The sequence below is a fragment of the Hyla sarda genome, chromosome 7 (assembly GCF_029499605.1).
Source record: "Hyla sarda isolate aHylSar1 chromosome 7, aHylSar1.hap1, whole genome shotgun sequence".
NCBI classification, from domain to species: Eukaryota; Metazoa; Chordata; class Amphibia; order Anura; family Hylidae; genus Hyla; species Hyla sarda.
The window spans coordinates 162682174-162898496 of record NC_079195.1 but is presented as its reverse complement, the minus strand read 5'-3'; the positions used below and the strand labels follow the sequence as shown (position 1 = coordinate 162898496).

General features: G+C 43.3%; 1 protein-coding gene across 1 annotated transcript; it reads right to left on the bottom strand.

The window, feature by feature from the left end:
- Positions 1-38845: 38845 nt before the first annotated feature.
- Positions 38846-189521, bottom strand: LOC130282672 (72 kDa type IV collagenase-like). The gene is made up of 8 exons (XM_056531161.1): positions 189457-189521; positions 167850-167873; positions 167606-167764; positions 166018-166182; positions 165640-165750; positions 149282-149332; positions 86079-86166; positions 38846-39011 (listed from the first exon to the last, which is right to left on the bottom strand). The coding sequence occupies exons 1-8, from the start codon at positions 189491-189493 to the stop codon at positions 38975-38977; spliced, it is 672 nt and encodes a 223-aa protein (XP_056387136.1). The 5' UTR covers positions 189494-189521; the 3' UTR covers positions 38846-38974.
- Between the last annotated feature and the right edge of the window lie 26802 nt (positions 189522-216323).

Sequence of the window (216323 nt, the reverse complement as noted above, 5' to 3'; positions counted from 1 at the left end):
CCCAAATGACATTGACATTCAGTCAGCGTTTTAACCCTTTAGGTGTTTCACAGGAATAGCAGCAAAGTGAAGGAGAAAATTCACAATCTTCATTTTTTGCACTCGCATGTTCTTGTAGACCCAATTTTTTTAATTTTTACAAGGGGTAAAAGGAGAAAATTTATACTTGTATTTGAAGCCCAATTTCTCTTGAGTAAGCACAGACCTCATATGCCTATGTAAATTGTTCGGCGGGCTCAGAAGCGAAGGAGCGACAAGGGGATTTTGGAGAGTACGTTTTTCTGAAATGGTTTTTGGGGGGCATGTTGCATTTAGGAAGCCCCTATGCTGCCAGAACAGCAAAAAAAAACAACACATGCCATACCATTTTGGAAACTAGACCCCTCGGGGAACGTAACAAATAAGTGAGCCTTAATACCCCACAGGTGTTTCACGACTTTTGCATATGTAAAAAAAAAAAAAAATTTTCACTAAAATGTTTCCCACCAAATTTCACATTTTTGCAAGGGTTAATAGCAGACAATACCCCCCAAAATTTGTAACCCATCTCTTCTGAGTATGGAGGTACCCCATAAGTTGACCTGAAGTGCACTACGGGCGAACTACAATGCTCAGAAGAGAAGGAGTAATATTTGGCTTTTTGAGAGCAAATTTTGCTAGGGGGGCATGTCGCATTTAGGAAGCCCCTATGGTGCCAGAAAAGCAAAATAACCCCACATGGCATACCATTTTGGAAACTAGACCCCTTGAGGAACGTAACAAGGAATTAAGTGAGCCTTAATACCCCACAGGGGTTTCACGACTTTTGCATATGTGAAAAAAAATGTTTTTAACTAAAATGTGTGTTTTCCCCCCAAATTTCACATTTTTGCAAGGGTTAATAGCAGAAAATACCCCTCAAAATTTGTAACCCCATCTCTTCTGAGTATGGAGGTACCCCATAAGTGGACGTCAAGAACACTGCAGGAGCGCCACAATGCTCAGAAGAGAAGGAGTCACATTTGCAAACTTTGCTGAAATGGGGGGGACATGTCGCATTGCCAGGACAGCAAAAAAAAAAAAAAAAACACATGGCATCACATTTTGGAAACTAGACCCCTTGAGGTAAAGTAAGCCTTAATACCCCACAGGGGTTTCACGACTTTTGCATATGTAAAATAAAAAAATTAAAATTTCACTAAAATGTGGGTTTTCCCCAAAAGGGTTAATAGCAGAAAAGGACACCCCAAAATTTGTAAATACATTTCTTTGGAATAAGGACATACCTTAATTTTTGATGATTTTCGCTCCGCGGGTGCACACCAGGTCTTGGAGTGGGAGATCAGTCAGGGGCCTTGAGCATTAATGGGGGGAGCACTGAGCCCTAAAATAGGGGAACACTATGGGGGCCCGTAATATGGGGTACAGTGGGCCAGAAAACTATAAATCATAAAATAATAAAACAGGCTATGTTCCCAGAATGATGACCCAGAGCATAGCCAAAACTAAAAAAAAAATATGCCCGCCCCAAACCCTATGCTCTGAGTCATCATTCTGGGAATGTGATGTGTGCGGCCATCCCTAACCTGTTGCCTCAAATGCGCACCCGCTCAGGTGGAGAGAGAGCGCTGCGCATTTGAGGCAACATAAAAAAAGTCCCCGATGATGGTGACTCAGTGACCTATGACCCATTTTTGAAAAAAACACCCCCAGAGATCTGATCAGGTTTTTGTTTTGTTTTTTCAGGTTTTTTGGGGCAATTCAGTGATTTATGGGGGTTATATTTTGGAATGTACTCTGGACTTGGTACATTGGTCAAATTATGGAAAATTCTAATGAATAGGGAAAATTTAGGGCTCCATGGAAGTGTTATACTCCCTGAAGCAGCCTATGCAGAGGCCCGGATTATCTGGGCAAGTGTCACATTGGTACCTGGTGTCCCTCTGCATCCCCTTCCTGTAACACACTCTTTTCTGGGATCGCCCCTTCTTTCCACTGTGGGGGATCTCACCTGGAAAGTGTTGGCCTGAGACGATCCTGGCGCCTATAACCCCAGACCCTTGGGAAGTCCGGCCTGATCTTTCCCGGTCAGCAGAGATCAGGAACCTTAGGACTTCTTGGTACTGGAGGAATGTCCCTGTGTTGCCAGCGTACTGGGATAGTACAAAAGCGTTGTACATGGCAACCTGTACTAAGTAGACCGCAATTTTTTTGTACCATGCCCGTGTTTTCCGCATGGCGTTATATGGCTTGAGGACTTGATCTGAGAGATCAACTCCCCCATATATCGATTGTAGTCCAGAATACAATCGGGCTTGAGGACCGGTACCTCGCACAGGGACAGGGGTGCTGCCGTTCCCATGAATAGTGGTGAGTATAAGGACATCCCTCTTATCCTTATACCTGACCAACAACAGGTTATCATGGGTCAGGGCACGGGACTCACCCTTGGGGATAGGCGTCTTAACAAAATTTAGAGGGGGGCCTCTCTGGTGCTTCCGCATGGTCCCACAAGCAGACGTGGATCTGGCGGAAAGGGATTTGAACAGAGGGATGCTGGTATAAAAGTTATCCACGTATACGTGGAAACCCTTATCCAGCAATGGGTACATAAGGTCCCAAACGATTTTCCCGCTAACACCCAGAGTGGGGGAACATTTTGGGGGTTCAATACGGGAATCTCGTCCCTCATATACTCTAAACCTGCAAGTGTACCCGGAGGTACTCTCACAGAGTTTATAGAGCTTCACGCCATACCGCGCCCGCTTTGAGGGAATGTACTGGCGGAAGATGAGTCTCCCCTTAAAACTGATGAGAGACTCATCTACCGAGAGGTCCCTGAGCGGTACGTAGGCCTCCAAAAATTTGGCCCCAAAGTGATCGATGACCGGCCTCACTTTGTAAAGCCGGTCATGGGCGGGATCACCTCGGGACGGACATGCCGCATTATCTGCATAATGCAGGCATTTCTGAATCGCCTCGTACCGCTTCCGTGTCATCGCCATACTGTAAAGCGGGGTCTGATAGAGGATGTCCCCGCTCCAGTAATGACAGACACTTGGTTTTTTGTCCAGACCCATATGCAGCGTGAGGCCCCAAAATGTCCTCATTTCCGCTGCATCAATGGCGTGCCATTCATTGGTCCTGGCCAAAAAGGAATCGGGGTGGTGGGCAATGAACTGCTGGGCATACAAGTTCGTTTGCTCCACCATGTGATTGACCAGGCTGTCACTGAAAAAAAACTTTAAAAAGTCCAGATCAGTGAAGCCAGCCATGTCAATCAGGATTCCTGAGTCGCCAACATACTCAGGAATCCGTGGCTGATAACCCTCTGGGGGGCTCCAGACAGGGTCACCGGAAGGGGGCTCCGGTGCATTTGTCTGGGGGGCCGGACTCCTATTACGAGCGGCATTGCCACTCGTACTAGTGTCGGCCACTGGGTCACTCTCATGGGGGGTGCGTGGCCTCTCCTGGCAGCGTCTCCGCCGCCATACAGGGGACTCATCATCACTGCTAGATGATGAGGAGGGCGATGAAGAACACAAAAAAGTTGGATCTTCATCGTCCTGGCAGATTCGGAGGCTAAAAAAGCGTAAGCCTCCGCTGCCGAAAATGCCCGGCGAGCCATCGCCTTTTTTCTGCGTTGGGGGAGGGGGTGTGTGCGGGGGGTGGCGCGGAAGAACGTACTGTGTGGTGCTTGGTGTAAAAAGTGTAATAACAGTAATAGAAAAAAAAAAGCTGCGACAAAAAAATGGGGTGGCGCACGCAGCTCCCTGAACCCCTAATAGGACCCCGGGTAAGGGATCAGACCCTAATAGGACCCTTGGGGACCTATTAGGGGGTCGGGGGGAGTGGGTACTTTTTTTTTACTTTTATTTCACTGTGTTATTTACTCCTACCTGTCCTTGCAATCAGCTCTCCCTATTCTACGGCTCCTGAGGGGGCTCCGGAGCTCTGAGGGGGGATCAACTGTCCTCTTCCTTCTGCTGCACCCGCTGACTGAACGAAAAGAGCGGGTGCAGCAGCGGGAAGGGACCGATAACCCCTCCTCTGCCGCTCTGCTATTGGCTGGACGATCGCCAGCCAATAGTAGCGTTGCTGGGGCGGTGACAGTACTGTCACCGCTTCCAAGCAACGGCAGGTGATTGGCGGTCTAATTGTACACCGCCGATCACCATTTATTTCCAGGTCATCGGGTCACAAGTGGCCCGAATCGCCGAAGATCGCTTGCGTGATTTCGCAAGCGATCTCCGACGATCGCCGACATGCGGGGGTCCCGGGACCCCCCTCGGCATTTGCACGGCATGCCTGCTGAAGGATATCAGCAGACATGCCGTTCCGATCTCTGCCCGGCGCGCGGCAGGGACCGGAAAACGCCAGGACATACGGGGACGTCCTGGATCCTTAAAGCCCAGGGTGCGGGGACGTCCCCGTACGTCCTGGGTCCTTAAGAGGTTAAGTTTCTGGCACCAGTTGATTTGAAAAACCACTTTAAATGTAATATACCACCGTCAGAGCCAGAGCCCAAATAGTTTTCAGGGTTTATTGTTGCTGCTGTTTTAGATCAGGATGTGAGACATCTAAGTCTATTAGTAATTAGCACTAAGAGTGTTTACATTAAATGGGTACTCCACCCCTAGACATCTTATCCCCGATCCAAAAGATATCCCCAGTGGCACTCACGTCATCTGATGTACGGAGCAAACTCTGCTCCATGCCAGTGTGAGGTGCAAAACTTCTACCTGTGCAATTTTACGTCTACCCCCCCCCTCAACTGTTCAAAGATTTCCGAACATACAGCAAGGGAAGGGGGAAGGTAGAGATGGACACCCCGTACACAGCTCCCTCCTCCCTCAGGAGGAGGACATAGATTTTCACAGCCCTCCTGGATGGAGATTTTGACAGCTTTGAAAAATCTACATCCAGGAGCGGGCCTATAAAAATCTCTACTTGTGGTTGTGTCACTGAGCCATTGTTTATATCTTCTTCCAGGGGGCTGTGCATCTCCCTCGGCAGGAGAGGGATTCTCACAGTCCTGCTCCTGGACGTAATTTTTCATGCACCCTCCTCAGATGGAGAGGGATTCCCACAGCCCCCTGGATGTAGATTTTTACAGCTGCGTCCTGCCCATCTGTCTTCTCCCCCCTCCTTGCTGTATGGAAATCTCCGAACAGCTGAGAGGAGGGGTCAGTGTAAAATTGCAGCACAGGGCACAGTTCTGCACCTCACACCGGATGACTGGCCACCATAGCTGTCACGCCCCCTCCATTTATGTCTATGCTGTGGTGATGTCACGAACACAGAAGCCCCCAAGCCGGTGTTCTGAGCTCTGATAAATGTTCAGAATACCGGGGTGCCGGCCTGGAGATCACAGTTCAAACACCTTATCTCCTATCCTCTGAAAAGATGTCTACGGGCGGAGTACCACTGAGAGCCCTTAATGCATATAGATTCCATAGATGAAGTCATGTGGTGCCTCTTAGGGCCATTCATACACTTACTAATGTGTGTGCTTTAAATTGTACCTGTCATTTGCTAAAACTTTTTATGACTTGGATAATATATTTGTAAGCTACATTGGTAAAAAAAAGTGTGTTTTTGTGGGGGGAAAATGCTGTCTTGTGCCTATGTGTTTTTATGTGTTTGAATTCACTTTATCATAAACCACATAAAAACCTTATTACACAAATATCCAAAAAATATTGTAAAATCTACAGGTGATGATATCCTAATGAGTAAACATCTTTCTTCTGATTTAGACACCCATTAAGTCCCAATGTGTTTCCCAATATATCTGATACATTAATTCATCATGGGATCACAGAATAACAGACAGGAGTGGAAATCCACTGTAAGGCATACATGTAATCAATGCATACAAAAGCATAGATAAACATAAATTGGATGTACAATTAGCACTTCACAAAAGGCACATTGAATGGTTGAACAGATTGTAGTTCCTTGATCCTTTAACAAATAAAGGACAGACAACACATCACAGAGAAACAATTATCAGTAACATGAATGTGACAATGCAACTCACTGAAGCAACATAAAATATTAGTAACAAAAGCAAAGCACAATAAGAAACGACAAAACATGCATGCATTAACATAAGAAAAAAAGTACAGTAGACAATTGCACATGTGTACATAAGTCACTAAACAGGTATACAAAATACCAGATGAGAGGAATATATATATATATATATATATATATATATATATATATATATATATATATATATATAATTAGGGATTGACAGATTATCGGCCGATAATCACGATTTTGGGCATTATCGATATCGGCAATTACCTTGCCGATAATGCCCCGCCCCCCCCGCACCGCCACCGATTTCCCACCCCCCCGACGCGCCGCACCGCGACTGCCCCCCCGACCCACCGCACTGCACCCCCCACCGTAGTGCTGGGCGGTATACCGGTATGGATTTTTGCCCATACCGCTATACCGGTCGAGCCCCTCCCCCACCCTCTGAGTCAATAAAAAAATTAAACTTACCCGTAATGGGGGTGGTCTTGGCCATCCATCCTTCCTTCCTGTAGTGTCCGGCGGCATTCCGGGTGGAGGGTGAACCGGTCCGGGCTGTCCTTCTCCGGGGGTCATCTTCTCCACTCCGGGCAGGCTCCGGCCTAGTACGCTGTATAGACGCCGCTACGCCGTGACGTCAGGTGCGTCGCTGTGCACGGGCGACGCTGCGCAGTGGCATCTGTGCTGCGTTACTAGGCCGGAGCCTGCCCAGAGTGGAGAGGATGACCCCCGGAGAAGGACAGCCCGGACCGGTTCACCCTCCACCCGGAATGCCGCCGGACACTACAGGAAGGAAGGATGGCCCGGACCACCCTGACAGGTAGGGGGAGAGAAGCAGGTGGTGGCGGCGGCCTATGGCACCGCAAAAGCCACTGCAGTGCATTGATTTAAAGCGCCCGCTTTAAATCAATGATCTGCAGCGATGCCACGGGGGGATAAATAGCCGATAACTTATACCGGAATATCGGTATAAGTTATAGGCTATCGGCCCTAAAAAAAACGATATGGGTCGATCCTATATATATATATATATATATATATATATATATATATATATATATATATATATAACACACACACACCCACACACCGTATATACTCGATATATGTATAAGCCGAGTTTTTCAGCACGATTTTTTGTGCTGAAAACGCCCCCCTCGGTTTATACTCGAGTGAGCACTCCGCCTGTCAATCCATTCTCAGTGGTCTTCAACCTGCGGACCTCCAGGTGTTGTAAAACTACAACTCCCAGCATGCCGATGGCTGTCCGGGTATGCTGGGAGTTGTAGTTTTGAAACCTCTGGAGGTCCGCAGGTTGAAGACCACTGCGGCCCTAGTCATCATCCAGACACCCCCTTTAGTTTTCTACTCACATCCCCTCGGTGGGAAGGAAGGGTGAGCTGGTCCGGGCCATCTATTCTGCAGGGACTGTCCAGTGGGGAGGGTTAGTCGTTCCGGGCGTGTCCCTGTGCGTCGTCGTCAAGGCAACCTCACTAGTTCGGGCGCGGAGAAGAGGGTCCCCCCTCCATCCCCCCCCCCCCCCCCCCCCCCCCCCCCCCCGGTGAAAATGGACTGCCCGGAACGACTAACCCTCCCCTGCAGCATAGATGGCCCGGACCAGCTCACCCTTCCTTCCAACCGAGGGGATGTGAGTAGAAAACTAAAGGGGGTGTCTGGATGATCACTAGGGCCGCAGTGGTCTTCAACCTGCGGACCTCCAGAGGTTTCAAAACTGCAACTCCCAGCATGCCCGGACAGCCGATGGCTGTCTGGGCATGCTGGGAGTTGTAGTTTTGCAACAACTGGAGGTCTGCAGGTTGAAGACCACTGATGAAGGGATTGACAGGCGGTGATAATGAAGGGGGGGGGGATGATGATGGGGGTCTGGAAGATGACGAAGGCCGCAGTGGACTTCAACCTCGGGACCTCCAGAGGTTTCAAAACTATAACTCCCAGCATGCCCGGACAGCCATTGGCTGTCCGGGCATGCTGGGAGTTGTAGTTTTGCAACAACTGGAGGTCTGCAGGTTGAAGACCACTGATGAAGGGATTGACAGGTGGGGATGATGACGGGGGTCTGGATGATGACGGGGGGGGGGGGGGGGGGGGGGATGATATATTTCCCACCCTAGGCTTATAGTCGAGTCAATAACTTTTCCTGGGTTTTTGGGGTGAAATTAGGGGCCTCGGCTTATATTCCGGTCAGCTTATACTCGAGTGTGTGTGTGTGTGTGTGTGTGTATATATATATATATATATATATATATATATATATATATATATATATATATATATATATATATATAATTATAATATAGATAGATAGATACCATTATCACCTTCATACAGGATAATAAAGGATTTCCCCCTAAGAGCAATAGGAGGAATTATATATATTATTCCCCTCATCTGGTATTTTGTATACCTGTTTGGTGACTTATGTACACATGTACATTTGTCTATTGTACTTTTTTTCTTATGTTAGTGCATGTTTTGTTTCGTATTGTGCTAGGCTTTTTCTTACTAATATTTTATGTTGCTTCAGTGAGTTGCATTGTCACATTCATGTTATTGATAATTGTTTCTCTGTGATGTGTTGTCTGTCCTTTATTTGTTACAGGATCAAGGAACTACAAGCAATCTGTTCAACAATTCAATGTGCTTTTTGTGAAGTGCTAATTGTACATCCAATTTATGTTGACCCCCTATCTATGCTTTTGTATGCATTGATTACATGTATGCCTTACTGTATGTGGATTTCCCACTCCTGTCTGTTATTCTGTGATCCCATGATGAACCGATGTATTGTATCAGATACACGGGGAAACGCTGGGACTTAATGGGTCTAAATCAGGAGAACTATGCTTACTCAGTAGGATATCATCACCTGTAGATTTTATAATATTTTTGGATATTTGTGTTATAGGGTTTTTATGTGGTTTTTAATAAAGTGAATTATCTAGCTATTTTTTTTGTGAATAGTTTTTTGGTTTAGGATAGCTACTTGTCACTGATAGTGTTACCCTGGAGTATCCTTTTTGAGTTTTTTTCCCCAAATACCTTCAGAAGAACACGTCCAGAAGAACAAAGGACAACACCATTGCTGTTAGCGCATTTAGGGGGGGTTCACATGTGGTATTTTGTTCAGTATATGTTCCTTATTTAGCAGCTAATTTTAATCAGCATTTTTAGCCAACATAGACAAGGTGCTAATATTGCCATTGTAGTTTTTTCCTGTTCGTTCCACTCCTGGTTTTGGCTAAAAATACTAACCAAAACGGGGGCCAAATACTGATTAAAATAATCCATGAAAATCCAGCCATAAAACAGTAATGGCAATTTTCAAGGTCATTCAGATATAGCCCCCTCTCTTTTTGTGCTAATTTTAAATACTTTTTTACAATTCTGTGCTAGTTTCCATATTAAATCAATGCTACTAGAGGAGAATATGGTAATTCAAGGATGCACCAGATTGTGGCCCGTAGGAATGTCATATGCATGGACTCCAAGCATGGCAATCAGTGGCTATTCTATCTCCGCCTGGATGTGGTTTATACTTTATCCTCTATACCTTTTTGAGACAATGGGGGAGATGTATCAAAACATGTGCAGAGGTAAAGTTGCCCATTTGCCCATAGCAACCAATCAGATTGCTTCTTTCTTTAACCCCTTAAGGACCAAGCCCATTTTGACCTTAAGGACCAGAGCACTTTTTGCAAATCTGACCACTGTCACTTTAAGCATTGATAACTCTGGAATGCTTTTACTTTTCATTCTGATACCAAGATAGTTTTTTTTCATGACAAATATTCTAGTTTATGCTAGTGGTAAATTTTCGGCAATACTTGCATCATTTTTTGGTGAAAAATTCCAAAATGTTATGAAAACTTTGAAAATTCTGCATTTTTTTTTACTTGGAAACTCTCTGCTTATAAGGAAATGGACATCCCAAAATCCCAAATAAATGATATATTGATTCACATGTACAATATGTCTATTTTATGTTTGCATCATAAAGTTGCCGTTTTTAATTTTGGAAGACATCAGAGGGCTTCAAAGTTCAGCAGCAATTTGCTAATTTTTCACAATTTTCAAAATCGGAATTTTTCAGCGACCAGTTCAGTTTTGAAGTGGATTTGAAGGGCCTTCATATTAGAAATACCCCATAAATGACCCCTTTTTAAAAACTGCACCCTCAAAGTATTCAGTGTGTTAACCCTTTAGGAACAGCTGCAAAGTGAAGGAGAACATTTCAAATTTTCTTAAAATTAAAGGGGTAAAAGGAGAGAGAGCCCCCCGAAATTTGTAACCCAATTTCTCTCAAATAAGGAAATACCTCATGTGTATGTCAAGTGCTCTTGTGGGTGCACTAGAGGGCTCAGAAGGGAAGGAGTGACAATGGGATTTTGGAGGGTGAATTTTGCTGAAATGGTTTTTGGGGGGCATGTCACATTTAGGAAGCCCCTATGGTGCCAGAACAGCAAAAAGGGAAACCCACATGGCATATTATTTTGGAAACTACACCCCTCAAGGAACGTAACAAGGGGTACAGTGAGCCTTAACACCCCACAGGTGTTTGATGACTCTTCGTTAAAGTCAGACGTGTAAATCCCGGGAACAGGTAATTATAAAACCGGGGATGGGGGAGGCAATGGGGCAGCAGCGGCGGCCTCTGGCCGAGGCGGTGGGGGGGCTGTGCGGTGGGCATTATTGGATTATCGGCAAGGTAATTGCCGATACCAGTAACGTACAAAATTGTGAATATCGGCTGATAATATCGGCCAAACCGATAATCTGTCGATCCCTACCATGTGTTGTGGTTTTATTTTTGTTTTGTTTTTTGCTGTTCTGGCACTATAGGGGCTTCCTAAATGTGACATGCCCCCCAAAAAACATTTCAACAAAATTTGCTTTCCAAATTGACTCCTTCTCTTCTGAGCACTGTAATGCGCCCAAAGAGCACTTTCTGTCCACACATTGGGTATTTCCATACTCAGAAGAAATGGGGTTACAAATTTTGGGGGGCATTTTCTCCTGAGTATGGAAATACCCCATATGTGGACGCAAAGTGCTCTTCGGGGACATTACAGTGCTCAGAAGACGAGTCATCACATTTAGCTTTTGGAAAGCAAATTTTGATTAAATGGTTTTTGGGTGTCATGTCGCATTTAGGAAACCCCTATGGTGCCAGAACAGCAAAAAAAAAAAAAAAAACACATGGCACACTATTGACAAATTTCCGCTAAAATCGGACATGAAAGTGAAAAATTCGATTTTTTTTTTTCTCTCTAAAATGCTGGTGTTACCCCAAATTTTTCATTTTCACAAGGGGTAATAGGAGAAAAAGCCTCCCAAAATTTGTAATACATTTCTGTATGTGAGATACCCCATATGTGGATGTAAAGTGCTCTGCGGGCGAACTACAATGCTTAGAAGAGAAGGAGTGCCATTGAGCTTTTGGAGAGAGAATTTGTTTGGAATGGAAGTCGGGGACCATGTGCGTTTACAAAGCCCCCATGGCGCCAGAACAGTGGACTCTACAGAGCACTTTACTTCCACATAACGTGTTTTTCCATACTCAGAAGAAATGGGGTTACAAAGTTTGGGGGGCTTTATCCTATTTTCCCTTGTGAAAATGAAAAATGTAGGGTAGCGCCAGCATTTTTGTGAAAATTTTTTTTTTCATTTTTGCATCCAAGTTTAATGAAAATTCGTCAAACACCTGTGGGGGTGTAGTTTCCATAATGGGGTCACATGTGGGTATCAAATGTTTTGCGTTTATGTCAGAACTGCTGTAAAATCAGCCACCCCTGTGCAGATCACCAATTTAGGCCTCAAATATACATAGCGCGCTCTCACTCCTGAGCCCTGTTGTGCACCCGCAGAGCATATTACGTCCACATAATGGGTATTTTCGTACTCTGGAGAAATTGCGTTACAAATTTTCCTTTTACCTCTTGTGAAAATTTAAAGTATGGAGCAACACCAGCATGTTGTTGAAAAAAATTTCTAGCTGTTGCAAAACTCCAACTCCCAGCATGCCCTTTGGCTGTCTGTGTATGCTGGGGTTTGTAGTTATGGACCCCACCAGGCGTTGATGACCAGGATGCTTGCTGAAATGATTTCAGCACGCATCCTGGTCAGGTCCGCGCCCGGCGGGGACCGGAAATCCCACGGGCGTACAGGTATGCCCTGTGTTCTTAAGTACCAGGACATCAGGGCATACCTGTACGTCCTGTGTCCTTAACGGGTACATTTTTGAAAAGGCCTCTGAAAAATGAAATAAGTGATCTGATTGGTTGCTATGGGCAACTGGTCAACGTTTCCTCAGCACAGGTCTTGATTAATGAGGTGTGTCTCTGCCCCTGTGTGCCTGCAGTAAAATAAAAACAAAAAAGCGTGTCAAAGTGTATTACCATGAGAATGGGTAAAACTGCAAAAGTAAATTTTTTTCTTAACGTTGATGGTTGTGCGACCCAAACACAACTTTAGAATCAGCGTGTAAGGATATAAGGTGGTCTCTCTCTGCAGCCCTTCCAATCAATTGGCACTATAATATAACAAACGACTCCTCCAGGTAAACAATGGGATTGAATAAAAGGTTTGTTACCCAGCATGCAATGCATTTCACTACAACAGCAGCTTCATCAGGCAAGATAGAAAACGTATATATCCTTTGTGGATCCAAGAGCAACAATAGTCATCACCAATACCCTTTGGTGGGGACACCCCCTATGGGGGAAAAAACCCTACGCTAGGGTATCACTAAAAACTAACTTTAGAAATCTATTTTAATGTATATCAATAATCACACATGTGACAAATAGTGATGTTTTAAAATTATCAGGGACTCTTAATATCTGTAATTTGATTTTATTACTATTTGTGGGATATGTCCCTTAATTGTGGTGAGATAGCAGCTACCCTTAACACCAATTTATGTTAGGAGGCTAATCACTGCCTTCCTTTGTTATTGGTGAGAATAGTAGAGGTGCAACTATAACAATCTCCCTTTGAGAGGTCTCTAACACCTCATTGATGGGTAGAGGAAAGAAATATATCCTGGTGTGGGTTATTGGTTGTTGATGATGTACCGGGTACTTCTGTCTTATCGTAGGGGTCTCTCACACCCTCCTACTTATTATTGTTGGTACTATAATTAAGCTGAAACTGTCGCTCAGGAGGGACCTACTGCCTCCCAATGATGTTATTGCTCTGTCTGGTATGTATAACACCTCCACTTCAACCTTCTATGTCACCACTTATTTTTTGCTTTTTAGTTTTAGATTGTATTGGATACACATATAGAGTCCCTGTCTAAAAACACACGCTAGCCCGCCCAACGTTTTGCCATTAGGACTGGCTTTGTCAAGGGCTACACAGCTAGTGGTGGTATTTTCATGCGCGTTACTATTTATAATGTTAGTGCCTGATATCATTTCCAGCGGCGTCCTTGAGTGTTTCCAGCCATAAATAAGGGAATAATCAAATTATATTAGTATTTCATTATATATCAAGTAGTTTTCTTCCTTCACTCCAGTATGCGGCTGAGAATAACATAAAAAATGGAAAAAGCACGAAATCTAAATAGATTCTACCACATGAAGTTGTCCCTCCACATAAATATATTCGATCTAGCACCCTCGTTATATAATTTTTGAGACCTGATAGATTTGAGGTTCATATATCAATATTTATTTGCAGTAAGATCCACAAGTAAGGTGCTCTAGTAGATAAATACGGTAATTGGCATAACTATTATATATATGGTTATTAAGCACTATACAGATCCTACTCAATATAAGATTATAGCAATATCAATATTGGGATTCATGTTCTTCATAAAAGGTTAGGATAGATAAATTGTAATTTTTAGAACACTATACCATAAAACTTACAATTAATCAAAAGTAATATTTACAAAAGAAACACACTGTACCAAAATAAGATGGGAAAATAAACCAGTATCCTCTCTCCCTTATTATCATGTTACATATACTTATAACTGTTAAAGAAGTGAAAAGAATATAAAGAAACATCTCTCTCCTTAGACCAACACGCATGCGCAGTGGAGTTAGCACATACCTACCGGAGATCAAAGTAGAATCCAGAGCTTGGGATCGTGCAGTAGATATGATAGAAGCTGGGAATGCGCATATCCCATTCAAGCAGCGCAACCCAGCGAAGAATCGCTAATACGCATGCGCACATAATCCGGTCAAATGTATGCATGCGCGAGCAGTTCCTATTCATGTGACGGGCTCTGACTACCGCGAGAGCACAGTCATGTGATCATGGGAACATGCTGGCTGACGTAGCGTTCCTTGATAGACCAAGGAGGCAGGAAACACTCAAGGACGCCGCCCCGGAAATTATATCACTCACTAACATTATAAATAGTAGCGCCCATGAAAATGCCGCCACTAGGTATGTAGCCCTTGACAAAGCCAGTCCTACTGGCGAAACGTCAGGCGGGCTAGCGTTCGTTTTTAGACAGGGACTCTGTGTATCCAATACAATCTAAAACTAAAAAGCAAATAATAAGTGGTGAAATAGTAGGTTGAAGTGGAGGTGTTATACATACCTGTACCATACAGAGCAATAACATCATTGGGAGACAGTAGGTCCCTCCTGAGCGACAGTTTCAGTTTAATTATAGTACCAACAATAATATTAAGTAGGAGGGTGTGAGGGACCCCTACGATAAGACAGAAGTTCCTGGTACATTATCAACAACTAATAACCCACACCAGGGTATATTTCTTTCCTCTACACATCAATGAGAAGGTGTTAGAGACCTCTCAAAGGGCGATTGTTATAGTTATACCTCTACTATTCTCACCAATAACAAAAATGGAAGGCAGTGATTAGCCTCCTAACATAAATTGGTGTTAAGGGTAGCTGCTATCTCACCATAAGTAAGGGGCATATCCCACAAATAGTAATAAAAGCAAATTACAGATATAAAGAGTCCCTGATCATTTTAAAACATCACTATTTGTCATATGTGTGATTAGTAATCTATTTTAGTGTATATCAATAAAGTAAGTTTTTAGTTGTATCTTAGCGTAGGGTTTTTTCCCCGAAGGAGGTTTGTACCCCCCACCCCCAAAAGGTATTGCTGATTATTTTCATCAGGCAAGACAGTCACAAGACTTAAATAGTTCAATTAACCCCTAAAGGATAAAGCTTGAATGATACAATTAACCCTTAAAGGTAAAAATGAAAATGTGTACACTAACCACATACAGTCAAATGCAAAAGTTTAGGTACCCCTGACAATTTCCATGATCTTCATTTATAAATAATTGGGTGTTTGGATCAGCAATTAAATTTTGAGCAACAATCTGAACGACACCTTAATATTTCCGTAGTGAAATGAGGTTTATTGGATGAACAGAAAATGTGCAGACTGCATCCAAACAAAAGGAAACAGGTGCATAAATGTGGGCACCCCAACAGAAATATCACATCAATATTTAGATGAATATTTAGAAATAACGACCTCTGGACGCTTCGTATAGCCTGTAATGAGTTTCTGGATGAAGGGACTTTGGACCATTCCTCTATCTTCAGTTCAGTTAGGTTTGGTTGCCGAGCATGGACAGCCAGCTTCACATCACACCACAGATTTTTAATAACATTCAGGTATGAGGCTTATGTCACTTTCATGGTCTTATAAATGAGCAGACAGAATGCAGTCTGAACCAGAAGGGAGACCCCCTAGTGGCCAGATTTATAAGGCCATGAAAGTGAAATTTTTTTTTACGGGGAGTATATTACAAATCTTAATTTTTCCACCTGCTCTATCATATGCGAAAAACATAATTTAAATGACAGTGCCCATTTAAGAACAAGGCAATTTTTCCTTTTTTGAGCTTTTTTTCCTCCTCTCCTTTTTAAAAGCCATAACCTTTTTATTTTTTAACCTACAGACCCATTTGAGGGCTTGTTTTTTGCATGAACAATTGTGCTTAGTAATGACATCTTTCATTTGCCCATAAGATGTACCATGAAACCAAAAAAATTATTTTGTTGACTAAAATGTATAAGAACTACAATTTTGCAACTTTTTGGAGGTTTTGTTTTTACGAAGTGCACTTTATGGTAAAAATTACACATTATCTTTTTTCTGTAGGTCAGTGCGATAGTGACCTAGTGGGATACCCAATTTATATAGTTGGTTTTTGGAGAGAGAATTTGGCTGGAATTGAAGGCCATGTGCATTTACAAACCCCCGATGTTGCCAGAACAGTGGACCCCCTCCCACATGTGACCCCATTTTGGAAACTACACCCCTCGCGGAATGTAACAAGGGGTGCTGTGAGCATTTATACCCCACTATCGTTTGACAGGTTTTTCGAACAGTTGGCTGTGCATATGAAAAATGTAGTTTTAAATGCTCACTGTACCCCTTGTTACATTCCTTGAGGAGTGTAGTTTCCAAAATGGGGTCACATTTTTTTTGCGTTTATTAGAACCGCTGCAACTATCAGCCACCCCTGTGCAAATCAGCAATTTAGGCCTCAGATGTACAGGTGCACCTTCACTCCTGAGCCATGTCCACATATTTCCATACTCAGGAGAAATTGCATTGCCAATTTTGAGGGGCCTTTTTCTCAATTTACCTTTTGTGAAAATGAGAAGTATGGGGCAACACCAGCATGTTAGTGTAAATTTTTTACACTAACCTGCTGGTGTATCCCCCAACTTTTCCTTTTCATAAGGGGTAAAACACCCCACATGTGGCCTAAATGGTTGCCTTACGACAGTGCTCCGGAGTGTGAGAGCGCCATGCAAGTTTGAGGCCAAAATTAGGGATTTGCATTGGGGCGGACCCGTATGCAAGCATGGCGCTTGCGGATGCCTCCTCCACCAAAAATACCATACGGCAGTGTTTCCCAAACGGGGGGCCTCCAATTGTTGCAAAACTCCCAGCATGCCTGGACAGCAAACATCCAACCGTTGCAAAACTACAACTCCCAGCATGCACTAACACACCGTTCATGCTGGGAGTTGTAGTTTAGTAAAATCTGAAGGGCCACAGTTTGAAGACCACTACACGGAGTCTCCAAACTGTGCCCCTCCAGCTGCGGCAAAACTACAACTCCCAACATGCATTGACTGTCTGGACATGCTGGGGGTGGTAGTTTTGCAACATCTGGCCCTTCATATGTTGCAGTACTACAACTCCCAGCATGCCCAGAGAATCAAGGCATGCTGGGAGTTGTAGTTCTGCAACATCTGTAAGACCAGATGTTGTATGGCAGGCTCTGCCGCCACCGCTGATCTCGGCATCGGCGAGATCAGCGTCGGAGGTGCACATGTTCCCCCTGCTCTGCTTGGACTAGCAGAGCGGGGGAACGGGACTTCTACTTCCCTGCCCTTGCTGCGATTCGTTGGTTGGTCCCAACCGACCAATCGCAGCTGTAGGAGGAGGTGACATCGCTGCCACCACGCTCCTACACTTCACAGTGATTGGTGCTGTCTGGTGAAAATAAGGGTAAATTTTTTTTTTTTTTAGGGGAGGGTGTTTTATATGATTTTAGAAACTTTATTTTCAGATCATTATATTGCATTTACTGTATAATGCTATGCCTATGGCATAGCATTATACAGTGTGATCGGCTATCCACTGGTCTAGCCTGGCTAAGCCAGACTTCATAAGTTAGATCGGCGGCAGAAGGCAGGCCGTGAGTCCCTCTGAGTCACCGATGACACTGGGGACGATTGACATGCCTCTAGCTGTTGCATATCTACAACTCCCTGCATGCACGGACAGCTGATGGGCATGCTGGGAGTTTTAGTGGCGTGCCTCCAGCTGCTGCATAACTTAGATTCCCCACATGCTCTCGGCTGTGTGCATGCTGGGAGTTGTAGTTATGAAACAACTGGAGGCATATTTTTGATAGAAAAAAGTGCCTCTAGCTGTTGCAGAACTACAAATCCCAGCATGCATTGACAGTCAAAAGGCATGCTGGTCATTGTAATTATGCAACAGTTGGAGGTACATAACTACAACTCCCAGCATGCCCTTTCCCTGTTGGTGCATGCTGGGGATTGTAGTTATGGAACAGCTTGTGGCACTTTTTTTTTTCCTCTACTACTACTCCCACCATGCCCTTCAGCTGTGAAACAGCCCAAGCACATGGGAGGGTTTAAAGTAAGTTTCCCATTTCGAGTTTGAGTTGTGGAAAATCCGCTGTGGCTTAAAATTGTAGCGGGAAACTCGTTGAAAACCTGACTGTGTGTACAAACTGTAAAAACACTGCAATACACTTCACTTGCGCAAAATAAAGAGTAAAATACTACAATACTACATATTACACACACCCTTACAGTTAGCCCCCCGCCCAATAAAAATGTAAAACTGATTGACTGATCGTACGGCACTGTTTCCTAAATGGATCCTCCAGCTGTTGCAAAACAACATCTCCCAGCATGCACGAACAGCCACTGACTGTCCAGGCATGCTGGGAGTTTTATTTTTGCAACAGCTGGTGGCTCCCTATTTGGGAAACACTGTTGTAGGGTATTATTGGGGGAGGCAAACGCCATGCTTCCATCCGAGTCCACCTCTATGCAAATCCCTAATTTAGGCCTCGTATTTCAAGGCAACAGTTTAGTGCCACATATGGGGTATCTCCGTACTTGGGAGAAATTTTTTAAAATTTTGGGGGGCTTTTGCTCCTTTTACCCCTTATGAAAAGGAGAAGTTGGGGGTTACACCAGCATGTTAGTGTAAAAAAATTTTAATTTGTTTTACACTAACATGCTGGAGTTGCACCATACTTTTCACAAGAGATAAAAGAAATAACGCAATTTCTCTCGAGTTCGAATATACCCCATATGTGGACGCAAAGCAATCTGTATGCACTCAACAGGGCTCAGGAGTGAGTGCACCATGTACATTTGAGGCCTACATTGGTTATTTGCATTGTAATGGCTGATTTACAGCAGTTCTGACATAAGTGCAAAAAAAAAGAAAAACAAATGTGACCCCATTTTGGAAACTACACCCCTCAAGGAATGTAACAAGGGGTGCAGTGAACATTTATACTCCAGAGGTGTCTGACAGATCTTTGGAACATGATCTGTGAAAATGAAAGATTTTTGGAACAGTCGGCTGTGAATATAAAAAAATTAATTTATCAAACGCCATTGGGGTGTAAATGCTTACTGCACTCAATGTTACATTCCTTGAGGGGTGTGGTTTCCAAAATGGGGTCACTTGAGGGGATTTCCACTGTACTGGCACCACGGGGGCTTTGTAAACGCAGCTTTGACCAACGCCCACCTTCACTTCTAAGCCCTGCCGCGCACCCACAGAGCAATTTGTATTCACATATGGGATATTTCCATGCTCTGGGAAAAATTGGGTTACAAATTTTGTGGAGCTTATTCTCATTTTACTGCTTGTAAAATGAAAAGTTTGGGGCTACACCAACATTTTAGTGTAAAAAAAATAAAATTTTTCATTTTTTTGGCACTCTGTTCCAAAAATGTGTTGGACACTTGTTAGAGTTTAGTTTCCAAAATAGTCTGACATGTGGGTGGCTTCCACTGTCTGGGCACCAAATTATTTTTTTTTGCCAAATTCTGTGTCCAAAAGCCAAATAGCACTTCTTCCCTCCTGAGCCCTGCCATGCGCCTGCTGAGCACTGTACATAGTTACATAGTTAGTACGGTTGAAAAAAGACATAGGTCTATCAAGTTCAAGTGTGGCGCGATATTGGGCCATTAATATACTTATATACATTTATCATATCCCCCCTTAAACGTCTCTTCTCAAGACTAAACAATTGTAACTCCTTTAATCGCTCCTCATAACTATGATGTTCCATGCCCCGTATTAGCTTAGTAGCGCGTCTCTGCACCCTTTCCAGCTCCACAGTGTCCCTTTTATGGACTGGTGCCCAAAACTGAACAGCATATTCCAGGTGAGGCCGTACCAATGCTTTATAAAGGGGGAGTATTATATCCCTGTCCCTCGAGTCCATGCCTCTTTTTATACATGACAATATCCTGCCGGCCTTGGAAGCAGCATCCTGACATTGCATGCTATTCTGTAGTCTGTGATCTACAAGTACACCCAGATCCTTCTCTACCAGTGACTCTGCCGGTTTAATCCCCCCTAAGACATACGACACATGCATGTTATTAGTACCCAGATGCATAACTTTACATTTATCCACATTGAACCTCATTTGCCAAGTGGATTCCCAGACACTTAGTCTATCCAAGTCATCTTGTAACCTATACACATCCTCTATAGACTGTACTGTGCTACAAAGCTTGGTGTCATCTGCAAAGATAGAAACAGAGCTGTTAATACCATCCTCTATATCATTGATAAATAAATTAAACAACAGCGGGCCCAGTTGTTACATCCACTTATGGTATTTCTATTCTGAAGAGAAATAAGGTTACCAATTATATGGGGCTTTTTTCTCCCTTTACCCCTTGTAAAAATGAAAAATTAGGTGCTACACCAACATGGTAGTGTAAAAAATAAAAAATTTCATTTTTACGGCCCTCTTTTCCAAAAATTTGTTAAACACCTGTTGTGTCCAAATACTCACTGCACCCCTTATTAAATTTCTTGAAGGGTGAAGTCTGAGCCCTGACGTGCACCTGCTGGCGTCTTAAAGTAGGATATATCACAAAAAACTATTTCAGAATGAGTACAGAAATACCCCATATGTGGCACTAAACTGTTGCCTCGAAATAAGACAGGGCTCTGGAGTGAGAGAGTGTAATGCGCATTTGAGGCCATAATTAGGGACTTGTCTAAAAAATAGTTATGTCCCAGTTGCTTGCTGTCAAACATTCCTGGACTGTAATTTTGCCTGGTCTCAGTGTGATTCACACATCTATAACTTCCAGCCAGGCCTGGGTCGCCTGGCTGGCAAAATTCAGAAAAAAAAACACTGATAACACAGCAGTGGCGTTGCTATGAGGTGGGGGTTAACACCTCCTGGTGGGGTGACACCCTGACTGACTCAGGTGCTATCCCATCCAGCACATCCATCCATACATAGAAATATATACATAGAAATGAATAATCACATTCCTCCCCTTCTGCCCCTTGCTGACCTCAGATTTCTCCTACTTAACATCCCTGTATCAGGGACACACAGAGCAGCAGGAGGACAGCTCCATAGAGACTGCAGGGCTAAAGGACCTTCTGTGACATATGACCATGTGATCAGTCACATGTGCGGGAGGAGTCAGGCTGAATATTCTGTGGTACTGTACTCCTAGGAAGGCGCAGTGTACAGGTATTGACTACTGTGGTTATAGAGTGCATGTAGCACAGCTGTGTGTCTGCAGTTCATGTAAAGAGTTCTGTGTGTGTGCTGTACATATAGCAGAGCTCTGTGTGTGTGCAGTGCATGTAGAGAGCTGTGTGTTGTGCAGTGCATGTAGCAGAGCTGTGAATATAGAAATTTTGGGGCTTGGTTGGGGGGATGTGGGGCACAGTAATGTGGGGCTTGGGGGTTATAATGCTGTCATGACACACAGTAATGGTAGGGGGGTGTTTGAAATGCTGACATGAGGCAGTAGGCACAGTAATGGGGGATGGGAATGCCGACCTGAGGCACAGTATATAAAATGGGAGGGGGCAGTCGAACATTACACACAGTATATAAAATAGCGGGGGAGTGTGGGCATTATTCCTAAGGCGTTGAGGTACAGCATATAAAATAAAGCTAAGGCAGTAAGGCACAGTATATAATATGGAGATATAATATGGAGGCACAGTATATATTATAGAGTGTATGATTATATAGTGTGTAATTTATTTATTGGGGCACAGTGTGTTTTACTTTTACATTTCAGAGGTGTGGTGTATGTTATTTATGTTAAGGATTTTCTGGGGTGGTACGGTTTCTATGGGCTTCAGTATGTTGTGGTATTGCATTCAGAGGAAGCATTGTGTGGCAAGGTTATATTGAGAGGACGAAGTGTGTGGTAGTATATTGAGAGGGCACAGTGTGTGGTAGTATTATATTCAGAGGGCACAGTGTGTGGTAGTATGAGAGGGCACAGTGTGTGGTAGTATTATATTCAGAGGGCACAGTGTGGGGTAGTAGTATATTTAGAGAGCACAGTGTGGGGTAGCATTATATTCAGAGAGCACAGTGTGTGGTAGCATTATATTCAGAGAGCACAGTGCAGGGTACTATTATATTCAGAAGATACAGTGTGTGGTAGTATTATATTCAGAGGATACAGTGTGTGGCAGTATTATAATAATTATTGTTTTCATGTAGAAGATCAGAATCCACTGATAAAGTGAGGAGCTATCTGGGTGATAAGTTCTGCAGAGGGAAAATTTAGCTTGAAGAACTATAGAGACATCACCTGTAGTCACTGATATTTTGTATTCTCCTTATTATGTCCCATCAATGCTGGAGTCACTTGTAAGTTCTGCAGTTATGATGGATAAAACAACAACTCCCAGCATCCTCTTATCACTCCTTAGGTCATACCGGGTGCTGTCGTTTTACATGGTAAAAACTTCTTTTGTTCTTTCTTCTTATTTTTTAATTGGTATATTTAATTATTATAGTGGAAATGGTACTCTGTAATGCACTAACACCACTGATGTTCATCACAACAAGCTAACAAAACACTTTGGTTGGGGGGTGTATGGGGTGACACCCTTTTCTACCGCACCAGGTGACACCAACCCTAGCAACACCACCCCTGCTGGCTGATGCCAGTAGCACCTCCTGCTTTCCGCTGGCTGATGTCAGTAACACCAGTCCGCCATCTTCTGCTGTCCGCTGGCTGATGCCAGTAACACCAGTCCGCCACCTCCTGCTGTCTACTGGCTGAAGCCAGTAACACCAGTCTGCCACCTCCTTATGTCCGCTGGCTGATGCCAGTAACACCAGTCCGCTGTGAGGTGCAGAACTGCGTTCCACGCAGCTCTGCACCTCCCTCAGTCTCCGTACACAGCTCCCTCCTCGCCCCTCCCTCAGGAGGAGAGGGGAGACGTAGATTCTCATAGCCTTGCTCCTGGACGTACATTTTCACAGTTGTGAAAATATGCGTCCGGGGGGGAGGGAGGGGTGGCGGGTGAGCGTGGCTGTGAGAATCCCTCTCCTACTGAGGGAGGTGCATGAAAATTTACATCGAGGAGCAGAACTGTGGGATTCCCTCTCCTCCTAAGGGAGGTGCACAGCCCACTGCATGTAAATTTTCACAATTCACATTGTCCCAATCCTGTGATGATATCCCAGGATCACAAGTCACACAACCACACGTAGATTTTGACAGCCCCCTGGACGTAGATTTTCACAGCTGTCAAAATCTATGTCCAGGGGCGGGGCTGTCAAAATCTACATCTCTCCTCTCCTCCTGAGGCAGGGGTGAGGAGGGAGCTGTGTACAGGGGCTGAGGGAGGTGCAGAACTGTGTCCTGGCCAGCTCTGCCCCCCCCCCACCTCCTGCTGTCCACTGGCTGATGCCAGTAACACCAGTCCGCCACCTCCTGCTGTTAGCTGGCTAATCACAGTCCACAAATTCTGTAGCTACTCCCAAAAAGGAATATATTTTTGAACATTTGGAGAAATCTGTGCCATCTTGTTGACTTAACAGCCTAAAAAGCTCTTGCTACTTCCAAAAAGGGGTGTATTTTGTTTGAATGCTTGGAAAAAGCCATTGCAGCTTCCGATACCTCCGTGTGCATTTTAAGACAACCAGGGATACTTGATGCTGCTTTATTATAGTGTGAATAAGCCTTAAAGGGGAACTCCCGTGGAAAACTTTTTTTTTAAATCAGCTGCTGCCAAAAAGTTAAACAGATTTGCAAATTACTTCTATTAAAAATCTTATTCCTTCCAGTACTTATTATGGGCTATATACTACAGAAGAAATTCTTTTCTTTTTGGATTTCTCTGATGTTACGACCACAGTGCTCTCTGCTGACCTCTGCTGTCCTTTTTTGAAACTGCCCAGAGCAGGAGAAAATCCCCATAGCAAACATATGCTGCTCTGGACAGTTCCTAAAATGGACAGAGATGTCAGCAGAGAGCAGTGTGGTCATGACATCAGAGAAATCCAAAAAGAAAAGCATTTCCTCTGTAGTATACAGCCCATAAAATGTATTGGAAGGATTGAGATTTTTTTAATTGAAGTAATTTACAAATTTGTTTAACTTTCTGGCACTAGTTGATTTAAAAAAAAAAAAGTTTTCCACGGGAGTACCCATTTAAAAATCCACCAGCACATTCAAGAAGCTGTTAGTTACCATGGGTTACCACATTGCCATAAATTAGCCTTAAAAACACTTAAAAAACTACTTGAATACATATTTAGCATGGTTAGTGGTGGCTTCACATATGTTAGGCAGTGTTAGAAACATGTCTGGGGCTTATTTAAGTGCTTGTTCGCGTCAAACAGCTGAATCAAACTGAACATTTTGAAAAAGTTTGGCTAAACCAGCGAGTCAAACTTTCTACAAGTTTGCTCATCTCTACTTGTCAATTACTTTAAAATCCTCCTCAGAAGGAGAAAATTAGATATAGGAGAGGATTGGATACACCTATGTCTTTTTTTTTTGGGGGGGGGGGGGGGATTTAGGGATTAAATGGGTGCTGTCATTTGTAAACCTTTTTAACATGTGATAGGAAACTGAAATATATGAATATGTTTGTTGTGTATTTGGAAGAATTTAGTTTATTTTATATTTGAAAACATTCCTATACTAAGGGTGCAGAATAGTGTCCTGTCCTGGCTGCAATACTGTCTGGGCAAGGAGCTGTGTATGTGGTGACAAAATAAAGGAAGTGCAGGTGAAACAAACAGGACGGTGTGCTGTGCATTCAACGCAGGCTGATTGACCAGCACAAGAACAGATGGAATATGAGAAATAAGACAATTTTTTCTATTTATTTATTTTCAACCTCAGTGAGTAGAGCAGGCAGAAAGACTGAGTAAGCCAAGACTGTGGTGAGGTGCGGCCCAGGGACTGGTTTGAGTGGCATTGGGGCTGCTCTGCCAGTGGGTCGTTCCCCCTATGGGCACTGATGTTGCGGCGGTGGTGGTCGCCGACCAGTGCTACGCCATTTTATGCTAGGGAAGTTAGGGACCCACTCTAAATAGGTGGCCTTGATGTGGTGAGTGGGCTTGTATCTATTGATCAAAATGTACTCTAACAACCTGTTAGTTTTTAAATTTATGCTGAGAAGCAATTAGATCAAAATACAAAATGTAGATGTGCGACCATGTCTGTTTTCTATACTTGAATTCACATTTTTGTATTTTTTTATTCATGACAGGTATGCTTTTAAGGAGTCCTTGTTTTTTTTTTATGGATGGTTCTTCATTCTTGGTAGGCCTTGGGTGACAAGCCTGGAAAACATCATACTCTGGGATTTCCCAGTCATCTGGTAAAGGCATATCACAGCATCTAGAAGAGATATGTTTACTCTTAGGAGTAGCTTTACCCCCACTGGGCCTTCAGCTTGAAAGATATATGATATAAAATTCACCTTATAGCTCAACTCCCAATATATATATATATATATATATATATATATTTTTTTTTTTTAACCCCTTAAGGACAAGGCCATTTTACACCTTAAGGACCGGAGCGTTTTTTGCAATTCTGACCACTGTCACTTTAAACATTAATAACTCTGGAATGCTTTTAGTTATCATTCTGATTCTGAGATTGTTTTTTCGTGACATATTCTACTTTAACTTAGTGGTAAAATTTTATGGTAACTTGCATCCTTTCTTGGTGATAAATCCCAAAATTTGATGAAAAAATGAAAATTTAGCATTTTTCTAACTTTGAAGCTCTCTGCTTGTAAGGAAAATGGATATTCAAAATAAAACATTTTTGGGTTCACATATACAATATGTCTACTTTATGTTTGCATCATAAAATTAATGAGTTTTTACTTTTGGAAGACACCAGAGGGCTTCGAAGTTCAGCAGCAATTCTCCAATTTTTCACAAAATTTTCAAACTCGCTATTTTTCATGGACCAGTTCAGGTTTGAAGTGGATTTGAAGGGTCTTCATATTAGAAATACCCCATAAATGACCCCATTATAAAAACTACACCCCCCCAAAGTATTCAAAATGACATTCAATAAGTGTATTAACCCTTTAGGTGTTTCACAGGAATAGCAGAAAAGTGAAGGAGAAAATTCACAATCTTCATTTTTTACACTCGCATGTTCTTGTAGACCCAATTTTTTAATTTTTGCAATTGGTAGAAAGGAGAAAATTTTTACTTGTATTTGAAACCCAATTTCTCTCGAGTAAGCACATACCTCATATGTCTATGTTAATTGTTCAGTGGGCGCAGTAGAGGGCTCAGAAGGGAAGGAGCGACAAATGGTTTTTGGGGGGCATGTCACCTTTAGGAAGCCCCTATGGTGCCAGGACAGCAAAAAAAAAACACATGGCATACCATTTTGGAAACTAGACCCCTCGGGGAACGTAACAAGGGGTAAAGTGAACCTTAATACCCCACAGGTGATTCACGACTTTTGCATATGTAAAAAAAAAAAAAAAAAAAAATGTTTTACCTAAAATGCTTGCTTTCCCAAATTTTGCTCTGGGGGCATGCCGCATTTAGGAAGCCCCTATGGTGCCAGAACCGCAAAAAAAAAACACATGGCATACCATTTTGGAAACTAGGCCCCTCGGGGAACGTAAAAAAGGGTAAAGTGAACCTTAATACCCTACAGGTGTTTCACGACTTTTGCATATGTAAAAAAAAAAAAAATTTTTTACCTAAAATGCTTGGTTTCCCAAAATGTTTACATTTTTAAAAAGGGTAATAGCAGAAAATACCCCCCAAAATTTGAAGCCCAATTTCTCCCGATTCAGAAAACACCCCATATGGGGGTGAAAAGTGCTCTGCTGGCGCACTACAGGTCTCAGAGGAGAAGGAGTCACATTTGGCTTTTTGAAAGCAAATTTTGCTCTGGGGGCATGCCGCATTTAGGAAGCCCCTATGGTGCCAGAACCGCAAAAAAAAAAACACATGGCATACCATTTTGGAAACTAGACCCCTCGGGGAACGTAACAAGGGGTAATGTGAACCTTAATACCTCACAGGTGATTCACAACTTTTGTATATGTAAAAAAAATTTTTTTACCTAAAATGCTTCTTTTCCCAAAAATTTTACATTTTTTAAAAGGGTAATAGCAGAAAATACCCCCCAAAATTTGTAACACAATTTCTCCCGAGTACGGCGATACCCCATATGTGGCCCTAAACTGTTGCCTTGAAATACGACAGGGCTCCAAAGTGAGAGCGCCATGCGCATTTGAGGCCTAAATTAGGGACTTGCATAGGGGTGGACATAGGGGTATTCTACGCCAGTGATTCCCAAACAGGGTGCCTCCAGCTGTTGTAAAAGTCCCAGCATGCCTGGACAGTCAGTGGCTGTCTGGTAATACTGGGAGTAGTTGTTTTGCAACAGCTGGAGGCTCCGTTTTGGAAACAGTGGTGTACCAGACTTTTTTCATTTTTATTGGGGAGGGGGGCTGTGTAGGGGAATGTGTATATGTAGTGTTTTTAACTTTTATTTTGTGTTTAACTATTTTATTTTGTGTTAGTGTAGTGTAGTGTTTTTAGGGTACAGTCGCACGGGCGGGGGGTTCACAGTAGTTAGTCGCTGGCAGTTTGAGCTGCGGCAGAAAATTTGCTGCAGCTCAAACTTGCAGCCGGATACTTACTGTAATCCCCCGCCCATGTGAGTGTACCCTGTACGTTCACATTGGGGGGGGAACATCCAGCTGTTGCAAAACTACAACTCCCAGCATGTAGGGCCTATAAGTGCATGCTGGGAGTTGTAGTTTTGCAACAGCTGGAGGCTCCGTTTTGGAAACAGTGGCGTACCAGATGTTTTTCATTTTTATTGGGGAGGGTGGCTGTGTAGGGGTATGTGTATATGTAGTGTTTTTTTACTTTTTATTTTATTTTGTGTTAGTGTAATGTTTTTAGGGTACAGTCGCACGGGCGGGGGGTTCACAGTAGTTTCTCGCTGGCAGTTTGAGCTGCAGCAGAAAATTTGCCGCAGCTCAAACTTGCAGCCGGATACTTACTGTAATCCTCCGCCCATGTGAGTGAGTGTACCCTGTACATTCACATTGGGGGGGGGGGGGGGGGGACATCCAGCTGTTGCAAAACTACAACTCCCAGCATGTACGGTCTATCAGTGCATGCTGGGAGTTGTAGTTTTGCAACAGCTGGAGGCACACTGGTTGTGAAACACAGAGATTGGCAACAAACTCAGCGTTTTGCAACCAGTGTGCCTTCAGCTGTTGCAAAAGCTACAACCCCCAGCATGTACGGACAGCGGAAGGGCATGCTGGGTGTTGTAGTTATGCAACAGCGGGAGGCATACTACTTTGGCTGGGGATGCTGGGGATTGTAGTTATGCAACAGCTGGAGACACACTGGTTTGCTACTTAACTCAGTGTGCCTTCAGCTGTTGCAAAACTACAACTCTCAGCAGTCACCGACAGCCAACGGGCATGCTGGGAGTTGTAGTTATGCAACCAGCAGATGCACCACTACAACTCCCAGCATGCACTTTAGCTGTTTGTGCAAGCTGGGAGTTGTAGTTACACAACAGCTGAAGGTACACTTTTCCATAGAAAGAATGTGCCTCCAGCTGTTGCAAAACCATAAGTCCCAGCATGCCCATAAGGGAATGCTGGGAGTTTTGGTGGTCTGCCTCCTCCTGTTGCATAACTACAGCTCCCAGCATGCCCTTTTTGCATGCTGGGAGCTGTTGCTAAGCAACAGCAGGAGGCTGTCACTCACCTCCTGCTGCTGCTGATCGACGCTGCAGGTCAGTCCTGCCGCCACCGTCGTCGTCGCTCCTGGGGCCCCGATCCCAACATTAATGCCGGGGATCGGGGTCCCCAGCACCCGGGGTCATCTTCCCGCACCCGCTCACGTCCTCTGTAAGAGGGGCGGAGCGGGTGCGGGAGTGACACCCGCAGCAGGCGCCCTGATTGGTCGGCTGGGAATCCGGCCGACGAATCAGGGCGATCGTGAGGTGGCACCGGTGCCACCTCACCCCTGCAGGCTCTGGCTGTTCGGGCCGTCTCTGACGGCCCTGATCAGCCAGTAATTCCGGGTCACTGGAGACCCGATTGACCCGGAATCGCCGCAGATCGCTGGACTGAATGGTCCAGCGATCTGCGGCCATCGCCGACATGGGGGGGCATAATGACCCCCCTGGGCGATATGCCGCGATGCCTGCTGAACGATTTCAGCAGGCATCGGGCACCGGCTCCCCTCCGGCTAGCAGCGGGGGGGCCCGGGAATGGACAGGACGTACTCCTACGTCCTCGGTCCTTAAGGACTCGGAAACGGGGGCGTAGGAGTACGTCCATTGTCCTTAAGGGGTTAATCCCTTAACCTCTTAAGGACAACAGTTTTTTTTTCTTTTTTTTGCACTTTTTTCCCCTTATTATAACTCTTTCACTATTCCACTTACAGACCCATATTAGGGCTTGTTCTTTGCACCACTGATTGCACTTCATAATGACATGACTCATTTTACCATCAAATCTACAGTGAAACAAAAAAAATTATTTGTGGAGCAAAATTCGGGAAAAAAAAAAAATTTCTATGCAGTGCACTTTTCGTTAAAAATTACACATTATATATATTCTGTAGGTTTATATGGTTAAATGGGAGATTTATCAAAACCAGTGCAGAGGAAAAGTTGCCCATAGCAACCAATCAGAGCGCTTCTTTCATGTTTCAGAGGCCTTGTTAAAAATGAGAGGCAATCTGATTGTATAGGTTTTGTATAGGTTTTGATTTATTTTACTAATTATCCTCTTACCCCTATAACTTTATTTTTCCATATACTGGGCTATATGAGGGCTAATTTTTTTGTGCAGTGAACTTTTCAGTATTCCTCTCAGTCTCTCTTCCTCTCAGTTGAACGGAAAGCCACGATATCGCTGTGGTGGTCCCAATCAGTCCACTTTGCTAGCAGGGATAAGTTTTCTTCTGTTTTATATGCTGCAATCAACTTTCATCACAGTGTCTAAAGGGTTAGTGTCAGACATCAGCCTGATTGGCGATGTCCGGCATTAGCCACAGGTTCTGGTTGCTGATAGCAACCGGGACCCACCGAGTATGAAGTGTGCTCAGCTCCTGAGCACGCTTCATATAATAGAAGCAGGCAATCGACATAAATGTACCGTATTTATCGGGGTATACCACGCACCGGCCTATAACACGCACCCTCATTTTACCAAGGATATTTGGGTAAAAAAAGTTTTTTACCCAAATATCCATGGTAAAATGAGGGTGAGTGTGTGCGCGTGTATACCCCGATACACCCCAAGGAAAGGCAGGGGGAGTGAGGCCGTCGCTGCCCGCTTCTCTCCCCCTGCTTTTCCTGGGGTCTAGAGCCCTGCTGCCGGCCCTTCTCTTCCCCTGGCTATCGGCGCCGCTGCCCGTTCTGTCCCCCTGACTATCGGTGCCGGCGCCCCATTGCCGGCGCCGATAGCCAGGGGGAGAGAAGCGGCGCCGACAGCCAGGGGGAGAGAAGGGGCAGCGGCACCCATTGCCGGCGCCACTGCCCCGTTGCCTCCCCCCATCCCTGGTAGCATAATTACCCCGGTCCGGTCCGCGCTGCTGCAGACCTCCGGCGTGCTTCCCCTGCGTCGTTGCTATGCTATGTGTTATACGCCGATTAATACGGTATGTCTATTGTCCATAAGGAGTTGAGGTCACATTAATTTTTCATTTTTGAGTTTTCATTTTTTTCCCCCCTAGACTTTTAATAGCCAAAACTCGCTTATAAGAACTTGTCTTGCTTTTTTTGCCACCAATTATATTTGTAATGTAATCACTCATTTAACCACAAAATCTATGGCAAAACAAAAAAAATTGTGGGGCATAATTAAAAAATAAAACAATTTTTTGGGGGGTTTCCTTTTTACATAGTTCACATTTCGGTTTCATTTACATTATTCTATTTAGAAAATGGGAAAAAGGGGAGGGATTTAAACTTTATTAGGAGTGAGGCTTATTTATAATTATTAATATATTTTTCCATGTATATGTTTATGCTGCTAAGACTGTCTGCACACTTGGAGCGCCAATCTGATGGCAGATAGTGACCTTCTGTCGATCATCGATATGGTCCCCATCAGCCCCCTGAGTTTACAGGCAACAAATTGTAGCACTTTTGGATTCCGCAATCAACTTTCATAGTGGCATATGAAGGGTTAATGCTGGTCAATGCTGTAAACGCTGTTGTTTGGCATTAGCGTTGAGTCCTAACTGCTGATAGCAGCCATTTCTCACTGGCTTTGAAGCAAGCTCACCTCAAATACATGTTCCGAGGGGTGGTCTCTGCAAATAGTAAACATTCCTAGCACAAGACTTTGCGCCATACAATGTAATGGCTCAGGGTCAGTTTCACAGGAAAACAGACAATGTTTCAGCATAGAACATGTTTATACTATTTACTGGGACCAGGCAAAACAGCTCCTCAGAGCAGGTAAAAAAAAAAAAAAAAAAAGGAAAACCTGACACACATTACTATTTTGCTTTAGCGCTGCATATTTGTTAAAAAAAAATATATATATATACATATATATATATATATATATATATATATATATATATTTGGGAGTTGTACTTTAAAATATCTGTAACAAGTGAGAAAACAGAGAACACAATAGAAGCACAACAGAATAATGCAAAACAGGCAGGGCTGGACTGGCCTACTGGGATTTTGGGAAAATTCCCACTAGGCAGTGCGCCCTCTGGGCCGGTGCATTGCCGTGGAATGAGATTTGCCATAGAATGAGATGGTCCGCCTCCATCACATCCTATTGGCTCTCTCTTGTCACGTGACATATTTAAACGTCACGCATCGATGCGCACAGTAGTGTCAGTTTGGCTATCACAGGGAGAGGATCTCCTCTCCCTATGATAGCTGAAGCTGTACGGAGCTCTCATGGCCTCTGTGGCCCGACAGAAGATCACACATGTACGCAGCTCATACGGCTGCCTCATATACATTTACTCTATTATTACATCCACAGCGCTATCGGGATCCCTATGCCCGATGGCGCTGTCATCAGTGTGCGTCCCCCCGAGCGCCCCACGCCCGCAGCTCCACTCCCCGTCCCCCGCAGCTCTACTCCCCGTCCCCCGCATCTCTACTCCCCGTCCCCCGCAGCTGTACTCCCCGTCCCCCGCAGCTCTACTCCCCGTCCCCCGCAGCTCCACTCCCCGTCCCCCGCAGCTCTACTCCCCGTCCCCCGCAGCTCCACTCCCCGTCCCCCGCAGCTGTACTCCCCGTCCCCCGCAGCTCTACTCCCCGTCGCCCGTAGCTCTACTCCCGGTCCCCCGCAGCTCTACTCCCCGTCCCCCGCAGCTGTACTCCCCGTCCCCCGTAGGTCTATTCCCAGTCCCCTGTTAACGCTCAGGGAGCGATCAACAGCGCTATGGGGATTCCGATGCCGCTGTCATCAGTGTGCCTCCCCCCGAGCGCCCCACGCCCGCAGCTCTACTCCCCGTCCCGTTAACGGTCAGGGAGCGGGGAACAGAAAATAGAGCATCGGGCGCAGGTAAAGTAGTACTGCGCATGCGCAGCACTACGCGAATAACTTAACCTGCGCCCGATGCTCTACTTTCTGTTCCCCGCTCCCTGACCGTTAACGGGACGGGGAGTACAGCTGCGGGCGTGGGGCGCTCGGGGGGAGGCACACTGATGACAGCGGCATCGGGATCCCGATAGCGCTGTGGATCAACAGTAAATGTATATGAGGCAGCCGTATGAGCTGCGTACATGTGTGAACTTCTGTCGGGCCACAGAGGCCATGAGAGCTCCGTACAGCTTCAGCTATCACAGGGTGAGGAGATCCTCTCCCTGTGATAGCCAAATTGACACTGCTGTGTGCATCGATGCGTGACGTTTAAATATGTCACGTGACAAGAGAGAGCCAATAGGATGTGATGGAGGCGGACCATCTCATTCTATGGCAAATCTCATTCCACGGCAATGCACCGGCAGTGTCTGGAGGACAGGCTGCCTGAGTCCCAACAAATCGCTGCATCAGTCTGTCAGGAATTACACACAGGTCCTCAGAATCCTGACAGGCTGATACAGTGAGCGGAGGTCCGGAGGACTGGGGCTACAGAGTCTGTACTGGGAGCTGTACAGACAAGACACTCACCTTGGCCTCTACTCTCTGCCTTCTCACTGCTCCTGGCCCCTCCTCCTGTCGGCACACAGTGACTGGAGCTGCTCAGGGGAAGATCTACTATGCTGGGTGAGAGGAAAGGGGACCTAATGCTATTACTATGTAAGGGAAAGGGGTGAGAGTCCTGTTATGTAGTGTGTGATGTGGGGGGCTGGCGAGGGGGGACATGTGATGTGGGGGGGCTGGAGAGGGGGGGGCATGTGATGTGGGGGGGCTGGAGAGGGGGGCATGTGATGTGGGGGGGCTGGAGAGGGGGGGGGCATGTGATGTGGGGGGGCTGGAGAGGGGGGGACATGTGATGTGGGGGGGCTGGAGAGGGGGGGACATGTGATGTGGGGGGGCTGGAGAGGGGGGGACATGTGATATGGGGGGGCTGGAGAGGGGGGGGACATGTGATGTGGGGGGGCTGGAGAGGGGGGGGGCATGTGATGTGGGGGGGCTGGAGAGGTGGGGGCATGTGATGTGGGGGGGCTGGAGAGGGGGGAACATGTGATGTGGGGGGGCTGGAGAGGGGGGAAACATGTGATGTGGGGGGGCTGGAGAGGGGGGACATGTGATGTGGGGGGGGCTGGAGAGGGGGACATGTGATGTGGGGGGGGCTGGAGAGGGGGACATGTGATGTGGGGGGGGGCTGGAGAGGGGGACATGTGATGTGGGGGGGCTGGAGAGGGGGACATGTGATGTGGGGGGGCTGGAGAGGGGGACATGTGATGTGGGGGGGCTGGAGAGGGGGACATGTGATGTGGGGGGGCTGGAGAGGGGGACATGTGATGTGGGGGGGGGGGCTGGAGAGGGGGGGCATGTGATGTGGGGGGCTGGAGAGGGGGGGACATGTGATGTGGGGGGGCTGGAGAGGGGGGGGACATATGATGTGGGGGGGCTGGAGAGGGGGGGGGGCATGTGATGTGGGGGGGCTGGAGAGGGGGGGGGGCATGTGATGTGGGGGGGCTGGAGAGGGGGGGGACATGTGATGTGGGGGGGCTGGAGAGGGGGGGACATGTGATGTGGGGGGGCTGGAGAGGAGGGGGGACATGTGATGTGGGGGGGGCTGGAGAGGAGGGGGGACATGTGATGTGGGGGGGCTGGAGAGGGGAGGGGACATGTGATGAGGGGGGGGCTGGAGAGGGGGGGGGCATGTGACATGGGGGGGCTGGAGGGGGGGGGGACATGTGATGTGGGGGGGGGGCTGGAGAGGGGGGGGACATGTGACGTGGGGGGGCTGTAGAGGGGGGGACATGTGACGTGGGGGGGCTGTAGAGGGGGGGACATGTGACGTGGGGGGTCTGGAGAGGGGGGGACATGTGACGTGGGGGGCTGGAGAGGGGGGGACTTGTGACGTGGGAGGCTGGAGAGGGGGGGACATGTGATGTGGGGGGGGCTGGAGGGGGGGGACATGTGATGTGGGGGGGGGGCTGGAGGGTGGGACATGTGATGTGGGGTGGGGGGGACATGTGATGTGGGGTGGGGGGGCTGGAGAGGGCTGACATGTGATGTGGGGGGCTGTTATGTGGTGTGGGGGGTGGCCTCTAAGGAGAGAAGACCTGCTGTTACTACTTTGTAAGAGATGGGCACTTTGGTTTTGTTTTATTGCAATTTAAGTTGTTAGTTAATGAAAAATAATAAAATTTTTTTTATATTTAATTACAGTTAAGGGGAATGTTTTATCAGTTTTATGCTGCCTAAACAGTGGGCAACATAAAGCTGGTGCAGGCATCACGATCCCAGGACACTAGGAAAAACACTGAGACACTCGTTCATTCAGAGTCATCTTAATTTGAAAATCCTGCTGAAACCCCGGTAATTAGTTCCTGGGGCTGGTCCCAGCGGGGCAGGTGACGCATCTCTCCCTATGCCAATGGTCTCCAAACTGTGGACCTCCAGCTGTTGCTTAACTAAAACTCCCAGCAAAACTACAACTCCCAGCATGTCCAGACCATTTTTGGAACAACTAGCAGTCCACAGTTTGGAGACCTAGTCCCTATACAGTTAAATTCCTCGCTTCGGCACTACTACTTCTGTTCCTGGTATCTGGCACTTCCGGATTAGGTGATGTGACGTCATATGGCTAGTACGGTGTCTATTTTAGGACAACATCAGCCGTCAGCCGCACCTCGCTCATCCTTCAGCCAAAATGGCGTCCTGCCTCCTCCCTCCTCCGAAACTGCATCCCGCCTTCTCCCTCCTCCGAAACTGCGTCCCCCCTCCTCCGTCAGGCAAAACCTTTGTCAACCTAAACTCTCTCATGCCTCAGACGAAAATGAAAGTGCTGAGTCAACACAGCTTCGGCAAACCTGCTAGCACAGACAGTGTGTGATTGGCTGGCAGCAAAGATACTGTGATTGGTTGATGGGAGCGCAAAGATACTGTGATTGGTTGATGGGAGCGTAGGTGTGTGCAGTCCCGCTCCACTGTTTAGACACATTTCTTTACAAACCCAAATCCTCTCATATACCCTGCTTTCCCCTATTCCTGCAAAACAAACCTGCGCTCACTGTGATTGGTTGATGGGAGCGTAGGTGTGTGCAGTCCAGCTCCACTGTTTAGACACATTTCTTTACAAACCCAAATCCTCTCATGTACCCAGCTTTCCCCTATTCCTGCAAAACAAACCTGCGCTCTCAGCTTTTCCCCTATTCCTGCAAAACCTACAGTTATGTAGTCAGCTGTAGGTTTATCAGGAATTGTTAAAAGCTGAGTACATAACTGTAGGTTTTGCAGGAATAGGGGAAAAGCCGAGAGCGCAGGTTTGTTTTGCAGGCATAGGGGAAAGCTGGGTACATGAGAGGATTAGGCTTTGTAAAGAAATGTGTCTAAACAGTGGAGCGGGACTGCACACACCTACGCTCCCATCAACCAATCACAGTGAGCGCAGGTTTGTTTTGCAGGAATAGGGGAAAGCTGGGTACATGAGAGGATTAGCTCAGGTTTGTTTTGCAGGAATAGGGGAAAGCTGGGTACATGAGAGGATTAGGGTCTGTAAAGAAATGTGTGTAAACAGTGGAGCGGGACTGCACACACCTACGCTCCCATCAACCAATCACAGTATCTTTGCTGGCAGCAGCCAATCACACACTGTCTGTGCTAACAGGTCTGCCGAAGCTCTGCTGACTCAGCACTTTCATTTTCATCTGAGGTATGACAGACTTAAGGATGACAAAGGTTTTGCCTGACGCAGGAGGGAGGAGGCGGGATGCCGTTTTGTCTGAAGGATGAGCGAGGGAGGAGGCGGGACGCCGTTTTGGCTGAAGGATGAGCGAGGTACAGCTTGACGGCTGATGCTGTCCTAAAATGGACACCGTAGGCTAGCCATCCAATCAGTGGCTGAGGCTGGACATTGCTTCGGCCTGTAATTGAATGAGCAGCTTTTAACGTCACCTAACCCAGAAGCGCTGGACACCGAGAATGGAGTTTCCTGATTCTGGTGGTAGCGCAAAAGCAAGGAAGAGAGGGTTTTTTTATACTGTCTTCCCCCAAGTGGATTTTACATAGCGTTAATACCACATTTCTGTCTTGTATGTTAACTTCAGAACGCAGCCACAACATAGCTCTCTTATGGAGGCCTGGCAAATCAAATGTCAAGCTTACCTGTCCCTTCCCTGCAGCCGGCGGCTGCCAAAATGACACAATGCTGTGGGTCTGGTATGATCATTTTTCCAGGGTTGGTTTTTAGCCCCAGTTCTGCCCTCGGTGGGGGGAGAGATATAGCTAGCTAAGGCTGCATTCACACCACAATTGTTACATACCAGATCTGGCTGGGAGATGTGAAAACCAGGCGCTCCCGTATCTCAGCCGGCCCCGGCCCCCAGCTCATTTGAATGAGCCGACCGGAGTCAGATAGTGACTCCATTCGGCTCAGTTTTTCCCCGTATCCAGTTTTGTGACCGGACTTAAAACTCTAGTATACCACGGTTTTCAGTCTGGTCACAAAACCGAATATGGGGCAAAAATAAGCCGACCGGAGTCACTATTTGACTCTGGTCGGCTCATTCAAATGAATGAAATGGGGGCCAGGTCCGGCTTAGATACGGGAGCGCCTGGTTTTCACATCTCCCTATCGTATCCGGTCATGTATGTAACAATCGTGGTGTGAATGCAGCCTAATGTGGAATGGAGGTGGAAGTGGGAAGAAGCCTGCCTACCTACCTAATATATTAAAGGGGTATTCCAGGCAACAACTTTTTTTTATATATCAACTGGCTCCGGAAAGTTAAACAGATTTGTAAATTACTTCTATTAAAAAATCTTAATCCTTTCAATAGTTATTAGCTTCTGAAGTTTTCTGTCTAACTGCTCAATGATGATGTCACGTCCCGGGAGCTGTGTATGATGGGAGAATATCCCCCTAGGAACTGCACAGCTCCCGGGACGTGAGTCATCAGAAAGCAGTTAGACAGAAAAAAACAACTCAACTTCAGAAGCTAATAACTATTGCAAGGATTAAGATTTTTTAATCGAAGTAATTTAAAAATCTGTTTAACTTTCCGGAGCCAGTTGGTATATAAAAAAAAAAAGTTTTGGCCTGGAATACCCCTTTAAGGCTGAACATTTACTTGGCTAAGAAAGGGAGAGGGAAGGGAGCTACCTTTTGTAGTGTTGGTATCTATCTGTATATGATCACTGTATGGAGTTAACCTTGGTCTTTGCCTAGTGGATTTTTTTCAGTAGCAGTGTGGGGATATTAGTCATTCTGCGGTGATACTGGTCATGATGTGGCGGTATTACTTGTCCCTTGTATACTGGTATTGATAATTTAGATCTCAGTTCACAGGATTTGGTCAGTAACAGTATGATGGTAATATGTATGGGGATAATATTCCTCCTTGTATACAGGTAATATTGGTAATATTACTCTCAATATATAGGATTTGGTCAGTAACAGTATGATGGTAATATGTATGGGGATAATATTCCTCCTTGTATACTGGTAATATTGGTAATATTACTCTCAATATATAGGATTTGGTCAGTAACAGTATCATGGTAATATGTATGGTGATAATTTTCCTCCTTGTATACTGGCAATATTGGTGATATTGCTCTCAATATACCGGATTTTCACATATAACCTTTTTAAAACATTGCTGCCATTTTTCATTATAAAGGAGTGTTGTGCCATTTTACTTTTTGAATTTGTGGTGGACTATGATCGGGTCTTGGATGCTGACACCACTTTATTGAAACATTTGGCAAAGTACTGGTGTATTCCTTCTGTGATATATATATATCTATATATATATATATATATATATATATAGCCACGTAAAGTGATACGCCTGTGCTCGGTGACCGTTTGCTGGCACAATGACACAATGCTGTGGGGCTGGTAAGCAGTAATTTCCAGGGCTGGTTTTCATCCCCAGTCCGGCCCTGAAAACAGGTTAGTGAGCTTTCTTCATGCACCAAGATAGCCCAGACTCCAAAAAAGACCTGTCCCACACACAGGGTTTTAAAGATGTCTACATTGGTTGCAGAGGTTAAGCCCTGCCTACTTCAGGTGGATCCAGCAGAAAGGATAAAGAGAAAACATTTATTTAGAGGAATAATACAAAAACTTTCCTTAGCCCTGACCAGGATCTATAACAGGATGTAGGTAACATAAATCTTTAAAAAAAGAAAAAAAAAAAAGATGAAGCATAGTATGCCAGGCCTGCAATACTTCTTAAACAAAATTAAAGGAAGAATCACGCCCACTTTTTGAGAGATGAAGCAGTCCACTTTTCATGCAACATAGAAAACACTGGAAGATGACCAGGACCTGAAAGAAAAACACAGGTATGGTAACTAAAGAGAGTGAAAAAGATACAGATCATATACAAAGACAGAAAAAAACTAAGAGTGGAGGAAGGACGCTACTAACTTTATTACCTAAAAGGGTTGGGTGATATAAAGTGTTAATGGTGTCCCGGGGCAGACCACCTTTACTACCTGTCCTGTCGAGTGGTTGTTATCTCCAAGGTGCCTGTTTCTGCCATTCAATCTAAGCTTCAAAGTGTGTGAGGTAAAAATTGGGGATGTTTCAAGAAGCAAAGTTGGTAAAATCAGATGTGTACCACATACATGTTTGTGAAGGAGTGCAAAAAACTAACATCCCCATAGAGCTCTCTTCCCCCATGGATCTGATCAATGGTGTACATATGAAAGAGGGGGCCTCATAGCAAAAGTCAAAATGGGCCACCATTTATGTTGACATTTCTGCCCTGGGGACAAAATTTGTCTATTTTTTTTATTTCCTTTCGCTTTCAATGGCCCCTTGGTAAATACCTCTATCCATTAGTTTGTTGACAATGCAGATGTATAAAGGAGTTATGCACCAATAGAAAAAGGAATGAGACTAACTGGGGCTGGGCAGCATCTCCCAAAGGGCCCATACAGCTCTATGGTATGTATGCCTATGCATCTGATCACTTCCTGATTTCCTCGCTAAACTGTGCTGCTGCCGAGCAACACTGCATACCCTTTCCCACAATCCCCCTTGCTTACATGTGCAGGGGATGATACTTATTAAGGAAGTACACTGCATCATTTCTGGTGCATTTTTATTATTGTACATTTGAAAAGTTTCATTTCACGTAATATATCAATTTGTATGCCTCTATCACCTATATTTATTATAAAAAATACATCTTTTCATTAGCACACAGTGTTAGAAATCCTCTCGGGAAGGGGGCGTTGTGGGGGGTGATTGGTGTGTCTGCACATGCAGCCTTGTCCATGAGTCATTAATCAAAGACGTGAAAAAAAGTATAAGGGCTCACGCAGATCCCAGTATAGGTATCATCCAGCCTTTAAATTATATTAAAAAAGTAAGGACCTCGTGTCCGGGATGGGCAAGAAGAAAAATATTTTAAAATGTAGCGTTTATTTATATCCAATAAAATGTTCAACAACACTATCATATGGTCAATAGAAAATAACCAAGGCAACTCTGGGCTCCGCAGGGCCCAACCAGCCCAGGGCTGCCACCCACTTGGGGTTCTGTATAGTTCAAACCACAACAAGCAGGACTATCATATATTGCCTCTATCACCTATATTTATTATAAAAAAATACATATTTTCATTAGCACACAGTGTTAGAAATCCTCTCAGGGGAAGGGGGCTCATGCAGCCTTGTCTATGAGTCATTTCTTGTCCATGACTCATAGACAAGCATGATGCTGCTGCTGCGGGACTGGTTAGTGTCCCAGTAGGTATGGGGACTCCTGGGAAATATATATATATTTTTTTTTAAACAACCATATTACAAAAGGTCTTTAATTTTCATTGCTTTTCAGCATTTCAACAACATATAAGATTTTTTAACCTAACCATTTAAGGCTTTAGTTGGAGTTGGAATTCCAGGTGACTGCATAGTGTCCTCTATTATTTGACATTAATGGACATTGTGTTGGTCATCAAGATTAAAGATTTAGATTTAAAAAGTCAACTGGAGAAACTTACAGATATTTGACAAAGTGGTTTTATATTAAAGAAATACTACAGTGGAAATTTTTTTATTTTTTAAAACCAACTGGTACCAGAAAGTTAAACAGATTTGTAAAGGATAGAAAGAAAAATGGTAGAGATGCTCTTATTGACCTAGTAACCAATGAATCAAGCTGCCCAAATAACACCTATACCCACGGTGCAAAAAGGAGCAAATGCAAATAGAGAAATTGGGGCTCAGAGTCTTTAATAATGGATCAAATATTTAAACGTTTATTGTAGTATATGATGATATAAAATTGTACGTAATATAAGTATAATATACTGTGGATCACAGGGCCCTTGTGATTCCACAGTAAAATTTATAGTAACAAAATACTTGGCAGTTAAATAAAATAAACAATGTTAAAAAACAATGTTAAAACAACAATATTGAATGTAATAAAATAAATGGTATTCTTTTTACATAAGTGTCCACATATCTGTCAGAATGAGCACAATGATTTAGTAATTTGTGCTTTCTCTATTGAGACAGTTTTAGTTGAAGTTGCTGTTTTTGGAAATATTTGTATCCAGTTGGGAACACAGTAACAGTCTTAGATAGTAATGCGCAGAGTACAGTGATTTGTATAGTTAATAGATGGCAATTGTATCCCTTATTATGTGTGCTTTGTAGCAAGTTCCGATCCTCTAGGCAGAGGGCTCGCAGCTGGAGACACTGCAGTTTCCTATGTAAGCAGCGGCATATGAGATGAATAAATGAATCAGAATATGGCACAGCGCTAGTGAGTATAATGCGAATGGGTACCTCCTCTTGGTTAGTGCTGGCAGTCGGATGGGTCCCGGTCCCTGGGCAAAGGGTGTGCTGCTAGAGGTTCAGCAGCCTCAGATGTGCAGTGGCAGCGGTGGGCTCCATTAGTAGGTACTGCGGTGGTTCTCCTGCTGGTAGCAATACCAGGCCGGCAGCTTCCTCGTGGTGGGATGTAGCACATACTATCTGCTGTTGATTGACAGATGTAAAAGATCGTGAGGTGAAAATGATGGTGAGTAAAAAATGAATGAATAGATAAAAATAGATCAATAATAATAATAATAATAAAAAATAATAATAATAATAAATAAAAAAACTAATGAATGTGTCTTCAAGTGACAGGGGATGAGGGAAGTGCAAAGAATCTGGGCGGTCAGTCTATATAATGTATGTGTATATCTAAAATTGCTGATGTGTTTTGTATGTTTAAAAATTGTGACTTTGTGTATATTCTGTGTTTCGATTTGTGTACTTCAGCTCTGTTTTTATATTTTTTATTATAAATTTTTTTATTAGTTATCTATTTTTATCTATTCATTTTTTACTCACCATCATTTTCACCTCACATCGTCCATATTTTTACCATTTTTTCCTATTCCACACTTTGTTTTTTATCCCTTTTATTACTCAGACAAATTGAAACAAAAACATATACTAATAAACAATGGAGGGTACAGAAATATATTCCACCAAATCATTCATATATACACACTAGGAACAAGCTTCTAATATACCATAGAAGCATAAATATACAAAAATCACAGAATGAATCACAAAAGTCTAACCATAATGACGCCTTCAATGACATTTATACTGATATCTATACATGTATTCTATTTATCTATAGTGAGAATTTTCTACCCTTTCCACCTTTTCCATGTATCCCATTTTTTAATTGGATGTGACATCACAAAAAGGAGGAGCAATGGATATATATTCCGCCAAATGATCTCTAAGGACATTACATTTATTTTTGCTGCTGAAGAAAGGTCCTAAGGAGGACCTGAAATGCGTCCAGCTTAATACCTTTTAGTACAAGTGCCGCATCATCTATTATATTCAAGAATACAGTGTTTATCCAATGATCTTTCACATCTGTCAATCAACCGCAGAGAGTACGTGCTACATCCCACCACAGGGAAGCTGCCGGCCTGGTGTTACTACCAGCAGGAGAACCGCCGCAGTACCTACTAACGAAGCCCGCTGCTGCACATCTTAGGCTGCTGAACCTCTAGCAGCGCACCCTTTGCCCAGGGACCGGGACCCATCCGACTGCCAGCGCTAACCAAGAGGAGGTACCATTCGCATTATACTCACAAGCGCTGTGCCATATTCTGATTCATATATTCATATATGCCGCTGCTTACATAGGAGACTGCAGTGTCTCCAGCTGCGAGCCCTCTGCCTAGAGGATCGGAACTTGCTACAAAGCACACATAATAAGGGATACAATTGCCATCTATTAACTATACACATCGCTGTACTCTGCACATTGCTATCTAAGACTGTTACTGTGTTCCCAACTGGATACAAATATTTGCAAAAAACAGCAACTTCAACTAAAACTCTCTCAATAGAGAAAGCACAAATTACTAAATCATTGTGCTCATTCTGACAGATATGTGGACACTTATGTAAAAAGAATACCATTTATTTTATTACATTCAATATTGTTGTTTTAACATTGTATTTTAACATTGTATATTTTATTTAACTGCCAAGGATTTTATTACTATAAATTTTACTGTGGAATCACAAGGGCCCTGTGATCCACAATATATTATACTTATATTACATACAATTTTATATCATTATATACTACAATAGACGTTGTAATATTTAATCCATTATTCAAGACTCTGAGCCCTAATTTCTCTATTTAGATTTGTAAATGACTTCTATTTAAAAATCATAATCCTTCCAGTACTCATCAGCTGCTGTATGCTACAGAGGAAGTTCTTTTCTTTTTGAATTTCTTTTCTGTCTGACCACAGTGCTCTCTGCTGACACCTCTGTCCATGTCAGGAGCTGTCTAGAGCAGGAGAGGTTTGCTATGGGGATTTGCTCCTGCTCTGGACAGTTCCTGACATAGACAGAGGTGTCAGCAGAGAGTACTATGGTCAGAAAGAAAAGAACTCCAGAAAGAAAAAGAACTTCCTCTCGAGCATACAGGAGCTGATAAATACTGGAAGGATTAAGATTTTTTTTTTTTTATAAAAGTAATTTAAAAAGCAATAAAAAAAAAATAATAATTGTGATTTAAAAAATGTAACAAAATAAATAAAAAAATGTTTTCCACCGGAGTACCCCTTTAAGGTTCCTTTACAATAACTGCATGCAACTGAGCATAGATATGTACACATTCAACATCACTTTGAATAATAGCAGAGTAGTCTTTTAGATGCAAAGTCCTTCAAGCCATTTCCCATTCATAAGTCAATAGTTGGCATTTCTTTATGGATGCTGTCATGAAGTTATAGAAGAACTGTTGTGTCAGCAATATAGATTTGGGCAATATGATGTGCCCTATTATATAATATATACAAAAAAGAGATGAGTGTATTTCATATGAGAAAAATTGTGTCAGTCCTTCCTAGAGATGAACAAGCTGAGCTCAGCAAACTTGGTCTCACTCATAACTTTGGGATAACAATGGCCCGCCGAACTTTCAAATGTTGCTCACACGAGCCTGGCAATAGCAGTAATAATAGCAGAAGGGATGATGAACACATGCCGTTTTGGGGCCTGAATTAGAGATCACCGAATCGAAGCAGACGAACCCGAATTCATTACGAATTTCAGGATTTATTCAATTCGCAACAAATGCAAATATTGCCGCGATTCTATTGCGTGAATCGCTTCATTAAACTCCATTTTACAGCGTTCCAGGCTTCAGGATACCTAAAATGGCGGCTCCACATGTCATTACATGGGGCAGGGGATGCTGGGAATGCGAGGCGGGAAGCGAGGTAGGCGTGATGACCCTGAATCACATGCAGGATGCAGCTTATCAGCATTCATTGACACCTGTGATGTCACAGCCCTATATAATCGGCAGCCATTTTGCGGCTACTCATTTCATGCCATATACACTGCAGAGATAGGATGGACTGCCTGTCTGTGTGTGTTACACAGAGACGCTGAATTGATAATTCCGCAGCCTTCCACTGCCAACTGCTAGTTACATCAGCGTTGTGGACAGAGATCAGTGCAGTGCTTTGCTTGTTGTCAGTGAGAAGGATTTTTACACCAGCCATTAAGCTCCCAGTCACCTCATTTAGCATTTTATCAGAGAGGGACAGATAGCTTTTCGTTGCCTCATACATATCAACAAGCTGCCTGAACTTCATGAACCTTATCACAGGAGGCAGGAATTATTTTTCAGCGCAATTCTATGTATTTTTTCCACAAGAAATCATTTGCTGCTTATACTAGTCTGCAGACAGTATAAAAACCAGTTTATGCCATTCTTAACACTCTGTGACAGATTGCAATTTAGGGTTTAATCCCCCCTTTTTTTGTGGTGCTGCACTGTTGTGTCCTGCTGCTGTGCAAAAAAAATAATTTTCAGCGGACTGTAGTGCATTTCTCTGCTTTCAAATGTGCATACCACATGCCTACATCAAAGCAGTCTACTATTTTGTATCTGTAAATCTGTAGCAAGTCTAGATACTGGGAAAGTCCTGGCAAAAGTAATCACTGGCTGGTGTTTTCCGAAAATACGTTTTCCAAGTGGACTGTAGCACATTTTTTCTGCCCTCATACGTGCAAACCACATACACACATCTAAGTAGTGCACTTTTTTGTACCTGTTAGTCTGTAACAAGCCTACATAGAGTGAAAGGCCAGGGGAAACTAATCACTGGCTGTTGTTTCATGAAAATACGTTTTCCAAGTGTACTGTAGCGCATTGTTTTGCCCTCATATGTGCATACCACATACCTACATCTAAGTACTCTACCATATTGTACCTATTAATCTGTCAAGGGCCTACATATGGTTAAAGTCCAAGCAATAGTACTCACCGGTTGGTGTTTTATAAAACTACAGAGTTTTGAATGCATATTGTAGCGCATTTTTCTGCCCTCATCAGTGCATACAGCATACGTATATATCTGAGTAGTGTACTATTTTGTACTTGTTAATATGTCAAGGGCCTAGATACTGTGGAAGGACAGCCAATAGTACACACCTGCTGCTGTTCTAGACAAATACTGTTTTAAGTGTAGTGAAGTGTATTGTACTCCCCTCATATACGCATTAAGTATGTCAGAAAGAGTATTGCTAGGACATGCACAGAGGAGTGGCAGAGGCCTAAATTCATCAGGCACAGGCAGAGGACACAGCAGAGTAGGGGTGTGTACCAACCAGAGTCGCAGCGAGAGGTCTGAGCTCCCGGTATCAGCTAGCAGTCGTGTCGCGACCAGCAAGCCAACAGCCGTGATTGTTCGGTTCACTCGGTCATCCACTACATCTCAAGTGACATTCGACACCCCAGTCAACAGTCGGTGGTTCCTCGCACTCAACCCTCAGTTGGCATGGCCCTCATACTGCTGCTGCCACCTCCAGGCTCTGCCATTGTGCTGCTCTATGGTCTCCTCATGCTATTGTTACCACCTCCAGGCTCTGTCATTGTGACGCAATATGGTCTCCTCATGCTGATGCTGCTACCTCCAAGCTCTCTCATTCTGCTGCTCTATGGTCTCCTTATGCTAATGCTACCACCTCCAGGCTCTGTTGTTGTGCCGCCATATGGTCTCCTCATGCTGATGCTACCACCTCCAGGCACTGTCATTGTGCTGCTCTATGGTCTCCTCATGCTGATGCTGCCACCTCCAGGCTCTATAATTGTACTGCTCTATGGTCTCCTCATGCTGATGCTGCCACCTCCAGGCTCTATAATTGTACTGCTCTATGGTCTCCTCATGCTGATGCTACCACCTCCAGGCTCTCTCATTGTGCTGCCATCGATACTGCAAAACATAATTAAGGTGCTTGTCCCCAGTTTCAGAAATTCCTTGCATTAGGGTCACTTTCAGGACTCCTGATGCCACCTCCAGGCTGTGCCATTCAGCCACTATATGGTATCATCATGCTTCAGCCACCTCCAGGCTGTACCATTCAGACACTATATGGGCTCCTTATGCTTTCCCCACCTCCAGACTGTGCCATTCAGCCAATATATTGTTTTCTGATGCTGCTGGGACTGTCTTGGATACTACCTACAATTTTTTATGGTAGCACGAGCAAACATACATGCTCAATAAAGATTTCAACATTGATGTTTTAATGTTAGGGGTTGTGAAGCCCTCTTATGTACACATCCTGCTGCCTGATCTAGGCTGTGTGTTTCAGGAACTACTTGGCTTAGTGATGCTAGGCTTGGGCCTTACATTTTGGATGTTAGCACTAGGTTACATACATGCTTAATTGAGATTTCAACATTGATCTTTGAATCTTAGGGGTTATGAAACCCTCTTGTGCACTCCTGCTGCTGACGGCTCCTGTCTGTGTCATTCAGCAACTACATGGTTTAGTGATGCTGCAGGGCCAATATATTACATTACCTATAAATGTTTATGGTAGCACTAGGTACCATACATCTTCAATGGAAATTTCAAAATTCATCTTTTATTCTGAGAGATTGTGAGGCCCTATTGTCTCCTCATCTGCCGCCAACTCCAGGCTGCACCATTCAGACACTATATGGTTTCCTCATGCTTCAGCCACCTCCAGGCTGTCATTCAGCCACTATATGGTCTCCATATATTGACTGTGTATTGTAGGAAACATGTGGCTATCCTTGAGTTACTCTCCCAGCATTATTGCCATGTTGATATCAGACCAGTAATAAAAGGAATATTGCCAAGGACTAGAAGAAACAGGGAACTGTGGATACTGACCACCGGCTGTTGGAATTGACTGACTATCCCAGGTGGTAGATTTACCATTTTGAAGTTCCTCAGTTCCAGTAGGCTTTAAGTCGTTCATTCTTTGTTGTGGTTCTTCAGTTGCAGAATTAAGTTGTATCATCTTTTCCTGTTCCTCTGATGAGCTAATGTCACTGGAACACACAATACTCATATTGTCATCTAATGAAGGATCCTTTTCTTCAGAGAACGTATCTATCATTTTATTATTTTGAATGTCAGTTGGTATTCTGCCAATTTTTGTGAGCCCTGGGGTCTCCTCATGCTTCAGCCAACTCCAGGCTGTGCCATTCAGACACTATATGGTCTCTTCCTACTGAGGCCAACTCCACGCTCTGTTATTGTGCTCACATGTGACATGGGACTCCTTGTTAGATTAGGTCATTTGTACGGGGCCCGGGCCACTAAAACACAGGAGTTAAAAGTTCAATTTCAAAATCCTCAATCTCAATTTCAAAATCTTAGATTTCTATTTAAAATTCTTGTTTTTCAATGGTCTCCTCATGCTTCAGCCTCCTTCAGGCTGTACCATTCAGACACTACATGGGCTCCTTATGCTTTCCCCACCTCCAGGCTGTGTCATTCAGCCAATAGATTGTTTTCTTATGCTACTGGGATATTAACTCCAAATATGTTCTGGTACCACTAGCTAACATAAATGCTTAATTGAGATTTCAAGATTGATCTTTCAATGTAAGGGGTTATGAAACCCTCTTGGGTACTGCTGATGCCTGCTCCTGACTGCTCCTGTGTCTTTCAGGAACTACTTGGCTTACTGATGCTTCAGGGCTTGGGCCTTACCTTTTTGGACGTTTTGCACTAGCTTACATACATGCTTAATTGAGATTTCAACATTGATCTTTCAATTTTGGGGTTATGAAATCCTCTTGTGTACTGCTGGTGCATTTTCCTGACTGTATCTTTCAGGAACTACTTGGCTTACTGATGCTTCTGGGCTTGGGCCTTACATTTTTGGATGGTAGCACTACCTAACATGCATCTTCAATAGAGATTTCAACATTCACTTTTTAATTTTAGGGGTTGTGAACCCCTCTTGTGTACTCATGCTGCTTCCTGCTCCACTCTGTCAGCCCGTTGGTCCTGTGACAGTGTTCGACTCCGCCTCCTCATCCTCCACCATCTCCTCAGCCTCCACTGCCCGGACAAGTCTCAGTGGCCCTTCAGCATACCATGTGTGCAGGGTACGGCGGTGTCACGCTGTTCTTCACATGGTTTGCCTAGGCGAAAAGTGTTGGAAACAATGGCTGGTCAGGGCAGTAGAGACATGGCGCCTACATCTCATGGCCACATGAGCCCTGTGGGGGCTTGTTAAATTTGTCCCTTTGTACCCACACACCAGGGTCCGGGACACTAAAACTTGGGATTTAAAAGTTCAATTTCAAAATCATTAATTTAAATTTCAAAAACTTAAAGTTAAATAAAAAAAATCATACATTTCAATGGTCTTCTCATGCTTCAGCCAACTTCAGGCTGTGTCATTCAGGCAACATATGGTTTACTGATGCTTCTGCTGGGCCTGGGTCTGGGAATAAAAATGTTGTTATGGTAGGTAGCACTGGCTATCCAAAATCTTAATTTTAAATTTCAAAAATTCTTGTGTTTTTTCTTGGGGATTGTGAAGCCCTGGTGTGTACTCATGCTTCAGCCAACTCCAGGCTGTCTCATTCAGGCAATATATGGTTTACTGATACCGCTGCTGGGCCTGGGTCTGGGAATAAAAATGTTGTTATGGTAGGTAGCACCAGCTAACCAAAATCTTCATTCAGCCACTATATGGTCTCCTCATGCTGCCAATACCTCCACGCTGTGTCATTCAGCCACTATATGGTCTCCTCATGCTTCAGACTCATCCAAGCTGTGTCATTAAGCCATTATATGGTCTCCTCATTCTGCCAAAACCTCCACACTGTGCATTCAGCCACTATATGGTCTCCTCATACTGATGCCACCTCCAGGCTCTGTCATTGTGCCGCTCTGTGGCAGTGATTCTAAAAGAGATGCCGATAATCTGCATGTTATTCTGAATAACGGTATTATTTCACTACCAAAGCACACTCCATATGCATGTTAGAACACAGTAAAGTGTTCTATACCCCTATTGAGGCTGTCTGTAGGCCAGAAATAGCCGTTTTTAATATAGATTCGCAAATCTGGATAAATTTGGATCCAAACAATTTTTTTTGAAAAATTTGGCGAATCGGCCCAATCGAATTTTTAAAATGTTCGCTCATCTCTAGCCTGAATAAAAGGAAAAAGTACTGGGGACACTGAAATGACATCATACCTTGAGAGAAGAACTTCTGATCCCTAAAATTTCACAAATTCAGTAGAATTTCAAAGCAAGCTTAGCAAAGCATTAATCAGTGGGCTGACCTGAGACAGTGATCTCCTGTCACCTGCAGTGCTGTGCCCAGTTGGTGCACTAAAAATCCCAGCCAGCAGTAAATGAGCACATAAGAGCTATCACATTATAATAACATAAACATATTTAACATAAATACAAATTAAAAGCATAGTAAGCATGGAATATGCATTTTAGGCTGTTATGTGTATTTTCTGGTTTTAAACAGACACATACTATTTATACACTGGTTTGACATACAGTTTCTCATATAAGTGAGTACATCCCTCACATTTTTGTAAATATTTTATCTTTTCACGTGACAACACTGAAGAAACAACACCCTACTACAACATAAAGTAGTCAGCGCACCCATATAACAGTGTTTAAACTTGCTTCCCTCTCAAAATAACTGAACACAGAGCCATTAACCCCTTAAGGACCAAGCTCATTATGAGGTTAAGGACCAGAGCATTTTTTGCACATCTGACTCAGTGGCGGATCCGGGGGGGGGGGGGGGGCAACAGGGCAATTGCCCACCCCCACCCCCCGAGATTGCTGCCCCTATTATTGAGGAGCAGGAGTTGTCCCCGGCTCCACTGTCCCCTCACCTTTCACACGCTGCTCCAGCTCCTGCTGCCCCTTTAAGAGAGGGAGCTGATGGAGGCTGCAACTTAGTCCCTGCTTGTCCGACCCCTCCCCCGGCTGCTCACCGCAGAGCTGAAGAGAAGACACTGCCTGCAAGCTGTACAGCCTCTGCGGCCTGTATCCTCCATACCAGCGGAGCTCCGTCCAGTCTGACAGTCTCTGGTCTGCAGGGCGGCCATCAGAGGTGAGGAGCTCTGTAGTGAAGTCCCAGTGGCCGGGCATGCCAGTCACTACCTGTATACCAGTGACTGCTGTGCCCTCTCTGGCCTACTACATATAGTATATGCAGTATGGGCCAGTCATTGATATACAGTGATGTGTTTCTCAAACAGGGTGCCTCCAGCTGTTGCAAAACTACAACTACCAGCATGCCCAGACAGCCAACCAGAGTTGTAGTTTTGCAACAGCTGGAGGCACCCTAGTTGGGAAACACTGTGAGGCTATATACATTAGCTGTGCTGTACCACTGCCCTGGCTGCTAAAAATATGTGCATGTATATAGTAGTTAAGGCTACAATTAATGTATATAGCCCCTCAGTGTTATGTCACTATATACCAATGTCTGTGCTGTGTTCTCTGCCCTGCCTGGCCCATATTACGTATATAATATATGTAGTATGGGCTAGCAAGTTCAGAGGACACACAGCACGTATATAGGGACATAATACTGCAGGACTATATACATCAGCTTATCTGTGCTGTACCCACTGCCCTGGCAGCTATATATATATATATATATATATAGTAGCCAGGGCAGTGGGTACAGCACAGCTGATGTATATAGCCCCGCAGTGTTATGTCAGTATATGTCACTGTATGCCAATGTCTGTGCTGTGTTCTCTGCCCTGCCTGGCCCATAATAAGTATATAAGATATGTAGTATGTGTTAGCCAGTTCAGCACAGACATTCGTATATAGGGACATAATACTGTTGGGCTATATACATCAGCTTCTCTGTGCTGTACCCACTGCCCTGGCAGCTATATTTATGCACAGAAACATATACATATATATATATAGTAGCCAGGGCAGTGGGTACAGCACAGCTGATGTATATAGTCCCGCAGTATTATGTCCCTTTTCTCACTGGCCTATACCGGCCTATACATGGGGACCAAAAAAGTGTAAAAAAAAATTTTTTTTTAAAGTAATAAATGTGATTTACCCCTTGCCTAATAAAAGTTTGAATCACCCTTTGTTCCCATTTTTTTTAATGAAATAATGTAAGGAAAACCCTATACATAAACCCTAAACATATGTGGTAGCGCCACATGCACAAATGTGTGAACTGATAAAATATAATAGTTAAGTTGCACGCTGAAAGGTGAAAGCATGAAAAAATATCAATGTCCAGAAGTGCGTATTTTTGGTCACTTCAATAACTAAAAAAAATTAAATCTAAATAAAAATGGTCCTGACAAAAACTTCAGATTACAGCACAAAAAATAAGCCCTCATATAGTACTGTATGCGGAAAAATAAAAGGGTTATAGGGGTGAGAAGAGGACACTTTAAAGCATACTCATTTAATGCCCCCCTGTCATGTGCCACTCACTTATAATGCCCCCTGAGGGTGCAGGGGGCATTATAACATTACAGGGGCATTATATGTGAGGGGAACATTACAGGGGCATTATATGTGAGGGGCACAGCACAGGGGGGTATTATATGTTAGGGGGACAGGACAGAGGGCATTATTATTATGAGGGAGAACAGGGTGGGTCATAGTTATATGGGGGGCACAGGATGGGGCATTAATACTATATATGAGGGGCAGAGAGTATAAGGAATTTCTGGGGTAGTATGGTTTTCATTAGCCACAATACATCACGGTATTGTATTCAGAGGGATATTTAGAGCGTACAGTGTGTTGTTATAATATATTCAGAGGTTACAGTGTGTGGCAGTATTATATTCAGGGGGTACAGTGTGTGGCAGTATTATATTCAGGGGGTACAGTGTGTGGCAGTATTATATTCAGGGGGTACAGTGTGTGGCAGTACTATATTCAGGGGGTACAGTGTGTGGCAGTATTATATTCAGGGGTACAGTGTATGGCAGTATTATATTCAGGGGTACAGTGTGTGTCAGTATTATATTCAGAGGGTACAGTGTGTGGCAGTATTATATTTAGTGGGTACAGTGTGTGGCAGTAATATATTCAGGGGTACAGTGTGTGGCAGTATTATATTCAGGGGTACAGTGTGTGGCAGTATTATATTCAGGGGTACACTGTGTGGCAGTATTATATTCAGTGGGTACAGTGTGTCAGAATTATATTCAGAGGATACAGTGTTTGGAAGGTTTCTAATAATAATTGTTTTCATATAGAGGATCAGAATGCGCTGACAGTGAGGAGCCATCTGGGCGTCAAGTTCTGCAGTGAGAACATTTAGCTGGACCCGGTGGTATGTACCATCTGAATTAGATAAGGAAAGACTATAGAGAAAACGTCACCTGTAGTCGCTGATATCATTGTGTAGTGTCCTGACTGTCCCATCACTGGTAAGTTTTGCAGTAATGATGGGTGAAACAACAACTCCCAGCATCCCCTCACCACTACTTAGGTCATACTGGGAGTTGTAGTTTTAAATGGTAAAAACTTCTCTAGCGCTTTCCCATTCTGTGGTAATTGGTATATTTGATTATTATACTGGATACATTTAATAATATTGTAAGTTCCTTAAGCAACACCTTATTTTCTGTCCACCAACACAAAATACTCTAATAGTGCCCCTCCCGAGACTAGACTCTGGATCCGCCCCTGATCTGACTACTGTCACTTTAAGCATTAATAACTGGGATGCTTTTACTTATGAATTTGATTCAGAGAGTGTTTTTTCATGACATATTCTACAGTACTTTATCCTCTTAAGGACCCATGATGCACCGGTACGTCATGAGTCCGCACCCGTTCTATATCATAGCGGGTCGGGCCCGGCCTCTAACAACGGCCGGGACCCGTGGCACTGATTGCGGTGCCGCGCGCTATTAACCCTTTAGACGCGGTGTTCAAAGTTGCACGCCGCATCTAAAGTGAAAGTAAAACCATGCTGGTTAGCTCAGGGAGCTGTTCAGGATCGTCACAGCATCCCGAACAGCTGTAAGACACAAGGAGGGTCTCATACCTTGCCTCCTGGTGTCCGATTGCCGAATGACTGCTCAGTGCCTGAGATCCAGGCATGAGCAGTCAAGCGGCAGAATCATCGATCAGTGGTTTCTTATGAGAAACCACTGATCAATGTAAAAGATCAGTGTGTGCAGTGTTATAGGTCCCTATGGGAGCTATAACATTGCAAAAAAAAGTTAATAAAGATCATTTAACACCTTCCCTAATAAAAGTTTGAATCACCACACTTTTCCCTTAAAAAATAAACAGTGTAATTAAAAATAAACATATATGGTATCGCCGCGTGCGGAAATGTCCGAATTATAATAATATATTGTTAATTAAACTGCACAGTCAATGGCGTATGCGCAAAAAAATTCCAAAGTCCAAAATAGTGCATTTTTGGTCACTTTTTATATCATGAAAAAATGAATTAAAACCTATCAATGCAAAAATGGTACCGCTAAAAACTTCAGATCACGGCGCAAAAAATTAGCCCTCATAAAAATAACTTTTTATTTTTCCGCATATGGGGAATATGCGGAAAAATAAAAAGTTATAAGGGTCAGAAGATGACAATTTTAAATGTATAAATTTTCCTGCATGTAGTTATGATTTTTTTTTCCAGAAGTACGACAAAATCAAACCTACATAAGTAGGGTATCATTTTAATCGTATGGACCTACAGAATAAAGAGAAGGTGTCATTTTTACCGAAAAATGTACTATGTAGAAACGGAAGCCCCCAAAATTTACAAAATGGCGTTTTTTCTTCAATTTTAGTAACACAAAACCTACTTGGGGAATAAATCCCCTCAGGATAAACCCTGACTAGAAAACCCCCATAAAATGGAACTTTTAATTATGTTCATTAAAATAATTTCCAACTTAGTGTGTTGTACATTTATATGCGTCAAACATATAATAGAGCTAAAAAATAGAACCGTACAGAACTACTGGCTAGTAGACAAGATACACAGATGGAAACTGTTGATAAGATCAGATGTATAGGTACATATGACGGATATTCAGAAAAAGTTTATGAAGCCTTTGAGAGACATTGGCACGTTCTAACAATGGACCCTGAATTGAAGGACAAAGTAGGCCCAAGACCTAGCCTCACTTATCGTAGAGGGAAAAATTTACGGGACCTACTTGTGCATAGTCACCAAAAAAATGATTTAAAGAGACCTATATCATGGCTTCCCTCACAACCACAGGGATCATATCCCTGCAGACATTGCAGTAATTGCAAATACATATCAAAAACAAAATACTTTGTCAACCCCATTGATAATAGAAAATATGAGATCTGGGACTTTGTAAACTGTGGTACTAGAAACGTTATATATATTGAACAATGTCTTTGCTTAAAGTTATATGTGGGGAAAACGATTCAGGAGTTCAGAAAGAGAGTGGGGAAGCATATCAGTACGATCCGTACAGGAGCAGATACACCAGTGGCAAATCACATGCGGCGAATACATTCAGAAGATCCTTTTGCAATAAAATTCTGGGGATTAAGAAAGATAAAACTCAATGAAAGGAAAGGAGATGTGGACAAAATTCTGATGAGAGAAGAAACATGGTGGATATACAAACTAAAAAGTCGTAGTCCTAGAGGACTTAATGAAGATTTTTCTTTTTCAGCATTTTTAGATTGAGAATGGAGATTTATGATTCAATATATGTATAATTAATAAACTAAGAGCAGTGGACATATGAAATAAAATAAAAAAGTCAGTAGCGAGAAATTAATTATATAAAAAATAAATATTACATTGGTAATCGTAACATCTGTAAAAATATTCCCGACAAAAAATAGTAATAACATATTCATTTTATTGTTCATGAATATTAATGAAACACATAAAATGTTTCTTAAATTAATGAACATATGTACAACAGATGGGGTTCCTTTACCTTAAATACATGGAGGAAGGAGCTCTTCTATTGTGGGCTAAGTGATTACAACTCTGTAAAAAATAAAGTTATGGGCAATGGTATCAATAATTTTGTAACGTATGATATAACAATGGAATAAAAAATAAAAAAACAATTTCATCAGTGTATACAATATAAATAGAACAATCAATTAATATAATAAAATATATAAAAAAATGACTACAAAAATCCATCTAAGAAGAAGGAAGGTTATCAATCATGATTAGTAGCATCTAGTAAGAATATAATTAAGATACAAAGGAAATTCATAATGTATAACACACTGATAGTGATAGGTTAACAATAAAAAATAAATAAAAAATAGAAAGACGTATACAAATAATTATTACACCATATAATGAGACAAGTATCTCATATACAAATATGAGTTGAACACTTACATATAAAGAGGTTACATACTGACTAAGGAAAAATTATGAGCAGTGAAAAGAATAGGTCCGGAATGAATCTAAGTCTACAAACATGCGCAAAAAGATTTGATCTATAATCAGTCTAAGTTTAAAAACATGCGCAATGCCATGAACTAGTTTAAAATGAGACAAAGTCTAAAATCATGCGCAGAAAAAAGAATAGCTTAGGAATTAATCGAAGTCCAAAAACATGCGCAGTTAACGGATTATCTTAAAAAATAAACTAAGTCCGAACGCAATGGCTTTTTTTCAGTCATGCGCAAAGTACAATATAAAGACCGATATCTTTTCTAAGTTCACGGACCTGCGGGGAAATTTGAGTTTGCGCAGAGAGTTCATTTCAAGCCCGAAAACAAGAAGATCAATGACATGCGCTGAGGACGTAAACTGATTGGTCAGGGAGGCATCATGAAAGAGAGTGACATCAGAGAGATTACGATGCGTGATTGGCTGTGAAGAACGCCAAACAACTAGTTATGGTAATGAGTAAGTCTATAAATACCTGCTAACCCGCGAGTCTGATGTGCCTCATTTCTTTGAGAAAGCCATTCAGAATGGCGAAAACGTTTAGAAGAGAGGATTAATGTTTTAATAGCACACTGTACCAGCGACCTCTCTAGTTAGTACACTGAGTGTCCGAGCTGCAGCAGGGCACCGGGGTACATTAGATAGTAATGACAAAATAGTAATCTGCATGACAGACCTTTCATGATTCTATTGGAGAGGAATTAACTGGATACAGTGTTGATAATTTTAAACACCACTGCCATCTAGTGGCAATAAATGTACAACACACTGAGTTGGAAATTATTTTAATGAACATAATTAAAAGTTACATTTTATGGGGGTTTTCTACTCAGGGTTTATCCTGAGGGGATTTATTCCCCAAGTAGGTTTTGTGTTACTTAAATTGGCCCAGAGACCCCAAGGGGATTTATCTTGTGGCATATTTTCTTCAATTTTGTCTCACAATGATTTTGTTTTTCGTTTTGCCATCATTACAAAGTAGAATTGGTGGTGCAAAAAATAAGCCATCATATGGATTTTTAGGTGCAAAATTGAAAGAGTTATGATTTTTTAAAGGTAAGGAGGAAAAAACAAAAATGCAAAAACGGAAAAACCCCGGGTCCTTAAGGGGCTAACATAGTGGTAAATTTTTGTCAGTCAATACTTGCATCATTTCCTGGTGAAAAATCCCAAAATGTCATGAAAAATTATAAAATTTTGCTTTTTTTTTTTACTTTGAAGCTCTCTGCTTGTATGGAAAATAGACATACAAAATAAATTATATATTGATTCACATATACAATATGTCTACTTTATGTTTGCATCATAAAGTTGACATGTTTTTACTTTTTGAAGACATCAGAGGGCTTCAAAGTTCAGCAGCAATTTTCCAATTTTTCTGAAATTTTCTAAATCCGAATTTTTCAGGGACCAGTTCAGTTTGAAGTGGATTTGAGGGGCATTCATGTTAGAAATACCCCATTAATGCTCTGTGGGTGCACTACAGGGCTCAGAAGAAAAGGAGCGCCATTGGGCTTTTGGAGAAAGAAATTAGTTGGAATGGAAGTCGGGGGCCATGTGCGTTTACAAAGCCCCCGTGATACCAGAACAGTGGACCCCCTCCCCACATGTGACCCTATTTCGGTAACTACACCCCTCACGGAATGTAGCATGAGCCACACCAGAGAGGCAGCGGGATATTAAGGACGTAAACAAGTGGCTCAGAAGCTGGTGTAGGAAGGAGGGGTTTGGGTTCATGGAGAACTGGGCCGACTTCACTGTCGGTTACCGGCTCTACCATAGGGACGGGCTGTACCTCAATGGGGAGGGTGCAGCTGTGCTTGGGGAGAAGATGGCTAGAAGGGTGGAGGAGTGTTTAAACTAGGGACTGGGGGGGAGGGAACCTACAACATAGAGGGGAAAGATAGTGTAGATAGAGGAGGGGGACTTAATAATGTACCTGGGGGTGGAGCGGAGGGAGGGATAGGCAGGGAGGCACGGAGGGAGGGATAGTAATAGGGATAGGCATCATAGGAAAAAAAACATACACCATTGAAGTGCATGTTGACTAATGCCAGAAGTCTGACCAATAAAACTGACGAACTGGAGTTGAAAATTTCTGAGGAGGATTATGACATAGTTAGTATAATAGAGACTTGGTTGGACGATAGCTGTGACTGGGCGGTCAACATACAGGGTTATAGTCTATTCAGGAAGGATCGGACAAAATGGAAAGGGAGAGGAGTCTGTCTTTATGTAAAGTCCAGTCTGAAGGCCGCACTGATAGAGGATATTTGGGAGGGAAACGATAATGTGGAGTCATTATGGATAGAAATATATGGAGACAAAATAATTCTGATAGGGGTTTGCTATAAGCCACCAAACATAATGGAAGAGCCAGAAGATCAATTATTGAGGCAAATAAACAAGGCAGCAAATCAAAATGAAGAGATAATAATGGGGGACTTTAACTATCCTGATATAAACTGGGAGACTGAGACCTGTGAAACTCATAAAGGAAACAGGTTTCTGACTATAACTAAAGACAATTATCTGTCCCAAATTGTGCAGGGCCCTACCAGAGGGGATGCCCTACTAGACTTAATATTAACCAACGTACCTGACAGAGTAATTAATCTGCAAGTAAAAGGATACCTGGGAAATAGTGATCATAATATAATACATTATAACTTGTTCTTCAATAAGGGAATCTCTCGAGGGGCCACAAAAACATTGAACTTTAGGAAGGCAAAGTTCGATCAACTCGATCACTAAATGGGAGACTTTTAAAAATATCTTACATTTTCACTGTAAGATGTATATACCTTATGGGAATAAAAGGGTCAGAAATAAAAGAAAACCAACATGGATGAATAAAAATGTTAAGGGGTCAATAAGTAACAAAATAAAGCATTTAAATTACTAAAACAGGACAGCAGTGAAGAAGCGGTGAAAGACTCATTGCCAAAGAGAGTAAAACTAACCCCAAAATGTTCTTTAACTATATAAATAACAAAAAGGTCAAAAATGAAAGTGTTGGCCCCTTTAAGAAATGATGAAGAAGAAATTATAAACGGGGATCAGGAAAAAGCTTATATATTAAACAAATTCTTCTCCACTGTATTCACTGAGGAAAATGAAATGCCAGTTGAAATACAGCGAGATAAGGTAAACTCCCCTTTACATGTCACCTGTCTAACCCAGGAAGAAGTACAATGCCGCCTACAAAAAATCAAAATAGACAAATCACCAGGTCCAGATGGCATTCACCCCCGTGTTCTAAAGGAATTAAGTAATGTAATAGACAGACCCCTATTTTTAATATTCAGGGACTCTATAGTGACAGGGACTGTTTCCCAGGACTGGCGCATGGCAAATGTGGTGGCAATATTTAAGAAGGGGTCAAAAGGTGACCCTGGGAATTATAGACCTGCTAGTTTAACCTCGGTTGTATGTAAATTGTTTGAGGGTTTCCTAAGAGATGCTATTTTGGAATATCTTGATAAAAATAAATGTATGACTCCGTATCAGCATGGATTTATGAGGGATCGATCCTGTCAAACTAACCTGATCAGCTTTTATGAGGAGGTGAGCTCCAGACTGGACCAGGGGCAATCGCTGGATGTCGTATATCTGGATTTTTCCAAAGCATTTGATACGGTGCCACATAAAAGGTTGGTGCATAAAATGAGAAGTTTTGGGCTGGGGGAGAATGTGTGTAAGTGGGTAAGTTACTGGCTCAATGATAGGAAACAGAGGGTGGTTATTAATGATACTTATTCTGATTGGATGACTGTTACTAGTGGAGTTCTACAGGGGTCCGTCTTGGGTCCTGTCCTATTTAATATATTCATAAATGACCTTGCAGAGGGGTTGAATAGTAAAGTATCAATCTTTGCAGATGACTCTAAACTCTGTAAAGCGGTAAACACTATAAAGGACAGTGCACTGTTACAAATGGATCTGGATAGGTTGGAGGTTTGGGCTGGGAAGTGGCAGATGAGGTTCAACACTGATAAATGTAAAGTAATGCACATGGGGAAGAAACATCTGGGCTGGGATTATGTATTAAATGGGAGAACACTTGGGACAACTGACATGGAAAAGGACTTAGGAGTCTTAGTTAACTGTAAATTTAGCTGTAGTGACCAGTGTCGGGAAGCTGCTGCCAAGGCTAATAAAATCATGGGGTGCATCAATAGGGGCATAGATGCCCACGACAAGGAAATAATTCTACAGCTTTACAAATCACTAGTCAGACCACACATAGAATACTGTGTACAGTACTGGGCACCAGTGTACAAGAAAGATATAGTGGAGCTGGAGAGGGTTTAAAGACGGGCAACCAGAGAGTAATACGGGGAATGGGAGGACTACAGTACCCAGAAAGATTATCAGAATTAGGGTTATTTAGTTTAGAAAAAAGAAGGCTTAGGGGAGACCTAATAACTATGTATAAATAAATCAGGGGACAGTACAGAGATCTCTCCCATGATCTGTTTATACCCAGGACTGTATCAATAACAAGGGGGCATCCTCTATGTCTAGAGGAAAGAAGATTTCTACACCAGCACAGACGGAGGTTCTTAACTGTAAGAGTAGTGAGACTGTGGAATTCTCTGCCTGAGGAGGTGGTCATGGTGAACTCAGTAAAAGTGTTCAAAACGAGTCTGGATGCATTCTTGGAAAGAAATAACATAGCTGGTTACGTATACTAGATTTATAGGGACAGAACGTTGATCCAGGGATTTATTCTGACTGCCATATTTGGAGTCGGGAAGGAATTGTTACCTCTAGTATGAGGGTTTTTTGCCTTCCTCTTGATCAACTCAACTCAGTAGGGACTCATTAGGGATATAGGTTGAACTTGATGGACTCTGGTCTTTTTTCAACCTCATGAACTATGTTACTATAGTATAACACATAAGTTTAAAAATAAAAGATTTATCAATAAATAAAGTGTAAAACATTTTTTAAGTAAATGCCCCTTTTCTAATAAAGCCCTGTATTTTCACAAAAAAAGCAAACTTTTCCACAAAAAATACAATAAAACAGTAATGTTATTTATCAAAGCATAAAAACAACAAAAAAGTGCAAGAATTGCTAAGTATGGTCAAAAACATGAAATAAAAATGATGAAAAAGTAGCATATATCGCAAAAATGTTACCAATAAAAAGTGCAGCTTGTCCCACAAACAATAAGAACCCCCACACAACATGGTCTTTAAAAAAAAAAAAAAAAAAAAGGTTATGGCTGTTGGAACATGGCAACACAAATAAAGTTGTGAAAATGAAAAAGAACATAAACAGCTATATAAATGAGGTATTGCCATAATCGTACCAACCCACAGAATAAATATAACAGAATTTTTACCGCATAGTAAACCCCACGGAAAAACTAAATTTTCCAGTTTTCCACAATATTTTGGAGTTTTTCACAAAAAATTGCTGCATGCATCAACAAAAAATGTACCACTAATATAAAGAACAATATGTCACGAAAAAACTATCTCAGAATTGTTTCGCTCACTAAAAGCATTTCATAATTATAACAACTTTAAGTGACACATATACGAGATTTGAAAAATTGGGCTTGCTCATTAAGGCAAACAAATGACAGCAATCTTAAGGGTTAATGGCTGTGTGTTGTTATTTTTAGGGGGCAGCAACATTAAACACAGTTATGCTAAGTTCACACAGGTTTTTCTGGCATCTTTGTTAAACTGCCGCGGCAATTTTTGAGCCAAAGTTAGAAGTGGAACCAGTAGAAAAGAAAAGTATAAGACCTTCTTTAATATTTACAATACCTTTAAACCCCTTAAGGACACAGCTCATTTTCACCTTAAGGACGGAGCCCTTTTTTGCAATTCTGACCTCTGTCACTTTATGCATTAATAACTCTGAGATGCTTTTACTCATTATTCTGATTCCGAGATTGTTTTTCGTGACATATTCTACTTTAACATAGTGGTAAATTGTTGTCGTTACTTGCATCCTTTCTTGGTGAAAAATCCCAAAATTTCATGGAAAATTTAGAATTTTTAGAACTTTGAAAGTCTCCGCTTGTAAGGAAAATGGATATTCCAAATGAATTTGTATATTGATTCACAAATACAATATGTCTACTTAATGTTGACATCATAAAGTTGACATGTTTTTACTTTTGGAAGACATCAGAGGGCTTCAAAGTATAGCAGCAATTTTCTAAATTTTCATGAAAATTTCAAAATCAGAATTTTTCAGGGACAAATTAAGTTTGAAGTAGATTTGAGGGGCCTTTCTGTGAGAAATACCCCATAAATTACCCCATTATAGAAACTACACCCCTCAAAGTATACAAAATGACATTCAGAAAGTGTGTTAACCCTTTAGGTGTTTCACAAGAATAGCAGCAAAGTGGAGGAGAAAAATCAAAATCTGCATTTTTTTACACTAACATGTTCTTGTGGCCCCATTTTTTTCATTTTTAAAAGTGGTATTAGGTGGAAAAAAATTTGTAGCCCAATTTCTCTCGAGTATGGAAATACCTCATATGTTGACATAAAGTGCTCTTTGGGCTCACAACATGACTCAAGAGTGACAGAGCAACTATAAGATTTTTTAAAACAAATTTTGCTGTCATGGTTTATGGGGGCCATGTTGCATTTAGGAAGCCCCCATGGTTCCAGAACAGCAGAAAAAAAACCATGGCATGCTATTATTGAAACTACACCCCTCAAGGAACGTAACAAGGGGTATAGTGAGCCTTAACACCTCACAGGTGTTTGACGACTTTCGTTGAAGTTGGACGTGAAAATAGAAAATTAGATTTTAACAATAAATTGATGGTGTTACCCCAAATTTTTCATTTTCACATGGTGTAATAGGAGAAAATGAACCCCAAAATTTGAAGCCAACTTTCTCCCGATTAAGAAAATGCCCCATATGTGGATGTTAAGTGCTCTGCTGGGGCACTACAGGTCTCAGAACAGAAGCAGCGCCATTGGTCTTTTGAAGAGAGAATTTTGCTGAAATTGAAGTTGAGGTCATGTACAGTTTCAAGCCTCCCATGATGCCAGAACAGTAGAAACCCCCCCACATGTGACACCATTTTGGAAACTAGACCCCTCCAGGAACGTAACAAGGTTGCAGTGAGTACTTACACCTCACAGGTTTCTTTGAACAGTGGATTGTAAAAGTGAAAATTTTGATTTTTAATACTAAAATTATGGTGTTACTCCAAATTTTTCATTCACATGGTGTAATAGGAGAAAATGGACGACAAAATTTGAATCCCAATTTCTCCCGATTAAGAAAATGCCACATATGTGGATGTTAAAGGGGTACTCCCATGGAAAACTTTTTTTTTTCTAATCAACTGGTGCCAGAAAGTTAAACAGATTTGTAAATCACTTCTATTAAAAAAAATCTTAATCCTTCCAGTACTTTTTAGGGGCTTTATACTAAAGAGAAATCCCAAAAATAAATGCATTTCCTCTGATGTCATGACGATAGTGCTCTCTGCTGACCTCGGCTGTCCATGTTAAGAACTGTCCAGAGCAGGAGAAAATCCCCATAGCAAACATATGCTGCTCTGGACTTCCTAAAATGGACAGCAATGTTTGCTATGGGAATTTTCTACTGCTCTGGACAGTTCCTAAAATGGACAGCAGAGGTCAGCAGAGAGCAGAGGAAATGCATTTCTTTTTTGGATTTCTCTTTAGTATACAGCCCCTAAAAAGTACTGGAAGGATTCAGATTTTTTAATAGAAGTGATTTACAAATCTGTTTAACTTTCTGGCACCAGTTGATTTAAAAAAAAAAAAAAGGTTTCCACAGGAGTACCCCTTTAACCTGTTCAGGACCCAAGACGTATGCATCGGCAGATCGGAACTGCATGCCTGCTGAAATCGTTCAGCAGGCATGCCGTGCAAATGCCGAGGGGGTCCCGGGACCCCCACATGTTGGCGATCGGCGCAGATCGCAAGCGAATTCACGCCAGCGATCTGCGCCGATTCTGGTGATTTGGGTCAATTGTGACCCGATGACCCGGTAATAAATGGTGATCGGCGGTGTACGATACACCGCCAATCACCTGCCGTTGCTGGGGAGAGGTGACAATACTGTCAACTCCCCAGCAACGCTGCTATTGGCTGACGATCGTCCAGCCAAAAGAAGTGCGGCAGATGAGGGGTTAACGGCTCCTTCTCCCCGCTCTGCGCGCTTACTGAGTTCAGTAAGCGGGCAATGCGGGAAGATAAGGACCGGGATCCCCCCTCAGAGCATCGGAGACCCCCAGGAAGAAGAGGACCCCATTAGATCAGGGTGAGCTTTTTTCCAGGGACAGGTAGGCAATCAAAAGAAAGTAAATAACAGTAAAAAGTGAAAAAACAGAAAAGAAAGAAAAGTACCCCCCCCCTGACCCCCTAATAGGTCCCCAAGGGTCCGCTGTCACCTGATCCGTGTGATCCCGGGCCCTATTATGGGTTCAGGGTGCTGCGAGTGCCACCCATTTTTTTTTTTGGCCGCAGCTTTTTTCTGTAAGTTTACACCAAGCACCACACACTACACACTTCCCTGCCCCCCGCACACACACCCTCCCCACCACCCCACCCCCACCACCATAAAAAAAAGGCGATGGCCCGCCGGGCATTTTCGGCAGCGGAGGCTTACGCTTTTTTAGCCTCCGACTCTGAATCTGCCAGTGAGGACGAGGAAGATCAAACTTTTTTGTGTTCTTCATCGCCCTCCTCATCATCTAGCAGTGATGATGAGTCCCCTGTACGGCGGCGGAGACGCCGCCAGGCGAGGCCACGCACCCCCCATGAGAGTAACCCAGTGGCTGACACTAGTACGAGTGGCAATGCCGCTCGTAATAGGAGTCCGGCCCCCCAGACAAGTGCACCGGAGCCCCCTTCCGATGACCCTGTCTGCAGCCCCCCAGAGGGTTATCAGCCACGGGTCCCGGAGTTTGTTGGCGACTCCGGAATCCGGATTGACCATGCTGGCTTCACTGATCTGGACTTTTTAACGTTTTTTTTTCAGTGACAGCCTGGTCAATCACATGGTGGAGCAAACAAACTTGTATGCCCAGCAGTTCATTGCCCACCACCCCGATTCCTTTTTGGCCAGGTCCAATGAATGGCGCGCCATTGATGCAGCGGAGATGAGGACATTTTGGGGCCTCACACTGCATATGGGTCTGGACAAAAAACCAAGTGTCAGTCATTACTGGAGCGTGGATGTCCTCTATCAGACCCAGCTTTACAGTATGGCGATGACACGGAAGCGGTATGAGGCGATTCGGAAATGCCTGCATTATGCAGATAATGCGGCATGTCCGCCCCGAGGTGATCCCGCCCATGACCGGCTTTACAAAGTGAGGCCGGTCATCGATCACTTTGGGGCCAAATTTTTGGAGGCCTACGTACCACTCAGGGACCTCTCTGTAGATGAGTCTCTCATCAGTTTTAAGGGGAGACTCATCTTCCGCCAGTATATTCCCTCGAAGCGGGCGCGGTATGGCGTGAAGCTCTATAAACTTTGTGGGAGTACCTCCGGGTACACTCTCAAGTTTAGAGTGTATGAGGGACGAGATTCCCGTATTGAACCCCCAGATTGTTCCCCCACTCTGGGTGTTAGCGGGAAAATCGTTTGGGACCTTGTGCACCCATTGCTGGATAAGGGTTACCACGTGTACGTGGACAACTTTTATACCAGCATCCCTCTCTTCACATCCCTTGCCGCCAGATCCACGTCCGCTTGTGGGACTGTGCGGAGGAACCAGAGAGGCCTCCCTCTAAATTTGGTCCAGACGCCTATCCCCAAGGGTGAGTCCCGTGCCCTCACCCATGATAACCTGTTGTTGGTGAAGTATAAGGAGGGATGTCCTTATACTCACCACTATTCATAGGAACGGCAGCACCCCTGTCCCTGTGCGAGGTACTGTGGGACCGGTCCTCAAGCCCGATTGTATTCTGGACTACAATCGGTATATGGGGGGAGTTGATCTCTCAGATCAAGTCCTCAAGCCATATAACGCCATACGGAAAACACGGGCATGGTACAAAAAAGTTGCGGTCTACATCGTACAGGTTGCCATGTACAACACTTTTGTACTATCCCAGTACGCTGGCAACACAGGGACATTCCTCCAGTACCAAGAAGAAGTCCTAAGGTTCCTGATCTTTGCTGACCGGGAAAGATCAGGCCGGACTTCCCAAGGGTCTGGAGTTATAGGCGCCAGGATCGTCCCAGGCCAACACTTTCCAGGTGTGATTCCCCCCCCCCCCCCCACTGGAAAGAAGGGACGAACCCAGAAAAAATGCAGAGTGTGTTTCAGGAGGGGGATTCAGAAGGACACCACATATCAATGTGACACTTGCCCAGATAATCCGGGCCTCTGCATAGGCTGCTTCAGGGAGTATCACACTTCCATGGAGCCCTAAATTTTCCCTTTTTATGTAAATTTTCCATAATTTGACCAATGTACCAAGTCCAGAGTACATTCCAAATTTTTAACCCCATAAATCTCTAAATTGCCCCAAAAACCTAAAAAAAAAATGAATAAATAAATAGAAACCTGATAAGACCTCTGGGGGTGTTTTTTTCAGAAATGGGTCATAGGTCACTGAGTCACTATCATCAGGGACTTTATGTTGCCTCAAATGCGCAGAGCTCTCCACCTGAGCGGGTGCACATTTGAGGCAACAGGTTAAGGACGGCCACACACATCACATTCCCAGAATGATGACTAAGAGCATTGGGTTTGGGGCGGGCATATTTTTTTTTAGTTATGGCTATGCTCTGGGTCATCATTCTGGGAATATATCCTTTTTTACTGTACCCCATATTACGGGCCTCTGTACCCCACCTGTATACCCCAGTTACGGCCCGTTGTCCCCCATAGTGTTCTCCTATTTTAGGGCTCAGTGCTCCCCCATTAACGCTCCTTGAGGGTGGGTCCCACATCCTGGCTCCATATGAAGCTCAAGACCCCTGACTGCCCTCCCACTTCAGCAAGACCTGCTGTGCATCTGCCGAGCCTTTATCATCCAAAAATAAGGTATGTATTTACAAATTGTGGGGGGTATTTTCTGCTATTAACCCTTGTAAAAATGTTAATTTTTTAATTTTTTTTTTTACATATGCAAAAGTCGTGAAATCCCTGTGGGGTATTAAGGCTTACTTTCCCCCTTGTTACGTTCCTCAAGGGGTCTAGTTTCCAAAATGGTATGCCATGTGTTTTTTTTTTTTTTGCTGTCCTGGCACCATAGGGGCTTCCTAAATGCGACATGTCCCCCCCCATTTCAGCAAAGTTTGCAAATGTGACTCCTTCTCTTCTGAGCATTGTACACCCCTGCAGTACACTTCAGGTCAACTTATGGGGTACCTCCATACTCAGAAGAGATGGGGTTACAAATTGTGGGGGGTATTTTCTGCTATTAACCCTTGCAAAAATGTGAAATTTTGGGGGAAACACATTTTAGTGAACATACGCAAAAGTCGTGAAACCCCTGTGGGGTATTAAGGCTCACTTAATTCCTTGTTATGTTTCCAAAGGGGTCTAGTTTCCAAAATGGTATGCCATGTGGTTTTTTTTTGCTGTCCTGGCACCATAGGGGCTTCCTAAATGCGACATGCCCCCCAAGCAAAATTTGCTCTCAAAAAGCCAAATATGACTCCTTCTCTTCTGAGCATTGTAGTTCGCCCGTAGTGCAATTCAGGTCAACTTATGGGGTACCTCCATACTCAGAAGAGATGGAGTTACAAATTTTGAGGGGTATTTTCTGCTATTAACCCTTGCAAAAAATGTGAAATTTGGGGGGAAACACACATTTTAGTGAAAATTTTTTATTTATTTTTTTACATCTGCAAAAGTCGTGAAACCCCTGTGGGGTATTAAGGCTCACTTAATTCCTTGTTACGTTCCCCAAGGGGTCTAGTTTCCAAAATGGTTTGCCATGTGTTTTTTTTTTTTTGCTGTTCTGGCACCATAGGGGCTTCCTAAATGTAACATGCCCTCCAAAAACCATTTCAGAAAAACGTACTCTCCAAAATCCCCTTGTCCCTCCTTCTCTTCTGAGCCCTCTACTGCGCCCGCCGAACACTTTACATAGACATATGAGGTATGTGCTTACTCGAGAGAAATTGGGCTACAAATATAAGTATACATTTTCTCCTTTTACCCCTTGTAAAAATTCAAAAATTTGGTCTACAAGAACATGCGAGTGTAAAAAATGAAGATTGTGAATTTTCTCCTTCACTTTGCTGCTATTCCTGTGAAATACCTAAAGGGTTAAAATGCTGACTGAATGTCATTTTTTATACTTTGGGGGGTGCAGTTTTTATAATGGGGTCATTTTTAGGGTATTTCTAATATGAAGACCCTTCAAATCCACTTTAAACCTGAACTGGTCCCTGAAAAATAGTGAGTTTGAAAATTTTGTGAAAAATTGGAAAATTGCTGCTGAACTTTGAAGCCCTCTGGTGTCTTCCAAAAGTAAAAACACGTAAATTTTATGATGCAAACATAAAGTAGACATATTGGAAATGTGAATTAAAATTTTTTTTTTCTGCTTTCCTTACAAGCAGAGAGCTTCAAAGTTAGAAAAATGCTAAAATTTCAAATTTTTCATCAAATTTGGGGATTTTTGGATTTTTCACCAAGAAAAGATGCAAGTTACCATAACATTTTACCACTATATTAAAGTAGAATATGTCACGAAAAAACAATCTCAGAATCAGAATGTTTAATCAAAAGAATCAAAAGTTTTTAATGTTTAAAGCGACAGTGGTCAGATGTCCAAAAAATGGCCGGGTCCTAAGGTGTAAAATGGCTGGGTCCTTAAGGGGTTAAGTGCTCTACTGGCACACTACAGGTCTCAGAACAGAAGGAGCACCATTGGTCTTTTGAGGAGAGAATTTTGCTGAAATTGAAGTTGGGGTCATGTACATTTTCAAACCTCCCATGGAGACAGAACAGCAGAAACCCCCCACATGTGACACCATTTTGGAAACTAGACCCCTCCAGGAATGTAACAAGGAGTATAGTGAGTACTTACACCTCACAGGTTATTTGAACAGTGGACCGTAAAAGTGAAAATTTTGCTTTTTAATACTAAATTGCTGGTATTAACAAAACATTTTTTAGTTTCACAAGTAGTAAGACAAAAAAATCTCCACAAAATTTGTAGCCCAATTTCTCCAGAATAAGAATATACCCCATTTATGGCTGTAAAGCACTATGCGGTTGCAAAACAGGGCTTAGGAGTGAAACAGTACCGATGAGATTTGAGGCCTAAAGTGGTGCTTTGCACTGCAATGGTTGAGGTTCTGACGTAAAAGCTAAAAAAAAATAAAAAAAAAATAAAAAAACCCCGGCAAGTGACCACAAGGGGTACAATGAGTACTTATACCTCACAGGTTTTTTGAACAGTGGGCTGTAAAATGAAAAACTTTATTTTTTTACACTAAAATGCTGGGGTTACCCAATTTTCTACATTTTCACAAGGAGTAATTGGAGTAATTGGGTTACAAATTTTGGAGGCCTTTTTCTCCTGACTATGGAAACACATCCACATATGGGGTAACGTGTTGGGCGACCGCACAACAAGGCTCAGAAGTCATAGAGGTCTGTTTGCATTTGAGGCCTATGGCATATCAGTAGCTGACTGTTACATACGTTCAGAGGAAAATACAAAAATGAAACACCCACATGTGACACCATTACAGAAAGTACCCACCTTGAGGAATGGATATAGGGGTAAAGAGGACATTTTACATGCACAGGTGGTTCCTAAATTTATTTTCCAGGAATGGATGAAGGGTAGCTTTTGAAAATTGCAATTTTCAACCTATACTCTGCTTCATCTTTCTAAGAACAACTAACATGTGACTCCGAATTGTCGCCTGGAAATACAACAGAGCTCATGAGGAAGAACTCGCATTCGCATTTGAGGCCGATGTTTCTTATGGACCTAACAGTTACTTACATTCAGAGGAAAATACAAGAAAGGAACAACCACATGTGAGCCTATTACAAACAGTACACCCCCTAGGGAAGGTGTATAGGGGTGAAGTGGAGATTTGGAACAGATGGTTGTTCCCTAAATTTATTTTCTAGGAATGTATGAAGTGAACTATGGGGGGAGATGAAAATTGCAATTTTAATACTGATATGTCAATTCCCAGAGTATAGCCGAAAGTAAAAATGATGCCCGCCCCAAACCCTATGCTCTGAGTCATCATTCTGGGAATGTGATATGTGTGGCCGTCCCTAACCAGGTGGGGAGAGAGCGCTGCGCATTTGAGGCAGCTGCAAACCCCCAATGCTGTTGACTCTGTGTCCCATGACCCAATTTTTTTTTTTTTTGGAGGGGGGGGGGAAGTTATCAGGGGTATTGGGAAAGAGGTTTGGGGATTTTTTTGGGGTGGTTTTTGGTTTTTAAAGTTTGGAAGAAAATGTACTCTGGACTGGTACATTGGAGTCAAAGGTTTCTCTTAGTTCTATTCTTGTCCCTTTGCCTACAGATGTTCCATTTTTGTATACTTTGTATTTCCCCTCTCCATTCTTTCACGCAAATATTGTACAATATTACCAATTGGGCATAAAACAATGCCCTACTCAACAGATATTTTGACTACCCCATGTACAACAGATCCCCTAGGACTATGCTCGAAATTGTTCATGGTATCATTTTTTTACCCTCCATACTAAAAACTTCTCCCAAAAGTCTTTAATCTTCTTGCACTGCCATATTATATTCAAAAAAATCCCCTAACTTACATTTATTACATTCTGCTGTTTCTCTCACCCTACCTTCATACAGTGCTAAGGAATAATAACAGGCCAGATACACTATTGGAAATTGTGTTTATTTGTGTTTATTTTAGCTTGATACGGAACTCGTAATATACCTATCTCCACCATAGAGGGTTCCTGACCACAGCCGATGAGGGTTAACAGACACCCTTTTGGTATCCGAGACAACGTCACACCATAAACCGCCCTAATAAGATGTATCACATCACACCAATAAGCATCTAAGAGAGGGCAGTCCCATAGCATATTCACCAGATGGGCTTCCAACCTACCACACTGAGGACAGGCAGAGTCAGATTTACCCCAATCTTACGTAGGAACACCAGAGTCTTATATACCCTGTGTAGGAGAAATAACTGAGACAACCTATGAGACTCCAACAATGATAGAAATGGAATAAGCGCTAACACAGTAGACCATTCCTCATAAGTTAAATCACCAAGATCCCTCTCCCACTAACTATGCACAGTCAAAGGGAACTTCTCCTGATGAGTCTAGGACCACATTGGAGTGAATGGCCCGTGATTGGGACCTACATTGTGTCTCGTACACATGACACAACTGAAAATATCGATAAAATGAGGAGTGCGGCAAGCTAAACTCCTCCTGTAGTTCTCCAAAAGACCTGGCTACACCCTGAACAGCCAGTTGTTCCAAACTACAGAGTTCTCTTCTCTCCCAAAAGCCAGCATCTACAAAAGAGTAAAAATCAGGCAAGCCAGAGTAATGCCACAATGGTGTGAATTTAGTGCAACCTGTAATACCCAACAGTTTACGCGTTTGACCCCAAAGCTTGCAAAAGGGCAGGGTAGTGGGAGAGGAGTCAGTCTAGTAAAGGCACCAATCTCCAGCATGTGCAGCAGCACAGGCCCCACGTGCTTAGCCATAAACAACCGACCCATAGGGCCTAACGTGTGAGCATTCGCCCAACCCCGAAGTTGATGCAATTGTAATGCAAGGTAGTACAACCAAGGGTTTGGAAGGGCTAGTCTCCATGAAGACTTCCCCCTTTGCAGTGTTTCCAATTTAATCCTGGCTGACCCCCGCAGCCCCCCCCCCCCCAGACCAATTGCCTAAAAAGGCGTTGAATTCGCTGAAAGTGGAAAATCGCAGTCCAAACTGGGGAATTGTCAGGATCCGGACTGGCATGCAGCGAGGACACTGGAGGTGGATCCTCTGTGTCAGTGAGGTGATGGCGTTGGCCGTACCAGGGGAACGGAATCTAAGGGGTACTGGTTTTCACCAGAGCCCGCCGCAAAGCGGGATGGACTTGCAGTGGCAGGTAACCCCCAGGTCGTTCCACCCGATAGCGACTCAATCCCACTGACAGGCGCGGTACACAGGGACAAGGCAAGAGCAAGGTCGGACAAAGCAGAAGGTCAGGGCAGGCAGCAAGAGTCGTAGTCAGGGGCAACAGCAGAAGGTCTGGGTACACAGGCTTGGCAACACACTAAAACGCTTTCTCAGAGCACTGAGGCAACAAGATCCGGCAGGGACAGGAAGGGGAAGTGGGTTTTTATAACAATGGAAGTGCTTGACACTGATTGGGCCAGGCACCGATTAGTGGTGCACTGGCCCTTTAAATCTCAGAGAGCCGGCGCGCGCGCCCTAGAGAGCGGGACCGCGCGCCAGGACGCGGTTCGCATCCCCGCCGGCAGAGACAGTGCAGCGCTCTGACCGTGCAGCGCTCTGACAGTGCAGCGCTCAGCGGATCTGACCGGGGCGCTGCAGAGAGGAGAACGCCGCAAGCACTCCGGGGAGGAGCAGGGACCCGGAGCGCTCGGCGTAACAGTACCCCCCCTTTGGTCTCCCCCTCTTTTTGGAGCCCAGGAACCTATGGATGAGCTCCTTGTCGAGGATATTGTCCTCGGGCTCCCAAGACCTCTCTTCGGGGCCACAATTCTCCCAGTCAACAAGAATTTTTTTTTTTACCTCTGACAAACTTGGAGGCGAGGATTTCTTTTACCGCGAAGACATCAGAGGAGCCAGAGACAGGAGCAGGAACGGTGACCTTGGGGGGGAAAAGCAGTTAAGAACAAGAGGTCTGAGAAGGGAAACATGAAAGGAGTTAGGAATACGAAGAGAAGGAGGTAGATGAAGCTTGTAGGAGACAGAGTTGATTTGACTTTTGACTTTAAATGGTCCAAGGTAACGTGGACCCAGCTTGTAGCTAGGAACACGAAACCGGATATATTTGGCAGAGAGCCACACTTTGTCACCAGGAGCGAAGACAGGAGGAGTTCTTCTCTTTTTATCTGCATGTCTCGGCAAGAACTCCAGAAGAAATGGGTAGGGGGGGGCAGAGGGTGACGGCCGTACACCACAAAGAATGGGGATTTGGCAGAGGATTCAGAATTTTTTTAAATTGTACGAGAATTCAGCCCAGGGCAGAAGGTCGACCCAATCATCTTGACGGGAGGAGACAAAATGTCGCAAGTAGTCACCAAGAATCTGGTTTACTCTCTCTACTTGTCCATTGGATTGGGGTGATAGGAGGATGAGAAATTTTATTTGATTTAAATTTTATTTAATCCTAAATAATCCTAAATATTTTTTTAGATATATAAATACAAAAAAACCAAGGTCAGAGCATGTAGGAACCCTTAATAATGATAATGGGGAGGTTGTCACGGGCGATCAAGTGAAGGCGGAGCTACTGAATGGGTTCTTTAGTTCTGTATACACTATGGAAAAAGGAGCTGACATTGGCCAGGTCAGTGCTGGTAACACATCATGTAATGTACTGAACTGGCTTAATGTAGAGATGGTACAAGGTAAGTTAAGTAAAGTAAATGTAAGCAAATCTCCAGGGCCGGATGGTCTACACCCAAGAGTTCTTAGAGAGGTAAGTTCAGTAATATCTGTACCCTTGTTCATGATATTTAGAGATTCTCTGGTGTCTGGTATTGTGCCAAGGGACTGGCGCAAGGCGAATGTGGTACCAATCTTCAAGAAGGGCTCTAGGTCTTCGCCAGGCAATTATAGACCGGTAAGTCTAACGTGCATTGTGGGTAAATTGTTTGAAGGACTTACATACAGGAATACATAGGGGATAATAGTATTATAAGTGATAGCCAGCATAGGTTTACTAAGGATAGAAGTTGTCAAACCAATCTAATTTGCTTTTATGAAGAGGTGAGTAGAAGCCTTGACAGATGAATGGCTGTGGATATAGTGTTTCTGGATTTTGCCAAAGCGCTTGATACTGTCCCTCACAGACGTCTGACAGGTAAGTTAAGGTCTTTGGGCTTGGAAACTTTAGTTTGTAACTGGATTGAACACTGGCTCATGGATCGTACCCAGAGAGTGGTGGTCAATGATTCGTACTCTGATTGGTCTCCGGTAATTAGTGGTGTACCCCAAGGTTCAGTACTGGGCCCGCTGTTGTTTAATTTATTTATCAATGATATAGAGGATGGTATTAACAGCTCTGTTTCTATCTTTGCAGATGACACCAAGCTTTGTAGCACGGTACAGTCTATAGAGGATGTGCATAAGTTACAAGATGACTTGGATAGACTAAGTATCTGGGCATCCACTTGGCAAATGAGGTTCAATGTGGATAAATGTAAAGTTATGCATCTGGGTACTAAGAACATGCATGCATTGTATGTCTTAGGGGGGATTAAACTGTCAGAGTCACTGGTAGAGAAGGATCTGGGTGTACTTGTAGATCACAGACTACAGAATAGCATGCAATGTCAGGCTGCTGCTTCCAAAGCCGGCAGGATATTGTCATATATAAAAAGAGGCATGGACTCAAGGGACAGGGACATAATACTCCCCCTTTATAAAGCATTGGTACGTCCTCACCTGGATTGTGCTGTTCAGTTTTGGTCGCCTGTTCATAAAAGGGACACTGCGGAGTTGGAAAGGGTGCAGAGATGCGCGACTAAACTAATATGGGGCATGGAACATCTTAGCTATGAGGAGCGATTAAAGGAGTTACAATTGTTTAGTCTTGAGAAGAGACGTTTAAGGGGGCATATGACAAACGTATGTAAGTATATAAATGGCCCATACAAAAAATATGGAGAAAAACTGTTCCAGGTTAAACCCCCCCCCCAATGGACGAGGAGGCACTCCCTCCGTCTGGAGAAGAAAAGGTTTAGTCTAAAGGGGCGACACGCCTTCTTTACCGTGAGGACTGTGAATTTATGGAACGGTCTACCTCAGGAACTGGTCACAGCAGGAACAATTAACAGCTTTAAAACAGGGTTAGATACATTCCTGGAACAAAATAACATTAATGCTTATGCAGAATTATAAAATTACATCCCTTCCCCTTACACCCTTCACTTCAATTCCCTGGTTGGACTTGATGGACGTATGTCTTTTTTCAACCATACTAACTATGTAACTATGTAAGTATGTGATGGATACGTGGAAACTTGTGCTAACTAATAGTATGACACTCGATAATCAGTGCCCCTCCCACAATATTGTGTAATATTAAATAATGTAAATATATATTAACAAGCCAGCATATAAAAATATTATTTAACCCCTTAAGGACCGAGCCCTTTTTCACCTTAAGGACCAGAGCATTTTTTAAACATCTGACCACTGTCACTTTAAACATTAATAACTCTGGGATGCTTTTACTTATCATTCTGATTCCGAGATTGTTTTTTCATGACATATTCTACTTTAACATAGTGGTAAAATTTTGTGGTAACTTGCATCCTTTCTTGGTTAAAAATCCCAAAATTTGATGAAAAAATTTAAAATTTAGCATTTTTCTAATTTTGAAGCTCTCTGCTTGTAAGGAAAATTAATATTCAAATTAAATGTATTTTTGGTTCACAAATACAATATGTCTACTTTTATGTTTGCATCATAAAATGTATGTGTTTTTACTTTTGGAAGACACCAGAGGGCTTCAAAGTTCAGCAGCAATTTTCCAATTTTTCACAAAATTTTCAAATTCGATATTTTTCAGGGACCAGTTCAGTTTTGAAGTGGATTTGAAGGGTCTTCATATTAGAAATACCCCATAAATGACCCCATTATAAAAACTACACCCCCCAAAGTATTCAAAATGACATTCAGTCAGTGTTTTAACCCTTTAAATGTTTCACAGGAATAGCAGCAAAGTGAAGGAAATTCCAAATCTTCATTTTTTACACTCACATGTTCTTGTAGACCCAATTTTTTTATTTTTGCAAGGGGTAAAAGGAGAAAATGTTTACTTGTATTCGTAACCCAATTTCTCTCGAGTAAGCACATACCTCATATGTCTATGTAAAGTGTTCGGCGGGCGCAGTAGAGGGCTCAGAAGGGAAGAAGCGACAAGGGGATTTTGGAGAGAACATTTTTCTGAAATGGTTTTTGGGGGGCATGTCCCCTTTAGGAAGCCCCTAGGGTGCCAAAACAGCAAAAAAAAAAAAAAAAAAACACAGCATACCATTTTGGAAACTAGACCCCTTGAGGAACGTAACAAGGAATTAAGTGAGCCTTAATACCCCACAGGTGTTTCATGACTTTTGCAAATGTAAAAACACATTTTTTTTTACCTAAAATGCTTGTTTTCCCAAAAATGTTACATTTTTAGAAAGGTAATAGCAGAAAATACCCCCCAAAATTTGAAGCCCAACTCCTCCCGATTCAGAAAACACCCCATATGGGGGTGAAAAGTGCTCTGCTGGCGCACTACAGGTCTCAGAACAGAAGGAGTCACATTTGGCTTTTTTTAAGGAAATTTTGCTCTGGGGGCATGCCGCATTTAGGAAGCCCCTATGGTGCCAGGACAGCAAAAAAAAAACACATGGCATACCATTTTGGAAACTAGACCCCTTGGGGAACGTAACAAGGGGTAAAGTGAACCTTAATACCCCACAGGGGTTTCACAACTTTAGCATATGTAAAAAAATAAAAAAAAATTTTTACCTAAAATGCTTGTTTTCCCAAAAATGTTACATTTTTAAAAAGGGTAATAGCAGAAAATACCCCCCAAAATTTGTAACACAATTTCTCCCGAATACGGCGATACCCCATATGTGACCCTTAACTGTTACCTTGAAATACGATAGGGCTCCAAAGTGAGAGCGCCATGCGCATTTGAGGCCTAAATTAGGGATTTGCATAGGATTTGCATTGATTCCCAAACAGGGTGCCTCCAGCTGTTGTAAAACTCCCAGCATGCCTGGACAGTCAGTGGCTATCTGGCAATACTGGGAGTAGTTGTTTTGCAACAGCTGGAGGCTCCGTTTTGGAAACAGTGACGTACCAGACGTTTTTCATTTTTATTGGGGAGGGGGGCTGTGTAGGGGTATGTGTGTATGTAGTGTTTTTTACTTTTTATTTTATTTTGTCGTAGTGTAGTGTTTTTAGGGTACAGTCACACTGGCTGGGGTTCACAGTAGTTTCTCGCTGGCAGTTTGAGCTGCGGCAGAAAATTTGCCGCAGCTCAAACTTGCAGCTGGATACTTACTGTAAACCTCCGCCCATGTGAGTATACCCTGTACGTTCACATTGGGGGGGGAAGGAAATACCTCCAGCTGTTGCAAAACTAAAACTCCCAGCATGTACGGTCTATCAGTGCATGCTGGGAGTTATAGTTTTGCAACAGCTGGAGGCACACTGGTTGTGAAACACAGAGTTTTGTAACAAACTCAGTGTTTTGCAACCAGTGTGCCTTCAGCTGTTGCAAAAGCTACAACCCCCATCATGTACGGACAGCGGAAGGGCATGCTGGGACTTGTAGTTATGCAACAGCTGGAGGCATACTACTTTGGCTGGGGATTGTATTTATGCAACAGCTGGAGACACACTGGTTTGCTACTTAACTCAGTGTTTCACAACCAGTGTGCCTCACGCTGTTGCAAAACTACAACTCTCAGCAGTCACCGACAGCCAACGGGCATGCTGGGAGTTGTAGTTATGCAACCAGCAGATGCACCACTACAACTCCAAGCATGCAATTTAGCTGATTGTGCAAGCTGGGAGTTGTAGTTATACAACAGCTGAAGGTACACTTTTCCATAGAAAAAATGTGCCTCCAGCTGTTGCAAAACTATAAGTCCCAGCATGCCCATAAGGGAATGCTGGGAGTTGTGGTGGTCTGCCTCCTGCTGTTGCATAACTACAGCTCCCAGCATGCCCTTTTTGCATGCTGGGAGCTGTTGCTAAGCAACAGCAGGAGGCTGTCACTCACCTCCAACTGCAGATCCACGCCGCCTCCGCCATCGCTCCTGGGGCCCTGATCCCAACAGGGACGCTGGGGATCGGGTTCCCCTGCTCCCGGGGTCTTCTTCCCGCACCCGCTCACGTCCTCCGGAAGAGGGGCAGAGCGGGTTGCGGGAGTGACACCCGCAGCAGGCGCCCTGATTGGTCGGCCGGGAAACCGGCCGACGAACCAGGGCGATCGTGAGGTGGCACCAGTGCCACCTCACCCCTGCTGGCTATGGCTGTTCGGGGCCGTCAGAGATGGCCCCGATCAGCCAGTAATTCCGGGTCACCGGGTCACTGGAGACCCGATTGACCCGGAATCTGCCGCAGATCGCTGGACTGAATTGTCCAGCGATCTGCGGCCATCGCCGACATGGGGGGACATAATGACCCCCCTGGGCGATATGCCGGGATGCCTGCTGAACGATTTCAGCAGGCATCCGGCACCGGCTCCGCTCCAGCTAGCGGCTGGGGCCGGAAATGTGCAGGGCGTATCCATACGCCCTGTGTCCTTAAGGACTTGGAAACAGGGGCGCATGGATACGCCCTGTGTCCTTAAGGGGTTAATATATTAAAATGATAGTTGATGCCTCCAAATATTCACCACCGCAGGGCTTTTGCGGTTATTGGCGAATATCAGAGCTATTAATAAAAATGTTAACAATTGTTCACAACAATATGAGGATTAGTGTTGCTCACGAATATTCGCAATTCGAATATTATTCGCGAATATAGCGCTATATATTCGTAATTACGAATATTGGTTTTTTTTTTGTTTTTTTTTTCACAGTACACATCACAGTGATCACCCCTCTCTGCTTCCAGCTTGTGTGGTGTAAAGAAGGCTGTAATACTACTGTGTGAAACTGGCGTGCTAATTTTCGCATATGCAAATTTTCACGTATGCTAATTTTGTATATGCTAATATTCACATATGTTAATTTTCGCATATGCGAAAATAAAACGAGAATATAACGAATATGCGAATATTCGCGAATATATGGCGAATATTCGTCCATATATTCACGAATTTTCGCGAATTCGAATATGGCCTATGCCGCTCAACACTAATGAGGATATATAATAATGGTTCACTTTTAAATAGATGTAAATATAATATTGAAGTTCTATAAATGCCACCAAAAAGTCCTGTAGAATAATAGACCCGTTCAGGAATAAAAGTCCTGCTGGGAGGGAAAATCCTGTTGGGATAAAAAGAATGTCTCCACTCCTAAACGCTGTAAATGGAAATAGAAATATAAGTTCCAAATTCCCAAATAGTCTGTGACTACTATATCACTCTGTGGGACGTATCACACTGTTTTTCTATTAGAATACAAAGTTTTTGTTTGGCACCGTGTGCCACTCACCGCCCTCGACCGATGTTTGCTGGGGTTTTCGATGTTGCGCTCCGGGAAGGTGACTCCTTTGACCGGGAGCGGCGACACCCGTGTGTCGGGGTCAAGCCACTTCTCCGTTAGGCAGATGGTATCGCCTTCGGCTCATGTGTTTGCCGGCGCTGCTCTCTCCACACGTGTGCCGGCACCATCCGCTGGCATGTGACGTGTAACGGTCAGCTGGTTGCAGATCAGCTGACCTAAGAGGCAGTGTCCCGGTCTGGTTGTTAGGAGTCCCGATGAATCCCGGAGTTTAGAACACCCAGGTGTCGGACGGAAGGTAGGAAAATTCTGAGATGAATAGCAAGGTCTGCTGGAGTGTGTTTAAGTCCTTCAGGGATGCAATGGATGTAATACTGATAGGGAGAACACTCTTTCCCATATGTAGAGTAGTCCAATAAATGTTCAAGTCCAAATTGAAGCAATTGGTAAAAGACGTAAGTGAACCGCACATCCCTGTGAACACGTAGTAATATTAGACTAAAATTGAGTGTCATACTATTAGTTAGCACAAGTTTCCACGTATCCATCACATACTTCTCTCGAGTAATGAGTTACTGAGGAGGGAGTTGTTGTTTTGCAACAGCTGGAGGCTCCGTTTTGGAAACACTGCCGTACGATATGTTTTTCATTTTTATTAGGGGCGGACAGTTTAAGGGGTGTATATGTAGTGTTTTACCCTTTATGTTGTGTTAGTGTAGTGTAGTGTTTTTAGGGTACCTTCGCACTTGCGGGTTACGGTGAGCTTCCCGCTAGGAGCTTGCGCTGCAGTGAAAAATTTGCCATAGCTCAAACTTGAAGCAGGAAACTCACTGTAAACTCACCAGGGTGAATGTACATTCACATGGGGGGGGGGGGGGGGGGGGCGGCAAACCTCCAGTTGTTTCAAAACTACAACTCCCAGCATGTACTGACAGCTGACAGACCGTGTATGCTGAAAGTTGTACTTTTGCAACAGCTGGAGGCACACTGGTTGGAAAACCTTCAGTTAAGTTCTGTTACCTAACTCAGTATTTTCCAACAAGTGTGCCTCTAGCTGTTGCAAAACTACAACTCCCAGCATGTACTGATTGCCAAAGGGCATGCTGGGAGGTGTAGTTATGCAACAGCTGGATGTATGCAACTACAACTCCTAGCATGTTGGCTGTTTGGGCATGCTGGGATTTGCAGTTTTGCAACATCTGGAGGGCTATAGTCTTGGACAACCCCAATCCCCCTTATTTTACGGTCCCCGGTAGACCCGCATGACCCGGAATTGCGCAAATTGTGAATTCACACCGGCGATTTGCGGCGATCGGGTTTGATGACTACCCCTGGGCATTTGCCCGGGGTGCCTGCTGATCAATATCAGTAGTTACCCCGGTCCGGTCCCCGTCCAAGACGTGGTGGGGACCGAAATTCCCATGGACGTACTTGTTCGTCATGCGTTCTTAACTACCAGGGTCCCATGACGTACCGGTACGACATGGGTCCTTAACAGGTTAAGGGGGTAATTTGTGAAATCTTCTGGGTACGAATAAACCCTATCTGCAAGGGTTCCACCTCATGCACAAGTTGGTTATTACAGTCAGGAAAAGAATCAAGCAAAAGAGGAAGATTAGAGGAAGATGAACACTCCCGTTTGCACTCACATAGACGTCTATCTAAATGGACAGCTAACGTCATGGCTTGGTTAAGGGTGTCAGAAGAGGGGTTAGTCCCCAGCATGTCGTTTAAGGTGTCGGATAATCCCAGTCTAAACTGACAAACCAAAGCTGGGATGTTCCACTGAGAAGCCCCACACCACTTTCTAAAGTCTGCACAATACTCCTCAACGGGTCTTTGACCCTGCTTTAATGTACACAGCTGAGATTCAGCATATGCAGCACGGTCTGGTTCTGCGTACAAGAGCCCCAATCCGGCAAATAGTGAATCCACGGAGCTCAGCTCAGGGGCATTTGGACCAAGGGAAAATACCCATTCCTCGGGACCCCTTTGCAAAAGAGACATAATAATTCTTACTCTCTGGGCCTCAGTGGCAGAAGATTAAGGTCTCAGAGGAAAGTATAACTTACAACTTTCACAGAAGGTCTTCCAACTCCTAGATTCTATCTAACAAACTCTGGATTAACTGCTCTGATCTTGCAATCTCTGAGTCAAGCTCTGAACTGATGCTGACTGAGACAGACAAGGCAAATGCAGGTGTGTGGGGCGGCCTGCAAAAATGTCACGTATGGGCAGAGAAGAGTGAAACCCTGAACTCACCCACTCTCACTTGCCCTGCCTACTTGCATACCCGCCCTCAACGACGGGTCCACAACCACGGTGACAGTCCATGTCTGAATAAGTGCAGGGAGTAAAACGTCAGCAAAATAAACTTACAATACAGACGAAGGCTGTAAGGATACACACACACTAACAGAAATAATAACTAAACATACACACACAATATGTCATAGTCCACAAGCCAAGTCAGTACCAAAAGATAACAGAAAAGCCAAATCGCAGAAACAGGAGAGGAGTCCGAGAGTGGAGCCAATGGGTCAAATATGCCAGAAATACAAGATACAGTACAAACGCTAGCTAGGAGCATGAGCTGTTTCGCAGTAAGGGCATGGATGACAACTTAGGGTTTAAAAGCATACCCATCAGATGCAACAATTTTTTAAATTTTTTTTATATATCACTCCTGATCCTGGCCATGAACATCTAATTTTTATATGTCATGCACCTTTAGTTTTTTATTACACTTTTAATTTAGCTCAATAGTCTGAATTCCTCTCAAAGGGAGGGGGTGTGGCTTCACTGTGCAGGTCTCCGCCCCCTCCCTCAGTATGCTGTCTGCTCACATCTCCACTAGCATTAGCAAAACTACAACTCCCAGCTTGTCCTCACTGACAGTAGCAGGACACAAGCTGACTGTGGGGGGATTTTTCCTCCAGTTGTGAGCCCTGCGCTCACAGCTGTCAATCAAGGAAGTGGGTCCATGACATAGGTGATGATGCATGGACACAGCAGGACTAATATGTGTCCAAGCAGACAGGGGGGTGCAGTTGTTTGCCTGTCTTTTTCAGTATGAAATACTGAAACATTTCTAATGAAAGCAATTGCAAAACCTATTGGTTTTGCATGCTTTAAAACATATCAAAAGTTTTTGTATCTGACAGTGCCCCTTTAAATAGGGAGTTAAGCAGGTGAAACGCTAACGAGGTCAGCTGACCATCCAGAGAACAGGGAGGTTTCACAGTAACCAGAACAACAAAAGACCTCAGTGCAGATTAACAGGTTCTCACACATGCTTCACAGTTGGGATGGTGTTCTTGGGGTTGTGCTTATCCTTCTTCCTCCAAACACGGCGATTTTTGTTTCATTAAACCACATGACCTTCTCCCATTCCTCCTCTGGATCATCCAGATGGTCATTGGCAAACCTTAGATGGGCCTGGATATGTGCTTGCTTGAGCAGGGAAACCTTGTGTGCACTGCAGGATTTTAATCAATGAGGTGTAGTGTGTTACTAATGGTTTTCTTGAAGACTGTGGACCCAGCTCTCTTCAGGTCATTGACCAGGTCCTTACGTGTAGTTTTGGGCTGATTCCTCACCTTCCTTATGATCATTGAGGCCCCACGAGGTGTGATCTTGCATGGAGCCCCAGACCAAGGGAGATTGACCATCATCTTGAACTTCTTCCATTTTCCAATAATTGCGGAAACAGTTGATGCCTCTTCACCAACATGCTTTCCTATTGTCCTGTAGCCCATCCCAGCCTAGAGCAGGTCTACAATTTTTTCCCTGATGTCCTTACACAGCTCTCTGGTCTTGCCCATTGTGGAGAGGTTGGAATCTGTTTGAGTGTGTGGACAGTTATCTTCTACACAGGTAATGAGTTCAAACAGATGTAGTTAATACAGGTAATGTGTGGAGAACAGTAGGGCTTCTTAAAGAAAAAATAACAGGTCTGTGAGAGACAGAATTCTTACTGGTTGGTAGGTGATCAAATACTTATCTCATGCAATAAAATGCAAATTAACTTTTTAAAAACCATACAATGTGATTTTGGGGATTTTTATTTTAGATTCTGTCTCTCAGTTGAAGAGTGCCCATGATAAAAATGACAGATCTCTACATGCTATAAGTAGGAAAACCTGCAAAACCGGCAGTGTATAAAATACTTGTTCTTCCCACTGTATGTGCAAACAGATTAGGTAGGGTTATAGATCAACTGGTCAGTTCAGATGCGGAAAGAAGGTGCCCCATCTGTCCTGTCTGTAAATGCCCCTAAGACATTCAACAAGGTAGGGTGGTAATACCCTTGGTTAACACTAAATAAATTTGAATTGGAAAGTTATATTAAGCTTCTATATGACCAACCAGAAGGTACCCCATCTAATTTTTTCAATCTTAGCAGAGGCACCAGACAGGGATGTCCCTTATCTGCATTGTTATTATTTGCTTTATATATAGAACCTAAATCAGTCTGGGATCAGGAGCAGGTAGATTTAGATATTTTTGGGGTGGAAAAAAGTAGAAATAAGACACTGCTTCATGTAGATGACATCCTCCTATTATTTTGGACCCCTGAAAAAATTATAATGATCTATTTAGAAATTTTTTCTAGAATCTCTGGGTAAGAGATTAATTGGGGTTATCAATAGATGAATAAATCAATACTCCTATAGGTAGTATTAAGAGCCTTAAAAAAGCTTAACATTTTGTTTTCCTGGGTGTTAAAATATCAGCGTATCCTAGAAAAACTCAGAAAAAGAATATGGGACCCTTCATGCTTAAAGGGGTACTCCGCCCCTAGACTTATTATCCCCTATCCAAAAGATAGGGGATAAGATGTCAGATCGCCGGGGTCCCGCTGCTGGGGTTGCGGCACCCCGCTATCTCGGTTGCGGCACCCCGCTATCATTACTGCACAGAGCAGACTCACTCCGTGTGTAATGACGGGCAATACAGGGGCCGGAGCATCATTACGTAACGGCCCGCCCCTCAATACAAGTCTATGGGAGGGGGCATGGTGGCCATCACCCCCTCCCATAGACTTGCATTAAGGGGACGGGTCGTGAGATCACGAGGGGCGGAGCCGTGACATCACGATGCTCCGGCCCCTGTATCGCTGGTCATTACGCACGGAGCGAGTCTACTCTGTGCAGTAATGATAGCGGGGGTGCCACAGCCGAGATCCCGGGGGGTCCCCATTAGCGGAACCCTGGCGATCTGACATCTTATCCCCTATCCTTTGGATAGGGGATAAGATGTCTAGGGGCGGAGTACCTCTTTAACTTAAAACGCAGGATTCCATTATAGACTAAATTACCAATATCTATGGCAGACAGAATCTACCATAATTAAAATGGTGGTACTTTCACAGATCTTATTTCTGTTTAATGTATCACTAATATTAATAAAACATATATTTCCAATGTAACTAATATTTCCTAGTTTGCTTGCTCTCCTTAAGATATTAGCTCTATCGTACCATGAAAAAAGGTTCACCGAAACTGATCTTGGGTTTTGTGAAAATGCGCTATGTGGCGTGATTTAAGGATTATACTTTTGCAGTAGTAACAAATGTATCAAATACGATTTTCGCATATAAAGTTGCACACCCCTCAAAAACATCTCAAATCTACACCAGCCCAAACCTGGCTTACAAAACTGCCTTTGGAGAGCATTTTCCAAAAACAGGGTACATAGTTGCAGAGGAGTAATTTCTCAACTTTTACCTATGTGCACCAAATTTATCTATGCGCTGTTATGATAAATAAGTCCCAGAAAAGCAAACCAAAGTGAAAAAAATAAGAAGCTTCGCAACACATTTTCAAAAAACACAAGTCTCCCCAGAGTATTTCTACCTGTGAAACACAAGAGATGTATGCCTACTGGTCTGATTAGCTCAGGTGACAGCGATGCTGCTGCATCTGTATGCTTGAGAAAAAAATCTTTCAGAGAAGGGACACAGTCAGGTGGTTATGTACCTGTTCGGTATTCTGCCATGTGGAATTTTTTTTCTACCTTACCAGATGCAGAAAATGTGGCAATGTGCTGTCTGTGCATACATAAAGTAATTTTTTACAGTTTTTGCCTAGTTATCCTGTTGTAGTACACCTTAATTCCTAATTGATCAAGTTGTTGGGGGTGCAGGCGCTCCTGTAACATCTTGTTGACATTACAGCCTTTAGTTGGCTATATGTAATTTTAACCATGGTTATGCTTTTAAATATGCCCTCCCAGACCTACAGCACCAAAATGTTCTTCCTCAACACAAACACATTTGTGACGTTCCAACATGGTTGAACTTAACATCACACATGTTGGACCGCCTGTACCGTCAGTGCAAAGGGGGACAGATTTCCTAACCAGCAGACAGACAATTTTTGAAGCCAGTGTGACTTCCAGTTGAGGTATTAGCAGGTAATAAAAGACATCTGTTGCATGCTTATGCCTTTTGAAAAGGCAACAAGATTTGTCAGTAAGGACAACGGTGGAATTGGTGATATTAATCTGCTGATATTTCTTGTGGTCCAAACGCTCATGGTAATGATTGAGGAAGGTTGATATCTGGCTAGTTCCCCTATGGATGTTCTTCTTGATGAGGGATGAGGATGAGTTGGATGAGGAAGTGGGACTGAAGGAGGATTTCATACCTCCACATGTATTTAACAATGCCATCTGCCAATAAACAGGAATACTTTATGAACCTTTATTTTGGTGTTTAAAAGCATATAAAATCCACTAGCACAGTGTGTTTTTAAATAAGCTGTTAGTTAACTTTTGAAAAGTTCACTCAACTCTGCTTCTTACCTTTCAGATGGTAGGAAGGTTTTAGATTTTTTGCCTTCTATATTTTCATACAAAGAGTCAGGTGAATTACCTCCATCTGGGCTTTTGCCTGAAAATAAACAAATAAAGTTTTTGTGAAAAAAAACTTGGTGAAAAACTGGCTAGGAGGGAAGGTGAAATGGCAAAAGAACCATTACTCTCCCAGTCCCACCAGTATTTGTTTACTATGCTGTGGCAATGTACCCACATGACCACTGCAGGCAATCACTGGCGCAGTGGTGTATTACAGACTGCTGTGACTCTATGAGGCTGCTGAGGCCATTGATTGGCTGCAGTGGTAACTAGGTACTAACTATAAGGGGTTTTACCTACAAGGGGTGGACTAACTAAGGGGATCCTACCTACAGCAGGCAAGCTAACTACAGGTGGCCCTTTCTACAGGGGGTATGCAATCTACAGGGTTCAAGCTAACTACAGGGGGTCATACATACAGGGTTCAAGCTAACTACAGGGAGTCCCACCTCTAGGAGAAAAACTAGAAGAACTGGGGGGTTCTACATACAGGGTGAAAACGACACCCTGACTGATCAACTCAAACCTTGAAAAGGATTTGCCTGTAGCAACATCATAGTAACATGATTTGTAGGACAAGCTTCCATTGAGTTTAACTTTAAATCCTACTGTGTTGATCCAGAGGAAGGCAAAAAAAAAAAAAAAATAACAGGGGCCTGATGCCATTTGCCCATTGAGGAATTTTTTTTTTAATTAAATACAGGTACCCAAGATGGACAAAGTACTCCTTATGTGGTCTCACTAATGATTTATACAGAGGCAAAACTTGTCCTTTACACGAGCTTCAATGCCTCTCTTGATACATCCCATGACTTTGTCTGCCTTGGCAGTTCCTGCCTGGCACTAATCACAAAAAATCAGTTTACTGTCCACCAGTATCCCCAGGTCCTTTTCGGTAGAAGTTTTATCTAATGTCTTATTATTTAGTACATAGTAGTGCATTTTGGATTTCTGGCCCAAGTGCATAGCTTTACATTTTTCCACATTAAATTTCATTTGCCATGTCTGTGCCAAAGCCTTCAGATTCCTCAGTTCCCTCTGTAATATTATGTTATGCTCCTAGTTTAGTGTCATCTGCAAAAAATATAATTTAACCTACTCTGTAATCCCTCTACAAGGTCATTTATAAACATACTGAAAAAAAGTGGACCCAGTACCACAGACAGCAGAGGGCCCCAGCCCCCCCCCCCCATCCTCAAATGGCAGCAGCTTCTTGAGGCCCCCCACATTAGGTAGCATAGTTTCCTCACATTAGGTAGCATAGCTTCCCCACATTAGGTAGCAGTTTCACCACATTAGCTAGCATAGATCCCCACATTAGGTAGCAGTTTCCCCACATTAGGTAGCATAGATTATGCACATTAGGTAGCAGTTTACCCACATACATTTTACCCACATACACATCTCTCCGGGTGTTTCTCCTGCCTCTGCCGCTCTGCTCTGGCGCGCGTGCTGGAGTGTTAAGATTTAAAGGGCCAGTACGCTCATTAGTGTAATCCACCTGTGGCTCATTTACAAATTCCTCCACCCTCCTCAGTTCCCTGCCGGATCTTTGTTGCCTTGTCCCTTTGAGAAAGCGTTCCTCTGTATTGCCTTGCTGTGTATCAGATCTCTTGCTCTTTTGACTTGACCTTGCTCCTCTGCTGCCTGCCCACTGAACTCCTGCTTTGCTTTGACTACACTACTGTGCCTCCTGCCGAGACCTTCTGCTATCCAGACTACGAGTTGCCTTATCCCTCCTGTGCCTCGCATCTCCTCAGCCGCCTGTGTGGTCGAGCCGTGCCAGGGGAAGCGACCTGGGTGCCGCCTACAGCAGCAAGTTCATCCCGCTTTGCGGAATGCTCTCTTGAAAACCAGCAGCACCTTAGACTCAGCTCCCTGGTACGGTCCGAGTCATCTGCTATACAGGTCCAGCGGATCCACATCCACCAGGGTTCCTGTCTTCAGAAACGTGAGTGTTACAGTAAGATCCGGCCATGGATCCTGCTGAGGTACCCCTGGCTGAAGTCGCGGATCTTCCCTCCGTTGTGGTACGTTAGTCGCAGCATTTGGCCCGACAGGCGCAGCAATTTTCTCAACTTCAGCCATGATGCAACAGCTTTTGGCCTTGCAACAGCAGCAGGTACCACAATCTGGCCCTCTCCCACCTCCGGCTCCTGCAGTGTCTTCTGGCTCCCAGCTGCACCTGCCTTTGCCTTCCAAGTATGATGGGGATTCCAATTCATGCACAGGCTTTGTTACACAGTGCTCCATGCACTTGGAGCTCATGTCTGAACATGTCTGACGGAACGTAGTAAGGTGACCTTAGTCTAGTGACCTTGGCAGAATTTTGCAGTGTCTTTGAGGAACCTCTTCAGCTGAGATGGCGTTGCTGAACCTCTGTCAAGGGAATTATACCGTTGGTTACTAGGCGGGATCCATGTGCCCACTAGCGGGATCCATGTGCCCACTAGCGGTGTCACAAGAATGCCTCCCGCGAGCGCGATCGCTACCATCACAACTAGCGGGGTCCCTGTGCCCAGTAGCGGTGTCACAAGAATGCAGAGCACGACTCTGTTCCCCGTCCCTGTCAGCTCTCAGGGTACGGGAACAGATTTAAAAGCCTCGCGTGCAGCTACCGTAGTACTGCGCAGGCACAGCACTACGCAAATAGCGTAGGGGTAATGTGGGCAGCGCTAGGAGCCTAGCGTTAGTCCTACGCTATTTGCGTAGTACTGCGCAGGTTTTTAAATCTGTTCCCGTACCCTGAGAGCTGACAGGGACTAGCAGTGTCACAAGAATGCCGAGTGCGGCTCTGTTCCCCGTCCCTGTCAGCTCTCAGTGTACAGTACGGGAACAGATTTAAAAGCCTCGCGCGCAGCTAACATAGTTACATAGTTACATAGTTAGTATGGTTGAAAAAAGACATCAAGGTGCCTGGTGAATAAAGACATGCCGCGCAGACATATCTCTTTACCAGGCCCCTCATATCAGCCATTGTAAGGAGCAGAATTATCAAACTTACAGCAGAAGAGGATAGCGCCACTGAAGGGGCAGGTAAGTAGTTTTTTTTTTTTTTAGTTTCTGTTTTTTAATCTTGGCAATAGGGGCTGTATTTATCTAAAGGGGCTGCTTCTTTTACTAGTTAACCCCTTAACGACGCAGGACGTATATTTACGTCCTGCGCCGGCTCCCGCGATATGAAGCGGGGTCGCGTTGCGACCCCGCATCACATCGCGTCGCGGCAATGTGCGGTATTAACCCTAAAGTGAAACTATCCCGGGCTAGTCAGTCGGGCTGTTCGGGACCGCCGCGTTGAAATCGCGGCATCCCGAACAGCTTACAGGACACCGGGAGGGCCCTTACCTGCCTCCTCGGTGTCCTATCGACGAATGACTGCTCCATGCCTGACATCCAGGCAGGAGCAGTCAAGTGCCGATAACACTGATCACAGGCGTGTTAATACACGCCAGTGATCAGCATGAGAGATCAGTGTGTGCAGTGTTATAGGTCCCTATGGGACCTATAACACTGCAAAAAAAAAAGTAAAAAAAAAGTGTTAATAAAGGTCATTTAACCCCTTCCCTAATAAAAGTTTGAATCACCCGCCCTTTCCCATAAAAATAATAAAACAGTGTAAATAAAATAAAAAATAAACATATGTGGTATTGCCGCGTGCGTAAATGTCAGAACTGTAAAAATATATCATTAATTAAACTGCACGGTCAATGGCGTACGCGCAAAAAAATTCCAAAGTCCTAAAAAGTGTATTTTTGGGCACTTTTTATACCATTAAAAAATGAATAAAAAGTGATCAAAAAGTCTGATCAAAACCAAAATCGTACCGATAAAACTTCAGATCACGGTGCAAAAAATGAGTCCTCATACCACCCTGTATGTAGAAAAATAAAAAGTTATAGGGGTCAGAAGATGACATTTTTAAACGTATAAATTTTCCTGCATGTAGTTATGATTTTTCCAGAAGTACAACAAAATCAAACCTATATAAGTAGGGTATCATTTTAACCGTATGGACCTACAGAATAATGATAAGGTGTCATTTTTACCGAAATATGCACTGTGTAGAAACGGAAGCCCCCAAAATTTACAAAATGGCGTTTTATTTTCGATATTGTCGCACAATGACTTTTTTTTCTGTTTCGCGGGACTAATGTCTAATGACTAATGTCACTGCAAAGTAGAATTGGTGACGCAAAAAATAAGCCATAATATGGATTTTTAGGTGGAAAATTTAAAGGGTTATGATTTTTAAAAGGTAAGGAGGAAAAAACGAAAGTGTAAAAACTGAAAAACCCTGAGTCCTTAAGGGGTTAAAAGGGGCTGCTCCTACTACTACTACTACCTTAACCCCTTAAGGACCAAGGGCGTACAGGTACGCCTTTGCTCCCTAGTACTTAAGGACCAAAGGCGTACCTGTACGCCCGTGGGAATTTCGGCGATAAGTACATGCTGGGAGTTGAAGTTTTGCAACAGCTGGAGGCACACTGGTTGGAAAATACTGAGTTAGGTAACAGAACCTAACTGAAGGTTTTCCAACCAGTGTGCCTCCAGCTGTTGCAAAAGTACAACTCCCAGCATGCACGGTCTGTCAGTACATGCTGGGAGTTGTAGTTTTGAAACAGCTGGAGGTTTGCCCCCCCATGTGAACGTACAGGGTACATTCACACTGGTGAGTTTACAGTAAGTTTTCTGCTTCAAGTTTGGGCTGTGGCAAATTTTTCACTGCAGCGCAAACTCCTAGCGGTAAATTCACTGTAAACCCGCCAGTGTGACTGTACCCTAAAAACACTACACTACACTAACACGTAATAAAGAGTAAAACACAACATATACACCCCCTTACACTGTCCCCCTAATAAAAAATAAAAAACGTATTGTACGGCAGTGTTTCCAAAACAGAGCCTCCAGCTGTTGCAAAACAACAACTCCCAGCATTTCCGGACAGCCACTGACTGTCCAGGCATGCTGGGAGTTTAGCAACAGCTGGAGGCACCCTGTTTGGGAATCACTGGCGTAGAATACCCCTATGTCCACCCCTGTGCAATCCCTAATTTAGTCCTCAAATGCGCATGGCGCCTCAAAATGCTCTGCGGACGCACAACAAGGCTCAGGAGTGAGAGCGCACCATGTACATTTGAGGCCTAAATTGGTGATTTGCACAGGGGTGGCTGATTTTACAGCGGTTCTGACATAAGTGCAAAACAATAAATACAGACATGTGACCCCATTTTGGAAACGACACCCCTCACGGAACGTAACAAGGGGTATAGTGAGCCTGAACACCCCACAGGTGTTTGACAAATTTTCATTAAAGTTGGATGGGAAAATGAAAAAAAAATGTTTTTCACTAAAATGCTGGTGTCACCCTAAATTTTTCATTTTCACAAGGGAAAATAAAAAAAAGCCCCCCAAAATTTTTAACCCAATTTCTTCTGAGTAAGAGCATACCCCATATGTGGATGTAAAGTGCTCTATGGGTGCACTACAATGCTCAGAAGAGAGGCCATTGGGATTTTGAAGAGAAAATTTGTCCGGAATTGAAGGCCACTTGTGTTTACAAAGCCCCCATGGTACCAGAACAATGGACCCCCCCCCCATATGTGACCCCATTTTGGAAACTACACCCCTCATGTAATGTAATAAGGGGCGCAGTGAGCATTTACGCCCCACAGGTGTCTGACGGATTTTTGGAACAGTGATCCGTGAAAATGAAAAATGTAATTTTCCATTTGCACAGCCCACTGTCCCAAAGATCTGTCAAACGCCAGTGGGGTGTAAATGCTCACTGCACCACTTATTAAATTCTGTGAGGGGTGTAGTTTCCAAAATGGGGTCACAAGTGGGGGGTCAACTGTTCTGGCACCACGGGGGGCTTTGTAAATGCACATGGCCCCTGACTACCATTCCAAACGAATTCTCTTTCCAAAAGCTCAATGGTGCTCCTCCTCTTCTGAGCATTGTAGTTCGCCCGTAGTGCACTTCAGGTCCACTTATGGGGTACCTCCATACTCAGAAGAGATGGGGTTACAAATTTTGGGGGGTATTTTCTGCTATTAACCCTTGCAAAATGTGAAATTTGGGGGGAAACACATTTTAGTGAAAAAAATATATATATTTTTTTACATATGCAAAAGTCGTGAAACCCGTGTGGGGTATTAAGGCTCACTTTATTCCTTGTTACGTTCCTCAAGGGGTCTAGTTTCCAAAATGGTATGCCATGTGTTTTTTTTTTTTGCTGTTCTGGCACCATAGGGGCTTCCTAAATGTGACATGCCCCCCGAGCAAAATTTGCTCTCAAAAAGTCAAATATCACTCCTTCTCTTCGGAGCATTGTAGTTCGCCCGTAATGCACTTCATGCCAACTTATGGGGTGCCTCCATACTCAGAAGAGATGGGGTTACAAATTTTGGGGGGTATTTTCTGCTATTAACCCTTGCAAAAATGCGAAATTTGGGGGGAAACACACATTTTAGTGAAATTTTTTTTAATTTTTTTTTACATATGCAAAAGTAGTGAAACACCTGTGGGGTATTAAGTCTCACTTTATTCCTTGTTACGTTCCCCAAGGGGTCTAGTTTCCAAAAGGGTATGCCATGTGGGTTATTTTTGCTGTTCTGGCACCATAGGGGCTTCCTAAATGCAACATGCCCCCCAAAAACCATTTCTGAAAAATGTACTCTCCAAAATCCCCTTGTCGCTCCTTCGCTTCTGAGCCCTCTACTGCGCCCGCCGAACACTTTACATAGACATATGAGGTATGTGCTTACTCAAGAGAAATTGGGCTACAAATATAAGTATACATTTTCTCCTTTTACCCCTTGTAAAAATTCAAAAATTGGGTTTACAAGAACATGCGAGTGTAAAAAATAAAGATTGTGAATTTTCTCCTTCACCTTGCTGCTATTCCTGTGAAACACCTAAAGGGTTAAAACACTTACTGATTGTCATTTTGAATACTTTGGGGGGTGTAGTTTTTATAATGGGGTCATTTGTGGGGTATTTCTAATGGGAAGACCCTTCAAATCCACTTCAAACCTGAACTGGTCTCTGAAAAAAAGCGAGGTTCAAAATTTTGTGAAAAATTGGAAAAGTGCTGCTGAACTTTGAAGCCCTCTGGTGTCTTCCAAAAGTAAAAACACGTCAATTTTATGATGCAAACATAAAGTAGACATATTGGAAATGTGAATAAAATAAAAAAATATTTTGAATATCCATTTTCCTTACAAGCAGAGAGCTTCAAAGTTAGAAAAATTCAAAATTTTCAAATTTTTCATCAAATTCTGGGATTTTTCACCAAGAAAGGATGCAAGTTACCACAAAATTTTACCACTATGTTAAAGTAGAATATGTCACGAAAAAACAATCTCAGAATCAGATTGATAACTAAAAGCATTCCAGAGTTATTAATGTTTAAAGTGACAATGGTCAGATGTGCAAAAAACGCTCTGGTCCTAAGGTGTAAAATGGCCTGGTCCTTAAAGGGTTAAAGGAGAAGTCTGATGCTCACAATAAAAAATAAACTAATCCCTAAATGCTCATACCTTTTGATAGAGCCCCCAATCGCGTGATTTGGTCCAGCCGTTCGCTTGCAACGCCGCTCTGAAGTTCCCGGTACTTCTGGGTTCTGGTCACATGTTTTTCAGCCTGAATGACTACATCTGCCACAATGCCCTGGTAGTATGTCCGGTCCTATTCTCCCTCCCTCTCCCTCCCTCTGCTCTTCTCTAGCGATAGGCATTTGCTGAGCTGAGCCTATGGCAGCTCAGCTCAGCGCATAAATAAATAAATTACTTGGGGAGGAAAAGCCGACTCCAGGCTGGGAGGCCGGCACAGCCTGCAGTGACTCATGGGAACGATGAGTCAGCAGGCTAAGATGGCGCCGAATCATGAAGAAAACGCGGTCGAGTGTCATCAAAGAACCTAGCTTCCGGCCGGATGGAAAAGCGAGGAGAAGTCCGGGAAGAAGACGATATGGATAACGTGAGTATATTCCAATGTAATATAACTTTGCTTCATGCTCCATTTCCCATTGCTCCATAAAAGGTTTGCGTCGGAGTACTCCTTTAAGGGGGCTGCTACTGCTACTACTACTACTACAATATAAAGTGGGCTGCTGCTGCTACTACTATCTAAATGGGGCTGTTACTGTTACTACCTAAAGGAGCTATTAGGAATTAAAGGGCTATTCCAGGAATAAAAAAAACAGTCCTTTTTTTCTTTCAAAGACCTCTCCCTGTTTGTGTCCAGTTTGAGTCTGGTTCTGCAGCTCAGTTCCATTGAACTGAATGGAGCCAAGTTGTAATACCACACCCAAAGTGGAGACAAGGAGGGCGCTGTTATGAAAAAAGGCAATTTTTTAATTTATTCATGGAATACCCCTTTACGGTCTATTCACACGTACAGTATTCTGCGCAGATTTGATGCGCAGGATTTTCTGCTGCAGATTTCGATGTAAACTGAATAACTGAACACAGCTTGAAATCCTGCACATAGAATCTGCACAGGATACTATACGTGTGAATAGACCAAGAAAGGGGCTGCCACTACTACCTAAATGGGCTGCTAATACTACCTTAAGGGGACTGGTACTACTACCTAAAGGAGGCTTCTGCTACTTCTACTACCTAAAGGGGCTTTGGTTATTGCTAAGACATAAAGGGAGCCTCTGCTACTAATGCCTAAAGGAAGCTGCTTCTACTACTAACTAAAGGGGGCTATTACTTCTACTATTACCTTAAGGGAGCTCCTGCTGCTACTAATACCTAAAGGGGCTGCCGCTTCATCTATCTAAAGGGGACTGTTTCTAATGCTATTACTACTGAGGTGTCCCGGTACAGGACCTCGTCTTGTCCCTGTTCTAAGTCCCCTCAGTTAGAGTCCCTCCATTCCACAGGGTTCTCCTGCAGGGCTTCCCCCCCCCCCCCTTGCTTATCAACTACACCTTCTAGAATGCATTATAAATGTATTGTGTGTATTTTCACTGTATGTATTAAGTTGTTCAAAGGTATAGGACCTTCTTGTGTCATGTGATACTGTCATGTGATGTACCCAGAGTTCTATGGGTTCAGGACCTACAGGCTTTTCAACCAATGGGATTAGTCCAGCCTCCTTAGTATATAAGGGGCTGTAGTTTCTAAATTCGCTCTCTTCTCTCTTGTCCCTGACACTCCAGCAAGCACACTCAGCATATCTCAATTCATCCTACCTTGGCCAAAGCCTAAGGAACCCGCAGCCACTACAAAACCGTGAGTTACCAAGCTCTATCTACAAATTCCTAGTGACTACTATTCAACTCAAATCCAATAATTAGTAGCACAGTGGCCTGCTCAAATCTCAAGACTACTAGCCCCAGCAAAGCCTGTGAGGAACCTGCATCCCGGTTACCTCAGGAGAAACTGTATATTTGTAAAGACTGTATGTTAATGGTAATATTTGCTATACATTGATCTACAATCTACCCATAGTATTAACAGACTTATACCAGCGACTATAATAATAGAGTATAATATAGTAATTGCCATAATGCGAAACTAGTCCCATTGAGGCATGCTCTTTATAATTTACTATATTTATCTTGCATAACCATGCAAATAGTTTATTTATTTACTAATTAGTTACTTATGTATACCTTCTCGATATGTTCTTGAGCTTTTTAGCTATTCTCTATATCCATTGAGTACATAGTGCTGCAATGTTATTATCAGGTCCGTTGAACTCATGTCAAAATACCCCTTTCATTTGTAACTTACTCGCTATCCCATCACTGAGCTTCACATCCAGACCGATGTGTAATCACATCGCGTCATTCAGCCCCCTCCTTGCTTCATGGAGGGGACAGCCAGGGAGTTATTAGGGAAACGCCGGCGTGCAGAGCGCGCGCCATACGGGTGAACGGGACCCGCTGACCTGCCATTGCAGGTCTGATAGGAACACTAGGATCCAGGCGACATGTGAGTAGGCTACTAAGCAACTCAACCCGGTGTCCGGTGGTCCTCATGTAACAGGTAATATAAAGCGGCAATTTGCTATTGCTACAGGTGCTTTCCCCAACACACTGAATGCTAATGAGCATCCCCTGTATATGTAAGTAGAACGCAGTATTAACACACATGGAAGCTGTCTATGAGATACCCGCTGGAAATTGTAATTTTCTTGTTTTTTCTCTGCAGGTGGAAATGCTCCTGAATCACGTCTTAAAGTGCGAACTGGGGTCTATGCATATTAAAACCAAATATATAGACCTAGTTGTGGTCTTAGTCATGCACGTTTATATACATGCAGTGTCAATTGGTCTGGACACCTGAATCCATTACATATAACATAATCGTTGAATTTGAGAATCCTTAATATATGTGTTTCTCTTGCGATATACCCATAAATATATAAGAATAATCTTTGCTTATATGATCTGTTTGTTCCCCTGAGGACGTCCACGGTTCACGTGATTTAGTATCGTGGTATAGAAACGTACGCTGGGACATAATAAATACATGATTCTGGGTATATTTGAATATACATTTTTATTCAATGTTTGAACCCATTGGATATATCTCGAGCTATATACAGGACTTTTTTGTCCTGAGGAACACTATATTGCATGACTACTGTATGAGATGGCGAATGGCCGTTGTGGTCGAGTTACAATATTTTAATTGCACCTTTTTGGTTGGATTCACTTTCTATATGGTGGTTTTTAGCATATACCAATAAAATTTAGTTTTAGGCACTTCCCTTTTTTTGGTTTGATTTAAATAGCCTGGAATTAAGATACAAATTTTGGTTGGCATATAACCCTATCTTATATGTAAAATTGTGTATTTAATACCTCTGGTATGGCAAGGTTTGTAACTTGGGCCTTTAATGTTAATGATTGGTTGAGTGAGGCTCAAGAGATATTTTCAGAAAATGTTTTTTCACAACCTAGACCTACTCCTTCATTGAGTTCGGCTTTCAGAGAATTGACGATTTGTCATAAACAATTCATCAGTACATTCTGGGAAGTTCATTGTTTCGAGAATTACTTGAAGCACCAGATCGTCCCAAGGGGATTATGAGTGCCCATTCTACTGGCCCAGCGTTTGCGAACACCACCGGTTCTCAAGCGCTGGGAAAAAACGGCCACTGATTGTTCTTTGAAATTTCTTTAAATTCTTTTGGATGAAGAAAAACAAAATCTGGTAACAGCAGAAGCAAAACTAAAAGAGCAGAAGGAATTGGTCCTGAGTTCGGCCCGAAGGAGATCTCTCTGCAAAACACAATTGAACGCTTCCAGTTCCAATTGAAGGAGCGGAAGCACGGTCAGTTTGTAAGAGATCTCCAGAAGTTCAGGGAGAATCGGGCATATACTGTATTAGAAACACAAAGAATACTGCAGCACTCCAAGGTATAGGTGAAAAAACTGTGAAGGTAGTTTTATGCCAGCAGCCGAAACGTTGCTCTGTGCACCTTGATGGAATAAAACTACCTTCACAGTTTTTTCACCTATACCTTGGAGTGCTGCAGTATTCTTTGTGTTTCTATGCCGTTTGGAGCCCTACGACCTTGGGTCCCCTGCTGATTTGCACCCAACTCTTCATGCAACCCGGTGTGCTGCTACCTTCTGTGTTTTCTCCATATACTGTATTAACTAGAAACCGACCGTATAGGGAGCCTGAGACGGAGGTCTCAACATCAGACACAGACCTCTCGGATACAGAAAGGCCACACACTTGGACAGAGAGGGGCCGACGTAACCCTAGAAGATATAGACCAATGCGCCTTGAACATTTTCCAGGCAGCATTAGGGTTGCACCTGTGAGGCCATGCACCTATATCAGCCAACTTGGGTGGGGCTTGTAGCCTCTCTCCCCCCTTCCATTGTATGTGTGCTTAGTCACGCTGGAGGGAACTGGGAGCAGGCTACATGTCAACCTAGTGCTGCTGTAATTGCCCACTGGCCCCTGGTTTTTGCTTATTACGCACAGGTAGGTTAGCGTTAGGTCCCGAGCCATCTGAGAAACCTTGGCGTTGGTGTGCGGGCTCTGGTGTGTCCTTAATATAAGGATACTCTGGCGAATGTCTCAATTTTAACATCAGTGTTGAGGGATTAGCCAATGTCATTGTATACATCTACCACAGTAGTGCACCTAAATGTCTGTATTGTAAGATATAGACCAAGAGGTCCCTATGGGTCTCGAGGCAGACAAAACCGTTACCCCTCTAATAATAGATCCAATTCATATCCACAACCTTCCTCCAACTCTAGACAAGATCCATATCAACAACCATGTGGCAGAGGCACTTCTTATGCACCCTCCTCCTCTCAACCTTTTTTAGGGGAGGGACAACGGGACGGCTATCAGTTACGCCGCCAGGAACCAATGAGATACCCGAAATAGACACTGGGGATAGTATACATATTATCAACCTCTCCTCTCATCAACTTGATGAAGTCCAACATCAGGTTTTAGGTAAGGGTTTGTCATTTGTTCCTACTGTACAGTTTGACCCCTTTATCTGGACAAAAGATCTGTGCCTCTTTACAAGAAAGCTTCTTTGGCACAAGTTCTTCAAGCTGAAGGAGAGGAGAGATGCACTTAATCAAGGAGTGACGGTAACTGACGTACAAGCAATACGAGACCTGGCAGATCTTTTGAAGGAAAATGAGGCACCAAGGGGAATTGGCCCCTTCACTGACTGCAAATTACGCAGTACATCTCTTCCACCTTTAGGAGATGTCTCCTGCATAGAGGTCTTTGAGGACCTGGTTGCCAGGGACCTTAAACTGATCCTGAAGATACATAAAGATAAAAAGAAGCTACCAAGGAGGCCAATTGTGGCCAGTATGGATTCCATCACCGGGGGGGGGGGGGGGGGGGGGGGTTTGTCTGATTATATAGATTTGCCTGCCTATTTAAAAGACACAGGACACCTATTGTCGTTATTGAAAGATACAAAGTGGGAGGGGAGCTACATCTGGGTGACACTGGATGTGGCTGCTCTTTATACGAACATCCCACACGACAAAGGTGTGGAAGCAGTAGACCTTTTTTTAAAAGAAGATCCATTAATGCCAGATAAACAAAAAAAGTTTATAAAGGATGCCCTAACATATACCTTAAAGCATAATTATTTCATATATGATGGCACATACTAAGTACAGGTTTGCGGCACAGCAATGGAGACGAAATTTGCCCCTTGCTACTCAAACCTGTAAGTAGGGCTTTTGAAACACTGATCCAAGATAAATGGGTCGTGTTTTACAAGAGGTTTATTGACGATATTATCATGATGTGGGACGTGACTGAGGAGTCAGTGCTTAATTTTATAGAGGAGCTTAACAATAAAGATTGGGGCCTCAAATTTGCATCCAATATGTCGGGAAAAAGCCATCTTTTTGGACCTCGCAATTATTGTCAGGGAAGGCTGTTTGCATACCAACACCCATTTTAAGGAGGTGGATGCAAACAGCTATCTAGAATATAATAGTTGCCATAAGAGGAGCTGGAAAAATAATATACCCTATGGACAGATGAAAAGAATTAGACTTAATTGTTCATCCGATACTGATTTTAATAGTCAGCTACGGATTTTACAATCTCGTTTCAAACAAAAGGGATATCCTCAACCTTTAATTAGGGGTGTGGAAGAACGGATCAAAGGATATACACAAACAGATTGCTTTCCAAGTAACGACAGAAAGAAGGGAAATCCAGAAAATTCTAATGAAGAAACTGATTTTAAAATAGCTTTTATTACAAGGTATAATAATTCATATACCGATATTAAATACATTTTAACGAGTCATTGGAAATTAATTAAGAGTGACCCAATTTTGGGAAAAATTATTCCAAATAGACCTAAATGTATTTTTAGAAGAAGCAAGACTCTAAAAAATATCCTTGCCCCCTCAATACCTAGAGTTCAAAAAACCAATAAAAATACAAATATAAAAATAGGAGTACGGGGGGTGGTGAAGGGGGTTTATAGATGCGGCATTGGGAGGTGCCAATGCTGCTCACATATTTGTAATAAGAGAATAGAAGTCCTTATTCCAGGGGAATCTAAACCGCACCTTATACAAGAATTTTTAAATTGCTGTAGCAATTATATTGTTTATATGATTGAGTGTTCCTGTGGCCTCAAATATATAGGGAGGACCATTAATAGTTTATGCATCAGGATCAATAAACATAGATCCAACATTAAGAATGGTTATAATTTACATAGTGTGTCTAGACACTTTTTCACTCATCATAATAGTTATCCTAAATATATGGCAGTGACCCCTCTAGAAAGAATTAATAATCTGGATTTTAAAACCCTTTGTCATAAAGAAATGTTTTGTATATTTCGTATGAATTCATTATTCCCTCATGGGTTGAATGAAAGTCTGGAGCAGGTTTATTAGAAATATGATTATTTATAAAATTATATACCGTATGTATTTTTTATGAATTTTGTAATATTTATTATTAGGAATATGTTAGATAATGTTCATCTTTTAGTATATTACTGTGTTTTGTGAAGTTTTAATGTAATTTATGTGTTGCCAGGGTTCCGGCTGCAGGGTTTCTCTGGTTCCGGCATCTGGTTTTATCTTGCGTTCCATAGCCGACAGGAAGTGACGATGTGTGGAACGCAAAGCTCATCATGTGATCGGACGCCGACCGGAGGGAAATACTGAAAAAATAATATTTGGGGTAATCTACAGACCCCCTAATATCACTGAAGAGATAGAAGTTCGGCTTCATAAACAAATAGAGAGGGCCGCCCGGGCAGGTACAGTGGTAATAATGGGAGATTTTAACTATCCAGATATAGATTGGGGTCCGGGGTTGGCTAAAACTACAAAGGGGCGACAATTCCTAAATTTATTGCAGGATAATTTTATGGGCCAGTTTGTGGAGGACCCAACAAGAAGTGATGCCTTGTTGGATCTGATAATTTCCAACAACGCAGAGCTGGTTGGTAATGTAACTGTGCGGGAAAACCTTGGTAATAGCGACCACAATATAGTTACTTTTGACTTAAAATGTAGAAAACAAAGACAGGCGGGGAAGGCAAAAACATATAACTTTAAAAAGGCAAATTCCCCTGGGCTGAGGGCTGCACTACAGGACATAGACTGGGGGGAGGTGTTCTCAAATACTGATACAGAAGGTAAATGGGACATCTTTAAATCAACTCTAAATAACTATACATCTAAATATATACCAAAGGGGAACAAATATAAACGATTAAAAGTAAATCCTACATGGCTGACACATGATGTTAAAAGAGCAATAAACAACAAAAAAATAGCCTTCAAAAAATACAAATCTGATGGGTCAGCTATAACATTTAAACAGTACAAGGAGCTTAATAAAATCTGTAAAAATGTAATAAAAACAGCAAAAATTCTAAATGAGAGACAGGTGGCCAAAGAAAGCAAAACTAATCCTAAATATTTTTTTAGATATATAAATGCAAAAAAACCAAGGACAGAGCATGTAGAACCCCTTAATAATGATAATGGGGAGGTTGTCACAGGCGATCAAGAGAAGGCGGAGCTACTGAATGGGTTCTTTAGTTCTGTATACACTATGGAAGAAGGAGCTGACATTGGCCAGGTCAGTGCTGGTAACACATCATGTAATGTACTGAACTGGCTTAATGTAGAGATGGTACAAGGTAAGTTAAGTGATATAAATGTAAGCAAATCCCCAGGGCCGGATGGACTACACCCAAGAGTTCTTAGAGAGGTAAGTTCAGTAATATCTGTACCCCTGTTCATGATATTTAGAGATTCTCTGGTGTCTGGTATTGTGCCAAGGGACTGGTGCAAGGCGAATGTGGTGCCAATCTTCAAAAAGGGCTCTAGGTCTTCCCCAGGAAACTATAGACCGGTAAGTTTAACGTGCATTGTGGGTAAATTGTTTGAAGGACTTATAAGGGATTACATACAGGAATACATAGGGGATAATTGTATTATAAGTGATAGCCAGCATGGGTTTACTAAGGATAGAAGTTGTCAAACCAATCTAATTTGCTTTTATGAAGAGGTGAGTAGAAGCCTTGACAGAGGAATGGCTGTGGATATAGTGTTTCTGGATTTTGCTAAAGCGTTTGATACTGTCCCTCATAGACGTCTGACAGGTAAGTTAAGGTCTTTGGGTTTGGAAATTTTAGTTTGTAACTGGATTGAACACTGGCTCATGGATCGTACCCAGAGAGTGGTGGTCAATGATTCGTACTCTGATTGGTCCCCAGTTATTAGTGGTGTACCCCAAGGTTCAGTACTTGGCCCGCTGTTGTTTCATTTATTTATCAATGATATAGAGGATGGTATTAACGGCTCTGTTTCTATCTTTGCAGATGACACCAAGCTTTGTAGCACGGTACAGTCTATAGAGGATGTGCATAAGTTACAAGATGACTTGGATAGACTAAGTGTCTGGGCATCCACTTGGCAAATGAGGTTCAATGTGGATAAATGTAAAGTTATGCATCTGGGTACTAATAACCTGCATGCATCGTATGTCTTAGGGGGGATTAAACTGGCAGAGTCACTGGTAGAGAAGGATCTGGGTGTACTTGTAGATCACAGACTACAGAATAGCATGCAATGTCAGGCTGCTGCTTCCAAAGCCAGCAGGATATTGTCATGTATCAAAAGAGGCATGGACTCAAGGGACAGGGACATAATACTCCCCCTTTATAAAGCATTGGTACGGCCTCACCTGGAATATGCTGTTCAGTTTTGGGCACCTGTCCATAAAAGGGACACTGCGGAGTTGGAAAGGGTGCAGAGACGCGCGACTAAACTAATATGGGGCATGGAACATCTTAGCTATGAGGAGAGATTAAAGGAGTTACAATTGTTTAGTCTTGAGAAGAGACGTTTAAGGGGGGATATGATAAACGTATATAAGTATATTAATGGCCCATACAAAAAATATGGAGAAAAACTGTTCCAGGTTAAACCCCCCCAAAGGACGAGGGGGCACTCCCTCCGTCTGGAGAAGAAAAAGTTTAGTCTCAAGGGGCGACACGCCTTCTTTACCGTGAGGACTGTGAATTTATGGAACGGTCTACCTCAGGAACTGGTCACGGCAGGAACAATTAACAGCTTTAACCCCTTAAGGACCGAGCCCTTTTTCACCTTAAGGACCGGAGCGTTTTTTGCAATTCTGACCACTGTCACTTCAAACATTAATAACTCTGGAATGCTTTTAGTTATCATTCTGATTCCGAGATTGTTTTTTCGTGACATATTCTACTTTCACTTAGTGGTAAAATTTTGTGGTAACTTGCATCCTTTCTTGGTGAAAAATCCCAAAATTTGACGAAAAAAATGAAAATTTTGCATTTTTCTAACTTTGAAGCTCTCTGCTTGTAAGGAAAATGGATATTCAAAATAATTTTTTTTTGGGTTCACATATACAATATGTCTACTTTATGTTTGCATCATAAAATGTATGAGTTTTTACTTTTGGAAGACACCAGAGGGCTTCAAAGTTCAGCAGCAATTTTTAAATTTTTCACAAAATTTTCAAACTCGCTATTTTTCATGGACCAGTTCAGGTTTGAAGTGGATTTGAAGGGTCTTCATATTAGAAATACCCCATAAAAGACCCCATTATAAAAACTGCACCCCCCAAAGTATTCAAAATGACATTCAGTAAGTGTATTAACCCTTTAGGTGTTTCACAGGAATAGCAGCAAAGTGAAGGAGAAAATTCAAAATCTTCATTTTTTACACTCGCATGTTCTTGTAGACCCAATTTTAGAATTTTTGCAAGGGGTAAAAAGGAGAAAATTTTTACTTGTATTTGAAACCCAATTTCTCTCGAGTAAGCACATACCTCATATGTCTATTTTAATTGTTCGGCGGGCGCAGTAGAGGGCTCAGAAGGGAAGGAGCGACAAATGGTTTTTGGGGGGCATGTCACCTTTAGGAAGCCCCTATGGTGCCAGGACAGCAAAAAAACACACATGGCATACCATTTTGGAAACTAGACCCCTCAGGGAACGTAACAAGGGGTAAAGTGAACCTTAATACCCCACAGGTGTTTCAGGACTTTTGCATATGTAAAAAAAATATATTTTTTTTTACCTAAAATGCTTGATTTCCCAAAAATTTTACATTTTTAAAAAGTGTAATAGCAGAAAATACCCCCCAAAATTTGAAGCCCAATTTCTCCCGATTCAGAAAACACCCCATATGGGGGTGAAAATTGCTCTGCTGGCGCACTACAGGTCTCAGAAGAGAAGGAGTCACATTTGGCTTTTTGAAAGCAAATTTTGCTCTGGGGGCATGCCCCATTTAGGAAGCCCTTATGGTGCCAGGACAGCAAAAATACACACATGGCATACCATTTTGGAAACTAGACCCCTCAGGGGCCGTAACAAGGGGTAAAGTGAACCTTAATACCCCACAGGTATTTCACGACTTATGCATATGTAAAAAAAAATATTTTTTTTTTACCTAAAATGCTTGGTTTCTCAAAAATTTTACATTTTTAAAAAGGGTAATAGCAGAAAATACCCCCCAAAATTTGAAGCCCAATTTCTCCCGATTCAGAAAACACCCCATATGGGGGTGAAAAGTAATCTGCTGGCGCACTACAGGTCTCAGAAGAGAAGGAGTCACATTTGGCTTTTTGAAAGCAAATTTTGCTATGGGGGCATGCCGCATTTAGGAAGCCCCTATGGTGCCAGGACAGCAAAAAAAAAAAAAACACATGGCATACCATTTTGGAAACTAGACCCCTCGGGGAACATAATAAGGGGTTAAGTGAACCTTTATACCCCACAGGTGTTTCATGACTTTTGTATATGTAAAAAAAAAAAATTTTTTTTACCTAAAATGCCTGTTTTCCCAAAAATTTTACATTTTTAAAAAGGGTAATAGCAGAAAAGGGTGTCACCCATGTACAGATGGGTGTCACCCATGTACACCCATCTGTCGCCCATGTACACTCCTCTACACCCCTGTCACTCATGTACACTCCTCTATACCCCCTGTCACCCATGTACACTCCTCTACACCCCTCTGTCACCCATGTACACCCATCTGTCACCCATGTACGCTCCTCTATACCCCTGTCACCCATGTACGCTCCTCTACACCCCTCTGAACGCTCCTCTACACCCCTCTGTCACCCATGTACGCTCCTCTACACCCCTCTGTAACCCATGTACGCTCCTCTATACCCCTGTCACCCATGTACACTCCTCTACACCCTTCTGTACACTGCTCTACACCCCTCTAAACCCCTCTGTCACCCATGTCCACCCCTCTGTCACCCATGTCCACTCTTCTACACCCCTCTGTCACCCATGTAAAAAAAAAGAAAAAAAAGTTTGGCGCCTAATAGGTTTGTTTTGCAGGTTTAAAGGTGAAGAATTGTGTGTGGAAGAAATCGTGATGATGGCCCAGACCAGATGGAGAAGAGAAGGCAACGATGCAAATTAGAGAAGATGTCATTGGTGAGTTGCTGTATAAAGCAGCACTTTAAACTACATAAATAGATATAGTGCATTGCGTTTTTTACCGTTTTTCCTTTGTTTTTTTCTTGCTTGTCAACCTCGGTAGCGGTGCCCCAAGGAAAAAAAATTTCCGAGGTGTGCCCCGACCCGAAAAAGGTTGGGAAACACTGGAGTATAATATAGTAATTGCTACTATGCAAAGCTAGTCCCATTGAGGTATGCTCTTTATGATTTACTATATTTATCTTGCATATCCATGCAAATATTTATTTACTAATTAGTTACTTATGTATACGTTCTCGATATGTTCTTGAGCTTTTTAACTATTCTCTATATCCATTGAATACATAGTGCTGCAATGTTATTATCAGGTCTGTTGAACTCATGTCAAAATAGCCCTTTCATTTGTAACTTACTCGCTATCCCGTTGCTGAGCTTCACATCCAGACCGATGTGTAATCACATTGCGTCATTCAGCCCCCGCCCCCTCCTTGCATCATGGAGGGGACGGCCCTGGGGAATCCCAGAAGTGGGCGGGGAGTTATTAGGGAGACGCCGGCGTGCAGAGCGTGCGCCATACGGGTGAACGGGACCCCCTGACCTGCCATTGCAGGTCTGATAGGAACACTAGGATCCAGGCAACATGTGAGTAGGCTACTAAACAACTCCACACGGTGTCCGGTGGTCCTCATGTAACAGGTAATATAAAGCGGCATTTTGCTATTGCTACAGGTGCTTTCCCCAACACACTGAACGCTAATGAGCATCCCCTGTATATGTAAGTAGACCGCAGTATTAACACACATGGAAGCTGTCTATGAGATACCCGCTGGAAATTGTATTTTTCTTGTTTTTTCTCTGCAGGTGGAAACACTCCTGAATCACGTCTTAAAGTGTGAACTGGGGTCTATGCATATTAAAACCAAATATATAGACCTAGTTGTGGTCTTAGTCATGCACGTTTATATACATGCAGTGTCAATTGGTCTGGACACCTGAATCCATTGCATATAACATAATCGTTGAATTTGAGAATCCCTAATATATGTGTTTCTCTTGCGATATACCCATAAATATATAAGAATAATCTTTGCTTACATGATCTGTTTGTTCCCCTGAGGACATCCCCAGTTCACGTGATTTAGTACCGTGGGATAGAAACGTACGTTGGGACATACTATATACATGCTTCTGGGTATATTTGAATACACATTTTTATTGAATGTTTGAACCCATTGGATATATCTCGAGCTATATACAGGACTTTTTTGTCCTGAGGAACACTATATTGCATGACTACTGTATGAGATGGCGAATGGCCGTTGTGGTCTAGTTACAATATTTTAATTGCAACTTTTTTGTTGGATTCACTTTCTATATGTTGGTTTTTAGCATATACCAATAAAATGTAGTTTTAGGCACTTCCCTATTTTTGGTTTGAAAGACTGTATGCACAAGAATTTAAGTAAAAGTTCCAGTTATCTCATAAATCCTGCTATGGATATTCCATTTATTTTCCTGCCATTTTTGGGCCAGTTATCAGCAGGGCCTTCTATACAAAAACAACAGCATCTTGGCGTCACGACAAACCAAGGGTTAATACCACCAGACCCTGTAACATCATTGCAACACCCCAGTCACCACAACTCTTTTGGCATCCTAGGAACAGGATATAGGTGTGTGCCTTTAACCCCTTAAGTATATGAAAGACAGGCGGGTTCAGCACCATATACAAAGAGGTGCTATTATGCGTATCAACCAACAAGTACTACACCAAAAAAGAGAAAGAGATACACAATAAAATGCACACCCACAAATGCTATATATCAAACAATGTAATCTTTATTGCACATGAGTATATACAAAACGCAGACAATACAATTAAAAACAATTAAAAGGCCCAAATGGCCACTGCACAAACGAGGGGGTACCCCCTATAGAAGGGGGGGAAAAAACCCACCCAGGGCACCTGCCTCCACAAATAAGTAGATTATAAGCCTATCATATTGCAAGAATGTTAAACAAATACAGTCCTATCCCCACAGTACTAGTAGTTTGTATACAACCTGAATATCCTTCATAAATGACACAGTATTCATAAATACTCTAATCAGCAGTAGAGGACAATAGATGGAGGAGTAGTCAGACAGGTGCCCCCCTAGAGACCCCACGCGTTCCGTTGCCCGTCGGCAACTTCCTCAGGTTTTGTATATACTTATGTGCAATAAAGATTACATTGTTTGATATATAGCATTTGTGGGTGTGCATTATATTGCGTATCTCTTTCTCTTTTTTGGTTTAACCCCTTAAGGAAACAGCCCTTTTTCACCTTAAGGACTGAGCCCTTTTTCGCAATTCTGACCACCGTCGCTTTACGAATTAATAACTCGAAAACGCTTTTACCGAATATTCTGATTCTGAGATTGTTTTTTCGTGACATATTCTACTTTATTTTGGTGGTAAATATTCAGCGTTACTTGCATCCTTTTTTGGTGAAAAATCCCCAAATTTCATGAGAATTTTGAAAATTTAGCATTTTTCTAACTTTGAAGCTCTCTACTTGTAAGGAAAATGGATATTCCAAATTAATTTTATTTTTATTCACAAATACAATATGTCCACTTTATGTTGGCATCATAAAATTGACATATTTTAGCTTTTTGAAAAAATTAGAGGGCTTCAAAGTAGAGCAGCAATTTTCAAAAATTTCATGAAAATTGCTAAATCTGAAGGGACAGATGTTACAGAACTACAACTCCCAGCATGCCTGGGCAGTCGAGGCTTGCTGAGAGTTGTAGTTTGGCAAGATTTGGAGGGCTACCATTTGGGCACCACTGTAACAGTGGTCTCCAAACTGTGACCCTCCAGATGTTGCAAAACTACAACTCCCAGCATGCCCAGACAGCATTTGGCTGTCTGGGCATGCTGGGAGTTGCAGTTTGGCCTTCCTAGTGGTTGCCACAGTAAAGATCACTTTACTTTCACTTTCATTCGACCTCCGGCCCCCCCCCCCCCCCCCATCGTCGTTTCCCTACCTGAGCCTGTCTCCAGCGACGATCGGGGGTCCCCAGGCATCTTATCCTTCAGGTACCGGCCTCCATCTTCTCCCCACGTTCTCCACGACATCCAGGGGTGGGCAGAACGGGGGGTTGCCATGGCAACTCACTGTCCTGCGCTGCCATTGGTCAGAATCAGTTCTGACCAATGGCAGGGGATAGGAGGAGATTGCAGCACTGCGACCTTGCTCCTAGCCCTCAGGATGATCGGGGCTGTCACTGACAGTTCCGATCATCCCTTTTTTTTGGGTGATTGGGTCACCAGAGACCCGATCAGCCCGGAATAGCAGAAAAATCGCATGTCTGAATTGACATGCGATTTTCTGCGATCGCCGACATGGGGGGGGGGTTGTCTCAGGACCCCCCTGGGCGATGTGCAGGGATGCCTGCTGAATGATTTTAGTCCTTAAGGACTCGGGATGCAGGGCGTATGCATACGCCCGGCGTCCTAAAGAGCTTAATAACTTTGCTACCCTGACCACCCGCAACGAAAAACGGTTGTATACCATTATTGCAAGAGCCATAGTCCTCCCCCTGTGCAGGAATGTGTTTTATGAACTGTCCAGAATTATCGCAAGTAGCGATTAAAATTGCGCCCAGAAGTGTACGGGACTTAATTGCTGAAATTGTGCTTTGCTGGGGCGCTACAAAAAGTAAGGGGGAGGTAAAGATTGTTTTTCTGTAGCCAAGTGCAAAATCCATGCTGTGCTCTCCTGTGCAACAAGTACCTGCAAGAGTTAATGACTTACCTGAAAAGTGCGCAAAAATGTCCTGCACTGGTCCCTGACCCGCCCCTGGGCGTGGACATCAAGTGGACATTCCGATGCTGAAGTGGAACCTTTCTGCACTGCTTGTGTTCGCCGGGGAAACAGGAAGTCAGCACTGCACTGATGACGTCCTTCCGGCCGGCCGCCATTTTGTCGGAGCCTCTTATAAAAGAGACTGCGCGGCCAGCCCTCTTCAGTCCAGAACAGGCAGCAAAGAGTACAGAGATGGCGGAGCCCACCGAGACATGTGAGAAGGGTACTAAGATGGCGCAGAGTCAGCGGAAAGTTGCCGAGGCCGCAGTGCAACTATTTCAGGAACTTGCTGACCGCTTGCAGCGGTTATCCCTGGGGGCCGAGGAGGCCTACAACCTCCCCTACCCGAGGATGACGAGTGGCCAGCTACCCCGAAAGGGGCATCACCAGGGACACCAGCGACAGCATCACCGGTGAGACTGTCCCCTCACCACAGGACATGGGGATCCTGGGCCGAGATTTCTACAGAAGAATCCGATGTAAGAACACCGGCGGAAGCCACCTTTTCTTCTTCTCCAAGCCCAGAGAGAGAGGTCCCCTTTTCACAAGTAGCTCCAGCCAGAGCACGCCCGCATTCACCCCCTCTCCCAAAATGGGTGTTCGGCACTTATACAGTATATGTGGGACCACGTCCTTTCCCAGCCAGGGAAGTCCCATCCACCAGTCCACACAGCTGAGGCAGAAAGGGCCCGCAGGGAGTCCGAAATCACCGGCATCATTGAGAAGTTAAAGGCCCAGCATAGGGAGAGATATGGGAGGAAACGCCTCCCGTACAGGGCGCCATAGCAACAGGGGCGCCATGCGGCCGTCACAGCTCGCAGTGTAACAGGCCGGTGTGAGGTGGAATTTTTTGCGCCCCCGTAAAAACTTGCGACCGCTCCTCCCCCAGCCCTCCGAAGATTTCCGAAGCTAGAGCTGGGGCTGAGCAAGGGGAGAGAAGAGGTACACACCCCCTCCCTCATCTCCCCTCCCTGAGCTCGGGAAGATGCAGGTCTGCACGGGGAGAGAGTACACGCCCCCTCCCTCATCTCCCCGAGCTCAGGAGGATACAGGTCTGCACGGGGAGAGAGTACATGCCCCCTCCCTCATCTCCCCAAGCTCGGGAGGACGCAGGTCTTTACGGGGAGAAAAAAGCCAGAGCAGGGGAAGAGAGGAGGAGCACAGCTCCCGCATCTCCCCTCCCCTCAGAGGATGCAGGTCTGCACGGGGAGAAAGAAGCCAGAGCAGTGCCCCTCATCTCCCCTGCCTGAGCTCTGTCTGTGTTTACTGTGCACGGGCTGGGGATTCATACACTGCATGGACTGGGGAATAAATCTCTGACTGGGGATGATTTCTATGTGAGAGGCGGAGGGGGGGGAGTTGAAGTCCCTGTTATATGTGTGTGTGTGTATGCTGGGAGTTGTAGTCCCTGTTATGTGTGTGTATGCTGGGAGTTGTAGTCCCTGTTATGTGTGTGTGTATGCTGGGAGTTGTAGTCCCTGTTATGTGTGTGTGTGTATTCTGGTGGTTCCCAACCAGGGAATGCTGGGAGTTGTAGTCCCTGTTTTATGTGTGTGTATGCTAGTGGTTACCAACTAGGGAATGCTGGGAGTTGTAGTCCCTGTTATGTGTGTGTGTGTGTGTATTCTAGTGGTTCCCAACCAGGGAATGCTGGGAGTTGTAGTCCCTGTTATGTGTGTGCATGCTAGTGGTTACCAACCAGGGAATGCTGGGAGTTGTAGCCCCTGTTATGTGTGTGTTTGTGTGTGTATATGCTAGTGTTTCCCAACCAGGGAATGCTTGGAGTTGGAGTCCCTGTTATGTGTGTGTGTGTGTGTGTGTGTGTGTGTGTGTATGCTAGTGGTTCCCAACCAGGGAATGCTGGTAATTGTAGTTAAATTATCTGTAATTAAAAACAAATATTTGCTACAAAGATTTTTTTTCCTCTTTGTGTATGTTTATGGGGTAATGGGGGGAGCCACAAGGTTAGCTCGCAAAGGGCGCCTGAACACCTAAGGCCGGCCCTGGATACCACTCCCTAGAGCGAGGGGAGATTGTGGAGTACACCCCAGTCAAGAGTCTGGAGGGTGAATGGGCTGCAGCCATAACTAGGCCCAAAAATCCAACGTAAATTCCATTCACCTATTTTCTATCTGATGATTGGATGCAGATCCCCACGGGATCCGGCCGAAGAGGTCATAGTTACATAGTTACATAGTTAGTACGGTCGAAAAAAGACATATGTCCATCAAGTTCAACCAGGGAATTAAGGGGTAGGGATGTGGCGCGATATTGGGGAAGGGATGAGATTTTATATTTCTTCATAAGCATTAATCTTATTTTGTTCCAGGAATGTATCTAATCCTGTTTTAAAGCTGTTAATTGTTCCTGCTGTGACCAGTTCCTGAGGTAGACCGTTCCATAAATTCACAGTCCTCACGGTAAAGAAGGCGTGTCGCCCCTTGAGACTAAACTTTTTCTTCTCCAGACGGAGGGAGTGCCCCCTCGTCCTTTGGGGGGGTTTAACCTGGAACAGTTTTTCTCCATATTTTTTGTATGGGCCATTAATATACTTATATACGTTTATCATATCCCCCCTTAAACGTCTCTTTTCAAGACTAAACAATTGTAACTCCTTTAATCGCTCCTCATAGCTAAGATGTTCCATGCCCCATATTAGTTTAGTCGCGCGTCTCTGCACCCTTTCCAACTCCGCAGTGTCCCTTTTATGGACAGGTGACCAAAACTGAACAGCATATTCCAGGTGAGGCCGTACCAATGCTTTATAAAGGGGGAGTATTATGTCCCTGTCCCTTGAGTCCATACCTCTTTTGATACATGACAATATCCTGCCGGCTTTGGAAGCAGCAGCCTGACATTGCATGCTATTCTGTAGTCTGTGATCTACAAGTACCCCCAGATCCTTCTCTACCAGTGACTCTGCCAGTTTAATCCCCCCTAAGACATACGATGCATGCAGGTTATTAGTACCCAGATGCATAACTTTACATTTATCCACCTTGAACCTCATTTGCCAAGTGGATGCCCAGACACTTAGTCTATCCAAGTCATCTTGTAACTTATGCACATCCTCTATAGACTGTACCGTGCTACAAAGCTTGGTGTCATCTGCAAAGATAGAAACAGAGCTGTTAATACCATCCTCTATATCATTGATAAATAAATTAAACAACAGCGGTCCCAGTACTGAACCTTGGGGTACACCACTAATAACCGGGGACCAATCAGAGTACGGGGAACCACTAATACACTAACCACAGAGTACAGAGTACCACTAATAACCGGGGACCAATCAGAGGTCTACAGATGCCACTGTTTAGGAGGTGCAGTACCTGTCCGAGGCGCCCGTGATGGCTCCAAAATATCTGAAGAAGTCAAGTTCCATCTCATCTTTAACGGAGAATGTGCCTAGGCCTACTCCCTCAGAGGAGGTGAGGCCTACTCAGTGGGCACCAACATATGTGGCTAGGCCTACTCCCCCTGTGGAAGTTTGGCCTCATCTACAGGCACCGACTGATGTGTCGCGGCCTACTCCACCCAAGGAGGTGTGGCCGGACCCACCGGCACCTACACTTGTTCCTGTGGCCCCAGCTGCTGAGGTCAACGTGGTGGTAAATGTAAACCCCACTATAGCCCAATCAAGGCTAACCAATGTGACAGGGGATACTTATGTCACCCCTATGCGGGAACCCCAACCCCGTGCTCCAAGATACATGTCCCAGGGACGGAAGCAAGCTGACCAGCGGGGATGGGAGGCCAGGAAGAATATCTTCTGACATTATATTATTGCTTGCCATTAACTGTGTCGTACACCAGTACCTTTATTTTGTTGCAGATTTTCCAGTTTTGTAACCAGTTCCAAGATGAAGTGGCTGGCAGGATTATGCCAAGAAGTTCACCTGTTAAGCAACATAACCACCATAAGTTTGACCCCTGGCCGAGAGACTCCTTGCCTGAGGAGATCCTAGTAAGTTTGTACCCGGCATCCGGCATAGCCGTGTTTTCATTCAGAACTCTATAATGTAAGTGGACTGTAGAGCCTTACATGACCGTCTAAGTAAATGATATAGAAATATATATATATATATATATTTTTTTTTTGTGCTCAAAATTTTGCACACCAACAGCAGATAAATGTATCCTGAATATCCCAAGTGTTGTGCTACTAGTATGTAACCTTTTATTCCAAGCAAATAAAATGTCTGGTTGCATAAAATGTCAAAAATATGAATGGTGTTATTGTACAGAAGCACAAAATTCCTGTACGGAAGTAAAGAAAAATAAAATACTAATATATGTATTATTTACAGGTGTTATAGTGTTTGCTTAACCCTTTAACCCCTTAAGGACCAAGGACCTACCGGTACGTCCTTGGTCCTGCTCTCCTGATATAACGGTAACCCTGCGTCATATCACGGCGGGCCCGGCGTCATAGTGAAGCCGGGACCCGCCTCTAATAGCGCGCAGCGCCGATCGCGGCGCCGTGCGCTATTAACCCTTTAGCCGCGTGCTCAGAGCTGAGCCACGCGGCTAAAAGTGAAAGTGAAAGTTGCCGGCTAGCTCAGTCGGGCTGTTCGGGATAGCCGCGGCTAATCGCGGCATCCCGAATACCTGCCTGCTCGCTGTCCGATCGCCGAATTACTGCTCAGTGCCTGAGATCCAGGCCTAAGCAGTCATGCGGCAGAATCGTTGATCACTGGTTTCTTATGAGAAACCAGTGATCAATGATGAAGAACAGTGTGTGCAGTGTTATAGGTCCCTATGGGACCTATAACACTGCAAAAAAAAAAGTGAAAAAAAGTGAATGAATATCATTTAACCCCTCCCCTATTAAAAGTTTGAATCACCCCCCTTTTCCAATAAAAAAAAAAAAAACACAGTGTAAATAAAAATATACATATATGGTATCACCAAGTGCGGAAATGTCCGAATTATAAAAATATATCATTAATTAAACCGCTCGGTCAATGGCGTGCGCGCAAAAAAATTCCAAAGTCCAAAATTGTGCAAAAAATGAGCCCTCATACCGCCCCATACACGGAAAAAATTGAAAGAGTTACGATTTTTTAAAGGCAAGGAGCAAAAAACGAAAATGCAAAAACGGAAAAAACCCCGGTCCTTAAGGTGTTAAGGACCACGGGTTTTTCAGTTTTTGCACTTTCATTTTTTCCTCCTCACCTTTTCAAAATCATAACCCTTTAAATTTTGCACCTAAAAATCCATATGATGGCTTATTTTTTGCGCCACCAATTCTACTTTGCAGTGACATCAGTCATTTACCCAAACATCTACGGCGAAACGGAAAAAAATCCTTGTGCTACGAAATTGAAGAAAAATCGCCATTTTGTAACTTTTGGGGGCTTCCGTTTCTACGCAGTACATTTTTCGGTAAAAATGACACCTTATCTTTATTCTGTTGGTCCATATGATTAAAATTATACCCTATTTATATAGATTTGATTTTGTCTTACTTCTGTAAAAAATCATAACTACATGCAGAAAAATTGATATGTTTAAAATTGTCATCTTCTGACCCCTATATCTTTTTTATTTTACTGCTTATGGGGTGGTATGAGGGCTCATTTTTTGTGATCTAAAGTTCTTAGCGGCACCATTTTTGTATTGAACGTACTTTTTGATTGCTTTTTATTCATTTTTTCATGATATAAAAAGTGACCAAAAATACATTATTTTGGACTTTGGAATTTTTTTGCGGATACGCCATTGACTGTGGGGTTTAATTAATGATATATTTTTATAGTTTGGACATTTACGCACTGTGCGATACCACATATGTTTATATTTATTTTTATTTATATATTTTTTTATGGGAATAGGAGGGTGATTCAAACTTTTATTAGGGAAAGGGTTAAATTACATTTATTAACTTTTTATTTACACTTTTTTTTGCAGTGTTATAGCTCCCATAGGGGGCTATAACATTTCACATACTGATCTTATACCCTGTTCACTGCAAAGCCATAGCTTTGCATTGATCAATGTTATCGGCGGACGATTGCTCAAGCCTGCATCTCAGGCTTGGACTAATGAATCGCCGAAGGGACATGCTGGAGGAAGGTAAGAGGACCTCTGCTCGTGTCCCAGCTGATTGGGACACCGCATTTTCACTGCGGTGGTCCCGATCAGCCCCACTGAACAGCCGGGAAGCTTTAACTTTCGTTTTAGACGCTGCGTTCAACTTTGAACACCACGTCTAAAGGGTTAATAGCGCGCGGCACCGTGATCGCTGCCGCGCGCTATTAGCCCCAGGTCCCGGCTTCAGATACATCCCGGGACTGACCCGCACGCATGACCCCGCGTTATATCGCGGGAGCCGGCCAAGGACGTAAATATACATCCTTGGTCGGCTCCCGCGATATATTGCAGGGTCACGCGGTACTAAGACTGACTTCACATTCATAAAATTCAGTGTACACATGATTCAGTACATAAAATTCATTAGTGTACATTCAAAGTACAGTACACAAAACTTGTAACCTATACTCACAAGAAAAAATAGGTATATGACTATATCTCACAAACAAAGAAAATGAGTCTTAGGGACAGTAAGATGTTCTATATCGGTCCATACCACTGTTATGCACAAATGTCATGCACTAATATGTTCTTTTGTCTTTACGTGTTCAGCATTCTTTTCCTGGCCAGAAGATATTCCTGTAGCTAACTAAAAAAAATATACGTATCCAGTAAGGTAACTGTATGCTTAATTGTTATATAGATCAAGAGTTCTAGGGGTATGTGTGTAGTACCGATAGACCCTAGTAGCTAAGGCATTGGGCAGAAAGCCTCAGGCAACCCAATCCGCAACCAGTGTTTAACCCCTTAAGGACTCAGGGTTTTTCCGTTTTTGCACTTTCGTTTTTTCCTCCTTACCTTTTAAAAATCATAACCCTTTCAATTTTCCACCTAAAAATCCATATTATGGCTTATTTTTTGTGTCGTCAATTCTACTTTGCAGTGACATTAGTCATTTTACCCAAAAATGCACGGCGAAACGGAAAAAAAATCATTGTGCGACAAAATCAAAAAAGAAAACGCCATTTTGTAACTTTTGGGGGCTTCCGTTTCTACGCAGTGCATATTTCGGTAAAAATTACACCTTATCATTATTCTGTAGGTCCATACGGTTAAAATGATACCCTACTTATATAGGTTTGATTTTGTCGCACTTCTGGAAAAAATCATAACTACATGCAGGAAAATTTATACGTTTAAAAATGTCATCTTCTGACCCCTATAACTTTTTTATTTTTCCACGTACAGGGCGGCATGAGGACTCATTTTTTGCGCCGTGATCTGAAGTTTTTATCGGTATGATTTTTGTTTTGATCTGACTTTTTGATCACTTTTTATTCATTTTTTAATGGTATAAAAAGTGACCAAAATACGCTTTTTTGGACTTTGGAATTTTTTTGTGAGTACGCCATTGACCGTATGGTTTAATTAATGAAATATTTTTATAGTTTGGACATTTACGCACGCGGCGATACCACATATAGTTATTTATTTATTTTTTACACTGTTTTATTTTTTTTATGGGAAAAGGGGGGTGAGTCAAACTTTTATTAGGGAAGGGGTTAAATGACCTTTATTAACACTTTTAAAAAAAAATTTTTTTGCAGTGTTATAGGTCCCATAGGGACCTATAACACTGCACACACTGATCTTTTACACAGATCACAGGCGTGTATTAACACGCCTGTGATCAGTGTTATCGGCGCTTGACTGCTCCTGTCTGGATCTCAGGCACGGAGCAGTCATTCGTCGATCGGACACCGAGGAGGCAGGTAAGGGCCCTCCCGGTGTCCAGTCAGCTGTTCGGGACGCCGCGATTTCACCGCGGCGGTCCCGAACAGCCCGACTGAGCAGCCGGGTCACTTTCACTTTCACTTCTATAGGGTTAATACCACACATCGCCGCGATCGGCGATGTGTGGTATTAGCCGCGGGTCCCGGCCGTTGATGAGCGCCGGGACCGACGCTTCATATCGCGGGAGCCAGCGCAGGACGTAAATATACGTCCTGCGTCGTTAAGGGGTTAACAAATGGAAAAAGTATGTGGTATTATATCAAATATATGTCAAGAAAAAGGTAACAGTGAGATTAATTACAGTATGTAGAAGCATTACAGTCATTATACATACTTCAAGTCAAGTATCAGTCAAAGATTTTCTAGTCAAAAGTCTATATGTCAGTCAAAGGTCAAATGTCAGACATCAATCCAATATCATATGTCAATAACATTTCCAGCTATAGACGGATGTTATAGCTAGGATATAATTAAGTTCCATGCATAGTCAGTGAATGCATAATCTCATAAATTAAAGTAAAATAGAGATACCAAAGGTATAGAATTATACTCATCCTATACAGTATAACCTGTTTGTGAATAGGGACTAGGATGATCCTGTTCGTGAGTAAGCACTATTATCATCCTGTTCTCAAATGATATTCCGTCATTATGTTATATCCTGTTCGCGAATCAATTCGGTTGTCGGCAGGGCCTTCTATACAAAACAATCGCATCCTGACATCACAACAAACCAAGGGTTAATATCAATAGACCCTGTAACATCATTGCAACACCCCAGTCACCACACTACCTATAGGGGGGCTTCTGCTACTACTAATATGCAAAGGGGGCTTCTTCTATTACTAACTAAAGAGGACTGCTGCTACTGCTAGTTCCTAAAGGGGGCTGCTGCTATTATTACCTAGAGGTGGCTGTTACTACAACTTCCTAAAGGGTGCCTCTGCTAGTAATAATATGTAACGGGGACTTCTGTTACTAATTTCTAGAAAATAATGGGGAAAACTACATGAAGGGACCTGTCTACCTACTGAAGCAAACTAACTATTTAATGGGAATGACCAACCTACTCTTCACCAACCCAATTATCTACCCACTCTACTGTGTGGGACACCCAGGGGGTTATTATTACAATTTGAAGCGCTATAGGTGCTAGAAAAGTGCGTAGCCTAAAATGTTTGTTTGGCAGGTTTTATGGAGACGAGTTATCCGCGAAATTGCGAAGTGCCGATATTCGCAGTAAAAATTAGCATTTCGAATATTCACGCTTAACACTACTCATGGGACATCTTTACTGTTGCTGTAGTCCCATGTGGCATTAGTCATGTGTGAGAGGACCTCTTGAATAAATAATCTCTGACCACTGCCACTCTTCCATATCATCCAATCAGGAGACAAATAATGTTGAAATAAATGTAGAAGTTTCTAACCTTATAACAGATTTACAGGGACACTTGACCTTTCTTGACTTTTAGGCATCAGGGACTGTAGCAGCTTTAGAGACTGCGAAGGTAGTTTGCACAGTCAGCTCAAGAGCCATGGCCTGGATCACACCATGGTTCTTCATATGTTGGGCAGAATTGTTCCCCTTAGGCTCTACTTTAGGCTTATTTAGGCTAGCCCTTCTAGAATCTGACAGATCTAACATATTGTTAATTTGGGTTGCATGTACCCCCTAAAGAATTTGTTGAGTTATGTATATTAGTTATATATAGTTATATATAGTTATAGCAGCAGGTAATGTGTGAAGCCTGGAGCAAATGCCTGGCACTGGAAGAGATGAGTCCAGATTGTTCAATGGATACTGCTCTCCCTGTACTTATTCATGATTGGCAGGTTTATACTTATCACTGTACATAGGAAAACTACTTAAATTATGCTTCAGTGAAGGAGGAGTGACACCTAATGATCTGTGATAGCTTGGGGGGGTGTAGGGTTGAACAGGGGTGTTGCAATGTAGTGTTGCTGGGTATAGGATTAACTCTTGATTGTTGTGACGCCAGGATGAGGGCTTCCTCTAGCTATATACAGTGACCCCCCGACCTACGATGTCCCCGATACGGTAATTTCAACATGCGATGGCCTCTCAGAGGCCATCGCATGTTGAAGGCAGCATCAACATACGATGCTTTTGTATGTTGGGGCCATCGCATAAACGGCTATCCGACAGCGCAGACTGCTTCAGCTGCCGCCATATAGCCATTTACGGTGCCCCGTGTGCTGTGGTGATGGTCTCTTGTCCCCGGGGCTCCGGAGCGTCCTCTTTGGGATCCCCTGCATCGTCGGTGCTCTCCTTCGTCGTCATCACGTCGCCGCACACGCCGACCCATCATCCAATAGGAGCAGCGTGCGTAGTGACGTGATGGCAGCGACGGAGAGCAAGGATCCCGGGGAAGCAGAGACATCTGGAGCGTCGGGGACACCCCGGGGACATGGCAACAGCAATGGAGGGCGACATCCAGGGCAGCGGTGACGAGTGGTGAAGGTCCAGAGCGGCGGGGACAGGGGAGTATAACTTCCTATTCTTTCCATTGCTCGGATCCCTCAACATACGATGGTTTCAACAAACGATGGTTCATATGGAACGGATTACCATCGTATGTTGAGGGACCACTGTATGTCCTACCGCCACCCGTCCCAAGAGTGATAGGGAGGAATAAAGGAATGTCCACAGCCAGAATTGTAATGAACTTCAAATAACTTTACTGCAGATTTTATGCAGGATGCAACTAACAGTCTTTACAAGACGAACGGGATTTAGGTTCCTCACAGGTTGGCTGGGAATTTGTAGGAAACAAGCTTTGATTGCTTTTGTACGCTGTTCCACTGAATTTAGGGGTACGTTTAGGTTCAGTAGTCACGTAGGATTTGGTAGGATGGAGTTGGATTAACTCATGGTTTAGAATGCAGCTGAAGTGGAAGGCTTCAGGCCTAGATTGTCTTGTCACTGCGATAACAGATCTGCTTTCTTTCATATCCAGGATACAAGAGAGCGATAATTGGATACTGCGCCCTTATATACAGAAGGGGCAGGATCAAAGCTTATTGGTTCCCCAAACCTGTCAGTCCTACTACAAAGCATTATGGTAGATCACATGACCTATCACATGACCCAAAGGTCCTTTAACCTTAGCATAACAGAATTATTAAATATCACATGACCTAAGGTCCTGTACATTAATTACACTATAATAAAATATTTTAAATATATACATTTTAATGACATTAGGAGGCGACTAGAGGTTAATCCACCAAGAAAGCCCTATCAGTATGTAGGAATTCTGACTATGGGGACCCACGACTAAGGTACGGGACTGGGACACCACAAACCCCCTTACTAAAGATGAGTCGGCCTCGACGATTGTCCCCTAAAACAGAGGGATGAAGTGCTGAGAGTCCATAAACAGTCCTGGGCATAATGATAATGTTCTTTCAGTCAGGCTGTAGGAAACACATAACAAAGAGTCCTTGCGCATAAGAAGAATGTCCTTGCAAGCTCCAAAAATAAAACATATAACATTTTTTTCCTTTTTTTTCTTTATATTTATTAACAAGATTATTTTACATTAATTCACAAGATTGAAAGTACTAGTGAACTCACGAACAGATTTGTGATATCCATGAATTCACGAACAGGATGATGTTACCCTAATTCGATAACAGGATTGGCAGAGTCCTATGAGCAGGATTATAGAGAGTTGCATGAAATACATTCTATTATTTATTCACCTTTTATTGACAATTTTTTTCTTTCTGACTGACAAAAGCTACTACTAGAAGTATGTATATTGAGTTGAGGTTTCTACATACTAGAACATCAATAATCTCACTTACATTTTATTTATACCACATTAGATTACCTGTTTAATACACTTATGGTGTATTGGCTTGCCTGAAGCTCTCTGACCAATACCTAGCTATTAGGGTCTATTGGTTACACACTCCTATCCCTAGAACTCTTCTTAGATAACTCTGGCATAGGGTTACCTTACTGAATACGTGCTTTAACTTAGGCTTACAGGAGCATCTTCTGGCCAGGAAGAGCATCCTGAACACGTAAGAAAGAAAAGAACAAGTTAGTGTACACACAGTGGTATGGAACTGAGTAACGACATGTTACAGTTCCTAAAGCTTTTTGTTGAGTTTGGAATTGTGAGATATTTATTTGCATTATGTTTACTGAACTTAGCATGAGGTTAGTACACTGAAGAACTATGAAATGTACTATGTGTACATGAAATTATATGAGATTAATCTTGGTATCTTAGAGGAATCTTTCCCTGTGTAGACCTCTGAGACAGACACAACACCATCTCTTGGCTATCAGGAACTTCGTTTGATGACAGTTCTCTACTGACTTCAGTCCCTGAGGGACCAGCTTGAGGGCTGTGAACAGGAGTTACATCCCTGTCTGGACTGAGAGAACCCATTGGGATGGGTGAAAGAGGTCCCAAACTTCTTGGAGTGGTCACTGGAGACAGACTGGTACTGGGAGAGGAGACCAAAGATGGTTGTGCCGGAGCTGGACATGGTGCCCCACAGAATATTGCAGGCTGGTTAGGAGAGAACATAGGAATGTCCATTGATGGATGAATCCCTTCTGCTGGAACATACTCTCTAACCAGTCTTGCAGCTGGAGGAGCAGGAGGAGGTGGCTCTGGTAAGTCCTCTTTAAGACACAACTATTCCTGTGGACCCCCTGTGGTTCAAACCCATTTTTCTGCACTTCATATACATCTGTGTCAGGATACGGCACTGCAGTGATGGTATAAGGCTCCGTCTCCCAGAGGGAGTCTAGCTTATGTGTCCTGGGAAATTTTCTGAGCCACACTTTGTCTCCTAGTTGTAGGGGTTTGGCTGAGGCATGCCGATTGTAATCCTTTTGTTGCAGACCCTGGGCCTCGCCCATTTTCTTTTCAATGATTTCTCTAGCTTCCTTAATTCTTCTCCGGTGTTCAGAGACCCAATCTTATGAGGTCTGTGGGGAGTGATTGAAAGGTTCCTGTAGTCGAAAGGCCCTGTCTTCTGAAAGTTGGCAGTGTCGTCCCATCATAAGGAAGAAAGGAGTGTACACTGTTGAGCAGTGGATAGCATTATTGTAGATTTCCAGCAGCTCAGGCAGAATTCGGGGCCACTCCGTGTTTGGAGACAGACGCGGCTCGTAGCATATGAATGAATACCTGGTTGATCCTTTCACATAACCCATTTCCCTGGGGATGATAAGCTTTAGTCCAGAGTTTCTTGCAATCATGAAACTGGCATAGTTCTCGAAACAGCTGGGCTTCAAACGCAGTCGCTTGATCCGTGAGGACCGACTCCGGACACCCCAGGGTCTGCACCCAGTGAGTATAAAACATCTGCGCAGCAGTCTTCGCAGTGAGGTCCCTGACGGGGACTACTACTACCCATTTAGAATTATGATCCACCATGGTCAAAGCGTAAGTGTAGCCAGAGCGAGTAGAGGACAACTTCACATGGTCCAGGGAGACCATCTGGTTAGGTCTTTCCGTGTGGATGGGGTGAAGGGGTGCTCTCGCATCCTTGCTGAGGTTCTTGGTGACATTGCAGACGGTACATTCGGCACACCACTTCTCAATATCTCTGCGCATTCCCACCCAGTAGAACCTGCGCCTGACGGTGGCTTCGGTTTTGTGAACTCCAAAGTGTTCTGACTGATCATGATATGCATTAAGGACCATGGCTGTATCTCTCATAGGGATCAGAATTTGGTGCAGGCGCTTTCCGGAGACGGGGTGTAAGGAGTTTCTGTACAGCAGTCCTTTGTGAAGAAACAGGCGATTTTGTTGTCGCCATAACCACTTTAGTTCAAAGTCACCCTGCGACCTTCTTAAAATGGGTTGGTACCTTCTTCTGGAGCAGGTAATCCATGAGATCCCCCATGACTTGGCTCTCATCTTGCAGGGTCTTCCAAGTGTACAGGTCCTCGGGATCCCTGGTCAGCTCAGGCTCATCGCCCTCTTGGGTGGTCAGAGCATTCTGGCTCACGAACCTTTGGTAGAACGGGGGCATCTCTACGTCTTCTCACACGTCCTCAACGGACGGTTCTTCGCCCGGAGCCGTACGGGAAAGTGCATCAGCATTGCTATTGGATTTACCACTTCTGTACTTGATATTGAAGTCATAGTTGGCCAATCAAGAGGCCCAACGCTGTTCTATGGCTCCTAACTTCGCAGTGTTCAGGTGCGCTAGTGGGTTGTTATCCATATACACTGTGAAAGGGGAGGCTGCTAGATAGTCCTTGAACTTCTCGGTGACGGCCCAGACCAGGGCAAGGAGCTCCAACTTAAAAGAACTGTAGTTGGTGTCATTCTTCTCTGCTCCTCTCAGATGCCTGCTAGCATAGGATATCACCCTTTCTTTCCCTTCTTGGACTTGGGATAGGATAGCTCCCAGTACTCCAAAGCTGGCATCGGTGTACAGCCTGAAGGGCTGACCATAATCCGCATACGCCAGGATAGGAGGCTCAGTGAGTAGGTATTTCAGAGCCTAGAATGCTGTTTCTTGTTCTTCCGCCCACTGGACTGGGAGTCTCCCGTTATAGTTCTCCTTTGCGGTACCCCACAGAAGTGCTGTAAGGGGTCCAGCAATTTGGGAAAAGTGAGGCACTGACCACATGGCCAAGATTGTGAACTCGTGGCTTCAATAGATGGCATTTAGAGGGCTTGACCTTTAACCCATGCTGAATTAGGACTTGAAATACCTCCTTCAAATGGTCCAGATGCTCTTGGTAAGTCCTGGAATAGACAATTACATCGTCCAGATACAGGAGTACACTCTGAAAGTTGAGATGTCCAAGGCATCGTTCCATTAATTTTTGGAAGGTGGCAGGTTCGTTGCACAATCCAAAGGGCATGCTTTTGAACTCGAAGAGCCCCATCTGGGTCACAAATGCCGTCTTCTCATGATCTTCTTCTGCCATCGGTACCTGCCAGTATCCGCTGGTCAGGTCTAGGGTGGAAAAATATGCAGCTGATCCCAAAGCAGTCAGAGATTCTTCTATTCTAGGTAGGGGGTAGGCATCTTTGTGAGTGACATAATTTAACTTCCTGTAATCCACACAGAAGCGGATGGCCCCATCTTTTTCTTGACAAGGACCAAGGAAGCAGCCCAAGGACTTTGGCTCTCTCGGATGACGTCAGCTTCTTCCATCTCCAGCAACATCTTCTTCACGGTCTGGTACATACCAGGTGCCACTGGGCGATGTCTTTCCTTAATTGGGGGACTATCGCCAGTTAGGATCCGATGCTTGATCATCGTGGTCCGGCCAAAGTCAGTGGGGTGTTTGCTGAAGGCCTTGTGATGCTGTTTAGCCACTTGGATGACTCCACCAACCTGATCTCTGGGGGTATCCTCGTCCCCTATTTGCAACTGAGCCCACCAGGGTTCGAGATGGCTCGTGTCGGCCCCAAGGGCAATCTGAGCGGTCCTTTGTCTGGCTACTTGTGGCTTCGACAACACATCCTTGGCTTCCAAATGATAGAGCTGGGAAACAGGAGTGTACTTGGGGAGTCTGGTAGTGACATCTGAACAGGGACTTTTCCATTTGTCACTGTCACGAGACTCCTTGCTGCACGTATCAGAGGGAAGTCTTCCAGTTGCATTGGTTCTAACAAAGTTTGGTAATCCTGATTCTTCACCCCTGGTCGGGGACGGCACCAAATGATAGTCTCTTTCTGTGGTTGAAGGGTTACAGACCGCATATCTTGGATTCTCACATGACAGATCTCCCCTTGGCGGTTGACAAATTTCTGCTCTGCTTGGAGTGTCTTCAGATGGTGTTGCGCAGCTCGTCGGCCTGAGGGTGACATGTGAGGTAGAGAGGTATGTAATGACCCTACAATCACTTCAAAACAGTGTCTCATGATGTTCATTCCTATGATAAATTCGGCTGCATTTTTATCATTGACATTGGTAACAATAAAACCTTGTCCTCTAAGGACACATTTCCCCACTTGTATTGTTTGCTCCCAGTACCCATGCCTGGGTACTGGTTTCCCGTTCCCTGCAATCACCTTCAAATCTACGTCATCGGGTTCACAAACATTTCAGGTCCCAAATATTTGTAAAACACTTCTTGAGGGATAGTGGATACCTGGGATCCCGTGTCAATCAAAGCCTCTAATTGTACCCCCTCTACTACAATTTTCACGTAAGGGCATGGGGCAACATACATGGAAAAACCTAGCTTAGTACCGGTTGATTCTGGACCTGAAGTAGTTCCTCCTGAGGGGCGGTCCTCGACCTCAGGGGATGCCCGTTTAAAGCCAAACATTGACTCTTCCAGTGTCCAGTTTTGTTACAATGACTACATGCAGGTCGCTGAGTCCCAGGTGGTCTCACAGGGGAATAATTAGGTGAATTGGCAGGATGTGGAGCAGGCTTTTTAGGTGGAAGTGTCTCGGACCTGGGTTAACTAGACCTGCCCACCATTTCATTAAAAGCTTTCGTCAGCTGATCAATGTCCTGACAAACACTCTGTAGGTCGGTAGTCCCAGGGCTAGCAGGGGCAGATGCAACAACTGGTGGTGAGGGCGATAGTGATTGGGCAGAGGCCCCTAATGTCTCAGCAGAAGGGGCACTAACTTCCTCTGCCTCGGGCCCTGACTCAATAACCTTGATTGCTAACCTTTTGAAGACTGGGAACGATATATCAGGATTCTGCACCGCCAGCATCCTAAGTTGAGCCTTATCCCATTTATTTTGCACCCCATCTATGAATCGGTCCATTAGTGCCTTGTTACCCTGCTCGGGCGTAATGCCGTCTAATTTCTGTACAGTTTTCAAGGCATTTTGTAATGCCACAGCATATGCCCGAAAGGTCTCACCTGGCTTCTGACGTCGTTCGTACAACCTTAGCCGTACCTCAGAGGGGGAGTGACTCTCGAACACTTGATAGAGCCCCTCGAAAATCTGCTCCACTGTAGCCTTGTCGGCAGCTGGCCAGGTGCGGACCTCTCCCAATGCAGGCCCCTGTAGCTGTCCCATAAGTAGCTGCACATGCTGATTAGGGGGAAAAGAATAAAACACAAAAAGACTCTGTATCTTCTCCTTGAAGTCTCTCAGGGTGAAGGGATCCCCATTGTAGTTGGGGAGGACTGGATTCCCCAGGAAGACAGGTACGGCTACAGGAGCTCCCAAGTTTAGCCGCTGAGCCGGAGGTGAAGCAGGCAGCATCCTTCTTGCTTGTTGTGGTGACTCCTCTGGCAGGGTCGCAGGAGCGTCACCATCCTGTTGGGCAGGTGGTGGTGAAGGTGCTGCCGGTGGCACTGATGGCGTAGGGGCCAACATCTTGACTTAATGCGTTGGCCCTTGAAATGAAGGGGCACTAACCCCCTTCTCTTATCTCGAACTTGAGGGTGGCATTCTGGAACTTGAGTGCATTGGCCTGGAACTTGAATGTGTTGACCTGGATCTTGAGTGCGATGACCGGGAACTTGAGTGCGCTGATATAAGACTTGAGCGCAGCGATCTGACGCCTGAGCGCTTTATAGTGTACTGGCTCTTTAAGAACTCTAGATTGCTGCAGCACTTTGCGCTTTTTCGCTACGCTGACTGCGCCTTTATGCAGGATTTCTGTCTGAGGCTCCACCAAAATGGCCGCCTTGGCTTCGGAGACCTCAGTGGGCAGAGCTGGAGGATCGCACGCGCGGGAAGGACGGCGCTGACTTTAACCCCATCTGGTGGGGATTGTAACTCCACTGTAACCTTCGCCTCCCCCCTTACTTTTCCTGTGCACTTCTTACACACAGTAACATAAGCACAGTCCTGTACACTTGTGTGCGCACAGTTATTCGCGGCTTGCAAAATCTTTTCACAGTACATTAATCACAGTTCTTAATGGGGGAGTACACTTTAACGGTGGTAACAGCTGTAGGCACACACCTGTATCCTGTTTGTGACGCCAAAAAGCTATGTGATAGCTTGGTGGGTGTGGGGTTGAACAGGGGTGTTGCAATGTAGTGTTGCTGGGTATAAGATTAACTCTTGATTGTCGTGATGCCAGGGTGGTGGCTTCCTCTAGCTATATATGTCATACCGCCACCCATCCCAAGAGCGATAGGGGGAAATAAAGGATTGTCCACAGCCGGAATTGTAATGTAATGTAACTTGAAATAACTTTATTGCAGATTTTATGCAGGATGCAATTAACAACAGTCTTTACAAGAGGACCGGGGTTTAGGCTCCTCACAGGTTGGCTGAGACTTTTTTGGAAATAAGCTTTGATTCCTTTTGTACGCTGTTCCACTGAATTTAGGGGTATGTTTAGGTTCAGTAGTCACATAGGATTTGGTAGGATGGAGTTGGATTAACTCACGGTTTAGAATGCAGCTGAAGTGGAAGGCTTCAGTCCTAGATTGTATTGTCACTGTGATAACAGATCTGCTTTCTTTCATATACAGGATACAAGAGAGCCATTATTGCATACTGCGCCCTTATACCTTATATACAGTAGCGGCAGGATCAAAGCTTATTGGTTCCCCAAACCTGTCAATCCTAGTACAAAGCCTTATGGTACAACACATGACCTATCACATGACCCAAAGGTCCTTAACCTTAGCATAACAGAATTATTAAATATCACATGACCTAAGGTCCTGTACATTAATTACACTATAATAAAATATATTAAATATATATATTTTAATGACATTAGGAGGCGACTAGAGGTTAATCCACAAAGAGAGCCCTATCAGCAAGGAGGAACTCTGACTATGGGGACCCACGATTAAGGTACGGGACCAGGTCCAGTACCGGGACACCACAAATCTGTTGGACTCTAGCAGTTGTGAGACTTCACACAGTAAGTGCTGCTAATATAACTCAATGGGGGAGATTTATCATTATTTGTCTATTGTAGACACAGTTCTATCCCTTTACAGTGCTTGTCTATTGTACACTCTTGCCCAGAATTTACTAAAGCTGTGCACTCCTATAGAAACGCCCCCCCCCTCCCCCTCGCTCTACTGTACACTCCTTTTCTACCTCACAGGAAAAGTGGACGTAGCAATTTTGTTCTATTGCTTTGAGGTCGGATTCCATTGAGGTTTTTGTCCATCATAAAAAACGCCAGAAAAACTCTCAGCTTTTTCCTGTGTTTTATCAGTTTTTCTTGCGTTTTTTTCTTGCGTTTTTGCTGGTGTGTGGAAACAAAAAATTTACTACATTTTTGTTGTTTTTTTTCTTCGAAATTTAGATACGTGAATGCGGAGGACTATGTCAGATTTTGTGGATTGTGATGATGAACAGCATTTTTTTTTTAAATGACAATAAAAGGGTTAACGAGGGCTGTGGGGGGAGTGTTTTTTTAAATACATTTTTTCTTCAATGTGTTGTTTTTTTATAATTGAATTTTCAGGGTAAGTAGTGGAAGGCGTCTTGTAGACAGAATCCATTACTAAGCTGGGGCTTAGCGTTAGCCCCCAAAACAGCTAGCACTAACCCCCAATTATTACCCCGGTACCCACCGCCACAGGGGTTTTGGGAAGAGCTGATACCAACAGCCCCGGAGCGTCAAAAATGGCACTCCTGGGCCTAGGCGGTAACAGGCTAGCATTATTTAGGGTGGGGGTAGTGCCAGTAACAATGGTCCTCGCCCACCCTGGTAACGTCAGGCTGTTGCTGCTTGGTTGGTATCTGGCTGATACTGAAAAAATGAGGGAACCACACACTTTTTTTTATTTATTTATAAAGTTCCCACTATTTTTAGTATCAGCCAGATACCAACCAAGCAGCAAAAGCCTGACGTTACCAGGGTGGGTGAGGACCATTGTTACTGGCCCTCCCCAGCCTAAATGATGCCAGCCTGTTACAGCCTAGGCCCAGAAGCGCCATTTTTGACACTCTGGGTCTGTTGGTACCGGCTCTTCCCGACACCCCTGTGGCCGTGGGTACCGAGGTAATAATTGGAGGTTAACGCTAGCTGATTTTAGGGCTAACGCTAAGCCCCGGCTTAGTAATGGATTCCGTCTATAAGACAGCTTCCACTACTAACCCTGAAAATTGAATTATAAAAACAAGACACATTGAAAAAAAAATGTATTTAAAAAAAATACTCCCCCACAGCCCTTGTTAACCATTTTATTGAAATAAAAAAAATGCTGGTCATCATCACAGTCCACCGAATCTGACGTAGTCCTCCGCATTCACGTATCTCAAATGAGAAGAAAAGAAAAACAAGAAATATGGGTTAGTAAATTTTTTGTGCTCTCCCCTGGGAAGAGCGCACATAATGCAGCGTGTTCCTAAAGAGGGAGTCTCCAATTGTTGCTAGACTACAACTCCCATCATGGGGGGCTGTAGTTAAGCAACAGCTGGAGTCTCCCTGTTTGGGAACACACTGCCAGAAAGGCTCTGTTCCCATTATGCAAAACCCCTGCGAACAGAGATCTGTCCCTCTGCCCCTGGACTTCTACTCCTATCATGGGACAGAGCCTGTCCCATGATGGGAGTAGTTGTAGTACCGCAGCGCTGCTGAGGGATGGCACTTACACATCCCCCGGCTGCAGGACTTTTAGGGCTACTACTCCCATGATGGACAGACTCTGTCCATGATGGGAGTTATAGTCCAGGGGCTGAGGTTAAGATCGCATCGGGTCATTCTGCAGAGACCCACTGTGATCCGCATGGAAGTTAACAAGCCGGCTTCTATACACAGCTGTCATAATTCATAATCCCCGCTGCCGGGAGAGGGGAGCTCTGATTTGTCAATAGCTATCCACCAGAGCTCCCGTGTTCCGGTGGCAGGGATTATGACAGTGTATATACAAGCTGGCGGCCAGCGCGATGTAGACCATATAAGGCCGGCTTGTATAGTTAATAAATGCGGATCGCAACAGATCTCCAGAGAATGAACTGCTGCGATACGCATTTAAATGAAAAAGCCGGCGGTACATGCAGCTACACTGCGCTTCTGTGCTCCTTTATACACTGACATAATTCATAATCTCCGTCACCAGAACACTGGAGCTCTGATTGGTGGATAGCTATTGACGAACCAGAGGTCCCCTCTTCTGGTGGGGATTATGAATGATTACAGTGTATGTAGAAGCCGGCGGCAGCGCAGTGTAGACGCATGTACCGCCGGCTTTTTAACTTAAATGTGGATCGCAGCAGATCATTCTCTGGAGATCTGTTGCGATCCGCATTTATTAACTATACAAACCGGCGGTACATGCATCTACACTGCGCTGCCGCCGGCTTCTATATCCACTGTAATAATTCATAATCCCCGCCGGAACACGGGAGCTCTGATTGGTGGATAGCTATTGACCAATCAGAGCTCCCCTCTCCCAGCAGCGGGGATTATGAATTATGACAGCTGTATATAGAAGCCGGTGGCAGCGCAGTGTAGACGCATGTACCGCCGGTTTGTATAGTTAATAAATGCGGATCGCAGCGGGTCTCTGCAGAATGACCCAGTGCGATCTGCACCTCTGCCCTTGGACTATAACTACCATCATGGGCAGAGTCTGTGCATGATGGGAGTAGTAGTCCTAAAAGTTCGCAGCCGGGGGATGTGCAAGTGCCATCCCTCAGTGCTGCGGTACTACAACTACTCCCATCATGGGAAAAACTCTGTCCCATGATAGGAGTGGTAGTCCAAGGGCAGAGGGGCAGATGACTCTCCTGTGATCCACATTTATTAACTATACAAGCCGGCGGTACATGCGTCTACACAGCGCTGCCGCGGGTTCCTATATGCAGTTCTTATAATTCATAATCCCCTCTAGGAGAGGGGAGCGCTGATTGGGGGATAGCTATGGATAAATCAGAGCTCTCGTTTTCCAGCGGCGGGGATTATGAATTAGGAGCGGTGTATATAGGAGCGGCGTGCAGTGCAGTGTAGCCGCATGTACTGCCGGCTTTAACAGTTAATAAATGCAGATCGCAGCTGGTCTCTGGATAATTACCTGCTGCGATCTGCACCTCTGCCCCTGGACTACAACTCCCATCATGGGCAGAGTCTGTCCATGATGGGAGTAGCCGTTCTTACTGTATCAAAATAGACACTTTGGTACGTGTCCTCCGAGGTGGTGTATATTTGTGCAAGAAAATGCCCTTTGCACATTTTTTGTGCACAAAAAAAAAAACGCAATTAGTAAATTTGATTCTACAGTAGAAAGAGCTCTGTGGTAAACTTAACTGTAGACAAGGGGAGGAAAAATTCTATCAAAATTTGCGCAAAAAAATTGACACAGAACAGCTCTACATACAATGATAAATTCCCCCCATAGTGTGTATGTGTGTATGTATGTTCCACAATAGCGTTCAAACGGCTAAAGATATTAACATGAAACTTGGCACACATATTACTTATATGTCCACTTAAAATAAAGGATAGTTAATTTAACCCTTTACTACCCCCATTTGTGAGGGTCGGGGTTTTTGTTTAAAGTCCCATGCAAATCAATGGGAAATGTATGTTCCCACATAACTTCCGTACGGCTGAAGATATTTCAATACCTGGTACACATTACAGGTCAGGATATGAGGACGGGATGGGAGGACGGGATAGGAGGTCGGGATAGGAGGTTGAGATAGGAGGACGAGATAGGAGGACGAGATGGTCGGGATAGGAGGTCGAGATAGGAGGTCAAAATAGGAAGTCGAGATAGGAGGTTGGGATAGGAGGTCGAGATAGGAGGGCGGGATAGGAGATGGAGATAGGAGGTCGAAATAGGAGGACAGGAGATCGGGATAGGAGGTCGAGATCGGAGGACGGGATCGGAGGACGGGATCGGAGGACGGGATCGGAGGACGGGATCGGAGGACGGGATAGGAGGTCGGGATAGGAGATTGGGATAGGAGGTTGGGGTATGAGGACGAGATATGGGGTTGGGATATGACAACAATATATGAGGACGGAATTTGACGTCAAAAGCTTTTCCTTTCACAACAAGCATTATGAAGGCAAAAACCGGGCAATGCCGGGTACTCAGCTAGTGTACTAAATAAATTGGCACAAGCAACAGATCACTGAAAACATGATCAGGGTGAAATGCAATTGTGTTAAATTCAATTCGTTTAACTGTTCAACCCCTTAAGGACTCAGCCCATTTTGGCCTTAAGGACTCAGACAATTTCATTTTTACGTTTTCATTTTTTCCTCCTCGCCTTCTAAAAATCATAACTCTTTTATATTTTCATCCACAGACTAGTATGAGGGCTTGTTTTTTGCGCGACCAGTTGTCCTTTGTAATGACATCACTCATTATATCATAAAATGTATGGCGCAACCAAAAAACACTATTTTTGTGGGGAAATTAAAACGAAAAACGCAATTTTGCTAATTTTGGAAGGTTTTGTTTTCACGCCGTACAATTTCTGGTAAAAATGACATGTGTTCTTTATTCTGAGGGTCAATACGATTAAAATGATACCCATTATTATATACTTTTATATTATTGTTGCGCTTAAAAAAAATCACAAACTTTTTAACCAAATTAGTACGTTTATAATCCCTTTATTTTGATGACCTATAACTTTTTTATTTTTCCGTATAAGCGGCGGTATGGGGGCTCATTTTTTGCGCCATGATCTGTACTTTTTTTTGATACCACATTTGTATATAAAAAACTTTTAATACATTTTTTATAATTTTTTTTTTAATAAAATGTATTAAAAAAGTAGGAATTTTGGACTTTTTTAATTTTTTTTCGTTCACGCCGTTCACCGTACGGGATCATTAACATTTTATTTTAATAGTTTGGACATTTACGCACGCGGCGATACCAAATATGTCTATAAAAAATGTTTTTTACGCTTTTTGGGGGTAAAATAGGAAAAAACGGACGTTTTACTTTTTTATTGGGGGAGGGGATTTTTCACTTTTTTTTTACTTTTACTTTTACATTTTTTTACATTTTTTTTTACACCTGAATAGTCCCCATAGGGGACTATTCATAGCAATACCATGATTGCTAATACTGATCTGTTCTATGTATAGGACATAGAACAGATCAGTATTATCGGTCATCTCCTGCTCTGGTCTGCTCGATCACAGACCAGAGCAGGAGACGCCGGGAGCCGCACGGAGGAAGGAGAGGGGACCTCCGTGCGGCGTTATGAATGATCGGATCCCCGCAGCAGCGCTGCGGGCGATCCGATCGTTCATTTTAATCGCGAACTCCCGCAGATGCCGGGATCTGTATTGATCCCGGCACCTGAGGGGTTAATGGCGGACGCCCGCGAGATCGCGGGCGTCGGCCATTGCCGGCGGGTCCCTGGCTGCGATCAGCAGCCGGGATCAGCCGCGCATGACACGGGCATCGCTCCGATGCCCGCGGTTATGCTTAGGACGTAAATGTACGTCCTGGTGCGTTAAGTACCACCTCACCAGGACGTACATTTACGTCCTGCGTCCTTAAGGGGTTAAAGGGGTACTCCGGTGAAAAACCTTTTTTTTTTTAAATCAACTGGTGCCAGAAAGTTAAACAGATTTGTAAATTATTTCTATTAAAAAATCTTAATTCTTCCTGTACTTATTAGCTGCTGAATACTACAGCGGAAATTCTTTTCTTTTTGAAACACAGAACTGTCTGCTGACATCACGAGCACAGTGCTCTCTGCTGACATCTCTGTCCATTTTATGAACTGTCCAGAACAGCATATGTTTGCTATGGGGATTTCCTTTTACCCTTTTCCGTCTGACCACAGTGGTCTCTGAGGACACCTCTTTCCATTTAAGGAACTGTCCAGAGCAGGAGAGGTTTGCAATGGGGATTTTCTCCTACTCTGGAAAGTTCCTAAAATGGACAGAGGTGTCAGCAGAGAGCACTGTGATCAGACAGAAAGGAAATTAAAAAATTAAAAAGAACTTCCTCTGGAACATACAACAGCTAATAAGTACAGAAAGGGTTAATATTTTTTAATAGAAGTAATTTACAAATCTGTTTAACTTTCTGGCACCAGTTGATTAAAAAAAAAAGTTTTTCACCGGAGTACCCCTTTAACCTGTTGGGGACGAAGGGCGTATGCACACGCCCTTGCGTCCTGGTACTTAAGGACAAAGTGCGTATCCATACGCCCGTGGGAATTTTGGTCCCCGTCGCGCGCCGGGTGGGGACCGTACCGGGGTGACTGCTGATATCTATCAGCAGGCACCCCGTGCAAATGCCCAGGGGGGTCATTAGATGTCGGCGATCGGCGCAAATCGCAAGTGAATTCACACTTGCGATTTGCGCCGATTCCGGGTCATTACGGGTCTATGGTGACCCGGTGGCCAGGAATATAAGGGGGATCGCGGTTGTCTAAGACACCCACGATCCCCCTGAAGGGATAGGAGTGAGGTGGCAGGGGTGCCACCCCTCCTATCCCTGCTATTGGTGGTCTAGATGCGACCACCAATAGCAGATCGGGGGCAGGGGGCTTTACTTTCGCTTTCCCTGTCCTGCCCACCCACAATAGGTGGGGCAGAACGGGGAAAACAAAGAGGACCGGGCGCCGACGTCCACATACCCGTCCGGAGGCTGCGGAGCGACGGTGATCGGCGGGCGGCGACTAAGATCTGCGTGCGGCGTGCGGTAGAAGAGGACGGCTCCCTGGATGCGACGGAAGCCGGTAAGTTGCCTAGCAACATCTAGAGGGCTACAGTCTGAGACCACTATAGTGGTCTCTAGACTTTAGCCCTCCAGATGTTGCAAAACTACAACTCCCAGCATGCCCAGACAGCTGTTTGCTGTGTGGGCATGCTGGGATTTGTAGTTTTGCAACAGCTGGAGGTCTACAGTTTAGAGACCACTGCACAGTAATCTCTAAACTGCCCTCTAGATCTTGCAAAACTACAACTCCTAGCATGCCCACACAGCTGTTTGCTGTCTGGGCATGCTGGGAGTTGTAGTCTTGCAACATCTGGAGGTCCACAGTTTGGAGATCACTGTTCAGTGGTCTCTAAATTGTAGCACTCCAGATGTTGCAAAACTGCAAATCGCAGCATGCCCAAACAGCAAACAGCTGTCTCTGCATGCTGGGAGTTGTAGTTGCGTACCTGCAGCTGTTGCATAACTACATCTCCCAGCATGTACTGACAGATCGTGCATGCTGGGAGTTGTAGTTTTGCAACAGCTGGAGGCACACTAGTTGGAAAACCTTCAGTTAGGTTCTGTTACCTAACTCAGTATTTTCCAACCAGTGTGCCTCCAGCTGTTGCAAAACTACAACTCCCAGCATGCACGGTCTGTCAGTACATGCTGGGAGTTGTAGTTTTGCAACAGCTGGAGGCACACTGGTTGGAAAATAATGAGTTAGGTAACAGAACCTAAATGAAGGTTTTCCAACCAGTGTGCCTCCAGCTGTTGCAAAACTACAACTCCCAGCATGTACTGACAGACCGTGCATGCTGGAGTTGTAGTTTTGCAACAGCTGGAAGCACACTGGTTGTAAAATACTGAGTTAGGTAACAGCAAATTTTTCACCGCAGCGCAAATTCCTAGCGGGAAACTCACCGTAACCTGCCAGTGTGAATGTACCCTAATAACACTACACTAAACTAACACAAAATAAAGGGTAAAACACTACATATACACCCCCTTACACTGTCCCCCCCCCCCCCCCAATAAAAATTTAAAACGTATTGTACGGCAGTGTTTCCAAAACGGAGCCTCCAGCTGTTGCAAAACAACAACTCCACACATTTCTGGACAGCCACTGACTTTCCAGGCATGCTGGGAGTTTAGCAACAGCTAGAGGCACCCTGTTTGGGAATCACTGGCGTACAATACCCCTATGTCCACCCCTATGCAATCCCTAATTTAGTCCACAAATGCGCATGGCGCTCTCTCACTTCGGAGCCCTGTCGTATTTCAAGGAAACAGTTTAGGGCCACATATGGGGTATCTCCGTACTGGGGAGAAATTGCACTACAAATTTTGGGGTGCTTTTTCTCCTTTTCCCCCTTATGAAAAGGAAAAGTTGGGGTCTACACCAGCCTGTTAGTGTAAAAAAAAAATTTTTTACACTAACATGCTGGTGTTGCCCTTTACTTTTTATTTTCACAAGAGGTAAAAGGAAAAAAAGACCCCCAAAATTTGTAACGCAATTTCTCCTGAGTACGGAAATACTCCATATGTGGGCGTAAAATGCTCTGCGAGCGCACAACAAGGCTCAGGAGTGAGAGCGCACCATGTACATTTGAGGCCTAAATTGGTGATTTGCACAGGGGTGGCTAATTTTACAGCGGTTCTGACATAAACGCAAAAAAATAAATACCCACATGTAACCCCATTTTGGAAACTACACCCCTCACGGAATGTAACAAGGGGTACAGTGAGCATTTACACCCCACAGGTGTCTGACAGATTTTTGGAACAGTGGTCAGTGAAAATGAAAAATGTAATTTTTTTGTTTGCACAGCCCACTGTTCCAAAGATCTGTCAAACGCCAATAGGGTGTAAATGCTCACTGTACCCATTATTACATTCCGTGATGTGTGTAGTTTCCAAAATGGGGTCACATGTGGGGGGGTCCACTGTTCTGGCACCACGGGGGGCTTTGTAAATGCACATGGCCCCTGACTTCCATTCCAAACAAATTATCTCTCTAAAAGCTCAATGGCGCTCTTTCTCTTCTGAGCATTGCAGTGCGCCCGCAGTGCACTTGATGTCCAAACATGGGGTATTTCCATACTCAGAATAAATGGGGTTACAAATTTTGGGGGGCATTTTCTCCTATTACCCCTTGTAAAAAAAAAAGTAAAATTTGGGGAAAAACCAGCATTTTAGTGAAATTTTTTTTTTTTCATTTACACATCCGACTTTAACAAAAAGTTGTCAAACACCTGTGGGGTGTTAAGGCTCACCGTACCCCTTGTTACGTTCCTTGAGGGTTGTAGTTTCCATAATAGTGTGCGATGTGGGGGGGGGGGGTTTGCTGTCCTGGCACCATAGGGGCTTCCTAAATGGGACATGCCCCCCAAAAACCATTTCAGAAAAACTCACTCTCCAAAATCCGATTGTTGCTCCTTCCCTTCTGAGCCCTCTACTGCGCCCGCCGAACACTTGACATACACATATGAGGTATTTCCTTACTCGAGAGAAATTGGGTTACAAATTTTGAGAGGAATTTTTTTTCCTATTACCCCTTGTAAAAATTAAAAAACTGGGTCTACAAGAACATGCGAGTGTAAAAAATGAAGATTTTGAATTTTCTCCTTCACTTTACTGCTATTCCTGTGAAACACCTAAAGGATTAACACACTTACTGAATGTCATTTTGAATACTTTGAGGGGTGCAGTTTTTATAATGGGGTCATTTACGGGGTATTTCTAACCAGAAGACCCTTCAAATCCACTTCAAACCTGAACTGGACCCTGAAAAATTCCGATTTTGAAAATTTTGCGGAAAAGTGGAAAATTGCTGCTGAACTTTGAAGCCCTCTGATGTTTTCCAAAAGTAAAAACATGTCAACTTTATGATGGAAACATAAAGTAGACATATTGTATTTGTGAATAAATATAGAATTTATTTGGAATGTCAATTTTCCTTACAAGCAGAGAGCTTCAAAGTTAGAAAAATGCTAAATTTTCAAAATTCTCATGAAATTTGGGGATTTTTCACCAAGAAATGATGCAATTATCGACAAAAATTTACCACCAACATAAAGTAGAAGATGTCAAGAAAAAACAGTCTCGGAATCAAATATATAAGTAAAAGCATCCCAGAGTTATTAATGCTTAAAGTCAGATTTGCAAAAAGTGCTCCCGTCCTTAGGGTCCTAATGGGCTCCGTCCCCAAGGGGTTAAACAATGGAGAAGCACTGAACTGAAGTTCTTGCATTTTTCCTGGGAATAAGACTACTTTAAAAGCAACGTAGATAACTAAGTGTGCCTTAAGATTCAGTTTAAACCCTTAAGGACCAGGCCCATTTTGGCATTAAAGGGGTACTCCACTGGAAAACATTTTTTTTTTTAAATCAACTGGTGCCAGAAAGTTAAACAGATTTTTTTAAATTACTTCTATTTAAACATTTTAACCCTTCCAGTACTTATCATAGTTACATAGTTAGTACGGTCGAAAAAAGACATATGTCCATCAAGTTCAACCAGGGAATTAAGGGGTAGGGGTGTGGCGCGATATTGGGGAAGGGATGGGATTTTATATTTCTTCATAAGCATTAATGTTATTTTGTTCCAGGAATGTATCTAATCCTGTTTTAAAGCTGTTAATTGTTCCTGCTGTGACCAGTTCCTGAGGTAGACCGTTCCATAAATTCACAGTCCTCACGGTAAAGAAGGCGTGTCGCCCCTTGAGACTAAACTTTTTCTTCTCCAGACGGAGGGAGTGCCCCCTCGTCATTTGGGGGGGTTTAACCTGGAACAGTTTTTCTCCATATTTTTTGTATGGGCCATTAATATACTTAAATACGTTTATCATATCCCCCCCTTAAACGTCTCTTCTCAAGACTAAACAATTGTAACTCCTTTAATCGCTCCTCATAGCTAAGATGATCCATGCCCCATATTAGTTTAGTCGCGCGTCTCTGTACCCTTTCCAACTCCGCAGTGTCCCTTTTATGGACAGGTGCCCAAAACTGAACAGCATATTCCAGGTGAGGCCGTACCAATGCTTTATAAAGGGGGAGTATTATGTCCCTGTCCCTTGAGTCCATGCCTCTTTTGATACATGACAATATCCTGCCGGCTTTGGAAGCAGCAGCCTGACATTGCATGCTATTCTGTAGTCTGTGATCTACAAGTACACCCAGATCCTTCTCTACCAGTGACTCTGACAGTTTAATCCCCCCTAAGACATAAGATGCATGCAGGTTATTAGTACCCAGATGCATAACTTTACATTTATCCACATTGAACCTCATTTGCCAAGTGGATGCCCAGACACTTAGTCTATCCAAGTCATCTTGTAACCTATACGCATCCTCTATAGACTGTACCGTGCTACAAAGCTTGGTGTCATCTGCAAAGATAGAAACAGAGCTGTTAATACCATCCTCTATATCATTGATAAATAAATTAAACAACAGCGGGCCCAGTACTGAACCTTGGGGTACACCACTAATAACCGGGGACCAATCAGAGTACGAATCATTGACCACCACTCTCTGGGTACGATCCATGAGCCAGTGTTCAATCCAGTTACAAACTAAAATTTCCAAACCCAAAGACCTTAACTTACCTGTCAGACGTCTATGAGGGACAGTATCAAATGCTTTAGCAAAATCCAGAAACACTATATCCACAGCCATTCCTCTGTCAAGGCTTCTACTCACCTCTTCGTAAAAGCAAATTAGATTGGTTTGACAACTTCTATCCTTAGTAAACCCATGCTGGTTATCACTTATAATACAATTATCCCCTATGTATTCCTGTATGTAATCGCTTATAAGTCCTTCAAACAATTTACCCACAATGCACGTTAAACTTACCGGTCTATAGTTTCCTGGGGAAGACCTAGAGCCCTTTTTGAAGATTGGCACCACATTCGCCTTGCGCCAGTCCCTTGGCACAATACCAGACACCAGAGAATCTCTAAATATCATGAACAGGGGTACAGATATTACTGAACTTACCTCTCTAAGAACTCTTGGGTGCAATCCATCTGGCCCTTGAGATTTGCTTACATTTATATAACTTACCTTGTACCATCTCTACATTAAGCCAGTTCAGTACATTACATGATGTGTTACCAGCACTGACCTGGCCAATGTCAGCTCCTTTTTCCATAGTGTATACAGAACTAAAGAACCCATTCAGTAGCTCCGCCTTCTCTTGATCGCCTGTGACAACCTCCCCATTATCATTATTAAGGGGTCCTACATGCTCTGTCCTTGGTTTTTTTGCATTTATATATCTAAAAAAAATATTTAGGATTAGTTTTGCTTTCTTTGGCCACCTGTCTCTCGTTTTGAATTTTTGCTGTTTTTATTACATTTTTACAGATTTTATTAAGCTCCTTGTACTGTTTAAATGTTATAGCTGACCCATCAGATTTGTATTTTTTGAAGGCTATTTTTTATTGTTTATTGCTCTTTTAACATCATTTGTCAGCCATGTAGGATTTAGTTTTAATCATTTATATTTGTTCCCCTTTGGTATATATTTAGCTGTATAGTTATTTAGAGTTGATTTAAAGATGTCCCATTTACCTTCTGTATCAGTATTTGACAACACCTCCCCCCAGTCTATGTCCTGTAGTGCAGCTCTCAGCCCAGGAAAATTTGCCTTTTTAAAGTTATATGTTTTTGCCTTCCCCGTCTGTCTTTGTTTTCTACATTTTAAGTCAAAAGTAACTATATTGTGGTCGCTATTACCAAGGTTTTCCCGCACAGTTACATTACCAACCAGCTCTGCGTTGTTGGAAATGATCAGATCCAACAAGGCATCACTTCTTGTTGGGTCCTCCACAAACTGGCCCATAAAATTATCCTGCAATAAATTTAGGAATTGTCGCCCCTTTGTAGTTTTAGCCAACCCCGGCCCCCAATCTATATCTGGATAGTTAAAATCTCCCATTTTTACCACTGTACCTGCCCGGGCGGCCCTCTCTATTTGTTTATGAAGCCGAACTTCTATCTCTTCAGTGATATTAGGGGGTCTGTAGATTTCCCCAAATATAATTTTTTCAGTATTTCCCTCCTTTTGTAATTCTACCCACAGTGATTCCACCTCCTCAGAATCATCACACACTATGGCATCGTTCACACTGACTTTCATACCACTTCTTACATACAGACAGACTCCACCACCTTTTCTGTTCATTCTATCCTTGCGAAACAATGTAAACCCCTGCAGATTGACAGCCCAGTCATGCGAGGAGTCCAGCCATGTCTCAGTGACCCCAACTATATCAATATGTTCCTCCAGTATCAAGGCCTCAAGCTGCTGTATGTTCCAGAGGAAGTTCTTTTCTTTTTAAATTTCCTTTCTGTCTGATCACAGTGCTCTCTGCTGACACCTCTGTCCATTTTAGGAAGGTCACTTCTGCTTCTGATCTCCCAAGTAAAATTGCCAAGTTGGGCAATGATGCGAGGGCCTCAGTATCAGAGATGGCAACCCTAGTGGATACTGGTCTCCCTAACAGCCGGGGGAACAGCTCAACTAGTAGTGTGGGGGATGGTAACGCAGGTAGGCCAAGACAGTTAGTTGTGGTAGGGGATTCTATAATCAGGAAGACGGATAGAATAATTTGTCGCCAAGACCACCTCAACCGAATTGTTTGCTGTCTCCCTGGTGCCAGGGTACGGTATGTGGTGGAAAGGGTGGACAAATTACTAGGGGGGGCTGGGGATGACCCAGCTGTCGCGGTCCATGTGGGAACCAACGACAGAATACATGGTAGGTGGAGGTCCTTGAAGAATAATTACAAGGAACTAGGTGCCAAGCTGAAGGGAAGGACCTCTAAGGTTGTGTTCTCTGGAATACTTCCTGTGCCATGCGCATCGCAGGAAAGACAGCGGGAGCTTAGGGAGCTAAATGCATGGCTTAAGTCGTGGGTTTTTAGAGCACTGGGCTGACTTTTCATTGGGGTACAAACTCTATTCTACGGATAATTTGCACCTGAATGGAAGGGGGTCCACTGTGCTGGGGGAGAGAATCCTGGAAGGGGTGGCTGAGTATTTAAACTAGGTGAGTGGGGGAGGATAATAAAGAAAGCAGACAGTGGGATGGATAGGTTAGAGAGGGGTCAGGACATAATGGTTGGTGGAGAGGTGTCCTGTGGGGGGAGGTTAAGAGCACTGGGTTACAAACCAGCCGTAAAAATAAATGTAGCCCGAAAAATTGTAATCCCAATAATTCAAAAAATTCCATTAGCCCCAATAACTCAATAACTACAATAAGCCCCATTAACTCAAAAAATCCCATTAGCCCCAATAACTTAAATAACAACGTTAGACCCAATAACGCAAAAAATCCCATTAGACCCAATAACTTAAATAATAATGTTAGACCCAATAACTCAAAAAATCCCATTAGCCCCAATAACTTAGTACAATTAGCCCTTATAACTCAAAAAATAACATTAATCCCAATAACTCTGAAAATCCCATTAGTGAGACTATATGTGTAAAACTTAATGGAAATGTAAAGTGTATGTTCACAAATGCCAGAAGCCTAGCAAATAAAATGGGGGAGCTGGAGGAACATATTGATATAGTTGGGGTCACTGAGACATGGCTGGACTCCTCGCATGACTGGGCTGTTAATCTGCAGGGGTTTACATTGTTTCGCAAGGATAGAATGAACAGAAAAGGTGGTGGAGTCTGTCTGTATGTAAGAAGTGGTATGAAAGCCAGTGTGAACGATGACATAGTGTGTGATGATTCTGAGGATGTGGAATCATTGTGGGTAGAATTACAAAAGGAGGGAAATATTGAAAAAATAGTATTTGGTGTAATCTACAGACCCCCTAATATCACTGAAGAGATAGATGGTCGGCTATATAAACAAATAGAGAGGGCCGCACGGGCAGGTACAGTGGTAATAATGGGAGATTTTAACTATCCAAATATAGATTGGGGCCGGGGGCTGGCTAAAACTACAAAGGGGAGAAAATTCCTAAATTTATTGCAGGATAATTTTATGGGCCAGTTTGTGGAGGACCCAACAAGAAGTGATGCCTTGTTGGATCTGATCATTTCCAACAACACAGAGCTGGTTGGTAATGTAACTGTGCGGGAAAACCTTGGTAATAGCGACCACAATATAGTTACTTTTGACTTAAAATGTAGAAAACAAAGACAAGCGGGGTAGGCAAAAACATATAACTTTAAAAAGGCAAAATTCCCTGGGCTGAGAGATGCACTACAGGCATAGACTGGGGGGAAGTGTTCTCAAAATCAACTCTAAATAACTATACAGCTAAATATATACCAAAGGGGAACAAATATAAACGAAATCCTACATGGCTGACAAATGATGTTAAAAGAGCAATACATAACAAAAAAATAGCCTTCAAAAAATTCAAATCTGATGGGTCAGCTATAACATTTAAACAGTACAAAGAGCTTAATAAAATCTGTAAAAATTTTATAAAAACAGCAAAAATTCAAAATGAGAGACAGCTGGCCAAAGAAAGCAAAACTAATCCTAAATATTTTTTTAGATATATAAATACAAAAAAAACAAGGACAGAGCATGTAGGACCCCTTAATAATGATAATGGGGAGGTTGTCACGGGCGATCAAGAGAAGGCGGAGCTACTGAATGGGTTCTTTAGTTCTGTATATACTATGGAAGAAGGAGCTGACATTGGACAGGTCAGTGCTGGTAACACATCATGTAATGTACTGAACTGGCTTAATGTAGAGATGGTACAAGGTAAGTTAGGTAAAGTAAATGTAAGCAAATCTCCAGGGCTGGATGGACTACACCCAAGAGTTCTTAGAGAGGTAAGTTCAGTAATATCTGAACCCTTGTTCATGATATTTAGAGATTCTCTGGTGTCTGGTATTGTGCCAAGGGACTGGCGCAAGGCTAATGTGGTACCAATCTTCAAGAAGGGCTCTAGGTCTTCGCCAGGCAATTATAGACCGGTAAGTCTAACGTGCATTGTAGGTAAATTGTTTGAAGGACTTATAAGGGATTACATACAGGAATACATAGGGGATAATAGTATTATAAGTGATAACCAGCATGGGTTTACTAAGGATAGAAGTTGTCAAACCAATCTAATTTACTTTTATGAAGAGGTGAGTAGAACCCTTGACAGAGGAATGGCTGTGGATATAGTGTTTCTGGATTTTGCCAAAGCGTTTGATACTGTCCCTCACAGACGCCTGACAGGTAAGTTAAGGTCTTTGGGCTTGGAAACTTTAGTTTGTAACTGGATTGAACACTGGCTCATGGATCGTACCCAGAGAGTGGAGGTCAATGATTCGTACTCTGATTGGTCCCCGGTAATTAGTGGTGTACCCCAAGGTTCAGTACTGGGCCCGCTGTTGTTTAATTTATTTATCAATGATATAGAGCTCTGTTTCTATCTTTGCAGATGACACCAAGCTTTGTAGCACAGTACAGTCTATAGAGGATGTGCATAAGTTACAATATGACTTGGATAGACTAAGTATCTGAGCATCCACTTCACAAATGAGGTTTAATGTGGATAAATGTAAAGTTATGCATCTGGGTACTAATAACATGCATGTATCGTATGTTTTAGGGGGGATTAAACTGGCAGAGTCACTGGTAGAGAAGGATCTGGGTGTACTTGTAGATCACAGACTACAGAATAGCATGCAATGTCAGGCTGCTGCTTCCATAGCCGGCAGGATATTGTCATGTATAAAAAGAGGCATGGACTCAAGGGACAGGGACATAATACTCCCCCTTTATAAAGCATTGGTACGGCCTCACCTGGAATATGCTGTTCAGTTTTGGTCGCCTGTTCTGTGAACTTATGGAACAGTCTACCTCAGGAACTGGTCACAGCAGGAACAATTAACAGCTTTAAAACAGGGTTAGATACATTCCTGAAACAAAATAACATTAATGCTTATGCAGAATTATAAAACTACATCCCTTTCCCTTATCCCCTTACACCCTTCCCTTCAAGGCCCTGGTTGGACTTGATGGACTTATGTCTTTTTTTCAACCATACTAACTATGCAACTATGTATAAATATATCAGGGGGCCATACAGAGATATCTTCCATGATCTATTTATACCCAGGACTGTATCAATAACAAGGGGGCATCCTCTATGTTTAGAGGAAAGAAGGTTTCAACACCAGCACAGACGGGGGTTCTTTACTGTAAGAGCAGTGAGATTGTGGAATTCTCTCCCTGAGGAGGTGGTCATGGTGAACTCTGTAAAAGAATATAAAAGGGGTTTGGATTAATTTTTGGAGAGTAATAACATTGCTGGTTATGTATACTAGATTTATAGGGACAGAACGTTGATCCAGGAATTTATTCTGACTGCTATATTTGGAGTCAGGAAGGAATTTTTACCTCAAGTATGAGGGTTTTTTGCCTTCCTCTGGATCAACTCAGTAGTTACTCAGTAGGGATATAGGTTGAACTTGATGAACTCTGGTCTTTTTTCAACCTCATGAACTATGTTACATGCTGGGAATTGTAGTTTTGCAACAGCTGGAGTTCCAACTACAACTCCCAGCATGCCCTTTGGTAGCATGTGCATGCTGGGGGTTGTAGTTATGCAACAGCTGGAGGCACATTATTTCTATGAAAAAGTCTGCATCCAGCTGTCGCATAACTACAACTCCCAGCATGCACGGACAGCCGAAGGGCATGCTGAGAGTTGTAGCAGTGTGCCTTTAGCTGTTGCAAAACTACCACTCTCAGCATGCCCTTCGACTGTCAATGGATGCTGATTGTTGCAGTTTTGCAACAACTTGAGACACATTGGTTGTGAAACAGAGTTTGTGTCCTAACTCAGTGTTTTGCAACCAGTGTGCCTCCAAATATTCCAAAAATGTAATTCCCAGCATGCACTGAGAGACTGTACATGCTGGGAGTTCTAGTTTTGCAACAGCTGGAGGCCCACTGGTTGCGAAACACTGAGTTAAGTAACAAACTCTCAGTGTTTCACAACCAATGTGCCTCAAGCTGTTGCATTACTACCACTCCCAGCATGTATGGTCTGTCAGTGTATGCTGGGAGTTGTAGTTTTGCAACAGCTGGAGGTTTGCACCCCCTCCTGCATGTGAATGTACAGGGTACAGTCACATGGGTGGGGGTTTACAGCAAGTACTGCTGCAAGTTTGAGTTGCGGCATATTGTCCGTCGCAGCTCAAACCCCCAGCGAGAAACTCACTGTAAACCCCTGTCTGTGTGAATGTACCCGAAAAACACTACACTACACTACACAAAATAAAAAGTAAAACACTACATATACACATACCCCTACACAGTCCCCCGCGATAAAAAAAACCTCAAAAAACGTCTAATACGGCAATGTTTCCAAAACAGAGCCTCCAGCTGTTGAAAAACAACAACTCCCAGTATTGCCGGACAACCACTGACTGTCAAGGCATGCTGGGAGTTTTGCAACAGCTGAAGACACCCTGTTTGGGAAACACTGCCGTAGGGTAATTTTTGTTTCGGATTCAAATCCCCAATTTAGGCCTCAAATGCGCATGGTGCTCTCTCGCTTTGTAGCCTTGTCGTATTTCAAGGCAACTGTTTAGGGCCACATATGGGGTATCTCCGTACTGGGGAGAAATTGCATTTTTGGGGGGCTTTTTCTCCTTTTACCCCTTATAAAAAGGTAAAGTTGGGGTCTACATCAGCATGTTAGTGTAAAAATTTTCTTTTTTACACTAACATGCTGGTGTTGCCCCATACTTATAATGTTCACAAACAGTAAAAGGAACAAAAGACCCCCAAAATTTGTAAAGCTATTTGTCCTGATTACAGAACTACCCCATATGTGGGCGTAAAAAGTGCTCTGCCAATGCACAACAAGGCTCAGGAGTGAGAGTGCACTATGTACATTTGAGGTCTAAATTGGTGATTTGCATAGGGGTGGCAGATTTTACAGTGGTTCTGACATAAATGCAAAACAATAAATACCCACATTTTGGAAACTACACCCCTCATGGAATGTAACAAGGTATAGTGAGCCTTAACACCCCACAGGTGTATGACCATTTTTTCGTTAAAGTTGGATGTGAAAATGAAAAAAAAAATAATGTTTTCACTAAAATGCTGGTGTTACCCTACATTTTTCATTTTCACAAGGGAGAATACAAAAAAAAGACCCCTAAAATTTGCAGCCCCATTTCTACAACATACCCCATATGTGAATGTAAAGTGCTCTGCGGGGGCGAACTACAATGCTAAGAAGAGAAGGAGCGCCATTGGGCTTTTGGAGAGAGAATGGGGGAGATTTATCAAAACCAGTGCAGAGTAAAAGTTGCCCAGTTGCCCATAGCAACCAATCAGATCTCTTCTTTCATTTTCAAAAGGGCCTGTGGTAAATGAAAGAAGTGATCTGATTGGTTGCTATGGGCAACTGGGCCACTTTCCCTCTGGACAGGTTTTGATAAATCTCCCCCAATGTGTCCGAAATTGAAGGCCAGAACAGTGGACCCCCTCCCACATGTGACCCCATTTTGGAAACTACACCCCTCACGTACTGTAATAAGGGGTACAGTGAGCATTTACACCCCACAGGTGTCTGACAGATTTTTGGAACAGTGGTCCATGAAAATGAAAACAAAATGTTTTCATTTGCACTGCCCACTGTTCCAAAGATCTGTCAAATGCCACTGGGTTGTAAATGTTCACTCCACCCCTTATTAAATTCTGTGAGCGGTGTAGTTTCAAAAATGGGGTCACATGTGGGGAGTCCACTGTTCTGGCACCATGGGGTGCTTTGTAAATGCACAAGGCCGCTGACTTCTATTCCAACCAAATTCTCTCTCCAAAAACTCAATGGTGCTCCTTCTCTTCTGAGCATTGTAGTTCGCCAGCGGAGCAGTTTATATCCACATATGGGGTCACAAATTTTGGGGGCTTTTTCTTTTAGTACCCCTTGTGAAAATGAAAAATTTGGGTTAACACCAGCATTTAAGTGAAAAAAAATCTAATTTTTTATTTTCACGTCCAACTTTAGCGGAAATTTGTCAAACTCCTGTGGGGTGTTGAGGCTCACTGTACCCCTTGTTACATTCCTTGAGGGGTGTAGTTTGCAAAATGGTATGCCATGTGTATTTCTGCTGTTCTGCACCATAGGGGGCTTCCTAAATGCGATATGCCCCCCAAAGCAAAATTTGCTTTCCAAAAGCCAAATGTGACTTCTTCTCTTCTGAGCATTGCAGTGTGCCCGCAGTGCCCTTGACATCCAAACATGGGGTATTTCCATACTCAGAAGAGATGGGGTTACACATTTTGGAGGGAATTTTCTCCTATTACCCCTTGTAAAAATGTAACAATTGGGGGAAAAACAGCATTTTAGTGAAAAAAAAAATTAATTTACACATCTGACTTTAACGAAAAGTCATCAAACACCTGTGGGGTGTTAAGGCTCACTGAACCCCTTGTTACACTCCTTGAGGGGTGTAGTTTTCAAAATAGTATGCTTTTTTTTTTTTTTTTTGCTGTTCTGGCACAATAGGCGCTTCTTAAATAGGACATGCCCCCCAAAAACCATTTCAGAAAATCTCACTCTCCAAAATCCCATTGTCGCTCCTTTCCTTGTCAGCCTTGTAGTGCACCCACAGAGCATTTGAGATCCACATACTGTATGAGGTATTTCCTTACTGGAGAGAAATTGGGTTATAAATGTTGTTCTTTTTCTTCTTTTACCCCTTGTAAAATTTGTTAAACTGGGTCTACAAGAACATTCTAAATGAAGATTTAGAATTTTCTCCTTCACCTTGCTGCTATTCCTATGAAACACCTAAAGGGTTAACACATTTTCTGAATGTCATTTTGAATACTTTGGGGGTTGCTGTTTTTTTATAATGGGGTCATTTATGGAGTATTTCTATAATGAAGACCCCTCAAATTCACTTCAAAACTGAACTGGTCCCTGAAAAATTCTGATTTAGAAAATTTTGTGAACAATATTAAGTTGCTGCTGAACTTTGAAGCCCTCTGATGTCTTCCAAAAGTAAAAACATGTAAACTTTATGATGCTAATATAAAGTAGACATAGTGTATATGTGAATCAATATATAATGTATTTGGTATGTCTAATTTCCTTATAAACAGAGAGTTTCAAAGTTAAAAAAATGCAACATTTTCACATTTTTCATAAAATTTTGGGATTTTTCACCATGAAAGGATGCAAGTAACGCCGAACGTTTAACACTATGTTAAAGTAGAATATGTCATGAAAAAACTACCTTGGAATCAGAAAGAAAAGTAAAAAGCATCCCAGAGTTATTAATGCTTAAAGTGACAGTGGTCAGATTCGTAAAAAACGCTCTGGTCCTTAAGGTGAAAATGGGCTTGGTCCTTAAGGGGTTAAACATTTTTTTTTCCAGTGGAGTGAGTACCCCTTCAATGGATTAGAGAGCACATGATTTTTTAATGTATGTTTAAAAAGTGTGCCTTTGATCATAATTACGTACCATTGTCAAAAACACCTCTTCTTGAAGACCACCAAAGACGATTCTTAACACCTGTGGGAAAACAACATAGTCAATAGTCTAAATTATAACAAAAAGTTCCACTACAACTTAGAATTTTTGTAGCATGTTTGATGTATCATCATAGAATATATGTCCTAAGTCCTCCAATACATTATTGACTGATCAAAAAAATAAAGGGAACACTAAGATAACACATTCTAGATCTGAATGAATGAACTAATAGTATGAAATACTTTCGTCTTTACATAGTTGAATGTGCTGACAACAAAATCACACAAAAATTATCATTGGAAATCAAATTTATCAACCCATGGAGGTCCGGATATGGAGTCACACTCAAAATCAAAGTGGAAAACCACATTACAGGCTGATCCAACTTTGATGTAATGTCCTTAAAACAAATCAAAATGAGGCTCAGTGGTGTGTGTGGCCTCCACGTGCCCGTATGACCTCCCTACAATGCCTGGGCATGCTCCTGATGATATGGTGGATGGTCTCCTGAGGGATGTCCTCCCAGACCTGGACTAAAGCATCTGCCAACTCCTGGACAGTCTGTGGTGTAAAGTGGCGTTGGTGGATGGAGCGAGACATGATGTCCCAGATGTGCCCAATCAGATTCAGGTCTGGAGAACGGGTGGGCCAGTCCATAGCATCAATGCCTTCCTCTTGCAGGAACTGCTGACACACTCCAGCCATATGAGGTCTAGCATTGACTTGCATTAGGAGGAACCCAGGGCCAACCGCACCAGCATATTGTCCCACAAGGGGTCTGAGGATCTCATCTCAGTACCTAATGGCAGTCAGGCTACCTCTGGCAAGCAGATGGAGGGCTGTGTGGCCCCCCAAAGAAATGCCACAACACACCATTACTGACCCACCGCCAAACCGTTCATGCTGGAGGATGTTCTCCACGGCCTCTCCAGACTCTGTCACGTCTGTCACATGTGCTCAGTGTGAACCTGCTTTCATCTATGAAGAGCACAGGGCGCCAGTGGCGAATTTGCCAATCGTGTGTTCTCTGGCAAATGCTAAACTTCCTACGCGGTGTTGGGCTGTAAGCACAAACTCCACCTGTGATGTCGGGCCCTCACCACCCTCAAATGGTCTGTTTCAGACCATTTGAGTGTACACATGCACATTTGTGGCCTGCTGGAGGTCATTTTGCAGGGCTCTGGCAGTGCTCCTCCTTACACAAAGGCGGAGGTAGCGGTCCTGCTGCTGGGCCGTTGCCCTTCTACGTCCTCCTCCACGTCTCCTGATATACTGGCCTGTCTCTTGGTAGCGCCTCCATGCTCTGGACACTACGCTGACAGACACAGCAAACCTTCTTGCCACAGCTCGCATTGATGTGCCATCCTGGATGATCTGCACTACCTGAGCCACTTGTGTGGGTTGTAGAATCCATCTCATGCCACCACTAGAGTGAAAGCACCGCCAGTATTCAAAAGTGACCAAAACATCAGCCAGGAAGCATAGGAACTGAGAAGGGGTCTGTGGTCACCACCTGCAGAACCACTCCTTTATTGGGGGTGTCTTGCTAATTGCCTATAAATTCCACCTGTTGTCTGTTCCATTTGCACAACAGCATGTGAAATTCATTGTCAATCAGTGTTGCTTCCTGAGTGGACAGTGTGATTTCACAGAAGTGTGATTGACTTGGAGTTACATTGTGTTGTTTAAGTGTTCCCTTTATTTTTTTGAGCACTGTACAAATGCTTAACTTGTTTATTCTCTTGAGGCATAAGTGAATACAATAAAGTTTGCTCAGAGCAGCACAACCAGTAAATGGTTCAGTCACCATACCAACCCACAATACTAAATATAGTATAATAAATTACAAATGAAAATACATGTCTGATGATTATACATAATGGTGACTCATTATAAACATCTTAGCAATACAGCCGCTTTGCAATAGTCTGAATAAAGCATAAATTTGATTTTTTTTTATATTGCTTAACCCCTTAAGAATGGGGCCAATTTTATTTTTGCATTTTCATTTTTTCCTCCTTGCCTTCTAAAAATTATCCACAGATGGTTTGTTTTTTGCGTGACCAATTGTACTTTGTAATGACATCACTCATTTATCATAAAGTGTACGACAAACTCCCAAAATTATTGTGGTAGCTTGGGGGGTGCAGGGTGAATAGGGTGTAGCTGTGCAGTGATGAAAGGGTGTAGCATTAATCCTTAACTTTCATGACACCTGGGTGCGGGTTCCTCTGCATATGTGTTAAGGCTAATTTATTAAGCCTGTATTTGTGGGAGGGGCGGGATTTCACTATAAGAACCCGCGGCAGTACCTGTGCTTGACGCAGCGGGTTCGTCACGTGCTTCCGATCAGCTGACTTGTTGTGTCAGCTGACCGAACCCGGAAGTCGCTGACATGGTCGGCGAGGGAGAGGGTAAGGAGCCGGACCGAGCGGGGGTAGCGAATCCTGATGTTCCCTTGCTCTGGAGGTAAGTCAGTACGGAGGGGTCCCCCCGTTCAGCCCGGCCCATACTGCGGCCGGCTCGGGCCACACTACACAGGATTTGACGGATGTGCCTGCTCGGGGTAACTGCCGGCTCGGGCCATGCTACATAAACGTGACATTTTTTATGGGGTAGTTGCCAGCTCGGGCCACGCTATAATGTTTTGTTATATCATAGGGCCTGGGGCTGGATATGGCCAGCTATGGCCATGCGATTTACATATGGGCCAGCTCAGGCCAAGCTACAGTGTTGTGCTAGTAGCGTTCATGCAGCGCATGCGCTTGTAGTACCAGTGCTGCATGGACGCTGGTAGTACCGTACATGTACCCATATTATTCATACTCTGCTCCGCTATGCACATTTCAGTAAGAGGTTAATTATATGTCGGTACGCTCTGACTGCTCCGCTCTGCACATTACAGTAGGGGTTAAATTTATGCCGGCACACTCTGACCGCTCCGCTCTGCACATTACAATAGGGGTTACTCATATGCCAGCACGCTCTCTGACTGCTCTGCACATTACAGTAGGGATTAATTATATGCCGACACGCTCTGACTGCTCCGCTCTGCACATTACAGTAGGGGTTACTTATATGCCAGCACGCTCTCTGACTGCTCTGCACATTACAGCAAGGGGTTAATTATATGCCAGCACGCTCTGACCGCCCCACTCTGCACATTACAGTAGGGGTTACTCATATGCCAGCACGTCTTTGACTGCTCTGCACATTACAGCAAGGGGTTAATTATATGTCAGCATGCTCTGATTGCTCTGCTCTGCACATTACAGTAGGAGTTAATTATTTGCCAGCACGCTCTCTGACTGCTCCGCTCTGCACATTATAGTAGGGGTTACTTATATGCCAGCTCGCTCCCGGACTGCCCTGCACATTACAGCAAGGGGTTAATTATATGCCGGCACGCTCTGACTGCTCCGCTCTGCATATTACAGTAGGGGTCAATTATATGCCAGCATGCTCTCTGACTGCTCTATACATTACAGTAGGGGTTAATTATATGCCAGCATGCTCTCTGACTGCTCTGCACACTACTGTAAGTGGTTTATTATATGCCAGCATGCTCTCTGACTGCTCCGCTCTGCACATTACGGTAAGGGGTCAGTTATATGCCAGCACGCTCTCTGACTGCTCTGCACATTACAGTAGGGGTCAATTATATGCCAGCACGCCCAATGACTGCTCCGCTCTGCATATTACAGTAGGGGTTAATTACATGTCAGCACGCTCTCTGACTGCTCCGCTCTGTGCATCACTGTAAGGGGTCAATTACATGCCAGCACGCTCACTGACTGCTACGCTCTGCATATTACAGTAGGGGTTAATAATATGTCAGCACGCTCTCTGACTGCTCCCCTCTGCGCATCACTGTAAGGGGTTAATTATATGCCAGCACGCTCTCTGGCTGCTCCGCTCTGCATATTACAATAGGGGTTAATCATGTGCCGGCACGCTCTGACTGCTCCACTCTGCATATTACAGTAGGGGTTAATTACATGCCAGCACACTCTCTGACTGCCCCGCTACGCATATTACAGTAGGGGTTAATTATATGCCAGCACGTTCTCTGACTGCTCCGCTCTGCGTATTACTGTAGGGGTTAATTATATGCAAGCACGCTCTCTGACCGTTCCCGTTCGGCACATGACAAGTAGGGGTTAATCATATGCCCGCACGTTTTCTGGCTGCTCCACTCTGCACATTAAACAGTAGGGGTCAATTATATGCCAGCATGCTCTCTGACTGCTCTGTACATTACAGTAGGGGTTAATTATATGCCAGCTGACTGCTCTGCACACTACTGTAAGTGGTTTATTATATGCCAGCATGCTCTCTGACTGCTCCGCTCTGCACATTACGGTAAGGGGTCAGTTATATGCCAGCACGCTCTCTGACTGCTCTGCACATTACAGTAGGGGTCAATTATATGCCAGCACGCCCACTCACTGCTCCGCTCTGCATATTACAGTAGGGGTTAATTACATGTCAGCACGCTCTCTGACTGCTCCGCTCTGTGCATCACTGTAAGGGGTCAATTACATGCCAGCACGCTCACTGACTGCTCCGCTCTGCATATTACAGTAGGGGTTAATTATATGTCAGCACGCTCTCTGACTGCTCCGCTCTGCATATTACAGTAGGGGTTAATTATATGCCAGCACGCTCACTGACTGCTCCGCTCTGCATATTACAGTAGGAGTTAATTATATGCCAGCACACTCACTGACTGCTCCGCTCTGCATATTACAGTAGGGGTTAATTTTATGTCAGCACGCTCCCTGACTGCTCCCCTCTGCGCATCACTGTAAGGGGTTAATTATATGCCAGCACGCTCTCTGGCTGCTCCGCTCTGCATATTACAGTAGGGGTTAATCATGTGCCGACACGCTCTGACTGCTCCACTCTGCATATTACAGTAGGGGTTAATTACATGCCGGCACTCTCTCTGACTGCCCCGCTACGCATATTACAGTAGGGGTTAATTATATGCCAGCACGTTCTCTGACTGCTCCGCTCTGCGTATTACAGTAGGGGTTAATTATATGCAAGCACGCTCTCTGACCGTTCCCGCTTGGCACATGACAAGTAGGGGTTAATCATATGCCAGCACGTTTTCTGGCTGCTCCGCTCTGCACATTAAACGAAGTGGTTTATCATATGCCAGCGCGTTTTTTGGCAGCTCCGCTCTGCACATTACAAGCAAGGGTTAATTATATGCCGGCACGCTTTCTGGCTGCAGGGGCTTTGTTACATACATGCAGCGCATGCATGGCTACGTTATGAAAGTTTAGTGATATACATTCTACAGGTATTAATAAAATAAAAAATAATAAAAAAAAGGGCAGGGTTTCTTCGAGGTGTCAGATGATCGAGCACATCATACACGTACTTAATTATTCGTGTCAGGGTGTTTAGTTAGGTTTAGCTTTAGCGTGTTTTACGTATTGGGTGTGTGTTATGCCTAGCATTCTTCTGCCACCCGTGTACAGATATAATTTTGCGGAGCATAGAAAAAAAAATTTGTGTTTATTTGAAAATTAGATAAATTATTTCCTTAGGTGCTACTGTCCCCATTTAGGCTTTAAACCGATCCTCCGTGACAAACACTTCATCAGCAAGGTTGGTCCATGGTAGTTGAAGGGTCACTCAAGGGTACGTGTATATTGTCCTCACGCTCACAGGATATATACTGTACACACGCTCGCAGGGTTTATACTGTACTCACGCTCGTGGGATTTGTACTGTACTCACGCTCGCAGGATTTGTACTGTTCACACGTTCATAGGTTTACAGTATACACGCTCACAGGATTTACATTGTACATATGCTCAGAGGGTTTATACTGTACACTCGCTGGTAGTGATTATGCTGTACACATGCTTGTAGGGTTTATATTGTACATACGCTCAGGGTTCATACGGTACACTCGCTGGTAGTATTCATACTTTACACACGCTCGTAGGGTTATACAGTATACTCGCTCGTAGGGGTCATACAGTATACTTGTTTTGGACAGTTAATTCGTTACAGTCCTATTGTGAGAGTGGCCGTGTCCCACGTGGACTACGAGTTTTTGAAGAGTTGTCTCAATTTCAAGATGATAATGAATTTACGGATGAATGGACATCATTACATCAAGAACACAGCTTAAATCTCACCAAATTGATGTTGAAACGGACAGAAAAAGAATATGCCCTAATTACTGCACAACTGCTTAAAGCTAAATTGGAGCTAAAAACCCGTGTGAACAAAGAGCAATATGAAGTGTTTGAAAAGAAGGTGGAAAAAAAGATATTACCGATCCAAGCTGATATTAAGGAACGTAAAAAGAATAAATATCTGAGAGACAAACAAGACAATGATGGGGGTCATGTTTTTGATTGGAATCTTAAAAAAATGAGAAGACAAAGACGACTGCGGAGACCACCTCAGGATTATTGGACTACAGATTCAGGGTCCGACTCAAGTGGGACTGGCGATACCACTCTTCTTAAAGACCCCTCTAACCCTGTGGTTTTGGGGGACCAACAACTGCACCCACCCGCAAGAGGAGGATACGGCGGGGCAAGTGCAAAAAGATTTTCAAGAAGAGGTGGGATGAAGAGAAAGCAAGTCACCTGGCAACAATAGGTGCCCTTGCCTCTCCAGATCCTACAGGTCAGTCTAACATTATTAATTTGACACAGCATGTTCTCTCTGAAGAATGTCAATCTCTGTTAAGGAAGGGGTTAAATTTCTGTATCAATAACAAATTTAATTTCACGGATTTTACTATAGATTTGTATAAATCTATTAGGAAAATTAATTTACACAGGTTTTTTCTAAGTGGTTACACCCCTGACAAAGAGTCTGATCAGTTAGAAGGGGAAGTTCCAACATTTATTAGCCCGTTGGGCTTTATGGTTAACCCATCCTGGTCAGAACAAGATAGAGATGTTGTATCGTTATTAATGGAAATTGCAGGTGATGAGATAATTCACGATCCAGACAAAGTTACAATTTACAGACCTTTTACAGGAGGTGTTCCATCTACATTTAATCCGCCCTTGCCTGCAGGCTCTAATATCCAAAATTTTATGGAAAGCATCATTCAAGACGTTAAAGCACTGATTTACCCTAAATCTACCCCTAATCTTACGGTGGGAGAAAGGAGTGCTTTAAAATGGTTATCTGAAAACACAGAGATAGTAGTGAAGCCTGCGGATAAGGGCGGCAATGTTGTACTCTTGACCAAAGATTATTACCTACAAGAGGCAAATCGCCAGTTAAGTGATCAAAGTACCTATACAGCACTATTAAAAGATCCCACCACACATTACCAGGAGAGTGCTAGATCACTACTTAGGAGGGGAGTGGAAAGCAATATATTTTCGGAGAGATTTGCTAAAAAAACTTTTTATTACTCACCCACAAAAACCATACTGGTACTGGACACCCAAAATTCACAAAAATGCTCAATTGCCGCCAGGTTGGCCTATTGTTGCGGGCAGGGGCTCAGTTACTGAGCCCCTGTCCCAATACCTTGATTGGGTCCTGCGCCCATTACTACACACTATACCAGCTTATTTAAAAGATACTCAACATTTATTGCAAATTTTGGAAAATTTTGGGTGGCAGGAGCATTTTATTTTGGCTAGCATCGACGTGGAGAGCCTCTATACCCGCATCCCTCAGAGTGCGGGTGTGGAGGCTGTCCGGCGTCGATTGGACCAAACGGAACATCATAGCCCTGTTTACATTAATTATATTTGTGAGATGTTACAGTTTGTATTATCCCATAATGCTTTTCAGTTTAATAATCGCTGGTTTAACCAGCGATCTGGGACTGCGATGGGGACCCCCGTGGCACCTACTTTCGCAAATATTTTTTGGGGGGTCCTAGAGGAAGATAAGGTCTTTTCTTCTAATAATCTCTTCCTTGAATATCTGGCTCTCTACGTTAGATATGTCGACGACGTGCTGGTTATTTGGTCAGGTAGTACGGCCCAGTTTTACCAGTTCGTCGCCTACATGAACGACAATAATTATAATATGCATTTTACTAGTGTGGTGGGCATCAACAATATAGAATTTCTTGACACTAAACTTGTAGCTAAGAATGATTATTTGGAGATCGAGGGATTTAGAAAAACAACGGCTACCAACTCCTTGCTTAGATATGACAGCTTTCATTCCCAACATGTCAAAAAATCTCTTCCTTTCGGACAATTTGTCCGATTGAAACGGATAAATACCACTACGGAAACATTTGAAATACAGGCGAAACAATTGTGGGACAGACTAATAGAGAGGGGTTACCCTGCATCGATCCTGAGTGAGGCACTATTTAAAGTCAGGAGAATACCTCGTAGTCAATTGTTGCATAAAAAGAAAGATTATGATAATACTAAATTAAATACAGAAAATCAAACAAAAATTTTTACGTTTTCCTTCATGTACAGCCCTATGGAAAATAAAATTAGGTCAGCCATATATAAAAATTGGCATATTCTTCAGCAGGACGATATCTTAGGAAAAACACAGTTGAATAAACCATTAATCTCTTTTCGCAGAACTAAGAATATTAGAGATCATATTGTACGAGGAAGATTACATGATGATATGTCCAAAAATTGGATAGAAAAATCTAAACCACAAGGATGTTTTAAATGTGGACAGTGCAATCTGTTCTCACATGATACAAACTAAAAGTATACAATTAGGGTCACAGAATCTCGTTATACATGATTTCGTCACATGCAAATCCACCTACATTGTTTACGCACTGGTTTGTACATGTGGTTTATATTATATTGGGAAGACCATAAGACCATTGCATAAAAGAATTAGGGAACACCTCCGTTCACTCACTACTGGAAAAGGCTGCCCAAAAGTAATAGAACACAGGAAATATAAACACAATAACAGAATTGAAGATTTAAAATTCCTAGGATTAAAAACAGTTGCACCCTTAAAATTTGGTGGAGACAGACATAAATTATTGTTACAAAAAGAATCTGAAATGATTATACTTACAGACGCCATAGGATCATTAGGTTTAAACCTACGGGAGGATCTCAATGTATTTCCATAGTGCAGATGTATGTTGTTAGCATAGGATCTATGTTCACACCTAGCGTTATTAGTACAATGCATAACCCCCGTTTGTGTTACAGAGTTTCAGGCGCTGTTATAGCGATTTAGTAAATACTAATGCTAGTCTCTCTACACTATACACAATATTTGTGCTTTTAACCCTGTAATGTCTATTTTTCTATTTTTGTATTACCTGGTGTATGTATTTAAGGGGGGAAGGGTTAATCGATGTCAGAGGTCACGTGTAAGCGCTCTGCGTAGCGCGAAACCGGTCGACTTACCTGGCGTTCTTGTTGCGTGGACCAGCGATCCCGAATAAAACTTCTTGCTGTTTCCGTGAGTGCCGTCTGTGATCTCTTCTTTCAAGTTATCTACGCTTATGCTTATGGCGGACTGAGCACCGGATTTGTGGCATTTGGACCTGACGGTGCAGTGATCCAGTATACTCCGGCAGTATCGTGAGTGCGGCAGTGCCGACATTTCTCCTTCTCCATGTGTTTCATGCAGTATACTCGCTCGTATGATTTTTGCGGTATACACGCCCGCAGGTTTATACTGTACATTCGCTCAGAGGGTCCATGCTGTACATTCGCTGGTAGTACTTATACTGCACACACACTTGTAGGTTTCATGTCGTGCATACGCTCGTAGGAAGTATACTGTACATAACACTCTCACATACATACGCTCACAGATCAGTGGTGCTGTTACACGTTATATCCACTTGTTACTTTGATACTATGGATAAGAATTTATTGCCATGGTAGCATTTATAGTGGGCATTCGTTCATATAGTTCGTTGTATATACGCACACACTTCATTCGGTCTATACACTCAAGGTTTCATGCTAATGATTAGTTCATGTAGTTCACACGTTATAGTGTTTACGATGCACTTTTTTAGGTGCATTGTAGTTTCTGCAGTACATATAGTTAAATAGCATTGGGGCACATGCGTTCCTCACTTTAGTGTTTATACAGCTGTTGGGGTCGGGGCCTCATATCTACCATAATATTGGAAAAATTGACCTGGCATCAGGCGCTCGGGGATCCAGAGAGATCTCACGACCAGTTCATGGAGGTGGATAGGAATTCAAGCTTTATTAGTATACAACAACGCGTTTCGGGGTTAGCATACCCCTTCTTCAGATTGACAGATTTGTACAGTACAGTGCAACAGAGAGCTTTTTATACACATATTGATTGAGAAACAAAATGGTGGCAAGGTCAGAGGTTCAGGATGGGAGGTACAGCAGTAGCAATAGAAATGCAAAAAAACTGGGAACTTTATCTTTAGATTGACTCTTGTACTTTATACCTATATATAGGGATAACAGTAACTTTAAATAAAGAGAAGGAAATGTGCTTTATTAGATAATGTAAAGCAAAGGTGTAATACTTGATCCGGTTCATATGTTAGATAGAGGCTTGATGCGCACTCGTTGTGAACATTGCCGTGCGCTCCACGGCATGTAAACAACGGCCGCATGTCGCCGCTCTGTTTATAAACAGAGAGGAGATGCGGCGTGTAGGTTGCTACGGACGCGTCGCTAGGGAGCGGGTCCGTAAAGATGATATGTTACAGAGCAGGCGCATGGTTTAGCGCTGCTCTGTGTATGTCAGGTAAAAGGAAACTATATATGTGTGGAACAAAGTTTTAACAGCACAGTTTTGCTTAATATATAGAGATGAATGTATTACATGAAAATTTAATACATTTTTAACAAAATATATTATTATAGAATAAGTTTGTATCAGCAAAAATCAAAGGGTGCATATGTAAATTAAAATAGGATGAATCAGTTAATAGGATAACAAGGGCTGGATAATATACATGCAAATAAATAAATAAATAGATAAATATGTAATATTACAATATTTATCTATTTATTTATTTATTTGCATGTATATTATCCAGCCCTTGTTATCCTATTAACTGATTCATCCTATTTTAATTTACATATGCACCCTTTGATTTTTGCTGATACAAACTTATTCTATAATAATATATTTTGTTAAAAATGTATTAAATTTTCATGTAATACATTCATCTCTATATATTAAGCAAAACTGTGCCGTTAAAACTTTGTTCCACACATATATAGTTTCCTTTTACCTGACATGCACAGAGCAGCGCTAAACCATGCGCCTGCTCTGTAACATATCATCTTTACGGACCCGCTCCCTAGCGACGCGTCCGTAGCAACCTACACGCCGCATCTCCGCTCTGTTTATAAACAGAGCGGCGACATGCGGCCGTTGTTTACATGCCGTGGAGCGCACGGCAATGTTCACAACGAGTGCGCATCAAGCCTCTATCTAACATATGAACCGGATCAAGTATTACACCTTTGCTTTACATTATCTAATAAAGCACATTTCCTTCTCTTTATTTGAAGTTACTGTTATCCCTATATATAGGTATAAAGTACAAGAGTCAATCTAAAGATAAAGTTCCCAGTTTTTTTGCATTTCTATTGCTACTGCTGTACCTCCCATCCTGAACCTCTGACCTTGCCACCATTTTGTTTCTCAATCAATGTGTGTATTAAAAGCTCTCTGTTGCACTGTACTGTACAAATCTGTCAATCTGAAGAAGGGGTATGCTAACCCCGAAACGCGTTGTTGTATACTAATAAAGCTTGAATTCCTATCCACCTCCATGAACTGGTCGTGAGATCTCTCTGAATCCCCGAGCGCCTGATGCCAGGTCAATTTTTCCAATATTAAGCTCACCCACAGGATCTCCTCTTTGGATCCATCCTGAAGACCTGTAGGCTTGCACGGAATCCTTCATTACCTCAGATTGAGGTTATATGCGTATTATTATACGCTCCAGGTGAGCGGCCATTCATTAGACCCCTTACGTATCCCCACTCTACGTGGGTCTCTGTATAAATTTTTAGGGTAATGCACTAGGCGCCTCCTTGGGCCTTCTCTTTTTTTCTATTTGTTTACAGGTTTCATATCTACCATGTCAGCAGGGGATGGGGCTCAGTAGTTATTACTGACACGTTTCCAGAGCAACAGCCTCATGACACATAGGCGGTGTATACCCATTATACCTGCCACGTCTGCAGGGGGATACATTGCATAATTGTTGTTACTGACACGTTTTCAGAACAATGATTACACAACACGACTTCAGGTTGGCGACAGTGTCATTATATACGTCATGTTATTCCCCCGTTGGGTCATGCACAGGGATACAGCTTTATTTTTAGTTGTTGATTGCCATTTATTTTCGGCCTGTCACGTCTACAGGTCGGTTCAGTCGCAACCTGACACAACTTCAGGTTGGCGGAAACGTCGTTATGGGTCCATAGGTTTACTTAGCATTTGGGTTGTGCATACAGTGACTTGGCTCTGTGTGGTTGGTCTTGTTGTCGGCTTCAGGTTGACGTTACTGATGACGTGTCGGTCGAGTTTCATCGTCATGTTTGCTGCGTTAGTGGTTTCATTGCCGGTCACATCCACAGGCTGGTTACAGTGATAACCTGACACAGGTTTAGGTAAGTGACTTGGTGGTCATTTGTGCATGCATGTTGGTAGCACTTGGAGTTGTGAATACGGGCATAGGGTTGTTCCCTGTTGAGACTTTTTCACGTCCACAGCCACAGAGATCTTCTAACACGCAGTCTGGAATACCTACACTATGTTTATGACAGACGCAGAGGATGTCTAGGGTGCATTTTGTTTTTACTTGCATTTATTGAATTTTGCCACTCTTCTTTGAATCCAGCCCCTCTAGCTGTCAGCCCTGGCAACTGGCTTAGTTAGTCGGCTAGCTGACATCTATGTAATTCCCCATTGGGACATCAGGGCGGCTTAACGCGCTGTCCTTCAGTTGTCATGGTTTCCTAAGGTTAGAGGAATTACATGCAGGTGCATGGCCGTAGTTACAATAACTTTACAGGGATGTAAATAATTACTTATTGAAATTGTATAGCAGATCAATGTTATTGTCAGGTTACTATCATACAGCATTTTCTCAAGTCCCACGAGTGATGCTCAGCTGAGTATTGCAATCTTCGCTTCCACATGTCAAGGGTCCAATGGGGTCAGCAGATGCCATTGTTTAGGGGGCGGCACTCACTGCAAGTTGTTTTGTCAAGTATGTTCGTATTCTTGTTAATTCTTTAAAGCAATCCATCCATCATATCCAGTCATTCCCTTAGCATTAGGCCTGCTGCACTGGCGTCACATCATGGTGTGCCAGCATACATGGTTAGGTAATAGGGGTGCTGGGGAGCCAGTACCTACATGCGCTATACCTCCATTTCATAGTCTGTAACGCACGATGCATTTCAGTCATTGGTCACGGGGTTGTTGCACGAGTTAATAGCGCTTTGTTCTCATTATGGACCTCCGGCCGTCATGTTGGATGATCGGATCCCCGTGGCTGCGACCAGTTGTGAGCTGGGATTCACAAGCAAAATCTCACAAAATTGAGTACACTCCTCACATTTTTGTAAATATTTTATTATACCTTTTCATGTGATTATGCACATTTAAAGTAGTGAGCACACACCCTGTAAAACAGTGTTTAATATTGTGTCCCCTCAAAATAACTCAACACACAGCCATTAAAGTCTAAACATTTTTTTAAAAATGAGTACACCCCTAAGTGGAAATGTCGACATTGGGCCAAAAGTGTTAATATTTTGGTAAGTAATAAATCATCCGCAAAGAGATTAACCTTTATAGGTTGAATTAGCTATGGTTACCTCTGAGATGTCCTGATTGTCATGGATGATACTCGCCTGGGGCTCCATAGCCAATGCATATAGTGCTGGGGACAAAGGACATCCCTGATGAGTACCACGCTCAATTTCAATGGGAATAGGAGAGGGAGAGGGAAGTTTAAGATAGGCTTGGGGCTTGGAGTAGAGAGGTTGAAGAGTAGTCACAAAGGGTCCGGAGAAGCCCATAGACGGAAGGACTCCAAAAAGATAGGGCCAGGAGACTGTGTCGAAGGCTTTTTCTATATTGAGACCCAGTAAAGAGGTTGAAGAGTAGTCACAAAGGATCCGGAGAAGCCCTTAGACGGAAGGACTCCAAAAAGATAGGGCCAGGAGACTGTGTTGAAGGCTTTTTCTATATTGAGACCCAGTAAAGTTAAAGGAGCGAAGGTCGTGGAAGCCCAGTGAACTATATTTATCATGTTACGAATGTTATCGGGCGCCTGCCATTCTACGATAAACCCCACTTGATCATTGTGGACTACACTGGGGAGTATGGAGTTGAGTCTATGAGCTAGAATGGATGTGAACATTTTTCTTTCAAAATTAATAAGGCAGATGGAATGGTAATTAGAGGGGGGTAATGGATCTTTATTGGGCTTGGAAATAACAACTATAGAGGCAGTTAGAAATTCAGGGGGCATAGGGGAAGCAGATAGTAATTTATTGCAAATGAGATAATATGCGGGATAAAAACAATAAACCTCACTTTACTAATGAAATATTACTGTGTCGTACAGATATTTGATAGCTCAAAATGAAATTGCTGATCCAAATACCCAAATCACTGAAATTGTCAGGGGTGCCTAAACTTTTGCATACAACGTGTGTGTGTGTGTATATATATATATATATATATATATATATATATATATATAATGCTAAATTATAGAATGTTGAAGAATTTTGTAATACCTTTTTTTTTTTATGGACTAACAGTATATTGTAGCAAGAGGCTTTTGGGAGGGGTGGAATTCTCTATTGGGAGGCGAAGACAAACATGTAGGCCAGTGCTGTCTGCTTGCCCCCAGGCTAAAATTTGCAGGCCAGCCCTTTCCTGTACACAAATAGCATGGACTGCAAGGAGGCTGTATACAGTTCTTTACACTCCTGTTTTCTTGTTTTAAAGGAAAATCTGTCATCAACCTCTGATCGATTTACAAGATAAGCAGCAAAATGACCAAATTGTTTCTCCTGCATCCTATCACCCTCCCTCACTACAGCTAACTTGTTGGGAGTTGAATGCAGGGCTGCATGCTTTGTCCCACCCGCCCCCAGCAAATTGCCTCCCTCTGTATTATGAAAGTGGCGCTGCTGGGGTGAAATGCTCACCTTGCTTATTGGGTGGTGCAGTCCTGGGTATTACCATGCAAAACAATAAGAATTTGCGACTTTTTAGCCCCTTTACACCAATCCTTTACAACAATGAGGGAAGGGCAACAACCACATTTACTATAATTTACACTAGTGACTGGCGTAAATTATTGTGGAACTCTACACCAGCTCATAGCTGCCGGATGGCCAACAAATGGGCTGGACTTGTGCAGGACACCCATTAAAACAAATGTTTGCCCCAGATTTTAGCAGAATTCATCCAGCCCTCATTGTAGAGTTCATACAGTTTAGCAATCACAGCTGGTATTGGATCTGTAAAGTCCTTTGCCCTTTCCACCAAAAACTGGTATCCTAGGCATTTGCCGAGGGCAGATTTTCTCTCTTTTTATTTTTTTTTGCTTTAACTAAACACTTATAGTTGTTTATACAGTAAGCAGTAAGGATGATTGGGTAGCATGGCAACGTTATAAAGTTGTGGGAACACTTAAATGTGCACTGTCAGATACAATAACTTTTGATATGTAAGAAAGCATGCAAAAACAATATGTTTTGCAATTGCTTTCATCAGAAAATTTTCATACTGAATAAGCCAGTCAAAAAAGTGGCCAGTAGGGGTCCCCCTGCCTCCTGGGACATACCAGCCCTGCAGTTTCCAGAGATCATCAACATGTCATGGACACCTGAGTGATTGACAGGGTTGCAGACAGGTCCAGAACTGCTGTGCTCTCTGTGAGTCAGAGCAGTCAGGGAGGGGGAGGAGTCACCACATTGAAGAGAAGAGAAGGACACGCCCCATGCCTCTGCATGAACAGAAACCTCACTGAGCAATAACTGCAAGTAAATAAAGGTAATTCTGAGAGAAATATAGGTGGTAGTCCAAAAATTTGATGTACATGACCAGAATAAGATACTGAGCAACATGTAAGTTTTCTTTTTTTTTTTTTTGGGGGGGGGGGGGGGGGATTTAACAGGTACGCTTTAATTAAAGCCTTATGAGAACATGTCATAGGGGGTAGGTTTACTACTCACATACTCAGTGCACTCACATATTACAGTAGTATACAAAACGCAATTGACATAAAAAAAAAACAATATCTGTGCATAGGTAATGATGTACATTACGACTATCATAGTAGCAAGCATCAACCAATAATTTGTGTCCTTTCCTTAATAAATAGTGCAGAAACTCACCTATCCACTGGAACTTCGTGCAGCATCCAACAATGCAGACACACAGTAAGGCAAATGAAAGGCACAGGATCACCACAAGAGAGAGATTGAATTTGCTTGTGTAGGTAGTGACTGTTAAAGAGATAACAAGTTAACTTCTGACATGGAGGCCGCATTTACAAAAGAAAACAGCAGAAGAACATAACATCTCTCTGTTCCTCTATATTTCTAAATAATTGAGAGAAAAATTAGGACAAATTCTGCTGTGTGGATGAGCCATAAAACTATGAACGAATGTAGATAAATGAAAACTTGTGACTTGAAAAGACTTCAGTGGGGAAAAGTAGTGGACTGTACCTATAAACTGAGATGCCCACTAGCACAAACTGGGATTCATACCTGGTGTATTACAAAAGATCCAATGTCCATCCTTATTATAGTTTCGTGTTGTTGAGCACCACAATTGGTTATCAGATCTTCCCTCTTTGGTGCAGGAGGTGAAGTGATTGTTAGCAAAAATGAAAGGGAAAGTACACTGTGCAATTAAGGGTTTTTCTTCAGCACCTACAAAAATAAATATATATATATATATATATATATATATATATATATATATATATAGACAAAGAATAAGTCAGCCAGCACTTTAGTTGATACCAAACTATTATATGGACCTGGCCTACAGGTGCACGCTACTAGGCTAGATATACAGCAACAGAAGAATGCAGCAGCACACTGCCAGCACAAGGATATAGGTGCAACATGAATATGCAGTTAAAACATGGAGAGCTATACAGCTATGGTGTAATAGATGCAAATGTGAAACTATGAAATAGTGAGGCACTTAGCTCGCAAATTTGTCTCCGCCGGCGGTCAAATAGCTTGGACCGTCCCACCGTGATAAGGTAGCCTCCTGGGACGGACCCTACACTGTGAATATGCCTCTGTGTGAACAGTTCAGTAAGCATGGCAGGATCTGGAACATCCAAGCCACCTTATATACACACCTGATAGAGGTGGGTGGGGTGCAAGGCCAACATAGAGGTAGCCACTCCCCCGTATGTGCAATACAGACAAAGAATAAGTCAGCCAGCACTTTAGTTGATACCAAACTATTATATGGACCTAAGCTATTTGACCGCCGGCGGAGACAAATTTGCGAGCTAAGTGCCTCACTATTTCATAGTTTCACATTTGCATCTATTACACCATAGCTGTATAGCTCTCCATGTTTTAACTGCATATTCATGTTGCACCTATATCCTTGTGCTGGCAGTGTGCTGCTGCATTCTTCTGTTGCTGTATATATATATATATTTGTCATGGAGGCCTCATCCTTATAACATGTTCTGTTTACTTCACTTGTATCAGAATGTTACCATACACTTTGCTTTTAACATCATTGTCCATGAGGTTGTGTCCTCAAAAGTCAGGAACCTAAGTTCTTACCAGGTTGTATAGAATTTCCATGTGTGGACCTATTACAGGTTGGAATTTCATAATCCCATGAAGGTCATAAGAATATTCAGCACCCTAGACTATAGTGAGGCTAGGTCTTTGCTGCGTTAGTATTGTCTGTTGGAAATATAGTTATAATATTGCGGTAGTCCCTGACTCTAATATATGCCTATGAAGGTCATACATGGGGACCCATGTTAAAAAAGAAGAGGGCAAACCAGCTGCCCCTTGAGCCCTCTCCATTCTCCTCTAGGACATGGCACAGGTGGAGGGGGAGGGCCCAGGTTGCATCTGTGAGGAGATAGCACCTGCAATGTATATTCATGTGGACCCCTTCAAGCTTTTTTTTCATTAAACATAAGTGTGTGCGTGTGAGAGGGGACTATATACACACTGTGGTGTAGGTTAATTGTTAATTTATCTGACCCCTAATCCCTCTTATTTTAGATATAAAATAGGAACTTCCTTGGTTTCAGGGTGCTGTACCTTTATGCCAAAATAAAAATATTAAATATAATGTCTTAATTACCCAAAGTGGTGCAAAACTCCCACTTTAAATCCAGGTCATAGTCCAAAGTCTTAGAACACCAATAGGCATGATCCATCCGACTGTTGGGTATGCAAGAGTAATATAAGCGCTGGAGATACTTGAATGGAAATACACAATGTGGGGATGTGACATTCAGACCTGAAAAAAGAAAGGTAATTACTGAAAACCTTTTCCATCATGCTTAATATAATATTGTGTACTATGCTACAAAAAAAATACTTACCTTCCAACATCTTCACTCTTCCAACTACAAGAATTGGAGAAAAGATTAGAATTAGAGAAAAGATTTTAAATTAATTCATATTTTTCTGAATCCATATTAAACATTTCATTATATAGACAAATATGTACAAGTACAGAATGTTACCAGAGTTTAGAGACTAAAATATTGGTGGCCTTTACTTAGTATTAGCTATCAAAGCTTTTTAATGCAATAAGTCTTTATTAAAAAAATATATATTTCTACATACAGGAAACAGGAAGTACAGAGGATGTCTATCCCCAAAATAGAAAAGGCACAGTGCAATAATTAGTTACATAGTTCATAAGGTTTAAAACATACAAGAGTCAAGCTCTACCGTAGGGACGGGCTGCACCTCAATGGGGAGGGTGCAGCTGTGCTTGGGGAGAAGATGGCTAGAAGGGTGGACGAGTGTTTAAACTAGGGACTAGGGGGGAGGGAACCTACAACATAGAGGGGGAAGATAGTGTAGATAGAGAGGGGGGACTAAGTAATATACCTGCAGTTGGAGTGGTGGGAGGGGTTAGAATAATTAATAGGGATAGGCTTCATAGGAAGAAAAACATATAGAGGTAAGTGAAAGTTTGTTTTGTCTTTTTTTGCAGCCCGGGCAGGACGGAATAGAAAAAGTCTGCACCGGACATCTCCTTTAACTCTGCAGGGTGCCCAAACTTTTGCAGATGCCATTTTTTTTGTTTTCTGTTATTTTGAAAGTGTAAATGATGGAAATAAAATCTAACTTTTGTTGACATATTATAAGAATGTCTAATCTGTAATTTGATGCCTTTTGGAGATTTTTCCATCTTTCCTTGGCTTCTTTATGCACATTAATACAAATTTTTACCTGGGGTGCCCAAACTTTTGATCCCCACTGTACATGGTGGATGCTGAGGGTTCTCTACTATCCCTTATGGACTTACTTGATTGATTTGGTGCAATCTCGGGCTAAATCCTCCCTAATGGCATTTTCATCTGGGGTCCCTCTCTCTCACTCTCTTCAGGCAAGGGTGCAGATTGTTCCTCGCTTCCGATACTTAGGAGTGGAGGTAACTCCGTCCCTGTTAGACTATATCCCTCTGAACTTGTAGCCACTTTTGCACTCCACTGTGGAGCGACTGACTGCCTGGTCCACACTCCCTCTCTCCCTAGCTGGCAGGATGAATATATTTAATTCCTTTATCTTTTTCACTTAGCCCGGTCACTCCCCCCAGGAAATATTTTAATGCGCTGTGTGGTGCTCTGGGATCCTTCTATTGGCAGGGAAAACCTCCCAGACTCAGTTCTTCCTTTCCCACTCCTCTGTCAACCATAGCTAAAGTGTGGTCCATGGTGTTGAGTAAATTTCTGCAGCCTCTGGTATCTCCTAGGACACCCTTGTGGGGGAATGTACATCAACCTTACCTACATGGGTTACAGGAGGCCAGTTTTTGGGGTTCTCACGGTGTCAAATTTGCGATCCACTTTTTCCGGGAAGATCAGGTTTTCCTATCCTTTTTGGACATGAGGGAATGTTATGGCATGCCTGGAAGCGCCTTGTTTAGGTATTTTCAGCTCCGGCATGCGGTTCAGGTGCAGGTTGGCTCCCTGACGTTTACCCCTGTGTTTTCTGATGTGGAGCTTCTCCTGGACACCAAGGATCTATCTAAACCTCTTACTCAATCCTATGCCCTTCTGCAGTCACTGGGGCCTAGCCTTTTCTCCCTAGCCTTTCCTAAATGGGTGGCTGATATCCCAGGTTTGTCCGAGTGTCAGTGGAAGGAGGTTGAAGGTTCTTACTATTCAACTGTGGTTAGCAGTAGAGATATGCTGATCCAATCTAGATATGTCTTGAGGTTGTATTACAACCCTTCTAAGCTTAAGCATATCGGACTTTCTTCATCTGACCTGTGCTTAAGATGCTCTTTGGAGGTTGGTACCTTCTTGCATGCAGTCTGGGAGTGTCCCATCATTGCTGTCTTCTGGAGGGAGGTGATGGAGTTTCTGGCTGATCATTTAGACTTCCCTTTTATACTCAACCCTGTGGTGTGCCTGCTGGGGGTTATTAATGACTTGATCTCTAGTGCACATAGACGCTTTCTGATTTGTGTCCTGCTATTTTTTGCCTGTAAAGTGGTAGTCATGACATGGAAGGATACATCCACCCCCCCCCCCCACCCGCTGTCTGGATGGTTAACTTTGGTAAATACATATTCCCGTTGTACCAGGCTCTATATATGAGACGTAAGTGCCATAAGAAATTTGACAGGGTATGGACCCCCTGGCTTTTGCTGGATGTCTCGGGTGACCTGCTGGTCAGATTGACTCAGTAGGTCGATATGGGGTACTATTGCCCTTTACAAGAAGGGGCTGGGATGGGGGTGGGTGCCGGGAACTGTGCTTGCTTGTATGTCTGGGTGAATGTTTGTGTTGGGCCTCCTCTGGTCGGGTCTCAGATTCACCCTTGTCTTCCACTGGTGCTCATCCTGGTGTAATCTGCCTCCTTGTTACCGTTTCAGTGGTGGTCTCTGGGACCTTCAGGGAGTGTTATTGTCTATGTTGCTATTTTATCGCCACACTAGCGGTGTTTGGTATTAAAAATTGCAAAACTTAAATAAATACTTAAAAAAATAAATAAAAAAACCTATTGGAGTAAAACACCAGCCGGTGATTACTTTTGCCTGGACAGTATCTAGGCCCTTGACAGATCAACAGGTCCAAAATAGTACACTACTTAGATGTATGTATGTGGTATGCCCTTATGAGGGCAGAACATTGCACTACAGTACGCTTAAAAAAACATATTTTAGTAAAACACCAGCCGGTGATTACTTTTGCCTGGACTTTCACCGTATGTAGGCCCTTGACAGATAAACAGGTACAAAATAGTACACTACTTAGATTTATGTATGTGGTATGCCCTTATGAGGGCAGAACATTGCACTACAGTACGCTTAGAAAAACATATTTTAGTAAAACACAAGCCGGTGATTACTTTTGCCTGGACTTTCACAGTATGTAGGCCCTTGACAGAATAACAGGTACAAAATAGTACACTACTTAGATGTATGTATGTGGTATGCTCTTACGAGGGCAGAAAAATGTGGTACAGTACACTTAAAAACACATATTTTAGTATAACACCAGCCAGTGATTACTTTTGCCTGGACTTTCACAGTATGTAGGCCCTTGACAGATAAACAGGTACAAAATAGTACACTACTTAAATGGACGTATGTGGTATGCACTTATGAGGGCAGAAAATTGCACTACAGTACGCTTAAAAAAACATATTTTAGTAAAACACCAGCCAGTGATTACTTTTGCTTGGACTTTCACAGTATGTAGACCCTTGACAGAATAACAGGTACAAAATAGTACACTACTTAGATGTATGTATGTGGTATGCACTTATGAGGACAGAAACATGCGCTACAGTACGCTTAATAAATGGTATCTTAGTAAAACACCAGCCGGTGTTTTTTCTTTTTGTAAGTATTTATCTAACCAATTTCAGATTATAATACAGCAATTCAACAACACTCCATAAGGGTCAAGTGCCAGCCTCCCCCCCCCCAATATGTAGGGTAAAATTCATGTCCATCAGGTCTAATTAAAAAGAGGATGGGGAATAGCCCCTGACCCCCAAGAGCAACATATAACACCAACACAAGACAAAACAACCACCCACACATTCACACACGGGGAGCACCCCCCCCCCCTCTCACGGACCCAGGAAGCATCCAGCTCACCTAATTAGGAGAAGCAACTCTTTCCTGTGGTACCACCGATTCATCAATAAGCAGCCAGGGCATCCATATTTTGTCAAATTTCTTGGGACCTTTTACGGCTTATGTATAACAGTCTATACATGGGGATGTATTTGTTGACCAAGTTAAATCATCTTGTTAAGGGGGGAGAGGAAGAGTCCTTCCAAGCCATTATCAAAACTTTCCTAGTGCAAAACAGCAAAAAATCTGACGAGCAGGCGCCTATGGGAGCCCGTAGCCAGATCATTCATTACTACCAGAAGGCATACTTCAGGGGAGAAAACATACGGGAACTCCAAGTGATCCACCAGAAACCTCATCACTGCTCTCCAAAAAGTTTCAGCACATGAACAACTCCACATAGCGTGTAATAGGGTACCCACCTCATCCTGACATCTAAAGCACACATTGGATGCAGAGACCCCAATGCGACACAACTTAACTGGAGTATAATATAAGCGTAGTATAAATTTCATCTGAATTAGGAGATCTCCTGGCACTCACAACCGTAGGATAATAAGATTTGACCACCTCCCTCCATTGGTCCTCCGTCAGACCGGGAATATCATCCACCCACTTGACATAGGCTAACTCAAAGGGATCTGGGCCCACAGATTGCAAAAGAGCATATGATTGGGTCAAAGGCTTGGAAGGTCAGTGGTGCCCAAAAGCAACTCCACTTCTGAAAAGGCTGGGGCCACATCAAGGGGGCCAAACTGTGTCAGCACTGCATGTCTCAACTGGAGGTACCGAAACTGGGCACTCCAAGGGAGACTAAACCGGTCACTTAATTCCTGCAATGTGGGAAATGAGGGGAATTCCCCAAATAAGTGCATGACAAACTTGACCCCATGATCGCTCCAGAATCCTGCTGTATCCAACTTCTGTAGGTGGACCAAATTGGGATTCCCCCACAAGGGTGCTCTGGGAGATACAGCCGGTTGTGGAAAGCGTCCGGAGACCACCGACCACACCGCAGCCACAGTCTTTATAGGAGTCAGTAGCCTAGAAGGGGGAGAGTATCTATAAAGAGCATTAGTTAGAGTTTCATACGAACCCTTAAGAGCTCCAGCCAGGGCAGTCGCTGCATTCGCCAGATCCAGGTCTATCCATCAGGCCGCATACACCATTTGAGATGCTAGGAAATAATCATACATGTTTGGGCAAGCCAATCCCCCCCCCCCCAGCTTGGACGTCTGAAGCAAAGCCTGAGCCAGTCTTGGTGGTTTATCCTGCCAAAAGAAGGACCTCAAAATACCACTCAGCCTCTTAAAAAACTTTTTGGGGGGGAACACAGGAGAAAAATGAAAGAGATAAAGGAATTTGGGTAAATATATCATCTTAAAAATATTGATTCTACCAGCCAAGGAGAGAGGCAGTGCATTCCAAGACTGTAACTTAGTTGTTACCATCTCTAACACCCGATTCAGGTTCAGCCGCATAAAGTCCGACACAGAGGGAGAAACCTCCACCCCCAGATACCTAAACTGAGCAACCACCCTCAACCCCTGAGAAACCATCTGGGGGGGCCCAACCTTCCCAGAGAGAGCCATCAGTGAGGATTTCACCCCAATTTACTGTAAGACCCGAGAAAGACCTAAAAGTATCTAACAGCGAACAAAGAGCCTCCAAGGATGCTCCAACATCCGCCAGATAGACCAAAGTATCATCTGCATACATAGATACTTTTTCCACTATGGAACCCCTAGAAACCCCCTCAGTATCACCTGAGTTATTGATGGCAGCGGCCAAGGGCTCCACTGCTAGGGCAAATAGAAAGGGAGATAGTGGACAGCCTTGTCTCGTCCCCCTGGCCAACATGAAGGGCTCGGAGACTTCCAAATTTGTGCGGACTCGCTCTCTATTTCTATCGTACAGCAAACGTACCCATGCCCGAAACCTGCGGCCAAACCGCAATCTCCCCAAAACTCCTCGCAAGTATAGCCACTCCTCTGAATCAAAGGCCTTGTATATATCTAAGCTAACCACATAGCCCTCCAATCCATCTCTGTCCGCCTCCGCTATATTTAAGAACAGGCGCTGCACATTGATATCTGTGGCCCTCCCTGGCATAAAGCCCGTCTGGTCAGGGTGAACGACATTAGCTATCACCTTACAAAATCTATTAGCCAACATCTTGGCCAGCAGTTTAATGTCAACATTTAGAAGGGAAATAGGTCTAAAGGAGTCTTGTAGAGTTGGGTCCTTGCCCGGCTTAGGGAGCACAACTATCATAGCCTCTCTCATGGAATCAGGGAGGGATCTGTTCTCCATAGCCACATTGTAAAGATTTTTTAGGATAGGTATCAGCTTCTCTTTATTCACCCTGTACCAATCCCCAATCAGACCATCTGCTCCCAGAGTTTTCCCCGACTGCAAGGATGAGATAGCTACTGAAATTTCTTCATCAGAAAACGGGGCATCAAGCTCCATTGCCTGGCCGGCAGTCAGAGTCTTAAGGGAAAGCCCCTGCAGAAAGGACACTAGTCCCTCCGGCACGGACAACTGCCGAGGGGAGTACAGATCTCTATAAAAGTCGTGAAAAACTTTATTAATATCCCCAGGACCAGTAAGTAAGACCCCATCTGTCCCCAAGTTACAGGGTATGGCAGCTGCCTGCCTATGCTCCCTAGCCAAATATGCCAGCAATCTGCCATTCTTATCTCCAAACTCGAAAATTGCAGCTTCCCTATCTATTAACCGCTTCTGAATTCTTTCCTTCTGTAATATTAGAAGGGTCCTCTGGGCCACCAGCCACTTCCTTTCTGCCTCAGGTGTAGGATCTTTCACCACCTCCGCCTCCAAAACCCCAATTTCATCCTGTAGTGCCCTCTTCCTGGCTGAGTAGACTTGCCTCTGCCTGGCCACACCTGCCATAAACGCTCCCCTTACATGGGCCTTGTAGGCATCCCACTGAATTAGTTTATTCGGATGAGCTCCATTATGTTCCCAGAAACAGGAGTTGGCCACTAGCAGGGAGGCCGTCACCGACTCCTCCTTCAGCCAATCGGGGTGCATTTGCCAAATTTTAAAGGAGTGATGAGGGCCCAATCTCTAGGACACCAAGAGCGCTGAGTGGTCAGAAATCCCCCTAGTGGCATAACAAATGTCACTCACCAATGGAAGGAGATTGGACGAGGCATATGCCAAGTCGATTCTAGAAAACGATTTATGAACCGTTGAGTAGTAGGAGAATAAGGTATCAGACAGATGCTTCCAACGCCAAACCTCGGTCAGTGACAGTGCTGCACTCAATGAATTTAGATGAGAGGAACCAGAGTCAGACGAGCCCGTCCGATCAGCACATGGATCTGGGACTGCATTGAAGTCTCCTATAATCATAACAGGAAGAGAGGGAAATGTAAGCAGCTTAGAGGTGATGCAATTCAAAACGTCCACCTGAAAGGGAGGAGGAACATATAAAGACACCAAAATAAAACTAAAAGCTTGGAAAGAACACTGTAGTATCACATACCTTCCAAAGTGGTCACACGCAACCTGGTCAACCATGACGGGAAGAGATTTGGACACTAAGATTGACACTCCCCTAGCCGAAGAGGAGTATGAAGAGTGATACCCCTGCGCTATCCAAGCTCTCTTAAGGGCCAGAATCTTCTGTCCAGTCAGGTGGGTTTCTTGTAAGCAAATTAGATTAGGGGTCTTTTTTTTAAGGAAGTCCAGGCATAAAGCCCGCTTAAACTTAGAGATCAACCCCCTTACATTCCAGCTTGCTACTTTAAGGGACCCCATGGATGACCAAGAAAAGCAAACAGCAGCGGCTCACATATAACATTCGTAGGCTCAAGTAAAGTACAATATTCAACGCCCCTAGGTCCAAGCATCCCCTCCTCCAAGAGCACTCCGGGGACAAACGGCAACCATACCACAACTGACAAGACAGATGAGACAAACAGCCACTTAGACACTTACACATGAAACAAGCAAAACAAATGCAAATAACAAAATTAACCCCAACAATCCCTGTCTAACACTAAAACCTGTGCACACCTTTACCCTAAACACTACCAGTGGGAAGTAGCAAAAAGTCGAGTGCTTACACCAACCCGCACCCTCCCCCCAACACAGCCCTAACTATCTAACTAAGGGCCCGACTCACTAAACCCTCTAACTATCAATAAACAGCAGGTATAGTCAATGTAGGAGAACCTTTCTTAATGCTAGTCTAGAGTCTATACTTCCTAGCCACTATTAACTATCTAATCAAGGAAATGAGTAGAAGATCCAGCAGGCGATTCAGTCTGGCGGTGCCTCTGGGACCACCGCAGGAGCAGCATCCACCCACTGCAATGCTTCGGCTGGAGATGTAAAGAACTTTGTAGACTGTCCATCTACCACTCAGAGCCTGGCTGGGAACAGCATAGCGTATCTATATCCTTTAGTACACAGGCGGAGGCGAACTTCAGTGAATTTCTCTCTGTGTTTCTGGAGTTCCACGGAGAAGTCTGGATAGAAGGCCACTCTAGAGTCTTCATAATGCACTTCCCCTTTAATGCGAACAGCCCGCAGGATGGCATCTCTGTCTCGGAAGTGCACCAATTTCGCCAAGAAAGGTCTGGGAGGGGCCCCCGACTGCGGTGGTCTGGCCGGTACCCTATGTGCCCTTTCAACTGTGAAGTATGGGGAGAAAGTATAAGCTGGTAGGATCTCCCTCAGGCATGTTTCCAAGAAGTATCTTTCATCAGATGATGCTTCCTCCTCAGATGAATGCAGGGCAACTGCAGCAGCTTGCTTAGATTCTTGTCCCTTTTTTTTTTTTGTTGGAGCTACCCATAATTTCTGTAGAGCAGAGGCGAGCAGTGCACTAAACACCACTATGCACTGAAAGACAGTCACTGTCAGAGTAGAGGAGGAGTCCAGGTAGAACCCCTAGCAACAGATATAGTGTCAGCTAGCACGCCCCTCAGAGTCCAGCAAGGTAGGGGTTAACACACAGAGCTCAGGCTGCAATCACTCTTCCCAGAAAGCAAGAATGTCCGGCTAGGTATATCTGAGCCAGCAGACTCCAGCAAGTAACTCAGTCTCAGGGGTTAAAACTCTGTTCACCAGCAGTCTTACACTTATCAAGGCAGTCAGGGGGGAGATGGGAGGGGGGCTTGTTAGCTATCACTGCAGACAGCAGCCCCAGACAGTTTCCCACATTAATCAGAGATCTCCACTCGCAGAGTCCAGCAGAATTGAGTGGAGGGATATGAGGCACAGAATCACTTAGCTTAAGAGGGATCCGGCACAGTCCTGTCCCCGGCACTGCTGCTGCCTTGGCCCGTGCTGTTCTCTCTGGCCTTAGTTCCCGGGCGCGGGAGTCACTATGGCAATGTGTGACTCCGCCCACAAGATACAGATGACAGATAAACAGGTACAAAATAGTACACTACTTAGATGTACGCATGTGGTATGCTCTTACGAGGGCAGAAAAATGCGGTACAGTATGCTTAAAAAACATATTTTAGTAAAACTCCAGCTGGTGATTACTTTTGCCTGGACTTTCACAGTATGTAGGCCCTTGACAGATAAACAGGTACAAAATAGTACACTACTTAGATGTACTTATGTGGTATGCTGTTACGAGGGCAGAAAAATGCACTACAGTATGCTTAAAAAACATATTTTAGTAAAACTCCAGCTGGTGAGTACTTTTGCCTGGACTTTCACAGTATCTAGGCCCTTGACAGATTGACAGGTACAAAATAGTACACTACTTAGATATGGGTATGTGGTATGCACTTATGAGGGCAGAAAAATGCGCTACAGTACGCTTAAATAAAACATACTTTTGCACAACACTAGCAGTACACAACAGTGCTCCAGCACACACAAGCTGTGTACTAAACCCAAAATTGCACTCTGTCAAACACTATTAGGAATGGACTGCTGGGTATTATACCGTCTACAAACTAGTATAACCTACAGATTTGTTGTGGAACAAAGACACAGAATTGCACTGAAAATTTATACCTGCTTCCTCTGCTAAGGTTTATGAATTTGAGGCAGCTTGTTGAAATCTATGAGGCAACACACAGCTCTCTGCCCCTCTCTGTAATACAATTCTGTACAAAGTGACTGGGAGGATAACGGCTACAGTAAAAATCCTTTTCAGTGAACAAAAAAGCAATGCTGTCTGGCCACCAGAAGGCTGATGTGACTGAGGTGAAACACTGCTGTAATAAGCTTTTCTATGTAACACACACAGGCTTTCCGTCCTAACTCTCTGCAGTGTAATGAATGAAGTGAAACAATGGAAACAAGTGCAGAGATTACAGCACTTGTTTCCATTGGCCCGCCGCAGTGCGGAACCAGCAGCCAGGGTGAGACTGTTCCATTCATTCTTTACAAACTGTGAGCGAATCCATCTAATGCCACTTTAACAATTGTGTCATCATTGAAACATCTATTGTGTTATTTTTTGCTGGACTAACGGTCCAATTCGGACCAATATCTATGGACTATCCTAGAATTGATTAGGTAGTTGCTTCAACATCTATCTGTCATTAGGGCCTAATGACAGTTTACCATTATTAATGCTCTGATCTTTTTAACTATTTTTATTGTTATTTCTGCTTTTTATTAAAATTTGCATTTTTTCAGAAACCATCTGTCTCATTTCTTATTCATTGTGTACCCAGTAGGGTGATATTCTTGAGGTGTGGTTAAATTTGTATACTAGATTTGTAAATTACTCCAATTAAAAAATCTTAATCCTTCCAGTACTTATCAGCTGCTGTATTCTCCAGAGGAAGTGTTTTCTTTTTTAATTTCTTTTCTGACTGACCACAGTGCTCTCTACTGACACCTCTGTCCATGTCAGGAACTGTCCAGAGTAGGAGAGGTTTGCTATGGTGCTTTTTTTCCTGCTCTGGACAGTTCCTGAAATGGACAGAGGTGTCAGCAGAGAGTACTGTGGTCAGACAAAAAATAAATTAAAAAAGTACTTCCTGTGGAGCATACAGCAGCTGATAAGTACTGAACGGATTAAGATTTTTTTTAAAGAAATAATTTACAAATCTGGATATACAGATATGTGTAGCTCAACCACAAAAAATGAGCGAAATTAACTAAAAGCTCTCCCCCACAGAGAGATATAAAAAAGTGATAGAAATGGGATATTAGTCCTCAGCTCAATATCAAAAAGATTAAATGGTGGATGTCTGGTATCAATAATAGAGAAAACAAAATTGGTATATAAAAATGGTATTTAATATGTATTAAATAGTGCGTTCCCGCAGGGCCCTATGGTGGCGCACAAATGGTTAAAAGATAATAAATATAAAAATGCAACAAGTTGTTACACTACAGAGCGAACATGTGTAGTACTAATAACACTCTTAATAACAAATGTATCTATTATGGCTACCAGCCGTATAATGATACACTGAATGATACTGTAACATATAGTGTTACACTGATCAGAATGGTAGTAGATTCGGTGTGCACAAAAATAGAATAGGAACGTTCCTCCTGGAAAGGAAATGGCTGCACATCCTGCGACCATCACGCCGCCCCGGCTAGAGCGTATCTGTCCATCGCCCATCTGTCCATCAGCTGTGCGGTGAGTGGCACAATTGTGCCAGCTATCATATTTTCATTTGCAGGCCATTTGGTTGTGGAGTGGAGAAACCGGTAACAGCGATCTAGCTTCAATACCCATTATACAAACTGATCTGTATGTCATAATTGTTACAGCATATGATTATATCACAGGACATTGTTTCAGGACAATCCTAGGATTTATTTTACAGGAAACAACTTCACCATCTATAGGACTGTCATCTTTACCATTCACAGGAAATTTTGTACATTTATTTATTTATTATTTTTTTTTATATCAAGCCATTTCCATTCCAGGAGGAACGTTCCTATTCTATTTTTGTGCACACCGAATCTACTACCATTCTGATCAGTGTAACATTATATGTTACAGTATCATTCAGTGTATCATTATACGGCTGGTAGCCATAATAGATACATTTGTTATTAAGAGTGTTATTAGTACTACACATGTTCGCTCTGTAGTGTAACAACTTGTTGCATTTTTATATTTATTATCTTTTAACCATTTGTGCGCCACCGTAGGGCCCTGCGGGAACGCACTATTTAATACATATTAAATACCATTTTTATATACCAATTTTGTTTTCTCTATTATTGATACCAGACATCCACCATTTAATCTTTTTGATATTGAGCTGAGGACTAATATCCCATTTCTATCACTTTTTTATATCTCTCTGTGGGGGAGAGCTTTTAGTTAACCTCGCTCATTTTTTGTGGTTGAGCTACACATATCTGTATATCTATATCTTCACATCCCCACATTGTGGAGTGCTCCCACAAAATGGCAGATGTCTGGACTCATTTAGAGAAAAAGAAACAATCTATTGATACTTATGTCTTTGACCAGGAACACCTGACTAATAACCCAACTACTGTTAATATTATACAGTTACATAGAAAATTAGAAAATGTCCTATCCAGGAGATTACGTAACCAATGGGAGGTCAAAAGCCTTTCCCATCTCTTGGACATGGACATTATACCTAAAGGACTTCAGCTCACCAGGACCCCAGCAGGGGACTTGGAGACTACTGAATTCAATCTAAAATGGGAAAATTCGTTGAGCGAACACTCTAAAGACCTTATGAGATTGATCATCCTGAGGAGACAGGAGATAATACAGGAGACAGATAGGGAGATTGACGAAATAAAAAAAGATGTTGACAAATGTGAAAAAACTAATGAATTTCAGAGCCAACAGGAGATTATTTGTAATAAGTTAGACAGATTGGAGTCAGAAATAATGAACAGAAAAACTAAGAAATTTCTATGGCAAACAGCCAAGACTAATATACAACAATCAGAGGAAACCTCATCTATTTCAACCTCCATTCCATTACAAAACCGTTATACTCCTTTAATGGAAACCAATGATTTTTTGGGGGTGAGCCAGGCCCACAGAGCTCCACCTTATCATACTCAGAAAAAGTACTACCACGAGAGGAGAGAACATTCACCTTATCACTCACACAGTCGAACACATTCTCACTACAGAAATTCTCCAAATCAGCATCAAAATCACAACCAAAATCCACGTTATTATCAGTCAACATCTCATTCCCCACGGACCAATCAGTGGAGTTCAGGCCGACACAGGTCTCCCCACTTTCATCACTATCAGGACAACTCCTTGATACCACGTCATACCTTGGCACATCACCAATGGAATCCACATCACAATCAAACCAAATCACTATCCACGAGCAGTCACAATCAGAGTTCACAACAGATGACATATCCATTAAGGCCACAGACACAGACCCAATACCCATCTACATCAAATCCGACCACCCCCAAAAAAAGAGGCTACGAAGGAGGACAAGAAATAGAACATCGGGAACAACCACCACAGAAAATGGGGAAACTCCAGTAGTGGATCCACATAGTACTATTATTAATTTAAGTTCACATGAGTTAACACCAGAACAAGAAATCATCCTAAATAAGGGTTTGAAATTTGCCCCTGACCATCCCTTAAATAAGTTTAATGTGTATATTGGCATTGAGAAATTTATACGCAATTTGTGCCTAAAAAAATATTTCATGAAACATCCATCTGAACAGAGTAGACACACTTCTAAGTATATCCAAACTAATTGCAAGTTAAAATCGTGGTTCTACCCTAAGTCTGAAATGGGCCCTGACTTAACATCTTTTAAGAAATCAGTTGAAAATGACCTAAGATCTTTAAAATATGTTAAACCTAAAACATACAATACTAGTATGAGAGAAAAGAAAGCCATTCAGGATTTACAGCCCTTGGCCAACATAACCATCCGCCCTGCGGACAAGGGTGGGGCCGTGGTTGTCCTGAATACGACTGATTATAATCAAGAATGCTTAAGACAGTTACAGGATGCAAAGACATATAAAAAATTAATAAGTGACCCAACCTCTAAATACAGCAAACAATTATACAACCTATGCCATACTGCTTTGGAAAATGGAATTATTACCGAGGATGAGTCTAAATTCATATTGGGTACCCCTGAGCGTTTACCTATTGTTTACCTAAAACTCACAAAAATTTCTTTAATCCACCTGGGCGTCCGATTGTTTCTGGTATAGGTTCCCTAACATCAAATCTTTCACAATTTGTTGACCGTTTTTTGCAACCTTTTGTTCAGAAGACTGATTATTATTTAAAGGACACTACACAGATTATCAAATTACTTGAACACTTCACTTGGTCACCTGATCACATTCTAGCAACACTAGATGTTAGTTCTTTATACATTATCATAGATCACCAACAAGGGATAGAGTCAGTCAAAAAATTCTTGGAGAAAGGAGATATTCCATCAGAACAAATACAATATATTACATCCGCGATAGAATTTATACTCACTCACAATTATTTTTATTTTGATGGCACTTATTATTTGCAGCAAACAGGTACTGCCATGGGCACCAGGTTTGCGCCGAGTTACGCCAATTTATTTATGGCGGCGTGGGAGGACTCTACCATCACCCCTATACTCGGCGTGGGCCTGGTGCTATGGCAACGTTACATAGATGACATTATTTTAATTTGGAGGGGTACCCAGTGTGAGTTGGACAACTTCATCCTCGGTATTAACAATAATGACCGTAACTTGAAATTTACTTCTACCTATAGTAAGACTAATATAGAATTTTTGGATATAGAAATTTTCCCAGTGAACACAAAACTCCATTGTAAAACATACACAAAACCCACGGCGAAAAACAGTTACATCAAATTTAACAGTTGCCATCTACCCAGATGGCTAATCAATGTTCCAAAAGGACAGTACAGACATCTAAAATGTAATTGTACATCAGATGTTGATTTTCAGGAGGAAGCCAAATTTTTGACTTCACAATTTTTAGAGAAAGAATATCCTCAACATGTGTTAGATAGGTCATTAGATGAAGTCAATAAACTAGATAGGGCATCCTTTTTTACTGTCGATGATAATTCAGAAATGAAAGAACAATCTACTAGGATCATTCTACCGTTCAATAGGGATTACAAAAGAATAGAATACATCATATTCAAACACTGGCACCTGGCCCAACAGGACAAATTGATAGGGAACTTGATGCCACCCCGACCGCAGATAGTCTATACTAAGGCTCCCAATTTAGGTATCACTATAGCTCCATCTGTCAAAAAAACGGTTTCCCAAAAATCATCCTCGTGGCTGACTACCAAAGGTTTCTTCCGTTGTGGCACATGCCCAATTTGCCTCCAATTAGGAGGCCCAAAAAAAACATTGGAGGTGACATCTACCACCAATGGCTTCAAATGGCAAATACCGAGTTTGATCACTTGTACTACTAAGGGTGTCCTCTATATGTTACAATGTAATTGTAATAAACAATACATTGGTAGAACAAAGAGACCCCTTAGAGTCAGGATCTCTGAACATGTATACAACATTAGAAAAGGCTGTATGAAACATCCCCTATCATGTCATTTCGCCCAAGTTCACAATAGAGACCCTACTGGACTCATTTTTGTTGGGATTCAAGTTATTTCTAAGGATTGGAGGGGAGGGAGTTATCTAACTTGTATGAAGCTCAAAAAATCTTCGATTTTGAAAGTCTTGAACCCAAAGGCCTTAATTCTAATCTAGAACTTTTTGGTTTTCTTTAGTAATATCTCATTTGGTGTTCTAGATAATCCTATATGCCATCCCCTGGTCTCCTGTATTGTACCCTGGTCTTCTGTTCACTTACCAATGATTTTCTCTATGGTTACTACTTTTACTTTTATTTTTCTTATTTTTCTGATTTATTTATATTTAATTTAATATTTATTTTTACATCTATTTTTATTCATTTTCATATTTATTTATTATTATTTATTTTTTATTCTTATTTTTTACTTTTTATATTTTATTTTTTATTTTATTATTTATTATTCATTTTTTATTTTTTATTTTTCATTTTTTATTTTAATTTTAATTTTATTTTTATTCATTTTAAATACTATTTATTTTTTTATCTATATATCATTTTCAGTCCATTTTCTAGTTTATTCATCTTTATTTCTATCCTTATTTTTTATTTTTATTTTTACATGTATTTCTATTTTTATTTATATTCACATTCACATTTATTTTTTATCCTTTTTTTTATATTTTTTCTTTATTTTTATTTTGTAATTTGTATTTTTTATCTTGTATTTTTTGTTTTTGCTTTTTATTTTTATGTATCATTCATTGACTTTTTGATTTTGATCATTCTATATAAATTATTATTAATGTGACATTCTACATATATTATGTAATGTTCTATATAAATTATCAATGGTCATTTTCTTGATATACTATAGAAACCTGTGTTGGCATATTCTCTCACTTAGATTTATCATCCATGTCGGATTTTTCCTTTCACCCGATAGTCAGAGTTCATGCCACCATTCCTTACCTGGTCTTAGATATAATCCTAATTGTTTGGAGGCTTATAAAAACGAGTAGGGACCGCATATGGTCATATACCACTGAGGAAGGGGCACTACTAATCTGCTTTGAACCCCAAAACGCGTTTGTTGACTGTGATTGAGCCTTGCATATTTGTCTAATTCACACTACAGTTGCGGTTATACAAGCACTGATCGGACAGTTCCTCTCTGGAGAGACTCTACTTATCATCCATCATCCACTTACTACATGGTCTTGCATTCAAATCTATCTGCTGAACTGGTGCAGAGCCCTCCACCATTGGAATAATACTTCTGTCTGCACGCATTATTGACATTTAACGTCATTCAGTATCAACTAGCCTCCCGCACAAGGTCAGCTGACCTGCCATCAGCTGACCTGCTACGTCAGACGCCAAGAGACAACTCACCGGTGAGAGCGGCTGTACACTTTGCGATCAACACTCAGCCCGGGCTAGAATACACCTGACGCCAAGGGACAGCTCGCCGGTGAGAGCGGCTGCACATCCTGCGACCATCACGCCGCCCCGGCTAGAGCACATCTGTCCATCGCCCATCTGTCCATCAGCGATGCGGTGAGTGGCACAATTGTGCCAGCTATCATATTTTCATTTGCAGGCCATTTGGTTGTGGAGTGGAGAAACCGGTAACAGCGATCTAGCTTCAATACCCATTATACAAACTGATCTGTATGTCATAATTGTTACAGCATATGATTATATCACAGGACATTTTTTCAGGACAATCCTAGGATTTATTTTACAGGATACAACTTCACCATCTATAGGACTGTCATCTTTACCATTCACAGGAAATTTTGTACATTTATTTATTTATTTAATTTACAAATCTGTTTAACTTTCTGGCACCAGTTGATTTAAAAGAAAAATGTCTCCACTGGAATACCCCTTTAACACTGAAACACAAATCACTGGGCCCAGATGGTATCCATCCCAGAGTTTTTCAGGAATTAAGTACCATGCTAGACAGAACATTATTTCTTTGCACTTAGAAAATTTGGTAATGATATTCAAAAAAGGGGTCAAAATGGGATCCTGGAAACTATAGATCTGTAAATTTAACATCTGTTGTAGGTAAGATTTTAGAAGGGTTTTCTGAGAGATGCTAATTTGTTCTTCTATAACAGCACCAACATTGGTTTATGCAGGATTGATCCTGTCATACTTATCCGATCAGCTTCTATGAGGAGGTCATTTATAGATTGGACCAGGACCAATCCACAGATGTGGGTTGTATATTTGGACTTTTTATATTTGATACTGTGCTACACAAAAGGTTAGTACATAAAAAGATGCTGGGATTAGGGGAGGGTACAGTGGGGCAAAAAAGTATTTAGTCAGCCACCAATTGTGCAAGTTCTCAAACTTAAAAAGATGAGAGAGGCATGTAATTTTCATCATAGGTATACCTAAACTATGAGAGACATAATGAGAAAACAAAAACCATAAAATCACATTGTCTGATTTTTAAAGAATTTATTTGCAAATTAGGGGGGAAAATAAGTGTTTGGTCAATAACAAAAGTTGATCTCAATACTTATATATATACCCTTTGTTGGCAAGGACAGAGGTCTAATGTTTTCTATAAGTCTTCAATAGGTTTTACCACACTGTTGCTGGTATTTTGGCCCATTCCTCCTTGCAGATCTCCTCTAGAGCAGTGATGTTTTGGGGCTGTTGCTGGGCAACACGGATTTCCAAAGGTTTTCTATGGGGTTGAGATCTGGAGAACGGCTAGGCCACTCCAGGACCTTGAAATGCTTCTTACAAAGCCACTCCTTCATTGTCCGAGCAGTGTGTTTGGGATCATTGTAATGCTGAAAGACCCAGCCATGTTTCATCTTCAATGCCCTTGCTGATGGAAGGAGGTTTTGACTCAAAATCTCACGATACATGGCCCCATTCATTCTTTCCCTTACATGGATTGTATGGATTTCTTTTCTAATTATGTCTCTCATATTTGAGGCATACCTATGATGAAAATGACATGCCTCTCTCATCTTTTTAAGTGGGAGAACTTACACAATTGGTGGCTGACTAAATACTTTTTTGCCCCACTGTATATGTAAATGGATTAGCAACTGTCTCAGTGATAGGAAACAGAGGGTGGGGATCAAAATAAAATATTTCAGCAGAAGAAAAAAAAAAAAACACAAGTGTGTGTATATCCTTGTGTGCTGGATCAGAGGGTGGGAATTTCAATATTTGCAGATGACGCTAAACTGGGTAAGGAAATCTCCACAGAGGTAGATAACATAATAGTACAGAGGAATCTGAGGAAACTGGAGGCTTGGGCAAAAACATGGCAAATTAAATTCAACCCTTAACGACCATGGACGTAAATGTATGTCCTGGTGAGGCGGTACATCATTGGACATCATTGATCGCACTGATGTCTGCCATTAACCCCTCAGATGCCGTGATCCATACAGATCACGGCATCTGCGGGAATGCGCGTGTTTAAATGTATGATCGGATCGCTCTTGGTGCTGCCGTGGGGATCTGATCATCTAAAATGGCAGACGGAGATCCCCTCATCAGCCTCCGTCCGTCTCCTGGAGTCTTCTGCTCGGGTCTGAGATCGAAAAGACCAGAGCAGAAGATCGCCGATAACACTGACCAGTGCTATGCTTATGCATAGCACTGAACAGTATTAGCAATCAAATAATTGCTCTAAATAGTCCCCTATGGGAACATAAAAAGTGTAAAAAAAATTATAAAAAAAAGTAAAACATTTAAAAAAAAAATAAGTTAACAAATTAGAAAAATCCCCTCCCCAATAAAAATGTAAATCGTCCCTTTTTCCTATTTTATCCCCCCCCCAATTTTTTTTTATAAACATACTTATATTATGGCCGAAAATGTCCGAACTATCAAAATATAATGTTAATGATTCCATACGGTGAACGGCGTAAATAAAAAAAATAAAAAAGACCAAAATTGCTGATTTTTTGTCACATTTTATTCCAAATTTTTTTTTATTAAAAGTGATTGAAAAGTTTAATTTATGCAAATGTGGTATCGATAAGAAGGATCACGGCGCAAAAAATAAGCTTTTATACAGCCACGTATACGGAAAAATTTGAAAGTTATAGGTCTTCAAAATAGAGGGATTTTAAACATACTAATTTGGTTAAAAAGTTTGAGATTTTTTTTAAGCAGTACAATAATAGAAAAGTATGTAAAGATGGGCATCTTTTAATCGTATTGACCCACAGAATAAAGAAAACATGTCATTTTTTCCGTAAAGTGTACAGTGGGAAAACGAAACCCTACAAAATTTGCAAGTTTGTGGTTTTCATTTAAATTTTCTCTCTAAAAAAAAATGCTTTTTGGGATTCGCCATACATTTTATGGTAAAATGAGAGGTTTCATTACAAAGCACAATTGGTCAAGCAAAAAAACCAAAAACATATGAATCTGTGGATGGAAGTATAAAAGAGTTATGGTTTTGGGAGGTGAGGAGGAAAAAAACAAAATGCTTAAAAAAAATTGGCCTGGTCCTTAAGGTCAAAATGGGCTTGGTCCTTAAGGGGTTAATGTAGATCAATGTAAGATTATACACTTGGGCCATGAAAACAAAATGTGCTAAATAAAAAGACAGTAAATTTTACTTTAGTGATGAGTGCCAGACAGAGAGGCATAGAGGCTCATGACAGGAACATGGATTTGCCTCTGTACAAATCATTAGTCAAACCACATATGGAGTACTGTGTTTAATTTTGGGTATCTGTATATAAGAAGGACATGGCTGAACTGGAGAGGGTGCAGGAGGGTGACAAAGGAATATAATGGTATGGGAGGATAACAGGACCAACTCAGGTTATCAAGCTTGGGGTTATTTAGTTTGGAGAAAAGATGTCTCAGGGGCAATCTGATCACAATGTACAATTATATGAAGGGACAGTACAGAGATCTTTCTAGGGATCTTATTATACCTAGGTCGGTAAACATGACATGGGGGCATCCTCTACATCTAGAGGAAGGAAGGTGTCACCATCATCACAGATTTACTGCTCATTCAGTAGGAGTCTGACTACGGTACTTGCTGCCACATGATGTTATAATGTTTTACTCAATATTCAAGTTCAAGGGGGGCCTGGAAATCTCTAGAAAGATAATATTATAAGCCATGGATACAAGATTTATGTGAAAGAATGTTGATCCAAGGATTTATTCTGATTGTCATACTGGAATCTGAAGGAAATTTCCTCTGTATAGGGCAATTGGCATCAGCCTCATAGGAGGGGTTTTGCCTACCTCGGGATCAACACAGTAGGGTTTTAAGGCAGGTATATCCGACTGAAACACGTCTCCTTTTCTCTGTGATATCGGTTTTATGCTTGAAATAAAACATTTTCTATTGCACAAAGATCAGTGCTGGACTCTATCCTCTTTCCAATGATGGACTCTTGTAATTTTTCAACCGTATAAACTATGAAACATACAGGTACCCCAAAACGTCATCAACTGAAATTCCAACTTATCCCATAATAAGCATGTCTTCTATAGATACATTACTGTAAACTTAAAAAACAAACAAAAAAAAAACACTTTTATTTACAAGAATGCAAAAACAAAACAATGGTTTGATTCTGTAAGGTATACATTTTGGGATCTTCAAGGAGTTAACACCCTCCCATGCAGGAAAACAAAACAACTGACTTGCCAAGTAAAGGAACATGTCCTTTTTACAGAATGGTGAACTCAAATTTCCCACAAAAGTGCAGTTTTTTTCTAAAATACATTAGATGGTAAAATAAATGATGCAATTAAAAAGTACATGTCTTTCAAGAAACTAGCCTACATTAGACTATATTGATGAAAAAATTATGAATCGTAACATATGAGGGGAAAAACGTTTAAGAAAAGAAATTACATTTGCTGTGGGCTAAACCATACTTCTGATTTCCTATTTTGTACTTTTATTTCAATTGTATACTCTTCATTTGAATGAATAAATAAATGTTTGACTGCTCTGTCTTCTTATGAACCAGACTGGCCACCATATCTCATGCTTAGGAAATAGGAAGGGTAGAGATGGAACTGCACTCCTAGCATAAGAGCACAAAACTTATAAATCTACTAATTTCGTTTTGCTCTGTAGTATGGTGCCCACACACAGGAAAGCATCTACAATATGACAAGTTCCTAATAGATATGGATCTAAAAGAAACATGTGCCATTTAGAACTGAAGTCCCTACTGAGTAGCTTTTGGCATTTTTATAAACATTTACGTGAATGGCCTTGTTCCAAAAATCCCCATATAAAATTAACCTCTATTAAACATAGCATTGATGCACAATTCTATCAAAACAATAAATCATTTGACAAAAAAACTTACTGGTCAATGCAAGCAAGGTGCTCCATATAAGCTTCATGTTAAACAAAAGATGAGCCTTTCTCAAAGAGAACACAGATATGTCGTAGACTGAAGTGGCCAAAAATGTCACTTGCGATCCACAAGCTAATCTCATCCATAGTTATGTTCAGTTCTGTTATCACAGACAAGCAGAAGGAACTAACATTACCCCAAGTAGGATACTGAGGTTTTTATAAATAACAACACTATAAACAGTTGTTTCTTGCATTCCAGTGGCTGCCTTGATGAATGCCTTAATGTATGAAATTCATACAACTAAACCTAATGTAAAAAAAAAAACTGTTAAATTTTTCCCTAATTTGAGTTGTAAAATGGTCTTTTTGCAGGTGTGTTATGGCCCCAAAAATGGGCAAAATCAAAACAAAGATACAGACTTAAACTTGTGTTGAATGAGTTTGACTTTTCACCTCAGCCCCATAGGCTTCTATGTTTGTCTCTTATTGAAATGTGTAGAATCACCATTTCTGGAAAGTAAGCGATGGTCCAGCACTTTGTGAAAAAGCAGCTGTATTAACCCCTTAATGACCACAGACGTAAATGTTTGTCCTGGTGTAGCGGTACTTAGCACACCAGGACATACATTTTCATCCTGTACATGACTCTCGACATTGGAGCGATGATTGGGTCATGTGCGGCAGGTTCCGGCTGCTGATAGTAATCGTGCAGATGTCTGCCATTAACCCGCTCAGATGCCATGATCAATACAGATCACAGCACCTGCGGCAGCATGGCTACATTTTATGCTGATCTGATCACCCGCAGCATGGCCGCGGGGATCAGATCAGCTAGCATGGCGGATGGAGGTCCCCTCACCTGCCTCCGCCGCCTTCCCGCCTTCTTCTGCTCGGTTTGAGATTGAGCAGACCAGAGCAGAAGATAGCCAATAACACTGATCAGTGCTATGCCCTATGCATAGCACGGAACAGTAAAAGCAATCAACTGATTGCTATAAATTGTAAAAAAAAAAGTTTTAAAAAATTGAAAAATCCCCTCCCCCCAATAAAAATGTAAAATGTCCCTTTTTCCCCAATTTACCCCCAAAAAGTGTAGTAAAAAAAAATGTAATTAATAAAGTTTTTGTCATCGCTCCATGCATAAATGTGTTAATGATCCCGTAAGGAGAACGGAGTGAACGTTAAAAGAAAAAAATACAAAATTGCTGCTTTTTTGGCACATTTTATTTAAAAAAATTTATAAAAATATTTACAAGAGTTTTATATACACAAATGTGGTATCAATAAAAAGTACAGTACAAAAAATGTGCCCTCATACCGCCGCTTATATGGAAAAATGAAAAAGTTTTAGGTCGTCAAAATAGAGGGATTTTAAACTTACTAATTTGGTTAATCATGGGTATCATTTTGTATTGACCCTATAACCCCTGTAATTTTTACCGTAAATTGTATGGCGTGAAACCGAAACCTTCCAAAATTAGAAAAATTGCAGTTTTTTTGTTGTGCGATACATTTTATGGTAAAATGAGTGATGTCATTACAAAGGACATGTTAAAGCAGCAAGACCATCCCACCTTGCGGCGGGCTCTGGTGAAAACCAGTAACCACTTAGAACCGGTCCTCTGGTACAACCCGCGTCATCGCCTTTCAGGTCCAAAGGATCCACTACCAGTTCAGCAGGTACGTGACTAACAAATCTCCTTTTTTGTAGTTTTTGGCCAACATCCTCTTCCACCTCTGCCGCATTCTTCCTCTCCTTCTTCTGTACCTGCTGTTGACAATCTAGTGCAGGGCTTTTCCACCATCTGGCATGATACCCAAACGGCTCTCCTTAGGGCATCTGCTCGTACAAAGGTCCAAGCCGACAAGAGACGCAGAGCCCCTCCGGAATTCCGCCCAGGTGACAAGGTTTGGTTCTCCTCGAAATATATCCGATTCAAGGTTCCTAGCTACAAGTTGGGTCCTCGCTACTTGGGACCCTACAAAATCAAGAGTCGGATTAATCAGGTCTCCTACCAGCTCCATCTTCCTCCCTCCCTCCGAATCCATATCTCTTTCCATGTCTCCCTTCTTAAACCTGCTGTCTTCAACCGTTTCTCTCCCAAGCTTTTTTCTCTCACCCCTGTTGCCGGTACCTCCGATATTTTTTCTGTTAAGGAGATCTTGGCGACCAAGATCTCTCTGGGGAAAAGATTTTTTCTGGTGGATTGGGAGGGATGCGGCCCAGAGGAGAGGTCTTGGGAGCCTGATGAGAATATCTTGGACTGCAGTCTCATTCTCTCTTTTCTGGGCGCCAAGAAGAGGGGGAGACCTAAGGGGGGGGGGTTGAAGCGTGCGCTCCGGTCCCCGTCCCTGGACCGGAACGCTCGCCCCCTCGGCCTTTTGCCCCGGGATCCCGTTCCCGCGCCGCGTCCCAGCTCCACTCACTTGGCTCCCCGCTCCTTGCGCCGTCCTTCTCTGCCTCCCGGCGCGCGCAGCCCCACCTTCAGTAAATTTAAAGGCCCAGTGCACCGGTAATTTGTGCGCTGGTTCCTCCCTTCTCCTGCCTTCCCTATAAAAGGCACCTGCCCCTTCCTGCCCCTTCCTGCTCTTGCCGGATCTTTGTGCCCTAGTGCCTCTGAGAAAGCTTTCCTATAGTGTGTATTGCCTTGCCTGTTGCCGAACCCGTTGCTGCCGCCTACTCGCCTGTGAACCCTTGCCGCCTGCCCTGACCTCTGCTACGTCCGACTACGCTCCTGCCTGCTCCCTGTGTACCACGCCATATCAGCTGCCTGAGAGGTTGAGTTGCTACTGGAGGATACGACCTGGTGGTTACCACCGCAGCAAGACCATCCCGCCTTGCGGGGGGCTCTGGTGAAAACCAGTAACCCCTTAAAACCTGTCCTCTGGTACAACCCGCATCATCGCCTCTCAGGTCCAGAGGATCCACTACCAGTCCAGCCGGTATGTGACAGGACAACTGGTCACACAAAAAACAAGCCCTCATACTAGTCTGTGGATTAAAATATAAAAGGGTTACGATTTTTAGAAGGGGAGGAGGAAAACACAAAAATGCTAAAATAAAATTGGCCTGCTCCTTAACCCCTTAAGGACTGAGCTCTTTTTCACCTTAAACATTGATAACTCTGGAATGCTTTTAGTTATCATTCTGATTCCGAGATTATTTTTTCGTGACATATTCTACTTTAACATAGTGGTAACATATTGTGGTAACTTGCATCCTTTCTTGGTGAAAAATCCCAAAATTTGATGAAAAATTTGAAAATTTTGCATTTTTCACACTTTGAAGCTCTCTGCTTGTAAGGAAAATGGATATTCCAAATATTTTTTTTTATTCACATATACAATATGTCTACTTTATGTTTGCATCATAAAATTGACGTGTTTTTACTTTTGGAAGACACCAGAGGGCTTCAAAGTTCAGCAGCAATTTTCCAATTTTTCACAAAATTTTGAAACTTGCTTTTTTTCAGGGACCAGTTCAGGTTTGAAGTGGATTTGAAGGGTCTTCATATTAGAAATACCCCATAAATTACCCCATTATAAAAACTGCACCCCCAAAAGTATTCAAAATTACATTCAGTCAGCGTTTTAACCCTTTAGGTGTTTCACAGGAATAGCAGCAAAGTGAAGGAGAAAATTCACAATCTTCATTTTTTACACTCGCATGTTCTTGTAGACCCAATTTTTGAATTTTTGCAAGGGGTAAAAAGGAGAAAAGTTTTACTTGTATTTGAAACCCAATTTTTCTCGAGTAAGGACATACCTCATATGTCTATGTTAATTGTTCGGCGGGCGCAGTAGAGGGCTCAGAAGGGAAGGAGCGCCAAATGGTTTTTATAGGGCATGTCACCTTTAGGAAGCCCCTATGGTGCCAGAACAGCAAAAATCCCCACATGGCATACCATTTTGGAAACTAGACCCCTCGGGGACCGTAACAAGGGGTAAAGTAAACCTTAATACCCCACAGGTGATTCACGACTTTTGCATATGTAAAAAAAACAAATTTCCCTAAAATGCTTGGTTTAGGGTAATAGTAGAAAATCCCCCCAAAATTTGAAGCCCAATTTCTCCCGATTCAGAAAACACCCCATATGGGGGTGAAAAGTGCTCTGCTGGCGCACTACAGGTCTCAGAAGAGAAGGAGTCACATTTGGCTTTTTTGAAGGAAATTTTGCTCTGGGGGCATGCCGCATTTAGGAAGCCCCTATGGTGCCAGAACAGCAAAAAAAACACATGGCATACTATTTTGGAAACTAGACCCCTTGAAGAACGTAACAAGGGGTTAAGTGAACCTTAATACCCCACATGTGTTTCACGACTTTTCCATATGTAAAAAAAATTTTTTTTTAACCTAAAATGCTTCTTTTCCCAAATATTTTACTTTTTTAAAAAGGGAAAAAGCAGAAAATACCCCCCAAAATTTGTAACACAATTTCTCCCGAGTACGGCGATACCCCATATGTGACCCTAAACTGTTGCCTTGAAATACGACAGTGCTCCAAAGTGAGAGCGCCATGCGCATTTGAGGCCTAAATTAGGGATTGCATAGGGGTGGACTTAGGGGTATTCTACGCCAGTGATTCCCAAACAGGGTGCCTCCAGCTGTTGTAAAACTCCCAGCATGCCTGGACAGTCAGTGGATGTCCGGCAATACTGGGAGTTGTTGTTTTGCAACAGCTGGAGGCTCCATTTTGGAAACCGTGGCGTACCAGACATTTTTCATTTTTATTGGGGAGGGGAGGGGGGCTGTGTAGGGGTATGTATATATGTAGTGTTTTTTTACTTTTTATTTTATTTTTTGTTAGTGTAGTGTAGTGTTTTTAGGGTACAGTCGCACGGGCGGGGGTTCACAGTAGTTTCTCGCTGGCAGTTTGAGCTGCGGCAGAAAATTCGCAGCTCAAACTTGCAGCCGGATACATACTGTAAACCTCCGCCCATGTGAGTGTACCCTGTACGTTCACATTGGGGGGGGGGGGGGGGACATCCAGCTGTTGCAAAACTACAACTCCCAGCATGTACGGTCTATCAGTGCATGCTGGGAGTTGTAGTTTTGCAACAGCTGGAGGCACACTGGTTGTGAAACACCGAGTTTGGTAACAAACTCAGTGTTTTGCAACCAGTGTGCCTTCAGCTGTTGCTAAAGCTACAACCCCCAGCATGTACGGACAGCGGAAGGGCATGCTGGGTCTTGTAGTTATGCAACAGCTGGAGGCATACTACTTTGGCTGGGGATGCTGGGGATTGTAGTTATGTAACAGCTGGAGCTGCACTGGTTTGCTACTTAACTCAGTGTGCCTTCAGCTGTTGCAAAACTACAACTCTCAGCAGTCACCGACAGCCAACGGGCATGCTGGGAGTTGTAGTTATGCAACTAGCAGATGCACCACTACAACTCCCAGCATGCACTTTAGCTGTTTGTGCAAGCTGGGAGTTGTAGTTACACAACAGCTGAGGGTACACTTTTCCATAGAAAAAATGTGCCTCCAGCTGTTGCAAAACTATAAGTCCCAGCATGCCCATAAGGGCATGCTGGGAGTTGTGGTGGTCTGCCTCCTGCTGTTGCATAACTACAGCTCCCAGCATGCCCTTTTTGCATGCTGAGAGCTGTTGCTAAGCAACAGCAGGAGGCTGTCACTCACCTCCAACGATCCACGCCGCATCAGGTCAGTCCCTCGTCGTCGTCGTCGCCGCTGCTGTTCCTGGGGCCCCGATCCCAACATTGACGCCGGGAATCGGGGTCCCCAGCTCCCGGGGTGCTTGTCCGGCACCCGCTCACGTTCTCCGGAAGAGGGGCGGAGCGGGTTGCGGGAGTGACACCAGCAGCAGGCGCCCTGATTGGTCGGCCGGGAAACCGGCCAACGAATCAGGGCGATCGTGAGGTGGCACCAGTGCCACCTCACCCCTGCTGGCTATGGCTGTAATTCTGGGTCATCGGGACACTGAAGACCCGATTGACCCGGAATCTGCCGCAGATCGCTGGACTGAATTGTCCAACATGGGGGGTCATCATGACCCCCCTGGGCGATATGCCGCGATGCCTGCTGAACGATTTCAGCAGGCATCGGGCACCGGCTCCCCTCCAGCAAGCGGCGGCGGAATGGACAGGACGTACTCAAACGTCCTGAGTCCTTAAGGACTCGGAAAAGGGGCCGATTGAGTACGTCCTGCTTCCTTAAGGGGTTAAAGGGGTACTCCGGTGGAAAACGTTAATTTTTTTTAATGAACTGGTGCCAGAAAGTTAAACAGATTTGTAAATTACTTCTATTAAAAAATCTTAATCCTTTCATTACTTTTTAGCAGCTGTTTGCTACAGAGGAAATTTTTTTTTTTTTTTTGTGTTGTCCACAGTGCTCTCTGCTGATACCAGACCAGGATCAGGAGAAAATCCCCATAGGAAACCTATGTGGGATGTCCCACTACAGGTACATGGTACTGTACTACCTGTAGGCCCTGTCAGGTTGAGTCCCTCAGTGACCTGGGGGCTCCCCTGCAGGGACTCCCCTTGTTCTCTTGTTGATTTATTAAATGTGGTATGTGTTTTTTTAAGACATAGATAGGATCCTAATGTCTAGATAGTATACAGGACCTTTGGAGGACTCAAGGACCTGTCAGTAAGCTTGTCACATGTTATGTTATACAGTTATGCAGTATAGCAATAAAGAAGAAAAAGGAAAACACTGAATATACATCAGCACACCAACACACCAATATTAAATAAGTATGCAAATGTTATTAGATATACACATTGCAGAAGAAGGGGAAGGAAGAAAAAAGAAGTAAAACCATTTAAAATACTGGGCTGGAAACATAAGCCCAAACACTCACCTAGGGAGGGGCCATGAACCCCCTCACCTAGAAACAGGCACCCGTCCTATTAATTAAATAATGCGTCACACCATACATATGAGACTATTATGCATCATAGATATAGGCTATGCAGAAAGGTGTCTGCGTATATAACAATAAACAGTCATTCAAAATACTGACATAACCTATAATACTTGCAAGTCACAGGCATGAATGAAGCATATCAAGAGATGGAGGACTAGACCAGATTTACGAGGTCAATGAAAGGACGGGGCCACAAGAAGCCCCACGCGTTCCGTCGCTCAAAAGGGCGACTTCCTCAGGGGTTGAGTGCTAGTTCCCTTCCTCCCCGTTATATACACACTAATATTACAACGAGATTAAGAGATACCTTGCAGGTGATGAGATGCGCCATGCTCAGACCCCTCGTGCGGCCGCGTACTGTTCTGGTATGTATCACTTCCGGTTCAAGGGTAGAATCCGGGTGAAAAACATGTACGTGCGCACCACGTAGCGTGCGTGTGCGTTCCACCGGGTGAAAAACATGTACGTGCGCACCACGCAACGTGCTTGTGCGTTCCACCTATATCTGACGTGGTCAGTGCATATAGTCTGATCATATGATCAAGAGTGCATGTCACATGGTCGCTACATTTCGCGCATGCGCCCCTTACACGTACTAGATTCCATACTCAGGAGTGCGCACCACGTGATACATAAATATCACGCATGCGCACCTCCAGAGTTCCACAATTTCAATTTATAGCCGGAGATGCATATCCCACAAGTATACTGAGATCATGAGGTGGCATGCAGTCATATTACCATCATTTACCATTCTTCTATATAATACATACAATCATGTTATTTACTATTATCTACTGTTGTCCACCACATCACCATCATTCACCATTATACAATCATGTTGCCCCCTATTTGCCACTAGATCAAATTACACTATTTGCAAGCTCATATTGTGTTGTTAATTATTTACTGAGGATGACAAAAAACTATAGTGATATAGAGTGTATATGCATGAAAAAAATTTTTTTATTATCTTTTTACTTATTATTTATATTAATATACAAAACAACATATAAAATATATAAAATAAAATAAATTAAATATCTACATAAAAATTTTTTTTTGTAGTACGTGAAGATGTGAATATAATAAATATAGTAGAAAAAATATGTAGAGTAAAAATGTGACTGTATATGTAAGAAAAGAGAAAGAAAAATTAATAAATCAAAAGATAGTATATATCATTTAATAGTTTTATTGCATGCCCAGTTATGACATGTCCCAAACACCAATAATTGAATATCATATCAACCTTCAATACTACATGGTCGTGAAATCCCAGAGACCAAGATTCCAATCCCCAGTATAATAGTCATTAAGTACAGAGTATAGAGGCTCATATATCACACGCATAAAATTACCGGAGTATCGGAGAAAATAACTACAGTGTCTAGGATGTAATAGCATACAAATCCTAACACTGATAGTACCAAGATGATTGACATGTACAGAGTTGCGACAAAATACCTACGAGGTACCGAAAGGGGTAGTTGCACACCTCAGCACTCATGGTATTTGCATGCGACAAAGAGGGGCAATTACAAGCACAACAATATTACCATAGTGGATAATTTTCTCTTAGATCATACACTCCTAACACTCACTAAATAAAAGGGGGGAGCGAGGAGGGAAGTGTCCGAGCATGGCGCATATCATCCGCAAGGCACAAGACATCTAAAAGAAGTCATCAATTTCTACAAAGTAGATATTGTATATTGAAGAATCATAATCTCTACACAATGAAAATACAATAATCAAAATAAATCCTTCTATGTACAAGTGGCAATACTGTTTGCATGTTAGTTTGACATAAGTACACTTATTGTCACCACTGTTCAAAACCAGCCAAGTTCCCGTCTGCGTCCACCACTCTCCATGTGTCCAGACATCAGGAAATGTACATGAGCCAACAGGCAAAAGATATATATGATGTCCCATCATCATTATACCCCACCTAATTTAATGAGTAGGTAAGGTCCAGCACTTAAATCATGAAAAATGAAGAAGAAAGGGGGGGGGGGGGGTTTCTCTTAATTGAGGTCAGAGGTGGTCCATAATGCTCTCAAGTAGGACATGCAAAACAATCGTATCCATGATTAATGTCCTTCCCGATCTTTACTTTAAGCCATAAGCTTTAAACAGGCTGAGCCCAATAGGAATAGTACAATGCACAGCATCATCCATCGGAGGGACTCTGTCCACGCATTGGGCTTGAAACGGATGGTACAATGTACAACAACATTGATAAGAGGAACTCCATCTAGTATACGAACACTTCTGTATATATTTCAGAAACAAAAAGAAATATTATGATCACATGATTAAACCGCATATAGGATACTGTTGTATGGAGTGACCCAGTTATCCAACACCTGCGTCCCACCCCAATGTGCAAATAAATGTAGGTGTAAGTGTTTGTGTGTGAATGTGAAGTGTTTATAAAATAAGAAAATCATAAAGTAATATAATATAGACCGTCCTAAGGGTGTGTTTGATTCATCAAAGTGCCAAAAACTACATATAGCTCCATGAATCCCAATAGGTTGTCCTCATGATTCCACAAAATTAGTAACAATAAACTATGCACACCACAATATATATGTGTACACCGCAGTTGTCAATCATGTGTTATATCAAGTACGGTGGTGTGCAGAGCATGCAATAGATAGACAGAGGGAAGAAAAGGAAGGGGGAGGGGAAAGTAGGAGAAAAAGTAATATTGAATATATTAATGGATGCATGTGTGCGCATGAAAGTGCACACACATATACCCATTTCACAACAATTGACGTATCACATTAGCGGGCAATATATCATGATGCTATTAATTTATAATATCAAATGTGATTGTGTGTGCGATGCGCTACACGCGCCTATATAGTGGCGCATGCAGACACACCTCCCAATATCGTGACCAACTATTTATGTGATCGTGCAAGTGCACATGCTAATATACATAGTGAAAAATAATAAGTGAAAAAATTATGTGAATAAAAAATGTGAGTGTCTCAATGTGCTAGGTGTTTAAACTATATGTGATAATATAATTAGGTAAACAATAACGCATAAATTATTTATTGTGTAAGCCATAACTAATAGAAGTGTAAATCTATTCCATGTGACATATTTGTGTCAAAAAAAGTGAACCAAAGTGTCCCCTGAAAAAATATTATAAAGTAAAGGAAAAAAAAAAAAAAAAGGAAAAAACAACTTACCATGTGTTATTGGGTGCGGATATCAAGGTCCGTTCCTACAGATCCACTGACATGCTATTCCTATTCCTGGAAAAATACAATGAGGTTTGGAAACACAATAATCTTACATGTCCTCATACCATCAAAGGTCCATCCTACTCACCCAAGAATCCTGAGAACAAGAGTTCTTAATTTAGTCCATCAGGTGAAACTGTACCTAGTTCGAATATCCATTTGGACTCTGCCCGTAATAAGTGACTTGTTATCGGGCCCCCTCTCATGTTATTGTGAATCCTATCCAATCCGATCACTTTTAGACCGTTTGGACGTCCATGATGATGTTCTAAGAAATGACCTGCTATGGAAGTAAGCATTTTTCCACAGCCTTTGTCCCTCTTGGCTAAAGCAATGGTCGAAATGTGTTTCTGCAATCTCTTCTCTAGTTGTTGGCCAGTCTGGCCAACATACACTTTTCCACATGGACAGATGATAGCATAAATTACTTGTGTGGTCCTGCAATTCACATATTTTTTAAGACTGTATTCTTTAGCATTTTTAGGGTTCACAAAGACTCGGGTTGGGCTCATGAATTGGCACACTGTGCAATTTCCGCATGGATAGGATCCCAAATACTTGGTTCCTCCTCCAGTATTACGTCTGGGTGTCTGGAAATGACTTTGGGTTAAAAAGTCCCTTAAGTTAGGGGCCCGTCTAGAGACCAAAACTGGTCTATCCGGAATCACTGTACGTATCCTCGGGTCCGCCCTAAGTATGTCCCAGTTGTTATCCAGTATGTCTTGTGCCTTGCGGATGATATGCGCCATGCTCGGACACTTCCCTCCTCGCTCCCCCCTTTTATTTAGTGAGTGTTAGGAGTGTATGATCTAAGAGAAAATGATCCACTATGGTAATATTGTTGTGCTTGTAATTGCCCCTCTTGGTGCTTTGTCGCATGCAAGTACCATGAGTGCTGAGGTGTGCAACTACCCCTTTCGGTACCTCGTAGGTATTTTGTCGCAACTCTGTACATGTCAATCATCTTGGTACTATGAGTGTTAGGATTTGTATGCTATTACATCCTAGACACTGTAGTTATTTTCTCCGATACTCCGTCGTAATTTTATGCGTGTGATATATGAGCCTCTATACTCTGTACTTAATGACTATTATACTGGGGATTGGAATCTTGGTCTCTGGGATTTCACGACCATGTAGTATTGAAGGTTGATATGATATTCAATTATTGGTGTTTGGGACTGTTACGCCGAGCGCTCCGGGTCCCCGCTCCTCCCCGGAGCGCTCGCTACACTTCCCTCACTGCAGCGCCCCGGTCGATTCCACGGACCCGGGGCGCTGCGTTACCACCTCCGGCCGGGATGCGATTCGCGATGCGGGTAGCGCCCGCTCGCGATGCGCACCCCGGCTCCCGTACCTTACTCGCTCCCCGTCAGTTCTGTCCCGGCGCGCGCGGCCCCGCTCCCTAGGGCGCGCGCGCGCCGGGTCTTTGCGATTTAAAGGGCCACTGCACCGCTGATTGGTGCAGTGGTTCCAATTAGTGTTTACACCTGTGCACTTCCCTATATCACCTCACTTCCCCTTCACTCCCTCGCCGGATCTTGTTGCCCTAGTGCCAGTGAAAGCGTTCCTTGTGTGTTCCTTGCCTGTGATTCCAGACCTTCTGCCGTTGCCCCTGACTACGATCCTTGCTGCCTGCCCCGACCTTCTGCTACGTCCGACCTTGCTTCTGTCTACTCCCTTGTACCGCGCCTATCTTCAGCAGCCAGAGAGGTTGAGCCGTTGCTAGGGGATACGACCTGGTCACTACCGCCGCAGCAAGACCATCCCGCTTTGCGGCGGGCTCTGGTGAAAACCAGTAGTGACTTAGAACCGATCCTCTAGCACGGTCCACGCCAATCCCTCTCTGGCACAGAGGATCCACCACCTGCCAGCCGGCATCGTGACAGTAGATCCGGCCATGGATCCCGCTGAAGTTCCTCTGCCAGTTGTCGCTGACCTCACCACGGTGGTCGCCCAGCAGTCACAACAGATTGCGCAACAAGGCCAACAGCTGTCTCAACTGACTGTTATGCTACAACAGTTACTACCACAGCTCCAGCAATCATCTCCTCCGCCAGCTCCTGTACCTCCTCCGCAGCGAGTGGCCGCTTCTGGAATACGACTATCCTTGCCGGATAAATTTGATGGGGACTCTAAGTTTTGCCGTGGCTTTCTTTCCCAATGTTCATTACACTTGGAGATGATGTCGGACCAGTTCCCCACTGAAAGGTCTAAGGTGGCTTTCGTAGTCAGCCTGCTGTCTGGAAAAGCCCTGGCTTGGGCCACACCGCTCTGGGACCGCAATGACCCCGTCACTGCCTCTGTACACTCCTTCTTCTCGGAAATTCGAAGTGTCTTTGAGGAACCTGCCCGAGCCTCTTCTGCTGAGACTGCCCTGTTGAACCTGGTCCAGGGTAATTCTTCCGTTGGCGAGTATGCCGTACAGTTCCGTACCCTTGCTTCAGAATTATCCTGGAATAATGAGGCACTCTGCGCGACCTTTAAAAAAGGCCTATCCAGCAACATTAAAGATGTTCTGGCCGCACGAGAAATCCCTGCTAACCTACATGAACTCATCCATCTTGCCACTCGCATTGACATGCGTTTTTCCGAACGGCGTCAGGAGCTCCGCCAGGATATGGACTCTGTTCGCACGAGGCGTTTCTTCTCCCCGGCTCCTCTCTCCTCTGGTCCCCTGCAATCTGTTCCTGTGCCTCCCGCCGTGGAGGCTATGCAGGTCGACCGGTCTCGCCTGACACCCCAAGAGAGGACACGACGCCGCATGGAGAATCTCTGCCTGTACTGTGCTAGTACCGAACACTTCCTGAAGGATTGTCCTATCCGTCCTCCCCGCCTGGAAAGACGTCCGCTGACTCCGCACAAAAGTGAGACAGTCCTTGATGTCTACTCTGCTTCTCCACGTCTTACTGTACCTGTGCGGATGTCTGCCTCTGCCTTCTCCTTCTCTGCTGTGGCCTTCTTGGACTCTGGATCTGCAGGAAATTTTATCTTAGCCTCTCTCGTCAACAGGTTCAACATCCCGGTGACCAGTCTCGCCAGACCCCTCTACATCAATTGTGTAAACAATGAAAGATTGGACTGTACTATACGTTTCCGCACGGAGCCCCTTCTAATGTGCATCGGATCTCATCACGAGAGGATTGAACTGTTGGTCCTCCCCAATTGCACTTCTGAAATCCTTCTTGGACTTCCCTGGCTTCAACTCCATTCCCCAATCCTGGATTGGTCCACTGGGGAGATCAAGAGTTGGGGGCCCTCTTGTTCCAAGGACTGCTTAAAACCGGTTCCCAGTAAACCTTGCCGTGTCCCTGTGCTTCCTCATGTAACCGGTCTCCCTAAGGCCTATATGGACTTTGCGGACGTTTTTTGCAAAAAACAAGCTGAGACTCTACCTCCTCACAGGCCTTATGATTGTCCCATTGACCTCCTCCCGGGCACTACTCCACCCCGGGGCAGAATCTATCCTCTGTCCGTCCCAGAGACTCTTGCCATGTCTGAATACGTCCAAGAAAATTTAAAAAAGGGCTTTATCCGTAAATCCTCCTCTCCTGCCGGAGCCGGATTTTTCTTTGTGTCCAAAAAAGATGGCTCTCTACGTCCTTGCATTGACTACCGCGGTCTTAATAAAATCACGGTTAAGAACCGCTACCCCCTACCCCTCATCTCTGAACTCTTTGATCGTCTCCAAGGTGCCCATATTTTTACCAAACTGGACTTAAGAGGTGCTTATAATCTCATCCGCATCAGAGAGGGGGATGAATGGAAAACGGCATTTAACACCAGAGATGGACACTTTGAGTATCTGGTCATGCCCTTTGGTCTATGCAACGCCCCTGCCGTCTTCCAAGACTTTGTTAATGAAATTTTTCGTGATCTCCTATACTCCTGTGTTGTTGTATATCTGGACGATATCCTGATTTTTTCTGCCAATCTTGAAGAACACCGCCAGCATGTCCGTATGGTTCTTCAGAGACTTCGTGATAATCAACTCTATGCCAAAATAGAGAAATGTCTGTTTGAATGCCAATCTCTTCCTTTTCTAGGATACTTGGTCTCTGGCCAGGGACTACAAATGGACCCAGATAAACTCTCTGCCGTCTTAGATTGGCCACGCCCCTCCGGACTCCGTGCCATCCAACGTTTTTTGGGGTTCGCCAATTATTACAGGCAATTTATTCCACATTTTTCTACCATTGTGGCTCCTATTGTGGCTTTAACAAAAAAAAATGCCGATCCCAAGTCTTGGCCTCCTCAAGCGGAAGACGCCTTTAAACGACTCAAGTCTGCCTTTTCTTCGGCTCCCGTGCTCTCCAGACCTGACCCATCTAAACCCTTCCTATTGGAGGTTGATGCCTCCTCAGTGGGAGCTGGAGCTGTCCTTCTACAAAAAAACTCTTCCGGGCATGCTGTTACTTGTGGTTTTTTTTCCAGGACCTTCTCTCCGGCGGAGAGGAACTACTCCATCGGGGATCGAGAGCTTCTAGCCATTAAATTAGCACTTGAGGAATGGAGGCATCTGCTGGAGGGATCAAGATTTCCAGTTATTATTTACACCGATCACAAGAACCTCTCCTACCTCCAGTCTGCCCAACGGCTGAATCCTCGTCAGGCCAGGTGGTCTCTGTTCTTTGCCCGATTTAATTTTGAAATTCACTTTCGGCCTGCTGATAAGAACATTAGGGCCGATGCTCTCTCTCGTTCCTCAGATGCCTCTGAAATTGAACTCTCTCCTCAACACATCATTCCTCCTGACTGCCTGATTTCCACTTCTCCAGCCTCCATCAGGCAAACTCCTCCAGGAAAGACCTTTGTTTCTCCACGCCAACGCCTTGGGATCCTCAAATGGGGTCACTCCTCCCATCTCGCAGGTCATGCGGGCATCAAGAAATCTGTGCAACTCATCTCTCGCTTCTATTGGTGGCCGACTCTAGAGACTGATGTGGTGGACTTTGTGCGAGCCTGCACTATCTGTGCCCGGGATAAGACTCCTCGCCAGAAGCCCGCTGGTTTTCTTCATCCTCTACCTGTCCCCGAACAACCTTGGTCTCTGATTGGTATGGATTTTATTACTGACTTACCCCCATCCCATGGCAACACTGTTATTTGGGTGGTCGTTGATCGATTCTCCAAAATGGCACATTTCATCCCTCTTCCTGGTCTTCCTTCAGCGCCTCAGTTGGCTAAACAATTTTTTGTACACATTTTTCGTCTTCACGGGTTGCCTACACAGATCGTCTCGGATAGAGGCGTCCAATTTGTGTCTAAATTCTGGAGGGCTCTCTGTAAACAACTCAAGATTAAATTAAATTTTTCTTCTGCATACCATCCTCAATCCAATGGACAAGTAGAGAGAATTAACCAGATCTTGGGTGACTATTTACGACATTTTGTTTCCTCCCGCCAGGATGACTGGGCAGATCTTCTACCTTGGGCCGAATTCTCGTATAATTTCAGAATCTCTGAATCTTCCTCCAAATCTCCGTTTTTCGTGGTGTACGGCCGTCACCCTCTTCCCCCCCTCCCTACCCCCTTGCCCTCTGGTCTGCCCGCTGTGGATGAAATTTCTCGTGATCTTTCCACCATATGGAAAGAGACCCAAAATTCTCTCTTACAGGCTTCTTCTCGCATGAAGAGATTCGCAGATAAGAAAAGAAGAGCTCCTCCCATTTTTTCCCCTGGAGACAAGGTATGGCTCTCCGCTAAATATGTCCGTTTCCGTGTCCCGAGCTATAAGTTGGGACCACGCTATCTTGGTCCTTTTAAAGTTTTGTGTCAAATTAATCCTGTCTCTTACAAACTTCTTCTTCCTCCTTCTCTTCGTATCCCTAATGCCTTTCACGTCTCTCTTCTTAAACCTCTCATCCTCAACCGTTTTTCTCCTAAATCTGTTCCTCCCACTCCTGTTTCCGGCTCCTCGGACATCTTCTCTGTCAAAGAGATTTTGGCCTCTAAAAAGGTCAGGGGAAGAACTTTTTTTTTAGTGGATTGGGAGGGTTGTGGTCCAGAAGAGAGGTCCTGGGAACCTGAGGACAATATCCTGGACAAAAGTCTGATCCTCAGGTTCTCAGGCCCCAAGAAGAGGGGGAGACCCAAGGGGGGGGGTACTGTTACGCCGAGCGCTCCGGGTCCCCGCTCCTCCCCGGAGCGCTCGCTACACTTCCCTCACTGCAGCGCCCCGGTCGATTCCACGGACCCGGGGCGCTGCGTTACCACCTCCGGCCGGGATGCGATTCGCGATGCGGGTAGCGCCCGCTCGCGATGCGCACCCCGGCTCCCGTACCTTACTCGCTCCCCGTCAGTTCTGTCCCGGCGCGCGCGGCCCCGCTCCCTAGGGCGCGCGCGCGCCGGGTCTTTGCGATTTAAAGGGCCACTGCACCGCTGATTGGTGCAGTGGTTCCAATTAGTGTTTACACCTGTGCACTTCCCTATATCACCTCACTTCCCCTTCACTCCCTCGCCGGATCTTGTTGCCCTAGTGCCAGTGAAAGCGTTCCTTGTGTGTTCCTTGCCTGTGATTCCAGACCTTCTGCCGTTGCCCCTGACTACGATCCTTGCTGCCTGCCCCGACCTTCTGCTACGTCCGACCTTGCTTCTGTCTACTCCCTTGTACCGCGCCTATCTTCAGCAGCCAGAGAGGTTGAGCCGTTGCTAGGGGATACGACCTGGTCACTACCGCCGCAGCAAGACCATCCCGCTTTGCGGCGGGCTCTGGTGAAAACCAGTAGTGACTTAGAACCGATCCTCTAGCACGGTCCACGCCAATCCCTCTCTGGCACAGAGGATCCACCACCTGCCAGCCGGCATCGTGACAGGGACATGTCATAACTGGGCATGCAATAAAACTATTAAATGATATATACTATCTTTTGATTTATTAATTTTTCTTTCTCTTTTCTTACATATACAGTCACATTTTTACTCTACATATTTTTCTACTATATTTATTATATTCACATCTTCACGTACTACAAAGAAAAAAATTTATGTCGATATTTAATTTATTTTATTTTATATATTTTATATGTTGTTTTGTATATTAATATAAATAATAAGTAAAAAGATAATAAACATTTTTTTTCATGCATATACACTCTATATCACTATAGTTTTTTGTCATCCTCAGTAAATAATTAACAACACAATATGAGCTTGCAAATAGTGTAATTTGATCTAGTGGCAAATAGGGGGCAACATGATTGTATAATGGTGAATGATGGTGATGTGGTGGACAACAGTAGATAATAGTAAATAACATGATTGTATGTATTATATAGAAGAATGGTAAATGATGGTAATATGACTGCATGCCACCTCATGATCTCAGTATACTTGTGGGATATGCATCTCCGGCTATAAATTGATATTGTGGAACTCTGGAGGTGCGCACGCGTGATATTTATGTATCACGTGGTGCGCACTCCTGAGTATGGAATCTAGTACGTGTAAGGGGCGCATGCGAGAATTGTAGCGACCATGTGACATGCACTCTTGATCATATGATCAGACTATATGCACTGACCACGTCAGATATAGGTGGAACGCACAAGCACGTTGCGTGGTGCGCACGTACATGTTTTTCACCGGGTGGAACGCACACGCACGCTACGTGGTGCGCACGTACATGTTTTTCACCCGGATTCTACCCTTGAACCGGAAGTGATACATACCGGAACAGTACGCGGCCGCACGAGGGGTCTGAGCATGGCGCATCTCATCACCTGCAAGGTATCTCTTAATCTCGTTGTAATATTAGTGTGTATATAACGGGGAGGAAGTGAACTAGCACTCAACCCCTGAGGAAGTCGCCCTTTTGAGCGACGGAACGCGTGGGGCTTCTTGTGGCCCCGTCCTTTCATTGACCTCGTACATCTGGTCTAGTCCTCCATCTCTTGATATGCTTCATTCATGCCTGTGACTTGCAAGTATTATAGGTTATGTCAGTATTTTGAATTACTGTTTATTGTTATATACGCAGACACCTTTCTGCATAGCCTATATCTATGATGCATAATGGTCTCATATGTATGGTGTGACGCATTATTTAATTAATAGGACGGGTGCCTGTTTCTAGGTGAGGGGGTTCATGGCCCCTCCCTAGGTGAGTGTTTGGGCTTATGTTTCCAGCCCAGTATTTTAAATGGTTTTACTTCTTTTTTCTTCCTTCCCCTTCTTCTGCAATGTGTATATCTAATAAAATTTGCATACTTATTTAATATTGGTGTGTTGGTGTGCTGATGTATATTCAGTGTTTTCCTTTTTCTTCTTTATTGCTATACTGCATACCCTTTGATACACTGATCAGCACCCACAATTGTTTACTAGATTGAGCCCCCAGCTTCTTACACATGCTTATGTTATACAGTTATATGATTTGTTGCAACATGTACTCCCAGAGAGCACCAGCTTTAACCTATGACCCACAGCTTGACCAATGGGCTTTAGTCCAGCCCCCTCACTATATAAAGGGGCGGCCATCTTTAATTAGCTCTCTTAGCTTTACCACCTGCTGCTGAGAACAAGTCTTTGCTGAAGCAGCTACCAGAGGCCTTAGAGTCAAGTGTTCAGCATTTGGAGTACCATAAAGCTACAACTCTCCAGTAAGTCTACAAGTCTATGTCTGCTGTCCCTGAAGTTAGTCAAGTCCTGCACATAGTCAAGTCCAGTCTAATAACAGTCAAGTCTAAATTACAAATCAAAGTCAAGTTAATTACAAGTATTGGTCCAGCAAGCTGCGAGGTCCTCTGGGTACTGGTCACATCTCTGGGAATTCTGGCCATAGCTGTTAAAATAATTACACCTGTCTTCTATTCAGTAAAGCCTCCATTTACCCTCAACTGGTTGTGGACTCTTTATTCACTACTAGCTGGCTGTGTGGTGTTCCGGAACCTGAAAACCACACTGGCGTCACGAACACATAGGGGTTAAAGGGGTATTCCAGGAAAAAACTTTTTTTTATATATCAACTGACTCCGGAAAGTTTAACAGATTTGTAAATTACTTCTATTAAAAAATCTTAATTTTTCCAATAGTTATTAGCTTCTGAAGTTGAGTTGCTGTTTTCTGTCTAACTGCTTTCTGATGACTCACGTCCCGGGAGGTGTGCAGTTCCTATGGGGATATTTTCCCATCATTCACAGCTCCCGTGACGTGACATCATCATTGAGCAGTTAGACAGAAAACTTCAGAAGCTAATAACTATTGGAAGGATTAAGATTTTTTAATAGAAATAATTTACAAATCTGTTTACCTTTCCGGAGCCAGTTGATATATATATATATATATATATATATATATATATAAAAAAAGTTTTTGCCTGGAATACCCCTTTAATTCCATCCGAACCCTAGGGTTAATAACATCTGATCCCACCCTTCATCACTGCAACACCGTGGCTCTGCCACTCCCCACAGTGGCACACCACATATGCTACTCTGGACAGTTCCTGACGCGGACAGTCGGCACCATAACGGAAGTGCCACACACAGCTGCGGCGGAAGTCCACGCCGCGACATGGCTTGTGCTGGGCGCGCTATGTGCACCATGGAAACTAAAAGACACTCCAACTGACAGGTATTTATACTTAGTACTCTTGTATATATAAATGGGAACATGGTTCATTTGGCACAACACCCCTGAGGAAGTCACCTCAGAGTGACGGAACGCGTGGGGTTCCAGCCTCCCTGCCCTGTGTTCATTTGTGCATCTGCTCCTCTGTCTGTGGTTTGCCTTACTAATATTGTTTATTGATTATCTGTGTATTCAGGCAGCAGTACATATATTTTCTTCACACTTATTTGCCATTTATTATTTGTTTAAGTATACAGTGACCCTCCGACTTATGATGGCCCCGACATATGATCATTTCAACATACGATGGCCTCTCAGAGCCCATCGTATGTTGAAGGCAGCATCGACATACAATGCTGCTGTGTGTCGGGGCCATCGTACAAACAGCTATCTGACAGCGCTGACAACTTCAGCAACTGACAGATAGTTGTTTAATGTTCCCCGTGTGCCCCGTTCTGCCTCCTGTTACTCACATGCTGTCCTGCTAACTCACGCAGGCTTCCACTGTGAGCTCCGTGTAAGCCCCCCCAGTGCAGCCATAGCCTGCAGCACCAATGAGCTGCTGGCTGCCCTCCCCTTCCTTTCCTATAGAGCTGTAGTCGGCAGGATCGTAAAGAGCTGTACAGTACTGTATGCGATGTCACACATCACATACAATACATATACACACTATACACCCCATACATCAATGTTTCCCTATTAGTGTGTCTCCAGCTGTTGCAAAACTATAACTCCCAGCATGCCCATACAGTCAATGGCTGTACATGCATTCTGGGAGTTGTAGTTGTGCAACAGCTGGAGGCACCCTGGTTTGTTAAACACTCCCCATACACTCCACATACAATGGTCATCCCAGAACCAATTAGCAGTTTCCCATAGAGATATATATTCAACATACAATGGTTCCGAGGCCCCAGAACCAATTACCATTTTTACTTAGACATATGTACTCGACATATGATGGTTTCAACATATGATGGTTCTCCTGGAACCAATTAATATCAATTATATGTTGAGGGACCACTGTATTTTGTTGCAGCATTAGAATATGACTATTGTAACATCTGCAGGGCAGGGTAGGGGAGAGGGGGTTCATGGCCCCTCCCCCAGTTGTTGTGCTGAGCTCACTCTTGAGCTCTTTTTAATTGATTTTAGAGGTTATGTGTCCTTTTGTATTACATGTGGTTAACATAATAAAGATGTGATTTGTTTATCATACTATCTGGGTGTGCACTTTATACAGTAGATTCTTTTTTTTTTCTTTGTTACCAATTGTGTGCCTTTTGCTGTTAGTAGCACCCTAACCTAGATTATACATCGGTTGAGCCCTCTCTTTTTGCCTTTTTCACAAGTCCTGCACATAGTCAAGTCCAGTCTAATAACAGTCAAGTCTAAATTACAAGTCAAGTTAATTACAAGTATTGGTCCAGCAAGCTGCCAGGTCCTCTGGGTACTGGTCACATCTCTGGGAATTCTGGCCATAGCTGTTAAAATAATTACACCTGTCTTCTATTCACTAAAGCCTCCGTTTACCCTCAACTGGTTGTGGACTCTTTATTAACCACTAGCCCATGGGATAGCGGAGCATCTGGGTGTGCGGTGTTCCGGAACCTGAAAAAAACCACACTGGCGTCACAAACACATAGGGGTTAATACCATCCGATCCCCGGGGTTAATAACATCTGGCCCCACCCTTCATCACTGCAACACCGTGGCTCTGCCACTCCCCACAGTGGCACACCACATATGCTACTCTGGACAGTTCCTAACGTGGACAGAGGTGTCAGCAGAGAGCACTGTGGACAGCACAAAAAATAAATTCAAAAAGTAAAGAATTTCCTCTGTAGCATACAGCTGCTAAAAAGTACTAAAAGATTAAGAGTTTTTAATAGAAGTAATTTACAAATCTGTTTAACTTTCTGGCACCAGTTCATTTAAAAAAAAAAAAGCTTTCCACCGGAGTACCCCTTTAAAGTCAAAATGAGCTTGGTCCTTAAGGGGTTGAAGATCACGTCACACACTGGTAAAAACGACTATATCATCAGATGTGTTTCGAGCGCATTCGTCAGTCTGTTCTCAGCGGAGGGTTTAAATACCTGCTTCCGGAGTGGAGTAAAGGTAAACTCCTAATGCCACACACCTCTCTGGAGAAAAGACTGACACTATAACAGTTGAACAATATGATAAAATGCATAAAATCAACATGGTTAAAACATTGTGGGTCAGAACAACATGTGGGATAATGAAATAATAATTCTCGGCAAACATTCATCCCTGATGGGGCACACGTCCCTAATGTAAATTGCCAGAATGCCTATCAGTTAGTTTTTTCCGCAAGCATCCCTTTCTTATCCCAGCATTTACATGTTCGATTGCATACATTTTTTTATCCATTTACGTTACCTCCATGTGCAGAATGAAAATGTGCACTAGAAAAGACTAGCACCACTGTGTATTTCCAGCTAAGCAATTAATATTCTGACTGCAGTACAGTGCTGCAACAGGTGTCTCTTTTATCTGTAAGACTAGTAAAAGTTGATTCGATAGGATCAGTGGGTGTGGATTCCTGGATGGATCTAGAAGAAGAGAGGGAAATGATGGGATGATTCTCGGGATATCTATTAGCATTCAGAGAATCTGAGGGAACCACAATTGTGCTGGCCACAATGGATTGATCAGAACTAAGGTCGACCCATTGGATCAAGACCTGTAGAAGAACTCTGGGAAAGTTAGCGAAAGGAGGAAATGCATATAGCGTTCCGGGGGCCAGATTTGGAGAAGTGCACTGAAGCTTATGGATTGGAACACCAACTGAAGAATTGGGGAACTTGTCGATTAAGGCAAAATGCGAAGAGGTCTAGGTAAAAGGAACCCATAAAGAGTTGGGTAGGGGAGTCCGGGTGGTGGCAATGGAGCCATGTTGACGCTGGATTGTGTTCTGAAAGAGAAAGATAAAAAAAAAAAATTAGTTTATTTTTCCAAAATATTTAAATTTACAAATGGAGAATAAAATAGATATAACGTACTTCCGCATATCATGGCATTTTTGCAGGAATCCGAGGAGTGGGAGGTGGACATATGTTGTTTTGTGGGAGGCCCCAGATCTGCTGGGCCTCTGTTCCTCCTCCCTTAGGTCCCTCATGTGCCGGTGTGAGGTGGTTTTTTGCGCCCCCGTAGATCCATGCGTCCACTCCTCCCCCAGCTCTCCAAACATTTCAGAAGCTAGAATTGGGGGAGGGCAGAACAAAGGGAGGGAGGAGGTTCACGCCCCCTCCCTCATCTCCCTTCCCTGAGCTCGGCTGGACGCAGATCTCTACGGCACGCCCCCTCCCTGAGGACATAGATCTCCACGGCAGCTCCCCTCCCTCATCTCCCCTACCTGAGGACGTAAATCTCCACGGCAGGTCCCCTCCCTCAGCTCCCCGAGCTGAGGACGTAGAGCAGTGCTCCCAATGAGCTCTATGTGTAAAGGGGGACATACTGTATGGGCTAAAGGGGGACATACTGTACGGGCTAAAGGGGAACATACTGTACGGGCTAAAGGGGGACATACTGCACGGGCTAAAGGGGGACATACTGTACAGGCTAAAGGGGGACATACTGCACGGGCTAAAGGGGGACATACTGCACGGGCTAAAGGGGGACATACTGCATGGGCTAAAGGGGGACATACTGTACAGGCTAAATGTCCCCCTTTAGCCTGTGCAGTATGTCCCCCTTTAGCCCGTGCAGTATGTCCCCCTTTAGCCCGTACAGTATGTCCCCCTTTAGCCCGTGCAGTATGTCCCCCTTTAGCCCCTTTAGCCAGTGTAGTATGTCCCCCTTTAGCTCATACAGTATGTCCCCCTTTAGCCCGTGCAGTATGTCCCCTTTTAGCCCGTGCAGTATTTCCCCCTTTAGCCCCTTTAGCCCGTGCAGTATGTCCCCCTTTAGCCCATACAGTATGTCCCCCTTTAGCCCGTGCAGTATGTCCCCCTTTAGCCCGTGCAGTATGTCCCCCTTTACACATAGAGCTCATTGGGAGCACTGCTCTACGTCCTCAGCTCGGGGAGATGAGGGAGGGGACCTGCCGTGGCGATCTATGTCCTCAGGGAGGGGAGATGAGGGAGGGGACCTGCCGTGGAGATCTAAGTCCTCAGGGAGGGGGCGTGCCGTAGAGATCTGCGTCCAGCCGAGCTCAGGGAGGGGAGATGAGGGAGGGGGCGTGAACCTCCTCCCTCCCCTTGCTCTGCCCTCCCCCAGTTCTAGCTTCGGAAATGTTCAGAGAGCTGGGGGAGGAGCGGACGCATGGATCTACGGGGGCGCAAAAAACACCTCACACCGGTCCCTGATGGAGTGCCAGTGATTTTTGATTCTATCACCTAGAAAGAAAATATGTTTATAAATAAAAACAATAAAAAAGCATCTAAAAATCATGAACATTTTTTAAAAATCTTTACCGACAATCCATCGCTCATGTGTGGACAGGTCCTCCCAGGTGTTACAGAATGCTCTGTATATCTCCATTCAAAGACCCCAGCAGTACTCACGCTTGCCGTGATTCTGGTCGGACTTATCCCAAAGAGCAGGACGAGCCTCGATCATTGCGATCAGTAAGGTGTCATCTATGATCACATGAGGCCCGCCCTGCCCTTCGTCAGCCCGACCAGGCCGAGCGCCACCCTGAAAATATAAAGATTATGTGATTAGTTTTTCAAAAACTATAGTGTATTAATTTGACTATGCAAGAAATCACAATTTATAAAATACGCGACCATGTCCTCTGCCACGAATACTAACGGCTCTGCCTCTTGTGAGCACGGGCTGAGGCGCGGGACGCTATATAAAAAAAAATAAGAATTTAATATACGTTTTAAAAGATGTACAACACAATGCAAAAATTGGTACTATACATACTGGTTCGGGCTCTTTGGAAGGCCTATCCTGGGAGTCCTGGGGGGGCGACACGTGACGGACACTCTCCTCCTCGGATTCCTGGGCAGAAATCTCCTGTGCAGGAACTTTTTCATGCTGTAAAACCCAGAAAAAAAAAATTACTTAAAGTAAAGTAACTTATGCTGATTACTCAAATTGGAAAATACTCACACTTGAGGTATTCTTTTCTGTGGAGTCTGAGGAGTCTGAAGAAGACATTTTTGCAACTACTTTGTGCTTCTGGGGGGTGAGGGAGTGAAAAAAGTAAAAAATAAAGAATTTGCCATGATAAACAAAACCTTTTTCATAACTGGCCTCTTGGAAGTTTTAACTTTTTTAGGATATGGAATATGATGATGCTAGAAAAAAAAATTATGTTTCATGAAATATTAAAAATGAAAATAAAATTATATATAATTTTTCAAAAAATATAAAAATGCTCACACTGGAGCTTGAAGACGTGTTGCTCCCAGATTCAGAATCGTCTTCTTCTGAGGTGTCATCAGGAATTCTTTTCTTTTTTTCAACATGTTTTGATTTGAGAAATTTCTTTGGCATTTTTTCTATAAAGAAAAATTTCACTTTGGAAGATAAAAAAGGATGAATAAATCAAATATATACAAAAGGCAAAGTTGCGCCACAAGGTCCAAAATCTGCACACTACCCTAGCAACATCATTCATGCCCCCATCAAAACTGCATGCAAAAATGCACATGTCCTGCAAAAATGCAAGCACATGGCGGACAGAAAAATGGAGCAGAGTGGCACCACACGGTCCAAAATGATAATGCAAACTTCCCTACCTAAAGCATTCAATACCCCATACAAACTACGTGCAAAAATGCATATGTCCTGCAAAAATGCAAGCACATGACGGACAGAAAAAGGGCGCAGAGTGGCATCACACGGTCCAAAACGATAATGCAAACTTTACTACCAAACATTCATTACCCCATACAAACTGGGGACAAAAATGCACGCAGCTACAAGCACATGTTCCCGAACACACTGAATTAGTAAAAAATTAAAATATAGCCACATATGTACTCAACTTCAGTGAGGGGTGATAAAATTTGAGGAAATTGTGAAGGGTTATGTAGGATTATGTCAGATTTGTATGGATCCTGCTGATGCTGCTGCTGCCTCCTGCAGGATCAAGGAAGTAGAGAGAGGAAGGGCACGTGAGCAAAACCATGTGACCAGGCTCGAGAAGGCTTTACTGAGCATGGTCAGTAAAATTAACGTCCGTTACAATAACGGACATTTACGGATTAATTTATTAACGTCCGTCGGCCATAGACTTCAATGTTAAAATATAACGGACGCTAATATATCCGTTACTTGAAACGGAAAAAAAATTAGTACAAGCCCGTCACATGTTCCCAAAAAAAATTATTCCGGGACCGGGTGCGAAGCGCGGAGAAGAGGCCCACCCGGTAAAGATGGACAGCCCGGAATGAGTATCCCTCCCCACCGGACGGTCCTGCAGCACAGATGGCCCGGACCAGCTCACCCGAACGTCCCGCCGAGCGGAGGTGAGTACAAAACTAAAGGGGGGAGGGAGGGCTGGATGATGACGAAGGCCCGGGCAGTGGTCTTCAACCTGCAGACCTCCAGATGTTTCAAAACTACAACTCCCAGCATGCCCGGACAGCCGATGGGGTCTGGATGATGACAGGGGGGATGACGTATTTCCCACCCTAGGCTTATAGTCGAGTCAATAACTTTTCCTGGGTTTTTGGGGAATTAGGGGCCTCGGCTTGTATTCGGGTCGGCTTATACTCGAGTATATATGGTACCTTTATTTTTGTTTTTGGCATGTGAGGAAATGAGGGTGCCCCGATCTATTTTCTTTGCTTTTAAATATGTTTTATTTAGACTGGCATCATCATAACCCCTGGATTTAAGCCTATTGTGTAATAGAATGGATTAATGTTCAAAAACCTCATCCTGCAGACAGTTTCTTCTTACACGCACCCATTCTTCATAAGGAAAATTATGGGGTTACATGCCGGGGATGGCAGGAACTTGCCTGCAGGATGGTGTTACCTGCAGTGTCTTTCCTATAAGGTTTTACAATTATCTTATGCAAAGGATTACTAGAATGATCCTCAGCCGCGGGGCACTTAACAGTACAGATTCACAGGAAAAATATGATGTGAAACGGAGATTAAAGTCGTTATTATTCATGTATTTGACAAAATCCTGAAATTTGAGGCGAGAACTT

Excerpts from the sequence above, each read along its gene's own strand:
- LOC130282672 (XM_056531161.1), bottom strand. The coding sequence starts at position 189,493 with ATGAAGCTTATATGGAGCACCTTGCTTGCATTGACCA. Across the intron at positions 167,765-167,849 it reads AAGAGTGAAGATGTTGGAAG|GTCTGAATGTCACATCCCCA; the intron begins GTAAGTATTTTT and ends TTCTTTTTTCAG. Across the intron at positions 165,751-166,017 it reads GATCTTTTGTAATACACCAG|TCACTACCTACACAAGCAAA; the intron begins GTATGAATCCCA and ends TCTCTTTAACAG.